This window comes from Dryas octopetala, chromosome 9, assembly GCF_963921425.1.
Source record: "Dryas octopetala chromosome 9, drDryOcto1.1, whole genome shotgun sequence".
NCBI lineage: Eukaryota > Viridiplantae > Streptophyta > Magnoliopsida > Rosales > Rosaceae > Dryas > Dryas octopetala.
The window spans coordinates 9,004,450-9,228,448 of NC_141374.1; the positions used below are offsets into that span (position 1 = coordinate 9,004,450).

General features: G+C 36.4%; 27 protein-coding genes and 2 pseudogenes across 47 annotated transcripts; 16 read left to right on the forward strand and 13 right to left on the reverse strand.

Moving 5' to 3' along the window:
- The first annotated feature begins 5,027 nt into the window (after window positions 1–5,027).
- On the forward strand, window positions 5,028–9,142 carry LOC147273745 (sphingomyelin phosphodiesterase). Its single transcript, XM_086257644.1, has 4 exons — window positions 5,028–6,668; window positions 7,567–7,713; window positions 8,078–8,194; window positions 8,305–9,142. The coding sequence occupies exons 1-4, from the start codon at window positions 5,145–5,147 to the stop codon at window positions 8,920–8,922; spliced, it is 2,406 nt and encodes an 801-aa protein (XP_086113770.1). The 5' UTR covers window positions 5,028–5,144; the 3' UTR covers window positions 8,923–9,142.
- A 12,288-nt stretch (window positions 9,143–21,430) lies between these two features.
- On the forward strand, window positions 21,431–22,706 carry LOC147273746 (transcription factor MYB114-like). The gene is made up of 3 exons (XM_086255971.1): window positions 21,431–21,651; window positions 21,840–21,969; window positions 22,184–22,706. Exons 1-3 carry the CDS (start codon window positions 21,513–21,515, stop codon window positions 22,563–22,565), a joined length of 651 nt encoding a protein of 216 aa, XP_086112097.1. The 5' UTR covers window positions 21,431–21,512; the 3' UTR covers window positions 22,566–22,706.
- A 1,332-nt stretch (window positions 22,707–24,038) lies between these two features.
- Window positions 24,039–29,914, reverse strand: LOC147273747 (Exostosin family protein). Of its 4 annotated transcripts, none has more exons than XM_086227518.1 (6): window positions 29,775–29,914; window positions 28,120–28,990; window positions 27,905–28,038; window positions 26,607–26,955; window positions 24,877–25,818; window positions 24,039–24,369 (listed from the first exon to the last, which is right to left on the reverse strand). In XM_086227518.1, the coding sequence occupies exons 2-5, from the start codon at window positions 28,744–28,746 to the stop codon at window positions 25,132–25,134; spliced, it is 1,797 nt and encodes a 598-aa protein (XP_086083644.1). In that variant the 5' UTR covers window positions 28,747–28,990; window positions 29,775–29,914; the 3' UTR covers window positions 24,039–24,369; window positions 24,877–25,131. The 4 variants fall into 4 exon arrangements, with proteins under 4 accessions (XP_086083644.1, XP_086083642.1, XP_086083646.1 ...); XM_086227516.1 differs by having other exon boundaries at window positions 26,535–26,955; XM_086227520.1 differs by having other exon boundaries at window positions 26,535–26,955; window positions 28,120–28,553; window positions 29,775–29,900.
- A 5,815-nt stretch (window positions 29,915–35,729) lies between these two features.
- On the forward strand, window positions 35,730–41,469 carry LOC147273748 (uncharacterized). The gene is made up of 10 exons (XM_086256563.1): window positions 35,730–35,929; window positions 38,622–38,681; window positions 38,804–38,843; window positions 38,992–39,167; window positions 39,297–39,335; window positions 39,522–39,611; window positions 39,736–39,796; window positions 40,318–40,442; window positions 41,009–41,100; window positions 41,225–41,469. The coding sequence occupies exons 1-10, from the start codon at window positions 35,882–35,884 to the stop codon at window positions 41,337–41,339; spliced, it is 846 nt and encodes a 281-aa protein (XP_086112689.1). The 5' UTR covers window positions 35,730–35,881; the 3' UTR covers window positions 41,340–41,469.
- A 1,154-nt stretch (window positions 41,470–42,623) lies between these two features.
- Window positions 42,624–43,586, reverse strand: LOC147273749 (cyclin-dependent kinase F-4 pseudogene; annotated as a pseudogene).
- A 2,068-nt stretch (window positions 43,587–45,654) lies between these two features.
- Window positions 45,655–54,058, forward strand: LOC147273750 (DWNN domain, a CCHC-type zinc finger). 2 transcript variants are annotated; one of them, XM_086256491.1, is made up of 15 exons: window positions 45,655–46,657; window positions 47,191–47,287; window positions 47,422–47,503; window positions 47,616–47,782; window positions 47,878–47,957; window positions 48,076–48,144; window positions 48,254–48,410; window positions 48,508–48,656; window positions 48,894–49,058; window positions 49,146–49,445; window positions 49,636–49,677; window positions 49,813–50,068; window positions 50,382–50,555; window positions 51,211–51,289; window positions 52,919–54,058. In XM_086256491.1, the coding sequence occupies exons 1-15, from the start codon at window positions 46,492–46,494 to the stop codon at window positions 53,762–53,764; spliced, it is 2,829 nt and encodes a 942-aa protein (XP_086112617.1). In that variant the 5' UTR covers window positions 45,655–46,491; the 3' UTR covers window positions 53,765–54,058. The 2 variants fall into 2 exon arrangements, with proteins under 2 accessions (XP_086112617.1, XP_086112618.1); XM_086256492.1 differs by having other exon boundaries at window positions 51,214–51,289.
- An 899-nt stretch (window positions 54,059–54,957) lies between these two features.
- Window positions 54,958–56,122, forward strand: LOC147273751 (3-isopropylmalate dehydratase small subunit 1-like). Its single transcript, XM_086257206.1, has one exon. It carries the CDS (start codon window positions 55,089–55,091, stop codon window positions 55,854–55,856), a length of 768 nt encoding a protein of 255 aa, XP_086113332.1. The 5' UTR covers window positions 54,958–55,088; the 3' UTR covers window positions 55,857–56,122.
- A 2,687-nt stretch (window positions 56,123–58,809) lies between these two features.
- LOC147273752 (Oxidoreductase family protein) lies at window positions 58,810–62,394 on the forward strand. Its single transcript, XM_086257308.1, has 7 exons — window positions 58,810–59,153; window positions 59,491–59,661; window positions 60,631–60,795; window positions 60,866–61,030; window positions 61,477–61,611; window positions 61,902–61,999; window positions 62,093–62,394. The coding sequence occupies exons 1-7, from the start codon at window positions 58,968–58,970 to the stop codon at window positions 62,280–62,282; spliced, it is 1,110 nt and encodes a 369-aa protein (XP_086113434.1). The 5' UTR covers window positions 58,810–58,967; the 3' UTR covers window positions 62,283–62,394.
- A 732-nt stretch (window positions 62,395–63,126) lies between these two features.
- MSH4 (MUTS-like protein 4) lies at window positions 63,127–73,994 on the forward strand. 5 transcript variants are annotated; one of them, XM_086227332.1, is made up of 24 exons: window positions 63,127–63,273; window positions 64,210–64,413; window positions 64,559–64,594; window positions 64,688–64,800; window positions 65,150–65,195; window positions 65,461–65,507; window positions 65,765–65,872; window positions 66,022–66,097; window positions 66,484–66,556; window positions 66,654–66,799; window positions 66,886–66,971; window positions 67,806–67,945; window positions 68,079–68,218; window positions 68,297–68,347; window positions 69,197–69,260; window positions 70,121–70,264; window positions 70,353–70,420; window positions 70,566–70,624; window positions 71,044–71,200; window positions 71,318–71,370; window positions 71,448–71,546; window positions 72,670–72,784; window positions 72,864–72,986; window positions 73,408–73,994. In XM_086227332.1, exons 1-24 carry the CDS (start codon window positions 63,208–63,210, stop codon window positions 73,570–73,572), a joined length of 2,379 nt encoding a protein of 792 aa, XP_086083458.1. In that variant the 5' UTR covers window positions 63,127–63,207; the 3' UTR covers window positions 73,573–73,994. The 5 variants fall into 5 exon arrangements, with proteins under 5 accessions (XP_086083458.1, XP_086083461.1, XP_086083459.1 ...); XM_086227335.1 differs by having other exon boundaries at window positions 73,412–73,532; XM_086227333.1 differs by lacking the exon at window positions 69,197–69,260 and having other exon boundaries at window positions 68,297–68,396.
- Window positions 73,995–74,764: 770 nt separating this feature from the next.
- LOC147273754 (large ribosomal subunit protein eL15z) lies at window positions 74,765–77,189 on the reverse strand. The gene is made up of 4 exons (XM_086256639.1): window positions 77,058–77,189; window positions 76,256–76,422; window positions 75,297–75,494; window positions 74,765–75,156 (listed from the first exon to the last, which is right to left on the reverse strand). The coding sequence occupies exons 1-4, from the start codon at window positions 77,059–77,061 to the stop codon at window positions 74,911–74,913; spliced, it is 615 nt and encodes a 204-aa protein (XP_086112765.1). The 5' UTR covers window positions 77,062–77,189; the 3' UTR covers window positions 74,765–74,910.
- Window positions 77,190–78,554: 1,365 nt separating this feature from the next.
- On the reverse strand, window positions 78,555–79,195 carry LOC147273755 (chemocyanin-like). Its single transcript, XM_086228269.1, has 2 exons — window positions 79,009–79,195; window positions 78,555–78,793 (listed from the first exon to the last, which is right to left on the reverse strand). The coding sequence occupies exons 1-2, from the start codon at window positions 79,193–79,195 to the stop codon at window positions 78,555–78,557; spliced, it is 426 nt and encodes a 141-aa protein (XP_086084395.1).
- Window positions 79,196–79,696: 501 nt separating this feature from the next.
- Window positions 79,697–84,108, forward strand: PSD1 (phosphatidylserine decarboxylase 1). 2 transcript variants are annotated; one of them, XM_086257207.1, is made up of 12 exons: window positions 79,697–79,911; window positions 80,152–80,240; window positions 80,714–80,767; window positions 80,913–80,978; window positions 81,172–81,232; window positions 81,393–81,502; window positions 81,605–81,858; window positions 81,978–82,084; window positions 82,404–82,471; window positions 82,668–82,745; window positions 83,246–83,368; window positions 83,748–84,108. In XM_086257207.1, the coding sequence occupies exons 1-12, from the start codon at window positions 79,746–79,748 to the stop codon at window positions 83,904–83,906; spliced, it is 1,335 nt and encodes a 444-aa protein (XP_086113333.1). In that variant the 5' UTR covers window positions 79,697–79,745; the 3' UTR covers window positions 83,907–84,108. The 2 variants fall into 2 exon arrangements, with proteins under 2 accessions (XP_086113333.1, XP_086113334.1); XM_086257208.1 differs by having other exon boundaries at window positions 83,246–83,360; window positions 83,747–83,874.
- A 1,183-nt stretch (window positions 84,109–85,291) lies between these two features.
- LOC147273757 (uncharacterized) lies at window positions 85,292–86,173 on the reverse strand. 2 transcript variants are annotated; one of them, XM_086227902.1, is made up of 3 exons: window positions 86,003–86,173; window positions 85,742–85,894; window positions 85,292–85,646 (listed from the first exon to the last, which is right to left on the reverse strand). In XM_086227902.1, exons 1-2 carry the CDS (start codon window positions 86,006–86,008, stop codon window positions 85,742–85,744), a joined length of 159 nt encoding a protein of 52 aa, XP_086084028.1. In that variant the 5' UTR covers window positions 86,009–86,173; the 3' UTR covers window positions 85,292–85,646. The 2 variants fall into 2 exon arrangements, with proteins under 2 accessions (XP_086084028.1, XP_086084027.1); XM_086227901.1 differs by having other exon boundaries at window positions 85,434–85,646; window positions 85,746–85,894; window positions 86,003–86,172.
- A 2,096-nt stretch (window positions 86,174–88,269) lies between these two features.
- Window positions 88,270–92,360, forward strand: LOC147273758 (formyltetrahydrofolate deformylase 1, mitochondrial-like). Its single transcript, XM_086256644.1, has 8 exons — window positions 88,270–88,530; window positions 88,644–88,756; window positions 89,254–89,404; window positions 89,507–89,580; window positions 89,687–89,852; window positions 90,116–90,214; window positions 90,328–90,414; window positions 91,963–92,360. Exons 1-8 carry the CDS (start codon window positions 88,381–88,383, stop codon window positions 92,107–92,109), a joined length of 987 nt encoding a protein of 328 aa, XP_086112770.1. The 5' UTR covers window positions 88,270–88,380; the 3' UTR covers window positions 92,110–92,360.
- A 1,137-nt stretch (window positions 92,361–93,497) lies between these two features.
- LOC147273759 (auxin canalization protein (DUF828)) lies at window positions 93,498–96,847 on the reverse strand. The gene is made up of 7 exons (XM_086228598.1): window positions 96,398–96,847; window positions 95,496–95,907; window positions 94,814–95,192; window positions 94,519–94,695; window positions 94,323–94,372; window positions 94,180–94,237; window positions 93,498–94,024 (listed from the first exon to the last, which is right to left on the reverse strand). Exons 2-7 carry the CDS (start codon window positions 95,763–95,765, stop codon window positions 93,786–93,788), a joined length of 1,173 nt encoding a protein of 390 aa, XP_086084724.1. The 5' UTR covers window positions 95,766–95,907; window positions 96,398–96,847; the 3' UTR covers window positions 93,498–93,785.
- Window positions 96,848–100,466: 3,619 nt separating this feature from the next.
- TIP2;2 (tonoplast intrinsic protein 2;2) lies at window positions 100,467–102,361 on the reverse strand. The gene is made up of 3 exons (XM_086228599.1): window positions 102,235–102,361; window positions 101,660–101,907; window positions 100,467–100,841 (listed from the first exon to the last, which is right to left on the reverse strand). Exons 1-3 carry the CDS (start codon window positions 102,359–102,361, stop codon window positions 100,467–100,469), a joined length of 750 nt encoding a protein of 249 aa, XP_086084725.1.
- A 4,874-nt stretch (window positions 102,362–107,235) lies between these two features.
- Window positions 107,236–114,057, forward strand: LOC147273761 (electron transporter, putative (Protein of unknown function, DUF547)). Its single transcript, XM_086227585.1, has 11 exons — window positions 107,236–107,548; window positions 108,380–108,455; window positions 108,656–108,769; window positions 109,268–109,384; window positions 110,099–110,446; window positions 110,969–111,291; window positions 111,891–111,990; window positions 112,070–112,129; window positions 112,595–112,681; window positions 112,917–113,057; window positions 113,466–114,057. Exons 1-11 carry the CDS (start codon window positions 107,421–107,423, stop codon window positions 113,793–113,795), a joined length of 1,824 nt encoding a protein of 607 aa, XP_086083711.1. The 5' UTR covers window positions 107,236–107,420; the 3' UTR covers window positions 113,796–114,057.
- Window positions 114,058–117,681: 3,624 nt separating this feature from the next.
- G2484-1 (protein) lies at window positions 117,682–132,452 on the forward strand. 4 transcript variants are annotated; one of them, XM_086256102.1, is made up of 18 exons: window positions 117,682–117,854; window positions 118,000–118,096; window positions 120,642–122,965; window positions 123,039–123,203; window positions 123,336–123,869; window positions 124,234–124,392; window positions 125,274–125,656; window positions 125,854–126,362; window positions 126,717–126,769; window positions 126,847–126,954; window positions 127,024–128,834; window positions 129,043–129,151; window positions 129,413–129,593; window positions 130,147–130,214; window positions 130,351–130,463; window positions 130,557–131,429; window positions 131,851–131,947; window positions 132,069–132,452. In XM_086256102.1, the coding sequence occupies exons 3-18, from the start codon at window positions 120,652–120,654 to the stop codon at window positions 132,083–132,085; spliced, it is 7,494 nt and encodes a 2,497-aa protein (XP_086112228.1). In that variant the 5' UTR covers window positions 117,682–117,854; window positions 118,000–118,096; window positions 120,642–120,651; the 3' UTR covers window positions 132,086–132,452. The 4 variants fall into 4 exon arrangements, with proteins under 4 accessions (XP_086112228.1, XP_086112232.1, XP_086112233.1 ...); XM_086256106.1 differs by having other exon boundaries at window positions 127,039–128,834; XM_086256107.1 differs by having other exon boundaries at window positions 124,234–124,308.
- A 431-nt stretch (window positions 132,453–132,883) lies between these two features.
- Window positions 132,884–138,199, reverse strand: LOC147273763 (O-fucosyltransferase family protein). The gene is given in 10 exon segments (XM_086256668.1): window positions 132,884–133,360; window positions 133,362–133,814; window positions 134,855–135,183; window positions 135,441–135,543; window positions 136,184–136,365; window positions 136,625–136,814; window positions 136,945–137,033; window positions 137,207–137,283; window positions 137,399–137,489; window positions 137,585–138,199. Coding segments are annotated over 10 exon segments (1,869 nt in total). The 5' UTR covers window positions 137,903–138,199; the 3' UTR covers window positions 132,884–133,323.
- A 13,564-nt stretch (window positions 138,200–151,763) lies between these two features.
- LOC147273764 (Matrixin family protein) lies at window positions 151,764–153,387 on the forward strand. Its single transcript, XM_086227656.1, has one exon. It carries the CDS (start codon window positions 152,217–152,219, stop codon window positions 153,312–153,314), a length of 1,098 nt encoding a protein of 365 aa, XP_086083782.1. The 5' UTR covers window positions 151,764–152,216; the 3' UTR covers window positions 153,315–153,387.
- Window positions 153,388–157,304: 3,917 nt separating this feature from the next.
- Window positions 157,305–159,634, forward strand: LOC147273765 (protein NONRESPONDING TO OXYLIPINS 2, mitochondrial). 8 transcript variants are annotated; one of them, XR_015124269.1, is made up of 5 exons: window positions 157,305–157,587; window positions 157,677–157,862; window positions 158,304–158,374; window positions 158,973–159,014; window positions 159,338–159,634. XR_015124269.1 is itself a non-coding variant. In XM_086257378.1 (4 exons), exons 1-3 carry the CDS (start codon window positions 157,439–157,441, stop codon window positions 158,990–158,992), a joined length of 288 nt encoding a protein of 95 aa, XP_086113504.1. In that variant the 5' UTR covers window positions 157,305–157,438; the 3' UTR covers window positions 158,993–159,014; window positions 159,338–159,634. The 8 variants fall into 8 exon arrangements, 3 of the variants coding, with proteins under 3 accessions (XP_086113504.1, XP_086113501.1, XP_086113503.1); XR_015124272.1 differs by having other exon boundaries at window positions 157,306–157,587; window positions 157,677–157,795; XR_015124268.1 differs by lacking the exon at window positions 158,973–159,014.
- Window positions 159,635–160,398: 764 nt separating this feature from the next.
- Window positions 160,399–161,978, reverse strand: LOC147273766 (F-box protein At4g00893-like; annotated as a pseudogene).
- Window positions 161,979–162,105: 127 nt separating this feature from the next.
- Window positions 162,106–164,127, reverse strand: LOC147273767 (Pentatricopeptide repeat (PPR) superfamily protein). The gene has a single exon (XM_086227457.1). It carries the CDS (start codon window positions 164,099–164,101, stop codon window positions 162,290–162,292), a length of 1,812 nt encoding a protein of 603 aa, XP_086083583.1. The 5' UTR covers window positions 164,102–164,127; the 3' UTR covers window positions 162,106–162,289.
- A 2,401-nt stretch (window positions 164,128–166,528) lies between these two features.
- Window positions 166,529–171,858, forward strand: UMAMIT7 (Nodulin MtN21 /EamA-like transporter family protein). Its single transcript, XM_086227458.1, has 7 exons — window positions 166,529–166,984; window positions 167,099–167,164; window positions 169,563–169,679; window positions 170,059–170,293; window positions 170,886–171,047; window positions 171,237–171,388; window positions 171,495–171,858. The coding sequence occupies exons 1-7, from the start codon at window positions 166,776–166,778 to the stop codon at window positions 171,622–171,624; spliced, it is 1,071 nt and encodes a 356-aa protein (XP_086083584.1). The 5' UTR covers window positions 166,529–166,775; the 3' UTR covers window positions 171,625–171,858.
- Window positions 171,859–176,673: 4,815 nt separating this feature from the next.
- LOC147273769 (aspartic proteinase nepenthesin-1-like) lies at window positions 176,674–177,589 on the forward strand. Its single transcript, XM_086228270.1, has 2 exons — window positions 176,674–177,073; window positions 177,186–177,589. The coding sequence occupies exons 1-2, from the start codon at window positions 176,674–176,676 to the stop codon at window positions 177,587–177,589; spliced, it is 804 nt and encodes a 267-aa protein (XP_086084396.1).
- Window positions 177,590–179,057: 1,468 nt separating this feature from the next.
- On the reverse strand, window positions 179,058–181,052 carry LOC147273770 (ATP-dependent 6-phosphofructokinase 5, chloroplastic-like). Its single transcript, XM_086227941.1, has 5 exons — window positions 181,005–181,052; window positions 180,750–180,851; window positions 180,574–180,648; window positions 179,948–180,088; window positions 179,058–179,784 (listed from the first exon to the last, which is right to left on the reverse strand). The coding sequence occupies exons 1-5, from the start codon at window positions 181,008–181,010 to the stop codon at window positions 179,662–179,664; spliced, it is 447 nt and encodes a 148-aa protein (XP_086084067.1). The 5' UTR covers window positions 181,011–181,052; the 3' UTR covers window positions 179,058–179,661.
- Window positions 181,053–203,124: 22,072 nt separating this feature from the next.
- On the forward strand, window positions 203,125–204,936 carry LOC147273771 (zinc finger protein ZAT9-like). The gene has a single exon (XM_086257295.1). It carries the CDS (start codon window positions 203,212–203,214, stop codon window positions 204,265–204,267), a length of 1,056 nt encoding a protein of 351 aa, XP_086113421.1. The 5' UTR covers window positions 203,125–203,211; the 3' UTR covers window positions 204,268–204,936.
- Window positions 204,937–213,198: 8,262 nt separating this feature from the next.
- On the reverse strand, window positions 213,199–214,485 carry LOC147273772 (aspartic proteinase nepenthesin-1-like). Its single transcript, XM_086228271.1, has one exon. It carries the CDS (start codon window positions 214,483–214,485, stop codon window positions 213,199–213,201), a length of 1,287 nt encoding a protein of 428 aa, XP_086084397.1.
- Window positions 214,486–218,343: 3,858 nt separating this feature from the next.
- LOC147273773 (aspartic proteinase nepenthesin-2-like) lies at window positions 218,344–218,973 on the reverse strand. Its single transcript, XM_086228272.1, has one exon. It carries the CDS (start codon window positions 218,971–218,973, stop codon window positions 218,344–218,346), a length of 630 nt encoding a protein of 209 aa, XP_086084398.1.
- Between the last annotated feature and the right edge of the window lie 5,026 nt (window positions 218,974–223,999).

Here is a 223,999-nt window from a genome sequence, read left to right on the forward strand (position 1 = left end):
ATGGAATTTAAAATCATTAACCGTAATAAGTTTACATTATTCAAAGCTAAAGTCTTCTGGATCCTACAATAATTGTGACTTGTTTTACCACTGGAAAGTTCTTGTATGAACATATTTGCATCAAACGCATTGCAGATCAAACGATAAAGGACGTAGATCGATGTGCACATTATGGTATTGCAAAATTCTACATTTTGGAATCGATCGACATATATTTTTATCAAAATAATTATATTTCATCTTTTATTTCATTCCTGACATAATTTCATTTTTTATCTCATTTCTGATATAATTAATTAATTAGAGTACTACTATTTCCGCCCGTACTATAACCCCCACCCACTTTATGATCCCACCTCCCATTAAATTTTGCAAAATGATTATCCTCTCTTCCCACCTCGATCCTATTATTCCTTAAACACCTCTAATATATAACTGAATCACTTTATTGATAAACACTATTCTCACCCCTCAATCTTATCATCACACCCCCCTCTTCCTCTATATGTTTTTTCTCCCATAAACCAAACTCGACTCTCTCACAAAAATCTTAATTTATCCTACAAACTCATGCTATTTTTTTTTTTTTATTTCATTCTATCACAAGGTTTGATTAATTTATATGTTGGGGTGGGGGGGAGGGATTTGATCATTTCTTCCACTTTTGTATTTAGGTGGTGGGAATATAATTGTGAGACTGTATATACCAAAAACATTATGATGAAAAATGAAGGGTATATTACTGTTTGAAGATGAATATAGGGTTTAGTGAGTTTAGATAAGTGTAGAGAGATGAGTGGGTAGAGTAGGATAAATTATTTTCTTTCTTTTTAACTATGCCCTTAGAAGTTATTTTATAAAAGGGCAAATTTTTTATTAAAAAGTGGGTGAGAAAATAGAATAGGTGGATGAGAATAACATCACTCAATTAGTCAATTAATTATTTTAGCCTGTAAAATTTTCATTTTAAAGTTCAATATTTAAAATTTAGGTCTTAGATTTTGGATGAATTTTACATGCGAATGTTCTCACCTAAACCGGCTTAATTTGTCTACATAGGCTCGTAGGGGTTTTTTATTCTTGTCTTTCATAGTGGAGCAAATCGGAGCTTGGTGACAACCAAAATATACCTACTTTACCCCATGTATTTTCTTTTGATCTTTCTAGGGTACTTAGACATTCAACGTTTGCCTTGACTTATATTTAAATTATAGAAAGGTCAATGTGGTCCATGCATATATGGAGGACCTTATAATGTTATTATAGTCGTGTGACATCCATTTCAATGATAGTGTTATAGTGAGCCCTACACATCAATCTTTTTCTGATAAAATGTCACTCCAAAATAATACATAGTGCAGTCAAAAAACCGTGAGAAAAAAACATATAGGACCACTTCATCTGCATTTTCTACACGTAATTTTTGGTGTGCCAGTTAAGCATTGTAACGTGACTGACAATAATGGAATCAATATGTAAATCAAAGAGTGCTGCAATGATGCAGAGTGTGAACTGTGAAGAGTTAAAAAGTACTTGGAAAACTGTTTTTGTATATCAGAAATGGTGTGCCAGTTAAACATTGGAAAACTGTTTTTGTTTTCATCTATGATATATATATATAGATGAAATTTCAAAAACCGTTTTGGAATAGTACCAACGCTTAGACGCAGAAGATCAAGTCATTTTTAATCACAGCCTGACACCGCTCGATCTAATTCCCAAGCCCAAGTCCAATATTCCTTTTTGGACCATTCTAATGGCTCATAGTGAAGCCTAATTCTTGTAATTTAGCCATTGGGCCTTAATTTCTTGACACTTAATTGGGCCGAGACAAGCTACCTCTTAATTGGGTTCTACTTGCTTTATTTGATTAAGCCCAAAACATTACATTATTTAATGTCGAAATTTCTATCTACATGTAATTTGATCTTAACACTTATTCATTAGACCCATACTAAAATTTTCTCACTACACCGACCACATTTGAGAGTACACAAATCATACGTTAATATAACTCAAGACCAACCCAACTTCCATTTAATTTTAGTCTATGTTCATTTGGATCCAATACTTAATTTTCTATTTCCTTTTTTTACTGAAACGGATAACCAATTGCATATTAGAGCATGTGCATTGGTTTTAGCTATAGCTATAGATAAAAGTAATATTTAGCTATAGCTTTTAGCTAAAATCACAAACTTGTACATTGGTAAATGCTATAACTAAAACCCACATATTTAGCTTTTACCTTTTAGCTTTCAGCATGGGACTCAGCTGCATGACATCCTCTAATCAGCGTGCGCCACATCATTATCTTTTCTTGGCTTTTGAGCTTGCAATAGCTAAATGTTAACCAATGTAGAGAATTTTTGTGGCTTTTAGCTAAATTTTAGCTTTATCTATTGCTTATAGCTAAGTAGCTAACCAATGTACATGCTCTTATATTCCATGACAAAAATTACAAGACACTGCATTTGTATTTGCAGTTACAATATTGTGGTTGCATTATATATCCTCAATAAGAAAATACTAACTTTATTTGTCAACCCAAAACATACTTAAAACACATTATGAAAAACCTTAACCAACCCTACAAATAATAAGATTCAAGTAAAAAGAGAAGAAAAAAAAAATCATACATTTACATATTTCTATTAAAGCACATATAGCATTTAAATAATAGAAAACTAATCATTCTTTGGAGCCCGGCCACAACCATAAACATAGTATCCCATACTCTCACTTGAAAAACATAGTATCATTCTCGTAAGACAACACAAAATATTGTCACTTTGAAAAACTTATTTATGTGACAATCACATATAATGATGTATCATACCACTCGAAGTACCTTCAAAATATAATATATCATTATATATACAACTGAGTTTCATAAAGAGTTTTAGAGTGTTACAGTGGCAATAGACTGATTAAACATAAACTGAATTTGATTAATTAAGCTTTTACTTATGGGTTAGATGTTTTTTTTTTAATCAAGATTAGAAGGGTTTTTTTGTTTTTTTTAGTTGCATGGTTAGAAGGTTTCTTCAAGCTGAATCTTTTCTTGTTTTAAATATTTCTATTTGTCCCATAGTATAGGCAAAAGAAGGGGTGACCTTCGACTAAGAATTAAAAAAAAAAAAAAAAAAAAAAAGCAAGAATGGGTGACCATGACAAGGGCTCGATCTTTAAGGTGGCTTTTGTAGTCATGCATATGATAACTTAAATGATAAGTATTGTTTGATGGCGTTTTTTTATTTATTTTTTAATAAAGAGAGATGAATATGAAAACGAGAGTAAATACTAAATATGAGTCAATTGGTGTGAGTCTGTTTCTATGACGTAATAGTGTTCGGTGGCACTACAGTTCGATCCATATATAGGTTAATTCTTGGATATTTCACATTGTTATTCGAGATATTTACTTGTTATTAAGGGTCTGTTTGGTACTGTTTTTACAATTGGTAAAAGCGTTTTCAGATTAATAAAAGCGCTTTTGATTGCTTTTGACAAAAATAAATATAAGTGCTTATGAATTATAAAAGCGTTTTTAAGTGGTTTTTTGAGAAACACCTGACAGGTGCTTCCTCAAGAAGCACTTCCAAATGCTTTTGCATAAAACACTTGAATTTTTTATAAAAATTTATATGTGCTTATGAGCAGAAGCGTTTTCAACAAAAGCGCTATTGATTATAAGCGCTTCTAAGAAGCAGTGCCAAACGGGCCCTCAGCCGTCTGGACTCGCATCGAATTTCAAATGTTTATAAAGAAGTCGAATGTGGTTGTGGATGCCTTAGTTGATATTGATCACTCTCTGAATAATATTCGATTTAGTTTAATTGTCTCTCTTTTTTAGTTCACTTACGAAGTTGTTTGATGTATCTATGGTATTTGTTTGTAATTAATTCATCGAAAAACAAAATATTTATATCTAGCATTTTCTTAAGTTTATTTTTAATCTCAAATAACAAAAAAAGTTTATTTTAATCTAGGAGAGAGATTATTTGAAGAGTGATTATATTTCCACTCCTTGTCATATTTTTTCACCCACTAATAAATTTGGAAAAAATATCAAAAACACTCTTTCCATCTCCAATTATTCCTATAATACATTTGATATACCAACTCAAACACTCACTTACTAAACACTCTTCTCACCCCCCTTAACTATCATTTCACCCACCCATCTTTTTCCAAATACAAGAAAAATAATCTTATACTCAACCTATAATTCATTCTTAATTAAATTTCTAATTATATCTCTAAGATTAATATTCAATTTCTAAATCAAAAGAAACATTAAAATATAATAAATTCTTAATTCAAAATTATAAATAAATAAAAAGAGTTTAGGATATAGAATAATCATACATCATAATAGATGTATGAGTATTAACCAAATAATACATTGATTTTAAGTTTTGGTTATAGAGTAGAATTAGAGTTTATGGAAAAGAAGAATTATAGAAAAAAATAAGTATGTGGGATGAAAGTTACATTGGTTGAGAAGAGTGTTTAGTAGGTGGATTATGGGTGTTTGAGTTGACATATCAAAGAAAATTATAGGAATAATGAGAGGTAAGAAAAATGTTTTATATTTTTTTAAATTTAATAGTGAGTATAAAAATAAAGCAAGTGAAAAAATAAGATATGAGAATGAGAATATAAGTACTCTTATTTAAATTTGAAATATTTTAAAATATTATCGAGAAAAATACACTAAAATAGGCAGTCGGTACTCGGTAGTATACTAGTATTTGCGTAGAAGGTAAGACAAAAGAGAATACAACTGTCATCCTCCAGATACTTCCCGCCCCTTCCGATCCAAATATAATTTTTTTTTTCCCAAAAAAGCCAAAATGAAAAGAGAACCTTCCGTAATTAACCAAGCCACTTAAGTGGACCCCACAAGGAGCACGTCACACTCATATAGACTCTCCATCTGGCGCCACGTGCATCCCTCCCTTTCTTCCCCCATAAAAACGCGCCACTCCTTCTCTTCTCATTTGAAACTTTTAAAACCTCTCACCTCCTGGCTTTGCCTGCAAAAACCCTAGCGGCCTGGAAAAAGCCTCACTCTCTCTCTCTCTCTCTCTCTCTCTCTCTCTCTCTCTCTCTCTACGGTCGACCCCACAAGCCTTACCATGCTCCCCCACTCGTACGCCGTTGATTCCCATTCCAAATCCCAAGACCTCGCCTGCACCATCCTCGCCTCCACCGCCCCGCACCAGATCTCCTCCGCCTGCGCCTCCATCGAGTCCTTCCTGCACTCCCTCTCACCCGACCACTCCCGCCACTTCTTCTCCGTCACCTTCCCCACCCTCATCTGCAAGCTCTTCGGCTTCGACGATTCCACGTCATCATCATCATCTCCCTCTCCCTCCTCCCCCTCCTCCTCATCCAACGGCTGGATTGACACCGTCCTCGCATCCAACGACGTGGAGTTAGCCAACAAGCTCTTCGCCCTCCTCGCCCCCAACAGCCTCCTCTTCAGCTCAATCTCGGCCGTCGATCGCCTCTCCCTCGTCAAATACGTCTTCCCCATCGAACGGTTGCCGGAATGGGTCCGATTCATGCTCCAATCCGAAAACGACAGCCGGGTACTATCCGATTTAGCTCCAGTTTTCAAAAATAGGGTTAAGGAAGATTCGATTAAGCCTAATTTCTATCAAGTTCAGCTCAATGTGTTTGAATATTACATGTTTTGGTTCGCTTATTACCCTGTTTGCCGCGGAAAGAGTGAAAATTGTGATAATGTTTCGGTAAAAAGGAACAAAAGGTTTAAAATTGAGAATTGGGTTTCGTCAATTTCGGGGTTTTCGAGCCCTAGGCGTGGAGTGGACCTGAAAATTGAGTGTAATTTGTATATTAGGCTTTTGTACGCTTATCTTCGTTCATTTGTGGCTGTGGTTGATTTGAATTCACACCAACCCTACCGGAGTTCGCTTTTGCATTACTCGTCTAGCTATGATAGCTCGGTTGTAGCCCAGGCAGAGTTTTTTGTCAATGCATTGGTAAATTTTTGGTTGGTTGATAATGATTTTTCGCCGTTGCCCGTTAATCTGTGCAAGTCGTTTGGGGTTCTGTTTCCATTCCGGTCGGTTTTGGGTGAGACCCCACCAACGGCTGGGTTGGGAGAGGTGGTGAAGTTGTTTGTGAAGTACTTGAATTTGGGTTTGGTTGTGCACAAAGGTGAGAGTGAGAATGTGGAGCATGGTGTGAGTCCGCGGTGGAGAATGTCAGGTTCATTTGATGCTGGGAAGTCCAGGGATGTAATTATGGTGTCACCCTGTGTGCATCCGATGGGGTCTTGGAACTTGTTGATACAGAGGCCTCTGTACAGGTTTATATTGAGGACGTTCTTGTTTTGTCCAGTGGGAACTTCGATTAAGAATATATCGCAGGTGTTTTCGGTTTGGGATACTTATATGGAACCTTGGATGATCACATTGGAGGACTTTTTGGAACTTGATGCTATTGTTGACGGATCGGCTAAGAATGGGAGAAAGGAGGACTCGCAGTCTCAAGCCTGTGGTTATACACCTTCCTGGCAGGGTTATGTGCTGGCCAACTACTTGTACTACAGTTCCTTGGTTATGCATTTTGTTGGGTTTGCACACAAGTTTCTTCACACTGATGCGGAAATAATAGTCCAGATGGTATTGAAGGTTGGATTCTTAACCATTTTTCTTCACTCTCTAATCAAGTTTCCTTTGTGTGCTCAGATTTAATTGCTTCCCCTTCCAGATATTAATCAGCGTGCTTAAGCTTTGACATGTAACCTTGATTTTAAACTGTCTGGTCACATTGAATAGGAATTTAGTTATCAGCAATAGCTCGTTTGTCGTAATAAAATTCTTTTCGCCACTTTGGTCAACAAAATTTGTGATGCTTTTCTTTGCATTATAACCTTCCATTGGTACACCACTTTGAGCATTTTTATGTTGAGTTCTAAACATTCTGACTGTGAATGCTCATTTAAGTGTCCAATTAGGTGACTTAGATAACGGTGATATGTTCGATTCTACATTTTATAGCTGAGTAAGGAGGGGTTGGGTCCTAGTGATTTAGAAAAGAATGATGATAATGAATTATATGGAGGTCCCGGAATTCTATGATTTAGAACATAATCATATGAAAATTACTCATAACAAACTATCATGATCATTTTGATTGGTAGTTCACAGCTTCCAACTCAGCTAGGTCTTTAATGAGGCTCTACTGAGCCTTGGCCTGTCAAGATGCTTTTCCACCAATGAACATATTTGTGATACTTGAATACAGGGTCAGAAATTTAGGTAGTGATGACCCTACGAATTTGCATCATTTCAAATTTAGTGAGAAAAGGTGTCATGAACAGTGCATTTGGATGAGGACAAATTTTATGATAGTAGCAAGATGTTCAGAAAAACTAGTACTATATGAAAACTTAATCAAGAATAATGTAATGATAATTTATGCCGGTCCCTGGCCAACTACCTGCACATTACTCATCATTTATTTCTTTCTGAAACCAATATGAACACTTTTATGTTTTGTGTCTGATTATCCATGATTTCTTTACAGGTCCTAACTATATTGACATCATCCAAAGAGCTACTTGACCTTATAAAGATGGTGGATACTGCTTTTCACTCCAAACAAGCAGGAACGGGCAAATCAATGCTTAATAGCTTGTATAGATTTGTTGCTCCAATTCGTGAACAGTTGCAGGTAGATTTACTTCTCTCCTATACCTGTGAGCTTTGCCTATCTTTATTTATGCTTCAAATGAATGAACGAGGCATAGTATTCCTATATCTTGCTTTTGTTTTTCTTTCTTCGATTTGCTCTTATGTCTCAGAAAATCATTGATGACTCATTGAATGTAATTGCAATTTTGAACAGCTCCTCTGATGTGCTAATCAGATTTTTTAGTATATGATGTCTGCTTCGATGGCACTTGCTGAAGGGGCTATATAACTGCCCTTATCAAGCTCATGATTTACCAGAGTTCTCGGGCACAAGTTGATTTCCCAGCTATTTGAATCAGTGTTTGACTGTTTCTCTTTCTTGTATGATCTATTGGTAACCTTAGGACTGGGAGCATGGCTTATGTGAGAGTGATGCCGATGGGTCTTTCTTGCATGAGAATTGGAACAAAGATTTACGACTGTTTAGTGATGGAGAAGACGGCGGGCAACAACTGCTTCAGGTTTTTATGATTTTTATTATCGTTTTCTACTTATATATGTTTACAAAATTAAGTCTGCGTCTCCCTACATCACAAGATCTCATTCAATGGTCCCGATTTTGTTATTGCAGTTGTTTATACTACGTGCAGAAGCTGAGTTGCAAGCCATTTCTGGTGAGAATCTTGCTCACAGCCTTCAGTGCATAGACTCTTTAAAAGCTCAGGTGGGCTGCTTATTTGGTGGCCATACTGTAAAAAAGCTACTGTCATTTTCCCCAGAAGCAAACCAACCTTCACAACCTCGTGACGAAATATTCAAACCCAGGAGAGTTGGCAACCATGCTTTGGCTGATATCAAATACAAGGGTGACTGGATGAAGCGCCCCATATCCGACGATGAGGTTGCTTGGCTTGCCAAACTGCTCGTCCAGTTTTCAGCTTGGCTAAATGAGTCTCTTGGACTAAACCAGACAGAGAGCAGCCAAGCTGGCCCTACATGGTCCTATGTGGAGGTGTCGAGAGATGTTTTGGGCAATGTCTGCGGACCCACAGAGACGATTAAGGCAGTGTTGGGTGCTGTTGGATCCTGGCTTCTCATGTTGGGTGTGGCAGTGGTGAGGCTAATGAGAACACATGGGCTCAGGGTGAACCTGAGGATGCTGGCCTCAAAGAAGGTTGTAATGGTTTTGCTGTTGTCTGCTGTATATAGTATATTGAAGAAAGCCTTTGGAATGTTCTATAGGGTGTAGATTAGAGTCGAACAATAGTTATTTAAAAGAAAGAAGAAAGAAAACAAGGTATAGAAAACGGGAGAAGGACAAGAATTTTTGTCTCACGAGGTATGTTACACTGTCGTTTTTGGTTCTCGACCTGTAATTGTTGCATTTTTGCATCAGGAGCACTGAAATGATACAGGCAGATCTTTTTCAACTTCACTATGGTTCTTGTTCTTGTGCTATAGCGTATACTTGGGTAATTAGGCTAACTGTTGGGACTGTATTTGTTCTTTTTGAGCTTTGGGACTATCCATAGGGTGGAGTGTAGACTAGTGTACGACTTTTTTTTTTTTTTTTTTGAAGCAGGGATAACTAAAGAAGTCCTTTGCCCATTTGGAGGTGTTCCATCTCAACATCCAAAATGATTTTCCAAAATTTTCTAATTTGATTTCAAAATGGCCTTTATGCAAGAGGTCATGCCCGAAGGCCGGCAAGCCATGGTTGGTGGCTTCACTAGTCTGGTCACCAGGGCATTGAGAGTTTTTTCTCCTTAATATTACTTTTTAAGGAAATATTTTCTTAAAGTTATATAAATAAAGGAAAAATTGGTATTATGAAATGTGTCGGGTATTATGAGAATGTTTCGATGTATTTACAATCAGTAGTGCTACATATACCACGTGGTTTTTTTGATAAATCCATGTAAATTATAACAAATGCATAATTTTAAAAGTATTATTGTATTTAGAGTTTATAATTTTAGATATTAAGAATTATATATTTTTTATAATTTAAGTGAATTGATCACACAGTCACGATGTCAATGAAGACGATGAAGAAGATGTAGGTGGAGAGGCCTAGATCCATGAAAAACATATGAGATAGCAAAAGTAATTTTCTTTTAATATATTGTTTGAAATTAAAAGCATGTCTGGTGGCCAAGTCCAAGTATAAGTTTTTGAGAGATACAAGGATAAGTTTGAATGTGTCTTTCTTGGAATTCAGCAACCAAAAGAAGGGAAAAAAAAAAAAAAAGAAGAGTACAAGGTGTCACATGATCATTAGAGTCGCTTTACCGACTCTCCTAATCATCATCCGAAAAAAAACCTTTATTTAGATTAATTATATTTTTTAACTTAATCCTAATCCTAATCTTAATTTATTCATAGTTGTAATTGTTTTTTAATGCATCAGGTGCGTTATGGCTACGTTATAGCTTGTATATAGCAGGCCCCAGGCACCCTTAACTCTCTTTTTTTGGCCAGGATGTTAATTCTAACTTATTGTCTCTCTTTTTTGGCCAGGATGTTAATTCTAACTTATTGTCTCATGATCCAGTGTGTTCTTCAAGTTGACATAAATTAAATTAAGACCTTGGGGTCTGTTAACTAACAGGGCACGACCACTGACTTTCTTAACCAAAATTCAAATTGACCCATTTGAATTTGATAAAAGCACTCCACCTCAAGTTAATTACACCATTGCCATTGGCACTAGTCCAATAACACAGAACGCAATAACATCCTAAGGCCCAAGTGTCGTAATTAGCCCAATCGACTCTTCAACCTTTACTTCCTTAGAAAATAGCTGAATTCATACAAGAATTAATTACAAAATTCTCTACTGCAACTGCAAACCCACATACCTACTTACAATAACTCTCCAAAACTCTCTAAAACCACCTCCAATTGCACCGATTCAAATTCCTTAGAGCATTTACATTACTAGGCTAAATGCAAGACTAAAGGCAAAATTTAGCCCAAAATGTGAAAAAATCTCTACATTGCTGGGCCAAATGTTAGGCAATTCTTGCTGTGGCAAGATTTTAGGCTAAATTTGGCACAAAATCTTGCTATTGCCTTTTGTTTTGCCAAGACAAGTGGAGCCCACAAGAGAGAAAAGCTGATGGTGGGATAGTGAAGAGAAGATGTTGTCTTCTTGTGAGGGACAAGACCAGCAGCGACACCAATGAGTGTGTGACACCTACCGCTGTTGGCCCAGCGACACCAATGAGTGCGTGACACCTATCGCTGTTGGCCCACTTAACGTGGTGAGTAGCAGCTGCTTTATTTTTTTTTTTTTAAATTCCCACCAATCACCAATGTACACTTGGCACCAACGATCAGTGACCGTTGCTTCTTCAGATTGCACGCTACTATTTTTTTCTTCTCTTTCGGACGCCCTTGGCTTGAGCTTGCTTCCTCCATTTCAGTCCACAAAACCATGAAATTTGTCAAGTTGGTATCCTCCTCATCACTCGATCCGTCAAAAGGTACAATGGGGGTCATGAGATAATTGGAAAAATTGGGATTCATAGGGAAATTGGGGGCCATGGGAGAATTGGGGGCCATTGGGAAATTAGGATCCATGGTTGTTGGAGATGGTGTTTTGGATGAGGTAACAAATAGATGAGAAATGAGAGTTGTGTTGAAAATGATAGTTGTGAATGAAGAGTGTGTAGTGTGATTGTATTTATAGAGTTGAAAATGTGAGGTAGATGAGGAGGTAGATGATGAGATAAATGAGAAAATATATATAGTTGATAAAAAAAAAATAAATGGGTATTAAAATAATAATATTTAAATATATTTAATATTATACTTATATTAAAAATCTCATTAAAATAATTACAATGGTATAATTATTAAAATATATTAATTTATAAATTTTAATTTATAAGAATATATATAAATACACTTAATAAATTAAATATCTTATCTTTTGCCTTTAGCTTTTAACAATGTACATTTGGCCAAAGCAAATAACTAAATCTTGCCTTTATCTTTGCCTTTTGCCTTTAGCAATGTACTTACTATAGTCCTCAACTCAAAGTTGGCTAAACTTCAGAACAAGGATATCAAGGTAAAATATGATATCTACCCATTAAAACCAAAAGTCATTTTTCATAACTAGGCCAACTAACTTTCATCCCTACAGATTTGTGCAAAAGCACTAGGTTTTGAAAATACCTGTTGGAATGTCAGCAGGTATTAAATATGGGATTTTTTAAAATACAAAAGGAGTTAAGAAAATATATGTAAAATATCAATATTAATAGGAATTATATAAAAAATGTTATAGACATATACTGTATTAAATATGGATTGTTACTTGCTAAAAAGAGTAATTTCGAAGAAATTTATGCCAGCATGTTTGTTTGGTACCGCATATTTGGGCTGCTAATGCCAATTAATTAAATTAATATACCATATGCAACACACATACAAGCAAAAAAGTCTTTTCAAAATTATAAGTGAAATTTTTCATTGACTATTCAATGACTTGGGAATATGAATTCAAAGAAAACGACTGCGTGTTGAGGCAGCAAGAAAATAGAGAAAAATATACACACATAAATGTGTGTGTGGGTACATGCATTGTGAATACTAGAACAATGTTTTCGTCACAAAAAATATGCTTATGTTTTTTTTTTTACTTGTATGTCTTGTTTATTGAAGGTCAAATCAACAACTATTGCTTAATGTTTTAGCAACAACCAAAGCACTTTTTGGAAGTACTTCTACGAAGAATTATATGACTTCCATGAGATAGTTAGGTAACAATAACATGACAAAATCATTAGCTCACGTGCAATTAAATTTGAAATTATTTTGGCTGATTAAATTTGTTTTTTTTTTTGGCCAGGGGCTGATTAAATTTGTTAGTAGTTCAGCCGGCAATTGAATATTAGAGTAAAGTACATTGAATAATTTAAGTTGTATTAGTTTTAAGCTGTATGTGTGTGTCAGCCTAATTCGTTTGTATATGTAATAATTAATCACTTCATAAATAATAATCACTTGCTTATTAATTTTTTTGGCCATCACTTTCTCATTAATTTTTTTAGCCATCACCTAAAAACTACAGGAGCTAGCCATCTCATGCTCGTGTTGAGGCCAAAGGTACAGTTTTTATTTGACGAAAATATTCTTCCTAAAACTTGAAAACCAATATTATAAAAGTATAATTATCTCCTAGTATCAAACAACTAATAAATTTGGTGGAAAAGACTTTAACTTAAAAAGTTGGTGTAAAGTACAATTTTTGGATTTTTCACAGATGCACTTGTTGTATTTTTACAGTTGCACTGATTTCGCAAATGCACTTGTTGTATTTTTATAAATGCACTGATTTTGCAGATGCACTTGTTGTATTATTACAGATACACTAGTTTTTTTTTTTACAAATGCACTGGGTTAGCTCTAATTTGAATTTTGGCCTTTAGCTCAACTTACTTGGCTGGTTGTCCCTTATACCAACCATTTTAGTTGTCGAACCCTATAATCTAATGGACCCTATAAAATCAAAATTAATTAGAAATTATAAAAGATTCTTTTATAAAAGACAGATTAATTAAGAAATTAGAATATTAAACTCAAAATCAATTAGTAATGAGTGGAGAGATATAAGACTTTGTAAAATGTTAGGCAATACTTTAATTTCCCTTATCACTCTCATATCATATACTATGAAAAAAATAAAGTACTCAAGCCAAAATTAATGGACAATAAATAAATAAAAAATAAACTGTACTCAAGCCAAAATTTTGGCCTTATACCAACCATTTTAGTTGTCGAACCCTATAATCTAATGGACCCTATAAAATCAAAATTAATTAGAAATTATAAAAGATTCTTTTATAAAAGACAGATTAATTAAGAAATTAGAATATTAAACTCAAAATCAATTAGTAATGAGTGGAGAGATATAAGACTTTGTAAAATGTTAGGCAATACTTTAATTTCCCTTATCACTCTCATATCATATACTATGAAAAAAATAAAGTACTCAAGCCAAAATTAATGGACAATAAATAAATAAAAAATAAACTGTACCTCATAAATTGTTAGAATGAGGTTTAAGGTTAAAAATTCATTTTAAAAAGTTATTTTAATTAAATTTCATAAAATTTGACTCCCAACTATCTCACACATTAATGCCACACTAAAGCTATTCCCTCCTAAGATCTATCCCATGTGTACCCACTAATTAATTATATACTTTTTAGTATTTACACTCTAAACACTAGAATTTTATTGGTGTTTTTTTTTTCAAGAAAAAACAAACTTATTTATTCTAATTTTAAAAGAACTTAGATATTTAAAGGGTGACGATTTTCACACTTCAATTTTTTACGTTTGACTCTTTTCTTGTCTTTATGCCTGAATTAAACTAATAAAGGAAGAAAAATACAAAAGAGCTAGAAGTGCAAGTGTACACAATTAAAGTGTTAAAATCGCTGCTCTATTTAAATTACATAAACTAAAAGTTACAACATCAAGGACTTACTCTCTCATTGAGTACAATATTAATTAAATATTTTTAAATGAACTCTAAATATGTGTGATCATTTGTAAATCATATGTTATGTCAAGCAAAGTAATTGTGAGAAAGTAGAGTGAAGTTAAACTATATTGGAAAATTATAACCTTACATAGTGGTTTATAATGGCTAAGCCTTTTCACCTACTATCAATTGGTTATAGGTTAGATACTCCAATGTCCTTCATAGTATCAAAGTAGGTTTACTTACGTGTGTTAGGTCGAGTGACCACATGTACTCTACGTCACCCAACATGATACTATGTGGGTTGGGCCAAGTGATCCCTTTCAAAGTCGGTTAAACGTTAGATGGTGGAGGTTCTGGCCTTGGTCTATGTGGGTTGGGCGTTCGTCCTTCATTCCCATCCTTTACAAGCAGGGCAGTCGTTACACCATTCGTCTTTGCTAGTAGTGCCATCCTCCCCTCTAGCTGTATAGGCGAGTTGTACCTCACTACTGCGTTTTGTCTTGGGTTTTCTCATTTTACCTGACGCAAAGTCGCACATTATTGAACAAGCTCATTTATCTCCTCTTATTGCCAATTAGTTTTGGGTTAGATATACGACCGAATTTCCTTTATGATATCAGAGTCAGGTTCACCCACATGTGTTAGGTTGAGTGACCACACGTGCTCCACGTTACCCAATTGTTCACGTGCTTAGCTTAAATAACTCTACATGTGTGGGAGCGTATGAAAATATAAAATATTGTCATACATTAAAAATTTATAACTTACACAATAATTTATAAAGAATTAAACTTTTTTACTTATTATTAATTAATTTTAAGTTAATTGAATGCTCCACTTTCCTTCAGTCATATCATGCAGAAATTTAGTAGTAGTTGTTGTTATTAACTATTAATTATTAAATGGACTACCTCGGAATTGCTAATTTATTTGTAAAGCCAAGATAATGAATGAAGAATAAAAAAAAAATCAATCAAGAAGAATCAATCAATCAAGGTATATATATATATATATATAAACAATCAATCAAGGTATATATCTAAATGCATGGGCAGTGGGAGGGAAGTGGGAATCCCCACTATCTCTTCTCTCGATCTATCTCTCTCCCTGTACTTCATGATCTTGATACAATGTTAAATGTTTTACTACTCGATCTTCTCTAGTTTCAAAAACAAACTATAATTAATTCATGACCACTTCTGCTGAAATCTCACTGGAGCTTCAACTGCTTTAATTATTCGATGCGCATGTGGATTGCACTCACAATTAATGTATCAATTACTAGACATTCAAAGGGCTATGGATGCATGTTGTAGCATCCCCAATACATATATATGCATGCATTATCATGAATCATATATTGCCGTTCGTTGATTTTATTTAATCTTATTTAAGAAAAAATGTGAGAAGAGAACTCTTTATATTATACAAATTTGGTATAATGGTTATTGGTTAAGCAATAATTAAGCACTATACCATAAACCACCAAGTCATTTAAGATAATGTTCATTTGTTAGATAAGATTTTATATTATCAGACTATAAATTTAGATTATATACTCACCGATGTATTAATTTAATTAACAATTCTAATTCATCATTTGGTAATATATTGCAAGAAAAGTAGTAAAATTTTTATTTGTGTGTGTATAGATATATATAGTATGAATAGGTTATTGATGAATTTTAGGTAATTTTTCACTTTGTCTTTATAGGAAAAGTTATCTAGAACTCAACTCAAATGTCATGTCAAAAGTAGTGTCATGGGTTGGGCATGTATCTGAAACTTTTCAGATCCTTCCCTACAATATGGAAGCAAACGTCCCAATTCCTACTTTACACCAACAATTATTATTTGGGAATAGCTCCACAAACTAGCGGAGATCGAGGATTCGAGGAGCATATTTTCAACCAAAGACAAAATTAGTTACTTAGATTAATTATTAATTATTAATTATTATATGACATGAATTTGTAAATGTATGAAACGATTTTTTAGCATGAGTAATAAATAACCCGATTCTTATTTAAAAAGTAACTAAATTGATTAATTAACCTGATTCTGACATGACCACAAACAAAATATCTAACGTTGGGTTTATCATGGCCAAAAAAAAAAAAAACGTTGGGTTTATAAATTAACAATAAAAAAAATAAAAATGTAGCAATTAACCCTGATATCAAATATGTAAATACAGCTCAAACATTTTGACAAATATATTAATAAATAAAACAACAAGCATCCAATAATATCAATCTTATTTGCACAAGCATCCATAATAGGAACAGACAGAACTGGGTTTCAGTGTTGAACAGACAACTGTTGCAATGTGATGATGTGTGAAGGTGTCATTTATATACTTTTTTAATTTTTATATGGTTATGTTGGGTCCAAATGGTCACATATGTACCATAGGGATCTATAGGGGTTAAAAGAATTTTCCAAAAAATTCATTGGTGCATCACCCACGTGGCTCATATGTGCAAGATGTCAAAACCATTTTAAGATTCTCGAGATTGTTGAAGAATTTTCTTTTTTCTGAAATTAATTACTTAATAATTATTCACATTGAATATGTAAATTATAAATGAAGGGAAATGCTATTCACCTTTTTTTAATTTACTTTCTCTACTAACCTTCTTTTTTAATATTTTTATTTTGTAATATATTTTTATGATTAGAACCGTTCATTTTTTCAGATCACTCTATAAAGATCATCTCTACAAAAAATCAACCAAATCGAAAATCGTTTAGTTATGTAACTGTGATCAAATGAACATACAGTTTTGGTAACCGTTTGTTTATTTGATAATGATTGCATGACCAAACGATTTCCGGTTTAATTGATTTTTTGCAGAAATGATCTTCAAAGAGTGATCTAAAAAATGAACGGTCCATTCATAAAAATCTATTACGAATGATAATAATAAAGGAGAAGATCGATGAAGAAGGTAGATTGGAGAAAGTGATTAGTATTGCCCATAAATTAAAGAGAAAAACAAAGTTGAGGACTTAGGGTAGGATAGTTGGCTAAGCAGTTGTGCTGCCCCTACCTCACCGGGTTTTCCCCCTTCTAAGCCTCTTTCCTTGGTCTTCCTTTGTAACAAAAAAAAACAAAAACAAAAGAGAAAACAAAGTTTGCATTTCTATTTCCTCAAAGTCCTCGGATCAGTTGTTGATGAAAAAAATGCATAGTTTATCAATTAATTGAGAACAGAGAGCAGCATCATCTCGCGTGCTTATATGGTATATGTTCAATTCATACAAGAATCATTCTATACTTTTTTTCTTTTATAAGATGCAAGAAATTTTTTTAGATCAGAGGCCGGTGAATATTGGCGACAAAAAATCCTATATGTAGAGAGAGACAAAAGAGAGTAGTAGAGGAGGGGGAAAGAGAGGGAAGGTGGGGTTTGGATTTTTATTTGCTAATTTTGTTTTTGTACTTTCAAGGGATAAAAGTGAAATTTAGAATTTACACAAAGATGTAGGGTACATCAGGAAAATAGTAGGGTACATACAGAAATTATCTTACATTACCTATCTAATTTTTCTGTCCACAATAGCATGTTTCTGATCTCTTATTTGTTAATTTAAATGAAATTATTCTCCCCAATTGGAAGGTAGGTAGTTCTTCCAAATTAATTACCCAATGCGTAATAAACCCAAACTTTGAGGAAATATTAGAAGGAAAATACTACATGTACTAGTTTAATTTACTACATTTGGTTTGAATTAATTGACTTGCAGGGAGCCTAGCTCCCACCAACTTTTCTGCAAGTCTCTCTTTTAGTGTAGTTTATCTTGCAAAAACAAAGTAGTCAGACAATTTAGTTTACATATTCACATGACAGTTCAATATTTTATACCACATAACAAACCGCTCTTCAACTATGAATTTTATATGTGTAACACATGGACCAAATTAACCAATTTTTTTAAACTAAAAAATGTAGTAAAACCGCTTGGATCTGGTACAAATTATAATTAACCTCAAGAGATTGAATTGGGGACCATGTGCCCCATCCCCCTTCCAACAATCCAACCCAAGGTCTTCAAAATGCCCTATTATATATGTTAAGATTTTTAGTTTGTTTTATTATATGATCCAAATTGAAAAAAAACAAAAACAAAAAAGACAAAATTTGGTGTTTCTTAATTTGAATAATAGAAAAAAACAAAGTTGTTCATGATCTCTAATTATAAATACACGTTTAATTGTTAAAGGTAAAAAAATTAGTGCCTAATTTTAAACACCCTAATCACCAAAAAAATTTGTCTAAACCTCCACCCATCTAGAAACTATTTCAAAACCCCCTAAAATTTATAATCCTAAATTACCCTTATGACGCACGCTGACGCGTACTGACACATGCTGACGTCACTGTAACTGAATTTTGGTAAAACTGTTTTTTTTTTTTTTTTTTGAATTGAAGTTTTTGCTAAAACTCAATATTTCACTAAAACTAAAATCAAACACTGAAATTGAATTTCATTACACTAAAACTGAATTTCAAAAATTCAGTTACACTGAAACTGAATTTCAAAAATTCAGTTACACTGAAACTGAATTTCAAGAATTCAATTACACTGAAACTGAATTTCAGAAATTCAGTTACACTAAATTGAAGAATTCAGTTATGAATTCACTTACTGAAACTGAATTAAGTGATGAAACAATTACACCTTGACTAAAATGCAATTACACCTTAATTAAAAAACAATTACACCTTTACTAAAACAATTACACTTCACTAAAACAGTTACACCTTTACTGAATTCCGTTTCACTAAAAAGAACACAGCAACCTTATCAAAAAAAAAACCAACAATACAACAAGTCATTGAGATGAGAGGAGTAGCCAACAATACAACGTCATCCGATCACCTCACGCGCGACGAGTACACGACAGCCACCACTGCCTCGATCTGTTTCTACCTGCAAATTTGATTCATCATATTTCAGAACCATAATTTTATTCAAAATTCATTTAAAACTCATGTTTCACGAACTGAAACTGTTTCATCAATAAATGAAATAAATTTGTATATACTTATAAATCAATTAAAAAACCCGCATTTCTATCCGATTAACAACAAATTCAATTAAAACAGATTCACAAATTATACATTTCACAAACAGATTCACAAATCAATTTCAAATTAGGGCTTTTGAACCAAACCGTCTGCAAATAGCTCACTAATTCAAAGGAAACAAAAAACTTCAAACGTACCAGAACTTGACTTATGAACCCAGACTTGTTTCTGCAAATACAGTTTCACTGCTGATGCATGTTTACCTTCAAAACTGCAGCTTGAAATAATTTTGATTCATCATATATATGTATTTTGGAAAACAACAGAGAAGCCGCGGGCTTCCAAAGGTGATGGTGCTGTCGGAATTTCGAAATCCCCAAATAGCAAAAATGAAATCCTCAAATCTATTTCAAAATGGGTATTACCTGCGCTGAGAGGCAGAGATGAAATCGTCGACCTTTGGGGCAGCAATGGTGGCGCAGAGAAGCAGAGTACCAACTCCAAAACCCGCTAGCTGCCAGAACACAGAGATCGCCGGCAAGGATGTCGCCGACTTCTCTCCTTCGACACGACAGTAAGTCTCAGACCTTCTCGGCGTCGAGTCGCCGTCCACGGTGGTCAGTTGGAGAATCGGAGACCACCATCGTGCTTAGGACGTCGAGAGGAAGAAGACTTGGGTGGTCCAGCATTGCAACTTCGCCGGAAAAGGCAGATCGCCGGCGAACACCTCCGATGGGAGTCACGGCGATCTGGGCTGTTTGGGCATGATTCGGGGCGAGTGATGACAGAGGGAGGAAGAGGAGAGAGAGACAAAGTTGATGGTGGTGGTCTCGCTGGCAACCGTCGCCGAACAACGCCACACGCGCCGGCGACAGCCGCACGCGGAGGAGAGAGAACAGAGAGAAGAAAGATGATGTGGAAATGAGAGAGAGAGAGCGCGTGAGAATGAGAGAAAATATATTGAAAATTGATTTTGTATAACCTAGGGTTATAATAGGAACATTAAAAAAAAAAAAGTCAAATTTAGCTGAGTGTTAGTTGACTAAGGAGTTTTGGAAGAGTTTAAGTAGGTAATTGGGGGTTTTGAATTAATTATATTAAGGGTGGAGGTTTTGAAATAATTAAATTCTAAATAGGGGGTTATGGATAGTTTACATTAAAAAAATATATATGAAACAATGATTATTGTAAAATGTTATGAATCTGATTATATATATCCCTTGTGGGTATACATGCATATATAGATTTTAATCTAATTACAATATTATTTACACGCATATGCAAAAGATGTTGTGAATCCTCTACTATTTTTTACTCGTACACATATCGAAAACGTACAAACTCTCATTCCCACTAGTCGGTATTGGCTGCGGAATGTTATGCTTTGTTGGAAAGGCTTGGTTATATATACAACATGGTTTTGTTGAGGTCCAGGTTAATTTAAAGCGATTCAAAACCCACTATATATATATATATTGACATTAATTGTTGTTCGTAAAATTTCCGTTTTGTGGTGCATGCATTCCATTTTGGGAGACATATTTTTCCTTATTAGTCAGTTTCAATAAATTCCTATTATACATATTAATCGAGAGATTAATTCAGTGGCAAATTTACTTGTCAAGTAATTAGACTGTGGTTGATACATTTTCTTTAAATGTGCTTAATTGCGCAACGTCGGCCTTTGATGTAATGGAGATTGGTTAATAATGCCTTGGGCCTTGGGGTCTTGGGGGTTGTACGTAGTTGTTAGAATAAAAATATAAAATGCATATAATTGTCTGCCTTTGAAAGTGACTGGTTTTAAAGATTAAAAGCATGCATCCTTTATTTTCATTGAAGGATAACAAACAAATAAACAAAGATATTCATGATTAGAGAAAAAGTACGAGCACGAAATACAAAAAGGTTGTATTTTCTATATTAATTTCTACTTTCCGTTCTCACACTCTCCCTCAACGTTATCTTCTGTGAGACTGTAACTGGTAGTTGGGAGACTAATGACTTGGATTCTCTCTCTCTCGCTAGTCTCTCCCTAGTCTGAAGGGTAGCTAGAGATAGAGAGGACTCGCTGGCCTTTCAATTTTTTTGTCTTTCTTCGATAGAGGTAGCTTAGCAAACACAGTACCTAACTCTGCACCATATAAATTTTAACACCTATTGCTTAATTTCTCTCTCACTTATTGTGAGTGTCATCAACCAACAGTCAGTCTCTCTCTCACTATCATCTGATCCCAACACCAAAAATTAAACCCATCTCTCTCTCTCTCTCTCTCTCTCTCTCTCTCTCTCTGACATATGGCTCCAAAGAAGAACGAGGGATCCACAAAAAGGGTTATGAACAAAGGAGCCTGGACAGCAGAGGAAGATAGAAAACTTGCAGAGTATATTGAACTTCATGGTGCAAAGAGGTGGAAGACAGTGGCTACCATTTCAGGTTAATTAATTATTACTCTTCCTACACCTAATCATTTTGAGCTTGCTTAAACCCCACCCAAAATCAATTGGAACTGTGTGAAAAACAGAAAGTACTAAGTAATTAATTAATTAAACCCAACACACAAAGTAACCACATTCTTCTTGATTTTGATTAAACCTGTTGGCTTCATGTGTTTCATTATGCAGGTTTGAACCGCTGTGGGAAGAGTTGCAGACTGAGATGGTTGAATTATCTGAGACCCAATATTAAGAGAGGCAACATATCTGATGATGAAGAAGACTTGATACTTAGGCTTCATAAACTACTAGGAAACAGGTACTTAATTAGGCTTCATATATATTTTTGGTATTTTGTATGTTATGTTCTGGTACTATTAATATGAATAATATGCTCAAATTGGACACTTAATTGATTAACGGTTCAGATTCACAGTTTTACAATATAGCATATTAGATACTATTTAATTCTAGCAAGAGAATATTTATTGAGCAGACTATGGCATTTGACACATGACCTATGCGTTGTATAGGTGGTCTTTGATTGCTGGACGACTTCCAGGGCGAACAGACAATGAAATAAAGAACTATTGGAATTCTCATTTGAGCAAGAAAATAAATCATAATAAGGATAAATTAACAGAGCAGAAAGCTTCAAGCGCGTCTCAAGAGACTAGGATTACTACCAACCCTCCCTGGCATAAAGCGTTGGACGACAGTGCTAGCGGAGCTCAAGCGGATGAGGAAGAAGAAGAAAGAGGAGGAGCAAAAGGATCAAGTGGGAATAACAATTCGGATGTAAACTTTGATGTGAACGAATTCTTTGACTTCTCAACTGAAGGTTCCTACGGGTTGGAGTGGGTGAACAAGTTTCTTGAGCTTGATGAAGACACGTGGCTTGCAGAGAAAAGGTGAGCATTAATGTGTAGTTAATAATACTAATAATAAGTGTAGTTTTAATTTCCCATTTCAAAAATGGAAGCAAAAAATAAAAAAGAATCAGATAGTGTGATTCTTCTGTACAAGTTAATTAAATGAAAATTGCTCATTCTTGTATGGACTCGTCTACCCATAATATTTTTTATAGGTCAAAAACTAATTTCCTAATCTCCTGTCTGTGACCACAGACCATTCATTAAATCCCCAGCAGTTCTGTGGTTTTTATAGGTTAGAAAAACTTAATTAATAGCAGAATATATATATATATAGGTGCCGATCATATTTGCTAATTGTCTCGACTAGCTAGAAAGCCTAGAATCACCTTAATGCAACTTTCATTTTCTTTTTATCTATTTTGAAGAATCACATTCAACGCTCAAGTATTTATGATGCCATAAAAAAAATAAAAAAAAGTACCTGTGAGGCTGTGATTGTGTGATGAAATCTATTGACATATATTTCCACGTTGATTCGTACTTAAATTGAAATGATTTAATGAATGGGGCAATTCAAGACCCAAGGACACCCAGAGTCAACATGAATCTAAGTGCCACTGTGCCAGCCGTAATGGATAAGAATCAGCAGCCAGTAACCGGTAATCAACGTGGTCTTCGTCAGCATGACGTATGCACGCAGCTGGTTTTGTTACACCCTTCATGAAATTAAGCTCCTTGATTGAATCAATGTAAATTGTAAAGTCTAACTTTAATAAATTAAAGCTCGAGGTTTAATTAAGTTGGGCACACTTGTTCTTCAATTCTTAGAGGAATTAAATACAAATAATTATTGTATGTAATTGTAAATTTGTAATATCATGTGATATAATAATGTGGTATTATCAATTTATTTAAATTATAATATGTATATAATTTTTAATTTTTAAAATCTTAAATCTTAAAAAAATATTTTTAAAATCGTACATATATTATAATCTAAATAAATTGGTAATACCACGGTGTTATAAGTCACATATAATAATTTCCCTCATTTAAATCAATTCTATATGTATCTTTCAAATGAATTCTCAACCATTTTTTTGAATGTTCTAATTTTAAAAATGAGAGTATATTAATTGTAAATAATCAAATAATAATACATGTACTACAATTACGGATCACAACACTCATATAACAAAGATACATTTACATATATAGATCATATCTTTATAAAAGATGTAGTTACTAATAATCCATAAATATGATATAAATAGTATTTTTGTTGTCTATTGAAATCACATCATGGTTGACAAGATGTGGAATTTTGTTTTGTTTTTTTTAAAGAAGGAAAAAACAAAGATGAAAACGTGCATATCTAAAATCTACCTGATTAAAGTCCAATCCCCGAATGTTGTACCTTCTACCCGATTAGGGGGGAAATAATTAAAGAGTACATGCATGCAATGGTCTTATTGACATTGATTATGTAAACCATCACACAAGCAAAAAAGAATTGTGATTTATTATCAACATATATATAATTTGAAAACATCAAAGTTTCTTCATATACAAAAATCCAACTATCCTGTATACATAATTGGTTTGCAATTAAGGACCATAAAATGTTTGTTCCAAAATGATTTACATGTCAGTATCAACAATTTATTGACTATACTCCCGAAACTGGGAAATAATTGACTTGTACAATAAAATCATATGAGATCTTCTGTATGTGGTAAAAAGGACAAGAATCAAAATTGGATTATAATTAATGTTGATTATAGGCTTTATTTTGGTCCTATCAAATGTCACATAGAGCTATAGAGACTCCTTGTCGTCTTTTCCTGCAATGGATGAACAAATTAGTAAATTAGTAAATTGGACAAATACTTCAACTGTCTGAACAAAAAGTAAGTCACAGTCATTTCACAAACTCAGCATCAAATGAGCTCCTGAAAGAGTTTGTCTCTATTATGTGAATCAAGACATTATACTATATGACAACAGCTTTTCTTTGATTCTGTTTGATTATCAGTACTGGCATGTCAAATCTTAGTGCAGATAGTAATACTTCCAGTACAAACAAAACAAACTATCGAAGCAATAAGAATGTTCTCTGAATTTTTGATGGAATGATGGTGGCTTTTCTCTGTTTCAGAAATTCAGTCCTATTGGTTGGTGACTGAAAATGGAAAAACGAAATTGGAAAATAGTACACAAATGCAACCAGACTTAATTGGAGCTTCATAATAAAAACAAAGAGAATATAGTGGGTTGGAGCTAGCAGTCACAAGCCATACAGTAAAACATCATCTGCACTATTAAAGATGCATATTAGTTATTATGCATACCTGCAGCATGAATTCTCATTTTGGCATCCACCCCAGTCTTCCCAGAAAAAGTTCATCGATGTTTCAGTTCAAGAACTTGGGACACCAAACATAAACCAGGCTGGAGGCACCAAATGCTGTTTGAAGTCCTTCATAATGTCAACAGCCAAGCCCCTTCTTGGACTTGCATCTACTCTTGACTCTATTCAGCTCCTCATTCAAACTCAGCCTATTTTTCGAAGATTAATATCTATTAAAGGACATGTTAAACATATGCTAGGATTCAGGGATTTGAATCTGGTTCAATCTGCTAAACCAAATTGAATGCAGAACCATATGGAATAAATCATATCTTATTGGTCTTGGATTCCAAAGGAAATGCTTCTGCACCATTTTCACATTAATTTGCAGAGCACGATATCTCCTCATAGGAATAGCCAATAAAATGTCTCTTAACTTTGGAATATCCTTCTCAGCCACAACAACAGAAAATGAGCTCCAATCTAGCACCTCACTTAAAGGAGGGGGAAAATTATCTGCAATTATCACCGGGACACACTCATAGTATATGGCCTCAATGATCCTAGGGCTGTTCACTTCGTAGCCCATCGGGCAAATGCAATATTTACTTGATTTCATATGTTGGATATATGACATCTTTCGGGAGACTCTAACAGGCAGAGGTCCATAGATTTTCATGTCTTCATGTTTGTCCTGCCAGTTTTGGAGAAGTGTGGGGCGGACTCTGCCATGCAAGTTTCCTGCAAAGAAGGCAAGGAGTGGGCGCTGTGACACTCTTAACCCACCAACATTTCTAAGAGGCTTCCTGGGGGTCCTAATAGTAGTTTCTGGAAGTGAAACATCCTTCCCAGCAACAAAAATTCCTTCGGAGGTGTCAGCGTTGCATAGAGCTTTTATAGTATTTTTAGTTAGTTCCTCATGCAGAGTCAATGTGTAAGGGCCCTGCAGAAGGACAAAACAGAATGAATAGATATTGAGCAACGGATCCTTAAATTCCACGTATCAACTGAATAGATATCTACTTTCAAAAATTGCTTTCAAATAACACACAGGCAAACATTTCTCTCTCATACGTGCACACGCACACACACACACACACACACCTCTTCAGCTATTCTGCTGAGGTAGAAGCATTTCCAATAAAACTACAACGAGAGATTCTGGAGTAACAAGTACAATAAAACTGCTAATACATTTGAATTCTTTTTTAATCTTCCTAGACAAATTCAAATTCGATCACCAAAGAAATCTTAAAATTTTAAAAAGATAGAGAATAGTATAACAGACCATTAGTAATGTGGTACTCTCCAATATTATATTGCTATGATACACAAAGCTGCATGGTTAAATGTAAACAGGAGTACATACATTACATAACGGTATATAGCAATTTTACTGTTTTTATAATGGAAATATTATACAACATAAAAGCAAGGCTATATTAAGACAAACAGAAAATTCAACTAGATGTGAAAATGATGCCATTAATGATGACGGCCATGCGATGAAAAATATCTGTCTGTGTTTAAAAAGTACAGAATATAGACCAGTGCAAATTTGAAGTTCAATTGTATTGAGTATTTTATTACTATGCTTTTTTCATGGGACTGATTTAGTGTACCACTAATAGAATGAAAATGAATGTCTTCAGTTCTTACATAGTTAATGACATTAGCAAAATCAATCTGGATCCAAGCACTTCTGTGGAAAGGAAGAACAGATAACCATACCCAATCATGGCAAGCAACAAGGAAATGATCTGATCCATGTGTGCGGTTCCAGAAAGGATACTTTGCAGCAATCTTGTTCGCATAGTCTCTCATGAAATTTGATAGTGGTTTCAAATTATGTGAATCAGGTACATAAAGTGCCATCTGCAACTGGCGCATACTGTAAGGAAGATAAAACAAGTGAGCCTTTTCTGGGTCTCTTGTGACGAACTGCCTGTTTTCCTCCATCAACTTCATGAACCATCCTTCAGAAGCATAAATTCCTCTGAGATGAGGAGTGTGAAAAATGGGCCTGGCTCCATCACGGTATATGTAAACTTTAAGTATCAGTTCCATCAATTCATAGCTCCTGAAATTTAGACAAAATTATGGCTTTAAATGGTTCAGAAAATAATACTTCTGTTCGATCATTATCATAAGAAAAGGAAGCCTGGTGAACCCAAAGGTGTGCTGCCAGACATTCTAGCAACCATTGTTAGATATCTACAAATACAAAAAAGGCATAGAAAGGGATGATTGGGGGGGGGGGGGGGGGGGGGGGGAAGAAAAAAGAAGAACAACACTAACAAAAAGTATTTGGTCATGAGACATTGCTCTATCAGTTTTAATAAGTATGCTTTCTTCTGACTGATTTAACAAAATTTTGCAACTAAGAATACAAAATTCTATGAATTTCCTTTGCATTCCACCCTTTTTAGAAATAATTTCATACATGAAATGAACAAGGTCCATAATCATAGATGTACTGAGAAACTTATGGTGAATAAGAAATGCAGAACAATTGAAGAACAATTACATGAGAACCTAAGGGTCTTAAATATTTCTGAGAAACTTTAATACTAAAGGGCATCTTTATTTGTCTCTGAAACATTCCAAAACTAATTTCAATACATTCACTGAAATATGGGTAGCAATTGTAAACTAATAGAGATAATACATGTGAAATTTGAGCACAGAGATGAGAACTTATATTCAATATCTCTGATATTTTACCAAAAATATATGCCTTTTAACTTCATTCTGATGTCTACTAGACCATGCAATGCAGATAAGATTTCCTTTGACCCATCGTACGTCCAACCACTCTTACCATTATATATCTCAAACCTTACATTTAAACACTGCATATGTTCAAGTAGGTGACCTATGAGAGCATATATTTTTGTCACATGAAGGACTACAAGATCACCCACAATGGATACAAGTTTGTATTCAAAACATTTAACACACACACTGGCAAACATATGAATGATTAACTAGCATGATAAAGGAATATGGCAACAGTATTGTGAGATTACCTTTTGAAAACAGAAACATTTCGAAATATAGGGGCATATAGATCAGGATCGTCATCAATAACTGCTGGGGCATGCTCAATCTCTTTCTTTGCATACACAAGTGCCTCATTTGGTGTCAAGGACCAAATGAATCTCTAAAATACATATGATACAGTGGTAAGATCATTGGTAACATGTTCCTTTATCCTAATTCAATGAAAAAGAAACAAGAATACCTGCAAGCGATAAGGCACAGTTCTCCGTGGAGGGGGAGGAGGTATGACCTTTGGCATATTATCTACTTTGTTATTTTTCTTTCTCCTTCTAGATTTTCTTCTCGGAGGAACTGAGGCTATATCTGGTTCAATTGGAACTGTGGTACTATCTGGCTCAATTGGAACTGTGGTACTATCTGGCTCAATTGGAACTGTGTTACTATCTGGCTCAATTAGAACTGTGGTACTATCTGGCTCAATTGGAACTGTGGTACTATCTGGTTCAATTGGAACTGTGGTACTATCTGGCTCAATTGGAACTGAGGCTCTATCTGACTCAATTGGAACTGAGAGATTCAACTCAATAGAAGAATTCAGTGAAACAAGTTGAAACCGGTTGACGCTTGGCTCAGTAAAGCTCTCATTCGAGCTCATGCTACTGTTCAAGGATTCGTCTGATGAAATTGCAACAGGCAGAGTGAGGAACCACATGTCCAGCGGATCAGTAAGTATAAGCATTTGTAGTATGACACCAACTGTTGTCATAATGGCCCCAGCAAAAAATATCCTTTTCCAGTCAATTTTATACCCGGCACAAAGCCGGAAAAATTCTTTCATTAGGATCACAGAAAGGCTCCGCGTTTTCATCTCATTGCACTACAAGATTTCCACCTCGCCAACATATAAAAATGCAAATACAAAAGGTCCCAACAACCATATCATGAGAATATTAATCTAGAATTCTCCTCAATAAAGGGTCCAGGTTTGGACATTTCAGCTTTCATGACAAGGTCTGCCCAATTTCCAACAACTAGTGTTTGATAATGTCTGAAGCCTGATCCCTCTCTCTCTGAAAGGTGTCAACTCCACAGAATTTGGAAAAGGCAGCTTTCTAGTAAAGAATCAAAATATGAGAGAGAGAGAGAGAGAGAGAGAGAGAGAGAGAGAGAGAGAGAGAAAGAGAGAGAGAAAGAGAGAGAGAAAGAGAAAGAGAAAGAGAGATAGAGAGATTACAGCAGTCAAAATAATGTTCATCAAGCTTTTGCAGTGATCAAACAGAAAACTATGGGGAACCATAGTTCTATCAAACTATAAACACCTGAGTGATAAAATAAAACTAACTTTTACCTGAATTTTAAAGCACAGAGCAACTAAATTGTTTTATATAGCAATATATAAACTGGGTCTGTTCAAATTTATGTTCAAGCTCCCAGCTTATGCTTTACCAAATCATAGCATCCATTGTCAGACTGAAACTACTTAGAATTGTCATCATATTGCCTTCAGAAACAACTAGAACTCACACAATCAAATTGGATATCTTGCTAAGTATCAAAAATTCAAAACTCAATAGTCTGGGGCAAACCCAATATGCCAAATTCAATTTTACACAGTTGAACAATGAAAAAACAATAGGACCAATATTGTCCTTAATCCACTTCAATTAAACGACATATAAGATGCTTCAGATTTGGTCCGACTGATTACTAAAATTGGCTATAAAAGGTACTCCAACCGTTACCTTTCCAATCATCTAAACTTGGGTTTTTCCTTTTTGGCTCTTTTGATTCTAAAATTGTCAATTATTCAATAAATTTCGAATTCTAGAATTAGAAATTAAGAAAACAAAGGCAACAGAGGAATAGATTAATACATGATTGATAACTATAACATACCTTGATCCAGTGAGGTAGAAGAAGAGAGTCAGCTGAGCTGCAATTGTAGGAATGGTGGGAACTGGTTTGAGAATTGAATTCAGAGAAGATGATGGGATATTAGCTGTGTCAGTCAATGAAGAAAACATGTGGGAAACAGAGAGGTGATGGCGAGACAGCCGGGTAACGGTTCTGGACTTTTGGTATAAAATAGCTTTGCTTTTTGGACATTTGACTATTCCAGTTCTAACACCACAAGCAACTAATTAAAAATTGATAATTAGAAGAAAAAAAAAATTGTAGATGGGATAGGAGCTATAGCGACAGTTGCTAACTAGTTCAACATTAAGACAAATCAAATTTTACGATATTAATTTTTTATTCTTTATTTACTGGCATTTTCTGATTTTCACATTGAATTTTAAAATATCGTTGACTTTTTATAAATAGAAGTACGAGAAAAACTTGCATATAAGTACGCACTCTCTCAACTTTTTATCACATTCATTTATTATAAGAGAAAATATTATTTTTTTCGTATGGCACATAGATTAGAAGAAAAAAATTGATTTAATAGCATTTTTCTTTACTTAAAATACATTGAAGGAATGGGGATGCTATTCACCAAAAAAACGAATGGTGATGCTCCCGTGGGAGACTATAATGATAATTCTGCCCATAAGAGAGTCATGAATTATGATAGGCTATGCCAAAATCATCTCCATTAATCGGTTATCCTATGAGATTATACAATAAATAATTGATACCCTTTTTTTTTTTTTTTTTTTTTTTTTTTAACAAAGTAGGTCTTCTCTAAAAAATACATATAAAATTTTATGTCACTGCTTGTTATAAGTTGTGCGCTCATATTAAATGTAGGGACAATGCTATGTAGACCGACTTTTTTCCCAACTTTGTTAAAGTGATGAAATCATTCATGATTCATTTGCGTAATCGCAACACATAACATAAATCATGTGTCACCAAGGAATTAAATTTCGAAATTTTCAGCGAAATTTTACCGAAAATTTTGTTTTTTTAGGGTGTCGAAATCGAAACACATGTTTAATAATTTTTTAAAAAAATTTCGCCGAAATTTATCAAAATTTATCAAAATTTACCGAAATTTATCGAAATTATCAAAATTTTCATATTTTTTATTTTCTCCAACTTCAGAAATTCACCAAAAATAGCTCGAGGCTCCAAATAATTCACTGAAAAATTCTACAAACTCATATTGATGAGTACTAATTTCCTATAACCTCAAAATAGTCAAATTGCTTTCAAAAAAATTATGAAAAATCCTACTCATATAATTTAATTCTGAAAAAAATAATAATAGTCAAATTCTTGAATTTTCATTTTCTAAAATTCATTTTCACACAACTAAGCTCTAGAACCACAACCAAAGATCTAAGTTAGTTAAAATAAATTTAAAGAAATTTCTAATTCCTTTAAACAAACCTTAAAACAAATTTGAAAAATTTTAGTTACAAAATTACCATAAGCCAAAATTTGGGTTGTTACACTTAGTAAAGACAAAGCTTGGCTAAGTAAGAGACACGAAAAAAAAAGAAGGAAAGATAAAAAATAAAAAAAAGACTGAAGAGAAAGGCACGGGGAAAAAAAGTAAGGAAAGAAAAAAAAAAAGAAAAAAAATGAGGGGGGGTTTGGGGCCTTTGGGCAATTGGAAAGAATAAAAAAAGTTTGAGATTTCTTTTAGTTATTTTAAATCTTAAACTTTAAACATTTCTATATAAAAAAAAATTAAAAGTATCCTAAAGGGCTTAAAACCTAATATTCTAAAAAATATAGAGTATATAGGGTTTAATGTATAGATTATAGAGTATAAAGAGTATTAGGTTATATAGAATATATAGAGTATTAAGGTTTAGATTTTAGTGTATAATTAAATTATAGAGTATAAAGAATATACTAATTTTTTTTATTCATTATACTAATTTTATTTAACAGTATTTGCTCCAGCGCGCATTATATTCACCTTATATCACATGAAACCTACTATATAATTTGATTTCTTCAATGTTTTTTATCAATTTAGTAGATAATATGTTAAATAAACATATGGTAAAGTTTCATTCAAAATTTCCGTATTTTGATAGCAATTTCTGTCATTTACATCTAATTTCTATCGAAATTTAAAAATCTTCGAAATTTCCGTCAAAATTTTCATCGAAATTTCCTCGAAACTCGAAATTTTATTCCTTGTGTGTCACTTGATATGCACACGGCACACCATTCCATTGTATTAAAATAATAATTTTATAAAGGCAATTTAAGACTTCGATGAAAGTTGCAAATTGATGATGGTCTTTCCTCGCGCGATAATTGTCAAAGATATTTTATGATCCTTTCCTTGTCGAAGATTAGGTTTCAAGGATTTTGTTTGGTTTTCAAGGATTTGAACTTTGAATACATGGTGGGGTTTCGGTTGTTTGTTGGGAGTTTTGGGTGCTATTACTGAGATGCTTTTGTGCGTTTAATTTGGGTGATTGGGTGTTTGGGTTTAGAGGGTTTATGCAATTTCTATTATTTTGTTGCATAAATGAGGTTGTATACTTTGATTGGGAAAATTTTAACAACAGGACTTCACTTGCTCGTAGGGCTGCCCTTTGGTTTGGTTTTTACCGAAGTAAATCGAAAATGAACCGAAAATAACCGATACCAAAATTACCGAAATCGAACCGAAAACTGAAATTTACCAGAAATTACCGAACCAAAAAATACCGAAACCGAAAAATACCGAAATAAAAAAATACCGAATTTTTTGGTTTTGGTTTGGTAAGCCCCAATACCGATCCGAATTGACCGATGGGCAGCCCTACTTGCTCTTGCTCGTGTAGCTGTGCTTGGATGTCTCACAACATAAAAGAAAAATTTTTCGACTACCAAGTATATATGATATCGTTTCATAAATGAAATTAGTTAAACCAAAAAAAGAGAATTATGGATATTGCTTATATTATGCAAAACATTTTATTTTATTTATTTATTTGTTTCTCCTTATTTATTCCATGAATAACCATACAAGGAATAAGAGCATCTAGCAATGAGGAAATATGCAAATACAGAGATATTTTTGCTTGGGCATGCCTGGGGCCGGGTCGCAATATGATTCGCTTACTGGATCTATCTCCAGACATTTGTTATTGCATTTTTTGTCGTCTGGTTTGCTGCAAAACACATTATACAACACTTTTTTGCACCCGTTATCAGCCGCAACCACCACCATATTAGCTACACACAAGACAATTATGTGTTATAACTATAATTTATTTTATAAACAATTATAATAAATTCAACACAATTACCAGGACTACTATTGGAGCAATGCTATTTACACACACACACACAAAAATTCAAATTTTGTATGTCGAGTTATATGGCAACATCTTATTTTTGTATGCCTAATAAATTAAGTTTATAGTTTGGGCTGATTTCAAAGTTAATGTAATTTGTAACACACCAATTATGCTTATATAGAACTATTGCAATTTGAGGACACACATTTAATTTTTCTCCAATTTAATCGAAGAAAATAGCACGTGAAGCCTATGAGTTAGGGTATTTTAGGATTTTTAGGTAGTTCAGCTCAGTTTTTACTATTTAAAATACCTCAAATTGTGCATGATTACATGTTATTTTCATCGACCAAATTGATAATTAAGAATGTAATCAAATTTCAAGAAACTACAAAGTACAAAATTGGCACACTTAAAATTATAGGTATCTTGGTAAGATTTGACTCAACCTACAAAGTATGAAAATATAATATAACTTTTTTAGATTTAAGTCGATTGATAACTTCATTTATTTTTCGTAAATAAAACTTTGTAATAAAACTACCACATTATTTGGAGACTACAATTTGAAAAAGAAGTTTTGATGAATGCTCTAGTATTTATGAATATAATATGATGTCAACATGATTTTATACTTACTATTTGAGTTACTTCTGATCGCTTCGGTAAACATAGCTGTTTATAGATAAACCAGATGTAATAGTCAGTAAAAACTTGACAGTTTGGCCAATATTTGACATACATAAAGTTTTGCAACAAGACATGGAGAGGTTACCTGAACCAAGAAGAATAAGAATGATCAGAAAGTTGAGCATTGGTAGAACTTTGGCCATCTTAACCTTACAATGTGTATTTTGGCAGAAACAGTAAAAACAACCTTACAAATAGCTTAGGCTTGTCATCCTTGTTCATGTGGCATTGAATTTATAGAGCTAAAAGATGGTTTTAAAGAGATATAATTATTGTCCTGCCAATTATTGAGTATCTGGTAAAACGGTAAACAAATCTTGGTAATTAATGTTGCTGACAATGGGAACAGATCAAACAAACTCAATCAAATTACTTCTTTTCTTTTTCCTCATCAATGTTACGTGAGCTATCAAGAAATGTCAAACAAACACAATCAGTTACTTTTATTTTATCATTTAATGTAGAATCTAAGTTACAATAACACTAATTAAGATCATTTCATTTGTTCATCGAATAATGCAATAATATACATGTCACTATCTTATGGTGTATTTGTGCCTTTCCATCGGCCCGTGGTTGGGAGAAATTTTCTTATGTAAGATCGTCAAATGTGACTTTCTAGTATGTGACTTCCCTCTCATGAGTAATTATTTTGTATAATTGTATCACAATCACATGATGTGCCTAATTCACGTATTATAATATGAGTAAATGTTATTAGTACTATTCCTTACAAGTATAAACTCGTTGTGCAAATTGGAGTAGCCTAGTTGGAACAGTCGTAGAATTTGTCTTTCTACATATGATCCCTCTTTTCCCTAATAAAAAAAAAAAAGTATAAACGCATCGTCTACTCATATTATAACACGTAGATTGATCACACTACATGTCTGTGTTACAGTTATACATAATAATTTTTTCTCTCTTACAACATATGCGAATCTCATTATATAAAAGGAAAATTAGAGTTTAGTCATTCAAACATTTTTTATTTAGAAAAAAACCTTATGACTTTTTTTTTTTTTCCCAAATAAAGTCCTTATTTTTTATAAATAAAGCCCTTTGATCATTACATTGTCAAAGAAATATGTCATTAATTTTTTATTTTTTGAGGATGTAAGGTACGGGTTCACCTTATACCTTCCTAAGGTATAAAATAAGGTTTGTGGAGGCTTCGCTCAAAATCTCAGAGTTAAAATCTAAATATAAAGTCGACAAATCAAGGCTTGAGAAAAAATAAAAATGCACTGTCAAACGCTAAAAAATGACCGCCAAAGACTCGGCACTTGGTATGTGTGAAAAAATTGAAACTAATGAATTAATATTATGTAATATGAAATGGTTATAATATTATTTAATTTTAGTTAGAATTTTAAAAATTATAAAATTTTATTTGATAAATTATTTAATTAAAGTACCTAAATATAAGTTTCCATATATAAATAAGGATCTCATAATATGAGTTGTGAGGTAGAGGTTAGTAAGTTACACATGAGTCTATGACCATCACATTCATTCATCGTAGGTTCTGATTTACTTTTTACATTGAACGACAGAGCAAAAATAAACAGGACGAATGTCACAAAAAAAAAATCAACAACATATGAGCATAATGGCCAACACGACGTCGTTTTGTAAGCAACCAGCATTAAGAAGGAGTTGGCATATTTTGAACACGTCGAGATTTGACACTCCATCCAATCAAACTATGCCACGTCATAATAAGCAAAGCGTAGACTTCCAAGTCACCCAGACTGACGGAATTGCCACTGAAAAAATTATAAAGTCCTTCCACTTAAAGGAAAACATAACTTCAAAACAAGGTTATTTCAGTCAATTTAGAAGTATTAGGAATTTAAAAGAGTTTTGTCGTACATAAAACTATAAAAGTGGTTTAAATATTGTTTTGATAATCCGACTTATTACTGTACCCTTAAAACCCGGTAGATAAATAAAAGAAAGAAAGAAAGAAAATAAAAGACAAAAAAGCAAAATGAAAACTGTGTGTAAATGGCGTAGTGTGAGTAGGTAGTGAATCTCCAAATTGAAGGGTTTCATTCATCATTTTGTTTGATCTTCGTCAATTTCGAGCTGATCATCCTCTGCGGTTTAGCCATGGCTGCACCGTTTTTATCAACGCCTTTTCAGCCTTACGTGTACCAGGTACTCGTTCTGTCTCTCTGCAATTCCACCATATTTTCATTGTAGGTCATCTGTTTGGCTGCTGAGAAAGTTTTTAGTTTTGATCTGTTGTTTTTGCTTCAAGTCAGGGTTAGTAGCTGAGGTATTCAGGAATTGCAACGTTTACTTTGATGTTTAAGATTTTTTTAGGTAGTGTTCAATTGATAACTATTTAGATGCATCTGCTTTTAGGTTAGGCAAATTTTTGTGTTGAAGGAGGAAATTACGCGTATATGGGTTTAGTAAGAACTAAGAAACATATAAGGTGCAAATGTTGAAGTAGAAAATAAGTGGAATGCTATAGGGTGGATTGGTTATGGATATGTGTTCCGTGAATATGTTGATGTGATAAAAGTTCTCCGATCTTTGGCTGTATGGCTCACATAGATGATCCTTGAAATCTATATTTCAACTTCAAGGATCCAGATGGCGGTGGTAAGATAGGTTCATAATGGAATTATGCAAAACTGTGGTGGATAAACTACAAATGCAACGTTGAACATGTTTTGGTGCATTGGCATGCCTGCGTCTAAGAAGTCAGGTGAGGTGATAGCTACTGCATTCGCGGTATGGTTGGGCCACCATTAACCTATAAAGTCATCCTTTAGAGTTTAAACCAAGATCTTCAGCCACTCGAGTCAATGGGTTGTCATGGTGTCTCTGTTGGAGGGGGGTGGACTTTTGAGTATGAAACATGGTGAGAACTACCACTAGGGATTAGGGTGTGCTTCCGGTTTGTTTGGATACCTGATGTATGCATCCATCCTGGTGGCTGGCATTCATCTACAAAGAGGTTGTATTATCGACATGTTGCTTCACTATATGACATGTGGATGGTCCTTGACCGATACATGCTTTCCAATAAGTAGACAATGTGAATGATCGAAGAATCCTTTCAGAAATTGTTATTTCCAGAAATCAAACATAAATTAGGATCATTGAATGGGGGTGTGGACTGGGGGGAAAATTGTGCTTGTACATAGACACAAGCTGCACATGCATAGTCATGCTATGCCTGTAACTAAGATAGTGCAGTCTATGCTAGTAATTACTTGCTGCCTTGATCTATAATTGCTTTGTTTACTTGCATATTAAATAAGGTTGCTAGGATAAATTGGCTGGCATGATATCAAATTTTATTGAACCAAATTGTGTTTGAATCATGGATATCAACAACTTCAGTTTTCTATTACACAAAGCTAAACTGATTTAAGAAAAGGATATTTATATGCATGGGGACAAAAAAACAGTACATGTTTTACTTATGTAGATCTCCATCTATCAAATGCGATTGGGATAACTTGGATAATACATGAGGAATTACTAATTTTATTTTATTATATAAGAAACACTAATTGCATTTCCTAGTTTATACAATAAGTGTAGTGATTAAGTATTGATATGAAGATGCAAGCTCAGTTTCCTAACATATAAGACTTCTATATCTTGCCACATTACTTGAAAGTTATGGCCACTGGGACATTTAAGAAAAGGAACAAAAGGATTTGTTGCATTCATACAGGATAATTTGCTTATCTCATTCCTACTATTTGTGAATAACAAGTGAGATAATATTTAGTATATATATAATGAAATTGGGTTTTTCCAAATTACTTTTTAGGAATTTGATATGTGATGTAGTTGGGTTGAGGAATATCTTAAAAATTTATGTTGATACATTCTCCTGCTATCACTTTTATTCAAATTTCCACTTTTGTTTGTTTTTGAATCTTTTGAAGCCCTGATTTCTGTCTAAGAACTGCTTTACAATTGTTAACCATGTCAGTTTTTGTAAGAGATGTGAAGGATACTGTACAATTTAAGATGCATTTTCTTTTCAGTTAACGCAAATGTAAAACATGCATTATATAGTGTGATTTTGAGGAAAGAAGACTTGGAAGGAAGAAAAACCCTTGAGAACAAGGTAGCATACAGTGGAGAATATTTAACTATGGAGTACTGCTAGGGATCCCAAATGATGTGGTAGTGTTTCATAGATTCATATCTGGGTCTATTTTTGGGTTCTTTTATTTGCAACAAGTAAAACACTGACACATACACTAGCACACCATTTGGGATTCAAATTTGGGATCCCTAGCATAACTCTTAACTATGCATTATATTTCTATCACTACTACCAGTACCACCAGCATTACTACTGAGAAACAATGGTGATTGATTGTGTATATCAACTTGTACAGAAGTTTAACATCTGTTGTAAACCAAGAGATACATGTTTCATAGGAAGTACAGACTGTAGATGGAATACTCTCTAGTGATTTCTACTTTATCGTAGGTCTCCTACTTACTATTGCTGCTACTGGTAAATGGCAAATAGAGACTGATTACACTGACATAAGTAGGGGCTTCCACACATATTGGCAGAAAAATGCAGTATTTTGAGTAGAATACATCTGCAAGAAACCTAAGGTTTTTTTCCCCGTCTTTGGAGTATTTTGTTTGCTTATTTCCTTTTTTTTTTTTTTCGTAGAAGCTTCGTAATTCTGATATATGGTAAAATATTATACACTTTTAGTTTAAATGTGTCCTTGTTTATGGTCTCTGGTTTGGTCCAAGAAAAACCCATGTTCATATTAAGTTATATTGTGCAACTACTTGACAATCTATGTTGTCTGTATACATTCATGAAATCATGTTTGATAATGTACTGTAGAGTCCCCAAGATGCTGTGATACCTTTTCAAATTTTGGGCGGTGAAGCTCAACTGGTTCAGGTATATGCTATAAGCATCCAAATCTTTATCATCTATGTGTGTATCTTTGCTTCTGTATCTTCTGATTTCTTTTCTCACCAGAACCTAAAACTTCTTCTTGGATTTGGTTTTTGCGTTGTCAGATAATGTTGAAGCCAGAAGAAAAGGTTGTTGCGAAGCCTGGTAAGTTGCAAGCTTGGGCTTTTACTTTTTATAAGGTGCATTATAATTTTCACAATACAGTTGACTGATATTCTGTCTTGGTTCTGAGTTAGAGAGCATGTATTTGTTGTCGCTATTACGTGTGTACTGATTGATGAATAAATTTTAGGTTCAATGTGCTTCATGTCTGGGTCAATCCAAATGGAAAATGTTTTTGTTCCTGAAAATGTAGGCATGTGGCAGTGGCTTTTTGGCAAGACAGTCAGTAGCATAGTTTTTCACAATCGTGGTCCAGGTGATGGATTTGTTGGAATTGCTGCACCTTCTCTTGCGAGAATTCTCCCGGTTTGTGATTTTAATCATGCCAACTTTCCGTTGATGAGGCATTTTCTTGATACTTTTGCATAGCTTTTGATCCCAACCTTCGTATATAACTTATTATAGTTTTGGTTATGCATTCTTCTTTTTTGACAGATTGATTTGGCAATGTTTGGTGGAGAGATTTTATGCCAGGTATAGCTAACTTGTCCATTTGGGATTGTTCATTGTTTGAATGAGTAATTGTTTTCTGTCAATTTCTGTTCCCAGTTTGCAGTGAATTATTATGTATACTCCATGTTTTCTTCTGTTACAATCAACTTGTACTTTTCTTGTCTTCATCAACTGAATTTTTATGGGACTTTGTTATAATTTTTGTAGCCAGATGCATTCCTTTGTTCTGTCAATGATGTTAAAGTCAGTAATAATACAATTGATCAAAGGGCACGTAATGTTATTCCTGGTGCAGAGGTGAGATATTGGGAGGTCCAGAATTGCTTCTCATTTTCTATTTTGTCTCTTTAATTTGTTTCTCAAAGTACGTTCATTTTTGTTTTCTTTTGTCTATCTGACTGCCATGTTAATGTCACTATAGGGATTTCTAAGACAGAAGCTATCTGGCCAAGGGCTTGCATTTATATATGCAGGTGGATCTGGTATGCATTTCTTGACACATTTATACATCTACAAATTTCAGATTGGGCCCTCTTAAGAGTTTGGGTCTGGCCCAAATTATGCAGTTAATGCTATTTCTAGCATAATATTGAAGGCATTTTATGCTTGTTCAAGGTTTAAATTTTTCTTGGTAGTTCTGTTCTAGGTTTTACCATGTTTGCCATATCCTGTTCAGTCGTTTTCTTGGTTTTTTAATATAAATTCAAATGTGTAGTTTTCATGTATTTGCCAAATCTGATTAGTGATTACCTTTCATCTTTTTTTTTTTTTTTTTTTTTTTTTTTTCTCTTTCCCCTTTCTGTTTTAGCTCTAATCTTTTACCTTGGATCCTAAACAAAAATGTTTGTAGTTTCTTTTGTTGCATGAGAATAAAGTGATTAGATTAATTATGCCTTCTTGGAAACCCTAATTAGTTGGGATTAAGGCTTAGTTTAGTTACTGAGTAGGGAATTATCATCCTAAGACTAATCTTAGGGTCTTTATGGATTTCTCTTTTTGCTAGTTGTACAGAAAAATCTTGAGGTGGGTGAGGTACTATCTGTTGATGTGTCCTGTATAGCTGCCGTTACATCAACAGTCAATGTCCAAATCAAATACAATGGTCCTATGAGAAGAGCAGTGTTTGGCGTAAGTTGCTACCATTTCTGGAAATTTTCACTCTTTTTGCCAATGCTTCTATGTTGACAACGCAGTTGGCACTGTGTATTACATGCTCATAATCTTGCAAGTTTGTCATGTATTATCGAATCTTGAGTTGGCTGAGCCTGTTAGGGATAATACCAGAGAGTGGTCCACTCCCAGCTGTTGCTAGGCATGCAGGTTATGGTGTGAACCACCAATTCAGATTGAGATTGGACCGCCATGACCATTGCAAAGGTCCATAGCATATCGATTCAGGAAGTCCTAAGACTACAAAGATAACCAAATTAACCTGATCCTTGTATAGTTGCATTAGGTCTGGAATATTTCTGTGCTAATTTATAGACACGATGCAGAGAAAAGGTGGTTTGAATCATCAGGGTTTAGGAAATGCTGAAAAAATTATTTTCATTGCAAATGACCTTATTTTTGGGGTCCCACCCCCATTTTGAAACCCTATGCTAATGTGCTTTTAGGGTCTCCAAATTTGATTTCTTCATTATGTTTCTTTTTGTTTCCAAGCATCAATTTTTCTAACTGTTGAAAAATAACAGGGTGACAATCTAGTAACAGCTGTTCTAACTGGGCCAGGCATCGTCTTCATTCAGAGTTTGCCTTTTCATCGGTTTTCTCAGCGCATTGCTAGGTAATGTTTTCTTGCAATGAACCGAAATAGTTCCTTTTCTCCCCCATTTTCATTGATTTCATTTACTTTGGCTTTTTTTTCTAGCTTTAATAAAGTGAATGCATGTTTTGTTTGTGGTTTACAGGGCAGTTACATCTCCAAACATGAGGGAAAATCCAAAGTTCTTCGTGCAGATAGCTATTTTCTTTTTCCTGGCATATGTTGTGATTGTATCTTCATTAATCTTGACCGATGTATGATTTTTACTTCTTTTTTTCTTTTTACCCTCTCTTCCATTTACGAAGAACCAGTATCATATCCGTTATTTTCAGATGGTTGAGGCAGTTAGATTCAATTTCAATATAATCAGATCAATAGAAACAAAGGATTTTAGAATTTTTGTTTCTTGGATTTCTATTGTCTAAAGTTCTCAAAGTCCATCATAGACTTGAATAAGTGTTCCAGGCTATAATATTGGGACCACATGGACTGCATCACTGATGCCTACTTGTGCCATGAACCACTCTTTTGATAACACCTTTGTACGCACACCAATCAATGCTTGAGTACTTGGCCTGAAAATAATTTCTACAAGTCAAGAGAGAATAAAAATAATATAAGAGGTGTTGGTTAATTGTATAAAAAGTTCAAAATTACACATGTTTATTCTTTTATTTCACTGGTGAGGAACCAAGTATTGTCCTCTAGGGGAGCCACTTTCTAACTTCTGTAAGCTTTTGTAAGGGCCAGGTAAGATATTCGTAGTAGAGCCTTATACTAGTTTTTTTTTCTTTCAGAAATTTGCAAATTTACCACCCAGACTATAGTATATAGTGTGTGCATACAGTGAAGAGTGAGAGGGTTGGTGATGAAATTGAATTAGGGCTTTGATTTTTGATAAGGGAAAATATTAAGCTATATCAGAGCAATGAAAATGGTGTAGAGAGTATATCCCACATTGCAAAAAGAAGCTAGCTTTCGAAATTTTTCTACACTGCTCACTTTTTGAGATTTGTTAATTGCATTCCAAATGATTTTTTTTCTTAATTTCCTGCTCTACTATTCATGCCAATATATTATACGTTCACTCTTAGGCTGCCGCCAAAAATAAGATGAAGATCCTTTTAATTTTTCAACTTTTTCAAGAAAAAAGACCCTCCACTTGGTTTGAAGTGTTACGATGGCACACAAATATCTAGAGTGTACTCCCTAGTCAAAAATGTCAGTGAGGTTTTTTACTTTTTTTGGTCAATGCATGTCAATGAGGTTGATCGGCTGAATTGTATATGAGTACTGCTATTTCTAACGTTGTATTTAATTCATGAAGCTGAAATCTATCATTATTTATATAAATTTTACAAAAGTATTTTGTTATTTTGCGAAGCTTATAAATAGTTTTTTGATAGCAGCTTGTGAAAATTAATAGAAATCTATAAACTCCATGAAAATTATCAAAACAATCTCCACAAAAAAAATCCTTATACATTTAAATGGACTACACTAGTGCTAGCGCATTCTTTAAAAAACAGTAACAACGAAATTATATTTAAGAAAAATTAAAAAAGAATGTTAAGTACAACTGCTTTGCCATATATATGATCTAGCAGATCATCATCATCATCATCTCTCCAAGGGATATGGCAGCGCGTGAGAGAATAAAAATATGGGTGCTGAAGAGCCTCCACAGCCGTTGGCCTCTTCAGTGGATCCCAAGAGCACAGTGAAGCAATCAGATCGATGGCGCAATCAGTAGCCGAAGGAATGAGTGCAGAGAGATCAACACCCAAAAAGTGAGGGAATTGGTAGTTGATCTCCTTAGCAAGAAGGAGACCTTCATTCCAAGTCTCCCTCGTCGGAGTACCAAGAACCCTACAAATTTTGTACATCTGATCCGCCTCACTCCCACCGGGGAATAAAGGCGTCAGTGTGTACAACTCCGCCATAATAGCGCCTATTGTCCAAATATCAATCTTACGACTGTACCTGAATGAGCCAAGCATCAACTCCGGGGCTCGGTACCAGCGCGACCCCACGTACCCCGTAAAGGGCGGACCCCACTCCATGTCCCGAGCAAGACCCATGTCAGCAATCTTGACCACATTTTTAGTCACCAACAAGTTTTCGGGCTTCAGGTCGCGATGCATGTACCCACGTGCATGCATGTAGGCAAGCCCTTGAAACACTTGAAAGCACACATGTTTGACTTCAGCTTCAGACAAGTAATGACCCTTTTCCTGCCTTTCTTGCATGAGACGTAACAGGGTGTGCTCCATGTACTCGAACACGAAGAAAACGGTGTCGTATTCTTTGATGACTTCCTTGAGCTTCATCATGTTTGGGTGCTTCATTGTGCACAGTGACTTCACTTCTGGTAGAGTTAGAATCTCCTCCCATGCACAATACCTCTGCTTCAATCGCTTGATTGCAACCACTTCACAACTCTGCTTGTCAACTGCTGACCCAAATGACCCACCACCAACTTCCTTTATTAGCTTGTACCTCTCCATTTTGAGCCAACCAAATATTGCCACGTCACCAAGATATGATCTTCTACAGAGCCAAGCCTCCTGCTTTCTTTCTTACGAACCACGCGATGTGTTTGCGTTCAGTCGTTCACCGCTCCAGACTCTAGAATCGAAGGGTATTCTCGTAATTCCATGTCGATTTTCAGTCCCAATCTGTAAAAAAGTAAGATTAAATTAACAAAATATTTTTCGAATGCTTCTAAAACATTCAGATTTTATGAATAACAATTGAACCGAATCACAGTCACATTCAAAATGAATGCATCGGAGCATTGGGAAATACACGTTAGGGTAATTGAGTGACAAATATATATATATATATATATATTTTTGGATCGAACCCATATAGTAATATGCTAGCTAGGTCTTTGTCGAATATACATCAAAAATTCAAAATGACAATTCACTATTATTCATAATGGGAAGAAATTTGTATGTGAAAGATCATTTATCTACATCCCAAGAAAAAAAAAGAAGAACATTTATCTAGCTAGCTAGAACCATATATTAAAATTTAATAGTAATTAATAGAGTAATAAATACTTTCAATTAGCATAATATATTAACGTTTAATTAACATTGATGATTAATTACGATCAAAATTATTCATTAAATAATGAGCTACGTTTCAGCCAACCGAAATCTTGGACTAGATGTGGGTTAGCTTCGTTATTTGTTGTACAAAAAATCTTGGACACAAATTTTGTTGTTTAGTCAAAAAGAAAAAAGAAATACAGAAAATCTTGGACGATAAAAAAAATATATTTACAAAAGAAACATCATGAAAAAATACATAAAACTAATAAGGCATAAATTCAATTTAAACACATAATTATATAAGCTATTTCAACGGGATCCATGAATTTTAAAATATTTTAAATATATACCCGATCTAGTATCTAAATTGAAAAATGAATTTTTGTCCATTGATTCGTTAAGAGATCAGTTAAATGACAGCTTGGCTTTGCTGACCGAGATTACTTGACGACGTGACGCTATCTCAGTAAACATTTCTCGCCGAATGAGCGACACGGGCCCACAATTTAATAATAATAGAGAGAGTGAGAGTTTGTGGGCCCGTGTCAGGGGTTAGGTGAACCTGTGTCTCTCATTTCTCGCCAAATGAGCGACACAGGTCCACCTAACCCCTGACACGGGTCCACAAACTCATTATCTTTTTCTCGCTCGTTGAACACAAGTGAGAGATTTATATTCGAATTTGGGAGAAAACGTGATGTTTTTTTGAGATTAAATGGTCAGGAGAGCGTTCGACGAGCGAGAAAGAGGTGATGGGTGTGTGGGCCCGTGTCAAGTGGACATGTGTTGCTCATTTGGCGGGAAATGTATGCTGAGTTGGTGCCACGTCGCTAATTAATTCCCGTTAGTAAAAGTCAAGTTAATATTTAACTGATCTCTCAATAAATTAATGGACGGAATTTCATTTTTCAATTTACATAATAAATCAGGTGTATATTTAAAATATTTGAAAGTTCGTGAATCCCGTTGAAATAGCACATATAGTTATATGTCTAAATTAAATTTATGTCGACTAATAAACAGTCTGCATCCATAGATCATAGATGTGATTCACAGTACTCACCTTTGCCAAGAACGATCGAAGAGGTGTAAAGCAGAGCTGAGACTGAACTCGATCTGAACTCTGAGACTTGAGTGAGAGTGAAAGTGATTGACTCATCTGGACCTCGTTATTTATAGGCTTTATAGCTTTCATTCCACTCCTCCCGGCAATAGGAAAGCGTATTCTCGTAAATTCACAACAGGTTTTCTTGGGTCAAAAGATTTTATAAACGGTGAGCTTGCTAAGAAAAAGACGGTTTTAGTTTCTACTTTAGAATACTGTCTTATCGGGCCACGGTTGGGCCGGGGCCCACTAGGATTATTCGAACCGACGCGTCAATTCTCCATAGGCGGTTAGGAAACTGAGTGCAGCGCCAGCGCGTGAAATGTGCTCGTGATAGCGCGTGGACGTACCGCCACTCGTCTGTTAAGTTAACGCAAACGAAGTCGTTAACTATCTGAAAGCAGCCAAAACCCAACCCCTCATAATCGAAACCTTCTCTCTCTCTCTCTCTATCTCTCTCTCTGTCTTGCGCTTGGTCTAAACTTTCCCAAAAACCAAACCCTAGCAGCCTTGCTGCTCGCGATGATTTTCGAGCGACATACACGCCCTAGGGCTTGAACTCTATCCCCGATTTCACAAATTTCTCTGGTGTTTCTTCTGGAAGGTTTCGATTGTCTGGTTTTCGGTGTATCTGAAACTCTTCGTGTTCGTGATTTTGAAGCTATCCGTACGGGCAAACAATCGAAGATTTGCTGCAAGGATCCCATCTCAACCTGTTGTCTGTTTTCTCATCCAATCGATTCAGAAATCTAGGGTTTTCTGTTTCTCTCAGACCTTCGGAACAATCGGTGCGACACTTCGCTTCGTTGGGGGTTTCTAGCGGCAGAGGGCTTTTGCTATTTTCTCGGAGATCTGTGGAATTTCATTCGAATTGCAACGATCGGCGGAGGATTGCATCTGTGTCGCTCGGAGGCTCTAAAATTCAATCTCATGCCAGCAGCCATTCGATGATCGGATTCTGAATTGAATAGAACGGAAGAGGAATTGGTGTTGTCGAAGAAGCTTCTGAAGAGCTGCTCTGTCGTCCTGCGGTGGTTTGATATGTTCGATTCACAATAGAATAATCGAAGAAAAAAAAAAGAGATTGAATTTTTTGTACTGTTTGATTTTTTTTCTTTGGAGTTTAATATAAGGCCCTTATATTTTTTAAAAAAGGCCTTTGATTGTCGTCCTGCGGCGGCGTTTGTTTGTTCTTGTTTTGGTATTATACATATTTTCATATTTTGGAAGAACAAATAATTTACCATGGCGGTGTATTATAAATTTAAGAGTGCAAGAGATTATGATTCAATTCCTATGGACGGTCCTTTCATCTCAGTTGGTACTTTGAAAGAAAAAATATTTGAATCCAAGCACTTAGGGAGGGGTACTGATTTCGACCTTGTGGTCACCAACGCCCAGACCAATGAAGGTTGGTTCTGATTTAGTTATTCCCTTCTAACAATATTTTTTTAATTAAACAGAAATATGAGTCCTCGAGGTGATATGAGTGTGTGTGAGTTTGGTAGTAAGATTTGATTTATGGGGATTTCAAAAATAATTTTGGGGTTTCTCTGGATTTTAGAGATTGTAGCTTTCTAGATGTTTATATTGAGGTGGATGTTGCACTGCTACACTTAATTTGGGTCAGTAAATGCCACCATATGCCTTGAAATTTAAGTAAGAGTGACTTTATATGGGTGTGCTTACAATTTTTATTGAATGAACAAAATTTTCCCACCAAAATTTTTATGGTGAATTGGTTTGACCTGAGAGGGGGACAGGTTGTGTGAGATTGACATCTGGGTTTTGTTGGAATGGCTAATCTGACTGACTTTAACTTCCTAGGAATAATGGGTTCAGCCTTTGGGAGATTGCATTTTGGTAGCTTTTATCATTGTTTACATGGATTAATGTCTTTGCAGTGTTTTTATAGACTTTCTGTTCTATGTTTTGGAATTTCAGAGTATGCTGGTGCTGCAATGTTGATTCCGAAAAATACCTCAGTTTTAATTCGCCGTGTACCTGGACGTTCTGGCAATACCATCGTTACTGATTCAGAGTACTATCTCAGATCCTTTAAATTCTTGCCCAAGCAGTGCCATATGCTTTGATAGGTTTTTTGTGTTTCTTATGACCATTAGGACCGATTTTGAGGGTTAGTTGAGTTAGGCCATTTTTATTCTTTCATTGCAGGCCAAAGGTGGAAGATAAGATGGAGAATCCTGAACCAGAAAGGAGTAGCTTTCTGGCAGCTGATTCATCTGCCATGAAATATGTAAGCTTTAGTATCATGAGATCCTCTTTCATTTAAAGTTGTGGAGGTTTTCCTTTTCTTTGTGCAATCAGTCAGACATTTTAGTGATTGTGTGTTTATTTTGGCTTTACAGCCTGATGAGTCAGAGTGGGATGACCTTGGGGGTGATTTGTATGAAATTCCTGAAGTGGTGCCAGTGCCGACAACTTATTCGGTTCCGGATGTTACACCAACAAATAAAGCTGATGAAGATAGCAAGATTAAGGCTTTAATTGATACTCCAGCCTTGGACTGGCAACAGTGAGATGCTTTCAGTTTTCTTAATGTGTTGTATGATATCAAAATGGTTAGTGTTTGGTCACTAATGTTGGATGATCTTTGTGTTGTATTTGCAGTCAAGGTTCTGATGGCTTCGGTGCTGGTAGAGGTTTTGGCAGGGGTATAGGTGGAAGAATGATGGGTGGACGTGGTTTTGGTGACTCTCTCTCTCTCTCTTTCTCTCTCTCTCTCTCTCTATATATATATATCTATCTATCTATCTATCTATCTCCCTCAATTTACATTATGAAACTGATTTATGTTTCTTGATGGAGGACGAGGAGGTGGGTTGGAGAGGAAAACACCTCCACAGGGCTATATATGTCATAGGTGTAAGACACCTGGTATGTTCTTGTTACCATCTTCTCCTTTTAGCAAGAAAATGTTCTGTTTTTGTGATAAAAGATTCTATCACGAATGTGCTTATATTTGACACTTTTTATTTGTATTCAGGACATTTTATTCAGCACTGCCCTACAAACGGGGATCCAACTTATGACATCAAAAGAGTGAAGCCACCCACTGGCATTCCTAAGTCCATGCTGATGGCAACCCCAGATGGCTCATATGCATTGCCAAGTGGTGCAGTAGCTGTTTTGAGGCCAAATGAGTAAGGCTGAGCTGGTGGTCTAGGTTTCATAGTTTTTATGCTTACCCTGTCAGTTGTTGGCATGAAAAACTTACTATAATCTTTCATGGGAAAACAGGGCTGCTTTTGAGAGAGAGATTGAAGGTTTACCATCTACGCGCTCTGTTGGTGAACTACCGCCTGAGCTACACTGCCCGTTGTGCAAGGAAGTTATGAAAGATGCTGTGCTAACGAGCAAATGTTGCTTTAAGAGTTTTTGTGATAAGTGTAAGTTGTGATGTAACTTCCATTGCCTATGTCCACATTTTGAAGTGTTTTTTTTTGTTAAAGGGGAAAAATTTCAACTTTATTACTTGTAATCTTTTTGGATTGCTCTCATCTGGGTCATTTAATGAGCTCTTAAAGACATCTTTTTATTTTATTGCCTGTCCTGAATTTTTTATACCAGTGTTGTTTATCATATCAACATAGTTTGTATTTACACTAGCTCACATGTATAATCAGGTATCAGGAACTACATTATCTCAAGGTCAGTGTGTGTCTGTGGGGCTACAAATACACTTGCAGATGATCTACTGCCAAATAAGACTCTCAGGGATACAATCAATCGAATCTTGGAATCTGGTAACAGTAGTGCTGACAATGCTGGGAGTACTTTCCAAGTTCAAGGTTTGTTTTTCATTGATGTGCCTTCTATTTCTTTTTAGACCAGAATAGTCGTATACTGTTATTACAATGTTGATTTGTAATATTCAGATATGGAGTCTGCACGCTGTCCACAACCCAAGATTCCTTCCCCTACTTTATCTGCTGCATCAAAGGGAGAAGAAAAGCTATTACCCTTGAATGAAGAAACTCCAAAGATAGAGGAAACTGCAGATGAGGTAAAGCCTGTTCTTGCCCCACAGCAGATGTTAGAGAAATTGAGGACTACGAAAGTAGCTGATGTATCAGAAGCCACACATGAGTCAATGAGTGTGAAGGAGCTTGCATCACAAGGTAGTGCTCCACTGGTTGAGGAAGAAGTGCAGCAGAGGCTGGCTTCCACAGAGGCAGGTAATGTAATGGTCAGGATATATTATTGTTCTCTGGTTTTGACTTTTTTCTTGGTGCATAATGGGTTCCTTGTGTTTTCTTGCTTTATTGACCTGTTGGAGTTGGATTGGATGTGTTAAGTAAAAGATTTTTCCTTAGAAAGAAAGCTTTAGTGATTATTTAATGGTTTTTTGTTGTATGTACATTACAGGAAAGAAAAGGAAAAAGAAGAAAGTTCGAATGCCTGCAAATGGTATGCCTTTTTCTCTTAATTTGTTTTGAAAACAACTAGGTTTCTGTTTAATCTCTCTGAAATATATATAAATTGCAATTAGGCATTTCTTCCTTTTGGTTTTATTAATGTCATTCATTATTGCATTCAATGCAGACATGCAATGGAGAACCCCTCAAGATCTTGCAGCTGATAACTATATGATGCCTATGGGCCCCTCTGCTTATAATCCATACTGGAATGGCATGCAGCCTGGCATGGGCATGGAAGGATATATGGGACCATATGGTGGTCCTATGCCATATATGGGTTATGGACTAGGCCCAATGGACATGCCATTCGGCGGGGGCTTTGTTCCACAGGACTCATTTGGTGCTCAAGGTTATATGATGCCTATGGTTCCACCTCAGAGGTACACGTTACTCTCTCTCTCTCTCTCTCTCTCTCTCTCTCTCTCTCTCTCTCTGTGGATGAGTGGGATTTAATGGTGGGTTCATGTCATGAATTTTCTGCTTATTGACTAGTTGCATTTTCTTTTATGCATGCAATTTAATGTTTGTCCCTTGGAGAGTAATTTTGTGAGGACAAGGTGTGTTGGGAACCAGTTCCCTAGCAAGAGTCCTTACAACCCTGTAGGTTGTAGGTGGAGTCAATACCCTAAAAGTTTCATTTGATTGTTGCAAGTAGAAATTTAATGCTTTATGCCCTTTTTTCACTTTATACAGGGATCTCGCGGACTTTGGTATGGCTATGAATGGTATGAATGGTATGAATGGTATGACTGGCATGAATGGTGTGAATGGTATGAATGCTGGACCCCCCATCATGAGCAGAGAGGAATTTGAAGCTAGGAAAGCTGATTTAAGGAGGAAACGTGAAAATGAGAGACGGGGTCAAAGGTAAGAATGAAAATTTTTAATTAAGTTTGTGTATTTTTTAAATATTTTTGCTATTAGATGCCATTTTCCAGTGTTTTTCCACCGAAGGGTTTGGATTCCTTTGTAGTGAATCTAGTGATGAAATCTCATTGTAAATTTTGGACACCAAAAATATGTATCTTAATGGTTTGTGGTTTCAGTGACTTGATTGAAATGTGGAAATTCATTATTGGTCAGTTGATAGTTGATACTAAGAATCAATAAATTGTGATGCAGTTTGCCCATGAATGCCGTGTGTTTGTCGTTCCTGTACAAGTATTAGACTGGCTTCATTTCTTTTTTATCCTAGGAGAGAGTACATTTTTATGTTTGTTGACTGTGCTGTCTGAGAATCAAAAAGGCATGGTGGTTTTTCTTTTGTTTTGGAGGGGGGGGATGATTGATAGGATAAATCCTCAAGTATTGGGTGTTATGTGTTAGCTGTTTACTTTTTGTGTCTCGATTTCTTTTGTGTGACATGGAAATTTTTGATGTTATTGGGTTGAAATGTTTAATAGTTTTATGCTTCTGACAAATGGGCAACTTTAATTTTAATGGTGATTGGTTGCTCTTTCCCCAAGTTATAGATATCCTTTATGTTCACTTGATTGAATAATTAAATTTCTTTATATTTCAGCAGGGAGTTCCCTAAAGATCGAGAATATGGAAGGGAAGTGAGCAGTGGTGGCGATGTTCCTTCAATGAAATCAAAATCTGTACGTCTTTATTGTGCTAATTTCTCTCTCTTCTTATCATTTGTATACTGCAGCAGCAGGTACTTATGGTTTTTATCAACAATTTTTCAAGGAGACACCAAGTTGGCATTAGAACACCAATTTGGCCAGATAATGCCTTTCTCTTTTTTCTACGAAAATAGAAAGAAAGGGATTGTATTGTTGCTGCAGTTAGGATCTAATGGTCTAGGATATATTAATCCGTTATTTTATCAGTTATTATTTCTATTTCAATCTTTATTATATTTGGTTATGGGGAGATTAAGTGGAGAGACCATAATCTAGTTTTGCCTTGTTGCGATAACTAAATTGATCTGATGTGACTACATGGAAAATGGCTAAGCTTGGCAGAAAGCAAGGTCAATTTAGGGTTCTGTTACTTAATCAGCATGTTCAGGGTACCCCTACAGCCTTGTGAATCCCATTAGTTTCAACTTTTATTTGCCAGGACTCAGAATTTAACCAACATGCTTCTCCTTACCCATTCCCTCCTTTTTTCATTTTTTTGTTTTTTAAAATTTGTTGTGTTTCCATGCTTTATGTGAAGTGGAAGTAATGTCTATAAAAACTTATAAAAACAAAAAACCAGTGGTCCTAGCTAGCATGAGGGACTTTTCATGATGGCACCACCCTCCTCAGTAGGAAGCCTTAATTTTTGCTGACCCAAAAGTGCTTCAAGTCTGGGATCATGTTTAATTTTTGCACTGGCTCTGGATGTTCATAACTTTGATGATCTTGAAGTGGTGCTGGTTCAGAATTTAAATTTTGCACTATGTTTGAGGATTTTAGTAGATTTTTGGGTCCTTAGCCAATTTGAGGGTGATTTACATGTTGTTAGTGTTGCATGAATGGAAAGGGTTTTTGAAAATTATTGGTTTGCTAGTATTATAAGCGATTTAATTACTTAGTAACTTGGTCTTTGTATTCTTAAGCCAAAAAAAAAAAAAAAATCGTCTTTGTATTCATTGATGATTTGTGCATTGGTTGATTTGCATAATTGTGACCCCCCCTTTCCCTGGGTTTTGGCTGTAACTTGGAAGTTGGATGACTAATGGGATCCAGGGCTGATATGGACACTCCGTACACTACCCACCTCGTGGTGGGTGGGTCTGCCACTGTTATTGTAAAGACGTTTTTTTTGTTTTTCTTAAATGGTGTTCGCAACCTTTTTTTCTTATTCTGAAAAGAAAAAAAAAACGTACAAAATGGTCCTTAAAAAATTGGTAGTTTTGGATTGGAGAATTGCTCATTCCCTTCCCTTCAAATGAGCACTGACATACTGAATATTATCCCCCAAATCAAAAATTTGAAAATGGAAGTAAATGTTGTCTTTTACTTCCTGGAATTAATGGAAAAGAAAAACAGTTTTGTAGTAATTTCATAATATGATCGATGCCCGTAGTATTTGTACCCAAAAAAGAGAGAAAACGTGTGAGGCACTTTTACCGGAGTGAAAGAAGAAAATGGAAGGCATGAAATATAACTATATAAGTAACATGCTGGTTGGTTGCCACGTGTGACAATGAAGAAAAATATTTATGATTGGAAAAATGATTTCGCTATGTGTGCAGAAGAGTTGACTTATTTTTTTGTTTGTTGGTGGTGGTGCAGAAGTCTTGTATTGGGCGATCGCCAAGCCCCGACTACAACAACAACAACAACAACAACAACCATCATCGCCAGAGATACGAGAGGGAGAGGTCATCTCTGGAGCGGCCCTCACGCGACAGAGACCTGGAGGCACCGCCACCGCCACCGCCACGTCCTCCAAAGAGAAAGTCCGAGCAGCGCAGCAGCGGCGACAGAGACCGAGACCACCGAGAGCGCGACAGGGACTATGACCACTACGACCACCACGACCACCACGACGATGACAAGCAGCACCACCGCCAGCAACAGCCTCCTCAGCCCCAGCAGCACCGACATCGTTCGGAGTCCTCGTCCTCAAAACCCTCCACCGCCGCTGAAACATCGTCGGCCAAACCTGCCTCTTCTTCTACAGCTGCTGCTGCTGCTGCTGCTGCAGCTGCCGCGGAACGCAAGCATAAGGCGAGCGTGTTCTCCCGCATAAGCTTTCCTGAGGGGGAGGTCACCAAGAAGCGGAAGCTCTCTTCTTCTTCTTCTTCGGCGGCGGAGGCCGCTGTTGGTGTTGGTGGTGGGTCTTCGGGGCATCACAAAGAGTCGTTGGCCAATGGGTTCCACGATGACTATAAATCTTCCTCCGCTAAGCCTGCGGGTGTGAGTAGCGGGGGAGGTGGCAGAAAGACCAGTGCTGCTTCTGCTGCTGCGAGTGCTATGGACTATGAATCCAGCGATGACGATAGGCACTTCAAGAGGAAGCCCTCCAGGTACGAGCCCTCACCGCCAGCGCCGCCGCAGCCTCAGCAGGAAGAGCCCAGGCACCACCACTCTAGTAGAGGTTCCAGGGATCGGGATCGGGATCGCCGGCAGAGATAAACAAACTCTCAAGGTCAATTTCGGAAATTCGCAATGCCGGTTGCTCTTTAGCTACCTCTCTTTTGGGTCTTGGGCTTGGGCCTTGAGGTGGTTGTTGTTGCCCTGTATATGTAAGTGGGCAACTGGCCCATCGGCCCATGGCATGGAAGGACTTGCGGGGACAGATGAATGTTTTCACTTGTTGCTGTTTCCAACAGTTTCTGAAATTTCATATTTCATATTATTTTGGCATAATCTTATGATGATACTGAATTACTAATATGAATAAGAGTTTCTCTCTCTTCAAGCTCTCAATTCTCAAGGCCTTGTTTGTCTTATATCATCTCTCTCTTTTACCTTCACATTTTTTGTTCATGTGTTTTTATTTCTTCCTCTTTTTTTTCTTTTACATCATTCAAAATACTATAGGATTGGTTGGTGCATGCTCGCTGACTCACTAGACTATAAACATCTTGACTTTATGTATATTCATGTATTTTTTTTTTACCTTTACTTGACTTGAACACAACATAAGGTCTATTCTCCCCGGACGAATCTTGCATTTTGAGTGTCCAAACAGGGGTCAAAATGTAGGATTTTTACTGGCCAAAAAACTTTAAAAGGGGTTGCGTGTGTTTATCTTTAACAAAATGCATGACGGGAGGTCTGATATTGTAAAAAATTATAAATTAAAGTAATAAATTGACTCAACTTTAAATTTAAATAGTGAAGTAAAAACGTGTCCAAATCTAAATGGGTAAAATGTAGAAAAGCCCTAGTGGAGACAAGCATGTGCAGCGGGTCATCAATCTTATTTCAATTGTTACATAGACTTATTAGAAAAGAAATCAGAAAAGAAAAGTCTTATTAGAAGAAATCAAGAAAAGAAATGTCTTATTAGAAGAAATCAAGAAAGAATCTTCGACTAACAATTTATTGTGATTTAGCTTTTAAAGCTTTCAGCCAATTTATGGTGATTTTATATAAAATATGTAGCAAGTGGCACATCCAATTTGTTACATTTCTCTAAGATCCGGATTCATTCAATAATATATGTTATTTGAGCCAATTTTTTATAGTGTGGGTTTGGGTTGGAACTTGGAACTTGGAACTTGGAACTGGAATTTATATATATTTTTATTTTATTAGAAAAAATGAAAATAAAATTCCACATTCAATAGAGTTGGCTGTAGTGTAGTGTATTATACTATTATTGCATCAAGTTACTTGGTGGCTGCTGTTGACATTTAAAGCCACAGAGATGAGTCAAAGAGCCTGAAACCCAGAAAGTAGAAACCCTCTGCCTCTTGGCCTCTGCTTTGAGAACAACTGCAAACTCCAATCCATGGCCACCACACTGTCTCTCTCTCCAAACCCTACCTTCACCACCTCCCACAAACTCTGCTCCAACTCTCTCTCTTCCCTTACTACCCCTCAATTTCTCAAATTCCCAACCATATCCCCCACCCCCCAAAAACCCTTAACAGCCTATCACCCCCAATCGCCAAAAACCCCACGCGTCTCCTTCACTCCACGCGCAGCCGCAGCCGCCGAACCTTCCACTACATTCCATGGCCTCTGCTACGTCGTCGGCGACAACATCGACACCGACCAGATCATCCCCGCCGAGTACCTAACCTTGGTCCCCTCGAACCCAGCTGAGTACGAGAAGCTCGGGTCCTACGCGCTCTGTGGCCTCCCGGCCTCCTTCACCACGCGCTTCGTGGAACCCAATGAGACCAAGTCCAAGTTTTCTATCATCATCGGCGGCGCCAACTTTGGGTGTGGGTCGTCTCGCGAGCACGCGCCGGTGGCGCTAGGCGCGGCGGGGGTGTCGGCGGTGGTGGCCGAGTCTTACGCGCGCATTTTCTTCAGGAACTCGGTGGCGACCGGAGAGGTTTACCCGCTGGAATCGGAGACGAGGCTGTGCGACGAGTGCAAGACGGGTGATGTGGTGAGCATTGAGCTGAGCGAGAGCCGTCTGATCAATCACACGACTGGGAAAGAGTATGTGTTGAAGCCGATTGGGGATGCTGGACCGGTTATTAGGGCTGGTGGGATTTTTGCTTATGCCAGAGAGACTGGGATGATCCCATCTTTGTCGTCTGCTTAGATTTTCGGATATTGGGTAATTCCAGCTTTGCCCTTTTGATTTCGTAATCTGCTATGAAGAATTCATTGTGGTAGAATGTGTTTCTGTTTTGGGTTTTATGGGAACACAATAGTGATCCTTATTTAGAACTCTTTCTTGTTTGTTTAGATGCTTTTGCTGCTTTATGATTTGAATGTTTTTGCTTCTGTTTGAATTGAGATGATCGATATGGTTGTTTGAAGTTCAATAAAAACACCCCTGTAATCTGTATGGGTGGTTTCATTTCATATGTATGTGACTTTGGTTCTTTAGTTTCCTCTTTGCTATCCAAATGCAATGGTCAGTTTCATTTCATTAAGATGAAGATGGTGTTTTTTAAGAGTATTACCTTACATTTAAGAGTATTACCTTACAACTCACCACCCATTGCCATCCACTACGAATTGGTTTTGGGTTGAATGCTCTAATTCTACATGTTTAGGCCTACACCTACGATGTTGTGGATTGAAACAGTTTAGGTTTGATGATTTGGAGGCTTTTTTATTGTTGTGATCATAAGTAGTTTGAATCATGAGATGAGAGAAAAACCAGCTTTAGGAGGACATTTTGGATGGTTGGTAAATCTAAATGTTGTTGCCATTCATTTTGTGCTGGAAAAATTTGCTTGATGACATAATGACAACAAAACCTTCTTGTATTGTTTTCATTCCTTGGTATTTATTTGTATATGTTTGATGCTGGAGACACTTTTGCCATTGTAGAGTCCCCCGGTGCCTATATCGTTTCTCTGCTGCCACCTGCGATTTTAAGCCGTGGTGTTGGTTGGCAGGGAGTGGGGATTCTTTTCCCTGGTACACTGGGCATTGGGAATGAATCATCAGTATCTTTTGAAAATGCCTGTGTGTGTTAGTCCTTGAGGTTAGTGCAAGTAGAGAGAGAGGGTGGGGCAATGAGTGAAGAGCAGGACATCTTAAGGGTTTGATCCCTTCCAAGTTCCAATGAGTTAAGACACGGGTTGGTAGCCGAAGAGTTGTCCAGTACTCCAGATTTCAGCCATCTTCAGGATCTCATTTTCGATACTTGGTAAATTTGGAGCTGTCTGTCTTTGCCTCAATTCCAGCACCATCATTGCTTGCAGCATTGTCTTCCTTTTTCTTTGTTTATGTTGGTTCAGCAGGTCTTAGCTTGCCTCAATTTGAAATCTCAACAGTTTTAGGACGAAATTTATTTTGGGCTTCTAGTGAGGCTGAGTCTAATGCTCCTGCAGTATCTGATTGTGTGTATTATACTGAAAATGATTTTTTTTTTCCGCCTTTTTTTTTATTAACTCCATGGAAGGACACAATAGCATTATCAATGAAAATCTTTGCTTCATACCAAAATAAGAAAAAAACACAATTAACCTTATTCCATAATATAGAGATAAAATTTGGGTAAATTACATTTTCATCCATGTGCTTTAAAAATGGTCAATTCGGTTCCAATGTTTTATAGTTCTTACACTGTTATGGGGGATGACTGGATGAGAGATAATTATTTGAGATTTCTTCCAATAAAGTGGAGAGAAATATCAATAGCTAGTTAGTACTTATTTGTTGGTGTCATGCTTGAGAATTAAGGGGATCAATTGGCCAAAAAAAATTAAAAATTTAAGGGGATCACCTTCGTACAAAAATTCAGTCTATTTATCAACCTGCTTCTTAATATTCCTTTGACTTGGGGTTAGATTCTTTCGCGGTATTGACGAGAAACCAACCATCCTAACACTTCAAACCAATTGGAGGATCTTTCTTGAAAAAAATATCTTTGGAGACAACCTAAATAGTGAATGCACAATATATTGGCATGATTAGTTTAGTTGGAATTTAAGACCAAAAATCCATTGGAATGTATTCAATTAACAAATCTCAAACTGTGATAATTGTAGAGAAATTTTGAGAATTAGCTGATTTTTCTATTAAAGACACATTTATTTAGAATCTTTGAATGGTGCTCAAATAACCTTTGAATAGTATTTTACATAATTGAAGTATCACTCGATGATTAGATTTTTAAAATTCTAAGAAAATGGAGTAAATATCTTTAAACGGCTCAAATTTGGGATGGTTTTCAAAATTTCTCGAGGAGTGCATGGGATCCCAAGTATTCTTATGCGAGATTATAAAATTATGATGTGGCAATCCATTCTTGATATGCATTCTCATGTGTCTAATACACTGACAAATTATGCTAGGTGACTTAGAGTACGTGTCCACGTTGAACCTGACACGTAAAAGGCAACGTCGACACGTAAAAGGCCTACTCTAATATAAAGATGAAATTAGAGTCTACAATTATAATTTGTTTGACCAATTAATTATTAGTTTAGTGATATTTATTTCCACAATTATAAAGAGATTTCAAATTTAAAGCCCCTCCAACTCACAAACAAAATAAGAAAATAGTCTACATTATAAACTTATGTTGACAAATTTGCAAGAGATATTAATGACCAACAATAACAATTCTATATTTATTTTTTAAGATTTTTCTTTGGGCTTGTGTGTATTATTTTCTTTGTTGTGCATTTCAATTTCACAAGCAACATATAAAAAGTATAAATGACTTTATTTTTGACATAAATATGGTTTGTCAGTTTGTTATCGGCAGACAGTAACAACCGTGAATTGTAATAAATAACAGCAACAATCGTATTACATTATTTAAACATAAAACGTGGACCGACTTAAACATGTTTTTTCAATACCTTCGGTATTTATCACTCTTTTTTTTTTTTTTATTTGACCAAGAGCAAATATTCGAACATGAAAAAAATTGAAAGTAGACTAGTTTAGCATTTTTTTCAACACATTTCATTATTTATCACTTTATTTTCTGATTTGACCCTAATAAACTCGAATAAATTATCGAGGAGTGATAACTGGTAAAGTGGTAAGCAATAAGTTGAGAAAAAAAAAAAATTATGAAGTGCTTCACTTGGCCTTCTCGTGGTGGTAAACGAAGAGTGGACTGGTGTCGGATAACGGCCGACCCAATAAAATCGAACAACCACCCATTTGATCTGAACCAAGACAGTAGTGAGTGAAAGAATTATAGAAGGAAAAACAACGCAATAAGCTCCAAATTTCAGCTATGGCTGCTGCTTCTAATATAGTGAAGTATGGGATTGTAGGAGTGGGTATGATGGGTCGAGAGCACCTCATCAATTTGTACCATCTTCGCACCCAAGGCGTGGCCGTGGTAGCCATAGCTGACCCCCATGTTCCTTCCCAGAAGCTTGCCCTTGACTTGGCCCAGTCTTTTGATTGGCCTATAAAGGTATGGTGGGATACTATGCTAGCTAGCCATTACTGTCTGCTATGGTTCACCTCCAAAACATTATTGTGGGTGATTGTGTGTGGAACTAAACCAAGGTTTTTGAGTACACTATGATCAATTAAGGGGTATTCAAGATTTTTCAGTTCAAATAATCTATTTTTGTAACTTATCTTACCTAATATGAATTTCTTTTTCTTGCTACTAATCACCACACTGTTTTAAAGGGTTTGAAATTCCAATGGGCAATGATCAAACTTTCAATTCCATGATTTCTTTTCCATGTTTTTGATCTATTTTATCAAGGATATATATCTTTATGACTTTCAGCCTTTTAAAGGTTTTTTCAGGACACAGGGAGCTATTGGACAGCCTGCTCTGTGATGTGGTGGTGGTGTCAACTCCAAATATGACCCATTATCAAATTCTAATGGATATCATTGACCACCCCAAACCCCACCATGTACTAGTGGAGAAGCCATTGTGTACCACGGTTGCTCACTGCAAAGAGGTTTGTCAATCACAAGTACTGCTAATTCTACTTGCATCTCATCTCTTAAAATTACACATTACATTACCTTTGATACATAAGGTGGAAAAAATAATGAAAAATGTGTTTTTGGCATAATCCTTCTTAGTGCACTACTTTATAAAATCGAATTGAGTCGAATAGAAGACTTTGGTATTGTCTATATTTCTTCTTGTTCTCGGTGATTACATTCCAGTGACATGGACTTTTGAGTTTGTTTTGTTTTGTCGAAGACCCATAATGCAAGGAACGAATGCAGTAAAATTACAGTGAAAACACATTAATCAACTGAGAATATTGGCCATGGATTCATATTTTTCAACATTGTTGTCGATTTCTAGGTTCAGTGGTGCTAGATTTAGCTGTGTCTTACTTAGTCTGACATCTTTTGGGTTATCTGATTTAGCACATAATATTGACAATATGATGTTTAATGTCTGACCCTGTAGTCTGGTCCTGGTTGCATTGATCATGGATAGTAAGTGTTTGTTACTGAATGAGATGCAAATCATGTTTGTTGAAGTTGTAGTGATTAGTTGTAGATGACTCCCCCTAAGTTGCAGGAAAAAAACAGTTACAAGAAAATGCAAGAACATTGGTACAGAAATGGATTCGTTTTTTTGCTGTAAGTTGGTGTCCAACCTGATGAAAACATCCTTTGAAGTATGAAAATGGTTTCGTTTTTTTTTTTCATTAACATTGAATGCCTACACAAACACACACTGAGACGCATATATTTGTACATATACACAGATGTCGCAGAATATGTTACTAGTGCTTTATCTTGATGTCGTACTTCTACAGCACTTTCATCCATGTTGTTCTCTTCCATCTTTGGTTTTTTCCTTTCTTTATTTCTGGTGGGGGTGGCTAAAGTTTTTCTACCATCTTCGTTTTTTTTTTCCTCAAAATAAGTGATATTGATTTGTATCATAGTGTGTCTGGAATTAGGTCGTAAATGCTGCTAGAAAGAGGCAGGATATGCTGGTACAAGTTGGACTGGAGTATAGATACATGCCACCTGTTGCTAAACTGATAGAGATAGTAAAGGGTGGAAGTCTTGGACAGGTCAAAATGGTGGCAATCCGAGAACATCGGTTTCCTTTCTTGGTCAAGGTATGCTATGCAACTGAAGTTTCAATACTCATGTTGTATAAGTTGATCTTTTGAATCATGTTCGTAATAGGTCAACAATTGGAACCGGTTCAATGTTAACTCTGGGGGAACTCTGGTAGAGAAGTGCTGCCACTTCTTTGATCTGATGAGGCTGTTTGCAGGTGCTAATCCTCTTCGTGTGATGGCTTCTGGAGCCATTGATGTTAACCACAAAGATGAAATATATGACGGAAGGGTAATTTCATTTTGACTGAGATTTGAAATTTGTTAATTTAATATGCATATAATACAATTTCAACTATTGGTTTGTTTTTTGTGAAGGATTACAATCCTTCAAGAATCAAAAAGCCATATAAAGAAAATCAAACCGAGCATATTCTTAGTTAGTCATCCAAAACTCATCCAATGATTGCTGAAAACTAGTAAAAAAAAAATTGCCTACCACTGGAAACAATACAGTTCACTAGTTAGGGCAAGCATTTTATTCAAATCGAGAAACCCAATCTGTGTCTGAAAGACCAGTGTCATGCCTTTTGCCTGCAAGATGGACTTGATAAGTTTATTCCATCTCAGGCGAGGAATATATGTTTGTGAAAGTTACAAAGCATAAACATTTGGCTGTTTTATACAATGGAGCACTAGACATTATTCTTTATATTTTAGTCTCTCTTTCTTTTTTAGGTACCAGATATAATTGACAATGCATATGTCATTATCGAATTTGAAAATGGTTCTCGTGGGATGCTTGACCTTTGTATGTTTGCTGAAGGGAGTAAAAATGAGCAAGAAATATCTGTTGTTGGTGACATTGGAAAGGTAGTTCTCTCTGTCTTTCTCTCTCTCTTACACTCACACACACAAAACGATGTCATCATATTATATTAAGGTCCTCACTGCCTCATTATAGGTGGTGATCTTTATTGGGAACGTTTACATGAATCTCAAGTGGAAGAAATATGAACCAATGTGACATATCCCATCATTGGCTCTTTGTGTTATAATCATTAATTTGCAATTTCTCTGACCTTTCCAGTACCCAACTGTCGTTTAGGTCATGCTTGCAGGTGCCTTTTCCTTTCAATTTGATTCAACTATGGTTTTAACAGGGGGAGGCCTTTGTTCCTGAGAGTATTGTACGTTTTGGTACTCGAGTGGCGGGGAGAGATGGTGTCCAGACTTCAAAAGCTGAGAATGATCAAATAAAGTGGGTTTTCTTTTCCTCTCTTGGTCTCAACTGTTTCATAGTCTAAACTGCCCCTTGGGTAATGTGATGATTCTAGATCAACTTATTTTTCAGGTATGCTGGGCTGCATCATGGATCAAGCTATTTGGAACACCTGCACTTCTTGTCTGCAATTAAGGCTAAAGGTGAACAAGGTCCTGCTGTGGATTTGCATGATGGACTAGTTTCGGTTGCCATTGGAGTTGCAGCACAGCTTTCCATAGAGAAAGGCCGATTTGTTACAATTGAAGAAGTCATGAATTAGTGCAATTGTAAAGGTTCTGTATAGGTCTTGATGTTGCTTTGGTCGTCACATTCTCATGCTTGTACCCCACATTGCACCCTGAAAATTCCACAATAAAAGGATTTTGCTTTAATTTATGGACCATTTCATTGGAGTTATAAAAATTGGAATCCTCCCTATGCTAGCAACAGGCACACACATAAGTCACATCTAATTACGCATGGCTCGTTCTATTTTTAAGTTTTTGTAGTTTTAGCTAAAGAAGTCAAGAAAAATATATGGAAGTAAAGTGGGGAGAAAAGAGAGGATTTGAACAACACATCTAATCAAAAATCAATTTAATCAATAATTCAGATTAAATAGTCTAACAAGAAAACATTCATCTATAATGATTTGTAACATTTACAACATTATACAATTAAAACTTCTCTTAAAGAATCATGTCTTTTTATTTTTTAATTTTTTATTAACCAAGTATCGTTCATGTGATATGAACTCGGACCTCTTCCGGCAAAGGAAAATTGACTGTTATCTATTAAATCAAAATGGTCATTGGCAAGAATTATGCCTTAATTATTTGTTGTTTTTAAAAGTATTTTTAGTCCCTTAGATTTAGTTCGTCTCTAGTACCGAGATATGTAATAGTGAGAAATTTATACCTCAATAGTGGAAATGTGAATCCGTCGACATCAAATAATCAAGAAATATTATCATGCCATACAGTGTTTGTATCGTAGAATTTTTGCAATGGAAATCCTTTATGCAACTTCCCATTAATTTTAGGAGGAAAAAAAAAAAAAAAACTTGCCACGCACGCGGCACGTCCCGACTAACAGTAACAGTCAGTTGTATACTTGTATATAAGTAGTAGAAGTAGCAGACTAGAAGAGAAGGTGGCGCGCGCAATACAAAAGGTCGTAGAAGCAGAGAGTGTTGTTTGTAGCAAATGGAAGACGACGGAGGAGAGAGATCGAGCTTCGTTATGGGTCTCATCGAGAACAGAGCTAAGGAGGTACGCTCTTTCTTCAATTTTCTTCTTTTCCGAGAAAATGCAGGAAGCGAAAACAAAATTCAAGAGCACCAACTCTTTCTAAGCCAAAATTGAAAGCTATTGTAGGATTTGGAGTTGTGTTATTGTTTGCTGCCTTGGTTTTTTCAGCTACGAAAACGGAGTTTATTGCATTTTCCAACTCGAGTAACACATTGCTTGAATTGTGTATGCTTTGTATCATACACTTTTCGTTGTTTTTAATTTTGATTTTCTACAATTTCCAGGGTTGGATTAGCGCTATGATTTTCAATTATTGGTTATTTTTGCTAAATTTGTACTGGTTCTCTCTCTCTCTCTCTCTCTCTCTCTCTCTCTCTCTCTCTCTCTCTCTCTCTCTCTAAACTTGTACTGCTGCTAAATGTTGAACTAGTTTGCGTTCTCAAAATTTAGCTTTGAAGCTATGTGTTAAGCAATTTTGTGAAGCTGTGATATGCGTCAATGGAGCTTAGTGTTAACTGCGTCTTACAGCTAAGATGGGATAAAACTTTGTTATATTGATTAGTCATGTGTAATGAAGACTCACGTCTGCACTTACAAGGAGTGGCCTGATGTAATTGAGGCTGAGATTTATGGTGAAATCAGCATCTTATGAGTTAAACCGAGATTATATTCTGATATATTTTTTCTAATTAAAAGGAAAAATATTTCATGTTGCAAATTTAATACAGTAACCTCAATCCCACACATCTCCCTATAGTTTGAATACTCATTTAAAACTGGCAATTCCACATGTTTTATTCTATAAATGGCTTGAAGAAGTTGGTTTGTGACATTGTACCTAAAATCAGAATTATTTCTTACATTTGATTTATGGTTCCTGCCAGCTGATTAGCTGAAGGTTATTTTCCGGTGACCAACTAATTTAGAGTACCTAACAGATACCTTATGTCCTGACAGGTTGGAGTGGCAGCTTTTGATTTGAGGTTGGCTTCACTGCATCTTTCGCAATACATCGAAACTAGCAGTTCATATCAGAATACAAAAACTTTGCTGCAATTCTATGATCCTATGGTGATTATTGTTTCCCCGAACAAGCTGGCACCTGATGGTATGGTTGGAGTTTCAGAATTGGTGGACAGATTTTATGCTACAGTCAAGAAGGTCATGTTCCTTATTCATTGAAAATCAACTGCTCTCTCTCTCTCTATTGTTGTGGGTGTAGCTGAGCTACTGGATGCCCATGAGATTTGCTCACATATAATATTCACTTGTTCATTCAACTAAATCTTTGTGCTGATTTCTGCAGGTTGTAATGGCCCGTGGTTGCTTTGATGACACTAAGGTTATTGGATATTCCTTATCCTCTAATGTTTGAATCATAATGGGTGCTGACTCTTGAATCTCATAGCTTAGAATGCCACTGTTGGGTTTCCAGGGTGCTGTGCTGATTAAAAATCTAGCTGCCAAGGAACCCTCCGCACTAGGATTGGATACTTATTACAAGCAATATTATCTCTGCTTAGCTGCAGCAGCAGCTACGATCAAGTGGTACATTCAGAACATGAGCTTTCTAACATTATGATGTTGCAAAGTCTAGGTTTCTTTTTTTCCTTTTTCTTTTTTATGATATAGGAAGTCCACCATACTTAGAATTGGGGTTTAAGAGTTTTATTTAAGCATAAATCAAAGAACATGATACATCTTAATATTTATTTCCCTGATGTTTTATGGTCTTATTATAGGCCTGTCACTAGATAGAGCATTCCATGTATAAATATGCCTTTTCACCTTTTCAGTTTTCTATATTGAATTTGTTGGTGATATGCAAGTTTTAATGTTTTACCATATGTTGTCCTTGCTTTTTCTTTTGGTAATGAATTGATTGCATGATGCACAGGATAGAAGCAGAGAAAGGGGTCATCATTACAAACCACTCATTAGTGGTACGTGTTTAATGATGCATGTTCCTTCATGACCTGTAATATAATAATAAAAGAAAGTTGGCACTTGTATATCCGTAATTTCCTGTCTCTAAAAGAAAGATATAAATCAGCTGTCTCTGAGACAGGGAAACAACACTTTTTTTGTTTTTTTGCCCTTCTCCTTTTAAGCTGTGAACTCCCATCAGTCTGTACTGCTATCCAGCCCTGTTTTTGTCTTTACAAGGAATTAAACATTTACCTCATTATGCATTTATCCCTTTCCCAGGTCACTTTTAATGGATCTTTTGCCCATATGAATATTGATGCTACTAGGTAATCTTCCTGTCCATTCTTTGAATATATTTAGGGCTGAGCTCCCCTTTTATGTATCAAATAGGTGATGGTTTACAAATGGTTTGGTATGTTTGTATAAATACATATGTATTTACATACATGCATGCATCATGAATACATACATACAAAAAATATACATAAATACATATTAGGGCAAAGTCTAAAAGATTTTATATAAATTAATTTTTATTTTTAAACTCTTTCATATGATTTTTATAGTTGAAATTTGATGGCAGCGTTCAAAATTTGGAAATCATTGAGCCACTTCATTCTACACTTTGGGGCACAAGCAACAAGAAAAGAAGTTTGTTAAACATGCTTAAGACAACAAAAACTGTTGGAGGGTATGTGGGGTTGATTCGTCGTATTGATTATCAAGGCTTTCATATATTTTTATTAGTCTACAAGTTATCTGCTAAAGTTTAACTTTATACTTCTTTGTGGTGGTAGAAATTTATGTTCAGTTCTAATGTGTACCAATTTATGACTTCAGGTCTAGACTTCTTCGTGCCAATCTTTTGCAGCCTTTAAAAGATATTGAAACTATAAATGCTCGTCTAGATTGCCTGGTCAGTGTTGAATATATAGTCTCAAATATCTCTTTTGCAGCTATGTAAAATTCTATCCATTTAAAGAGATTTTTGAGGTCTGGTTACAAGTACTGGGTCTATTTTTAAGTAGAATGGAAAAGGGATTATGTTAAATGAATTGCAAAGTGGGGTTTTGCATAGACCATGTGTGGATTTTTTTTACAATCGTCATAGGTGTAAAAATCAAGATAACAATGATAATTGAAGAATCGTACTTTTGGAACTGGCATGCAGATGTACATTGTGGTCTACTTTGTTTGCTTTTAAAATACATATAAGGTCCTGAATCTTGAAGTTCCTAAACAGAAAAGTGCATTTTGCAGCAATATTGTTTTGAGATCCTTAGTCTCCTTATTTGATTTTAGGATGAGCTCATGAGCAACGAGCAGCTGTTCTTTGGACTCAGTCAGGTTCTGCGTAAATTTCCAAAAGAGAGCGGTAAGAGTTTGGAATAAAGGAAAAGAGAAATTAACCTAATCGAAGTTAATCCATCTGTTCTATCATCGACAAGTGAACTTGTGTATTCTCTCTGCAGATAGGGTACTTTGTCACTTCTGCTTCAAGCCAAAGAAAATTACAAACAAAGTCATGGGTCTTGATAATGCTAGAAAAAGCCAGGTGTTGATATCAAGCATTATTCTCCTGAAAACTGCTCTACATGCCTTGCCATTACTCTCAAAGGTAAATTTATTTTCTTTCCTGTACACATATAAATTTACTGTGCTCAAAACATGTTCCAATGTATCAATGTTTTGTTAAATTCTCAGGTTCTTAAAGATGCAAAGAGTTTTCTTCTTGCAAATGTTTACAAGTCTGTGTGTGAAAATGAGAAGTATGCTGTCATTAGAAAGAGGTTTGCTGCCAATCTTTGATCCTGTCAGTGGAGCTTCTGTAATTTTGTTTCTTGGACATCCTTAACTGGTTTGGAATTTGCATTGGAATCTGTTTTTTTGTCTTGAGCTATTTTATTCTAATAAGGTCGAATTCAGTGACCAGAATGTTCCAGGCATAACCTCAGGGCAATGAACCTCAGCAGCATAATTTCCATAATAAATGCCGAAACTTTCAGCGTTGTTCCCTCTTTTTCAATTCAAAATTACATTAGTTCTACCCTTAGAAAAATCCCTTTACTTCTGCCACTAATTAAAACATATTGTGTCCCTTTCCAATCGTTTTCTTATTGTCTGTTTTAAGTTTTTAACCATTTCCTCTTATATAAGATGCACGTTTTTCTGGAAATGTCTTTTCATGTAGTCGTTATGCTCATTTGCAGTGTATAATTGACCCACAGAGGGGGGGAGGTTATTTTCAGGTTGACAACCAATTCAAAATTTATTCTTAATCTCTTGATATGGCTTTGGTATGATGATTATGGTTTTTCCTACAAACCAAAACACTGTATGTAAAATTTTAGAGAGAAATGCACCCAACCCCAAGTGCTAGGATCCACTGACGTTCATCATCAAGTCTATGAGATTCAACCCCAAGCACTAAAGTAGTCATCCTAGTATTACATATGATGCTATGACAGTCTTCATATTGGTGATTACAGTTTCAGTATCATTGGAATTTTCATGCTTCCTGTGTCATGTATTTAATATTCCCAATGTACATTGTTTTTCAAAACAGATTTTAATGAACTATAAGCAATATCACTCATTTTCACAAGAAGCTGTATTTGTTTCAGGATAGGAGAGGTGATTGATGAAGATGTGCTTCATGCACGGGTTCCTTTTGTAGCCCGCACACAGCAGTGTTTTGCTGTCAAGGCTGGAATTGATGGACTTCTGGATATTGCGCGGAGATCGTTTTGTGATACCAGTGAAGGTTTTTTTCACTACATATCTAGTTCAAATTCTGCTTCTTTTCCTTTTCGTCATGTTCTATTTGCTTTTGGCTTTCTTATACTTGAGATGAAGTAGTGGGTCAACTTAAATCCTTCTCAATGTTAAATTAACAGCTATATATAATCTTGCAAACAAGTATCGTGAAGATTTCAAGTTGCCCAATTTGAAACTCCCATTTAACAATAGGCAAGGTTTTTACTTTAGCATTCCACAGAAGGACATTCAGGGGAAGCTTGCCAGCCAGTTCATTCAGGTTCAGAATAAACTTGCTATAAAGTACTAACATCTCTTTAGTAGTTAGGTCTGATTCTCATATGCTTTTGTGACATAGGTCTTGAAACATGGGAACAATATACATTGCTCAACTTTGGAGCTTGCTTCTGTGAGTACTATGATCCAACTTTTGATTTATACCAATTTACATACTCTAGGTAATGATTGTTCTATTATCCAAGCCAGTTTTATCTTATTTGAAAAAAATGTAACTGTCTAATTTCAAGGTTCTATTTGTACTGCCTTTATTGTCTGTGGACTGATGACCCTTAATTAGTTACAGTGGTTTTACTTCTACTATAATGAGTCAATATATGATTGTCTATGGGGTACGGATATCAATCTTAGGACAAGTGAATAACATTGGTATTTGATTGAGATTGACCTTCCCATCTTAAAACTAGGACTAGCATTAGGTGAAGCAGTTTCACAGAGATCATCTTCAGATACAACCATTAATCTTAGGAGGTGTAACTTCAGGGGATACATCTCTTGAAAGAACATAGCTAATCAAGGTGATCATTCATATGAGACCAAATTAAACAGCAATCTTAGGTATAATTTCCATCCTAATGTAGGATGTTTTCAGTGCTTTTATTTCTTAATTATTGCAACATTTATGTATTATAGTTTCCAAGTCAAAAGATGTTTTGTCTTGAACATTTTCTTGTAGGTCAATTAATTGTGGGTTTTTGTTTAACAAAAACGAAGGCCTTCAACATGACTAAGAGTAGAAAGCAACTTTGCACCCTTTATTAATGGTTGTAATATATATGACTGGAGTCCCATTTTTCTTCTATTTTCCAGATGAATCAATCAAAGTTCCATTATAAATGTTTGTATGCATGTGTCTATGTTATTGTCAAAGTATCAATAGCATTTTATATCTTTGTTACTTCAATGTGCCATATTCTGGAAAGTTTTACATTTTTCTTCCTCCATTGCATGAAATTTACAGCTAAACGTTAGAAATAAGTCTGCAGCTGCAGAATGCTACATACGGACAGAACTTTGCCTGGAAGGTTGTGCAAAACTTGCTGATAAACATTATACATCTTCTGTATCATAAGCTTCAAGTTTTTACTTTTCCTTTACTTTCTGAATGGAACATCTAGGTGCCTCTTTGATCATTAAATGCTTAAATCTTAACCTCAATGAGTACGGGCTTTTATATACAGCAATAACTAAGTTAATATTTCGAAAGTTTGCTAATTTTTTGGTAGAATAACATATGAGAAGATTAGTTATCACATTGGACTGTCAAACCTTCCTTTTCATCATGTACAAGTTAATTGATTTAGGAAGGAAGGAGGTTGGTTAGATCTCAGTGACTAAGTGAGCATCAGTTATGAGGTCCTGCAACCATCACTCCTGACAGGCTTTATCTACTCATAACTTGAATCTTTCCTTTTAATTGGACTTGAAGATAAATTTTCAATGCATGTTTTATATGGGATTGCACCCTGAACTGAGGCCCATTAGATTCATCAAACCCCCAATCCCACTTTTCAATGAAATATATTATAGACATGAGAATTCTTCTTGTGCAGCTTTTTGTTGTATTTGACATGAAATGTGTTCTTTTTAGGATTTTTCTAGTAAAAATCATTAGTCTTACCACTCTAATGTGAACGACCATTGAACATCTTGTATATTCCCTGCTAATAATACTAGCTGCTGTTGGCACTTATTATAAAAATTGCATTGGTCTTGCTGAACTTTGTAATATCCTTTTCTAAGCTAGAGTATTTGCTAAATGATAACATCTGAACATATATTCTGACCTTTTAAGATCGGTAAGCCTGTGTTACCTTACCTATAAATGTTTCAACTGTTTCAGTGCTGATGCAAATATAGACACTGATGTTAATATATTATGCAGAATTAGTAGATGCGATACGAGAGGATGTTTCTGCGCTCACACTGCTTGCAGAGGTCTTATGCCTTTTAGATATGATTGTTAATTCATTTGCACATGCCATTTCCACAAAGCCTGTTGATCGTTATACTAGACCAGAATTTACAGGCAAGTCAGTTTTATTGTCTGGCATTAATTCTCTTGACTTTGGATGTTCAATAGGGGAAATGCTTGATTCTATCATGTTTACTTATAGATAATGGCCCGATGGCAATTGATGCTGGAAGACACCCTATCCTAGAGAGCATACACAATGACTATGTTGTATGTAATGCTTATTTTCTATAATTGGACTACTTGTACCAGATTGTATCACACATATGAACCTTTGTTATACTCTCTCCTCATGAGTTTGCTTGAAATTCGCAGAACATTAGAGCTGATCTTTTTTATTCCTTTTTCCTTGCAGCCCAACAATATATTTTTATCAGAGGCATCAAACATGGTGCTTATCATGGGCCCAAACATGTAAGAAATGCTCTATTCAAAGTGGTTCCTAATACATGAAAATTTTGTTTTCTTATGCAGTGTATTTATTCTTTGACAATGATTTGTTGAATTAATTTTTCTTACTAGGAAAAAAGGAAGGCAAATTAGAGTTAAATTGTACAATATTGCTGGCTTCATTCAGTTATTAGTTGTTAGAGGATAGGACTTCTGCATGTGTAAATTAGAAAGAAAAGGAGATTAAAGAGTGAAGATGAGAAGTCATGTTTTTACCAACAAACAGTAGGCATATGTATTGGACCATAAGCCTTACCCGCTTTGGCCTGAAATTTTTATGGTTGTGTACTTGTATGTAAATACACATATTAAGATTTATTTAAAGAATGTGATCAATTAGGTTATCATTTTGCTTGAGTTTAACTATAGACTGTTTCCATCAGGAGTGGAAAGAGCACCTATCTTCAACAAGTGTGTCTCATAGTGATTCTTGCTCAGATCGGTTGTTATGTTCCTGCTCGCTTCTCAACTTTAAGGGTTGTTGATCGTATATTTACAAGGATGGGTGCAGTGGATAATCTTGAATCCAACTCTAGTACGGTAAATTTTCCAAACTTCAAGATCCGAAATATTCAGCCCTGACCATCTTTTTAATGATGCAGCTAATTTCTATTTAATATGGAATTTATAAAGGAATCTTGTTATTATCTGTAACAGTTCATGACAGAGATGAAAGAAACAGCTTTTATAATGCAAAATGTCTCCCAAAGGTAGTACACCACAATATTTATTTAATCCTTTGAACATGCAGTAATATCCAGTAATGTTTGGTCTATTTTGGATCCAGGAGTCTGATTGTTATGGATGAACTTGGGAGGGCCACATCTTCCTCTGATGGATTTGCAATTGCATGGAGCTGCTGTGAACATTTGCTATCACTGAAAGCGTAACCTCTTTTCCAATTTACCATTTACCAAGATTCTAGTGGATTACCTAAGATGAAAGTTTATGAGTTCTGAGCATAGAAAATTTTGGAATGTGGTTTAACAATTGATAATACGGTTTTCACCATCTGAAACTTCCAAATTATTGTCTTGAAACATACTATATATGTTACTAGGATAGTTGAATATTACTACATAATAAAAAGTTATCTGCGTGAATAGATGCCTAATGCCAACAGACTGGTGTTATGGCAATCACTTGGGGTTAGGTGCCTCATAAAACACTGTTTCGTAAGTTTGTAATCCTCCATGACACCTTTCCCAGGATTTATCCCGATAATGGCCTAGTATTTCTGAGATGGAGGGACAATGCCCAGGTATCATCGGTTGAAAATCTGTGGCTGCTACCAGCAAAAAAAAAAAGGAAAAAACAAAAACAAAAACTTAGCATACCCCTGCAATAGTTTTTACAGGAAAACTTGTCATTCTTAATTTTGTGTGTGTGTGTGTGTGTAACTGTAAGCGATTGAGGCTGTATTGATCATTTGCAGTGTGTACAGTGTGTCTGCTTGCCTCCTTTTACAATTCTAATGTCATGGTTACTGTCTTAAACGATTTAGGCTGTATATATCATTTGCATTGAAGCTTAATGCTTCCAATCATGCTATCATTTTGAAAATCTGCATCACATGGTTCCGAACTTGTTAAGGATACGTATACAATGGTTTCTACAAGAGCTTTTTCAATTACTTCAGAGGCTATTATATGTGACTTGGTCGAGTTTTCTTGCAAAAATTCTAGAAATTAAGTGCCTGTTCTCTCTGATTGGTATTTTGATCAGCGTTGATTATATAATCAAATAAAATATTGAAGAAAAGAAAAAAAAAAATAGGCATATATATTGGATTTCGTTATTAATAAAGACCATGCAGAAGTTGGATGCATTTTGGTAGGTGGGAACATAGATCACAAGTTGTCTTTTGGTCCTGCTGTTAGTGCTTATCAATCATGATTGCTTAGTTTATATTCTTCCAAGGTGTTTTCTTATGAAAGATGCCGTACAAATCCTAGTGACCAAATTTTATTTGCAGCAGCTAATGTACCATCTTACTCAATCTTTCTCAGGTATACTATATTTGCTACTCATATGGAGAACCTATCAGAACTAGTAACCATCTATCCAAATGTGAAAATACTGCACTTTGATGTGGATATTAAAAATAACCGTTTAGATTTCAAGGTAATAGTTTAAGATTCTTTCACTCTAATCTTGATTTTATGGAAGTTTTTCTGACTGAAAGTCCTGTCTACTTGTGTAGTTTCAACTAAAGGAAGGACCAAGACATGTTCCACACTATGGCCTTCTATTAGGGGAAGTTGCAGGATTACCAAGTTCGGTGATTGAAACAGCCAGAAACATCACATCCAGGATCACAGAGAAGGTGAATTCTTTTGAGTAACCAAGCATTCGAAGTTAATCTGAACTATTCACATCTAAAATATAGTCTTCTTCTTCTGTTTACATTGGTCTTTTTACTAAAAATGACATGAAAGATTAAAGGATTAGGCCCAGAAGTTGTAGACATTAACACGAGTTTTAAATCTCATTCTCCCTCAAATTTCAGCTGAAGACTTGCTTTGAGATAAAATAGAACTAGAAAATTCCAGAACACTGCTACGCCATATGTCAAAACACAAAGAAATTGGTTAAGTCTCATTGCAATGTCATTGAAATCCATATTGTTTAGCTTATACTTTTATCACTGGATCTGAATAAATTTAAGAGTAATTCTGATATTAATTATGGAAACTCCCCTTCTTCATGAACTGGTTGACTTGACAATTGAAAGTTTCAATGTTTAGGAAGTGAAGAGAATGGAAGTAAACTGCCTGCAACATCATCCAATCCAGATGGCTTACCACGTTGCTCAGCGGCTGATATGTTTGAAGTACTCCAGCCAGGATGAGGATTCAATCAGAGAAGCACTTCATAACCTGAAAGAGAGCTACATTCATGGGATGCTGTAGGATAAGTACCATAGAAATCCACAACATTCCTCCTATTTTGGGTAAATACCGGATATTTCTCAATTTCTGGTCAAGATGGGCATCACCATCTTGCAGAAAGCTAGTGTTCATAAAGCCAAGAACCTGTATTCTCCTAGGGTATCAACAAGAAGCCAAAGAGCTTTGAGGCATTAAGGTATTTTCACTCTTGTCATGGGTCATGGCATTTTCTATTCATCCGTCTGTCTTGTTCCTTTTTTAGTTCCTCGTTCACAAGATATCCTTGTTTCCTCTTGTAAATTGTTGGTTCAATTAATATCCCAGGAAAAATGAGGTTTCCGATGACTCAGTTTTTCTTGAAAAATTGTCGTTTTTCTTTGTTACGATTCACAAGACTTATGAATTATGATACCTAAATAGACATAGGAGATAGTTGTTTTCAAGGATATCGTGCAAATGCAGTAAGTTTTTGAATTGAGACAACTCGAGCTCATATCCAGTTTGGCTTGTATTTGACTCGTTCGACCACGATTCTTACAAGAAACAGTCATGTTCAAAATATTAAACTTGTTAAAACTACAAATTAAGCTTGAGCAATTTCATTAAGTTCGTGAAGAAGTTTGTGCAAGACATCTCAAACTCAGCTCCATCGTTCAAACTTGATTCAATCACACAAGGCTTGGCGTTTTTAATTTTCTAATTAAAATATTAGACTGATCATTTCATTAAACAATTTATTGCAACTTTTTAACCTGTCATTAATAAGTTTTGAAAGATGAATGGTCTTTAATTTGTCATGCATTTAAAATTGTCTTACTTTTTTACTTTTTTTGCTTGTTTTATGTTTATTTCTCATTAATTATCCATGAACCAAACCAAGCAAAATAAAACTTTAACCTAGTTTTCTCACATTATATGAAACAAGTCAAGCACTTGGCTTATCGCATGCACAAACTAAATCTAGCCACACTCAAGTTTAGTCCGCTTAATAGTAAATATTGGAAGCAAACATTAATAATAAATTTCAGCTCTAAGCCTTTGGAGATGTGTTGATTCATCACTCGGATATTAGGAAAAGTTTTCTGCTTTTCTTCTTGGAGGGGCATTTAAAATAACAGCACAGATGAAAACTAGGAATATAATAGGCACGGAATAAATCAGTAAGGCAGTAGAGACCAAGTCCCACATCAGATTTATCAAATGGACAGCAAACTGAAGCAACACCAAGAAAGATCGTAAATCATTAGGATGGAACATGATTCAAGTTTTCAATTAACAAAATTCCAAACTCATAACAAATACTGTCTTCCTGAAAATACCCAAAATAAAACAACAAAGCATAAGGTACCATGACAAAAATCAACGGTAACGACGAAGGGAGAGGGTGGTGTTTCTCTTCCATGTTGCCCTGCGAGATGGTCGTGCCTTGTGGTACTGGTGTCCCTTTCCACGCAATCCCCTGTATTTCTTTCCAGCAGAAGTGAGCCCACGAAGCTCCCTGTGCTTGTGAACTGGGTTGCAGAGCCAGTTGATCCTTGGGTCATTGCGGATAGCATTATGAGCAACATCAACCAGGATTACCTCAAAGTACTTGTAGGTAGAATCCTGCATTCAGAGTGTAAAAAATAAGAAAAATGTAACCCAAAGAAAGAAAGTGAAGGCAAACAAGACACCAACCCAAATAAATGGAAAAAAAAAAAAAAAAACACATTCTGTAACCCAATTAGTAGAACCAAATCACATACCTCATTGATCCAGTATGAATTGAGAACCCTAAGGCCTCCCAACTTACGACCAGCACGCTCCTCAGCAACAGACCTCTTGCTACGCTGAAACTTTAGTTGGGTGACACCCTGGTTTGTGGGCTTTCCATACACAATACCCTTGGGGACAGGCCTCTTGCGACCACCACGCCTTACACGGACACGGTAAACAACATAACCCTGCAACAGAGTTTACATGAATCATCGGCCAGAAGATCACGAACTAAATGATTTAAACACGGCTGGGAGACCAATGGTTCATAGAAACAGATAGCAAACAGGGGAAAAAAATCAATATTAAGTTACAGAGCAAAATAGTGCACTGTATCGGATCGAGACAAAAGCGAGAAACTGAGAGAGAACTTGCTCAGTCAGATGATCAATTGTGTGGTTAAGAATAGTTGGTCTCAGGAAGCATTCGATGATTTAACTCAAGCACCCTTCTTAGGCAAAATGCTTAAGCATCAGAATGCTGCTTAACCAGCACGCACACTAGATTTCAAAAGTAAAAAGTCAAAATTTAAGTTACAGACCAAAATAGTGCCCTGTATTGGATTGGAACAAAAGCAAGAACCAGAGAGAGAACTGGCTCGGTATGATGATCAATTGTTTGATTTAGTATAGCTGGTCTCAAAAAGCATTCAATGATTGAGCGCAAAGCATCAGAATGATGCTTAACCAGCACATAGACTGGATAACAGAATGAATGTAGGCCCCAACTGGAACAATATATAAAATAAGACCACTAATAGACCACTAGATATGCATCCAAAAAAGACCATACAACTGTGCAACACAGAACTATGATCAATTATTTCATAGTCAAAAGATCAACACAGGCATATGTAAATCAAAAACTCGGATGCCTTAGTCATATAAGTAGAATAATACAATTTCAAATAGTAATGTATAGTTGTGATTTATGAAATTATTATCAATACCTGCTTGGCCTTGTAACCCAAACGACGAGCCTTGTCAGGGCGTGTGGGTCTTGTGACTCGCACAATAGAAGGATGCTGGCGATACTCCCAACAGCGCACCCTCTGCAGGAACCTCATCACATCGGATTGCTTCTTCCGCCATAGCTCCGAAACATACTTGTAAGCTCCTAATGTCACCAAAACAAATCAAAACCACATGTTATATAATAGATCATTTTATAGTTGACAGCTAAAGCTCCATCTCATCACAATTTCAAACAAAACCCATGTCCATCAGTTTCTGAACTATCTTTTCACCAAACTCGAGCCTTTCAAGGAAATGAATTCCCGATTAAAACCCCTTCTTCATCAAAAAATGTGCCAAAAATACCATTTATAATTAGTTTTATTAAAAGTATACAAACCTAACTCTAATCATATACCAAATCAAACTAAATACCATCAGACAAAAGCTGTCAAACCTAGAAATGTGGTATGTTTCCTAGAAAATGTAGGGAAGGGGAGAAAGAAGCAAAGATTTTTAGTTCTTCAGCAGAAAAATTTGCAGAAACAAAAACCCCATTAGACATTGCTGGGATTTAACAAACCAAATAGACGCTAACCCAAACGGGTTCAGAAAGGTCAGAAAAAAAAAAAAAGTTTCAAACAAAAGAAAGCTCAGTGCATAAAATATTAAATGCATGGAAAACAGATTCAGCTGAAGTTTCAGTGATACATAGGAAAACTGGAACTGAATCCAAGGTGGGAGAGAGAGACACAGAGTGAGAGAGAGAGAGAGAGAGAGAGAGAGAGAGAGAGGTACCCATCGGATCAGAAATGAGCTGCGACGCGCAGGATTCGGCAGTTGGGCTAGGGTTTACGCCTCACAGAACAAGACTTTATGAAGAAACCTGAGCTATATAGTGGTGGAAGGGGTCGGGGACTTCGAATCTGGGCCGTCTATTTGCCCTAACCCTAATCTTTCATTGCCAAAAAATACGACGTGTCGTACTGAGAATGAGACGACATCATTTGTCTGGGCTTTTAAACAGTTTTTTTTATCTAAACTCGGAAATGAAAGGCCTTTCGGCCCAGCATCCATGTTGGGCCTACGAAAACAATTACCAGGCTCACTCTTCAAAGTTTTTAAAAAATGTGAGCTGACACGTACAAGGCGCATGCCAAGAGGTTAGTTTTAAATCTGAGAAGAACTTGCCTGCCCCCGTTTTAGGGGGACAGGTGGTGTCACAAGAGAGAAAAAAAAGAGAGAGAGAGAGAGAAAGAGAGAGAGAGGAGAGAGATAGAGAGAAAGGGATGCCACGCTGGTGAAACAGGGGTGCAGGCAAGTTTTATTCTTTAAATCTATATCAATCTCATTCACCCTTTAATCCAACGTTCTATTTGTTTTTCAAAATTTAATCCAGCGTTCCATCATCATAAAATTTACAGTCACTAACATCATGTAATTGGTTAACAATTACAATCTAATTTTTGTATTTTTAATGTAATTGTCGATTGTAACACCATGTACATGTTTATTATTTTGATGTAATTGTCAATTGTAACATATCAACAGGTATAGTGTTGAACGCTCATAAACACACATTCGAACACTTGAAAATGGACTGAATTATTTCTTTTTATTGAAGTGTTGACCTTTTTTATTTCATAGACTCTCCAATTTGTCCTTATTAATAATTCACCCATCATCTTGCGTACTAATTAAGAATCAAAATTAGACAATAAAGTATTTTGTGTTCTAATAATGAAAAGATATTCGTAGCATCAGAGTACCTATCAAACAAAGAAGTATTTTGAAAAAATAAATAAATAAGCTTGGTTTCTGAATATTATGTAACATTTCTCTCGTCTATCCATCATCATCATCAGATTAGTAATTAATTGTTTTCCTCTCCTCTTCTCTTTCTTTTTATGCCAAACTTTTCCTTTCTTGACCATATATAATAATGCAAGCAAAAAAAAAACCATATATATTAAATTATAAGTTTATAACCCCATACACATATGGAAGAAAATCTAAATCTTTGTAGTGAAATGAGGACTAGAGGTTATAAGGAAATGCTTTCTATCTGGCAGTCTCACATGAACCTCATCTATATTTAAATAAGTGGATGCATTGCTCGAATGTGTAGCCAATTAACATTTCATAATATAACATGTCTATGTAGGATTATATTATCCTAATGTGAAGACAAACAATATATATGAAACAAATTACAACTCCAATATATTATTTCTTCATAGCATTTATGTCGTTCAAGACAATTAACATCAATGGAGTCTTACAAAAACTAATTACTCAGACACAATTCTTTCTTTTGCCATCATACTCAGCACAAACTTTAAGCTTCAATCCTCTATAGCAAGCACCTGATATGAAGTAGTTTGGGCCATCTTCTAATACCACACGATCGTTTCCTGAAGTGTATTCATTTTTGAATCCAAGATAAGAATCACAGTCTTTGTATGCCCTCTCATCAACTGCGGCAATTACTGTTCCACCACTTTCTTTAGCTATTGTTTTGTTGTATTTGAAAACTGTTTCCAAAAATCAATAAATGGATAAGCAAACAAGTCAGTTAATTAGAGTGAGTCTTATAGTTTCAATAGGAGAGCATTTACCTACAACGGCCGCATAGTTAACTCGCTCTTTTTCATTAAATCAACAAAATAATAAAGTTATTATATTGTGTCAAATTTTCTCAATACGAACTTAACACATATGTATTTTTTTAAAATAAAGATAAACTTACGCAAAACATCTCCAGGAGTGAACTTCTTGTCCTCAGGCCAAGTAGATAATCCAGGATATATGCTCCATCCTTTCTCGTCCCCCACTATAAATTCTTTCCCATAGGTTTCTTGACAATGAAGTAACAAGTAGACTAGAATTAGGCCAAAGCCAATGACCAAACTAGTTTTGTTCATTCCAAGAGACATCCTTGAGGCACAAACAATAACTGCTATAATTAACCTTAAACTTTCTCTATATTAATGGAATAAGCCACATAGTTCGAATGCAAAACTACACACAGCTCAAATTTAATTTATAGAGCATGAATGCGTTAACTTTTCTTCTTTCATACATAAATATTTAATAAGCATTAAATAGGGAATAAATATGAATATAAAGAGTTGAGCTTTTTTTTTCTTTTTGGAATGAATTAAACTCCTCATGTTATGGATTTTGATGACGTTACAACTTACAAGTTACAAAGAAGGCAAGAAAAGTAAAACTTTTCATATATAATTGTCACTTCATTGACTAATTAATAATTGATTTCAACAATATTGTTGATTCTTTTTTTTCTTTGGCGGGTCCGGAGCTTTCGTAAGTGGTAACCCGAAAAGTACGGGCCGAACCGACATCGGGACTGGTGGTCGTAATCTCAGAGAGTGTTACAGAGAAATTGAAACAGAGAGAGCAGCGATAGAGAGAGAGAGACTCACAAAACCGCGGTAAGCCTGTAACGGAATCAAATCTTTGAAGATGAAGTTTAGGGTTCTACGCGGAGTCCCTATATTTACTCACTCCACACACCTCAATTACCTCCATAACCAGCGTCGCTGTTTCGCTTCTCTTCTCAAGAAACTCCAAAACACCACTCAAGCTCGCGCCTTTTCCAATGGCGGAGCTGGTGACAGTTCGAAAAAAGGTCAGTCATTCGCGTCCTGCATTTCATTTCTGTTTGGTTGCCGAGAATTACTTAAAAGTTTGCTTAAATAAATAGAATTTAAAGAATTGGATATCTTGAATCAGTTGCAAATTTTTGTGAGACAGCATTGGCAGTTTGGCACTATCAATTTTGAAATTAGATTCTGTGATTATTATGAGCTGTTTAATTGTTAAAAGACATTTTTTCAAGAGTGTGAAGCTAATAACTGGCCGTGTGCAGGTGACTATTTTTTGTTGCCTGGTGCAACGGTGGCTACATTACTTATGCTCGGTGTTCTACATGGTCGTCGGATGTATGATGACAGGAAGGTATATCTGGGTGAATTACATTTCACTTATCGATAATAAATGTATGAATAAATGTATGAATGAATGAACTAAGCAGATTTGCAGGTTAACCATGAATGACACATGTGGAATAATGTGCCATATAACAAAAAAAATAACATGTCCGATGTTGGATGATTATCTAGTTTAAGGTCTTTTGAGTAAGATGGAACAAATTATTCAACCAATGCTTCAGAACTCGAATGTCTAATTACATAGTCACTGTTTTCACTCTGTCCCTTTAGTGAATTCAACAGATTGCATGCTATCTATATCTTTTTGGTGCATAGCACTTGAAATATATGGTAGAATACTTTCTATAAGTATTTAATGGGGTTTGATATACTGTGTTGCATTTTCCAAATGGATCGCAATTATATATGGTCATCAATGTGAAGTTTTCTAGGACCTGTGGTGGTTATTCTTGTCTAAATAGTTTCCCACTTGATTGGTAGGTTGAGGAGGCACGGGAGAAGGGAAATGAATTTGAGTTCCAACCTGATGTAAAAGTAATGTCTCAATAGTAACCCTTCCCGAAGTTTTGTAATTTTCAGCTTTCACTTATGGCTACTATGTTCTGGTTGCAAAGGTCATTGTTCATTTCTAATGTTTTCTTGGAATTTTTTTTATTTTGTTTTACGCTGGCAACCTTAGTCTACATTTTTAAGATTGTTGCCTCTTCGCTCCATTTCCAGATGTTGGGGTCTATTGGCAAGTGTGGTAAGTGATCTCGCCCTTTCTTGATTCCTCATTCTTTAACAAATATGTTTCCTTTTCAAGCTACATGCTTCATTTCTTTTCTTTTCTGTCTTTTTTTAAAGAGAAAAAATTGTGTTTGTATGTCATAATGTTGCCACAATTATTTTTTCTTATGACATCATATTAATCACCCACTCGACAAAAATTATTTTAGGAAATTCCAGTCTCTCTACGTTCGTATGTTTATGGAGCGTGGGCTCAAGCATTCCATTCAAGTATGATTTTACCTTTTTCATTATTACTGTCATCAAAATGTTTAATATTGTTGCTACTATAGCTTGTCATGCATTAATTTTGATAGAATAGTAGAAATTTTTTCATGAAAAGTTATAACTGAATGATATATTTTGAAAATGTGATCTGTTTGCATTTAAGACTTAGAAGAAGCAGCTCTGCCTCTGGATGAATACGCATCTTTACGAGAGTTCTTTGTGCGCACCTTGAAAGAGGGTTCCAGGCCTATTGACCCTGATCCACGATGTCTGGTAACTGGTAACCGGCATTTTGGACTTCTTATATGTCCAATCTGTTCCACTTTGAAGTGTTTTAAGCATTAAACCTGTATGGCTGTGTTTATGTGGTAATAGGTTAGTCCTGTGGATGGTACTGTGTTAAGATTTGGGGAGCTTAAAGGAGCAGGGGCTATGATTGAGCAAGTCAAAGGGTATTCTTATTCTGCTTTTTCTCTTCTCGGTGCCAGCTCATTTCTTCCTATGATAACTAAAGGAGATAAGCATGAGGAGAGTAGTGAACCAGAAAATGCTTCTAGGGAGAATAGTAAGAAGTCATGGTGGAGAGTTTCATTGGCATCTCCTAAAGTTTGGGACCCTGTGTCAGCATGGTAATGAGATATTTGCATGCTAATAATTCCATTAAGCTGACATATCATTTTGCCTCGAATTTTTCGTGTACCAAGTTGAATACGTTGCAGATTAACAAATACATATGTATTTATTGCAGTCCTATGAAAGGCCTTTTTTACTGTGTAATTTACTTGAAGCCTGGAGACTATCATCGCATACATGCACCAGCAGATTGGAATATTCTTGTCCGCCGTCATTTTTCTGGTAAGCGTAAGGCTGTGGGACCTGTATGTTGAACACATTGGTGATGGTTCCTTACTTCACTTTGTGTTAATGGTTCTCTTCATTATGAATGAATTTGTCTCCTTTCTTTCATTGAAAAATTCCTCTACCTTTATCTCTCTTTGCTATAGTTATGGGGCATTCTGTGTATTTGCATATATCTTAGCAAACCAAGTGCAGTTACAGGGTTTGTTGCTCATTTTAAGTTTTCATTTTTCATTGATAATCAATTTGATTATAGTAATATTTATTTGTTCCGTCATTTGCTAGTTATCTTTATGATATGCTTTATACTCTTCAGGTCGTCTATTTCCTGTAAATGAACGCGCTACAAGAACAATCAGAAACCTTTATGTTGAGAATGAACGGGTAAATTGTCATTTATTAATTAACAGGCTTTTAACAATTAGCAATGTTCAATGCTATTTTTGTTTGTTGTATTATCGATTTCATTCTTGTAAATTGAGGTGCGTATTTGTTGGTCAGGTTAAATATGGGTCAACATGCAATTCTTCCCTGTTCTTTCATTGATGCATAGTTGTCTTTGCAATTCTTATGTCATCAGGTTGTTCTTGAAGGTCTATGGAAAGAAGGATTTATGGCACTTGCTGCTGTTGGTGCAACAAATATTGGTTCAATTGAGGTCAAGTGGTTGAATTCCCGGGGCACGCATGCACACACACTGACACAAACCAAACATGGAAACACTTGCACATAAAAACCATTCCTCTTCTCATACTTGTGGGTTTGAAATTTACCAACTTAAAATCATTTGGGCAATCAACCTGAGAAGGCTGAATGTGAAGGGAGGTTTAGGACGCAATCAAATACTGTGCATGGAAGGGATGGGTAATACATAGGGTGGTGTTTCAAGAAATAATTTAAACAGGCATCTCTTTTAACAAGGTAACTGAGATGGGGCTAGTGAATGAATAGTAAGTGCACAAATGATGCTATAACAACTCAATAACACACACCCCCCCCCCCCACCTTCCAGCAAAAAAAATAGAACCAAAGAAAAATCAATTTTATGAGTTGTGCTGTCCCCACCAGAAACAAACCCAGATCGACTTGGGAGTAATTGGAGTACTAGTTTTCCCTCTTACTACTGTTGTTGACTTTGTCTGAATTTGGACGTTGCAGCTTTCCATTGAACCAGAACTTCGGACAAACCAGGCAAGAAAGACGTTACTGCACTCAGAGCCTCCAGATGAACGGTTATATGAACCCAATGGTATTGGTAGGATGCTCAAGAAAGGGGACGAGGTTAGAGATGTATTTTCAGTGTCTTGTAGAGGTTTTATGCTTTGGTTAGTTTTGTCATGTCCAAGAATCAAAGAAATCTGCTTGGAAGTTTAAAATCAGTATAAATCCGTAAAATCTTCTTTTGTATTTCTTCCTATGTTTTTTGTAACGATGCCACTTTCCTTGAATCTTTTTTTTTAGTTTTCTGAATTTCAAGTGGGTTTCGAGCACAACCTTTACGTGGTTTATCATTTGTTATCTTGGATTCTTCTGTTCCCCATCACTGAACATATGAGCTCTTCCGTTGGTTTTTGTAATTAGATCTGTTACTATTTTGTGCTTCCATCTATTCAAGGTTTTTATTTTACCTGGTCCTGTTTTTGTGCTTCCATCCATTCAGGTAGCTGCATTCAACATGGGATCAACCGTGGTGCTTGTCTTCCAGGCTCCCATATCAACATCACTAGAAAATGGGGATCCCTCATCAGAGTTTAGGTTTATGGTCCGACGTGGGGATAGAGTCCGTGTTGGAGAAGCCTTAGGGAGGTGGCACAATTAGTAAGCCACTGGTACACCTAATGTATGGTGACATGCTGCATTCAATATGACAATATGTTTATGATAGCAAAAAAAAAAAAAATAGCCATTGATTGCAGAAACTTTTAAGTACTATAGGATTGATCCAGATTTAACCTTTTTAATTATCTTCCTCTTTTTTTTTTTTTTTTTTTTTTTTTGTGGCCATTCTTTTTAATTACCCTTTAAATTGCTCGATTTATGTGAATATATGTTGTAAGAATCTTAGGTACCTTCACTAAGAATGCACCGAACCCAATAATCTCTTCCTCTACACTTAGGTAGAGCCGCAGAGGGCTCCATTCTCCATTTCCCTATAACAAGTCCTGTTAAATTAGTATGTCTTTCACTTAGGGTCACAATTCGTGTAAGCAAGTCATGTTCCACTAAGGATACAATTTGTGTCAGCAAGTCATGTTTGTATTAGTTCATTACGTATTCGTGCCAAAAAATAGTAAACCATAGCACAATCCTTCATTTAGTAGTGTTAAATGACTATGACAATAATCTAACCCGTTTATTAGTAGTTTCGTGTTGGGATGGACCAATATTATGAGCTAAAAACTTTAAACTAAGCTCTCTTTATTTCTAAGCCAAACTCATCATCCCAAGGTGTGACTTGAGACATCCTATAGTGGACCTTGAGGCATCCTAAGGTGCACCTTCAGACAAAGAACAATCCACTTGATCTTAATACTAATACAACCATTAAAAATAATTATATGTTTACCTCAAAAATTCGTACAATACCTATTAAGAAATTTTTTAGACTTGTTTTCATTAACACCTAATGAATGCGAAGAATGAATTCTTGAAAACCTGATGAAGGTGAAGAAGGAATCTGATTGTTATTGAAAGAGCTGAAATGTCGACTTGTTTTCATTAACACCACATAGCATATCTTAGTACACAAACCTTCAAGTACAAAACTAGGAAAACATTGTTCTCACTTCTCCACTCAGAATCATGTTCAAAAACCATTTCAAATCCAAACGGCAGCTCTCACAATTCGTATTAACTACCAGCAAATAATTAAACCATCAATTCTTATTAGCATTAGCATGCCTTACAGCAAAATTGAATAGAAACTAGATAAAATAGACAACTTCAAGAAACACAAGATGCATTTTTAGAATTCCTGAAAATTTCATTCCAACAAGTCAATAACTAATCTTCCTATCCTTCCTCAACATCCCACCACTTTGCATTCACCAAAAATCACTTATACATCAAACACTTCAATGTATTCACTCTTTTACTAATAAACCAATTCAAACTGCAGCTTGTAAATGCATACCAGAATACACATCGTTTCTAATACCCAAACAAATAGAGACCGAATTTATTATGCAGCTCAAAACAAACAGATATCCAAGAAATTTTCTATACAACCTTGTAGCAATGACTAATTGTTAAGAGGAATCAAGAAAAAAAAAATTAAAATTTGTTCCCAGCCAAAAAGACAAGTATATGATAAGCATCAATCTAGCTGCATAACTAAATCAAGAGGTAAAAAACAGAGTCAAACCACATGCATATCATTGTACAAACAATCTAGTTAGAATTCCAAACAACCCCATATAACAGATTTGAAGTTTCAATGAATTTACATTTTTATAAATTGATGGATCCACTAGTGCATTCCCTTCTTTTCACTTCTCAACTCGAAAAATCGAATCCGAAATTCCTGTTATCTCAATGTCTCTATATCAAAACTTTGTTCCTGAAATGCCAACACAAATTCCCTGATCAAATTTAGAAATATGGAAAATTGTGGGGTGGAAAATGATATTAATGACAAATTTGAAAAAGGCACACCTACGTCTGTTTGGAGTAGGAAGAGGAAGAGGGGACGCGCTTGTTACGGAACATCATGTAACCGACGGGTAAGACTACTCCGATCATCATGATGGCCGCTCCGATTACGTATCTCAGAGGGCTCGGCGGTTCCACTTCCACCAATATCCTGTACTGCACCGCACCGCACCGCACACGATCACACCCCATTATTTATAAATTTAATAGATAGATATAGATCTGGATCCGAAATTAGAGAGAGAGAGAGAGAGAGAGAGTTACAGGCATTCTCGGATGGCTCTGGAGACTGGGAGCGAACGACGGTGACAAAGACGGCGGTGGAAGACCGTTAACTTTGACGATTTGCTGTCTCTTGTCTCCGGGAAGAAGAGGATCGGCCTTCAGCCCTTCAGGAATCGCTCATCACAAGTACTTCACTCACGTCGCGACTTCGTCTTCTGGTAATGCGTCTTACTTTCAGGTACGTTGGATGGGCTGAGCCCACAAAATTAGCTCGAAGACGGAGCCCAATAACAACCCAAGGCCATTGTTTCTACTGTGTGCTAAGCCCAAGCTTTTTTTAAAAAAAAATGCACCAAAATATTTTGGTACACGGTACACCGTAGACCTAACCTCGGAAAAAATTTCTAAAATTTCCGATTTTTTTTTTCCTGATTTTGCTAGATTTCCATTTTGTACTTCTTCCAATAAAAGGGAGAGAAATAGTATTAAACCAGTAGTTAATTGGTTTAAAATTTTCAATTAGTGATGAAAATTGTGCTTAGCAATTAGCATAGCCCTTCTTTTATATGAAGCGATTTTGCTTAGTAGCATTTTTTTTTTGGCTTTTTCTCACAAATGTCTTCTGAAAGATACATTTTTTCTCATTTTGCCCCCTCAAACTCAAAATGTATCACTTTGCCATCTGAACTTCCATTTTTGTTATAGATTGTCCGATTTCGTCTAGTCCGTTAACTCTTCCGTTTAAAATGATGATGTGTTGCTCATGAAAAATTGGACACGAAGGCACCACACCGCTTTTTTAACGAAAGAGATGAAATCAGGCAATCTGTAACAAAGATGGAAGTTCAAGTGGCAAAGTGATACAATTTCAATTTAAGAGGGCAAAGTGAAAAAATATATATTTTTTAGAGGACATTGGTGTGAATAAGCCTTTTTTTTTTTTTTTTTATATTGGAGAGAATTAAACTCTCGATCTAGTCTAATCTTAACTCATTGCCTCATCCACCCTCGCTACTTGAATTCACCATCGCCACCATTTGTAGCATTTTTGTTAAAACAAAAATTATTTTTATTAAAATTCTAAGGGCTCGTTTGGCACTGCTTTTAAAATTGTCAAAAGCGCTTTCAAATTTGTAAAAGCACTTTTGATAGCGTTTGGCAAAAATAATTAGAAGTGCTTTTGAGTTATAAAAGCACTTCTAAGGGGTTTTTTGAGAAGCACCTGACAGGTGCTTTCTCAAGAAGCACTTTCAAGTGCTTTTGCATAAATAATTTAAAAGTTTTATAAAAATTTATATGTGCTTCTTAACATAAGCGCTTCTGATAAAAGCGCTACTAAATAAAAGTGCTTATAAGAAGCAGTGCCAAACGGGCCCTAAATACTTCGTCCATAAAGCACTAAAAAGTGCTTCTATAACTCAAAGAACATTTTAGTCTTGCGATAAGAAAGTTGTATGCAACAATCATATTATTTCTCCCCCTTACCCTAACAACTATGATTCGTCATCTTAATTAAAAAAGTAATGCGATCACACGATGTGTTAATTAATAGTTTTTTTTTTGGCCAAGATGTGTTAATTAATAGTTAAGTACACATCAACCATCACAATGTATGATCTAATATGTGATTAGAAAATATGATTTGTTCAACACGTTAACTTTTCTTTTAAGATGAGAGATTTAAATTTAGGGCCTCTCCAAATTTGTGTAGAGAATGATTACTAAACAAATACAATACTTAAGGTTTTTTTTGTAGTGCTTTTAGAAAGGTTAAAAGCGCTTTTGTTTGTATTTGGCATAGAAAATTAAAAGCATTTTTGTGTTATAAAAGTACTTGAAAGCGCTTTATAGAGATATAATTTATATTTTGTACATGAAAAAGTGCTTTAAAGTACATTTGCAAGAAACACTTTGATTTTTCTTAAAAAATTTATATGCTTCTAACAAAAACGCTTCCAATAAAAAGCGATATTGAATAAATGCGCTTCTTAGAGAAGCACTTCTGTCTTTGTTGGTAATACATTATTAATTAAAAAAGACCTATATTATGCTTAAAGGAAAAAAGAAACATGCTTCTCTGTTTTTTTTATTATATTGGAGAGAATAGTAATCCATATTACCTATCCACCCGCTAATCCCAACAGCTTTCTATTTTCTTAATTTCTTATCGTTTGTTGCACACTTGCACTTGCACTTGCACTTGCATCTCTATTTTATTTATTTATTGGTCTGACTATTTTATTTATTGTTTGTTGCATGACTTGCATCTCTATTATGTGGTGGTTAGTAACTTAGTGCGAAGTAAAACGACATCGTGGGCAACGTAAGCTTCAATTTGTGGAGGTAAAGGCAGGCGCTGAGGCGCCACCATTTGCAGGCTTGCAGCAGCACAGCACAGCACAGGTAGATAGATAGAAATGAGCCTCGTCCAAAGAGCCTCTCCAAGCCTCCCCAAACTTTTCGGAATTGCAAAGAGGCTCTTCAGGTCCTTGAGATTCCCCGGAGAGACCCTCCACTCTTCGTCTTCTCGCACTCTCGCCCATGGAATCCACGTCTTCCATTGCCCCGTATGTAACCTCCCTCGTAACACATTGCATGCGGCTTTCATTTTCTTTTTTCTTTTTCTCGGAAACCAAACGGGGGAACAGAGAATTGAAATGTTAATGGGTGTTGTTAACAGGACGCAGTTGGGATTGTGGCCAAGCTCTCGGATTGCATTGCTTCCAAAGGCGGAAACATACTCGCTGCCAATGTTTTCGTGCCCGAAAACAAGCACGTCTTCTATTGCAGAAGGTACCTTTTGATTTTTCTGTTTGATTTTTTTTTTTTTTCTCCAAATAGCTCAGGTTTCATTTGTAACCCCAAAAAGAAAAAAAAAAAGAAAAAAGGAAGATTTTTTTTTCCTGGTTTTGGTGGGAAGGATTGGTTATTAGTGCCAAAGCTCTGAGTGAATTTATTTATATTTGGTTGAATTTAATATGATTGATTTGGTGTAATAGTAAATATATTGCTATGATATTGTTAGGATGCAAAATCTAGTAATTCAGTTAATGGGGTTTTGCTGGCTAGTTAATACCACTGTTCATTTAAATATCCAAGGTCAGTTTTTCATAGGAATCACTTTTAAAGCAATGGAGGAGCATGTTGGTTCCACAGCTTGCTTCCAACTATGCAAGAGTAGTTTGTACAGAACCCACTTTTGTGTGATGCAATATGTTGAATTTGATGGATTCTTTAATGTACTTAGACCATGAGTACATCTAAAATTCTAACTGTCTGCAATTTGGCAGTGAATTTATTTTCGATCCTCTTAAATGGCCGAGGTTGCAAATGGATGAGGATTTCCAGGAGTTGTCAACGATGTTCAACGCTATGAGATCTGTTGTTCGGGTGCCAGATCATGACCCCAAATATAAGATTGGTGTCCTTGCCTCGAAGCAGGTGTACCATTTGCAAATTTTCTTACATATTTACACACACAGAGACACACATTTTTCAGATTACAATGTTATGCATATTGAAACCATCTTTATGCTGCTGCAGGATCATTGCCTGGTTGATTTGTTACATATGTGGCAGGATGGAAGACTTCCAGTAGATATAGCTTGCGTGATAAGGTGAGGTTTTTTGAAATTTCACTATTTTAGTTGATATTTTTTGGTTTTCAGAACCTTGACCATTGTCATAGTGCACCTTCTTGTTTTATTTTTTATTTTTTTTCAGTAATCACGAGAGAGGTCCAAACACCCATGTGCTTCGCTTTCTAGAAAGAAATGGTATACCTTATCATTATCTGCATACAACCAAGGATAATAAAACAGAAAGAGAAGGGGAGATATTAAAGTTGGTTCAAAATACTGATTTTTTAATTCTTGCCAGGTACATGCAGGTAAGTCAGGTTATGGAATTCTATATTATGACCATTTCATTTGTCATTTCAACTTTCTAAAAGAATCATTGGTAAATGGTATTGCTATTGAAGTTTGCAATGCTGACTGGCATAACAAGCTTCGTCCTGTTATTTCATTCTAGAAGTCAAAGGATAGTTAGGAAGAAAACAAAAGAATAAAGAAAGTAAACTTAATGCAGATTTTTTGTAAAAAATTACAAGTGCAGTATTTAAGAACTAAAGCATTGCTTTTATTTACACAGATATTATCTGGCAATTTTTTAAATAGCTATGGAAAGGATATAATTAATATTCATCATGGCCTTTTGCCATCATTCAAGGGTGGAAAACCATCTAAACAGGTCCGCACTTCTTGTTATTATATGTATTAAAATATATTGTTGCCTTTTCAAGTATGTCTATGCTTCCATCCTAACTGTGTATACATGTTTAATTTGCTAGACTATGTTCGCAGGCTTTTGATGCAGGGGTGAAGCTTATTGGTGCAACAACTCATTTTGTGACCCAGGAACTTGATTCAGGGCCTATTATTGAACAGATGGTAAAATTCTCTGAGTCTTTGACATCCTTGTAAAGCTTTATTGTTGATCCTGAATGACTGAGAATATAGGCTGATTTTATTAGGTGATGATTATTCTCGTGTTTGCTGCTGTCTGAGAGTTGCACCCATTTTTACTTTGACTTCAATAGAAAGCTTTGGTTTTTTCTAGGCAAGTATGAGATGTGACTATGATGAGCTAAAGTTAAACAGCTGAATCAATTACACGGGATGTGGATCATAGTGAAAAGAATGAATTTGCTACCCACCCAAGAACCTGGAAGAATGGGATAGGCCTAGTTACAGCATATATAGCTAACTTATTAAAAGTTAGAGTGCTTTAAAATGGTCTATAGTCAGAATTTCACTACAACAGAGCCTTGTTTGAGCAAAAATTGTAGTGAAATTCTACGACATTTTTGGATCAGTAATTCCTGATAGAATGCACTATGGTAGTAGTGAGTTCTGTAATTAGAACTTACTGTGTTTGAACTTTGGAGACAAATCTGAAGCTTGCGAGACTGTGAAGCTAAAATCTCTTGACTAACACGATGCAGACTTCAGGTTTGTTGTGACTATTGTGTGCGGGAAAGGCTATGCTAGGTCATGTAGACACTGTATCAGGATTATCAATAAACCCGATTTTGAAATTGCTCAAGATACCTTTTTCTAACTGGTAGGTAGTTCAAGATCCCTCTTACTAACTGGGGAAGTTATTTTTGGAGGAGAAACTATGTGTTTCTGTTTCTGTTTTCTGCTTGCTCCCTGGCTAGAACCTCTAAGGGACCCAAATGGTTTGGACTTGAGTAGCTGAACAGAAAAAATGACACAGTGTGACTGGGCTCAAAAAAATTTCTAAGCGGTATATAATAAACCAAATAATTTCTCTTCCATTCAAATCATACTCTTTTTTCGGAAGGGAACATGTTTCTCTTGGTTTTTAGTCATAACATCCCTTTAAAAGTGATGATCAATTGGTTTTTGACTTGGAAAACCGTTGGGCTTAGGTTTAGGGCTGTATTGTATCATCAATCAGCATGGTTAAATCCCTCACATTAAATATCCTGTTCTGGGACATTCTATGGTGTTTAAATATAAGATGGAGCATGAATGCATGATTCTAAATTTTGATTTATCCCATACCATGATAATCTCATTGTCTACTCGGCTATGCTGCTTATTGGATTACATTCAATAGAAAAGTTTGTAGAATTTAATATTTTGTGGTAGTAGGAAAAGTATGTGCTGCTTTGTAAACAAAATAACTATGTGCTGCTGAAGAAATTTTATAAAACTGCTAATTTCTGGCTTCTGTTATATAGGTAACCCAGCCCGTTTTTTGGTCATACAACAAAGCATCTTGATATTATTGTAAATTGTTTTAACACAGACATGCTTGCATGTTGGATTCTATGTTGTAAATAGTTTCTGTGTGCAATGCACAATAGTGGGGTACTTGGCAATTAGATTTATTGCCAAGCATTGATATTCAATGATGTGTATATTATGGTAATTGTAGCAGCTTATAGAGTATCTAAATTCGATATGCAGGTTGCAAGAGTTTCACACAGAGATAACTTGCAGAGTTTTGTGCAGAAGTCAGAGAACCTTGAAAAACAATGCCTTTCAAAGGCTATCAAATCATACTGTGAGCTGCGAGTGTTACCTTATGAGGAAAACAAGACTGTTGTGTTCTGAGGGAAAACTAACATAAATCTACTGAGAGGTGGTTAACATGATAACATCTGTTGGTACATTAAATTATTCTTTTGAAAAGTTGATCAATACATATTTCCCGCTTCGCTGTAAGGTTTACAAATTTGTGTACCATCATTTGTATACTTTGGCATTTAGCCATCTTAAACAAAACTCCAAGCATACATGAGCTGGAAGAAAATTTGAGGATTACCATTGTTTTTGGAAACTTATTTGATTTATAATGTTTTTTATTACAGATCGTTTTTTAAATTTGAGTAAAAAAAAATTCAATAGCAGTTTAAGCTTACTCGAAATCAGAAATTTTTAAATATAGTCATGCAGCAATCTTCTTGACTCAATAAAGATGATTTGGATTCCAATTCCATGTACTACCATTTGAAAATCGACAAAGCACTCAGCTGCTTAATTGCAGCTGACTCAACAAAGAAGTGTTTGTTTCTTTTCAACTCGTTTTCTGCATTTGGATCTTGCTCTTGCAGACTTGCACATGAACTCGTGAAGAAAAAAAGATAATATCACCCAGAAGTTGATTATGAGATTGGCTCATACGTGTCATATGGAATCATCTTTTCTTTAGAAAGTTAGTTAAGTACGCTCTACTACCTATTCACACTTTTAATGCAGCATCTATGCATTATGCAATTTGTTCTGAAATCTCTGAACTCATAAAATGTAATCCAAACGCAAGATCTGAAATTAACTCACTCATTTAAAGTTTAGCTTCAAAACAAGCATTTTCAACTTTACAAATATTTTCTAGATGTGGTCAAGTACCAAAGTCCATATCCCAGTCACTTGCTGTTCTAGGTTGCTGTCACACAACCCACAAGACCATGGTGAAGGCTTCATTCAAGTTGGCTTCCTTCTTGGCCCTCCTGCTCATTTCGTCTTGTTAGTCTCTCTCTCTCTCTCTCTCTCTCTCTCTCTCTCTCTCTCTCTCTCTCTCTCTCTCTCTCTCTCACACACACACACACACACACACACACACACACACACACACACACACACACATGTGCACATACACTGATACTAGTTGATTTATTATTTGAAGTAGTGTGATAAAACGTTTTTGGCTGGTAGGTATGCCATTCAGAAGGATGGTAGGAGCAGAAGCCCAAAATGAGCAATCCAAATGTACCCATGATGCTGACTGCAAAGATAAATGTGATGCTGATCACTGCAAAGTTAAATGTTTACAGTTGCCTAGCATGTGTGTTAATGGCCTTTGTGCATGCCCATTTGGCCCTGAACACTCTGCTGTACGAGTAATTTCATTTTCAACATGTGCCAGTGATGGTGATTGCACCAAGTTCTGTCCTCTTGAGTGCAGTATCAAAACCTGCATTGAGGGCAAATGTTCATGTGGGTGTCATGGCTGAAATAGATGTTACTTTATCATATGATATGAAATAAGATTTCTAGCTACTACAAAATCTGAATTTCACAGAGAACACACACAATCTCTCATGGCACTTTTGCACAAACGTTCATATGACCATCAAATTCACATATGTTGTAACGTATAACAACAGTAAACTGTATCATTCCCTAATTTCTGTGATGCCTTGTATAAATCTTCTCACTTGTAACAGAAGTATAGTACATAATCAAAGGTTTTAAATGTCCTATTCTTGGACTACATATACACAAGTGAATCATATACTATTACTGATACTTAAAAATTCCAGAGAGCGCTCAGTTTCGTCAATGTAGCTGACTTGACGAAGAAGATTTTTAATCCCATCAACCCATTTTTGCTTATGGACCTTGTTCTTGCACTTGAACTCTAGTAGACCCTGTCCGGTTTTTAGCCCGAAATAGACCTCTTCTGAAATTTCCCTTTCTTTTTTATATGGCCAGGCAGAAGTCTCATCACAAACTCCATAAACAACACCTAGTACCGGCAGAGTACATTCAGATGTTAGCAAATCCTAGCTCATAAAATTGTTGGTAAAGAAAATTTTCTACAAACGGTGCTGACTAAATCAGAGAGGAATGAACACATAATAGTGCAATAAACCACAAAATTTGTGGACAACAAAAACTTACATTTATTCTTCTTGGAGAAGGCTCCTCCAACATGTTTACGTTTGAGTTTTATTTTGACCTGAAGAGACAAATATACGAGTCAGAAACTCAATTTTTCTGTCCAACGCATTCTCCTGATTATTCCTTCGACTAAATTTATTTACCTGAGATTTATTGTTAATGTAGACAGAGACACGCTTCCATTGTAGAACACCTGCATATACCAATTTCAACAAAATCATATGAATTAGTTAGCAACATTTAAGTCCATCTGAAACTTACAGGCTTAACTGAATTCATGAGAAACAATGAACCTTTGCCTATAAATTTCTAATTCTTGTATTGTTTATAGTAAGCTACCTTTTGCGGTAAGTTGCAATAGTTCTCCAACACAGGGAAAGTCCTGCTCCTCCACTTGACTATATAAAGCAGCAGCTGAAGGAGTTTCAGCCATTCCCCTATCATAGGGACTAATAGCAGAATTCTTTCTTGCTTCTTTTGGTAATCTTGCTTTCAAAGCTGCTTCCCCTCGCAAAGCTAAAGCAAAACTTTCCATTAATGGACAATCATGGCTAAACAACATAAAGATAAGACTATGACTGTCACATGGCTAAAATTTGTATTATTTTTATTCTTAGTAAATATGAGCAAGTACCTGTTGCCGCTGCTGCTGTAAGAGTCATAAGATCACCAGGACTTTGAATGTCCACTGCTGATCTGACAGCAGATGCCACACGGTCATGATCCGCTCCAGCTAATTCAGCCATTTCGATACAATGTGATGCCAGCAATTCTGTTGCAAAAGCCAAAGCCATGCTCGTTTTCGAGCCAGGGCCACTAGAGTTTTCTGCTGCAGTTACAGCAGCCAAGGCTGCAGCAACTCCAGCGATAGAGATAGCAGAATGCACATGTGCCCTTTCGACCCGTTCCTTATCTTTCTTCTTCACTGTGCTACTAGTGAACTCCTTATGGTGGAACCATTTTCCAATTGACCCCGTTCTCCGATTATTAACAGATTTTATGACCTTGCCTGACTGCAAGAAGAATCAGAACAATTAGAAAATGGAACTGAAAACTTGCAATTGAAGTTATGACTGTCCATTGAGTGTTATAGTGAAGGACCAAGGGTATCAAAAAATAATGATGTTCAAGTAGGCATAAGCGCAAAATATGTAACTAACTTTACCATAAATGATCCATTATCTAAAGGGCATCCAATTCCTTTCAAGTAAACAGGTTATGTCATTCCTTAGTTCATGAATACTGAGGCAAAATAATAGCTATCTATGAAGAAAAGGGATCAAAATTCAAAGAAATTATAAGGCAGGATAGCTTACTAGCTGTGAAATAACAGTTGCTTCTGGGAATATGTCAGGACTCTTCTCAAGGCAAAATTGCTTTTGTTTTTGAGCAAGAGCCTTTGAGATTTCTGAAGCAGAAAGACTCCATGACCTTGACAAGAACTCCATAGGCTCCTGTGGTGTTTGTGGTTGAGGGATTGCAGGCAAGGATGACACTATTTTCATCTCTTCAGCTTCCTCAACATTCTGTAGCCCATGCAAAGAACCAGTACTACTCTTCCAAGCTGAATAATAACCGCTTTCCATTTCTTAGTCTATGTCCTTCCACACACAGTTTTCAAATGTTTTAATTAATAAAAGGCTTTTCTTCTCTGTAGTGGTGGTGGGCAGTTATATGACCTTTTTTTAACTAATCAAAATTTCCACAATTGATAGCTTTGGCCTCTTCCTGTGATATCAATTGAAGGTAACGTTAGCATACTACTGTAGACTACTTAAAATATCATGTAAAAAAAAATTATCAAATTGGTTTGGTTGTTCAACCAAAAATAACTGAACCGAGGGTTGGTTTAAGAAAAGCAACTCTAAAATCTAGTTCAGATAACCAAAAAGTGAGGGTTGGTTTTGGGTAGAATTTGGAAGTACTCCTCTTGCTTCTTGAAACAAAACTACTTTTTAGACTTTAAGTTCTGCTTTTGTAAAGCAAAATACTTCAAACGTCAAAATCAACAATCAAATACTATAAAGCACTGCCAACAAGCAAAACCCAGTTGGGAATTTTCTAAAATGGGATTGGAAATGGAGGCTTCATAGTTCATATACAAAATAGTCTGTCAAAGTCTCAAAGAGGCATTCTCTCCAACAGTCACTAATTCACTACTACCCTTTGAAAAAACGAAAAACCCAAGTGAGAAAGAGTCAGAGATAGCTTTACTAACCTTGCAACCTTGAAAGCTCTGTATATTGTTTGTAAACAAGCCTCTTAATCCCTTATATATACACACAAGAAAGACCCTGCAGATGCAGAAACAGTGCTAAGAGACAGAATATATTACACGAGCGCATAGAGATACCTTGTGCTTTGAACTCCCCATGAATTCTGGTGGGGCTTGCATTAAAAGAAATCAAAAAACAAAGAGATGAAATTATATCTCACGAAACTCAAAAACTAGGAATCTCCAATCTAAGGAACAGGGGACAAAACACAACCCTAGATAAGCGGGAATGGTTTCTTAACACACATACAAATATACAATGGTACAAGCAAAGCGCTTAGCTAGGCCTATAATTAAGCCTATAGTTTTGAAGTGAAGCATTAGATTATGAATGTATGAATGTTCGTCTGTTATTAATGTTAGAAAGGACTATAGTTGTGTATTTTTTTTGTGGGCTTGGAGGTGCGTGTGTGTGTACTGGTTCAGCGGGAGACCCAATAGCCATGCATGAACGTTGACCGGACGGTGGGGACGGTTTGGGAAGTGGAGCTTTTCTTCTATTCTCTCTTCGGCCCTGGTCCCTACCCTCTTGTATTGTTGGAGAATAAGAAAATCCCACAATATGTAAAATCTTATTCCTCTCTATCTCTTATCAATTTGTTGTGAATGGGATACTCTTTTTTTTTTTCTTTTTTTTTTGGTGTTGAATTTATGAATTTTCAATATTGTGTGGAAAAATATCACTAGATCAATAACTGATTGGTTGTAAGTTAAATACTTTAATTTTATTTGTTTACCACTATTTTCAAAAGTTTAAGCTGTTAGGATGTGAGCTAACTGTTGTTTGATATTGTAATATTTTCCCTCTAATACGTGGAATTCAACTTATATTGGGAAAATACAATTGCAATGACTCCAATTTAGGATCTCTTACTCTAATATCATGACAAAGCTTGTTGGTTCTCCACCATTCTCAAAAGCTTAAAGTTTTAGGATTGATATTCAATATAATATTAGAGTCACCAAATGTAGATTTCTCTTAATAAGAAAGGCAATGTTATTCGCACCCCTAATTTTTTTATCATGCACTACTTTTAATAATAAAATATTGAGTTTGGAGTGCATAATGACAAACTGAAAGTGTGAATAGTAACTTCAAATAAGAATCACATATAAGAACTTTTGATCGATCAAAAGAGAAATCACTTATTCACGTGTATAACTATACATTTGAGCGAGTGTTGAGCATTAGTCTCACATTAATTAGGCTAGGAGTTTAACGAAGCTACAAATATCATTTTAGTATCTCCACCAAACAATTTAAACTTTAAAAAATAGCGATAAAACATCAAATTTTATCATTTCTTTTTTTTTTGTGGGACTTAAAACTCAAATTCTTTTATAGGAAAGTTCATTTCTCGACCACTAGAGTGTCCTAAAGGAACAGCTAAAATCAATTTTTGTTCTATGTCAATTACTATACATGTCATCTACCAAAGCACCGTGAAAGTGTTATCTTTTAAAATAGAAAGGGTAAAAGGGCCTTTGGATTTACTAATGCCATTCCACTTTGACTAACTTTGATATGTTGTCACTAAGATTCAAGTTTAACAGACTGACAACCATTCTAAGAAGTTGGTGGAAGAAAACTTTTCTAAACTCATTCATTTTGGAAATAGTGGCCGGTGGTCACTTTTCAATATATGCATAAAGCATTTGTGTGTTTGCAATAACACTTTTTTTGTTTTTTTTATATATGTGTGTGAAAGTTAGGCCACAAGAGGAGAGACAAGCCTTTATAAGTTTATAAGATCGAGCTGGTTTATGAGCATAGAACAATAATCCACAAACATTGGCTAGGCGATGAAAAGAAACAGTTTGGTCAAGGTAGCCTGCTGTTCACATACCAAATGTCTCTGGACAACATGCACGTGGATATTGGCTCTCTTTGCCTTGACAGATACCTAGTTTAATTATGAGTTGGATATATACCAAGACATGTGCCATAATTCACAATTATGTTACATATTTATTCGTTATTGTCCCACTTGACAGCTCATGTTGTTGGTAGCAAAACGATGCCTTTCATTTCCTTGTCTTACCTTCTGAGTACGATCACTTCTTAGGTCTTACCTGCCAAAGATTCCAAATCACCAAAATTTCAAATTTTGTGGAATGGCAATTGGCACACTTCAATTATCATAGAGGCATCTTATCTATTTTTCCCCTTCAAATTCCTCAAAGGGGCTTAACAATTTCTAGCAACAAAAATACTTTTTACAAGTTCCACGTGTGAAATGTATCCGATTTTCACAATCAGAGTTGATTACAAGTAGTGTGATTGCACATTGTCTCTAAATCTATGAAGTTCTGTATTTTGAGCCAATCTTTATAATATAACTTCAACTTTGAAATATACTCTTAGCTCAGTTAAGTAATTAGAAATGTAGAAGGTGCCCTCAATCTTTCTTGGAAGTCATTTAGATCTGTTCATATTTTTTTTTTTAATCAATTGTCATCCATGAGTTTTGAACACAGGATCTATTCCGACAAATAGAGACTTTGTGTCATCTACAAGATCAAATGATCATTAGAATATTTTTTTGTCCATTAAGCTTCTTGTAGAAAATAGATTTGGATTCTATGTTTGTTTTCTTTATTTTTGCTTGTTTAAATCCTAACTGCGTAATTTAAATTAAATGATTTATGTGACTCTACTCACACCTAAAGCATAATACAAATTCATTTTATTTTTTGTTCCATATCTTTAAATAATAAAATTAAAAGTCAAACATAATAAACAAGTAGAGAATTCGAATCCGTATAAAACCTAAATAGTTTATTAAAAATTTGAAGCACGACGCTAATATGTATATGAAACAAATAAATATGCTTTATTTTTTTATCTAGGATTTGCGCTAAAGAAAGCCTCTTCCTAACTTTTGTTAAGAGTCTCCTAAATCTCAAGAACAACCATACTCATAAGTCATAATAATAAATATAAAACCCGGGCCTCACATCTTTATGGGAGATTCGAGTGTATAGAAATTATTTCAAAAGTTTTTTAGAAGTGAGGCTCATTTTAACTAATAGTTCACAATTATCTGCGCCAGCTGAGCTTTTCCTATAACATCTCATCCTGATAATGAATTGACAAAACCAGAATATATATAATTCATTTGATTAATCAATGATATTATGATATAAAAAAGCAAAATTGTTATATGGAAATGTAAACTCAGAAAGCAACAGGAATATGGCTGTCCTCTCATCTTCCACTACCTCCTTGACTTTCATCAAATCAGCTCAAAGTCTCTGAACTTTACATGCTACAGGAGATGTATTGAAAATCAATATCAACATCAAAGGAAAAGAAGTGAAAAAGGAAGCACAAAAGATTAAAAGCTACTTCTATATTGTTATCCTCTCATATAAGCGCACCACTTTGCATCATATAAAGTAGGGAATAGTGGCCTCAACCTCATCATATTTGTTAAATTCGGACCCACCAAGACATAGACAGGCCAAATAGTCCTCATATTTATTTTTGTGATGGAAGAGGAAATAATAAAAATATGAAAGGATCGAGATGAACATTTGCATTATTACAAAAAAAATTTACACCCTTTTCCATGAGCCAAAAAAAAAACCGTAGTGTCAAAAATTTGTTAAAAATTCAAATATTTTTTCTGCAAAAAGTAAGTGAAACTCGATAAAAAAAAAGGAGGAAAATTTTTTTAATATGATCGTAATACCGTCATATGGTATTATTAATCTATATATTATAATATAGGTGGACAATGAGTTTAAGAATTTAGGGTTTTGAGTTTTAAATATTAATATACACATCATACCACTAAATGGTATTACGATCACATCGAAAAAAATTTACTCAATATAAGATCCACAATTCACAAAACCAATTTGATTTCTTATCTACAATTATTATTCAAGGCTCCACATTTTTTTTCTCCCTTGACATGAACAAGTACAATCAAAGTGCTCAACACCAAAAGCAAGAAAACAGTTAAGTGCTAGACAAACTCCAAACAACAACAATACAACATAGCTCTTAGGCATAATCTTCAGAAGTTGGGACTGAGGCGTAGGACCCAATGAAAATGTCACCATAGACCAGCCCAGCTAAGCCTCCACCAATTAGTGGGCCGACCCAGTAGATCCAGTTTTCTGAGAAGTCTCCGCTCGCCACTGCCGGGCCAAAAGAGCGGGCCGGGTTCATGGAGCCACCGCTAAATGGGCCGGCAGCTAGAATGTTGGCACCAACAATGAACCCAATTGCAATGGGTGCTATTATTCCGAGTGAACCCTTTTTGGGGTCTGCGGCTGTGGCATAGACAGTGTAGACCAGACCAAAGGTTATGATGACCTCAAACACCACACCTTCAAGAGCACCTACTCCTGAGCCAAGTCCATGGGTTGGTACACTCTGCCAAGTCCAAAGCCATAAAACCCATAATCAGAAAATTGGAGTTTAAGACATGTTATGTAAAATTTGATGAATAAAGTTAACAACTGTCAAAACATGAGAAAAAACTCTACAACTCACTTTCTTATTAAATACGAATCTTAAGATAAAAGTTAAATATTTTATAACTCACAAATTACACACGTATTAGATTAATTTGAGTTTTTTGTATTTGTGAGAGTTTGAACTTCCATATATATGATATAGTCACAATCCTCATTTTTTTAAGGTCAGTTTGGTTCAAGTTTTGGAGACTTGAAAATGAAAAATTAATTTCAACTTCACGTTTGGTAAGTACAAGAAAGGAAAATCAATTCATGGCTCAAGAGAATCTGATGGAGAAAAATAAAACTCTTGCTCCAACTTGGGTTTTGTTTTCCCCCTTTTTGGGAAAACATTTATTGCTTTTTTTTAAACAAAACTAACCTGCTATTATTTCAAAATAAATAATAAATTATGGTATAATTAGAAAATTGACTTAATTTCTAATTTATTTTCTCAAGCTTACCAAACACAAGAAAAAGATTTTCACATTCTCTTCCCCTGAAAAATGTAAAAGAATTGATTTCCCAAAAAATCACTTTGTGTTTACCCTTTTATAATTTGAGTTTTCAGCTCGTCCTATATTCATTTGTTTACTATCTGATTTAACAGTTGATTTCATATTCACCTTTTTGGGGCCTAAGTTTATTCCTCTAGATGATGAAACTGTATGACCAAATTATTGTTTCAGAAAATTTATCATGTAATTGTATTTATCTAAGAAATTAGAAATATACCTCACTGGTGACAAACTTGAGGAGAAAGCAAGCAACGATGGAGCCTAAGAGTTGGGCAATCCAGTAGAAGATGCCAGTTAGGATGGTGATGTTGCCTCCAATGGCCAATCCGAGAGTGACAGCTGGATTTAAGTGGCCACCTGAGATGTTGGCAGCGACAGAGACCCCGACAAACAGTGCAAATGCATGGGCCACGGCCACCGCTACCAGGCCTGGAGGGTCCAAGGCTGCATCTGATGTCAGTTTACCTACACAGAACAAACATACATTAATTTTGTTCATACAATAATCAATAATTTGCATAAAAAAGTCAATTTAATTAATACTTACACGATCTAAGTTATAATATATTTAATTAACATATTAGGTTACATATCAATTATCTCATATTATGTAGCTAGTGATATTTAAAATTGAAAATTGATTATAATAATTGACATAACAAATGGAGCCAAAATGTCACAAAATATGACTAAAAATATTCTTGTATCAATTTTTCTAATAGAAACGGATGGTGCCTATATTAGAAAGATGATACAAGACACAGTTGAGATCCTATAGTTAAAGTTACGTACTGTAAGCAAGGGCAGATCCAACACCAGCAAACACAAAAAGAAGGGTGGCAATGAACTCGGCTAGATAGGCCTTGAGGGAGCCAACACTAAAAGAGTCACCAAAGCTACCAAAAGCCAACTTCACCATTTTCAAATCAAGGAAGAAAATCAAAGTGTAGCTAAGCTATAGCTAGTTTCAGAAACTATATATGAACAATTAAGCAGCTTAATTCAGTTTGGTTTGGGTGCATTTCACTCTTTGACCATGGACCATATTTATAGTGCTTAGTTATAGCCTTATAGGAGGCTATACAAGAACGGCCAATGTTGCCGGCTCCAAGTCACCAACTATGCATGTGAGTTGGGACCCCATGTATGAGTTGGCATCCTCTGATTGCATGCCGACCAACCGCCATTTAATTTTTTTTTTGGGTTAATCATAAATTATATAATTAATTATAGGCATTATGGAGATAAGACAACTAAGTTAAGTAGTATTAATTAATGGACCGACAATAAATTTTATAACCTTGGAGATAAGCATGTTCCTATTGGAATATTAATTATTATCAACTTCATGAGCACCACTACTTATATATACAACAATGATTAGTGATTAATTTGAGGAATGATGTCGTTTTCTCGTCGCCTTATAAATTATGATAATGTTGTAGATGGTGATCATAGAATAACAACATTAATCTTCAAATATTAATTGGAGACTTTAATTTTTAAATTGCATGCTTAGCACAACAAAGAAGAAATTTAATAGCTAGATGGGACTAAAAAAAAAACATTATAGTACTTGTGGTCAGTCGAAGGGTAGAAGGAATATTTTTGTGTGATAATTAAGGCAGGAACTGCCTCTACTATTATTTTTTTTTTTTTTTTAGAATAAAGCATATCATTGCATTAAAACAGTCAAAAAGGCAGAGATAATACAAAATATGAGCACAAAGGCTTACAAAAAAACAAAAACCCACAAAATAGAGCAGAAAAGCCCACAAATAATCCAAGATCTCATAACATTGGCATCGAGCAGATACTATAGCCACCAAACGGAGTCAGAGAGGTACCGTAGGAATTAGCGAACTAGTCGCGTTTGGATTCACGATCCTACCAACATCTCTAAGTCGAGGCTGATAATAGCGCAACGTGGCGGATCGGGCAGTAGTAACCAGTGGAAACATGACCGCTACCGGAAAAAATAGTGACTTCCTAACACCTTGTGATGAGCACCAGAGAAAACCTAAAAGTATCAAAACACAAAACAAATCAAAACAAACCAAATCGGAAAAACTCTCACGAAGAGAGGTGGAGAAACTCTTGCAAGTAGAGATGTAAACACTATCACTTATTGGGAGGAGAGTATCCTTAAGGACAAAAAAAAAACACAGAAAAATGAAAAGAAAAACAAAAGAGAGAGGGGTGAGGGGAGGAGTAGTTTGGGAGAACACAAGGGCCACCCTTCCCTCATGGATAGGTTGAGGAGAAGAAAGAGTTTTTTCTTTTGGGGTGTCGTAATTAATTGCTAGAGTTAAGAGTCCACAGTATATACTTCAATATATATATATTGAGTATAATATATAGTTTTGATTTATACATAAGTAGGTGCAGATCAATTTCCCCATACACTTTATGAGTCCGCCATGATAATTAAACAGCTTCACAGTTTGGCGTATATAATTTGTCATTTGTTAATGAGTCATTATGGTGCTTGGTTTAGTTTATTCTTCCATGGTTAATAAGTAATGATTGTGCTTCTGCTTTGTCTTTAGGTGATGTTTGGTTGCGGAAATGGAATGGAATGCAATGCGAATAAGAATGAGAATAGAATAAAGTCAAGTAAGGAATGAAATTGCACAGTATTCGGCAGATTAAGGCTGAAAGCTTTCATAGTGTTGAAGTGTTGAACGGTTGTCTATCCAACAGGACCAACACTATTCATAGGGTTTAGTGGTTTCCTAATAAATGGTAAAAAAATATCTTACATTTTTTGTAATTACCTTGTGAACCCTATGAATTGCTTCGTCCTTAAAAAGCACTGTATTGTCCAGAGTCAAAGTTACTTTGGAAGACAAAGGTATTGCTGCCAAATGACTACTTGTGGCAATGAGGCCTGCCTTTGTTGTGCAAAACTCTTATGGCAACAAAGTTTTATGTGTTTGCCTCATGTCTGTAGCGGTTGAGCTGTGCGACAATTTTTTTGACGAATTTTCCCCATATTTCATGCGATGAATACTATCTCTAGGTGACCAAATTTCTTTCGCTAAAAATAGTTTTTATTATAAGAGTGTTTTGTAGGAAATCATTGAAAACTATGAAAATGTTTAGCACAGGTTTATCGAGCATTGCGCTATTTTTTAAATTTAGATAAGAGAGAGAGAGAGAGAGAGAGAGAGGGGGGGGGGGGAGGGGAGGGGAGGTCATACCGAACACTATGAAAGTTTTTTAGCACTGGTCCGTTGATTATTGTGCAATCTTGTAAAGGGTTTTTTTCAAATATAGTACCTGAACTTTGGACCATGTTTTAATGTGGTATTTGAACTTTAATTTGTCCCAATTGCATATCTATTTTTTTATTTTGTCCCAAATTGATACCAAATTCAATTTCCATCACTTGACTTAACAGAAATTGTTATGTGCAAAGCACATGACCATGTTTCAAGGGATAATTATGTCTTTTAATCATCACTTCTTCTCTCTCCCCCACTCCCGTCACTTCCTCCCCTGGTCATCCTCCTCCTTTCTTCTTCTTCCACCTCCTCCTCCTTTTTCTTTGTTTTTCTTCTTTCTCATGGCTAAATATACATATATAAAATTAAAACAAAAGGCTAAGAATTCCCCCCTCCCAACGATCTGCAGATCCCCAGATCCACCTCTCCATTCTTCTTCTTTTTACTATTCATTACATATACAAAATTTACAAAAAAAAAAAAAGCTAATTAAGAATCCCCCACCAACGATCTGCAATCCCCAAGCCTACCCCCTCCTCTTTCTTCTTCCTCTTGTATCTGCCGATCCCTCACACCCACCTCCTTTTTCTATTTTTGTTGTAGATACATAAAATTAAAAGAAAATAAAAAAGCAGAAATTCTTAAAATTCCCTCCTGTCTACAAATTCCCCACCCCTAAGTCGTTCCCAAAAGAAGTGGGGCTGTGATTTTTTCCTGCCATTTTTGGATAAATAGACCTTGGACATTTCAATAATGGTGGAAATGATCTTCCAGTTATTGGTTATGGCAGAAGTGGGGGAAGAGAGAAGAGGTGATGATTAAAAGACAGAATTACCCTTTGAAACATGGACATGTGTTTTGCACATGACAATTTTCGTTAAGTCAAGTGACGGAAATTAGATTTGGTATCAATTTGGGACAAAATAAAAGAATGGGTATGCAATTGAGACAAATTAAAGTTCAAATACCACAATGAGACATAGTTCAAAGTTTAGGTACCATATTTGAAAAAAACCCTCTTCTAAATTTAGGGAGCGAGAGATTGAAAGGGAGGAGAGTAGGGGACAAGTCGGCGGTGGGTGATGCGGTAGGGCTAGTGGGCGGAATGGGGGGCTTTTTTTTTTTTTTTTTTTTTTTTTCAAATTGAAGGCAAAAGTGGAAAATTTGAGGAAAAAAAATACATTTATTAGTCCCTACTACCAGACAATTAAAATCTTAAACAAAAATACAGTTAATAACATAATTAAGATAAAGAACAAAGTGCCATTAGCGTCCATCAACATAAATTAGAGCGTGAGTACTGGGCAACTGCATCTACATTTACCATTCATTTTTTTTTTTACTTGAATTTTTATACTTGTGAGGTTGATTAGGTTCTTTTATAAGTAAATTAGCAAAAAGCCACAAAAAATTATAAGTTTCACTCATTAACTCATATAAAAGATATATTTATTTTTAAGCCACAAAGATTAGCTTCAAACTAAAATTTTTTTCTAACGCTGTATGTTACCCTTATAGAATTATATATATATATTTTTTTGTTATGATGCAATATGTAAAGATTATACTTTATTTTGTTATGATGTAGTATGTAACTCTTGTAGAGTTACACTTTATAATTTTGTAAAATTACACTTTGTTGAATGATGTAGTATTGTTTTAAGGTTTATGCATTTAAAGTTTAGGTTTTATAACTTTATATTTAAAGTTTTAGGACTTTAGCCCTAAATTCTAAAGACTAAACTTTCAAAAGAATTTTAAAAAAATTAAACTAAAACTTGGGTATGCTTGAATACCTTAGTTGGGTATGCTTGAGTTTGAATAGTATTGAATGCTCTATACTTATTTTTCTTGAATTGTGGTTTATAAATATTTTTTGTGGCTTAAAAATAAATATATTAGAAGTTTGAGCTTTTGATAAATAAATATTTTTTGTGGCACAAATTTAGCTAGAATATAAGTAAGTTTGTTAGAACTGCTATAAAGCCAACAGCTCACCCATACAGGCCCTAGTCCTTCACCTCCCGGTCTCTCACGGCCCAACCCACCTTAATTTGGAATTCTGACTCCTTCCCTGGTTGAATATGCTGTGTTTTGCTTGCTCATTAGGGAATAGGTATGGTGCTTCTTGCTGGGATACAATATGATTGCTCCATGTCGAATGGCAAAAAAGATGTAGAAGTCCTTGTAATAAATCCTCATTGCCTTCATTTCGCAATCTTATGGCCTTGGTTACCAGAATGCACAGTAAGTAGCCAGCATTACCAGGCCCACCACCACACAGTCTGCAGCTGCCTTCACCTTTTCTTTTCAAAACTAGAGAGACTGAGGACTTGACTGATCAGTTGTATAACTTGCATTAACTCCTCAAATTGAATGCTCTCAACTACCCAAAAGTGAAAGAATTTAATTCTGCAGCAGTGGCAGTGCAGCTACCTTGGTAAATTATACTCCACAATTCCACATTATTTGCTTTTCAAATGTATTCATTATGAAACCCATTTAAACTCTTAAATCCCACACAATCATTTAAACTCTTAAATCCAAGCATGCCCGTTGAGGAAAACTCTATCATGCTCCATTTCCTTGTTACCAATTTCACTATATTTGCCACACAGGCTCTTTCTGGTTGCTTTTGTCTCACTTGGACTTGTTCTTGATAGTTTGTGCACATGAATAGTGTATTTAGTATTTGATTGAGGAAGAAGTACGTTAGTGCCTGTTGGGCTTTCTTAGAAAAGAATATATATAATGGTTGGCTTTGTCTTTAACATAGTTGGAGAAAAAGAAGAGTTTGAAGAACAAGCAGGTGGGAAGAGAGAGAATAGAGATTCTTGGGCACCCTCAGTTGATCATGCCCAACATAGGCGTTCTAAGAGGTGTAGTCTTAGTACTTACTGTTATAATGTGTTATCCCAAAGTGGGTGTTCTGTGTTTTACAAATGATCTGGAAATAAGAGTGTTTTTTTCTTTTTGAGATTTTGGAGGATTTTTGTTTTGATGATGTAATGTTTGTATTTGTTTTACATGGGAATGGGTTTTGATTATGTGCTGCATCAAAAAAAAAAAAAAAATCTACTTGAAGGGGTTTGACTGTTTGATTTCTTTGGGCTTCATATGCTAGTTTATCAGAAACTGAGCTGAAAAGTTGAGGGCTTGAGGCTGATCTATGTTAAGTCTTTGACAGAATGAACATATAGTGATATGGGACGTTGGTTCGTGGGGTATGTGAGGAGAGATTGGCAAGTACTGGGATGAATGGCTAGGCATGTATACAAAGCAAATGTGGTTTTTTATGAAATTAAAAGCCAGGGAATATAACTTTTAAGAAATTAATTTATCAATAACAAAAACAAAAAATGCTGACCCTTAAGAACAAATCTCTGAGAAAAATAGATATCTTCTAAGCTTGAAAGGATAATAGAGCGTTTCACATGGTGTTTTCAATCATCTTTTTATTTATTTGACTGAACTAAGAATGTCGGCATATCTTAGAACTATATGATGGTAGATGTGTGTCTTAGTAAGCAAGAAATATAGTGACCATCATTGGACTTGGGTAAGGCTGTTTTGCATTGAGTAAGCAGTTGTAACTTCTTAGGATCTCATGGGTCGAAGATGTTGGTCATTTTATCTTCTCATTCCATTTGAATCATCATGTTCCAATTTGTGATTTTTGACATTTATGTGGTTCTCCATTTTCCTTACAGTGCATCTGACAGGAATTTAAGTGTTCGAAGAGGTCGAGTTTTAAGTTCCATGAAGAAGGACCAGAATGAAGCGCAGGTGAGACCACAGATCTCGGTTGTTAAATACATCTTCTCCTGCATATATATATATATTTATATTGATAGGACTCATGCTATATTTGGTAGGTTCAAACTTTAAACTGTGTAAATTCATAAATGACCTTAGCTTGAATCTTATTTCTATTCATGGATGTAATAAGATGGAGTAGTTTACTATTTTCTTAATGAATTTAACAGGTGTCATCACCTTCAACAAGTGCTTCTAGGGGACAAAGCCCTTGGCATGACAATCCTACTTATGTCAACAAGAATATGCCATCACCAAACCATAGAGCCTCTTTGGAAAAAGATGTAAGAAATGGAATTCAATTTCTGTCTCTTTCAAAATTGTGTTAGATGAATCTTTCTTTATCATGAGATGTGGGCTGAGATTAATCTGATTGTAGTCTGCTTAACAGTTAACTATCTTTGATTGGAATTTTGTTGCAAGCATTGAGTAGTTATAGATTAGATATTCTGAATATTTCAAGTTAAGCAGCTTCTTCCCTTTCTTTGGTGGGGTGGGAGGGGAGTAGCCTAGTAGGGGGAAAGCCTTGATTATTACTGAAAAATTTGGGGTCCCTCCATCATTCCTAAGTGAAGAATATGTGTAAGAATCTGAATCAATTATCTTTTACTGTTGAACTAGAAAATTTGGGTTTCCAAAGTAAAGTGTAGGCACACCACGTCTACAAAAGTGGATGACATGCATGACCTGGTCACGGATGATGGCTAGATATCCTTATTTTCCATGTAATTTATAGCCCAAGCATAGTATGGTTTACACACAAATGATATATGCCTTTGCAGATTGAACAGCTGCAGTTGCGTTTGCAGCAAGAGAAATCTATGCGCAATATGCTTGAGAGGGCAATGGGCCGAGCTTCAAGTACTCTATCACCTGGACATAGGCATTTTTCTGTCCAGGTAATTACTAGCCTTTTGTTACTTTACTTTAGAGAGCTGTTGCAGAATTTGCCAGTACATCACATATTGACTAAGACACCAAGGTTTGCACCTTCATGTTTTAGCTTATCCAGCATTGAGATTCTTAACATGCAACATATAACTAATACTTTGTCAACCATATGTAAAGAAACTGCATTGCATACAATCATAATTCTTAGTTATCCCATAAGTGAAGGTGTAATAGTGTAATGTATAATTCATGATCGGTTTTTAGAGAAATTTACCCAATCATGTCATGGCTATGATTACTTTGCATATCTTGACCTTTGGTGCTTTGCTGTAAACTTTAATCCCGGTTCTTTTTGTTTTTTCAGCTTATAGACATATCTCCATGGTCCAACTCAAATGACTTAAAGTTTAAACTTTTGAGGCAAACAGAGCAGTTTAAAGCATCTGAACCTTTGTCATTGATTGTTTATTTCTACCTGCCTACAATTGTATTATGTAGCTTGAGCACTTTCTACATTAATTCCAAAACGTTGCACTGCGTATCATATGAATTGCCATTTATACTCGTAATAGATATTATATATATACATATATTTTAAATTGGCTACACCTACTTATTGATATGTAATTCCACTTATTAGCTTTGAATATGGACTTAAGCAGAAAATAACTGCAAATTGTTCTCTTTCTTTTTGTCTATTTGTCTTTTGGTCTTTTGTTTAGACAAAGGAATTGGTTTCTGAAATTGAATTACTTGAAGAAGAAGTTGCAAATCGCGAGCAGCATGTTCTCTCTCTCTACAGGAGTATTTTTGAACAGTGCATTAGTAGGCCACCTTCTGAGCAGAACTCAGGTGTGGCTTCCCCTGCCCATACGAAGAATGGATCCAGGAAACATCCGAGTATCATTTCAAGTGCATTTTGTTCCTCAAAAAAGTTTCCTTTCCGACATTTGCGAGCTCTAGTTGCTATAGATGACTCCGGAAAAAGAACTTTTAAGACTAGTCATGGTCCACCATCCAGTGGCAAAAGTGACAATGATTTTGCAAAGACTTGTTCAGACCTAGCTAAGGTAGAATATAAGTTTGTTCTTCTTTTACAGATGGACATCTGTTAATGTATCTGAGTATCATTTCTTGTGTGACACATAATATATAAGGTAATGTTTTCTTTCCAGACTGTGATTCTAGACCACACATTCAGTTAAGAGCCAACCTAATCAGTGATCTAGATTCACAATTTGGGAACATGACATTGTTATGTTGCCAGACTGTTCGGAAAGAGAACCTTTCCGCATATAACATGTATAGGATTTTGTATGTTAAAATGTTGAATTTGGCTGAAATGTAACACATTCATTATTAGTTGGCAGTGTAAAGAACCAACCTGTAGTTATTAATGTCATAAGAAGCATGAGAAAACTGGCACTTACAGGAAAAAAAATGAAAAATAAATAAGACATTTATATGAGACATTCTGCACCTGCACCCCTTATTACTGCAAAAAGTGTAGAAATTAGCATGTGCTTCATGTTACTAGTTGGCTATAGACTGCTATTTGTTTGTCCAAGTCATTTTTATCAATTTTTTATCAGGTTCATGAAAGGGTTCCAGCCCTGGAGAAAACTTCTATGCTGCGAACACTGAAAGATCATCTCCATCAGTGCCCTAGCAAGTTATCTGAGGAACTGGTCAAGTGTATGGCTGTTGTTTATTGTTGGCTTTGCAGTTCACCATCTGTGAATATTGAAAAAAACCGATCACCTTTGTTGTCGAGGTCATCCACTAATGTTATACAACCTCGACAAGGTACTGGAGATTCCCAAGACTGGTCTGGAAAGTCAATGGTAGAAATATCTTGGATATCAACTGATAAGAGCCAGTTTTCTCATGCTTCTTATGCCATTAATAACTACAGGTTGGTCCCTTACAATTAATCTATAATTACCCAAATTATAATACTATAATAGTACAAGTAAGAGAAGGGAGTGTTATGTCCTTTGTCGCGATTCACTGGAGGCTTAACTGGAGCAAGTTTGACGTCAATTATTTTGACCTTGTGTTTGTCAGCTGCACTAAATTCGGGTTGGAATTTTTGCTTTGGTTAAAGGGTGCACCACTGACTACCATGGCCAAAAGAATGCTCTTAAGTTATCTTTCAAATCTCCTAGGGATCTTTGACTTTAATCATGACCTTTTGTCTGTCCTAGTTTGACTTAAAACCAATTCACTCCTAATGTTTTTATTTGGATCTGCTTAATGATGCTCTAATGTCCAACATGGAGAAAGCATTGTCAAAATGTAGTGATAAAGCACAAGAAAATGCAACCCATAAATCTGGCACTATACAATCAAACAATATAATATCATATTTTGGATAATATTAATTTGCTTTATGTAGGGCACATATTTTAAGATATACATAAGTGCAGCTGAACACACTTGCACTTGATCTCCTCTTATGTGTTACCTCATCAGGATTGATGACTTGACATATACTTCATGTTTTAATTTCAGAATTTTGGTTGAACAACTGGAGAGGGTGAATGTCACTATAATGGAACTGAATGCCCAAATTGCATTTTGGATCAACATATACAATGCTCTTGTTATGCATGTAAACATTTCTTCACCAACCATTGGTTTTCTCTTATTGATTTGAAAGTTTTTGTAATCCTCTCCTTACCCTTGTGCAGGCATATTTAGCATATGGAATTCCCCACAGCTCTCTGAGAAGGTTGGCTTTGTTCCACAAGGTAGTTTACTTCTTTTATAGTACAAGGGATTTTGCTGACAGCTTAAGAAAACCTGTGTATCTCATTACAAATGCATACTTTCTCTTGAAGTCTTTATTTCTGGTTTTTCTGAAAGATGATTTAATGATATACTCATTGGTTCGTCTCATTTTAAAATCAAAATGTAAATATTTCTTGTCTCAGTTGCATTTAATTGTCCTTTCCTTCTTTTATATTGAAGTCCATTTCTCTTGCCTTTCAAGACATGGACTAGAAGATCCCCATTAAAGACAAGATCAGAATAGTATATACCATTTAATTTTTCATTGTCAATGTTTGAGAAGTCATCAAAATATATGGGTTTCAGGTTGAAAATAAAGGTTAATCTAAAATAATTGGAATAAAGGTAAAGACCTAACTCTTTGGTTCTTGTGTTCTGAATTTAGAAAGAAAAATTTAGATGATGGGCTTCTTGCTATAGTGCAGGCTGCTTACAACATTGGGGGCCATGTCATCAGCGCAAATGCCATAGAGCAATCCATATTTTGCTTCCAAACACCCCGAATTGGACGAGTACTCACCATACTCTTATCTAAGAATGCCAATGGAATGCATCCTTTGAATTGTTTTCTTTATACATATTTGAAATGGTGTAGCAAGTCATTTGCGCTCATTCTTATGATTGACAACTTTAATAGTGCACTTTTCTTCTTCTTCTTCTTCTTTTTTTTTTTTTTTTTTTTTTTTAAACATGAATATGAAATACCATGTTTTTACATACTCATTTAATCCACTTTTGTGTTTACAGTGGCTTGAAACCCTCCTTTCAACTGCCTTGAGGAAAAAATTTGGTGAAGACAGACAACTTCGCAATTCAAAATTGGGTCTTCCAGTTTCTGAGCCCCTTGTTTGCTTTGGTCTTTGTAGTGGAGCTTTTTCTGATCCTGCGGTAACCTCCTTAGTGCTGTTGCTCCTGTTTTCACATGATAATGCAGATTGGGTTTAATTTCCAAAGATTGTTAGATTCTTATATAGTTATTTTTAGTCTTTCCCCTATTGGTACACAGGTGCATTGGTTAATCATAGTCTTTTGGTGCATGATTTTCCCTTGAAGTCTGTTTTAATTTCTCACTTATCTTTTTTACCTTTATTTCTTCATTTAAAGCATCTGGTACTGCTACTTCAAACTAGTCAAATAGAATTACTTTATTTTTTTGTCATGAGCATATGGTAGTAACTTTTACTACTCATTGTTTTCATTGTAAATCATTCTTTTAAACTCACTCTGATCATATATACACTGCTACCAATATATTGCTAACAGCTGATTAAGAGCTTGCTTGTTAATCACTTGTAGCTAAAAGTCTACACAGCCTCAAATGTTAGAGATGAACTTGAAGAGGCAAAGAAAGAGTTTCTTAAAGCAAATGTAGTGGTAAAGAAGTCAAGGAAAGTTTTTCTACCAAAGATGCTTGAAAGATTTGCAAGGGAAGCTTCTTTTGGCTCTGATGATCTTCTCAAATGGGTCATTGAGAATGTTGATAAGAAGCTTCATGATTCTATACAAAAATGCTTTGATCGTAAATCCAGCAAGAAGGCATCTCAGATCATAGAGTGGTTGCCTTACAATTCAAGGTTCCGGTACGTGTTCCCGAAGGATCTATCAGAAAAGCCATGGTGGTTGTGACTTGTTGGATTCATTCCAAATGCTTGAAGAAAAAATCTGACCATTATTTGGCTTGAGGAAGCTTAGCTAGCTCATCACACTAGTCAATTCAATACCCTTTGGCCTTTGATTCCTTTCAACCTAGGGTACTTCGAAGTACTCTCTCATTGTGCATCTGATCTTTCCTTGTTTAGAATACCATTTTGTGGCCCCACAATCCTCTCTCTCATGAGAGCTCTGTATTAACTTGATAGGCTCCACCTAACAAGCTTTAACGTTTACTTTCTGGCTTGCAACTCTTGTATGATGTGAATTTCACACCTTTTATTTGTACATTGGATATCGTTTTAATGTATAAAATATGACAATGTAAAATGTAATTGTAATAATGTCCAAATGGTGAAAAAAAAAAATGGTGAGGGTGAGTGGGGATAAGAGTTAGAATTAGGTTAAGTCCGAAGTTCGATTCCTTCTAAAGTAATAAAAGAAAATGTATCTAATCAATCATTTAGATTAAGAATCTGATAATAAAATAAAGTAAACTTTAGAGCAAATTACAATTTAGTACCTCAACTTTACATGTTGTTTAAACTTAGTACCCCAACTTTGAAAACTTGCAAAAAAGTACCTCAACTTTCATTTTGTGTCAATTTAGTACCCCAACTTTGAAAACTTGCAAAAAAGTACCTCAACTTTCATTTTGTGTCAATTTAGTACCCCAACTTTGAAAACTTACAAAAAAGTACCTCAACTTTCATTTTGTGTCAAAATAGTATCTCCGTTAGTTTTTCTGTCAAAGTTGCAGGAGTATTTTCATCTTTTCCTTAAATTTAAAAAATAATATATTTTTTTTGAATAAAAAAATTTCTTAAAATTTCATAAAATAAAAAAATAAAAAAATTTCCCCAGCCCGCCCCCACCCAACCAAAATTGAGGGGCGGCGCTGGGTAGGGCGGGGAGGCTGGGCAGGGGGGAGGGAGGTGGGTCGGGGCTGGGTGATAGGGGGAGGTGGGTCGGGCTTGGGTGAGGGGGAGGGGGTGGGTCGGCACTAGGTTGGGGAATGGGGTGTGCGGGGTGAGGGCGGGCTGGGCTGGGGCTTGGGGGAGGGGGTGCAACGACGGCAGGGGTGGAGGGTGCGACGGCGCTCGGCTTGGGGTGAGGGGGTGCGGGCGGGCTGGGGAGGGGCTGGTTGGGGAGCTGGCTGGGTAGGGGCGGGCTGGGCTGGGGGGTGCGACAAGGCTGGGGCTTGGGGGAGGGGGTGCAACGGCGGTAGGGGTGAAGGGTGTGACGGCGCTGTGCTTGGGGTGAGGGGGTGCGGGCGGGCTGGGGAGGGGCTGGCTGGGTAGGGGCGGGCTTGCTGGGTGGGGGAGGAGGAGAGGAGGGGAGGGGAAGGGCTGAGTGGGCCGGGGATGGGAGGGGGATGGGGGTGGGCAGAGGGGAGGGAGGTGGGTCGCGGCTGGGCGGGGGGAAGGGAATTTTTTTTTTTTTTTTAAGAAATTTTTTTATTAAAAAAAATTATTATTTTTTAAATTTAAGGAAAGGACGAAAATACCCCTGCAACTTTGACAGAAAAACTAACGGAGTTACTATTTTGACACAAAATGAAAGTTGAGATACTTTTTTGTAAGTTTTCAAAGTTGGGGTACTAAATTGACACAAAATGAAAGTTGAGGTACTTTTTTGCAAGTTTTCAAAGTTGGGGTACTAAATTGAAACAACATGTAAAGTTGAGGTACTAAATTGTAATTTGCTCTAAACTTTAAGGTAAGAAAATAATTTTTCGATTATTATCTGTTTTTTTTATTGGAACAGTGCTTTGTGTTATATTCTATGCATTATTTTAAGGATCCTTTTTTTAACAATTGGCTAATAAAGGGAAATTTACTTTTTTAATTACACCAAAAAAAGGGCAAATTAACTTCTTCTCTTTTTTTTTTTCTGAAAGAAACCTACAAAGCAAACCCTTTAATTTGTTCATTTTTTGAGATAATGTGAGTTCCATGTCTGCATGCATATGATAAATATTCATGTAATTTTCTCTATTAAAACATGCAAGTGTAAACAAGATGTGACTATTAAAACTGGATTTGGATCCTCTATTGATCTTCTTCTTTTCAGTGTTTTGAAAATCCCAAAGTTTCTCTTCAACTTCAATTTCAAACAATAAGCATCAATTAAATAGCAACCTTATGATTCAAATGTTAAGTTTCAATCAACAATATAGCTCTATGATATGTTTTAACAGTCACAGAGTTATATGCAGTTAGTTATGTTTTTCACTTGGCTTTAGAGTTGGAATTGCAGGATATCGTACTCAAGACTAATGCAAAGGAAATGGTTGCAGCAATCCATGAGTCGGACACGCCCTTGGCGTTGGAAAGATATATAGAAGAAAATAACTGCAACCATATTAGCAAAGGAAATGGTTGGAAAAAAAAAAAAAACAAAAAAACAAAAACAAAAAGAGAATAGAACTTAGAAACAAAATTTAAGAAAACAACTAAACAAGTTCACCCTACCATCAACTTGTTGATCCCAACGAAATGTCAATATGGTTTTTCTTGTTTTTTTTTTTTTTTTTTTTTTTCCATTCAAGCAAAAAGCATTAGAAATCCAATTACCTTTCGTATTTTAGATTACAGACAAAATTTAAGGTGGGGATTTAAATTCAAGACATTCTTCAATAAAGTGAAAGAAAAATATTACTAAACTCATATTTTGTATATTCTTTTTGTGAAACATATTTGGCATTTATTTTAAAAACAACATTTTAGACTTGAATCAAACTAGACTATGCTAAAATTATCAAGCTTAATAGCTATTTTGCCCCTTTGATTATGACTTGTGTGCTAAAGTACTTCCAAAATTAAGAATTTGGTAAATTAACTTATCAAACTTTGAAAAATAGATCAATGTCAAACAATTTTTTAGAGTTTCATCTAAATTTCTGGCCAAAAGATGTCATGACCCTTCTCGTGAGGACAAATTAAATCATTCATTCGGCACATACCCAAAGCCTTACATGGGTCCATACACGATTTGACATTAGCAAGAGTTGTCCTTTTTTTTGGAAATCTGAGGCACGATAATGAACAAAATTTTGTCTAATTAAAGTTGAATTAAGAGTGAATTGAGACAAACCTATAAGATTCATGTAAAACTTTTAAACATGAATTGTTCATTTTACCGCAAAAGGCACCTGACATTTTTTCCACAAAAATTTGGATGAAACCCACGGACAAACCCACATTAACCTATTTTTCAATATTTGATATCTTAATTTACTAAATTCTTAATTTCAAAGGGGAATTTGACGAACAAATTATAGTTGAGACTCGAGACTTGAGAGGGAAAAGAGGTATTAAGCCAAATTCTCCATATCATCCATGTGGGTCCACAAGTAATCCATATAGCACATATAGATAAAGTACTATGGACTTAACTACTTAAGTAAGTACTACAATACAAAATATATAGGTGGAACCGTGGAAGACGGTAATTATCACATGCATAGCCTTTTCGCCCCTTTCCTATGTACGAGAGTCATCACCTACTCTCACACAATCAACCGTCTCTAGACACGTGTCACTCTCTTTTGCATTCCTCAAAATCTACTCACCCATATGTTACAAACCTTCTCTCAAAGTCCCATCCTCACCGTTCGATCAGGATATCACTCAAAGTCCTGTCCTCAAATCTACGGTGCATGAGCTGCCTGTAACCAAAAATACCATGGCCGCGGGTAGTCTTCGTCAAACCGTATGTACTTTTGTCTAACGACTCATAGAAAGCCACGTGTCCGTCCCATCCTGTTTGTACCCGTCGGATCTTGGCCCATTTTCGAAATGCCCCACGTTTTTATATTTTCCATTTTGATTTTGATTTTTTCAACTTCGATTACCATCACACATTTTCTCTCTCTGAAAAACGAGGAGTTCGAGCGCAGAGAAAACAGCAAACAAAAAAAAAAAAAAGCCCTGAGTATCAGACACACTCTCTCGCTTTTTCACTCTCTTCGCCTGTAGCGCCGTCGATTTCGCCGGAACCCTAATTCGATCCGCCGGAAACTCGATTACTCCGGTAAGAATTTAATACCCGCAGCGCCTTTTCGTTTTCGTTGGTTAGGGTTTTCAATCTTCTTCGTCGATGTGTAGCAATTAATTAGGTGAGGGGTGACTGTGAGGGAGAGAGAGAGAGAGATTGACGCTTAGGGTTTGGCTTGCAGATGACCGTACGATTGGGGAGCAGCTGAGTGGTCTAACGGGCTGGATTTCGTCACCGGATGGAGGGAGGTAGCGTCTCTAGACTTCTTACTTCTTCTGGTACTGTTCATTTCCTCTATTTGGTTCTGCAAACTGTTAGGGTTTCTGTGTAAAATTAGGCCAAAGTTGTTCCTTGCTTTGCTTAGAAATGGTGAGTTTTAATTCAAAATTTGTGCTTTTTCCCCTTTTTGTACTTTGAGCTAATTAGAAATGCTGAAGCTTTATTCTTTAAATTAATGATAATAGCGTATTATTAAGTATATGTATTTGTTTCTGGTGGTGATGATGTTCTGTGTAATTTGATAGTTACGTATAGTTCTCAAGGGCATAATAAGTATAATGAAAAACATCCGAACATCTAGTTGCAAGTTTAGGACCCTTTTCCTCATTTGCAATTATTTGAGTTGCAGGATTACAAAAGCCGGTCATTCTTTCTAATCAATAGCTGCTGGATACACGGACACTTAATCTTGAATGTAGTTTTAGTTTTCTGCTATGTTACCTTTACTTAGTATGCTGTCTGATGTGCTTTAGAATCTTGGGAAAAGAAGTGCGAGAAATTTTGAAACTTATAGCATTTCTTGAGGTCAGTGAGTATGCATTTAGTTGTCACTGTTGTTGTTTTATAGCTTGGGATTCTTTCTAAACTTTTCATCATTCTTATTAGAATTAATTTTTTCATGATATCTTTGAGTTTACAATTGACAATCATTCCTGAAATGGAAATAGCATGTTAACATTTAGTCTTCTACAAGGGAACATTGTTTGGGCTTTTATGGAAGTAGTGATAGAAGAATTTCTTAAAAATATACTTTCAACTATCTGGTTAAGCGGAACTTTCATTTGGTTTTCCAATGGATAAACCAACCATAGTTTCTTAACATATTTAAAACTATTATAAAATTTTCTTGGATATTTAAGGATTAATTTTTTTTGTAAATGACATCGTCATCAATCCTTGACCTAAATATATGAAGAGGCAAGGCAACCCCTTCATATATAGGCAAGCCTTGAATTCAATAGATTGGCCTTCATTTAATGTTGGGCACCTTTGTTGTGGGAAAGATGCCGAAATGTATAAATATATGCCATCATTTTTTGTTGACATCTCACACCATGTTTGAAATGATTAAGGTATTTGTTTGTTTTGCATGGCCATTTTTATGTGATCCTTTCATCTTCAATACACTCAGTCTGGTTATAGCTCACAAAATCATGTGCATGTCATTTTTTTTTTTGGGGACATGTTGAAGTTCAGCATTTAAGTGTTGCATTAACTTGGCTGTATTTTGTTATCTTTGCCAAGTTAGTGGCATGGGATAGTGTTGGGAAACTGCCTGACTGATGTTAAGAGAAATTGTGAGTTTGAGCAAATTGGTGAGAAAGAGTTACTAGGCTCTATGGATGGCCTGGGCCGTGGGGATTAATCACCCGTTATATGGGAAAACCTGTAGGAGATTAGGGTTTTATTTTTTTCCCCTTAGTGATTTCTTTTTCACAATTTTAGTTGTTATAATGCTGTTGTTTAAAAATAATTTCATGGGTTCTGTTACTTAGGGTCTTACTAGGGAGATGCTAATGGAAACATGGTTTGATCGTGTCTAAATTGAATTTAGAGGAAAAAGTAAGAAGGGGATGGGAGAAAAAGAATTAGAAAAAGAAAGAGCACTCGAATCCCAAACACTGAGACAGAGTGTCAAGCTGTAAATTCCTATTTGGTTGCTAATCCGATGAGAAGAATTACAACCCTGGAGGCTTGAGAAAGCTTCAATTCCATCTCACGGCTTGCCTAACCTTCCTCTTGGGTTTTTTTTTTTTTAAAAATAATATAGGAAACATGATATTTTATTGAAAATGAAATACAAAAGGAGATAGATAGGCAGTCAGGAAGCTAATTATAAGAAAACTGAAAATCCAGCAGAACTCCTGCCCAATCTATAAGAATAACTCTAATAGAATGTCCCTAAAATGTTTAGACACTGCCTCCCAAAGAGAGGCAAGAAATCTAATTTTATCCTAAATAGAAGACATCTTCTCTGCCCTATCTTTAAAAATCCTTTTGTTCTTCTCCAACGACACAGTCCAAATAGAAGCCATCACTTCACAAAGCCAATGACCCTTTTGTTTGCCCCCACTCTGAAAAACACCTCTCTTGACAAGGAGTAACAGTTCTCTGTCCTATCGTTAAAAATCCTTTTGTTCTTCTCCAATGACACAGTCCAAATAGAAGCCATCACTTCACAAGCCAATGACCCTTTTGTTTGCCCCCACTCTGAAAAACACCTCTCTTGACAAGGAGTAACAGTGTCTTAGAACAACCTTTCTCCTGTTCATTTCTCAGGTTTCAAGTTGTAGGCATATATGATATTTTTGTTTGGCAATTGTTAATATTTCTTAAGAATGTGTGCCAAGCTATTTCAGTATTTTGTGATTGTTCTGCAAGCTGTTGGTTGTAAAGCTCGTAGATTTGGTCCACTAATTTCTACTTGTATTCTTGCACATATATTTTTGGCTCTCGTTATAGCATCTATTTTGGAAATTGGGACCATGATTTGTTTTGTATGTATACTCTTCTCTGATTGTTTTTTTTTTTTTTTTTGGGTAGGGATACACCCATGGATTATGATGACAATGATTTTCAAAGCCAGAATCTTCATTTAGCCGGTGAAGGGAGCACTAATTATCCTCCAGTTTTACGGCCATATGCTCTTCCCAAATTTGATTTTGATGACACCCTTCAGGGGCATTTGAGGTTTGATAGTTTGGTTGAAACTGAGGTTTTTCTTGGCATTGAGAGTAACGAAGCTAACCACTGGATTGAGGATTTCTCTCGTGGGAGTAGTGGAATAGAGTTCACTTCAAGTGCGGCAGAGTCTTGCTCTATATCAAGGCGCAACAATGTTTGGTCTGAGGCCACTTCCTCAGAATCCGTTGAAATGCTATTAAAATCTGTTGGGCAGGAAGAAATTATTCCCGCTCAGACTATCTTTGGGGAATCAGATGCCTGTAAGGAACTGCGTGTCTTAACAAAGCAGATGGAACCTAATTTGAAACACGATGATAACATTCTTTCTAAAATTGGGGATGTTACAGATCTACAGTCTACATTACTGCCAGGTGAGATTCCTGAAAATCTTTCTGGATTAGAGTATGTAGGAGTAGATCAGACTCGAGTTGAGGATGCTTCAAAAACTCAGGAAGTTAATTTATCAGTTGATGGAAATTCAAGCTACCTGGATCCAAATTCTGTCAGTGGAAAAGACAGCCTGCGTGTAAGTAAAGGGAGTCTGTTTACTGATGGGAAATGCAAAGATGTAAATCAGATGGAATTTGATAATTTGGTGGATGAACCTCAAGGTGAAAAAATGCAAGAAGATTCTTCTGCTTCAGTGATGCGAGCTGATAATATGATGGCCGATATGCAAAATAATATTATAAGCAGTGATGAGTTGAATAATAAAGATTTCCAACATAATATGAAGGATACCAGTGAAGAGAATCCAGATGGTCATGTGATAAGCACAGATGCTCAACGCACGAATGAAAAAGCAGTTGAAGAGGCCACCTGTCATTTGGAAACCCCTCATTGTTCAGCCTCTGAGGTGGATTCTGTGGAAGAAATAATTGCAAATGAAGATAGTGCCATTAATGTGCAGGAACCGTCAGATGTGATACTGCAAGGGGATTCTAACTTACATGCATTGGGCAGAAGCAATGACATGGAATGTCCCAGAGTTCTTGCTGAGACCAACAAATGCGAAGATGCGATCTTGTTTAAAGGCACGGATACTGGTGGTGGTCAATCTAAATCAAACACACATGACTTGTCACCAATGGTGTACAAAAGCGATTCTAGGTATGCAGTTGAGCCTAGCAACAGCAATGCTGGAATTTCTTCCAGTCTAGAACCTATACTAAAAGGGGATTCTGACTTGCATACAGTGGACAGATGCAGTGACAGGGAATGTCCTGGAGTTCCTGCTGAGACCAACAAATGTGAAGATATGGTCTTGTTAGACACAGATACTGGTGACAAATCTAAATTGAACACACATGAGTTATCACCAGTGGCCTACACAAGTGATACTGGGTATGCAGTTGAGATCAGCAACAGCCATGCTGGAATTTCTTCCAGTCTAGATCCTATTCTTGAAGGTGATTCTGACATACATACAGTGGACAGATGCAGTGACAGGGAATGTCTTGGAGATGCTGATGATACCAACAAATGTGAAGATATGGTCTTGTTAGACACAGATACTGGCGGTGATCAATCTAAATTGAGGACACATGAGTTATCACCAACGGCCCACGTAAGCAATACTAGGTATGCAGTTGAGATCTGCAACAGCAATGCTGGAATTTCTTCCAGTGTAGTTCCTACACTGAAGGTGGATTCTGAACTGAGCAACACCAAGGAGGATGCATTAGAAAGTGGTTTCCAACCAGATAGTGAGATTTTGGTCAGAAAGTCTGAGGCTTCTTTGTCAGTCAGTTTGGACAATGAGGTATTTAATGGTGAAAGTGATGAAAATAGGGAGGTTCATTCAAATTTGACTGCAACATGTTCTTCAGCTGGAATGCTTAGTCAACCACATGTGACTGGAGCTTCTGAAAGTCCTCATGATGCTAGTGGATTTTCTGGAGAGAGTTTAAATGCTGACAGCCATGTGTCCCTTTCTATCCTGGGGGAGTCTACACAAATATGTGATGAAAATAAAGTTTACAGAGAAGCTAATGTTCGTGATTGTAATCATGATCTTTCTAACAGTGAAAAGGATAGTACTGAATTGCTCAATGATTCTAATACTATGGATATTGGTGGATCTGTTGGTAAGGGCGTTGGGCCCTCATCATTTTGTGAAGGTGGCACAGAAGAAGAGTTGTGTGTTCCAGGATTAAAACACGATGCTGCTGTCAATGAATCAGGTAGGCTTTGAGAATTTGGATGGACAGAAGCGTTAACTCTATTGAATGCACTAACTTGGACTCTCTCTTGCAGTGGTTGGTGTTTCCTTGGAAAATCCTCATCTGGCTTCTTGTGCCACAATGGATGCTGTTCCCTTGTCTTCTGAGAGGGATGGTTCCTCATCACTTTGTGAAGGAAGCACAGAAAAAGAGTTGGTTGATCAAGAATTAAAACATGATGCTGCTGGAAATGAATCAGGTATGTCATGAACTTAAGGTTTGGGATGGACGGAAATGTCAAATATATCAACTTGGACTCTCTTTCTTGCAGCGGCTGGTATGCTGCTGTTAAATCTATTGAATGTACTAACTTGGACTCTCTTTCTTGCAGTGTCCAGTCTTCCCTTGGAAAATCCTAATCTGGCTTCTTTTGCTACAATGGATGTTGTTCCCTTGTCTGCTGGGCGTGGTGTAACCACAAATGTTGTTACTGGCTCAGAGCTTCAAGCAGCACCTTCTCCTGTTGTGGGATCACAGTGGGACAAGAAAGAGAAAACGGCATCTAAAATATCTGAACATGGAATTATTTCGGGTAAAGTGTCATCTCCTTTGGTAGAAACTGGACCAGGCCCTGTTTCTGGACCTGAAAAAGGTGCTTCGTGTGATACTGCTGGACAGTTGTTATGCAAGACTGTTGATCAGTCTCTGCCAATTTCAGATAGTTGCAATACAGAAAGCCAAAATGAACCTCGACCTGCAGTTGCTAATGAAGTTAGCAAGAGTAGCACAAATGAGATGGAAGTGTGTTCTGCTCAGTGTAACTCTTCAGTAAAAGAGGGTGATGGTGCTGAAGCTATTTTCTTTGGAAGGCATGATGGAGCAACCACAAAAGACAACTTTGAAAAGGCATCTGCAAATGTAACAGGTGATAAATTTTCATTTATCTGTCATGAGTTTCTCTTTCCTTTCACTTGAAACCATTTGGAGTTGAAACAATATAAGATCATTGCAATTTTTCTGTTTGATATGATAATCTTTGACATGTATAATATATTTAGTTTTACCTCCTTTGGGGTTGACAGTTCTCATTTATATGGGTTGCACTGCCCACCATCTTTCACACTTTTAAAGTAATATGTTCTCAACTTGTCACCCTGGTCTATTATATATATATATATATTAATGTTGTTTTTGTTGATTAGCAAAATTGTGAAATTTAATTTCTGTCATTACTATTTTCTCTTCATTTGTGATATTGATGTTTTAAAATGATTTCTCCTGTTATGCAGAGCCAATTAGGAATTGCGACATCAATTCCATACAGCCTGTGCCTTCACCATTGGTGGAAATGGGCAGCAGTACTGGTAAAAAAGCTCAGGAAGACAATGATACTACTGTAGTTTCTGGAGATAAAAATTGTTCAGAGGCTATTGTGTCAAACATTAGTAGTGAGTCATTTAACATGATTAATCTTGAACGACTTATTAAAAAACAAAAAGGATACATCTTGTATGGAATGATGATGAAAGCTTTGAGCTTTTCTATTTACATCAACCTTCGATTTTTCCTTCTTTGTCATACTGGAATGAGGCTATGCAGGTGGAATAGCTTTGAGCTTCATTTATGGTTTCTTGAGTAATTTTTTCTTTACTTGCTGGACCTACTCATGATTTTTTGGCTTTTGAGTGTTGATGGGATTGGAGTGTTAGAGTTGGATAAAGTGCATTGAACTTTTTTTTAATCTTTAATCTTTAGTAAGTTGAAAACTTAATTTTGAGGGTTTGTTTCTTTGGGCTTGAGGTGCTTTTTTAACAGCCTGTTTTTGATTTGGTAGGAGGTGAAGAAATTAGAAGAGAATTAAAAACTGAGCTGTTTGGATACAGTATTCAGAGGGGGTAGGGATAGAAAAGATATACAGTATATAAGCATGGAGAACACCTATTACATGAAAATTGTGATGCAGCCACTGTAGCAAACAGTTTCCATGGTCATAGTTGCACTATGCATTTATATTCTTGCTACCAACTAGTGCTTGCATTTTAGGGCATTTGGTATTAAGTATCATATGTGATAAAGCTTTATCATCGCTATTCTATTCCATTTATCATTTATGGGGTCACATGCAATTGTTTGGTCTCTGAAAATGTGAGTTCAAATAATCTTGCTCAGTAATTGTGTTTGAAATTTTGAACCATTAATCAGAATTCAGTTTTGGGATTGAAAAAATCTGTTACTTTGAGCGTCTGGGATATTGGAAAGATAGTCAATACCTTCTGTTGTTACTTCCAGGTTAGCTTGGTTTAACGGATCATTATACTTTGTTCCACAGGTGATGCTTTTAGAATTTGTGAAGGTTCTGTTTGTTCTGCTCCTTTGCCAGAATCTCATGCTAAGATTGTTGCACTAGAAAGCGGTCGAAGTTCGGCTGATCCCAACAAACTTTCTTGCGGTTCCCATAAGGATATTGGAACAATTGAGCTTTCTGATACTAAACATGAAAAAGGTGCTATCAAGGGGTCTACAAATCAGAACCTCCCAGTTTCCGAGGATGTTGATGGGGGTGGTGGCAATCGTTCTTCAAACCCCACAAATGGAAATGATGCCTCCAAGGACTGGAGAAATGGTAGTTCGAACATCAGTTTAATTGCAGATTTGCCTAAGGGGGATGCTGCCAACAGCTCGCAGCCCTTTCCTGCTATTCCAGCTCCCAAAGTATTATTTATGACCATATTTATTGCTCATGTTCATACTAAACTAATATTTTGTATCTTTGATATTTTGTGTCTCTCTTAACATATGCATTTATTTTGGAGGATTGTGGAATTCTTCCTATAGTTATATGCCTGCTGATTTTTTGTGTGCTGCCACTATCAACAGTTCAAAATTCTTATTTAGATTTGTTTTTGAAGATTGCAGAGAGGTCTCAAACATATTCTGGCTTAGGCCAGATGGATTCAAAGATCTCACAAGATGTCTCTCATGGGAGTCCACAAGTATCTGATGGAGGGATTGTATCTGAGGTAGGGATTGCACACAGTGGTACTAAAGCTACTCCTGAACGGAAGCCAAGGCGAGCATCCAGCAAGGCAACGGGCAAAGGAAGTGCAACTGGAAAAGGAAGTGCTAAGAAGGGAACTGTGAAAGCAACAACTCCTATGAGACAATCACAAAGGGGGGATAAATTGAGTAGTGTGTCCCTGGGCCAGTCTGGAATCTTCCAGCTTGTGCAACTAAATGAGACACAGCCCTATGGGCATGTGGATAGTAGCACAAAACCTTATTCTATTCTTACTGCTTCAACATCTAGTCTGCCGGATCTGAATACTTCTGCTCCACCATCTGTTTTATTTCAACAGCCTTTCACAGACTTGCAGCAAGTGCAACTACGTGCTCAGATCTTTGTTTATGGAGCTTTGATGTGAGTTCTGTTGCTTATTTTATGTTTTTACTAATGTTTTTTTGGGCTTTATCTACAAAATTTATTAAAAATGATGAAATCCTTAAATTGAACAATGGCATAAACCAAGTGAATGTGAAATATGCAAGAGGCTTTTGAGACTGTACTAAGGAGACTACTGAATCTCTTTAAATTTTTATCTTAATTAGGAATCTGTTTAAATTACGAGATCGTTGCATATATTACCAAATGTAGAAATTGCATTGGAGTGACTGTCCTATATTTTACTCAAAAGAAATAAAAGTTGCACTTCTGAGAACACTAAATGAATATGTTTTTTCTTTTTGTTCCTTGTTTTTTTGCTTTTTTCTGCAGTCAAGGAATAGCACCTGAAGAAGCTTATATGGTATCAGCATTTGGGGGACCTGGTAAGTTTTTGTTGTGTATTTATATCTCTTTGCAGTCATCACAAATGTATAGTAACTTATTTAATTTATTTTCTTAGATGGGGGAAGGAGCATCTGGGATAATGCCTGGCGTGCATGCATAGAGAGGCTACACAGTCAAAAATCCATTCCTATTACTCCAGAAACCCCTTCACTGTCACGTTCTGGTACTTCTTTTTGAATTTTGAGCTGTTTGATTCTCGCTTAATTTGATATAGTGTGTAACTATGTTTCAGAACTGAGAATTACAGGTGCTAGGGCTCCTGATCAAGTAATTAAACAAAGTGCATTCCAGGGTAAAGGTATTTCCTCACCTGTTGGTCGAGCTAGCAACAAGGGTACTGCACCAACAGCGAGCCCCATGATACCTATTTCATCACCGCTTTGGAGTATTCCTACCCCTGCTTGTGAGGCCCTGCAATATAGTGTGATCCCGAGAGGTGCTGTTATGGATTATCAGCAGGCACTTGCTCCATTGCATCCTTTCCAAACACCACCTGCAAGGAACCTTGTTGGACATAATACGTCATGGATGACTCAGGCCTCCTTCCGGAGTCCCTGGGTTGCTTCTCCACAGTCTTCTGCAGCTGAAGCCACTACTCGTTTTTCAGCATTTCCTAGTACAGAAGCAGTGCAGTTGACTGCTGTAAAAGAAACATCTTCGCCACAATTGTCTACTATAAAGAATGTTCCCTCTGGTCCTGCTGGTCAAACTGGAGGTCCAACCAGTGTTTTTGCAGGGGCTTCTCCACTGCTTGACTCAAAGCAGGTGTCAGCATCACCTGGCCAGCATTCTGCTGATCCTAAGCCTAGAAAAAGAAAAAAGATTCCAGCTTCTGAGGAACTTGGTCAGATTACTTTGCAACCTCAATCTCAACCTGAGTCAGCTTTAACACTGGCTGTTACTAGTAGTCTGTCCACTTCTGTTGCCATCACAACCCCAAGTACCACTGTGTCTAAGGCCATGCCAGAGAAGTTGGTTATGTCTGTATCTCCTAGGTCTTCTTCTGATCGCCTCAAAAACGCAGATCTGGATTTGGAGCAGAGAGCAACTTTATCAGAGGAGACACTTAGTAAAGTTAAGGAGGCTAGGCAAAAGGCAGAGGAAGCTGCTGCTCTTGCTGCTGCAGCTGTTAGTCACAGCCAAGAAATATGGAATCAGTTGGATAAGCAAAAAGATTCTAGATTAATTTCAGATGCTGAAGCTAAGTTAGCTTCTGCTGCTGTTGCTGTAGCTGCTGCCGCTGCTGTTGCAAAGGCAGCGGCTGCAGCTGCCAATGTTGCATCAAATGCTGCATTGCAAGCAAAACTGATGGCTGATGAAGCCTTGGCGTTGTATAATTACGGGAATCTGAGCCAAAGTATGAGACCTTTAAGTAATGATAGGGTTAATGCATTGGGAGTGGCTAGTCCTGTATCCATTTTAAGGGGTGAGGATGGAACACACAGTTCAAGTTCGATTCTTATTGCTGCTAGGGAGACTGCTAGGAGGAGGGTTGAAGCTGCATCTGCAGCCTCAAAGCGAGCTGAAAATATGGATGCCATTGTAAAAGCTGCTGAGCTTGCAGCAGAAGCTGTATCACAAGCTGGAACAATTGTTGCTATGGGCGACCCTTTGCCATTGAGTGAGTTAGTAAAAGCTGGTCCAGAGGGTTATTGGAAAGTATTGCAAGTATCTTCTGAGATGGTTGTGAAATCAAATGACATAAGAGAACAATCAAATTTAGGTACTGTTGGAGAAGATGCTGATACTTCTGCTGGGCTTTCAAAAGGTAGACAATCAGATAAGAAAGAAACACTGACCACTGCACATGAGAAGTCTCCTATTTCAAGAGAGGTAAATAAGGAGTCAATGGAGGACCATTTGAGATTGGTAGATGGAATCACGGGGTTGGATAAAGTCAGTGAAATAGGGTCAAGCGGACCAAAAGGGAACCAAGTTTCTGAGATTGGATCAAAGTCTACTTTGGTCACTGTTGAGAATGATTTTGCAAAGGCAGCTCAAGCGTCCCAAGAAAGTATTATCAAGGAGGGTTCTCAAGTAGAGGTATGAAGCTGAAGTGTGACCTGAAATGTTTTTACTTTATGTAGTTGATTTTTTTAATATGGAATTAGCTTTTTTCTTTGCCTTTGTTGTTGCCGTTCACTGGGCCTGCTTGCGTGCAGTCATATGCTCATTGACTAATTTTTTGTGAAGCCTGGCATCACTATGTATTGTATGGGTTTTAATACATCATTCACTTGTTTCTTTGTAGGTTTTCAAAGATGGCGGTGGATTTGGAGCAGCCTGGTTCAGAGCTAATGTATTGAGTTTGCAGGACAGTAAAGCTTGTGTATGTTACACTGATCTTCAGTCAGATGAAGGTATACCTCCTCGTTGCCGTTAGAATGCCTTTGCCTCATGTTGGTTTTACCCCTATTATCTGAAGTGATACATTCCTGATGACTGCCTAGCATTAGGTTTTGGTTTAGTTGTATCCGAACTTGTATGTGTTATACTTGCATGGGCACCTTGCTAATCATACACTTCATGACTAGAGGTCGCTTTTGTTCTTAAGAAAATATAATGCCTATTACAGGTGCATGTCATTTGCTTAATGTATCTTTGATTTCTCATGTGTATAGGCTCAGAGAAACTACAGGAATGGGTGGCACTTGAAGGCGAAGAAGATAAGCCACCTAAAATACGCATTGCCCGCCCTGTTACCGCCTTGGGCTATGAAGGAACAAGGAAAAGGCGCAGAGCAGCGATGGCAGATTATACTTGGTCTGTTGGAGATAAAGTCGATGCGTTGATACAAGACAGGTAACCTTTTTATGTTTCTGCAGCGTACTAGTCATAAGCCTATAATTATTAGCAATGGACGAGAGAAACTACGATTTAAAAAATTTTAAAAAGGTAATTATTTTTCGTTTAGAATTTTTCCAGGGAGAAATAGTGGAGGAAGATAAATATGACTATTTCTTGCAATTGTCTTAAGCATGCACAAAAAGTTAAAAATTTTGTGAGTGATTTCCAAGATTAGTAGATGAGTTTTGTTTTGCAATTCTCCATCATTAGGAATTTAGGAGGAAATACTTCCCTTCTCCCTTATATTGCTCCGTATATGTCTTCACTATCGCAAGCATACCTTGTCTTGGGTGTTAGAGCAACTTCATAGAGTTGGTATATGAGATTTCGTTACACTTTGGTGATTTTGCACATGCATCAGGCCTTCCTATTCCACTTGCAGCAACTTTGATATTGATACTGTTCTTCCATCTGGTTTCCACTTTGACCGTGGAGTCTTCATTAGTTTCTTAGCTATTGGTATTCGGAATAATTAACTCATCTAATGCCTGTTGAATTATATTTTTAGCTGGTGGGAAGGAGTTGTCACTGAAAAGAACAAGAAAGATGAAACTATATTAACAGTCCACTTTCCAGGTGTGTATGATTTTTCCTTTTCTTTTGGGTTGGGGGGATGCTTTCATTATGACCCCAATATCTAAAAGCTTCCTATTGTATTATGTTGAAGTTGCTGTATGGTAATGTACAATTCTCTGGTTATTAATTCTTACAGCTCAAGGGGAAACGTCAGTTGTTAAAGCTTGGCATCTTCGGCCTTCTCTCATTTGGAAGGATGGGGAATGGGTTGAATGGTCCGGTGTGCGAAACGACTGCTCTTCCCATGAGGTATATGAGCTCATGCTTGATTTTTTTCTGATTGTTAAAACTTGTCAGTTGATTTTGTTTCATTTTTTATTTAAGTGCAAATTTTGTGTTCAGGGTGATATGCCGCAGGAAAAGCGACTGAAGTTGGGCAGTCCTGCAGTTGAAGGCAAAGGGAAGGATAAGACATCAAAAAGCATTGATGTTGTTGGGTCAGGGAAACCTGAAGAGCCAAGTTTACTGGATTTATCTGCAAATGAGAAGGTATTTAATATGGGTAAGAATACCAGAACTGAAAATAAGCCTGACGCAGCCAGAACATTTCGGACAGGGTTGCAGAAGGAAGGATCAAGGGTGGTTTTTGGTATTCCCAAGCCTGGAAAGAAGAGGAAATTTATGGAAGTTAGCAAACATTATGTGACAAATCAGAGTGTGAAGACTAATGAAGCTAATGATTCAGTGAAGTTTGCAAAATACTTGATGCCTCAAGGATCAGGTCCCCGTGGATTGAAAAACACATCTAAAGTTGATGCAAAGGAAAAACGATTGGCTGAAACCAAGCTCAAGGGTCTTAAACCTGGAAAACAGCGAAGTATGCCAGGTAAAACTGCTTCACAGGACAACCATTTAACAGATGCAGTCTCTGCTCCTGATGGCCACAGTGAAATGGAACATACAGGAAAGATTCAAGATTCTGTAAGCCATGTTGAGGGTATATCTGGAAAGCATAATCTATTGGAAACTGAATCAATTTATAGAACTGAAGGGACATCACAGGGCCCAATTGTGTTTTCTTCACTAGCTCCTTCATCTAAGAAAGTTTCCACTTCAACTGCTAAATCTGAACGAGCAAATAAAGGAAAACTTGCACCGGCTGGTGGAAGGCTGGGTAAAATTGAGGAGAAAGCTAATAGTGGTAATCCTACAAGATCAACTTCTGAAGTTGTTGAGCCTCGTAGATCAAATCGCAGAATTCAGCCAACATCAAGAGTAAGTATTTGGATATATTGTTGCCTTGTTTGTTTTGCGTATAGACATTCTTCTTTATTCTTTTGATACAATCATATGCGCTAAATTGTTGCATTCAGTCTTTGATCTGATTTGTCTCAATCTATTGGTGTTTAGCTTGGTTCTCCACTAGTGAACTGGGCGATGTGACAATGGAACTTGTACAAGGTGTTTTTGGGAAATTGTGATAAAGATTTTTGAAATTATATATCCCAATGTATGGAAAATTGTAGTTGAACTTTTCGCAGAAAAATATTCTTGCAACTACGTAATTCTTGATTCGATGGTATCCTCATATGCTGTTAGCTCTCTTTCTTGTCTGGCATGCAATGTAAACATTCTCTTTTCCTATTCCCTTAAATTTGAAGCCTGATGTTGATGTTGTTGACATTGCTGGCCACAGCTATTAGAAGGACTGCAAAGCTCATTGACCATCTCAAAGATTCCGTCCTTTTCACATGACAAGGGTCACAGAAGTCAGAACAAGAATGCCTCTCGAGGTTTAAATATTATACCCAGAGTTTTTATTTTTTTGGGGGGGTTCTTTTGCAGCACATCTTTCTTGTTTTTGTGAATATAATTTGGCTATATTGAATTCATCTGACTATTAGATTGTGACAGGGAATAACCATGGTTGAGAATAGAGAAGCTCTCTCGCAATGATGAGTTCCAGTTCGAGGAACGTCAGTTATTGGAGAGCCAGGCGAACGGCATAGCCAGCATAGTTTGTGTATATTTATCATCATAGAGGATAAAGCGTAGGGACGGAAATTCTTGCTTCCTTGGTTTGAGTCGGTCATAAAAATGTAGTCGGTAGATGTTCATAGTGATTTTAGTTTTTGTTTCACAATTTATGGTTTGCCTAGGTCTCTCGACCGGATAGGTTGTATATGGAAATTCTCCATGTAGTTTGACTTGTAATTCAGGGAAAGGCTTTCAGATGATTAATCATATGACCTGATGCTGTTTCATCCATTTTGATATTAATATACTATGTTCTCTCTCGTCACTGACTACCCCCATAATCATAGGGTGGTGGGTATCATCTGGTTTGCATAATTACTTTTCAATGGCTACGATCCAATCTGTCATTAAAAAAAATCCAATAGTCTGAGTTGTGTAAGAAATGATGACCGAACTTATGCTTATTACTATTACATTCATGAAGAGATTGCTTGGACCAACAAACTATCTTACATGTGTGCTCACTTTGCAACTTGGACAAATGGGTGTGATCTCAGATGAAGATGAAATACCTTTTTTATACTGGCAGAGGGGTTGCCCTGGCATGTGAGTTTAGTGGCTAAATTTGTACACTAAGATACTGAAAAGCAACTGATAGAAGCCACACAAACCTAAAGTTGTACCCTGGTCGCTTGGTGTTATGTCTTTGTTGAGCAATGTTTAAAGACAAGGAAACTGGAGGCATTGATAGCTAAAATAACTACTTGATTTCTGCAATCGATTAACTTATAGCATTCTTACAGACTTGGTGTCAAAGAACGTGGAGCAAAGCACACGAAAGTTAACTTTTGTTAATGCAAAAGAAAGCAATGAGTTTCTGCCAAACCTATAGAGTTATTTACTAGCAAAACTATTTATAGACAATTAATTGCGGCTCATTGAACCTCTCCTATACATGGATCCAATCCAATTCAGACATTCGCCAATCCAACCAAAGATATTGAACACAAACCAGACATCACCTCTGAAATGCTGCGCCCCGTGCATAAAATTTTGCAGCTGGCATGATGAGAAAAATTGCCATACTAGGAAGCGGCCAAGTCACCACTACTCCCAACTAACTTAGATACCTAATTCTTCCAACCACCACCTTGTCGGTGTCGTTTTTAGTTTTCTTCTTTTCTTCATCCCTTTAATCTGGGAAAATCTCATCATCCTCGTTATCTTCTATCTTTTATCATGCCCCTCTTCATCGATATTTGTAGAGCCTTCCCACCTCGATTCTCTACATTATATGTATTTTTGGTTTTTTCTGTTGAGTCCATTGCATCTTGTGCTGAGTGATGATCTCCATCAATGATGTTCTCAATATCACCTTGATTCTGTACATTATATCTCTTTTTGGCTTTTCCTTTTGAGTCCATTGCAACTTGTCCTGAGCGATCATCTTCATCCTTACTGTTTACAATATCACTGAGTGACTTCTCGCAGACACAAGCGTATGGATATTCATGAAATTCACCTCGTCCAGGTTTCATCTCGTCGGGTTCACCCATGAATCCTTTTTGGCATGACTTTACTTTTTTTGCAAATGTATCCCAACCCATCTTATCCCTAGCCATGAACAAAGCACTAAGCCTCTTTGCATTTGGCCTGATGGTCCTCTTATGACCCATGTACCTCCTATTAACAATAAAATAAAAGCAATTAAATATGATTAATAGATCTCCAGAAACAGAAAAATATTAAATTAAATAGCAGAGACAGCCAATAATAACAATAGTGATGTTATGAATATAATGACAATAAGCATGATGTCAAACTGTACCAAAAAATTTCTGAGCTATATAGATTAAACATAAAATTTTCTCAGTACAGGTTTCACTTGAAAAATTATCCTTGGTCATCAATGGATCACCCATGGTTATTCAGATGGGAAGTCAATTGAACAAATGTACAAAAGACTTCTAAAAAATGAAAAGTTTACTGACGGCAATCTTATTTGTATGTATTTGAGTCTGGCTTTAAAACAATCTTATATAGCTCAGCTTGCTGCAGTTGGTATATCACTGTTTGATAGGTTTTAATAGTCTAAACAATTATCAATAACCACAGGAAATTGTCAAATTTCTGCATAAAGTCTAAGTTTTGACAAGTTACAGGAAAAATCATAATTAGGAAGGACAACCACACATGCAACTTTCTACCAGCAGCTACTACTTTGCATAGTATAGATGACAGCAAAACAGTAGCTAGTTGCAATAGTCTAAACACGGGACCGAGGGTTAGTTAAGATGTATTCCAAGGGACTGTCAAATATCCTTTTAAAAATTTTGTAATAACAGAATTCATATAGAGGATAAACAAAACATAAGAAAGTAAAGAAAAACCTAAACATTTTCCCTGAATTCTCCGATAAGAAAGCAGCATTTCTAAGCTGAAATTATCTTGAATGTTACATAACCTTGAGATTAAGTAAATTTGTTTAATTAGTCCTTTCAAATGCTACCTCTTGTGCTAGTGCAAAATTTGTAAGTGTAGTCGAACCTTGTCATACTTGTTAGGTAACTTGAAGTCTGTGGTAGAGTAATTACTGCATCTTTCACAAACCAAATCTAGACACAATTTACTGATCCATAATTTCATTTTGGAAGAAACGAATTTAAAAATGCATCAGTTCAACTACAGAAAAGACTAATGCAAAAATGGACTAGATTTCTAACCTTCGACCTGCGAGAATCTTGGCCATATTCCCGTTATTATTAGTGACAAACACATCACTTTCGTCAGAGACAATGTAGTCAATTGCAGCAAGACGGGAAGAGAAGGGAAGAAGATGTTTTAGCTCTTTTTCAGCAAGCATCTCCTTTGTGTAAAAATTTGGGAAGAGTTCTCTCAGAGGCCTCAAAGTCTCTTCTCCACCATATATTTCACCAGAAGCAACATACAGGTAGGTGTCATTTGCAAAACCAAGTGCCCGCAGCATCAAGCCCACCTCATGAGGAGTCAGCGGACATTTCCCTCGCTTTCGCTCTTCGTCAGGGCTTAAATCCTATATGAATAATAAGAAAAATTACACTACTATTCAAATTACAGGATATGAACGCAATTGTACCGTCGTCACAAGCATGGTACACTATATGTATTGAGAACTACAGTGCGGTGTTGCAATTGCATCATTTAAATACCAACGGCATATCTTGTTAAGAAATTTGATTCATAAAACAACAAATTTCTATCATAACTCTTGTTGAGGTGAATATGAATACATATCATTGTATATAAATTATAAACGAATAGCAATCTCACAGGTAATGTTTCCCATCGTTTTCTTATTTCAGCAAGCTCATGTCTCTCTTTATCACCCCCACCATAATAACACCCAGAAAATGCTAGCATATCACGTTCAAACCTGTCATTAAAGAGTGTCACTTCAAGACCAGAAACATCCACATAAATTCAATCATACGTGTCATGAAAGGATAGCAGTTCCTTTAAGAAGACAACAGTCAACACACATTATGCAAGCATTTTATCGAGCTACAATAAAAGAACAAAACCAAAAAGGAAAAACAATGAAAAACTTCAGCAATAATCCGAACGTGGATATTCATATTGCTGGAAATTACATAAAATGAGTTCTTAAAGATCTTGTAAGAAGCAGAGGTGGCCTATATTCATAGTTCTACCTTCTCTGACATACAGGATAATTCCCGATAAGCAGGTGTTCTCCACATATTATACTATTCAGTATTCACTATATAAATTTTTTTTATTGGCCAAATATTCACCATATAAATTCTTAATTGTGATATGTTGTGGCCATTTACAAAGACTTTGAAAGGCTAATCTGAGGAGTCAACAAGTTTGATATGCTCTTTAATTACGGAATTAAAACACAAAAAGATAATTTTGTTTAAACATCCCCCAAAAGAAAAGAAAAGAATATTGAGGGTAGACCGCAACTGCAACGAGTATGTGCTCTGTATTGAGTGTCTATGCTCAATGAACATTACATGCAGGTTGAATTTAATAGGGAATAGAAAACAAACCTCAAGTGAACAGCAATGAAACGTTTTGCCATCTTTCGCATTCTCATAACAAGTTTGTGACCAAGTTCATTTATAGATTTTGTAAATTTAAGTGCATGATAATTAACACGACAGCGCAACTTTTGCAGATCATCATCAAGGTTAGGTGCAAGCCTATAGTCAAACTTTGTCAATTGCAGAACCTGCAAAATTGCCGAGTGTTAATTGCCTTTTTGCACCAAACCATAACCATCAAAATAGACTTTTCTCTACGACAAGAAAACTAAATAACATAAGAAATTTAGTACCCCCATAGAAAAACATAAGAAACTATGTTTTTGAAACAAGGATAAGGAAATTATGCGGCTACAATACATTACTAAAATTCTAGCCAGACAACTTGAAAAATAATCAAAATGTTTGAATGTGCATATCTTATACATATTGGCAAAGGGTCCTTACTCGTCTCCTCAAAAGTATTGGCAGAACTTGATCTATATAATATTCAGGATCAGATTTCCTTGGAACACGCATGGTATATGGAGGTTTTTCCATGCTCCGCATGACTTTTTCAGGAACTCTTCGGATAATAGTCACATCTTTTGCAAGGGAAGACATAAACCAATCGACATCAAAGATGTTGACAAAATCACTGCATGCAAGATTAGTGTATTTAATAGGATGATAAATGGAAATCCAATTGGCACAAACACTACCACAATTTTTTTTAAAGAAATATAAAAGTTAGATTATGGGGCCAAAACATTGATAGAAGCACATACCTATCATCCTTCCAATACGAATGATGATCCAGCTCAGGCACAACTAAGGTAGCATTAAGAATCCGGGCAACAACCACTGCATCTGTTATCTGATTGCAAGAAATAAGTTGGCATTTTTGGCATTGAGAAAACAATAATTATTTGAGTAAAAAAATAAAAATTGCAGATAGCTTTTAGACACAGAACCTGATTCTTATTTCTTTGTGGGTCTCAATATTTAGAGAAAAAAAACGTAGCTGAACATAGAAATAATCTGACTTACTCCTGTTCTTTGCTGGTTCAGCCCCCCACTGGTTGCAATCAGCAAATACCCATTTGACTTTCGCTCCGGTACAGCCGCTAAATTCAACATTCAATTATTACACGTTAAAAACACAAACTTGACAATGACAGATTGAGAATGCTTGCAAACATGAAATTTGCAAACCCATTTTTTCAATCCGAATTAACTTACGAGCATAATGACGACCTCTTTCACTGCACCCGTAGTAGAATTTCGAATACTTGGATTTCCAAACATCAATTTCCTCTCGACCATTCCCACCCTAAATTGAAATCAACATTTTTCTTTATTCAAATTACAAATGAAAAATTTACAAAAAAAATAAAAAATTGAAGGTAAAGACTAAAAATGAAGTACCAGCTTGGAGTAGAAGCTGTGATTGACCAGGCGCTGAGAGTACCATTCGAGATCAGAGGCCACGTGGCCAGTGAAGAGCGAAATCAAGCCCAGCGCAAACAGCATGAGCCCGCACACCATGGACCACGACACCGGTTGCTGCTTTCTCTGGTGCTGCGGCGGCAACGACGCCGTTTTGGTGGTTGATCTCAAGTACACGTGCTTGTTGTTCTTGTTGTTGTTGTCGTTGGTACCATTGTAGCCACCGTTTTGGTGCTGTAACAGAGCCAGCTTCGCTGCCGGAGTCAAGCTAAACCTCCACGCCTTCGCCACGCCCATACAGAACAGCCCTCACGTTTGCAGCTTATTTACTGAAAATGCCATTCCTCAGTTTTCCAAATCATGCCCCCTTCTCTCTCGGTCTCCGATCAGATTGCGGCGAGCACGACGGAGTGTGTGTCGTCGAAGGAAGGGTAGTTGGTGTAAATAAGGAGAATGTGGACGTCAGAAATTTGTGGAAATTGGAGCGCAAACCCTAGTTAGTGCGGGGTTTGAGACGAGGATCAATATCACTGTGCAGCTTTTGAGATGTGTTGGGAGAGACAGTGGAGGTCTTTAGAAGAAAGAGAGAGTGTGTGTGTGTGTCAGTGTGTGAGGAAGAGAATCAGAAGCTTGCTTTATTTCTTTATTTGTTTATTTATTGCTGTAAAATGTAAATTAAATAAATTTACTGGGATAGTTATCATAGTTTCCGGTAACTTTCCATTTTCATAAAGTTGTTGTAATTATTAAAATTAAGGCATAAATTCAATTTAAACACATAATTATATAAGCTATTTCAACGGGGTCCATGAGCTTTAAAATATTTCAAATATATACCCGATCTATTATCTAAATTGAAAAATGAATTTTTATCCATTGATTCGTTGAGAGATCAGTTAAATGACAGCTTGACTTTTGTTGACCGGGATTACTTGACGACGTGGCGCTATCTCAACAAACATTTCCCGCCAAATGAGCGACACAGACCCACAATTTAATAATAATAGAGAGAGTGAGAGTTTGTGGGCCCGTGCCAGGGGTTAGGTGGACCCGTGTCGCTCATTTGGCGGCGACAGAGGTCCACCTAACCCCTGACACGGGTTCACAAAGTCATTATCTCTTTCTCGCTCGTTAAACACAAGTGAAAGATTTATATTCGAATTTGGGGGAAACGTGATGTTTTTTGGAGACTAAATGGTCAGGAGAGCGTTCGACAAGCGGGAAAGAGGTGATGGGTGTGTGGGCCTGTGTCAAATGGACATGTGTTGCTCATTTGGCGGGAAAGGTATGCTGAATTGGTGTCACCTCGCCAATTAATCCCCGTTAGCAAAAGCCAAGCTGACATTTAACTGATATCTCAATAAATTGATGGACGAAATTTCATTTTTCAATTTACATAATAAATCAGGTGTATATTTGAAATATTTGAAAATTCGTGGACCCCGTTGAAATAGCATATATAATTATGTGTCTAAATTGAATTTATGCCTAAAATTAATAACTCATTAACTTGTGTTATAAATTTATAATAACAATTGTTCAAGAGAATCAGATCCATCCATTTTAGAGATTTAAAAAGAAAAATTAATAAGGAGTGCAACAATGTAATGAAAAGTAAGTTGGGAAAATTTTAATAAAAGGACTCTAATTATATCCTTATTTTTAATTGAGGATCTTATTTTCACTTTACTTTAATAAAAAATTATTATTTTTCAAGTATTTTAATCAAGAATTTTCGTCAAAAATTGGTAAGCATGTGACTAATTTTTAAGGCTAAAATTGTCATTTTAGCTAAAAATTAATTGCAACCATTTTTATGTTACAAAAAATAAAACTAATTAATTACAAAAAATAAAAATTAATTGCACAAATAACTTTATTTTTATGTTATTTTTTGTAGTAATGAAGTTTAATTTTTTTGTTAAGAGGGCTATTTATGGGAAAGAAAGATGGCTGTTCCGGCATTTACGGAGCAGATAGAATAACACTAGCTATCCCAACGGCGGCTCATATGGTGACAACGTTTTGGGAAAGCAGAATGTTAAGGAGGGCAGAAATGGTATGTTAGAATTAATTGGTGCATTGAAGGATGATAAATCATGAGATCCATGTATGGTGAATAGGTTAAGTGATTAGATGGATTCATGAATTGACCAAAAAGATATGTACAATTAGGATGTGATTTAATTGAAGTGTGTCACTTGGTCTATTATGGCCTCTTCAATGATTTATTCAGACCAAAATAAGAAAAAATGTGGTACTTAATTTTTGTCATATCATATATTAGGTGCTTTCATTTTTCATCAAAAAAAAAAAAAAAAAAAAAACCCGCTTTCATTAGCTTGTTTAGGGCCTTTCATCACCAAATTCAAAATTAGGGAAATCCCTTAATGCAGGTCTTTGTATTTTTCCTTTTCCAATAGGATAAGACATCAAATTAAATTTTATAATTTGGGACCTCAATTGATGTATCAGTGCTTTATTTGTTTTAATTTGAGACTATGAATTTTATATATGATTTAAATAAGATATTGTCATGTCATCTAACACATCTTGATCTCAAAAATTTGAAAAAAACTCTTAATACCCTTTTGCAATTAAATGTAAGTTCATATGTCATGTTTATAATTTATGCTTTTGAAATTGTATTATAAAATAAAATATGTCATTTTAGTCATCTAATTAATTGTATTTGTAAAATAAACTCTAATCGTTCAATCCTAAATGATAAATTAAGGTTCTTTTGAGTATAAATATAACATCAACAAAAAATTAATAACGGATTTTTTTTACAAGTAAAAAAAGGCTTGATAGGCCAACCCACCTACAAAAAAGTGGTGATAGGCCAGGTCGCTTTTTAATGAGTGAGCATATATTCGACATGAATACCAAGCGCTCATTGCTTTTGTTTTGTTCTTCAATATAGTTACTATTCCAATTATTATCACTGTGCAACTATGACAATAAAAAAAATGCATAAAAATGATACTTATGCATATATACTTTATCTTTTTCTTATATAAACATGTCAAAAATTAAATAAACCAACATAAAATACACATTTCATGCTTATGAATTCACATATGCCATAATTTTAACCGTAACAATGATTGCTAATGATTACCATTGTCAAATAGTAACAACATTGTTATTGTTTGGCAGTGACATGACCCCATCGATCATCGATCTTCATTCTTCACCCACTCCCTTACAAAAATGAAATTAAATTAAAGGGAAAAAAATAATTTTTGTCCCTATATTTTACCCCAAAAACATATATGGCCCATGTGATTTCAAAACTCCACATTTGGTCAATATGTTTTATATTGCTTGCAATCTTAAGACATTTTGTACCCAAGAATGACATTTTCCTAATAATTTGTTTAAACTTGCGAATTTTATTCAAAAATGACAAAAAATCATGTTTGTCAGCCTCAATCTCTTTAGCAAATAAATACAAAAAATAAAAATTGAAATTAGTTTTAGACAACCCATAAGATGGTCTTTCAATCCCCCCAACAAAATATTTCTTGAAAACAAATGAAAATTTTATCTCAATTTGAAAATTTGAGTTTGTTAAAATTGTTCTAAGATTACAAATAACATAAAACACTTGGATCAAATGTGGAGTTTTAAAACCATAAGGACCAAATCTATTTTAAATCTATTTTTGGGGTAAAACACAGGACCAAAAACATATTTTTCCCCAAATTAAAAAAACAAAACAAAAAAAACAAGAATAAAATAAAATAAGCCAAATTCAAAAAATCAACATTAGATCTTAGGGTGTAGGAAATCTAACACTGATGGCCACAAAATCCAAGATCTACCTTGTGTTAAACCTCACCATAGGCAGCGAAAGAGGAGAGAGAAAGAGGAAGATGAGAAATAATCCAGCGCCAAGAGTACGAGATTCAGTCTCGGATCTAATCGAGGGAACCATTCTCGAGTTTAGGGTGAGAAGTTGCAAAGAAAGAGAGAGAGAGAGTTGCGGTCGTCGTACCAACAAGGAGATGTCGTCGATGAGGGTGGGGTGGGGGGTTGCCAGTGAGTGTGGGAAGGGAGGAGCTAGGTTTGGGGGTTGCAGGGTTGAAGGTGGCTTTCAATATTTTTGTTTGAGAGCAGTTTTGCTCACCTTCTTTAACTCAGGTGTATGCTCATCTCCCATCTAAAATGCTGCCATGTGTTTAAACAATTAACCACGAGTTAATCTATTGTATTTAATTATTTATGATATTATAATGATGAGAGAGAAAAATAATTTGACAACTTTTTTCTACTTTTATCCTTATCTTTTATTACTCAACTTTTTTCCACTTTTTATTACCTATTAATTTTTATTTTCTCTTTTATTTAATTATTTCTAATAATTTTTGCTTCTTTTGTTTTTTTGCTCTTCTCCAGTACGCCTCTAGTATCTAAAAAACCACATGTATTTAATAATTTTTGCTTTTTTTTTTTTTTTGCTCTTTTCTAGTATGCCTCCAGTACCCAAAAAACCACATCCAATTTTTTTGGGTCTTCTCATGTATACACCTTTTATCTAATTTTTTAATTAATTAAAAAAAATAATCCAACAACACTTTTTTTTTTTTGCCTAAGAATTCTTCTTTCTTGTCTCATACATGACATTTTCAGATCAAACAAATTCTTAGGTCAATCCAAGGTGTTGCAGCATTTGAAGAGAGAAGAATAGTTGCAACGACATAATTTTTTTTTTTTTGAACTCATGTAACTTTTTTATTGGATTTTCTATGTATGTAAATGAGTTGTTTTAGATTTTTGTTTGGCCAACATTTTAGATTAAACTTTGCAAATGAGTTTTTTGTTCGAATTGCAAATGTGTTGTTAGAATATTTTTATTTTTTAATTAATTAAAAAAATAGATAAATGTGTATACAGGAAAAGACCCAAAAAAATGGATGTGATTTTTTGAATACTAGAGGCGTACTGGAGAAGAGCAAAAAAACAAAAGAAGTAAAAATTATTAGAAATAATTAAATAAAAGAGAAAAGAGAAATTAACGGGTGATAAAAAAAAAAGTTGAGTAATAAAAGATAAGGATAAAATAAGAAAAGAATTGTCAAATTATTTTTCTCTTTCATCATTATAATATCATAAATAATTAAATACAATAGTTAACTCATGGTTAGTTTTTTAAACACGTGGCAGTATTTTAGATGGGAGGTGAGCATACTCCTGAGTTAAAGGAGGTGAGCAAAACTGCTCTCATTTTGTTTTCTTCTTTTCTGTTTTTTCAATTACTTTATTTTTGTATTTTATTTTTAAAGTTTTTATTGATATTTTATTATTTTTTGTTCACGTGACTATTTTTTAGAAATCAAAGCTTAGTTGGGGTCTACATGTGCCATGTCATTGCCATGTCGACAGATAACAGACTTATAGAAACGAATGTAACAAAGGTATCATATTGACACGAAATGAAAGTTGCGGAATATTTCTACAACTTTCTAAAGTTAAAATACTAATTTGAAAAAAAAAAGTATAATTGACGTATAATTTACTCTTTAATTTATTGCCCAACACATATTGGATTAGTCAGCATCGATCACCTTATGTACGTCATGCCAAAAAAAGAAGAAAAACCATCACCCTGTGGAGATGTGTCATGTTAGGCTTGCCACTTGGAATGTTTGAACAAATACTAAATGTAAGCATATTTACTTGAGAAGCAAAACAATGCATCATGTGGGTTCCTTACTTGTTTGGCTTGTCTTCGATCATGTTACCTAAAGCACATGACATTCAAAGTGGAACCCACAGAGCAAAAAATATCACTTGCACTATGAATCTTTCAACCATATTGAAGGGTTTATATATTGTTTGTGTCTGTGTGGGAGATACTTATAGCTAGTGATATATATTTGTCCCTAAATTAAATAAACAAAACAAAATAAAACAAGAATAAAATAAAATAACCAAAATTCAAAAAATCAACATCAGATCTTGGGGTGTAGGAAATCCAACACCGATGGCCACGAAATCTAAGATCTACCTCGTGGTAGACCTCACCACAGGCAGCGAAAGAGGAGAGAGAAAGAGGAAGATGAGAAATAATCCAGCGCTGAGAGTATGAGATTTTGTCTTATATCTAATCGAGGGAACCATTCTTGAGTTTAGGGTGAAAAGTTGTAGAGAGAGAGAGAGAGTTGCGGTCATCGAACCAACGAGGAGATGTTGTCAATGAGGGTGGGGCGGGGGGGTTGCTGGTGAGTGTGGGGAGGGAGGAGCTAGGGTTCCTAGGTTTGGGGGCTGCGGGGCTGTAGGTGGCTTTCAATATTTTTGTTTTCTTTTTTTTATATATTGTTTGTGTCTGTGTGGGAGATACTTGTAGCTAGTGATATATATTATGCAGTATCATTTTCACAGCCATCCATGGAATGTGTTTTAGCAAGGAAAAGGGTGGTCCTAGATTCTCCTACTCCTTTTACAAGTATGAATACAATACCACCAGCATAAATAGTACGCAATTAATTGGCTCATCTCCAATTCAATACCAAATCAAGTTGAGCCACATCCACAAAGACACACAAAGGTGGGTTTGAGTTTTATTGATTGTCACTAGTTTCTCTAGAGAAGTGACAAAGTGCGTCCCTCACCGCTTAGTTGAAAGAAGTGTCTTTAGCAAGCAGAGTGTTTTTGAAAGTTGATTCCCTGATTAAAATATGTCATTTTGGTAAAACGGTGGGTTTGCTTAGAAATGCATGATGGAGTTGGACCCCCCATATCTGCAATCTGGATGTTGATTGATGACATTTCTATAAGTTTGAATCCACTGATCAACATATAATGAAAGTTGCAAATTGCAATTGTTAGTTGTGATGCCGCCGAAAATTACGAGCCTAAGTTGTTCACGCATCCAGCTTGTACGTGATTGGTAATAACAGCGCATAAATATGTAGCGCAAAATGAATGTGGTATACCCATCAACACTTTGATGAAGAGCTATTAATGGATATGAATTTTACAATAAATGTCAGAAAAAATTGCACGGGACACTCTTATTTTTACAATAAATGGTCACATATATAACTAACATATGAAAATATGTTATGAAAGTGTGGGTATATACATCTGTTATATGTAATTTTTTTTTTAAAATATATCACATCCAACGATTTAGTTTCACACACACCATATGTCTATAGGAGCTAATAAACTTTTTTGAAACTGTAATAATATAAGGATTATCGAGTATAAATTATCCCAATTTTTAGTCAACATTAAATTTCGTAGTCTTCTCCTTGCTTGTACATGAGGCATTGAAGCGTAGCCACAAGTTCCTTTTGATTGTTTTATTATCTAGCTTGTTGCATGTTGGTTTGTTTAGCTTGTATATATGCTAATCTTCATCTATATTTAACATGCAAAACCCAGAAATTTACGTCACGTGGGTGTTGAAGTTGACGAAGTAATATATCACCAAGCTCACTTAAGCAACATGCTGGCTGCATTGCTGGACGAATTAATTAATTACATGATATTCTTGATCAACCAGGTTGACCTTTTCAATTAATCCATAAACTTATCTAAATTTCGTGACTCTGAGGCATGTCGTTGTCATCAAAGTCACGGTCAAATTATAAACGTATCTACCAGTGGATGATATAACATGTTCTATTTGCTTAAAGTAAATTGAGTTAATAAGTGGAACCATATAGGAACAAGAACATGCGCACTATAGTACAAATAGTAACAGTAATGATATTTAAAAGTTCGAAATTTGCTTTGGTGTCTTTAGTGCTGCACCAAATATCTTGTAATGATTTCTTGTAATTTCTTAATCAAAAGATATGCATTAATTAAAGTGAGGTTTAATTATAAGGAAGTGTTAGGTCTCATGAAGCTAGTGTTATATAAGTCTTGTTAGACTCTTAGGTGCCACACCGGCTGAATTAAAGCCAAAAAAGGGTGTTAGGTAGCAGATCGATTAGATTTAAAGCAGCAATATTGAATGAGGTTTATTTAGGTATTAATCTATATCAGCAAAATGGCCCAAGCAGCCTTACTGTATATATAGTGGCTGGGCCCAGCTTTGCCCAGCTTTTGGATCTTCATTAAATATTGTCTCTTCCATAGCCATTGAAACAGAGTTATCTGGAGGGAGAGAGAGAGAGAGAGAGAGAGAGAGAGAGAGAGAGAGAGAGAGAGAATAAGGGAAGGGTGTGTGGGCAATTGGGCATGTAGGTCGGTCAAATTTACTCTGCAACTTGGCCATCAATCTCATACAAAGCCAGTATTAATTGCTCGTGGGCTATCACGTGACAGGTGGACCTTGCCCCTGCATGATTTATAAATTCGGTAGTGCTAAATATACTACATTTTACACAAATATGGTGCATGTCATATACTCATATCAACGGATTATTCTACAACATAAGATTATTTGATTTTTCTTATTTTCTAATCGTATAAAATAAATTTAAAAGTTATATAATTTTACTAATATTTAAAAAGTGTTATGAATTTATTTAATTTGTTGCTCTCTAGTGTGACAGTACGTGTCTAACATAAATAAATAGAAATAAAATAAATAGAGAATCTGAATCTCTAAAATATGTACTGGACTAATTAATATTGATATTAAATTTTTAATCTACTTGCATATATTTTTTTTAACATAGAATTTAAGAACTGCTACACTACTAAATTTGTTTGGATGAAAAATAAATAATAAAGGCGTTTGGCCTGTTTTCCTCAACAACAATTCATTATTTAAATATGGATTGATTTATTCTATTTATTTTTAACAATTAAAGAATAAGGTTCATTGATTTTAACTCCTAAATTTCAATAATTTTTTAGTTTAGGTACCAAAATTAAATAGCATTTTAGATTAGGGGTGGACATTTATTACCCAAATACCGAAACCGAACCCGTACCATACCGTACCGTGTCAATGTTATACCGGAAAACAATACCGATTATATACCGTACCGATACCGTACCGTACCAAGTCTAAATCGGTATGGTATAGGTATGAAACTTTCAATACCGTGAAATACCGTACCGTACCGATATATTTTTAATTTAATTATTTAATATTTTTTTAATTAAGTGTTGTCATATTAGTGGCTATTTGGGCAAGTCTATAGACTATAATAGAAAGCATATACTTTCTATACTTGGGTCTGAGTTGCTGTTGTGTTTTACTGTTTTACTTTTCCTTTTGTCATTGTTGTAGTTTCTTTGGCATTGATATATATATATATATATATATAGAATGGTGTGTGATTTATGATCAGTTGCTTTATTTTCTAATTCTGTGTTTACACTGGTTGATGATGAATTGGGTTAGAATTATATATGTGCTTAATTAGTCGTTTGATGGTTAATTAAAGATCAATACCATCGGTCATAGTTCACAACAGAAATGAAAGGAACGTACAAGTTGAGTTTTGTTTTATCTTTTGGTTGGGAAAAAGTATTTCTTTTTTGTTGTTAAATATTGTTTTTTGACAAAAAAAAAAAGAAGTTTAAAATGTTGGTATATACCGAAACCATACCGAACCATACCGAATTCATAAAACACTGGTATGGTATGGTACAAGTTTTAAAAATGTCCATACCGTACCGAATAAAAATTTTGGTATGGTATCGGTATGGGGCTCATACCGTACCATACCGTACCGTGCCCACCCCTATTTTAGATTAGATACTAATTGAAAAGTCAAACAAAATAATAAAGTAAAAAGTATTAAAATTTACAAATATTACATCACATACCACTACAATAAAAAAATAAAAATAATATTACGTCACAAATATTACATTAATTTATACTATATTATATTAAAAAAAAAAAATCAATCCAGTCACAACTTAACTGTGACTGTCTTGGTAAATTGAAAGAGACAACTCACACCACTATATTATGTATTATTTTGAGTAAAAGTATTGTTTTGACCTCTATTTATACTATATTGTAGTATAATTTCTCTAAAAATAATTCAATTAAGTCACAACTTAACTGTGACTGTCTCACAACTTTGATGTGATTGTCGTTCAGTCACAATTGAATTTGAAGTTGTGAGTGTCGTATAGTCACAACTAAATGTGAAGTTAAGACTACATTAGCAAATTTTTAAGATAATATAAAAGCCTCGAGATCAATTTTGTCAAAACCTTATAAATTTTAACTAACACCCATCATATGTGGGCCAAATGACAAAAATGTCAAATGAAAAAGACTCAAATCAAATGGGCCAACATATTTGTGACCTAATCTAAAAAACTACATTTAAATTTAGTAGTTCAATTGAAATATTATATGGTCTTCATGCTATACTAAAAAATTATTAAAATTTGGTATTTAATCCTAATTTTCTATAAATAATAACACTTAAAAAAAACATTATTTGACAAATAAACTTAATAAAACCTAATATTGTTAAAAGAATATTTGTTATTTTGATAGAATGGAACCTAGATCTATATCATATTAATCCTAACTAATTACCCAACTCACCATCACTGCGAGAAACCCTTCTTTACCCTCACATGCACATCACACACGACTATAAATTCTCAACCCCTAGAAGGACCTCATAATAATTGCATGGGCCAAGTGTTGGGTGCGAGTGTGCAACACAAGAATATGCGGTAAAAGTGCGAAACAAGGTTCCAATTCCAACATGGCCAAAAAAAAAAAAAAAAGGTTTCAAGCTCCAACTTCTAATTATTGATAATATTGTATTATCTCCTAGCTCCTTCGGAGCACTAATGTACCCGTATATAGAGTATAGGACCTCACACAAGCGACCACCTGATGGTAAAAAGTCTATTTCTTTTTTTGAGAAAAGAAAAAAATAAGTAACTAATTCTTTTGAAAAAAATTTTTTATAAACAATTAGTATATACAACGTTTCTCTTACAATGTAGTAAGATAATTATCAAAACAGCGCTGGATACCATCTTATATGAAATTTTTTCTAATTTATTGGATGGGAGACCAGTGTAGGCTAATCTCAAATTAGTCACCCGAGGTCAACCTTTATGGATTTTTTTTATCAAAAGATGACCTCCCCCAAATATTCATCAAGACTAGAAAAACCATCATCATCCCTCCAGCCACACAATAGTGTCACTCATTCCTTGTGTGCATGTATTTATGCATGGGAAATACTAATTAGCTTATCAAACATTTCTTGATCAACATAAGTTGATACTTTATTTAATTAAGTTGGTACTTAATTTTTGGATTTGGAGTAATGGTTTAGCTAGCTAATCCTTCTTGTTCTAAGAACATGATAATGAATGATAATTTGAAACTACTTTAAGACTTTAGTTATATATCTTCAGATTCTTGGAGCTGATCAATTAGCGTTGATGGTGCTTTAAGACTTTATCTTACTCGAAACCCAATGCTACCTGCATTATCATCATTGCTTTCAAACTCTCCATTAAACCACTAATTCAAAGTGCTTCCATCGAATAATTCATTTGTTCAAACAAGTTGCCCATGACATTGGAAATTAATATGCAGGCCTCTTCGAGTATATGAGAGTTTTGTGTTGTCTTAAAAAATGTATACGTGTGAGTAAAAAAAGGGTGAATTCATGACTTTTTTCTGCGTTGGTAGACAAAAGTGCAATTAAGTTTTCTTTTTTGAAATCAGAGTAGATCAAAACCCCTATGTCAATACCAGCCCAATATTGTTGAATAAAAACAAGTTGAACAACCTTTGATATGCATATTAATCAAGGAGGGAACCAAACTTAGAAGCTGAGGTGGGTTGGGCTTTATGGGTAGGGAGGTTGGAGGCTTTGGGCTTAAAGTTTTTTCTTTCTTATGAGAAATGCTTGGCTCCTTGCTCTGGAGGAGACCTTCTCTTACCCAATCTGACAAACATATGTCTTTGGGCTTCCAAATTTTTTTTTGGGCTTGCAAACTTAATGGTGGCAAGTGGCAACTAAATCCGCCAAATATATTATTATTGTACTCTTTCATGTGTATAGCGCATTCCAATTTACTATTACTATGGCATTGAGTCTACCTTTCTTTTTTCTTGTATATGAACTTTGTCTTTTTATTGTATATATGAATTAACTTTTAAAATATTAAAAAGACAAAAAATGATATGAATTTGTGAGATAGGAAAAAAGGAGAGGCTCCTTAAAGGAGAAGGAGAAAGAGTCGAGCATTGTTCTTTTCTTATTTGGGGTGGGCTGGGTCCTATCCTATATGTCTTAGTAATTTTTTGTATCGGGAAAGTCATTTGTTTATTTTAACCTCATTTTTGCCAGATCAGTTCAATTATTGCCAAATAACACTCTATTGCAAGTTTTTTTTTGTGAGGGGAGAAATTACCTAATCTGATTGATGTGACAAAAAATGGATTAAAAGGTTTCTGTCCGCTGCACTTCAATCATCCTTTTCTGGGTCAGTCAATTAAATTGTTGAACCAATGGGAGAAACTGCAATCGAACTGATCATAGCCGAATTTTAGAAAATAAAACCTGCAGTGGTCAAATCTTGTTGGACCACCAAATTAATTGGTTAAACTATTTGATATTCCATGACATGGTTGGCGGTATTCATGCTTTCTACATTCCCAAATATGCCAACAGTAATTGTTTTTGTCATTTATTATATATGGTTCACTTAACAAGTGGGTTTGATGAAAATGCTATCTGTGTATATATATATATGTTTTGTTGTCAAACACTCAAACTCTATTGTTGGCTAGCCATTTTCAAGTTGCCCAAGCAGCCGCTTATGACACCTCCAAACCCCCACCTTGTATGGGCAATAGGTCATACTAGACTGTAGTAAGCATCTTCCATTCTTTTTCTTATTTTTTATATTTCTGCAAATACTATATATTTCTTACAAATTGTTATTTATTTAATAATATATGGTCTTTCAACTAATGCATCCTTAATTTACACTTAAATCATTGATAATTAAATTAGCATATAAAGGTTTTTAACATTTAAGGACAAAACTTTATACTCCGAGCGATCAGATTGCAATAGATCGAGTTATACTTTTTGCATTTTTTTGGGTATATATAGTTACACTTATATATCTCTAAGAAAAATTTCAAAATTCTATATCTTAAACTCAAGAATCTTCAAAAATCTATAAAATCATACCAACACACACTCAAATATGATCCAACAAGTAGGAGAAAATTATCAACAAACATGTAGAAAATAGGAAGAACAAAAAAGAATTGTTGCACGTACTGCAATAACCAATCGATCGATATTTTTATAATATATGCTAGCTTTTGATCATGAGTATCCTTAAAAATGGTTAGGGGCTTTTAGTAGTGTACTTAGCCAAGGCCGCTATCAAAAGGAAAGGAAAGCACTACGCAAGAGTGCCCCTGAAAGCAACTGATTTGGGATGTTTGATGACCAACACTACTAACCAACAGAAATTTTCGAGAGTGGCTTATCAAGTGGTGCTTGCGTCATATATCCCTCATATAAAAATTTCAAAGATTGCTTCCCAAATCGAAACTATACAGAAGACAGACCATTTGGCCAAAGAGAAGAAGACGCACCTTCAAACACATAGCTTTTTTCAGATAATTAATTACAGCACAAAGAGAGTGAGTGGTTTTGATTAGTCACAACTCACAACCGTAATTAGTTTAAACAAGAAAATGTCTAGTTAATTAACAGTTAAAATAAACCCCATCTCCATCTAATATGTCCCAGTTGACTGTAACATAATTGTTCAAATGGGTTATTAATTTACGAGCACATTGAAAACTATACATTATAGATTATTAGAAAAAAAGAACTAGAATTTTTCATCAACTTTATTTCATGAATCATGAGGTGGTCTTGACTCTTGAATATTACTTATGTTGACCACGTACTAGTCGATCCTTTTCTCTTGTTTGTAGTCACTTGGTGGAAAAAATGTGTGTCCCTTAGAAGATGAAGAAAATATATAATGTCTTGTAGAACAAGCTAGTTAAACCCCAAAACAAACCTAAAACCACCTAATTTGGTCAACAAAAAGAGTGGTACTATAGAACTGATCAACCAACTTGAACTACAAAATCAAATTTTTAAACATATCCCCTTTTTTCTTTTCCCCCAATAAACAAAACCCAAATATTATAATTCAACCAGAACTGAACCAGGTATATATCCCCCCATATATAATTAATTAGCCTGATATTAATTTAATAAATTAACATAAAAAAGAGTGAAATTAACTATATTCAACAGAAAACAGACCCAGTGGTTTACCTATCATTACTCATTAGCTCTTGAAAGTCAGAATCTCCCAACTAAAATACAATTACACGGCAGAATCTTCTTAAACTTATCTCTCCATCATCATTTGCTCATTCATTTCTAGTCCTCTTCAATTCAATCGAAATAATCGACCAATCTCACCTAAGCCAAAGCCAAAGTTTCGATAATTCTTATATTCAAATTAAAATATTCATTCATTCATCATATTTTTTCATTATTTTATCTTAAATCATGTTCTTAATCCAACATGGTGCATGCCATTAGTAAAGCCTCTGAGCATTTCCTTGCTGCAATTCCAAGGCTCACATCCCATCTGAGCATTTCCTTGTTGCAATTCCAAGGCTCACATCCCAAAATAACGAACCAATATGTTTCGGTTTTTCAGTTGCTGCCACTCTCTCTTGATCTTCTACAGCTTCTTCCTCTGCTTCCTCTGTCTTTGGCGCCCTTGTTTTCCCGCCAGAATCTTACCCGACCCCGTAACTGTCATAACCGCCGCAGCCGCCGAAGCCCACAACGCCATGTGGCATGACTTCACGAGGTTCCTGGATGCCGGGAAGGGTACCCAATTCAGCGGCATGTCCGAGCTCAAGAAGTACTTCCATCGTTTCGGCTACCTCCCGAAACCCGAAACGGCAACCAACTTCACCGATATCTTCGACAACCAGTTCGAATCGGCGGTCACTCTCTACCAGTCCAAGCTCGGATTGGACGTCACCGGAAAACTTGACTCCAACACCATCTCGGCCATTGTGTCGCCGAGGTGCGGCGTCAGCGACGCATCGCACACTCTGCATGCTACGCGTCGCTTCGCCTTCTTCAACGGCAAGCCGAGGTGGGCCCGAGCAGCGCCGATGACGCTGTCGTACGCTTTTTCGCCCAACCACGTCATCGACTACATGAGCTTTCCGGACATCAGAGCGGCGTTCCACCGCGCCTTCTCGCGGTGGTCGGCGGTGATCCCGGTGAACTTCACGGAGGCCGCCGACTATGCGTCGGCCGACATCAAAATCGGATTCTACCGTGGGGACCACGGCGACGGGGAGCCGTTCGATGGCGTGTTGGGGGTGTTGGCCCATGCATTTTCTCCAACAAACGGGCGGTTCCACCTGGACGCGGCCGAATCGTGGGCCGTTGATTTTGAATCGGAAAAATCAAAGGTGGCCGTTGACTTGGAGTCCGTGGTGACTCATGAGATTGGGCATGTTCTTGGGCTGGCCCACACCTCGGTCAAGGAGGCTGTGATGTACCCGAGTTTGAGTCCGAGGACCCGGAAGGTGGATCTTAAGATCGATGACGTGCAGGGTGTCCAGGCTTTATATGGGTCAAACCCTAATTTCAAGATTAGTTCATTGCAGTCTGAGAATTCTCATAACCAAGCAATTGCTTTGGACACCAGATCATCCTCTAAGTGGACAATTTCTTTATCATGGATCATTACTTTGATATTGCTTTTGGCCACATGATGAAGTTACTAAGCCAGCCTCCAATTATTTTTTTCAATTCTTTTCAATTTTCTTATAATGGGTTTTCAAATTCCTATACTTGTAAATTTTTTTTTTTTTAAATTGAAATTGTAGAAACAAAACACTCAAAGAAAGTTAAAAGGAATTTTTTCTATATCATCATGTGTTTGGGAATATTGGTGACATGAATTATCTTTTTTATATTTTGAGACCAAAAACTGTAGAAACCTTTATGAAGTACTTAATTTGTGTCAATAAAAGAAGACACAAGGGGCAAAAAAGGCCTAGAAAGGGACAACGTACAGGAGAAGGTTAGTGGTCAAAATGGAGAATGAGAGGTTATTAATGAAGTAAAATTAAAGTGGCACTATTAATCCTAGTGGGAATATTCCTAAACGCAATATTGTGGGTTGGAATTAGTCCAACCTACCCAATTTCCCATTCAACTTGGCACTGCAAAGAATATTCTCAACCTGAAATTTGGGAGGAAATTAAAGTATCACTTACAGCCCAAGATAAAAGGTACCAACCTAGCTTTCACACAAGTCAGAAGGCATCTAACGTACGTTTATGCATGGGACTATGGGAAAGGAAGCTAGCTTGATGAAAAGGTAAAAAGTTATTTCTCTTGTCAAAGAATAAGGGTAGATTTGTTTGTATCACATTTATTGATGTTATTGTCTACCACATCTTTTACAAATATTAGAATCACATGAGATTTATATATGTAATTAAATAGGTCTCAATCTATCTTATGACGTACATGAATGAAAAAACATAGTAAAGATGACACTACTCAATTGAATAGAGATAGAAGATAAAATTTTGACCAAAAAAAGATATATGGAAGAGAAAAATATATTTAAAAAACCACTGCTGTGGATGTAACACTTTCTTGGTAGTAGTCTAGGAAGAGAAAACTGACATGTCTTTTGGAATGCATAAATGGAAAGGAATTGACTCCCTAACCCCAAATGCAGTCCCCCAAATTGAGAAGAAGTGACATTCGATCCATTCATATATTCATCTCCTATGTTTTTTGGTTCAGTCAAAGTTTATATATAGTTAGGAAAAGTGGTAGTGATTTGGACCAGCAACCAGCAGCAGTCTGACTCGACATCTTCTTGGAAAAAGACTTTACTACTTGTTGGATGCACAAAAATACCGAAAAATTTGAGTTTCAAATTGATTTGGTTTAGTTAGGTTTTTTTTTTTTTTTTTTTTTGGATATCAAACCAAACCGAAGTGACCGGTTTGGTATTAGTTTTTAATTTTGAAATTTTTAGGTTTAACCAAACCGACACTTATAAGATAATTAATTTGTTTATATATAATTTTAATATTTATATTATAGATTAAATCAAACCTCCTATTATAGTTTATATATGTTTGTATATGTTTATATAATTTTATATAGTTTATAAATTTAGATCGTTTATACTATATATATAGTTTATAATTTATATAGTTCATAACATACTTTATATAGTTTATATACTTTATATAATATATAGTACGTATAAAGTACGTATAAACTGTATATACTAAAACTATTATAGTTATAAGGTATAGGATATAGAGTATGCTAGTATAGGATATAGAGTATAGTAGTATATATATATATATATATATATATATGGTATATGGTATAAAGTATACTAGTATAGAGTCATTAGTATATGATTTAGAGTATAGGGTATTTTTATTTAGTTTTATATGAAATTTATTATATAAATATTTATAAAGATATATATCTAATTATCTATTAAATTAGTATCAAACCTATTTGATTATTAGTTTAAATTAGTTTATACTATATGTTTATAAAGTTACAAATATGTTTATATTTGATTTAATTTTTTGGGTTAAATACAAAAATGGTTCATAAACTTTACAGTGAATCTCAATTTGGTCCACTAACTATAAAAAGTGTCAATTTGGTCCATGAATTTTTCAAATTGTACCAAATTAGTACAAACATTAACTTCCATCGAAAAATTTAACGGAAACTTATCATGTGCATAGTAAGTGACCACATTTTTAGAGGCATTTCAGTCCGTTCATCACATTTTTATGTGACCAATTCCGTTAATTTTCGGATGGAAGTTAATGTTTGTACTGCTTTGATACATCTTGGAAAATTCGTGGACCAAATTGATATTTTTTATAATTAGTAGACCAAATTGAGAATTAATGAAAAGTTCGTAAACCATTTTTGTATTTAACCCTAATTTTTTTTAATCTATAAGCATATTCTAATAAATAAAAAATTAACCTTGATGCACTTCTTGTGGTTCGAACACAAGACCTCAACAGAAGCTAGAAACATATTTCAATAAATATATATTTATACATATATTACATATTAATATGCAATTAAGTATTAGGTTTAACTTTAACCTAACTTTCTTCTTCATTTTTGTGTACTGCCACAGTCACTCTCTCTCACCGAATTCCTCTGTCTCACCGTCGCTCGGTCGTCGGATATTCGAATCGACTGAATCTGTCTGTTTTGCCCAGCCACGATTCAGTTTTGGTTCTAAAAATGGCTAGCTATTTCAATAGGTCGATTTGGTTATTGGTTTTTGTTTGCTGGTTCGAATAACCAAACTGTTGCACCCCTAACTACTTGAGTATGCATATGTGCCCTCCCTTACATAACAACTTTCCTCCCAAGATTGTTTGAGCGGCTTGACAAAAATAATCTATGTAGGACTTAATGTCAAATATCCTAGTGTTAAACTTTAAACACTAAAATTCGACTCTACATCATAAAGTAAATCTTATCCAAGAATAAAAACCTTCAAAAAATAAAGGGTCGTTCAAATAACCTTGCATGTTGTTTGAATGATTATGGATCCTACTTCGCAGGTGTTAAATATCTTATATTGGTAGGATATAATTAGGGTGTATAGTGTATAAGTCTTGAGCAATCTTCTTCTTACAAACTAGTTTTCAAGGAAGTTAGACCCATAAGGCGGGATTTCGTAATCTCGTCTGAAAATAGTTGTTCACTATATTGCTTGTCGTGCATATCATACATGATATATATTTTTTTAAGATAAATGTCATTTTACTTCCTAGACTATTGCACTTGTATCAAGTTGCTCCTCATACTTTCAATTTGGAAAATTAAAGTATTTTGACTTTTCAATTTTGCCAATTGAAGTAATTGCATCAATTTTCTAGGTAAATTAATATAAGTGATGAGTACATGACTACCATTTTTAATTTCCTTAATAAGGATCATTCGTAATGAGCATTTTGACTTTGTGTACACGGAGCTTTCGATAGAAAGCAAGTAAATTGATCAAATTACCTCAATTGACAAAATTAAAAAGTCAAGTAACTTAATTTTTCAAATTAAAAGTCTAAGGAGCAAATTGATACAAGTGCAATAATCTAGGAAGCAAAATGACATTTATCTTTTTTTTTTTTTTTTTACCGCAAATTACTCCCCTTCACACTTGACCCTTCCCACTTCCTATCTGTCTCGCCTTCGCCCTCCCTTTGGTTAAGCACCCATTCCTAAGCATCAGTCCTAGCTGCTAGCCATCAGCCATGAATCATGATACCATGGTTGGCCAGGATGAACACTAGGGGAGAATCTTTAACAAGGGCTGCTTAGGCTTTAGCTTATGCAATTTTTATTTTTTAGGTGATTTTAACTTAAGTCCACCCCAACATAGCTCACTCCTGCCTATCCCAGTCTACCCTATGTTGAAAACCTGAATTCACACCTGGTGACCACTAATAACCAATATAACCGATCGGTCACCAATTTTCATGATTTTTAGTTTCTTTAGAGTTTTAAGGAAAATAAAAAAGAATAAGATAAAGTGTAGTTTCATTAATTTTTAGGCGGATTGAAGAACAATAGTTTAGATTTAAAGTTGCTCAGTTTGTAATGCACTAGTGAAGTTGATCAAACCTAAGCCCAACAGATGTAGCCCAAGCCCAAAGCAATAGCAATAGAGAATTAAGGTGCACTGTGCACATCGATCACAGACAGAGCTGGTGCTGCAGTGCTGCTGCTAAAACCCTAAACCCTTTGAATCCAATCCAACCACCATTCAGATCTCATCAGCTTATTCGTCTCATTTCTCCACCCCCAAATCCCTGTAATGGCTTCAGCCTGCAGGCAATTCGCCAACAGAGCCTCCCTCTCGTCCATCAGATCCGCCATCAGATCCAACGCCCCTAAATCTCCCACTTCACGCCTCCCTACCTCCACTCCCTCCTCCGCCCCTCTCCGCCGTTTCTCTATCTCCAGGTCTCTCTCTCTCTCTCTCTCTCTATTGCTCTTTGTTTTTCCTTTTAATTTTAAAAGTGATTCTAACTTTTGGGTTTTGATTGGGGCAGGTCTTCGGGAGCACTGGGATGCGTGCAATCACTACTGCCACTCCACAGCGCGGTGGCGGCGGCGAGAATGACCTCCTCCCTGAGCACCACATCAAGGAGTTGCCGAGCGCTCTCACAGGGTACTCTCTGCCGCACCTCTCCCGGCCTCTAATCTCAAAAATCTCTCAAACTTTTGCTTTCTTTTCTGTGAGTCGCTTTTGCTTCCACCATAATTCTAATTGCTTCAATCCCATTTCATTATTTGGTGTTTGCTTACTTGGGTTCTCTTTGAATTTTGACTTCGTCTCCTCGTTGCTGTTGCATTTTTGAATGAACAAATTGGATTGACTAATTTCTTAGTGCCCACATAGTTATGGTTTTTTAGCACCCTCTTGTAATAGTAAGTTTAGCTTATAGCAGCTCCCTGTTACACTTTCAGAGATGGTAGGTTGTCGTGTATATGAACCTATGAGCACGCTTAGGTCTTTTTTTTTTTTGTTCTTTGGTAGAGCTTAGCTTATTGGATGTGTCCTGGCTATTCAATGAGGTAGTAGTTTTGCGAATTGAGACAATTTAAGGCAATGAAAATCGGGGTTGAAGTGATTCTGATAGGGTATATTATCTGACTGGGATATTTGGTTCCTGCAGGCACATAATATCCATATGCTTGAAAGAAATAAACTGGACCTGCTAATTATGGCCTGCTGCATCATTATCAAGTATGAAGCTATGAGTTTCCCCTCAAAAACCTTAAAAATGTTTAACTATGTTAGTTTAGAGACTTCTATTCCGTCTATCGCTTGATTTGTCAATTTTGTTGATTGTATTGGCACTTGCCACGCTTTGGTGTCTACGTTATGCGCATCCACATTCACTTTGATCCTTTTATTTTTATAAATTGCAGATTAGGAATGTCTACCAAGTAATATAGGATGGTATTATGATGTGAAGTTTCATTAGGCTGTAGTACACTTGATTGATCATCTTCTCGCCATATTAGCATTGCTATTCCTCCATCCGCTTTATATTGTCAATATCTATCGAGTCTAAAGTGGGCATGTTGAAACATTTTTAGTAAATCCATTGTCTAGAGCCTTCATATACTAGCAATGTTTTACGTCTCCACATTAGTATCTTAAAAGTTCAACCTTATAACTACTTGGCTAAGTTTAATGCTGATATGGCAAGATGATATGATTTAAGGAGAAAACTAGATAAAATTTCAAGCACAAGCATTTTGGCTTAAATATTTTGAACTTATATAGTATTTCTAAATAAATAAGAATGCTTTGATAACATAGCTGCTCCTTTTCCCAGATGCAATTGATGGTACGTGAGACATGTATGCTGTATATGGAGGTGGGCCCTGCCATCTATGCTCATTGTGTCTGACTTAAAACATTGTGGAAAACTACTTAATCTCTTCTGAATATTATTGGACGTACAATCCTAGTCATTTGTAATGTCTTCTGAAAGCAAGTTTGATGAATGCTGGGAAATTGAGCCTAGTATTTCTATAGAACATCTTAAAATGTCCACAGAACCACATTTCTTGAGCAGTTTTTGTTGAACCTTTTGATTAATGAAATGCCACTGTCTCTGTCTGCATTGTTCTCCACTTTTACAGAGGGTTTCACTTTATGTGTTCCTAATTTGAGTCTTTGTATTCTTTGATGATCCAGAGCTTGGTCTGTCAGTTCCTAGGTGATTCGTAGCAGGCTGCCACCATGACAAGAAGTTACCTTCACAAGAATGGCAAAGCACAGATTTTGTAGTTTTATTTATTCAAACCCTTTCAAAGAACCGACGCTAAATTTGATTCTTCCTGCAATACAGGATATTTGTGCTGGAGAAATAATAGTTAAGTTGGCTTGTTCAATACTAATTATTTATACATTGTTAAATCGCAATGCGGGCAGTCCAAGGTCGCATTCCGATATTGTTCGACATAAATTATAATAGATATTTGATTTCATGAATTTGAATGTTTTATTTTGACTATATCTAGAATATCATGGCAAATACCTATAAGATTGTCTAGGCTAATTGTACCACAGTATTGGAACAAATCTTTTACTAAATCCGTCTCACATTGCAAGGGATTTGTCACACGAACCTTGCAACCATAATTTATACACAACACAAATCTTTGACAGTATTAAAGATATCATCGAAAAGGTCTTGTATGTCGGACCTAAAAAAAAAGGCCTTGTATCATATTCACAACCTGAATATCATTTGGAAAAACGCTGCTTCACATAAAATGAGAAAATCACAATTGATGCATGTACAATAAATTTTCTTTTTGGGAGCTTAATAGGGCTATTAAAATAATAATATATTGCTTCTTAATGTCACTCAATCGAATATTTATAATTAAATTATATGCATTGATTCCAAAGAAACACATCCATTTTTTTGGTTAACAAGAGTATTCCGATAACATAGTAATTTCCTAATTTTTATCTTTCTTCATTGTTTATAAAAACAATAAACAAATTCTTAATTTGTAGCAAAAATAAAAAACATTGGGCTAAAAAAACCCAAAAAAGAAATTGGTTTAAATCCAAATTGGTGTATACCACCAGCTAAATGATCCAACGTCAGCAATGACACGACTAAATTCTTCATTGTCGTAAGGCCAAATGACACTTTTAGTCTCTGTACTTTCATGAAATTTTCACTTTGGTCCTGTTATTTTAATTTTGGCAATTTCAGTCCTGTATTTTCAATACGATAGCAATTAAGTCTAAATCGTTAATTTTGTTTAAATTGATGATGGAAAATTCGACGTACATTGCACGTGAGTGACATTTCAGACATCTTACTCCACTTGGATGTCTATATAAGACCATAAATGCCCTTATACGCAATCAATAAGAAAAAATAAAAAGTTTCAACGTCAAACTGAATATGTTAAATGACGAGTAGAGACTTAAATAGGCATTTAGGTGGACTAAAAGATTCGAGATGTCACTCATGTGCTTCCACATCAGATTTTCGGTCAACAATTTAAACGATGTTAACTATTTAGACTTAATTGTTATCATATAGAAAGTACATGACCATAACTCGCTAAAAAAAAAGGTACATGACCAAAGTAAAAGTTTCGTAAAAATACAGGGACAAAAGTGTCATTTAGCCTTTGTCGTATATAGCACACTTAGATTGAGGTCTAGGATCGGCCACAAAAACCTTCTTTTCTCCATCCCAATAATATTACTCAAACTAGAGATAGCACAAGAACTATAGGGACCAAGAAATAGTGCGGCATCACCCAAGTAGGCCAAGTCCACTTCCTCCCACTCATACTTTCCATCTTCAAGTTTGAGTCTGTTAAGTTTATGAGTAAAAGATCTCTTCTTTGCTGCAAATATTTCTCCATTGAATTCCACTAAGTAAGGAGTACATACCATCACAAAACCTTTACCAAGATGGATATTGAACGTCCCAGATTTAACATCAAAAGTGGCAATTTGTCTATGTGAGTCCACACAGTAGAGACATTCATTGTTATAAATGGCCTGAACACTCCTAGAGAATTTTGGACCCAGCTACCACATAAACATGACGAGTACCCCAAGTATTTTTTCCCACAAGCAAAGTGTCAATACGGATTCTGCCAGAGAAACTAGGCGTCCTGATGGCGAAAGCAGTGCAATCAGTACCAGTGGGAGGTGCAGAAAACGTAGCAGCACTCACAACAGTGTCAAGGTATATGGGAGCTCGAGATTGATTCTTTGATGAGTGGATGGATTGAAGAAGAAGAGGGAGGAGGTTGCACGCGACATGATCAGCAACCAACCGAACCTCGATGCAAGACACTCCGTTTGACACTCAAGTTCAGTCAATTTGATACAGTTGAAGGAGTACGTGGTTTACAGGGTTAAACCATGCATGCTTTGATTCCTTAGAAAATTCTCCTAACAAGAACAACATGGGAATGTTGCTGCTATTCTTGTTGTTATTGTTGTTGTTGATCATAGTTTCAGACTCAAACAAAAGACCCATAATTGATGTAGAAGAGAAGAAATTCAAACAGCGAATAAAGAGAAGAAAATTTAGTGGGGATTGAGCTAACAAAGAGTGATGATATTGATTTTAAGACTTGATAGTAAGTCGCCAAATATATAGTGGCTATTCCTTTTCCTTTTCCTTTGTTTCTAATTTAGTTTTATACGTGTTGTCGTAAGGATTTAGCTTTCAAATGTTAAAGAAAAAAATAACTCATGAAGATTATTGAGATCTACATTTATTATTGTATACACATTTTTTTCTCTTCTATAAAGGTTTTCATGGTTGTTAAAAAAAGAAATTAATGGTTTTCATTAATTTTATTTTTTATAATTATTTTATAGGCAAAGAGACGTTTTTGTCCCTCAAAATTGGTATTTTTTACTGTCCTTGATTGAACCAAATAAAAAGTTTGAGATTCTTAATTGAAACAAAGTGAATGTCGCATCCTCAACTGCGACAATGAATATAGTATAAATTCTTTTGCTAAAATTATCCCCTTTCACACTTCACTGTAACACTAGGATCATAGACTCATTATTTGCTGCCATTTAAATGTAGCAGCAAGATCTCCAGTTCCCTTCTCCTGTCTCTTTTTTTGACAAGTTTTGAAATTAATATCATAATCCCAGCAGGGAATTTGGGATAAAATTTTCCATTTCAATCCAACTATAACCAGCTTCCTTTCTCATTCCCTTCTCCTTCATCAGCTTCCTGACTACCCTGACATCTTCCCACTTTTCATAGTGTGCATATATGTTAGACATCATAACATATACAAAATCATCTTCACCTTCTAATACTATCACCTTTGCAGCTGCATTCTTGGCAACTATCAAACCTCCGCAGTCTCCACAAGCAGCAAGCAAAGCCCTCCAAACTGATCCACATGCCCCAAAACCCAGCTGGTATATCATCTTCTCTGCCCTCCACACCTCCCCTCTCTGTCCCATTAGCCGAATCATAGAACAGCAGTGCTCAACAGTTGGTTCAATCCCAAAATCTTTGGTCATGGATTCGAAGTACTGAAGTGTGATCTCCAATGGGATTTGATTGTGTGAACATGCAGATATAACATTAAGAAATGTGATCTCATCCGGCTTTACATCTCTCTCCAATTTTATCTGCTCAAAAAGGAGCATCACTCTTGAAGAATTGCCATTACGGGCAAAGCCGGAGATCATTGCATTCCATGTCACCAAATTCTTCTCTGGAAGTGATTGAAAAATGGTTTCAGCATTTTTTACTTGCCCACATTTGAAGTACATGTCAATCAAAGCACTCCCCACAACAGTAGATGTAACCAAACCACATTTTATGGTGCAACAATGAATCAGCATTCCCCATGTTAAAGCTGAAAGACCTGCAACTCCACTTATAATGCTTGAAAATGTGAACTGATCCATTTCTACATCCTCTAAGTGCATTTTGCAGAAGAAATCCAAAGCTTCTCGTGCCCGATCCCTGTTTACGTATCCTGTAATTATCGAATTCCAGGACGATGAATTTGGATTTGGCATACTTGATAGAATTTTAATAGCATCTTCTATGTCTCCAAACCGAGAAAAGCCATTTATCAGTTCATTATATGAGATTATATCAGGGTTATCCATCTGCTGCAAAAAACTGAATGCTTGTTCTAAACTTTGGTTTCTAGCACTTGCTGCTATTACTGAGTTCCAGGAAATAGTATCCTTTTCTGTCATGTTATTAAACACAAGGATTGCCTCCTCAAGAAACCCACATTTCCCATACATGTCAATCAAGCAATTTGAAACAACAATGCTATTTTGCACACCGAGTTGCACAATCTTGGAGTGAATTGACTTGCCTAGCTGCAGAAAGCTCAGTTGACCACAAGCACCTAAAGCCGCGGTCAACGAATATGAGTCTGCGGAAATTTCAGACCTTTCCAGCTGAAGAAACAAACCTAACGCTTTACGGAACTGCCCAGAATGCACGTATCCAGAAATCAAAGAATTCCAAGAGACTACACTTGGATTAGGAATTTCAGCAAACACTTTGTCTGCATTGCTCAATGAGGCAATTCCAGCATAAAAATTGATCAGGGCAGTGGAGACAAAGATATTAGAGCAAAACCCAGATTGTAAAATGTAGCTATGAAGCTGAAGTCCACAGAAATCCCATCCCAGGTTGGCTGAAGCTCGGACCAGGTGAACCAATGAATACCCATTTGGTTTGGTACCAGAGTTAAGAATTTGACAAGCCTCAAATAAGGCCTGCTCAGTTCTGGAGCCACCTTGGGCAAGGGCAAAAATGACACTGGACCATGAGTCACAGTCAAGGGTTTCAGTTTGGGGAATTGTACTAGCATCATTGCTATTTGTATGAGTGCGGATATTTGTGCTGATATGTTTTGTACACAGTGGATGGTTCTGCTTTTGGATTCTCTTCAAGAGAGACCTTTGCATCGCTTAACAGATATACCAATCTAACATTATGTCCACCTTTAGGTTTCAATGCCCATAAAACAGTTTTATGGTCGAAGTCCAACTTAGCTTGCAGTAATATAAGACATTGTGCACCATTTTGTCCAAATCAATATATTATTAACTTGGAAAGTAATCTCAAATAATTGTTCTACAACTTGGAAATCTGGATTAAAAACATTAGTTGGCGTTTGGTTCATTCGGTTGAACTTTAGAATGCAATGGCTAATTCTCATGGAATGGGCTTCCAAAGTTCTAGATTAGGAATGCTTATTCTATCCTTACAAATATTCACCGAGTTTGGAAATTTTTTTTATTTTTATTTTTATTTATGGGAGTAAAGATTTAAACTTGAGACTTTTTCAACATTGAGAAGAGAAATATCACTAAACTAACTAATTGGTTGAATTTAGAATTTAAAACTAACGGTCATAAGTATCAAACCTCAAGTCTTGATTCTCGAATTATGAAATTTGAACCCAAGGCAATCCGGATCAAAACCTCAAATCTTAAGCCTCAAATTCATACAATAGGTTGTCGATCCTGGATCTTGAGCACCAAACCATGCTCCGAACACCATGCCCCAAACTCCAAAACCCATACTTGATTCTTCTTTAATAAGAGAATCTATGTCTTGGCTCCTTAGCTAATTTGGAAAAAATATTGAGAAAATATATACTCCAGCAACTGCTCTAAATTCCAATTTAGCCTACCATTTTTTGGCTCTCTACATTTTAGAAGTGAGAGGCTCTCATTTCTATTTTCTAAACATAAAATACTCTATACTTAAGTTATTTTCTATAAAGTTTTAAGTGCATTAAGTCATTTTCATAATTAAATAAGTAATGAAATATTCAAGACCAGTTATATTAGAGAGTATTGTTGGAGTAGTCACTTAAAAAGTGGACCTCTAAATTCTAATTAATGCTTAATGAAAAGTCCATTTCTCAAAAAACAAATGTGGTTAGCTAAAATAATATTGAGTTTTTTTTTTTTTTGAACTAAAGTTAGCTAAAAAAATAGGAAGCTAGCATTGCTGGAGATGCTTTAAGTAACTGGATATAGACAAAGGTTCGAAAATTGTGATTAAGCTTAGACAAGATTAAAAGTGAGAATATATATGCCTTTTTTTTCTTTGTTTCTGTCCTTTTTTTATTATTGGAGGCTCCAAAGTCCAAACCTCCTTTCAAATTGAAGCTTATGTCGGGCAGCTGGAAACCTGTGTCTTATGCTCTGAAAATAGGGCCGATGGCACTCGAGTGACTCGACGAAGGTCAAACTGTGTTGCTTATTACATTCCTGTATTATGGAATGACCCACAGATGGCAGTTTTTTTTTTTTTGTCAAAACCTACAGATTGCAATTGCTTGCTGTATATGCTATTAGTCGGTAGGTGTGGGTGAAACCTTCAAAGAATTCTACTAGCTAGTAGCCACTTCTCCACATCTTTATGTCAGGTCGGTCTTGAAATTTTAGAGATTCGTGACGATTTAAAAAACTGTGACTCACTTCCTTCTATATATATATTTCATTGATTTTTGTTTTTTTTTTTTTAAATTAGACTATTAGCAAGCATGTGAATTTTAATATTAAGAGATAAATCAGGTAAATTTTTTGTTGAATATTTGGTTTAAATTTATTGTCTAATTTCCGTTAGATATTAGCAAGTGAAACATTACCCGTTAACTAATTTGCTATTATTCTTTAACATGCATTCACTTTGGTTGCAGTTTCACTTTCCCTACTCTCTGGTTTTTGTTTTATCTGGTGATAGTGATTTATTTATTGAAATGTAAGTTTATTTATATTTAATAAGTAAGATAATAACATGTATATTAAAAGTTGAGAAGAACTTACTTGGGATGCCACCTGCTATCCCTCCTCCCTTTCTCTCTCTATCTCTCCCATTCTCTTTCTCTCCCTCTTTTTATCTCTCTCTCTCTCTCTAAATGAAATAACACCTGTCCCTATTAGACAGGTAAGTTATTCTCTTGAAAGTTTGAAATACCTAACTTGTTATCAACAGGTGGTGAGCAAAGTGTCGGTTTACAATAGTGAATTGAAAGATTTTTTTTTTTTAATTTATATTATTTGGGGGTGGGTGCCACGTGGACGTGGGAAGCGATGCTCCACTAAGTGCTTCAAGAGAGAATTTAGCAAAGGAGATCTGATATGGTAAAAATACAAAACATAAAAAAGCAAAAATCTAGGCACTTATTAAACATAAGAGAGATAAAGACGATTAATTTAATAGAAGCACTTAATTCCAACATTAAAAAAAGAAGCACTTATTTATTTTTTAATTGCTCTAAAAAAAGGACATAAGAGATTCGCTTTCACGCGAAGAATGAGGAGAAGACTGGCTGGTGTAGAATACAAGAATACAATTACAAGCCCCATGAAGAATGTTAGCTCATGAGGAGGTTAACCAATTAAACCCAAAACAGGCAGACGAAGCAGAAGAAAAATCAGACACAAACCACAACAACAGAAAGCACAAAAAGATGGAAAACCAGGAGAAAAAGGAACATCAACAAGTACAAGTATTTATGTCATTGTAACGTACGACCAAAAAAAAAATAGGAGAGAAGAAAAAAAGAAAGTCATATTGGGTTGTTTGGGGAGTAGGAAAAGGAGAAGGAAAATAGCTAGAGAGATGGTGGGAAATATGATGGTGATGAAGAAGGAGATGATTGAAGACGCGACAATCATAGGAGGGTTGGTTGGGATGCAATTTGTGTATGCAGGGAATTCTGTGTTGCTTAGCTATTTGATGTCTCTGGGGCTTAACCCTCTCACCATTGTTATCTTCTCTACCTTTGCTACCTTCATCATCCTCTCTCCCATTGCTGCTTATTTTGAAAGGTATGTATACCACATATTTTATATATTTTTTCTTCTTAATTCTTCAAGTAAATTTCTGACTAGAGTAATTTTGATGTTTTAGTTAATCATAACATGGATATGTTTGTGTTGCAGGAGCCAATGGCCCAAGAAATTGACCTTGAAGTTGGCCATTCAGTTGGTTTTGATCGCCTTTGGAGGGTATGCAAATTTAAATATTTTGTTTTTTTATACCATTTTTTTACATCTCCATTCAATAATTCATGAGAAAACCCTTGAATATATATTTTCCTTTTTTATTTATTGTGTTGATTTTTTTTTTCTCGAGAAAGTGGAAAATGAAGAATAACTTGTGCTCTAAATTTAACCACAAGCCCCATATATATAGAGTAATGCAATCTGATGTTTAGATTTAGATTTAGTTTGATTTTTTTACCTGTTTTTTACTACATATTCTTGTTCCATTTCATTTTCATTTTGTTTCCAAAGTTGTGTTGGAAATGTCGGCCGGCAAACCATTATAAACAAATTTTTAATCCTCCCAAGTCCCAATCATGAAAAATATCTAACAACAATAATTTATAGACTTCCATTCTAAAGTGGCCCTCTTTTTAAAAAAAATAAGGATGATATTTGTTAGGGTTCATCTTCTAATTATTTGATCAAATGATGCAAACCGTTCATTTTTTAAATTTTATTTAATCATAAAAAAATAAGTCAAATCGATTGAGAATTAGTTAGTCATTGGATTACCATCATTTCAATGTTTATTAAAAGTATTATATTCATCTATTTATCAGGGCCGGCCCTGAGGGTAGGCGAGCTGGGCGATCGCCTAGGGCCCACCCACCCAAAGGGCCTCCTACTTCTAGGCTTCTTTAATTAAAAAAAAAAAAAAAAAAACCTTTCAGTTTTTCATGTTTTGTGTTTGTTTTTATATTATTTTTTTTTAATATCATGGTGAACTACTTTACTGTGGCTGATTGCTCTACAATGACTTACATGTGTGAGAATCCTAATACATATTATTAATAATTAGCTTGTTATGCAGACAATAGTGCATGAATAAATAATTAAATTTGGAATATAAACAGGGACTTAGTTGCTTTACACTTTGCCTCCTTTAATTAATATCGATAGTTAATATCAAGGAGTAAAGAAGCTTTCTAATTTGGTAACAAAGGTTTGTTAGCAGGGAATTTGGAATATAGAAACTTGCTACATGTATTAGTTATCTTTAAAACTGACTCCAACTTTTGTGTACTTAATGATTCTCAATTAATTCAAATCAGTTCCATTTTTTAATTTTTCTAACTAAATTGATGGTTATCAAGTTAGAAATTACTTTTTGATTTTTTGGTCAATTAATTTTAGTTATTGAATGGGCAAAGGGCCTCAAATTTTTTTCTCGCCTAGGGCCACCTAAATCCTCGGACCGGCCCTGCTATTTATTTAATTAAAATATATTAATGAGTAAATAGTCTTCAAGTTTTTTGTTTGTTTTTCTTTGATAAGAATCTTCTGAAATGGATAATTAAAAACTAAAAAGTATGCAAAGTTCGGATCAAATTAGATCACATTGTGGGGTGACTTTCGGATTTAGATATCGGGTAATGTATTTTAGGATCGGTTTCCAAATTACAAATTGTAAGTCTCATATCCTGTGTTTTAATTGATACTGAATTCAAGTTATCTCAACCTTTTTGTTGGGATAACCCATTCTAAAAAAATAAGTGAGTAGATTATTTTTAATCCACTCCAAACTTTTTTGGTTCTAAAGTTTGATTTAACTGCCAAACGTGGGATTCGATTATATTTGTCCAATCCCATGTGTTATCCTGCCTACCAAATATCCCTTAAAAGTAGCATTTTGAATTAATGTTACTTTAGAGATTGTTTCTTTCTTTGATCCGAAAGATTAGAGCTTGCTACTTTAAAATTAGCTGGATGGTCTACTTCTAGCTAGTTTGATTGGTAGCTAAAGCTAGCATTGATTGGTAGATAAAGCAATATTGATCATATGTGGCTTTGAGCTGCCGCGAATGTGCATGCGTGTTAAATGCACTTACTTCATTACACAGTCAAAGTCAATGTATCAAGTTATCAACGGCAGCAATTACACGCAGTCAGTATCACTGATGATGCACTAGATCATCCAACTTGTTCTTAATTAGTTGATCATAGTGGAACTACTTGATCAAGTTTTTTTCTTGATTTGCAACCCTTTATTTTACTAGTTTTATGATTTATCTGCAAAGCTATGCCTAAATTTTTTGAAATTACAGTTAGATAGTTCTTTAATGTATTTAGTACAATATGTTGGACAAGGATAGATTTTTACTTAATAGAAATGAGGATTGCAATCAAAATTTTGTGAACATGTAAGCCTTTTCTTTATGGTCCCACACAAAATGCTTTTTGGAATGATCTAAGCCAAAACTTGAATTGCAGAGAATATCTTTAATCAATTGCACATGTTTCTTATCAAAGAGTCAAACACAGTATATTATGTTACCAGATTATTAATTTGTATCACATGTTCGAACAACAAATGTACACTTATCAGATATTAATTTTTTTTTATTTTTTTTTATTGCAGGGTAACTTTGTTCCAATCCCTATTTCTAAAGGGTATCATGCTAACTTCACCAGCAATGGCAACAGCCATGCCAAACCTTGCTCCTGGTCTTATTTTCATCATCGCATGTACCGTCAGGTATCTAATTCAATCTGTTTTAGAGTGCTTTTGAAAAAGCATTATCGAGCAAATACACTTTCTATAAAAACACTTCCAAACATACCTTAAAATGGACTAATGGAGAGAAAGAAGTGACAAACTATTCTTCTTTGGTTGATACAATAGAACAATACTCAGCTCCTTATGTAATATAAGGAGTGATTTATCATATTACAAGTCCATCGTAATTTGATACTAAAAAAATAAATGCGTGTCAAATTGTAATTAATTTGTAAGGATGAATGATTGTTTACATATAAGGAGCTAAGTATTTACCGAAAATATATTGTAAAAAAGGAACATTTATAAAAATGATTCAACATAACATAACTTAAAAGTCTTATAATGGTTTATGCAGGTTGGAGAGATTGAAAATTAGTTGCCTGTACAGCAAAGTGAAGATCCTAGGCACATTGTTGTGCGTGTTAGGTGCTCTCACAATGAGCATATTGCACAGCACTGCCAGTCCCACATCAAGAGAGGCTCATCTTCAAGCTCAAGCTCCGGACGTTGTCTTTGATAGCCAGAAAATTATTGGCTGCTTGTATCTCCTGGCTGCCGTCTTTGTTTTGTCCTGCAACATTGTCTTGCAGGTGATCGATACAAAGTCTCAATAAAATTGATTATATTTGGTTTTATATGAAAATGTTGCATCAGATAGTACGTCTAATATGTTATGTTGTCAAACTGTAAATATGAACTATTTTTTTATCTGCAAGAACATCACTAGACCAATAACTAGTTGATGTGAATATTAGCCATTGATCAGGAGAACTTGTGCTAGAGATCTAATATGACAACGTAACATACTAAAGAATAGTATTGGACGAAAAGCTAGTTGGTGTGAATAACACTAGACCGATAGCTAGTTGGTGGTGAATAGCACTAGGCTAATAGCTAGATGGTGTGAATATGAGTCATTGTTCTGGAGGAATAGCTCTAGATGAGTAGCTAGTTGGTGTGAATAGCACTAGACCAATATCTGGGAGAATAATGCAAGACTAATAGCTAGTTGGTTTGAATGTGAGCCATTGATCATGTGAACTCATGCTGGAGATTTAATATGATAATGTAACATGCCCGAGATCTAACATGACACTTTACCCCCGTTTTATTTATATTCTTTAGTTATATATTCGTGAATTTTATCCATTGATCAATACTTTTTGTGTTCATGTGTGGCAGGCTACAACATTGGGTGATTTTCCTGCACCTGTTTCCTTGTGCGCCATAACATCTTTGATAGGTGTGTTTATAACTGCAGCTGTACAATTTGTTCAAGATCACAAAATAGAAACTGGTTGGCCCCTTGTGAGTACTCGAGAATTGATTGGCTATTCTCTACTGGTAAGCATCACCTTTGTCTAATTCTTTTGAGTCAAAATTTTATCTTGAATGTGAGGATATCAAGAGTTCTAGTGTTCTACCACCAGAGCTAGAAGCCTGAAAGGGCGTTTGTAAATTCGAATCTATATAATGACCAAATTCTTAAAAAAAGAGAAAGAAAAAAGAAAATAACCTTTTATGAATGCACAGGGAGGTACAGTGAGTGGAGCATGTGTGAGCTTCAATGGATGGGCAATGAAGAAAAGAGGGCCAGTTTTGGTGTCCATGTTTAGCCCCATTGGAACAGTTTGCTCAGTCATTCTCTCAGTTATCTCCTTAGGAGATTCCATCAATGTTGGAAGGTACTTTAATGATCTATAGTACTTTCCCTTCTGATATTCAATAATCTTACAGCTTAGTATGTCAGAAAATATTAGAATTAAATTTTATATATTTGTATTGATGCAGCCTTGCTGGCATGCTCCTCATGTTTACTGGGCTCTACTTCTTCCTATGGGCTAAAGGGAAGGAAGGTTACTCAGAAATTGGGGTTGACTTTGAAAGTGAGTTTGATGCAGAGAAGCCTCTGTTAAGTTGATATTGATTTGTTCCATGATGATCACCTGGTTTGTATATATGGTTTCATTTTTAGACAGATAGGGAAAATTTGAAGGAATGGTAGTCTATGGGATATAGACTAATGGCTGATGGCCCAAGCTTAGTAATGTGCATTTTTGTCATGCATAGTACTATTAGTGTCACAGTCAATGTCAACCACTATCTGATGATCTATCAGAACAATCAATATGATGGAACAAGTTTTTTTGCATAACATAGCTTTTTGCTTGATGCTCAACAACATTAATCAGTAAGAATTGCTATATTTTAACTGTTTTTGCAGAACCATGAAGGGGCAACAACCTGTGTATTGCTGTGTATATACATGACTTAATTGGGATATTTTCTTGTGTACATGACTATATAGAGATGGTGCTTTTGAGAAGGAGGATGGGCTTTGGGAAAATGGGATTTCAGATCCGTTCTAGAGATGGTAGAGGGTGGGTGTTAAAATTTGAGCCAAATAGACTCATTGACTGGAAGTCTTGTGCTAAGATTTTTGGCTGACATTCTTTTAGGAGGAAATTACTAACAATTAAGAATAGTACACTTAACAAAAATAAAAAGGTACCTTGGGGTTTTAAGTGTAGTAAACCATTACATAACACCATTAGAAGTCTAGCGTGTATTGTATATTGTATTGTACAAACTGGTAACAATTGATTTGACTTCATTTTCTTTTCCTTATGTGCTGTCTCCTGGTATCTCTAATCCAAGAATGGGAATTATTCTGTAGCATTACCATTCTACTCAAAGTGTGCTCTGTATGCGTCTCGTCTCACTAATAAATACAACCACCCTTGTTAGTTATGGTTAAGTATAATGTAATACATGTTTAGTAGAGTGGTAATGCTATGCAATGATAAAACATGATGAGCAAAATTGCACTCGAAATTTTAAGATTGAGTTATGACATTGCTTTGTGTTCTCCTCCTTAATTAGCCACTCGAAGAAATGAGTTCTGAATGCAGTACATCTGTACATGCATTATTTGTCTTGGTTAGGAACGGCTTATAGAAACAAAGTTTTGGTTCCAAGGCTTACATGTTTGGGGAGTTTGTCTGCTACTCAAAACAGCTGACCAGAAAAGAAGATTGCATAGGCAAAAGGTTTTGATGAATTCTTTTTGGAAACGGAATCCAAATGCAACTATGCTTTGATTTTAAAGGCTAATTGTCCTTGAATGACACTGATTGTCACTAAGTGCCTACCTTTTCTATTTTCGGTTGGCCAACAAAGTGTCTACTTGTTGGAAAGAACTGAATTTCATTTTCCATACTTGCACAGATGTGAAGGTTATAACTACCTCCATTCAAAGGAAGCCTAAACTCAAGTTTATGCGATACTTAAGACTTTTTTTTTTCATTTGTTTTGGCCATGCGATACTTAAAGACTTATTTATTTATTTTTTTTGGCCAGAATGCGATACTTAAGACTTTTTCTTTTTTGGCCAAAGACTTAAATATTGATAAAAATACATTTTTTTAGAGGCCCATCTGTACGTGAATCAAAAGATAGGTTGGCGTTGTAAGGAGTCATTTTATAGTTGTGTGCCATGCCCTGCAGTACTGTATATTAAAAGGAACTTCAGAGACTTACAGGTTACAACCATCTACATATATTAATTAAAAACCGACTAGAACTATATATCTTTTTATCTTAAATGTGTATTGTGAGAGGAAATTATATCTCAAATAATTTTATTTAAGGGATCTCTCATAGGATCCACTTCATATATTATTTCAACGATCTAAACCATTTATTTTTAAGGCATATAGTCAAAAATCATTCTTACAAATAATTAGACAAGTCAGAATCTATTAAGCTATTAAACTTTGATCAAATATATAGACGGACATAATATTTTCGATAAACACTTAAAATAGTTACCGTTTAATCATCAATCAAATGATTTTCGATTAACCTAACTTTTTGTAAGGACGATCCTTTAAAGAAGACCACAAAAATTGATGGTTCCGATCATCAAAATATAATGTAGAGTGAACTCCACAAGAGATCCCTTAAATAAGCTTATTTAAAGAATCTCTCAATGGAAGGGAGCTGTATATATATATATATATACACATGCCCTTTCCAATAAGGGATCTTTCATTTAACACATTTTCATTGATTAAGCGGTCAAAGTTTATGTGTAAATAGATGAACTTGTAGTTCGTTTATTTGTTTGATTCAAATTGCATATCTTAACTATTTTTGATTTAGTTGATTTTTTATAGGAATGATTTATCAATTGAGATGTAAAAAATGAACGGTTCGGATTGACACAAAATGATTCGTGTGGGCCCCACAGAGAGATCCTTCATTTAACACTAAATGAGGAATTTCTTATTGAAAGAGGCATGTGTGTATATATATATATATAGTCCAGTTCTTCTCAGGTAAGGACATTCACATGGTGCGAATATCAACACAGTGCCGATATAGGGTCGACACGAGATTCCAAAACGTGCTGCAACATATGTCGACGCCATGTCGACGTTCGCACCATGCGAATGTTCTTACCTGAAAATTTTCCTATAAATATATATATTTGGTATCACTTATCCTTCCTTCACTCTCATTATATGTAATGAAAAGAATTCCCAAATGTTGTCAAAGAAAAAGGATTGTTCGTTTATTTATGACATTTCAATAAAACAATATGATAGATAAAAATCCCCACAATATAAGTAGTTGTCTTATAAACGAGCACCTATATAATTGTACCCTTACTCCAGTGGCGGATCCACTTAGGGAGGTAGGGGTCGGGCGACCCCCCAAATGCTGAAGTACAAAGCCTTGAACCACCTTTCTTAGCCGCCGGTGACCTTTCAAACCTCCTGATGTCGGAGCACGAAGCCTAGAACTATCTTTCTCAGTCGCCGATGACCACCCAAACCTCTGGACAACAACCCTGCAAACCTCTAGCCAATGACCCCTCGCTGCCCAATCGTCCACCAAGTGCTTGATAAAAAGCCTAAGTGCGAACAAAGAGAGCATCCTTTTTTTTTTTTTTAGTTTGTAGCCTGGCCAAAACGACGTCGTTTTGAGCCAGGGGTGTTTAATTTTTTTTAAGTCTCATGATCAAAATGATGTTTTGAGCCAGGAATTAGAAAAAAAAAAAAAAAAAAAAACAGTATAGCAGAAGACAGACTCGAGCCCTCAATTCCCAAACATAACTTCAAACCCCAAAATTCCCCAAAACCAACACTCAAGTCCCAACCCACCCTCGATAATGTTGTTTTACCATGAATTATGAATGAAACTACTATCGTTCAATTTTTCATTGTTATTGTCGTCAATTTTTTTTTTTTTTAACTTTTACACCATGACCCCCCCAGATTAGGGATCTTAAATCCCCCACTGCCTTACTCCCTTAGATACCTCCACTAACCCTTTGTTGTAAAAATGTTTTAAAATCTCATTTTTTAATTATAAGCCTTTATATGTAGTTGATCATGATATAATTAACATTATACAATATACATCGCACACTTATATACTTACATGCATGCATTTTGATGAAAATACATTTTTTTGTGTAAGACCCATCTATAAAATAAAAGATAGCTTGATATCCATATCATTTTATTAGTACATGACATAGTGACTAGTTAGATATGGCCCCGTTTGAGATTGCGGTGGAAGACCCAAAAGCTATTGTGGATGACAATTCTCAATCACGTACAACAATTTTGGTGTTTAGTAAAAAAATTAAAAACTGTTTTTCCCCACAACAAAAACAGAAAACAGGTTTGTAGGTGCTTTTGAAAGCTGCAGTGAATCACATCAATAATGAATATTTTATTTTACCCATAATACCCTCATTGATTTCTATAATTTTTATTTGTTTATTTTAAATTAAAAAAATATGTTCATTGTTAGTTATATTTTATATTGTGATAATTAATTATGATATTTTATTTGTACGATTAAAATTATAATATACCTAAAAAATAATAGACATACTTATTTAATAATGTTGTTCTTAGAATTAATGCTAATAAAAATTTGTAGCCAAAAATTTCAAAAACAAGTAAAAAAACATTTTATTTTTACTAAATAAATAAATGAAAGACACTTTCAGCATCATGTCCATTTTAGTAATTATACACTGTCACAACACTTTTACATTAACATTTACTAAACACTTTAATACTGTTTTTTGTACTCACAACACTTTTGAAAACATAGACTACATAGTTTACCAAACATTCAACTGCTTTAGTTTACAGTTGGCTTTACTTCACAACTGTTTTACTTCACAGCAGTTTTTCCTCACAGCAATACCAAAGTGGCCTATATTCATACAAGTTATAAGTTACAACCATCTTCTTATATATAAATATATATTTATTAATTAAAAATCAAGAAACCATTATCTTCGATCTGTTTTGGGATCTGAAACGTACTATACATATATTTCTAGTATTGCTTATACTTCCGTTAAGTTTCATTTAAAGTAATTAAGAAAATCTGCAAGCTAGTGCTTATCTTTCACACAAGCACTAGTGAATAATGCTATCTTCAACTTTATTGCATTGAAATGAATCACATTTAATGACACCATTGATCTATTTGTACAAAAAATGATTTGGGTGTTGAAGCATCTCTCATCTTCTCACACTATAGTACCCCCAAAATGCAATATCTCTATGTCACACTCAAACCTTCAATTAACACATTAATACCACGCCACTTGCAATGAATTGGTCATAGTGGATACATACAGAGAAAAACTAATTCACACATATAAGCTACTAAACTTAAAGTAGTGAAAACCTAATGAGCCACTTGCATCGGTTACACCTAATCACACCCCTAGATGTACATATGAAATAACTTGTACAGTACTGATTGGTGATTGGTAATAATAAGTAGATATGCCACTGAATTGAAGTATTGTACCATTGCAAAGGTTATCAGAATCCATAGTATAAATACTAGTCATTGGTGGGCTTTGCTAGATAATGTTGTAGTGATGCTTTAAATTAAAAAACAGTAGAGCAAAACCATGAGCCTGAAAACCATGTCTAGTACTACTACTAGTGCTGTTCCAATTTTCGTTTGTAGTGTTCTCATAACCTTATTCCCCATGCATACCATTTTCTCACCTAAATTGTTCTTCTCTCCCAAAAATCTTACTCTTTTAGAACAACATAAAATACTGACTCAAATACTTCTTCTTCCGCGTCTCACGACTATCAATTCATCACAATCATTAGTTCCAAACACTATAAAATCTCCTCTTAAACGCACATACAGTGATTTCTTTTACGCTGAGATTGCCTTTGGCACACCTCCGGTGAAGGCCAACGTGGCCTTGGACACCGGCAGCAGTCCCACGTGGGTTCAATGTAAGGGATGCGGAGTATGCTTCGAAGTGTCACTGCCTTTATTTGACCGCAGGACATCGACCACATTCGGAGGTATGCATTACACTCACCCAATTTGTGCACCCCCACACCTTGTTCGTGGTGGTGAGTTGTGTGTTATGAAGTTGAAATACTATGATGATGCTACCACTGCCGGTTTTTATAGGATTAGGGAAGGGCCATTATTCTAGCATTCTAAACCAGTTAAGCCCAATCACCCTTCGAAAATTCTCCTACTGCCTTCCACAACGGTTCGAGGATCAAGCATTGTCAAAGTTTGGTGATAACGCAGACATAAGAGATACTCCTCCTAGTAATGTAAAAACCACACCACTTTTTGAAGGCCCATATAAATTTTATTACCTAAAGCTAAATGGGATCAGTTTGATTGGAGAACAACTCCAAATAGACCCGAACTTGTTTACCACATCGGGTGGAGGTGGTTTTGTCATTGATTCCGGAGCTCCGTACAGTCACCTTGTTGAGGGAGCATTCAAGGTCTTGAGACAAGCAATGGTGGACTACTTTCTGAACATGTACGGATGGCAGCCATTCACTACTACAAAATAGCAATCAGACAACGGATTTTCACCGTTGTCTAAGTTTATAATTTACCGTCGTCTAATCGAGTGTTGTCTATTCATACCCCCAATAGACAACGGATAAAATCCGTTGTCCTGGTGCACATACACAACGGTTATAGATGTACCACCGTTGTATATACAACCTTTAAAATCAATGATTTGGAAGATACCGTTGTTGAGTGCCAATTTAAACATCGGTTTATATTTAAAAACCGATGTGTATATATATGTTAAACAACGGTTATGTTAAGTAAAGAATTGGTTTTACAACTATTTTAGGTAGAAACACGAGGTGAAATAGCCATTAAAACAATGGTTTATTGTTAATAACCGTTGTGTAGGCTATTGAAAATAGGTATACTGCCATGTCTATAGGTCTTTCATACTACGTTGTTTACATGAAACCGTTGTATGAATGCATTAAAAACATCAGGTTTTAACCATATAACCATTGTATATACTTATTTGGTACATCGGTTTTGAGTTAGAAACTGTTGTATGAAGGCATTTAGCACAATGGCTTTTTAAGGTTTGTATGGTATGCTTATGGATTAGACAATGGTTTCTGATATTGAACAATTGTAAGTTAAGGGTATAGACCACGCTTTTGATCGAAAAACTGTTGTATAATGTGCCTGTTTACATCTGTTTTAAGAAGCTCCCAATTGTCTTTGACCACAATGCAATTATAAACAAAAATGCACAATCTGATGAGATAGACTGTTTTGGTACAACCATTGTTCCAAATTGATTCCCATCATAATTAACATTCTTAATAAATTATACATTTACAAAATACCATTCACAATAATAAAGAATTGGAATTTATAAAATACCAGATAATATAAGATATTTCAAGATAGTAATTGTATATATGCCTTAACCCAATTCCATTTACAAAACCAATCATGCCATACACAAAAACCCTCCATATATGCCTTTCCAAAATATCAAGCATCAATCTAATCTACCAAATTGCTGCCATATATCAAAAGTATTATCCAGCAAAGCTAGCCTATCAATCATTAATATCCCCAAGCTAATCTAACAAAGTAATCAATCATATATATACTCCAAGCTAGTCTAACTAAACACATGGCCTACAAAATCAAGTCAAAAAGGTGTCATATATGCAATAATCCAACATTAGTCTACATATACTACCCCACAAAGTTTGCCCATTTAGCCCGGACTTCATTGATATCTAGCTTCTTGGGTATAAGTGTTGTCCTTCCTCCGCTCCCACTGAAACAAGGCAGAAATGGAGTACTAATTAAAAATAAAATTCAACCCAAAATGCAAACCTTCACAGCAGCAATATTCCTTGATGATAATTTAGCAGGTCGTTCTTTTGCTACTCTGACCACACCATCCAGGCTACTTATAAACTTCTCGACATCATAAATCTCTTCGAAATTCCTGAAATTTCAGTTAAATTAGTTGCCTGCCAAAACCTTTATGTAGATCCAACCAAGAGAAGGTCATCAGTCTACCTTTTTTCACAAGAAATTAGTCTACCTTCATTGATCCACCACATTTCCCTTCCCCACCCACCCAAAATAAGCAAAATAAACATAATTTTACCCCAGAAAAAAAAAAAAAAAAAAAAGACCCGAAGATGAAGATTCTTTTCCATGGATCAAAAGAATAATAAAAATGTTCACCATATTGTTCATCCAAGCAGTTCGCATATACCAGTACATTTTTTATTGTGACGAACGGGCAACAACTAACACAAGCACAATGACAACAGAAACACTGGAAAGAGTATTACTAGTTCCGAAACTAGAAGTAATGATGGGAAAGCATGTTTTCAGTAGACCATTAGCTGACTAACCTCTCATCCCCTGGTTTGCTCCCTCTAATGTCAGGAAGTACAAGAGTTGCTCCCCTGGACAAAAAAGGACCGTTCAGAACTTTTAATTCAAGAACATTTCTTGGAACATGAAATTGCTATTTCCTGGCTCTCAAGTACTTTATTGATCAATTAGCATCAAAACTATATTTTTCCTTATGTGTTTTCCTTTATTGGCAAAGCATATCATCCTATTTCAATAATTATTGTCCAAGTATATGAAAATTGTCAATTTGTCCACTAGCCAGGGATGCGTGCATTGCTATGAATCCACTGCTGCGGCCCATCAATTTCACAATGCCAATGCCATGGTAAGCACTATGTGCCTATTACAAGATTGAGGAGAAAGATCAGCTTACCATGCAGACATCACTGCCAGAAAAAAAGTTGAGTAGAACCCTTGTATAATAATAAATACATGATTGGGAGGCAAAAAAGAAGTTGAATAAGTAACATAGAAAAAATATAAATATCAAAAGTCATTCCTACCTCAATATATGCTGAATTTATTGCTCGTTGTGCTTCTTCAACAGCAGTATCAAAACCAAAAGTTTTGTCCATTAGCAAAATATCATTGTCTATGGTTTTTGGCACACCAACTACAGCTATCCTTAACCGTCTTTTACGGCACTAAAAGAAAAGGAGGAAAAAAGCAATTAAATTAAACTTAAAGATGCTAGAAAAATAAAAGAATCAAGCATTCACAGCTTGCAGAGACTATAAGCTTGTCACAAGTTGAGATCCTACAAAACCCTCCCATCATTTATGTTTATATTCCAGTACATCAATTCCTAACCTCTGCCAGCATTGATGAAGACATTTTAATAACACTAGTAAATAGACAGACTATCCCAAACTAATAGTATAGTGCATTCAAATGCCGGCCTGCCCTAAAGTTTCCCTTTTATTTTTCAGCCTTAATTGTTTACCTTTTTCCATCTTTTTTTCAGCCTTTATTGTTTAAGACATGAAATTGCACTAAAACTTGAAAGACAAATCTCTTATGCATGGTCTATGAATAAAATGCAAAAAAAAAACCTAAATAATGAATGGATTACCGAACTCAACATATGACATAGTTTACCAAGTTATTACAGAGATACAAGCTTACCAACCTCATCATGTATTGCATTGGCTCCAGCATGTGTGCCGTTTCCACCCAAAACAAAAAGCATGTTGATTCCTCTTTCCTGATATCAACACACAAATACATATATCACAATACTTAATTCTAGGAATCATAATGCTAAAATATTATCAATTCCCTTAAAGAAGCTTTCCAAATAATCACCTCCAAACCATCCACCATTTCACTAACGCTGGGACCTCCACGTGAAACTCCTAACAAGCTTCCACCAGAAAGATGAACATTCTGAACCACTTTCCTTGATAGCTGATAATCGAATCCATTTTTAACATATTAGTCTACAACACTCAAAGTACTCTCAAAATAGAAGAAACATATTGACCCTAAAAACATAGCAAGAGAAGATTGATTGAATGATTCATATTAGATGTGTACTTGCAAGGACAAAAAGGAACTTACTGGCATTTCAGCTAATTCTTTATCAGAAAATCCACGATAACCATACGGAATCCCAGTACATTTTTTATTGTGAAATGATAATTGCAATAATCATTCATAAGTGACTAAATTTTACTGATATTATATTGGAAGTTACCTGAAATAGAGTGAGAGTGTTGAGAACAAAACATGCATAATCATTAGCATATAGCAGCTACAAGAAATCAAAAAGATAAATTAAGATAAAATAATTGAATAAATACAATGGTTTTAGCTAATTTATTAGGACTATCGAAATCAATGAAAAACTGAATTGATATAAAGAACATGAAGTATCCAATTTGATATATAAAGTATCTACCTGTATAACTCAGCAGCTCTTGATGTATACTTAGCCTCAATTTTGCCTCCATCAGCCCATCCATGCTGCTTAATTAAAAGCTGTGCGCGGTTGTTTCCCCCAAAGCTCATCGTTCTCAGCTGCTCAAATGTCCATGAGTCAAAATTTGTAGATCTATATCCATAATAACACATAACCGTAAGCTATGTGTTTGAGTAGGTAATGTCTATTACAGATGAGGTTTTGAATACAACTTTGAAAAATGATTCACAGAATTTCTATAATAATACAATAAAAGCATTTAGCAGTAGTGTGATTTCTTAATAGCACTGATACCGTTAGTTCCAACATAAACGAATAAATTTAAACCTCAACCATAACCTTCAGATTTTCAAATAATGAGAAAGAAATTGAAAAAAAAAAAAATTAAAAAAACATCAAATGAGAATGAAATCTATAAAAGCCCTAAATTCAGAAAAAGTCAAAAATCTAGTATTGCTTTATAAACCTTAAATCATCAACAAATTTGTAAACCCTAGTTCAGCTTATGAAAAAAGCACAGACGCACCTTAGGCAGTTACCCACAATGTTCAGAGAGGACAATACTGATGGGTCCTTTGCAATGGGAATGAAAGGACCACAATGGATGAGAGCGTAACACAAAGGCTCTGCAACTCACGCAAAGCTTTGAAAGGACGGTGATTTTTCCTAATCTCTTGAGGGAGGAGGTGGAGTTCGATTTGGGCATTTTAATTTTAAGAGTGTAGGAGGCTTTGAGAGAGACAGAGAGAGCACAGATCGAGAGGGTTTGTGAGAAAGAGAGAGCACCAGAGAAGGAGATAGACCAGCAGAGAGGGTTTGAGAGCAAGAGAGAATGAGAGAGAGCAGATCGAGGGATCGAGAGGGTGTGAGAGCTTTTTTTTTTTTTTTGCCCAGAGAGTTTGAGAGCTTTTATCATGAAAAACCCAAAGAGTGCGTACATGGTGGTGAAAGGGCGACACAATGGTGGTGAGGGACGGTGATGGGTGATGGCCATAATCAGAAGAGAGTGAGCAAAGTGAGAGTGCGGGAGGTCTGGGTTTTGGGAAGAAGCAAGTCTGGGTTTGAGGGCACGAGGAGGAGGAGGTCTGGGTTCTGTCTGAGGGGTTAAAGGCGCGATGGTTTTTTTCATTAACGCGGGCGTGTATTTTGTCAAATACAAAGACCCGCAAATTTTTTTATTTTTCTGTAACTTGTCCAACACAACGGTTTTACTTAAAACTATTGTGTTTAATAATTTAAGAAAATTCATCCGACCAAATAGCATTGGATATGATACCTTCATATAACAGTTTATTAAAATCCGTTGTGTGTTAAATTAAGATAACGGACAAAATAAGAACCGTTGTCTATTGACTGTTGTCTATTTATACAATTGTAGTAGTGATTGGAGGCAAGTAAGACTGGCTTCGACCTCTGCTCCGAAATCCACCCCATCGCTACTTTGCCATCCATGACGCTTCACTTTGAAGGCGCCGCGGACCTTGAGCTGAACAGAGTTACCCTCTTCCAAGACTTTGAATCTGCGAATGAGTTTTGCATGATGGTGTTAAACACTATTCCATCAGTTGATTCTTCTTTGATCTTCTTTCTTATTATTATTATTCTTTTTCTTTTATTGCGCAAGAAGCGAAAATTAGAAGGGCCACCGTAATCCAATGGCCAAGTTAGATAACATGCTCAAAGACTTTAAATAAAATTCGACAAGCACACTATAATGTATCTAAGTATCTTCTATTTGTAGTGGCAAAAAAAAATAAAAAATATCTTCTATTTGTATATTTGGGATATAAAATCGTATAATTTTGGTGTTGTTTATGCTTTATTCAGTTTCATTCACTGTAAAGAGAATATATTCTGCAACTGTGGTCTCAAAGAGAAAAAGGTGTATATGAAGTTTCAATGAAAGAAATACGATAATTGTTTGTTATACTGTGTATAAAAGGTATCTACTTCAATTCCAAGACTCACAAGTAATTACAAACATCTTTATATATCAAGTACATGTACTGTAATAGATTTTAAGAACATCTCCAATTCTTTCTTAAACCTTCCCTCAAATTTAAATTTGAGAAAAAATAATATAAAATTGAGCTCCAACCATTCCTTAAAATTTTCCCCAAATCAATTAAGTTAAATAGATGGGGCTCTTCAAACTCTCTCCAAACTTCCAATAGTCAAATTTTAGACTAGAAACCCCTACAAAAATAAGATATATGAACAATTTCAATTTTTGTATTTGAGAGAATTTCCTTAAATCTAACCTTTTTCCCTTAATTATCTTCAAATTGAAGAAAAATATAAGGAACTGACTGAAGAATGAAGATACATGCTCAAAGAGATGGGCTTAATTTATTTGACAAAAAAAAAAGAGATGGGCTTTATTGGACAAAGATGTCTATTTAAGTAATGGGCCTAAGGTAGAAGACCTAATCTAACCCAATTCATATTTAACTTTTCTCTTTTACTGGAATGGTGGAGTTTATGGCTGAGAACATCCCAACAAACAAGTTTATTTGAATGAGCAATAACATTACTGTGGGTTTTGTGTTCCAAAAGCAACAATTGGTTTTGCATCATATCTAACTTATGAGTCAGCGCTTGAATCTATTATGCTTAAATTGTGATATAACTTCTATTTTTCTAGAACGAGCTAGATTCTATTATTTTTCAACATAAACTCAAACAAATAATCACTTGTAAGTTATAACTATAAAAAAGAGGACAGCAAAAACTGACTATAATAGTATGAAACATCATGCTTTATGGACTTCTGATCCAAAAAAAAAAATTATGCATAGACTGCTAACTTGGTCTAAACCCAAAATGTAGTAATAAACCCACTTGGGCCAACCCAGTATCTTATTTACAAAATATTCTTACATATCACAACACAGATGTATACAAATATATCACTCTTTCAGTTCTCACAATCATCCTCTCACGTGCTAGTCATGATCAGTTTTTATAAGATGGATATATGTTGTATATGTTAGACAATTAACCACCAAATTAGTTAAGCTGTTAGAGAATATCAAGCTAAAACTTGGATTCTCCTCACATGAAACTTCATCCTACACATAGAAAGAGGCAAATTAAACAGTTTGGATGCACCCCCACCCTAAAAGTTAATTTGGTAACTGATAAGTGATGATAAATGGAAGATGAGAATTTCGAACACATGAACTCTTGAAATTAGAGTTTAAGCTGTTAGTAAAATGGATAAACTATATATATCAAACTAACAGTATGCAGCTGCCACAATTTTTTCTTACCCACACCAGCAATCGCATAGAAAAGACACCAAACTTGCCAAGTGCTTGAGCTTCTTAATTATTTTGAAGAAGAAATCCCTCAAATTAAAAAGTAGAAGAAACAAAAGTTAAAAGAAACGCCTATGGGGGGTGGTGGAGTGGAGAACATACAAGGATAAATCTTGTATGGGACGTGCCCAGTGGGACACCTCTCACATGAGGTGGGACCCATATGGTTGTAGGTCAGGTGCCCCACTCGAGCATGCCAAGACCCTCTCGAACATACAACCATACTTTACAAGTAGGTCAATGGTCTGACCCTCGAATGCTAAGACGACACGTGGAACTGAGGTTAAACCAGAAGGCTAGTCTGATAATGTCGAAGTAACACATTCGCTGTTGAATCACAAATAAATTCTATTCATACTGACGTCACTTGCTTGGAAAGAAACCAAATCAGTCTGGTGGTAACACGTGTCCTTGTGACAAGGCTTTGCTTGAGAATGCACCAGGTGTCACCTTGTCTGTGCACCCAGCAGGTGCACCATCCTTTGGGGCAGCTCGCATAAGTGGAAAAGACCTCACAAATACAATGATACTTTACAAGTGGGTCAATTTTGCTGGGTTTGTTTGTACACTTGAAGTGTACTGTACGGTGGTCGTGCAGAGAAAACTGAAAACTGCAAAATAGGCGAATCCTGGGTTGTTCAGTTTGTCTGCATAGAGCAGTAGCAGGCTTAAGCTTGCCTCGAGACATGTGTCAATAGAATAGTGTGTGTACTCTGTCTATCAGTCTACGTGTAGCTTTGCAGGCATTGGCTCATTCCATTTGGTGGTTAGTTTTTATTTTAATTTTTTATCATAGATTTGGTGGTTAATTAATTACTGCCACTGCTGCATCACCAGTCACAATACTACAATAGGCTGGGACCAGTCGCTTTTAGTACCACCAACTACAATGTACATTTTTGACCAAAAAAAAACATACAGCGTACAACATATGTACAAGGCTCCATCATATACTTGTCCGGATTATTATACTTATTTTACTGGTTGCAAATGATTATCTCCATTGTATAGTTTTTTATTTCTTTGTACCAAGTAGGGTTAGAATTTGGGGTGGTGAAAGAAGGGTAAGAATTTGAGGAAAGAAAAGCGAGAATCAAATTCATAATGCGGGTGTGAATTGTAATCTCACTGAATATGGGGGTGGTGAAAAAAAGATTTGGATTTGAGGAAAGAAAAGCAAGAATCAAACTTTTGTTGCAGGTGTGACTTGTTACATCAATGAGGTTATTATTCAAAATAATATCTTATCCTTGGGGAAGTGAAGTTTTGTCTTACAATATCTAAGGTCTTGGGTCATTTTATTTATTGTTAATTTATTTTAGGTATGAAGCTAATGGACAATATATTGTTAAAGTATTTACATGATGTCAAAGTGGATAATATTTACCAAATCTAATGGACACGTGTATTCTCAAGTCGCCCAAAATTTATTAATGTATTTAGCTTTAGTAACCCCACATGTGAGAAGGGAGAGTAATATTATCAAGGAAGTAAAGTATTGCCTTTCAATTGACAGTAGTGCTACATATACCACATTTTTATACCATAATTTCATACCACCTTATGTGGCAACTTACATGGCATTCATACATTGGATACTAAAAAATAAAAAGAAAAACCCAAAAAGGAAAAGAAAAATTTTGTCCAATAAAATAATGACACGTCAATGGTATAAAAATGTGGTATAAGAATGTGGTAAATATAGCATTATTCTTCAACTTATTTAGTGATTTTGGATGAAGTGATTAATGAGCTATGTCAAGCACTAATCTCACAAGCAATGGGCTACGCACTTTCTGTTCTTGGCCCAAAGGCCCAAACCTAGCCTAATATCTGGGAACACAGTTGACCCCAATGGTCATCCACATTCCACATGGTCGACTCATATCACGCCACGTGGATCATAACTTTTTAGGGAATATTAACTGTCATATAAACAAAAAGGACTTCATTCAAGAAAAGAGTTGGATTAAAGGTTAAGACTTAAGACAGATTGTGCCATAATTTTGCTATTTATTGACAAATACAATTCTAGAACTGCTCCATCAACCCAAGTCACATCATGTTGGGTGCCATAAATTGACTCACTTTGCAACAACGAAAAGCAAAGTATACACTGTTGTTCGTTTTCTGAAAAGTAGTGTTGTGTACATAATAGTATCAATTTGACTGTTATATGCAAAATATTAACAAGTTTGGTTATAAAATACTTGTCATTGAATCACGATGGATGACATATAATAATAGATGAAAATTAAAAATGACCATGGTATAAGAGAAGCAATTTTTAAGAAAAGAAAGGGAAGTAGAAACATGTAAAAGATCACTACCAAAGTATAATCCAGTTGATGATCACATTGTTTTTCTAAAAAAAAGGTAAAGTTCATATTCTCACTTTCAGATATCCTAACTGGTTAAAAAAAAAATGAAGTCATTGGCAGTAGTGCTATTGTCATTTGACTCATTTCACATTTTAATAAAATTTAAAATTATATAAAGAGTGGTGTTATTTCTACCACCACTGTTTTATTTCCCCACCCCTCTTAAAACAAATTATTATAATTTTTTCTTTTTTATAAAATTACTAAATAACTGATAGAAAGAAAAAAATATATATCTAAGGTTGTCATGGCTGCCCAGTGCTCACCTTCAATTTCAGCATGTGGGATGCTCGACACAATCTCACCAATGGAACACATGAGTGCTAAGAGTATTGAAACATGGATTAAGCCTTTCAACACTTTCTTTTACAAAATTAGAAGAATCAAATTGAGCCCACTACAATTGCCTATCAATTTCAAGAAGAATATTTATCTATAAAATTTAATTATTGTATTAACATAATCTAATATTGAAACTTTTTGTACAATGGTATTATATATATATATAACCATTTATGAGAATATACATAGAAATTTCCCAAATCCAAATTATTTTCATTGATTTAGGACGATTTTGAAGTTCAATTGAAATTGAGCACTACTTGTTTCCTCCCATTTGATTCGACAATTATTTTGAAGAGAATGTATTTTTCTTTCTTCAAAAGTGGTGAACCAAAGGTTATACATGCATGTTTTAAGAGCTAATTAGGGTCGGGGGAAGGAGAAGGAGGAGGTGAAGGAGGAGGAAGGGATAGGGGCAGTTTGAGAATAATGGAGGGGGTGTGTGTGATGAATAGATTTATTTTTTCATAAAAATTTGGGGGTTGTGAAAATAAGGTGAATAAGTAAATAAGAAGAATGAGGGTTGACAAGAGTGCCACTTAATTATAATAATTACTGTATCTTTATATTTATGTTTTTAGAATATAAAAGTGGTTGATGTCAACGTAACATTACTTTATTTTTTGGTTATATCAAAAAAAATTAATGTTGAAATTTTGTAATTGGATTCAAGTCATGAGTGTATATGAAGTAAATCTCATATCAAAAAGTAACACATCAATCAATAATATATAAGTTTGGAAAAAAACTTTAATGCACCTGTGATAAATGATGTGGTATCACAACATACATACAGAGGACTGAGAGGAGAGTGAGTCCCAAAACTGAGTGTCCAAAACATCTCTTCTCTCTATGTTGTGTATCACAAGTGCAGGAAAGGTCTTCTCATAAGTTGGTGATTTACTATTAATTGCATCCAGACTTTTTAAATAAAATCTCACACAAGAATAAATCTACTCAACGCTTGCCTCCATGATGGTGATGTACAAAAATTCTAGAATAGTTTTGAATTGTACAATATTGCTGTTGATGCAAATTCTCGTAAGGTAGATACAACAACTTAGATAAGTTGACCTGGCTGATCAGGTGCTTTGCTGGATGATGAAGTGGATGCTGGTTGAGATCTTCCTGTAGACAAAAACAAGATCAAAGGAGATGGACCGGTGTGGTACCAGCCAAACACACTCCGATGATGAAATCAGTGGTGGTGTTTGATGGTGGATGAGGAAGAACAAAGGAAGAACTTGGGAGAATGGGAAGAACAAGGCAAATGTTCTGGGTTATTCTCAGCAAGTTGGGTAGGCTTTTTTTTTAGAAAGGAATACAAGTGTTTTGCGTGTATGTTTGTAGATTGCTAGATCCCTCATTTTGTGCATATGACTTGGTATATATAAGCAAAGGAAACCTTAATGAGTAAGATACCTGCATGTGAATGAATGGTTGCCAAAGACCCACGCACCTGGTCAGACCTAGTTGCATGCTCAGCTGCTTGCTTCCTCAGCATTTAATGCTGCATTGAATGCTCCATTAAATGCAAGGTTGGAAGGTTCAGGTAGACTGCTCCAACATTCATGAATGCAGGCCTGATATTCTATCTGTCAGAAGAATGTGTCAGGTGCATTTCAGTGTGGCGGTTCGTCCCAGCGTGATCTTCCTGGGAATGGCGGCGGAGAGCCGAGCCGAGCCGATACGAACACATGTTCCCATGCGAAGACACGAAGTCCATATGTGGTCGGATCGGGCATGGGACTCCAAGCCGAGCCGGTCCATAGATTGGAGTCTTTCCGAGCCCTAACTGGTCGACGCCAGAACTCGGAAGGAAGCCATCTCGTGTGCCGAGCCGAGCCGGGATGATCGTGGGAAGATGGACACTCGATCCCAAGGAAGATCATCGGTTCGGCTCGGACCGAACAAGGAGGGGCGGTGTGGAGATCCGGTCTGAGCTGGTAGAGGAAGTGCTGATCAGTGATGACGTGGAAGTCAAAGTTTGACCACTGAGAATCAACTCCGAGGTGGATGTTTGACCAGCCACGTGTCGAGCTGTGATTGGCTGTTCGGGTCGATGTGGGTTTTCCCACAAACAGGAGTCCCCCAGCTTCCGATCCGAGCGGGCAGTGGTGGATTGGAAGTTGAAGTGTAATCCCGAAGATGGCGTGTTCGCTTGGTCCGAGCCGAACCCTACAAGCCCATGTTCCCGAAGGTCCGAGCACATGACGACTTGTGATTGGTCAGAAAATCTCTGGGACAGGTGAAGGGACGTTTGATTTCTGCATGGGGGAACGTAAGGGTCACCTCATTATGGGTATTTTTGAATGTTTGACAGGTGTCAAGATCTGGCATTTGAAGCGCCAGAAATGAAGGGCTGAGATCGGTCTGCATGAGGATATAAATTGGCAATTTCTCTCTCTTCCCTTTCATTTTCCTGAAGCTCACTCTCTCTCCTGCAAAAACTCTCTCTCTCACCGTGAAATCTTCTCTCTCACCGTCGTTGGAGTGGTAGTCCGATCCCAACATCGAGCGGGTACGGCGATAGGCGAGGTGATTCCGAGGGTGTTTGGGGTGGAGAGATTTGGCCGGACAAAACCAGTAAGTGATTCTGTCCACTTTTGAGTTTTTCCCTTTTTTCGGGTTTTTTCTGGGTTTGTTCTTGGTGTTCTTGAAAAAGGGCACCTTTCGATCCAAAAAGTAAGAGAGAAAGAAGAAAAAGGTGTTTTTAGAGATGTCTGAAACTGACTCGAGTGGCCGGCTCGGCTCGGGAGAAGCCTTTGAAGGAGATAGTGAGGCTGAGATGAGCCGAAGCCCGTCTGCGGGTGAGGCCGAGCCGAGCCGAAGCCCACCTGCGGGTGAGGCGAGTTGGGACGGTTTGTCCGAAGAGTTGGACGAGGCCGGCTCGGCATTGAATCGTAACCCAGGTGGTGAGCGCCGAGCCCGAGGAGACCAAGAGAATCCCGAGATACTGAGTTCCGATCGGGAACAAGGGGCGGCCGAAGGAGGCGACGAAGAACCTCTTGACGTCGAGCCGATCGCAACCATCCCGAGCAGACTCACCTCAGGCTCGGATGAAAGAGACAGGGGTCATGAGGCGTCGACCTCGGCCCAGGGGGTGACGGGGAGTCCGATCGACCCGGACTTCTACGAGGAATTGGCGTGGAAGGCCGATCAGATCCCCAATGAGATGACCGAGTACCATCTCCGGGACTTGAGGGACAGGTACTCGGTTCCCGACTCCGTGTTGATGAGGTTGCCGACCGAGGGGGAGAAGCCGAGCCGACCCCCGACAGGATGGGTGACCATGTACCCGGAGATGTTTGAGAATGGGGTTCGGCTCCCCCTACACGCCTTCCTGCAAGACTGGCTCGCGACGATCGGCGCGGCGCCACACCAGCTGAACCCGAATGTATACAGGATCATCCTGTCCATGCATATCTTGTGGCACAAAGTGCACAAGTGTGTGCCACACAAGGATATCCTGTTTTGCAATTACGCGCTGAGGTCGAAGCAGAGCGAGCTCGGATTCTACAACCTTCAGGCGTACTCGGGGCCACTCTTCGGTGGGAATCCCTCTTCCCAGAAGACATGGAAGAAAAGATATTTCTTTGTCTCTGGGGATTGGGAGTTCGCCGATCCGAACAGAATGACCTCGGCTCGGGTTCCCAGAGCCTTTAGGATTCCAGGTGGGCATTGGGAGTTTGGGGCCGATCCGAGGACAATTTGCTTACGTCTTGTAATAATTGCATTTTTTTTTTTTTTTTTGTCTAACTCTTTTGGCTTTGTCTTTGCAGTCAGCTGGGGCAAGTATAAACTCCGAGGTGAGCTCAAGGACCAGATCGCCGCGATCAGGGACTCACCAGCAGAATACTTGTCAACCAAGTTTCTGCTCGGGGAAACCCAGATCAGACAGAGCGAGATCTCCTGGTTTGTACCCAGGTGGAATCCTAGGGCAGAAAGGGGAATGGCACCCACCGAACTGGAGGCTCGCCTGAGGAGGAAGGCTGCTCGGAGCGTCCAGAGGAGGGCCGCGGGGCGGGCCCCTGCCGAGCCGGTCCAGGCTCCTGCCCCAGCGGCAGCTCAGCCTAGATCACCTGCGCCGAGACCGACTCGGCAGGCAGAGAAGAGGAAAGCTCCCCAGGCCGAGGCCCCGGTGGAGAAGAGGGCTCGGGCCGGGGCCAGTGGTTCCGGTGCCGAGGCGTCCGGATCGGGGCCCCCGAAGGCGGTGGAGGTAGACCCTTGCCTCGAGCCGTTCGTCACAGGCTTTAAGCGTGTGATGACGCCGAAGGCGCTGGAGGGGCTGTGGACCGGTCATGGCGAGCCGGGCTTCAGCCACCAGGCATTGATCACATCCCGCCAGGCCATGATGGTAAGTTTTTTTTTTACTTCGGATTTTGTTTATCCGCTCGGTTCGGATTAGTAACAGATATGTTTTTCTTGCAGCTCGCCATGAGGCAGTTCGAGGCTGCTAAGGCCGCCGTCGATGCCGAGGCGAAACTGGAGAGGTTTCGGGCACGGGTCGTAGAGCTGAAAGAGAATTTGGCCGAGGCCGAGCGGACGGTCAATGCCGAGCGCGAACGGTCGGAGGGTCTGCAGTCCAGGCTGGCCAGGAAGGAGGAGGAGGTCGCTCGGCTCGGCAAGGAGCTTGCGTCCTCGGAGCAAAATGTGGCCGACTTGAGGCACTATGTCGGCGATCTCCAGCGAGACGTCGAGGCGGCCGAACGGAGGTTTGAAAATGCCGAGCTCCGACGTCGAGCTGAAATGCCGAGCGCTCAGGCACTTACCGATGCCCACTTCGAGGGGTATAAGGAGCTTCTGGATGAGATCAAGTCGAAGAGGCCGGACTGGGATGTTTCATTCCTTGGCGAGTCCGATGACGAGGGGGAGGATACCCAGGGGAGTCACCAGGACGAGCTTCCTCCTCCCGATCGCCAAGTCCCCGCCGAAGCCGAGCCAACTCCGGAAGATCCTCCACTGCCCGCGTACGAGCCGACTCCGATCCCCCCGGCCCCCGAATCCGATCCCAACGCTGAGATGCAGATCGGCGGGGTTGAGGTGGTGCAGCTCGGTGAGGAGACGCCTGAGGAGTCCATCGAGCCGATCCTGGAGGGCCCTGCCGAGCGATCTGCATGATGGCTTTATTTTGTTTTTGTTTTTCTCCCCGAGCCGAGGTGTGGCTCGGGTTTGATTTTTGAACAATATGTATTTGGATTTTATGTTTGTTAATTTATCGGTATTTTCTTTTTATGATACAAGTTGTTGTCAGTTCAGCTCGGAAATTAAGCAAAAGACATAACTAATAACACATGGGCAAGAAAATGATAAAAGTGAAAAACATAATAAAAACCAAGGCATTTTGAGATCGGCTCGGCATGCCGATCGCGATGAAAATGAATGGTAATGATAAATTAGAACTTGTCTTCGGATCAGCTTGATAAGCATAACCAAGATAAGTAGGAATGCAGTTTTTTGAGAAAAATATTCAAACCTACTTTCAGATCGGCTCGGTATGCACTCTGAAAGTTTTGGTTGGAGTGTATATTTTTCTTTTAGAAATATCCTGTTGAACGTTAGGACTGTAGGAAGTCACTTCGGCTCAGACAGGGATTTTTATAGACCTGATAAGTCTGTACCATGCCGAGCATTGGGCCGAAAGTGGCGCGCTAGTTCGGCACGGGAGTTTATAGACCTGATGAGTCTGTAATATGCCGAGCATCGGGCCGGAAATGGCGCGCCCGCTCGACACATGAGTTTATAGACCTGATGAGTCTGTAATATGCCGAGCATCGGGCCGGAAATGGCGCGCCCGCTCGACACATGAGTTTATAGACCTGATGAGTCTGTAATATGCCGAGCATCGGGCCGGAAATGGCGCGCCCGCTCGACACATGAGTTTATTATTTTTTCGAAGGAAACACTTAGATCTTTCCTCCTTGCTAGAAGTGTATAGGAGTAGAGTCCCCAGTGTTTGCTTCGAAAAATAAGAAGAAAAATGAATAGAAATGTGTTCATCTTTTCATTGATTGGAATGAGTGTTAGGTCGGACAGTCCCCGATCCTAACTACATTTTTACTGGTAATAAGTCTTCAAGTGTTCAGCGTTCCAGCTATGCTTGAGAGGCTTACCAGCCAGAGTGGCCAGGTTGTAAGTGCCGGGCTTGACTATGCCCGTGATTCTGTATGGTCCGGTCCAGTTCGGATCGAATGAGCTCTCCTTGATGGCAAGAGGATTCTTTTTCATGACGAGATTGCCCAATCCGAAGCTTCTGGGTCTGACCCTTTGATTGTAGTACTTGGCTACCCTCTGTTGGTAGGCGGCTCGGCAGAGATTGGCGTCGGTTCGCCTCTCCTCGATCATGTCCAGGCCGAGCCGAAGTCCGGCGTCATTGGTCTCGGGATTGTACGTGCCGGTCCGGAATGAAGGAGTCCCCATTTCGACCGGGACAACAGCGTCAGTTCCGAACGCCAATGCATAGGGTGTTTCCTTCGTGGAGTTGCGATAGGAAGTTCGGTAGGACCAAAGTACTTCTGGCAGGAGTTCAGGCCAATTTCCCTTAGCATTATCTAGTTTAGTCTTGAGGGTTTTCTTGATGATCTTGTTGATGGCCTCGACCTGTCCGTTCGACTGCGGATGGTAAGGCGTGGTGAAGCGCAAGTTGATGTTCAGACGTGAACAAAAACTCCTGAATTTCTTGCAGTCGAACTGCTTGCCATTGTCCGCAATGATGGTGTGCGGCATGCCGAACCGGCAAATGATGTTCTTCCAGACGAAGGTCTCCATCCGTTCGGCTGTGGTTGTGGCTAGCGGCTCGGCCTCGGCCCATTTGGTGAAGTAGTCGACTGCTACCACTGCCATGGTGACTTGCCCTTTTGCCTTCGGCATGGGGCCGATCAGATCGAGTCCCCACTGCGCGAACGGCCAGGGGCTGGATATGGAGGTCAGCAACTGGGGAGGTTGATGGGGAACCGCGGCAAATTGCTGGCATTTGATACAAGTGCGAGACAGATGATCTGCGTCCTTGTTCAGTGTTGGCCAGAAGTAACCCTGTCTGATCGTCTTGTAGGCGAGGGCCCTTCCTCCAGAGTGGTTTCCGCATATCCCCTCGTGGATTTCTCTCAGCACATCCTGACCTTCTTGGGGAGTGACACACCGCAAGTAAGGCAGGGAGAAACTCCTCTTGTAGAGCTGACCATCGATCATGCTGAACCGAGCCGACCTCGTTTTGATGAGACGTGCTTTATCCCTCTCCGGGGGAAGGATCCCGGAGACCAAGTAGCTGATGATCGGCGTCATCCAGTTCGGCTCGGCCTCGGTCTACATAATTGCGGCCTCGGTTTCGGCGGTGCTAGGTCTGTCCAGGATTTCGACTGGAACATGCCTGGCGGATCCGGTGTCTGTGGCCGAAGCCAGGCGTGCCAAGGCGTCGGCCCTGCAGTTTTCTGTCCTCGGGATTTGGGATATTTTGTATTCGTGGAAGTTCCCAAGTAGCAGACGAGTCTTCTCGAGGTAAGCAGTCATGCTGGGTTCTCGAGTCTCATACTCTCCCAGAATCTGATTGACGATTAGCTGAGAGTCGCTGAAGATGTTTAGTTTGGTCGCGCCAAGCTCCTTTGCCAATCTGAGCCCGGCGATGAGTGCCTCATACTCTGCTTCATTGTTTGATGCTTGAAAACTGAAGCGAAGAGCATACTCCATCACAACTTGTTCTGGGGAGATCAGAACAAGCCCGGCTCCGCTTCCCATGGCGTTGGAAGATCCGTCCACATAGAGGGTCCAGGTGAGAAGATCAACCTGGCCGCGTTCGCCGATTGTGTTCGGATCGGCTGCTGTTGTCATAGCGTCGGTGCGTGGTGGATCCTCCGTCGAGGTGGTCGACTCACAGATGAAGTCCGACATGGCCTGACCTTTGGTGGCCGTCCTGGGACGGTAGATGATGTCAAACTCGCCGAGCTCGATTGACCATTTGATGAGCCGACCCGAAGTCTCTGGTTTTGCCAGGATTTGTCTGAGCGGCTGGTCCGTCAAGACAACGATGGAATGAGCCTGGAAGTAGGGCCTTAATTTCCGAGCCGAGCTAACCAGGGCGAGAGCCATCTTCTCGAATTTTGGATACCTGGTCTCGGCATCGGCGAGGGCTCGACTCGTATAGAAGACGGGGTGTTGTACACCGCCGACCTCTCTTACCAGAACCGAGCTGAGAGCCGAGTCAGAGACAGAGAGGTAGAGGAAAAGTTCTTCACCTTCCTCTGGTTTGGATAAGATGGGAGGTTCCCCCATGTGCCTTTTCAGATCTTGAAAGGCCTGCTCGCATTGGGGGGTCCATTCTATGCTCTTCCCTGCTCCCCTTAAGGCTTTGAAGAAAGGGAGGCACCGGTCAGTAGATTTTGAGATGAACCGGTTCAGGGCGGCAACTCTTCCAGTCAGACTCTGGATTTCCTTGCGTGTCCTTGGGGACTTCATGTCGATCAAAGCCTGGATCTTCTCTGGGTTGGCCTCAATTCCCCGTTGACTGACCAGGTAGCCAAGGAACTTGCCTGACCGAACCCCAAAGACACATTTGGCTGGGTTCAGCCGCATCTGGTATTCTTTTAGGACTCCGAACATGTCTGAGAGGTCCTTGACGTGATCGTCCGCCTTGACGCTCTTGACCAGCATGTCATCCACGTAAACCTCTACGGATTTGCCGATGGAAGATCTGAACATGTGGTTGACCAGCCTTTGATAGGTGGCTCCGGCGTTTTTGAGGCCGAAGGGCATGACCTTGTAGCAGTACATGCCGCGATCAGTTATGAAAGATGTGCCTTCCTGGTCGGACTTATGCATCAGGATCTGGTTGTATCCAGAGTAGGCGTCCATGAAACTGAGGAGCTGATGTCCTGCTGTTGCATCGACGAGCTGATCTATTCTGGGCAAGGGAAAACTATCCTTGGGACAAGCCCTGTTCAGATCGGTGAAGTCCACGCACATCCTCCACTTCCCGTTGTTCTTTTTCACCATGACCACGTTGGCGAGCCAGTCGGGGTAGTTGACCTCCCGGATGAACCCGTTGTTTTGTAACTTGGTTACCTCTTCAGCCATGGCGGCGTATCGGACCGGATCGTATGACCTCCTCTTCTGACGGACCGGTTTGCATCCCGGGTCAGTGTTCAGCCTGTGGGTGATCACGTCAGACGATATGCCTGACATGTCATCGTAAGACCAGGCGAACACTTCCGCGTTGGCACGGAGGAAGTCAATTATGGCGGAGCGCTGCTCGGGGCTGACCTGAGTCCCCACTCGGACGAGCCGATCCGGTGTCTCGGCCGAGATTGGCACTTCCTCCCAAGCCTCGGCGGGGAGGGGCCGAGAATCTGAGCTCGGCTCGGAAGTGAAGTCGAATGTCTCCGCCCTCGGCCATCTGCCCGAATCGGCGATGGAGTCAAGTTCCTGCGAGTTCGGCAGCTGACCCTTCTGCTTGATCGAAGCGGCGTAGCATGACCGAGCCGAGCACTGGTCTCCCTGGATGACAATGCAGTCGTCGCCCACCGGACATTTGATGAGGAGGTTGGCGTAATGGACGATGCAGTCAAGGTCGACCAGAGCCGGTCTGCCCAGAATGATGTTGTAGGCTGACGGCCGCTTGACGACAATGAAGTACGTCATGCAGGTCTTCTTGATCGGCCCCTTCCCGAGCGAAAGGGGAAGGTAGATGTGTCCGAGGGGTTGAACCACTTCTCCCCCGAACCCGACCAAGGCAGGTGTATCGGTCTCCAGCTTATCCTCGCCGATGCCCATCTGCGCGAACGCAGAGTGGTAGAGGATGTTGACTGAGCTCCCTCCATCGACGAAGGAACGCGCGACGGTTGTTCCGGCCACCTCAGCCACTATGACGACCGGATCATAGTGGGGGAAGATGATCTCGTTTGCCTCGTTCGGCTCAAAGGTGACCGGCGCCCAGTCCTTCCGCTGTCTTTTTGAAGTGCTGGGCTGACCTGCCTGGATCGACAGGGACTCGTGAGCTTGAGCCGCCTGCCTGACATACTCCTTCTGGGATCGGTTAGAGCTTCCCACGAAGGTCGGTCCCCCGCCGATTGATCCGATGGCAGCATCCTGGACCTCGATGGTGTTGGTGGGCTTCTTCGGCGCGGCCTTGGGCACCCTAGGCCCACCGGCCAGGAATTGATTGATCTTACCCGCCCGGGCAAGAGTCTCAATCCCGTCGCGGAGGGCGTAGCAATCACCCGTGACGTGGCCGTGATTGGAATGGTATTTACAGAAGACGCCCTCCTTGATTTTGTCTGGGGGTGGTCCCTTGATCTCCCTTGCGACTGGGAGTTGGTCCTTGACCTTGGAGTAGATTGTCTCCAGACCGGCGTTGAGGGGAGTGTACTCCGTGTACTGGACAAACTTGGGTCCCTTGCCCAGAAGTTGGCGTGGCTCCTCGGTCCTGGTCTTCTTGGGTTGGACCTGGGGTTTGGGACTTGCGACCTCTCCCTCCTTCCTTTTGGTCGAGGTCGGCCTGGGATTCAGGGCCTCCACCTGAGCGTCCCACTCCTCAGCCCGTGCCCACTTAGTGGCTTCGGCAGAAAGCTCATCGTAAGTGGAGGGAGGATTCCTCATTAGGTGGGAGCGGAGTCCCCCGGCGTGCAGACCCTGCATGAGGGCATTCTTAGCTGACCTATCGTCGCAATCGTCGCACTTCGTATATTCGATGTTGAAGCGGATTAGATAGGCCTTGAGGCTCTCCCCTTCCTGCTGTTTGATGAGCGACATATCGTTCAAGTTGTAGAGTCGTTCGGATACAACCCGATATCTCGCCAGGAAGGCCCTCCGGAGGTCGGGGAAAAAGTCGATGGAGTTCGGTTGGAGGGTTCGGAACCAACCCCGAGCCGAGCCCTTCAAGGTCGAAGGGAAGATTCTGCACTTCGTGGCTTCAGATGCCTGGCGGGCCTCCATGGCGTATCTGAAGCTGTCGAGATGGTCGTAGGGGTCCTTGGTCCCGTCATACTGATCCATCTTGGGGGGCTTGGTGTCGCGGGAGACCTCAGCATCCATGATTCTGCTGGTGTACGGGAGGGGGAGTTCCTCTCCGTGGTCGGCCCTACCAGTGTATCCCCTGGACATTTCGACATGGCCGAGCCGGTCGTGGACGCTTCGGATTTGGTCCTGGACCAAAGTCCGAACAAGATTTTCCACATTGGGCGGGGTCGGCTCGGCCACATTCTCCCCTGAGCACTCGGCCTGGTTGCCGAGTCTCTCGCTCACCGGCTGACGAGTGAGCCTCTCGCTCGCCGGTTGTCGATCCGACATGATCATGGTAGATCCCAGTCGGTCGCTCACTGATCGCCTCCCCGAGTGAGCTCCTGATGGGGAAGGATCCTGGCTGGCGATAGGGCCGAGTCTATTCCGAATCGGGCCCCTGGTTTCAGTTGAACCGGCCGGACTGTTGGCCCCCAATCTTGATTGGGCCGGGGGTCGTCGGTTTGTATTCGGGTCGGCACGGTTTCCGCCCGAATTCCTGGGGGCATGCTTCCCGAAAGCCGCCTGTTTTTGCTGAAGAAGACGGTGGGCGTTCAGGCATTCGGCCTGTTCGGCCGGGGGCATATCTTCGAAGCCCGGGAAGACGTAATCAGAATCCTGCCGATCGGTCTGGTCGTTCGGCTCGGCAGGAATGCTCTGCTGAGAAGGAGACGGTGAAAGGACTTCCTGCTCGGTTCGGGTCCGGCGCGATCGGAAACCCGATCCCCCACTGTTCTCGAGCTGAGCACGATGGCGTGCAAGTTCCTCCGCCAGCTCGGCTTGTTTTGCGAGCAGCTCGTTATTCTGCTTCAGGAGTGCATTCTCAGCGGCCAGGTGTCGCTGACTCTCCTTAAGGAGTTTGTGAGCGGCTCGGATTTTGGAGGAACCTTTGGACTTTGGTGTCCTGGGGAGTTGTGCTCCCCTCGTTTTCTCAGGTGTCTCAGGCTGATGTTGTTCATCATTCTGAGACGCTCCTGAAGAAGAACTGGTGTCCCGAAATATGGTAGTCATGATGACTTGCGTGGAGGAAGAGCTTAGCGCTTGCGGTGATGAACACAACGGCTGAAGTCAGCTTCCCACAGACGGCGCCAATCTGTTGATGCAAATTCTCGTAAGGTAGATACAACAACTTAGATAAGTTGACCTGGCTGATCAGGTGCTTTGCTGGATGATGAAGTGGATGCTGGTTGAGATCTTCCTGTAGACAAAAACAAGATCAAAGGAGATGGACCGGTGTGGTACCAGCCAAACACACTCCGATGATGAAATCAGTGGTGGTGTTTGATGGTGGATGAGGAAGAACAAAGGAAGAACTTGGGAGAATGGGAAGAACAAGGCAAATGTTCTGGGTTATTCTCAGCAAGTTGGGTAGGCTTTTTTTTTAGAAAGGAATACAAGTGTTTTGCGTGTATGTTTGTAGATTGCTAGATCCCTCATTTTGTGCATATGACTTGGTATATATAAGCAAAGGAAACCTTAATGAGTAAGATACCTGCATGTGAATGAATGGTTGCCAAAGACCCACGCACCTGGTCAGACCTAGTTGCATGCTCAGCTGCTTGCTTCCTCAGCATTTAATGCTGCATTGAATGCTCCATTAAATGCAAGGTTGGAAGGTTCAGGTAGACTGCTCCAACATTCATGAATGCAGGCCTGATATTCTATCTGTCAAAAGAATGTGTCAGGTGCATTTAAGTGTGGCGGTTCGTCCCAGCGTGATCTTCCTGGGAATGGCGGCGGAGAGCCGAGCCGAGCCGATACGAACACATGTTCCCATGCGAAGACACGAAGTCCATATGTGGTCGGATCGGGCATGGGACTCCAAGCCGAGCCAGTCCATAGATTGGAGTCTTTCCGAGCCCTAACTGGTCGACGCCAGAACTCGGAAGGAAGCCATCTCGTGTGCCGAGCCGAGCCGGGATGATCGTGGGAAGATGGACACTCGATCCCAAGGAAGATCATCGGTTCGGCTCGGACCGAACAAGGAGGGGCGGTGTGGAGATCCGGTCTGAGCTGGTAGAGGAAGTGCTGATCAGTGATGACGTGGAAGTCAAAGTTTGACCACTGAGAATCAACTCCGAGGTGGATGTTTGACCAGCCACGTGTCGAGCTGTGATTGGCTGTTCGGGTCGATGTGGGTTTTCCCACAAACAATTGCATACATTAAAAAAGTGACACAACAATCCACAATCAAACTCCATACCTAAAATGAAAACATTGCTTCTATGAATTGGAGATTAGTAGAGCTGAATCCGAATCTGCTCACGAATATTATGTAATTAATAAAAGAAAGGAGGAAAGCACGACATCGAAGGCGCGCGGATGTAACGGTCCATATAAAAAGCAGCGGCCGGCATGCTAAATGCTAATGCTTGTTATTGTAATGTGACAGTTGGGTTCTGATAACGCCGGCAAAATTAACAGATTCTTAAATATTAATTTGCATAGTAAATGGTACCATATCACCACTTCCAGCTGTTTGGTACGTAGTCGCTTAAAATTCATTTGGGATATTACACCATTATTCCTCCTACAAAATATCAAAATTATATCAAAGGAAACTGGAAAAGTACATAGAAATTAAATTAGCATACGAATGAGTTAAATGACTAATCAGCACTGAATCCCTCTAAAAGTTTTAGGAGATTTTTTGTATGATTAGCAATATTACGTAGTATACCAATATAATGTTATAAAAAAACTAAAAAATAACACCTATACAGTTATTAATAGGGATATATTTCAATCAAATCGAATCAGAAATAGAATATTTTAATTTCAATTCAAAAAATTTCAAAATGAAATTTATATTTTAATTTCCATTCCAAAAAATTGAAATTTCAACATCTTATTCCGATTCGAAATTTTTGATTTTTTTATTTAATATCACATTTTTCAGAATTTTCGGATAAAAAATTGAAAATTTTCAGATTATTTTTAGAACATCTTCAGATTTTTTTTTTTGTAAATAATAATGAAATTAACAAAAATAAAAAAATAAAAGACAATAGATTCTGATGCGTTTCAATGTAATTAAACTCTATGTCTAATTTTGAAAAGAATATACAAAATGTTAATTTAAATAACATTTAGAACCATACCATAGCATAAACAAATCTAGAAAAGCAATAAAAAAAATCTAGCATGTTTTCATTGCATGGAAAAACAAGGAGGTAGTGTTTGCACTTGCTTTTATAAACTAAATAAATGATAAAATATATAATATTAATATAAATACGGAATCAATTGACATAATTTTAAAAATATCGGATCAGGATGCATCCGAAAAATTTCGGCCATTTTTTTATCAAAATTTTCAAATTTTGGATTTGATTTGGATATTTCAAAATTGAAAATTTTCATATCGAAATCGATCGGATTCGGATCTTCCAATCCAAATCACACCCCTAGTTATTAATATAGTATATTATGTCTAGATTAATTATTTGAATAGATTTGTTATATCACCTTAACATGTCATGTTATTTTACAGTTGACCAGAAAAATTACTACGCCTAGCATTACAAAAATTACATGATTAACATCTATCAGAAAGAGAAAAAAAAATTGAAATATTGCCCACCAATGTCATTTACCGGAAAAATTTTAGATGGAGCAAAAATTGCTTAAGAGAACAGATGGGAAAATTTCTTGTTAATTTTTTTACTTCATAGCACATGATCTTATCACCTAGAGCCTATTGTTACAACAAACTCAACAGTTTTTTTGACTTTGTAAGTGAAGCCATTAATTTAGATTCCTTTCTTTCTGATGCTTTTTCCTTTATTGTTCACAAATCTCACCTTATTCTAGTAATTTAGTCGGACCCAATTGTTTAAATGTGATAAAATCAAAAGTTGAGAGCATACTAGGAAAAGAGTAACTTAATTTTTGATGAATAAGTCTATTGAAACCCACAAATATAGGTTAATTCAGCAAATGTAGCAATGGAATAACAAGCCAATTAGAATTTTTATTTCTTTCCTAAAAGAATGAAAAAAGAAAAAGAAGAATCATTAACAAATGGGAAAAAGGAGGATGAAGCAGTAGAATAACAACCACCTTTATGTATGGGAAAATATAAAATTTAACTATTTTATAGATATAGCTACAAGATATGAAAATAAGCCTGGTGAAATATAATAATAAATTTGAGTTTCTATGGATCATGCCATGTAATTATGTGCATAAAAAAAGATTGCAATTTGCAAATGAACCAAAAATGGCCGCTCATAAATTTTGAACAAAAAACCATGTTACACAGTCAATTTGGTCTTGAAACTAGCAAATCCATAATGGTCTTGGCAATGAGTACCACACACTACACTACCACTATACACATACACACCTTCACTCACAAAGCATGGTATGGAAAGAGTTTAAGTTTAATTCCATAATCCAAAAAGTGGTAAAAAGAAAAGTTTACTACTGAAATGGGCAAGCATTGCATGTTACTTGTCCCTCTTTCTCCATTCATGATCACACTTTTTTAATTTTTGGCACACTAAAAAATTAATGAGCTTATTATCATTCTTCTTTTTTTATTTTAACATTTTACAACTGTTTTTTCTTTAAATTTTTGGTTTCATATTTTGTTTATGTTAAAATGATATAATTTTGGGGTTGTGTGTGTCTTTTGGTGAAGGAATGCTTGTCACCTACTCCTTTTAAGTTCCCAAATCTCTCCATACTACTCTTTCAAAGGCCAAAGCTTTAGAGAGAGAGAGAGAGAAAGAGAGAGAGAGAGAGCGCAAGAGTTGATCTTTGCTTGCCTCTACTGTGCTCTGCTCTACTTTTCTTTGCTGTGTACTGTGCCAATGGAGAGGCACAAATGCAAGCTGTGCGCTCGGAGTTTCGCTAATGGCAGAGCATTGGGTGGCCACATGAAGGCTCACTTGGCCACCCTTCCTCTTCCCCCAAAGACCCACCAACTCGCTCACCCTGACCCGTCTTCTGACTCGGCCTCTTCTTCATCTTCGTCTTCAGGTGAAGAACCAGAAGATGAAGAACAACAAGAACAGCAAGTCGAAGAAGCAGAGGATCCGGAGAAGGCTTTGGTTTATGGGTTGAGAGAGAATCCGAAGAAAAGTTTCAGGCTTGCAGATCCCGAGTTCTCTTTTGCAGTCGATGCCGGGTCTGTCATTCAGGACAGAGAGAGCGAGACCGAGTCGAGAAACCCAACTCGGAGACGATCCAAGCGGAATCGGAGACCCTTTGTGGCAGAGAATCAGAGGCACAAATTGGAGTTGCTCAAGAAACCCAAGTTGATGACAACGACAACTACAACAACAACATCAACATCAACACCAACACCGAGTTTGGCTGAGTCGACTCAGCCGGCGGCGGCGGAGCCGGAACCGGTGAGTTCGGTGTCGGACACTTCCCCAGAAGAAGATGTTGCCATGTGTCTGATGATGCTGTCGAGAGATGTGTGGATGAGAACAAATGATGGGGAAGCAGATCAAGAACAAGGTAAGCAAGTGGTGGATGAGTCAGTGGAATTGGGTGTGGAGATCAAATTGGAGAAGAAAGTTCGAGGAGGGAGGAATCGGTGCGAGAAGTGCAACAAGGTGTTTCGATCTTATCAGGCAATGTGTGGACACAAGAAGATTTGCCTCCGCAATGAAGCAGAAGCTAAAAGCAATGCAGCAGCTAATAATGAGAAGCTGTTTGAGTGCCCATTTTGCTGCAAGATTTTTGGCTCTGGTCAAGCCTTGGGCGGCCACAAAAGATCTCACCTTTTGGGTTCTTCTTCTTCTTCAAGAATGGGGGGTGGGGTGGGTGCCAAAATCAAAGCCAGAGAGAGTTTCATAGATCTCAACATGCCTGCTCCTCAAGAAGAAGATGATTTCAGTGTGCTGTCTGATGCTTAACAATGTGGGTGGGATGTGGTTCATCTTGGGATCTGAGGTAAAATTTTATTGTTTTGAGCAATGAGATCAAATGGGTGAAAAACAAAAAAAGAAGAAAAGAAGAAAAGAACAAAACAAACTTTTCATTTTTCATTCATTCAAAAGATCATTTGCTCTTGAATTTCAGCTATTGGGATTGTTCATTCTTGACCCACTATTCATTTGTTTCTGTTCTTTCAAACAACTTCTTAGTGTTTGGTCAAGGTTCAACTGCAGTAACAACTTGTTATGTATTGTTGACTAGAATACAGTGACTAGAATACAGAAACTGAGAAGAAAAGTTCAATTCAATTGTTTATTATATAGCAAATTCCAACTATTGGGTTACTGCTAGCAATTAGCAAAAGTCAAGAAGTTACAAGTGGTGGTACTATTTGTTTTATTCAATAGCAGATTATTAATTAGGTACACCTCCCATTGTTAGATGGGATGGAATATTAGTATATAATCTTTTTGTTCAATCTTTTGCTTGTAGTGGCCAAAAAAAAAAAAAAAATCTTTTGCTTGTGGATCAAAACTTGTTCTGGGGAATTCTGCATTGCTGTTGTTAATGTGCTCTGCTGCTTCTTCTGTTTGGTTCAGGTCCAGTTTTCCAGTTATTCTTGTAAATTGTCCTATCCCTTAAAAAAAATATCTAAAAACTTAATGTTCATTTTTCTATCATTGTTGTCCTTGTCCCATTTGCTCTCTCTCAATAGACCCTTTCAGTTGGTTGTTGTTTTAGCTTGAAGCATAAGATCAATGATTTGATGATGAACCACAAGCTGCAGACTTTTCTATTATAATGACCAAAATAACCTCGCAAGGAGAAGCCAATGACATTTTTTGTGTGATGGGATATCTTTGAGTGTGACCGGAGAAGATCCCAATCCCTTCATTTTCTGAAGATAACAAAAAGATTTAAATTAATATCTGCCTTGAAATGAACGAAGTATCCGGGTAAAAGGAGTTGCCTATCTGCCATACTATTCTTATCGAAGAATCAGTCAGACACTTACAGGCTTACTATTGAATCCTTCCTGTGAATGACTTTATATCCCTTTTTTAAATTCATAAAAGATTAGTGGTCGATAAAAAGGACAATTTAAAGGGCTTAATTGATTGGTTTATGTGACAACATGGTGTGTTCATGTACGTTGGAAACTTATAGGTTATAGCTTTGTATAATAGATTATAAGGAGTTGGACTTTTTCACACATTGTCAATGGATTTTTCATTAAATACTCCAATTTTCTAATGGTCTTAGTGCCAAATTATTCACATGTGGCCGTATACTATTAATACATACAGTGAGGCAGTCACGGAGTCAAGATATAAAATAGGAGGAAGATTAGCTTCTTCTCAAAATTAGGTAATAAGTTCGATTGGAAAACAAATTCAGAAGGTGTACATAAAACATAAGTAGAGGATTTGAGCTCTTATTAGTTTATGAGTTGTTTTGAAACTTTCTATCCATGTGATTTATTGCTTCATAAGATCTGCTCAAACTATGCTTGTGATAATAAAAAGTACTGGAAACTCCATTTGCCCAGCTAGTGAACTGACACATACCCAGCTAACCACCCTCCTTTGTTTTCTCATCCAAGAAAGAAAAAGAAAGAAAAAGTGGGAAAAAAATACTTGGAGAGAGAGAGAGAGAGAGAGAGTGTGTGTGTGTGTGTGTGAGTGTTTGTTTGGAAGCATTTGTCTTGGCTTTGGCTGCCCTTATTTTTGTGCAGCCTAATGATTCTGCATTTGGTCTGACCAAATTAAAGACAGTTTATACTTAGGAAACTGTTGTTTCTTTCCATCCAATCCTCCTTTAATTGCTTTAACATCTTTTTTGTTAATTATTCAATGCTAAAATTCTTTTGCTTTTAAACCAGTCGCGCAACTCTTCATCTTTTTATTAATCATTCAATGCTAAGTTCTGGTCAAGGTAGAGATGGCCATGAGTTTAAACAACGTGTTAACAGTGCCTGTCTAAAGCCTTTATTCAAAATTGTATTTTCAAATGGGACCTAAAATATCTGAAGAGAAAGTGAAGAACCCTTTAAGTTGGGATTATGGGTCTGACCAACTGAGTTGGGAGCCCCTACCTTATTTATAGACTTCATTAGAAAATAACTTGTTCGTCAATCATCTTCGTTGTCTAAAGAGAGGTTGAAATTAGATTATGGAGCCGGCCAAGTGATAAGTGGGGACGGTAAAATAGATTACGAGTAGAAATGAGTTAGGATTAGTATAAGTCAAATGTCCGATCTTTTCCAAATATGAAAAAATATGGGGTTCAAATTTTAAAAAGGAACATAAATTTGAAACAAGTTTTAAAGAAATTAGAGAATTCAACCTAATACCAATTGACAATTCGTTATAAGTTCAAATCTACTTAGAGCATCTCCGACCCTTTTTCTATATTTATTTTTTCAAATATAAGGATAAGTTTAGAGAACAACTCCCCAATGCTAAAGTTGAAAGTTCCAAAATTTGACCGATGGAAGTTTGTGGAGAGTTTGGAGAACCTCACACATTCAACTTGATTTGAGAAAATTTTGGGAGATTTTCGAGAAGGATTAGAGTTTGCCGAAAAGTTTAGGAAAGGGCGGTAGATGCTCTTAGAGTCTAGTGAAGGCAATTGCCCCCATAACCACTTTCTTCACCCATTAAATTGATCCATTAACCAAATTTTTTGTATGATTTTTTTTTTTTTTTTTTAAAAGAATGAAGGCAAAATGCCTCCAAGAGACTAAAGCAATGAAAAATATTTGAGATTTTCTTTCTCTTCAAACAAAAAAAAAAACATTGAAATTTCATCATCTTACCCTCATTGGTGAAGAGGTCAAAGATCTTCTAAACACTTAGGCATGCCTTTATTTTTTTAATGTGTGACAATACTCTACGTTTTCATAAATTTGAACATCAAGTTATTTTGATTTCAACTTAACACTCGGTGACGATTTATTATAATCAATGGTAATTATATTGGAGTTGTATGACTTGGTACAAACTATAAATGTGAATTAAAATAATCTCACATTGGAAAAATGATACAACAATCTATAATATATAAGTTTCATAATCCACTTGATCAATCTATTAGATTTGTCTTCATCCTCATCTCTAAAGGTATGAATCGCTAAATAATGTTCTTTTTCTTTTCTTCTTTTTCCTTTTTCTGGCTAAGCTGTAGCCATCCTATGTCCTTATAAAGAATTATGGTGCTTTTACCATATAGAAAAGACCATAGTTCTGCTACTTAATCTGCTCCCTCGCAACCATCAAGAGCTAGCTAAGCTAATAGGATAAACTTAAAAATTACAAAGGGTATTTTGGCCCGTGTGACTTGTCATTTTCATCAATTTTAAGTACTTTGTTTATATTATTAAAATCAAGCTATCAACTATGGGTACAAATATTTATATTCTAGACATCCCAACGGTAAATCCATTAGTCTCCATGACGCTATCCACTGTTCCATTTCTAGATTTATAAATTCAATATACATAGTTGGTGTTAGTGATATGGATTTTCCATTTATTCTGTCAAATTGACATTGCAATTAATCTTCAAGATCCAAAGCTTTGTAATCATATAATAGTATATATGAGAAGCATCTGAATCTTGGCCAGTTGTCTAGCTTTACTAGCAAGCAGGAACTGTCTTCACGTGAGCCAATTACCAATTCTTCGTATTTTCATGCTCAATAATTTCATAATTACCAATTTTATTCACTAAATTACTTACCAAATAATATGTTAATACATGTATCATAATATATCAATAAAAGGGGAAAAAATGGGTTTCTCATTAAGGCATATAATGAAATTTGATGTGGTAAATTCATTTTAAAAACCCCATTATTTATAAGCTAAATCACTGAAAAACCCTTAATAATTTTGAAAGACATAAAAATGAGTATGTATTTTATTTTAATGTTAATAATTATAAACCCCCTAGTTAGAGATAAAATCTTTCATAACCTCCACCCAAAATCTACCTCTCCTATAACCCCCAATCTTACACTTAATATTTTCCTAAACCCCCTAGTCAACTAATACCCAGTCAAGTTTGACTCCCCATCTTTTAATTTTCCAGTTTTACCCTTTTTTTTTTTTTCCAATTATAACCCTCGAAAAAAATATCAAGCCCACATTTCTGAAATTTCTCTCTCTGTGCGTGCTTTCTCTCTCTTTCTCTCTCTCTCTCTCTCTCTCCCCCGCGGTTGTCGTCGGCGCGTGCGCCGCCGTCCGGCGACGGTTGCCGGCGATACTAGTTCCATCACGCTCACCTCTCCCCCCTCATCCTCTCCCTGCCCTCCACTCTCCGCGAAACTGAACGTCGACACCGGATCGGGTCTAGGCAGACCCGAGCTCCCTCGCCGGCGATCCACCGATTCCGGCGACGACAAGGTGCCGGACCACCATGGATGCCTTCCTTTCGTCGTCCCGAGTCCACTGGTGCCATCAGAAGATATTGACGACCCCTAGGCCCGCCGTTTCGAAGGAGAGAAGCCGGCGACATTCTCGCCGGCGTTCTCTGTTTTCCGACAGTCATTTCCGTCGAGTCAGGTACCCATCTTCTTCTCTTCATTGTGCTGTTCAGTTCTATGTATTTGGTTTGGTGCAATTGTTAATGAATCGGAAAACCCCAAATCGATCAGATTGACATCCTCGCCGGCGATCTCTGTGTTCCGGCAGCTAGTGGGTTTTGGAGTTGGTACTCTGCTTCTCTGCGCCACCATTGCTGCCCCAAAGGTCGACGATTTCATCTCTGCCTCTCAGCGCAGGTAATACCCATTTTGAGAGAGATTAGCTGATTTCATTTTGCTATTTGGGGATTTCATTTGGCTACATATATTTATATATATATATAGATTGAGGCTGTTTATTGCTGGATTTGTGGGTTTTTGACACGTATCAGTGGGGTTGAATGGGTACAAGATATATATTACATTGCAGAGGTTTGTATTAAGATTAAACAGTTTCAGCTCGTGAAACAGTTTCAGCTCGTGAAACATGAGTTTTAAATAAATTTTGAATGAAATTATGGTTCTGAAATATGATGAATCAAATTTGCAGGTAGAAACAGATCGATGCAGTGGCGACTGTCGTGTACTCGTCGCGCGTGAGGTGATCGGACGACGTTGTATTGTTGGCTACTCCTCTCATCTCAATGGCTTATTGTATTGTTGTTTTTTTTGTTAAGGTTGCTGTGTTCTTTTTAGTGAAACGAAATTCAGTAAAGGTGTAACTGTTTTAGTGAAGTGTAATTGTTTTTTAATTAAGGTGTAATTGCATTTTAGTCAAGGTGTAATTACATTTTAGTGAATGTGTAATTGTTGCATTACTTAATTCAGTTTCAGTAAGTGAATTCATAACTGAATTCTTCAATTTAGTGTAACTGAATTTTTGAAATTCAGTTTTAGTGTAATGAAATTCAATTTCAGTGTTTGATTTTAGTTTTAGTGAAATATTGAGTTTTAGCAAAAACTTCAATTCAAAAAAAAAAAAAAAAAAACAGTTTCACCAAAATACAGTTACAGTGACGTCAGCATGTGTCAGCATGCGTCAGCATGCGTCAGAAGGGTAATTTAGGATTATAAGTTTTAGGGGGTTTTGAAAGAGTTTCTAGATGGGTGGGGGTTTAGACAAATTTTTTTGGTGAGTAGGGTGTTTAAAATTTGGCACTATTTATTTTAACATATAAAGGTAAAACTATCGTGATGGAAATGTGCCCGTTAAAATACTTTTGCCCTTGTATATTAGAAGCGACTACGATGTTGTAGACTAAAATATGGTATGTGAAGTTTTTTTATATTTTTATTTAAACACAAAGAAAAACTTTATGCTGAGTTCGCCATGCATCAAAGCACATATTTTCATTGACAACTTGAATTAAAAGGAACTTTTTTTTTTAATCAAAGAATTAAAAGGCAAATTACACCAAGTTTTCTTTCCATCATTGTAATGTCCCAAGCCGTTTGGGCCCCTTATGTGCCGTTTTGGTTCTTTTAGGTTTGTTGGTGTGTTTTGAGCCTGTGATATGCTATTTTGGGCCTTCCTTTTATTGCACTATAGGCCGAAGCCTATAACAAAAATTTTAGGCTTTCTTAATCTAGGTTTATTTTGCACTAGGAATAATGCTATTTGGCCCAAAACAACTGGCCAAATTGCTTGGACCAAATGAAGTGACCGTCATGAATTGAGTGTTCTAATACATACTTGGGTCAAGACACTCAATTGATGGCTGCCACTTCATTTGGTCCAAGCAATTTGGTTAGTTGTTTGGGCCAAATAGCATTACTCTTTGCGCTAGTCATCGCTCTTTGCTTTTGATCCTCCGTTTCTGTGTAATTTCGTTCTTTACCAATATATTTGTATTTCTATGGCCCAAAAGAAAATTTATAGAGGTAATAGAGGTAGTCCACCTATACAAGTGGGTCTCACTTTTATTAAAAATATGATACATCTATGGTATAAATAGATGAATAATGATGTTGGGACCTTCCCAACTAATCGTATGGGCTGACTATATGAGGTGTCCATTGATCTGTTAATTTCAATTGCAGTGTTAATGAAAATAACATGGCATGTACAGATCAATTGACATTTCATATGGTCCAACCCATATGGTCAATTATGAAGATTCCAACAACATTACTCTAAATAGATTTATTCTCAACAATTAAAACTTCATTCTAATTAGTACATCTGAAGGTATAATGTTAGAGAATGTAAGAGAGAAAATTGATAGCGTTCCACATATGCTCCAATTCTTAGTAGCATACTGCACAAAACACAGCAAAATATTTTAGAAAACTATTGAAAATCCTCAAAAAAATTTAGGAAGACTCAAAAAGTGAGCATATATATATATATATATAGTAATTCTCTCTGCAGGACGTCTGCAATTTTTTATTATGGACGCCAGATACCGAGCGATCGGTAGCCATTGTCGAGCGTTCAGCAGTACATTTTTGCTTCTACTTCGAGCACTCGGCACTGATTTTTCGGCTTTATGTTAAGTTTTAATTCTAGAATTTTGGGTGAAAAAGTTTTAATTATAGAATTTTGGGCTCCGCCCAAAATCCTAGAATTAAAACCTAACACGCAAACTATCTCTTCAAAGCGTCAAACAAGGCCTCATAATATAATGTAATAATTTTATCATGTAGTCATGCATTTTCACATTATATTATGGACAGTGCTATTTACTCAAAATTCCATAATTAAAACCTAACAGGCTAACATGCAGTTATTGTAACCATCTCTTCTATGCGTCAAACAAGGCCTCATAATATAATGTATGTAGTCATGCATTTTCACATTATATTATGGACAATGCTATTTAGTCTAATTTTTCTTCTCAAATTTTTACTCAATTTACACTGCATTCTACATTGAACTCTACAACATTTTTTTTTCTTTTTCAATGCACGATGTGATGTGCATATCAAGTGCCACCTAAGTTGGAGAAACATAGTTGGTGCAAGTGGTAACTTCTTTCTATTATACATATCTACTAATTTTCCTACAAAATCATTGTAAAATTTTTATGACTTTCATGTGAGAGAGACTTCTGTATGTATTTCATTGATTGACTCACTGTTCAGCATAATACATCTTTTGAAAACAAAACTTCTCTATGTATTTGATTTTCATTGATTGACTCATTGTTCAGCATAGTACATCCTTTTATAACTCAAGAATCAAGTTTACATCATTCTCTTAACCACAAGCTTAATATAATTTAACATAACTAACAGAGTGCTAACTGTACTAACAACTTAATAACATCTCAAACAGACACCTAAACAATAAATGTTGACTCAAGCACTATGGTTATTGACATGATGACAAGGCTCATAGAATGCTGACTAATCTTATGCATTAACAAGCTAGTGTGCCTTAATAAGCTAGTGTGACAGTAAAATGAAATTAAGTGATTAATTTTGGTTTTCTCCAATATCTCAAATTCGTTAAAAGTTTGTTTGTTTGCAATCATCTCTAATTCAATCATCATTCAAAAAATTTGTGTCTATCAACTTCATATTCCGAAAAAATATATGAATTTTATTATCATGCAAATGTGATTATAAAAGAAGAAATGTAAAGTGTGTGACATATCAATAAAATTAATTTGTGTATGAGATATAATTAATTTGGAGCTTGAACATACCAACATAATTTAATTATTTTCATTTAAGGAATGGTGTCTTCATCAGAATCATGATTCCGAAGTTGGGCATACTTCACAACTGTGTGAGTCACAGACTCACAGCTACCATATAATTCTGAAGTTTGCAGCTGTGAGTTACTGTGTGGGCAATTGGTATGATGAGATTTCGGACACTTGTGTAAAACTTAAATGGAACCCTACTTATCAGGGTCACATAAAGTACTTTAAGAAAATTACCATAAATGAATTGATGTCATAAAGAATTTTATAATGAATTGATGGTGTGATTGGGTTTTTTTTTAATTTTTTATTCAGAGGTTTGGGTTTCGCTGGTGTGTGGGCATTATTCAAGCAGCACATAATCTCTGCAAAAATAAAGGGGATGTAATTATGTAAACCATTGACATAATAAGTAAATAAAGAAGCACTACCAGCCTCTGCCAGCTCATCAAGTCCAAGGGGCAAATAGGTCACATTTTGTTTTATTCTTGTTAATTAATTTCAAATACAAATAGCTCACTTGTCTTTTTATAGCCAGCTAGCTAGGTAGGCAACTCTATTGGCACAAAGAAAATTAAGACCATGGCAGGTTTATTAAGAAAATTAAGAACATATATATATATATAGCAATGATCAACAAAACACATAATTAATTAATGGTGAAGTATTAATAATAATTGTTATTCTCCCTCAGTCCCTTGCCATGACTAGTAATGCGTAGTTGCATGTATACTTCTAACAGTTGTCTGGAACAAATGACAATCGCGAAGCACCAACGTCGAACAAGAACCGATAATTGGCTTGCTGAGCCGCGCCCAAAATGCTCGGACCAACTGCACCAATCGAAAACACCATCATGCAAAACTCATTCACACTTTGGAAGGTTTGGAAGAGCGTAGCTTTGTTGAGCTCAAGGTCAGCTCCTCCTTCAAAGTGAAGCGTCACGGAGGGCAAAGAAGTCACCGGACGGATTTGGTAGCAGAGGTCCATGTTGACTCTACTTCTCTCCAACGGTCGCCATCCATACGTACTCGAAAAGTACCCGATCACGGCTTGTTTCAAGACCCCGAATGCTCCATCAACAATGTGGCTGTACGGAGCCCCCGAGTCGATCACGAACCCACCTTTACTCGTAAGAAATTTCGGGTCTATTCGGAGAAGTGCTCCGTTCACGCTGATCCCATTCACCTTCAAGAAAAAAGGGTCATTTGGACGTCCCATAAATGGTGTGGTTTGGACATTTGTACCTCCTATTTGTGCATCATTGCCGAACTTTAACAACGCTTGAGCCTCGAACCGTTGTGGAAGGCAGTAGGAGAATTTTCGGAGGGTGATTTGGCTTAGCTGCAGAACAATGCTGGTGGGATGATCCCTCCCTAACCCTAGAATTCCTCCTATTGGATTGTTATCGAAATGGCCATTGTAGTGATCGTTGAAGTCGATCTTATTGTATAGTCCACAACCGAAGGCCACGTTTGGAATCGCTTGCTGCGGCCCATTTTCATTCAAGAAAGTAAACGTTTCGAGTCCGAATCTACCCATTGAAGTACTTTTATCATGGTACGCCACATCATAAACACAAAACTTGCCATTAGGACTAAGGTCCGGAGCAACACAAAGTTGGTGATTGTAAGGCATTGGTCGGAATGTGCTTGATCTCCTTGTGTCCAAGTTAGGCACTGACACTTTGAAACAAGTTTTGCATTCTTGAATTTGAACCCATGTTTCACTGCTGCCCGTGTCCACGGCCAAGTTGTGCTTCGTGGGCGGCGTTCCAATGGAGATCTCCGTGTAGAAGAAATCGCTGTATCCGTGTGTGAAACGGGATTGTATGGTGTTTGGGGCTATTCGTGATGAATTCATGGGACGTCGTTGTTGGAGGTAAAGGCCACGCGATTTGGAGATTTTGGTCAGCATTTGATGTTTTTCCAAGAGGGTGAGGTTTTTGGAGAAGAAGGGCAATCTTGGGGAGAGAATGGTGTGCATGGGGATGCTGAAGCCTTGGGCTGTGGTGCTACCCATGGTTGCAGCAAACATGAGAAATAAGGCTACTAGAACACTACAAAAGAAAAATGGAACACTAGTAATGGTATTATACATGGTTCTCAGGCTCATGGTTTAATTTGCTCTATTGTTTTGTAGTTTAAAGCATGTGTATGATGCAAATTAATCACATAAGGGCTAGTATTTATACTAGAGAATCTGATAACTTGCAACAGTTTGCTACTTACGATTGCCAATATTAGGTGTAACCAATCCAAGTAACTCATTAAGTAGGCTGTTTGTATGAAGCTTCAATTTATGTGTACCTATTCACTTTTTTTGGTCGAATTGAACTGTACCTATTCTATTCAATATGACCAATTAATACGCATGTAATGACTTTAATGTGTACGTGAATGCTTTTTGAATGCGTTGATGATGCATGAATTGTAGATTGCATTTTTGGGCTACTAATTAAAGTGTAAAAACAAGAGAGATCGATGCTTTTTCAACACCCACATCCCTGTTTATAAAATATATATATATATATATATATATATAAATAATGGGTTAGTGGACGTAGCTAAGGGTCCAGCAAATAGGTGTACATTTATAGGACAACTCTTATAGATGCATGTTTTCATATTTTTTTATAAGAATTACTTTAAATGAAACTGAAAGAAGCATAAGCAATGCCAAAAGTACTATAGAGTTTGTCCCAATACCAATTGAAGATATTGCTTGTCGTTTTTGAACTAATATATGATGAAGATGGTTGCAACTTGTAATTAAGTATTTGAAGTGGCTTTTTTCATATAAAATACATCATCTCTCTCATTGAATTTCATGTACACAACGTTTTTTCTTTGAAGGCATCATATATTATAATTCTTCGTATATATAAGTCCCTAATTTTCTTGAATTTTGCATGGTCATATTTACTGGCCCAAGAAGATAGACAGTACTCGCCATTGCACTATGTATGAATATGCATAAAAAAATATTATAAAAATGAATCAGTTAGAACTTAGAAGCAACCACTAATTGTAAAACAATAACAATAAAAATACATATTAAATTTTACTCAAAATGGATCAAATTCAACAAGCCAATTAAGCCTTGTGCTTATAGTTTATGCTATTTGCCCCGATTACTTTTTCCTAATAAAATTTTTTCAATTTACATAATATATATTCATACATTGCATTTTATAAAAAATAAAAATAAAAATAAACACTAAAACAAAATAAATAGACTCTGTCGAATAAATCAATATATGCCACGTAAGTTGGGAAGCGAAAAAAAACAAAAAGTATTGCCACAATTATCATTTCTTTATACTTCCTCAATTCCACATAACCATCAGACTTGTACCAATCAGGGAGGGAGGTTGGGGCCATGGGTTTGCTGATGTACGTTGCTGTGTATTTTTTATAGAAAAATTTATATTTGTGGGTAAACTTAGAAATTTTAGGGTGTAAATGATAACATGCACTCTAAAAATATCTTATGGGTAACACAAAATCATAATATATAATTTGCAGAAAATAAAGCAACGACAGATATACAATATATAGTATGAATATGTATTAAAAGATCAAAATGAATGAATTCATTTTTACTCACCACGGTGAGTATTTTATCATTGATTCATTATAGATGAGTGATACGTGTCTCACCATCATGGATAGTGGGACATACACGTGTCATTTATCTATAATGGTGTTAATGCACATCACAACTTTTTTGTGGGGAGTTAAAATGGACTCCAAAGTGAATCAAAAAGCTAGCAACAAACTAATTGTAAAACAATATGAAAATTGATCAAATTCAACAAGCCAAACACTTTTCTTATTTAATATTTAATTTCACATAACCACAAGACTCGGTTATTGTGTCATGTACAAGGATTGGACAGGGCCGGATTAGTAGGCCCAGGTGTGTGACCGATCCATCTTAATTAGTAGGCATGTGTGCAGGGTTTCATATTTTAATTGTAGAGACTGATGTGAATGGTCTAGAGCCTTCCCATCAAAATAAGAAACAAAAAAAGAGTTTAGTCTTCATCCATATAGTTCTTTGTGCTTTGTTTTTACTTTATGGATTAGAAATAGAGTAATAACACTTTATATGCCACCTATAGTTCATCCATATTTGAATTGATTCTAGCTGCACTTCAATTTTCACTTCACTTTTCATAAAGTGAAGTGCAGAATCAAACGCATGGATTTGTTTTTATGGTGTCCCAACAGAAATTGAAATTCGATCACCCCACGGTGACGTAGAGAGTTTCTTAAAAGTAGTTAATTTTAAATGATAATAACATTTCTTGTCATTAAGGCACAAATTAGGACTCCAGTATAAATATATAATCTTTTCCCTAAAAAGAAAAGAAGGGGAGGCTTATCACACTCCAGTTGTTAGTATCACGTTTTAAACACGATTCTTATGAATTATAAGTCACTATATCTTTAAACGTATAATTAAATTATATTAGTATGTTGAAATCAAATTATTTTCATGAGGAGATTTTATTGATGTATCACACAATATATATTTATTCTTATGTTACCACATTTGCATGATAATGAACTTCATATATTTGTAAAATACTAACTAATAGGCATAAATTTTTCGAATGATGATTGAAATAGAGAATATGAAAAACAAATTTTTAATGAGTTTATGATATTGGAGAAAATTAAATTTTAAACACTTTATTTTTTTCGTCTGACAATCCCATAAAGGCTTAGGCTTGGTTTGGAATGCCCACATTGCAAACCCAGTCATTTTGGATAAGACTAGACTTCATTGGACTAGATTTCAAAGTTCTAATCTGTATTTAGTACAATTTTATTGTAATAGAGACTTAGCTAAACTTCTTTAGTATATGACTATGAAGTAAGTTTTTTATTTCGGTCATGAGCATAAAGAAAGTAAAATAGAGCAAAATTAGGTTTAGATGCGTTTGGTGAAAGGACCCAAATTAGATGGGCAATGTAACATCTACTAGACTACTACGGATCTATATATACTACTGTACCATTTTGCATCTAGATTAAAAGCAGACCTTTGTATTTCAAAATTACTTTGCAAAGTTTGCAATATATTTCTAGTTCCAATACATCCTCTGTTTTTATCTTCGGATCATATACATCAATATAAATTGGCAAGGCCTTGGAATTGAAATTCCTGGACCCCATATCAATCAGATATTCAGATTATTACATAGCTAGCTACTATGTATGATGCAGACCATGACAAATGTACATAATAATTAACAAATTAAAGAAGATTAAGACTTAGCTAGAAAAAGTGTTCAAACACTCGTTAATTATCGTAATATTATTATTATTCTCCTGTGAGAGCTTATTAATTAATTAACGGACCACAACACTGTCAACACATATCAAACCCTGAAGAAATTATTTTGTATAATTGATACACTGACACGTGGTATAACCACGTCTATGTATTATAATATGAGTGGATGTTATCAATATTATACCCTACTAATATAAATACATCGTCCAATAATACATTTACACGTTGGATTGATTATACCATGTGTCAGTATATCAGTTATACCCTATAATTTTTCCAAATGCTGGTTGTTCAACAATCCTCAGGAGTAAATAACAGCGTATTGGCAGCGAGATCGAACAAGAAGCGATACTTGACCTGCTAAGCCGAGCCAAGAAAGCTGGGACCGCCATCTTGAATGGGTCTGATCATCATGCTGACCTCACCAACCCCCTCAAACCCCTCAAACAACGTAACTCCATCCTATTCCAGATCCGCATCTCTCAAGTGAATCGTCATCAGCAATACATCGAACACTCTCTACACCATATCGTAGCACAGCTCGTACCCCGACCTACTCCACTCTAGCGGTCGCTACCTGTACCTTTGCACGAACCAAGCGACAATGTTTTGTTTTAAGATGTCGAATGCGGTCTGGACGAGGAAACTGTACGGAGCTCCCGAGTCGATGGCCAACGCTCCATGCTCCATGAAGAAGGACTCGTTGATCGGGAGGCTGATTTCGTTTAAACTTAGACCTTGGAAAATCACCGCGTAATGGTTGTGGTCGTCGCCACTCCAAAATGAAGTGGTTTGAACGCCGAGATGGTCTGCCATCCCGGCGTCCTCGCCAAAATGTATGGACGCTTTATCTTTAATGAGGAAGTCTAAGGGCAAACAATAGGAGAATCTTTGGTGTGTGATTAGGGAAAGTTGTTGGAGAATGTTGGAGGGGCGAGTGTCCTTACCTAGCCCTATTATTCCTGATATTGGATTGGGGGACCCACCAATGTGGTCATTGAAGTCAATCTTGTTGATGAGTCCGCAGCCAAACGCCACGTTTAGGATTACCTGGTCCTGCCCATTCTCTGTCTGGAATGTGAATGGGTCGAATCCAAACACACCCTCAGACGAAGTGCCATCTTCGTACTGTATCCCATAAAAACAAGACTGTTCATGTGGAGCATTGATCAGAGGGACACAATTTGGGTGGTCGTGAGGCATAGTTTGGTATGTGGTTGATCTGGCGCGGTTGAAATTATTCGTTGTCGACACTTCAAAACATTATGTGCATCCTTCGCATTGGACCCATGTGGGAGTGCTTCCCGTGTCTAAGGCAAATTTGAAGTGCACGAAAGGTGTGCCGATAGGGATTGTGGTGTAAAAGAAATCACTGTATGCATGCCCGATGGGGGACTTTATGAAGGTGTCTGGGATTAATGGTTGTGATGAATTTATAGTTGTAGGACGTCTGTGACGAATTTTATAGGAGTGAGTTTTGGAGATTTGAGCAAGTATTTTGTGTTTTTCAAAAAGGGTGAGATTTTTTTGGAAAAAAGGACAATTTGTGTGAGAAAATGGTGTGCATGGGGATGCTGAAACCTTGGGCTGTGCCTCCCATAGTTGCAGCAAACATGAGAAATAAGGCTACTAGAATAGTACCAAAGAGGAATAGAACGCTAGTAGTAGTACTAGACATGGTTCTCAGGCATGGTTTTGTAATTTAAAGCATGTGTAGGATGCTAACCTCACAAGGGTTGGTATTTATACTACATATTAATATATTATGCATATATGATAACCTTTGCAATAGTTCTGTTCAATGGCATATTGCTACTTATGATTACCAATGAGTGTACAAGTTATTCCATATATATAGACATCTAGTGGGGTGATTAGGTGTAACCGATGCAAGTGGCTCGATCATTAGGTTGTCACCACCTTAAGTTTAGTAGACTAATTTGTGGGAATTAGTTTTTCTCTGTATGATCCACGTACTATGACCATTTCATATGAAAGTGGCATGTACATTAATGTGTGAAGAGTACAGTTTAATTAGGGGTACTTGTGGGTGACATGGAGATATTATTACATTGTTTGGGTACTTATGAAGTGTGAAATGATAAGAGATGCTTTAGTACGTGTAGCCAATATATACATCAATCTAGTGGTGTAATTAGGTGGTGTAACTGATGCAAGTGGCTCATTAGGTTTCTCACAATTTATTTTTTTCAAGTTTAATAGGCTAATTGTGTTAAGTTTTTATGTGTATCATATTCACTATATATATATAACCAATTAATATGCAAGTGTCATGGCATTAATGTGTGAAACTGAATAGAACATTTTGAGGGGTTAACTGTTGAGGGTGACATGGAGATATTACACTGTTGGGTTACTAACTTACTAAAGTGCGAAAAGAATATGAGAGATGCTTCAAACACGCCCACATACTACTTGTGTGAAAGATGAGCATTTGCAGTTTCTCTTAATTACTTTACACAAAAGTGAATGAAGCATGATTAAGGAATAACAAAAATATATAGTTTTAGATCCCAAAACAGATTGAAGATAATGCATGCTTATTGATTTTTTTTTAATTATTATATGAAGATTGTTTTAACTCATTGCAAGTCTTTGAACATATTATCTAACTCTGTCGTTTTGTCATGTACCAATAAACTAACGACATGGATCAAACTATCTTTAATTTAATTCATAGATGGGCCTTACAAAAGATATGTACATGCACAAAAAGAGAAAATTATTTTCATCAATATGCATATAATTAAGTATTCAAGTGTCCCATATATAATGTTATATATATATCGATCATGAACGTACTACATATAAATAAGATTTTTTTTTTAATTTTAAAAAAGGGTTAGTGGAGGTAGCTAGGGATGCAATTATATCATTATATAGTGCTTGTTATAGATCGAAATCTTAATCTGTCAAAACATATTGTGGAGGTTTTTATCTATCAAAACATTTTTTTCATTAAATATGTACAACTTTTTTTTCTTTGAGAGTAGTTACAAATTCTCTTTATTACTTTAAATGACAGTGAAGGAAGCATAAACAATACCAAAATATATAGTTTGGATCCTAATACAGATTGAAGATATTGCTTGTCGATTTGTGATTAATATATATGAATATCGTTTTAACTCGTAAGTCTTTGAAGTGGTTTTTTTATATACAAGATAGGCTTATGACACACTGTCAAATGTCCACTAGCTATGTATTCCTTACAACTATATGAATCAATCATGAGGCAACATGAAACATTGTCTTTTTATTTTTATTGGGTTTTTTCTTTTTCAAAAATAGTTTATATATATCACATGTGACATGTATATAACATAAGTTCTATCATATCAATTGGTAAAGTAAATACATACGTACGTGACACCACTTAATTAAGAAGTGGAACTCTAGCTATCAAAAATAATAATAATAATTAAGAAGGGAACAAAAAATAGAGCGCCATGTAAATACTTGCAGAAATTATAGAACTTTAGTAAATATTTCATTTGATTGTTTCCTAATAGTAGTGATTTTCTAAGTCATTTTGGGTTTCAACACCCAAGCAGAGTGTTAAGGTCTCAATCTCAAGCAGCCAAAGTTAGGTGTTAGGCCTCTCATGCCTGAGTAGCAAGTCTGGATCCAAATGATCTCATCTGCTTGTTTAGGCCCAATAGATTTAAGCTACGTCATGTGCATATTGACATGCATATGGTGTGCAATGAACCTAACGTTATTGTATATTAACATATTATATTGTCAAACTATTAATTTAATAGCTATTTATTTAATTTGAACGTGTAATTCTTTAGACAATTTAGCAATATATCATGGTATATATCTAACAAAATAGCATTACCCTATAGATATATATATACATATATATTAAAAATTAAAGAAAGTTATGATAAGTTCAAACCTTTTTCTTGTTGAACTGTTTTACGGCAAAACGGGCAGGAGCTATAACTTTGGGATCATCCATAGATTGAAGAGATCGAAGAGGGAGATCCACTGCCCTTCATCAGTTCATGTCTCTGTGTTCAAAATGGTAGAAATTAAGTATATTAGCAAAATGCGACATGACTGTTGTAGCAAACTGAGTATGAGAAAGTTTTGTGGATTAACATCAACAAAGTTATCAAAGGTACACCAGATTTCAACAAGAAAAAACTATTAATTCTTGAATACATATACAAAATAGTAAATGGCTCATCATCATCAAAGTAAAGACCTAGTAAAAAAAAGTAATAATTAAAGCAGTGATGCATGCATGGCATGACACCCATATATGTATTATGTATATATATATATATATACATGTATGGCTGTATCATATGCTTGAGAAGTTTGTCTTTATTTTCCAAAGTGTGACAAGAGGAAGAAGTATATGCAGAAGGAGGGTCTGAGATTGGAAAGGCCTTGTTGTTATTGTAGTTGTTCATAGCTGCACTCCCAGCATCTAGCTCTTTCCTTTTTTCATGTTTGTAAAATCAGACATAAACTGCATATATGCATAAATACAAGATATATAATCAGTACTTCAGTAGTTTAATTAAGTGAATTACAAATCTCTTCTTAATTCTTATACAGATATCTAAATTGAAACAAAGAAGGGTTAATTTGTTCTTATCCTAGAAAGGAGTAATGGAGAAAAGACGGATGGCCGGATAGATGTTGGCATAAAGGGGGCCATATCTATTCTTTAATTCAGACAGTGACCACTTATAGAGAGAAGGAATGGACACAACTTCATCATAAATTAATGGAGACAGAGATTACTTATGATTACTATTATTAATATTTATTTTCAAGGAACAGAGGATTGCATTATTTATCAATTACAACACTAACTACGAATAACTACTCTAAACTGATCGAATAGGTGCCAGAAGTAGCCAAGAATAAAGAGAAGAAAAATAAAAGAGGTTGGATACGTACGCATACCTTCAAAGGGACAGTGGACGAATGAGAGCATATATAAGCATCATATGAATTATGAAACTTCTCTTTCATATAAAAATTAAAAATAAAATAAAACAACAAAATATAACCCTAAACCCTAAAATGAAAGGAAAAACCTCAATCTTTGTTGATGGAATGGTTCCTTAATTAACTGATATTGTTGTGCAGCCGAGTCATAAATGTTTTGAAAAGATTTCAAAAGAAATATTTGAAGAACTTGTTTTGGATGATTTAAGAATCCGACGGAAAAGGATTTTCACTATGATTTACACTGAGAAATGTTTTGTGGTTTTCAAATTAGCCAGGGTCTCCTGAGGGGAAGCTATGATCGTATAAGATGCTTACATCCTACATTGTTTTTGTGTTCCTTTTTTATTGAATGTTTTTATAGGTACAAGCATGGTAAAAAGATGAACTTGGACGAAGGTCGAGCAGAGTAGCATCTTGAGACTTGTCAACTTCCTAGATTCAATTGGTGTTGTTATTTAATTGATATCTCGTGTCGAGTATGTTTTGTTGATTTTTTCTCCATTGATTGGAGGTGGTTTTGAGTAATTTACTATGATTATATGTTTGCGTAGTTTTGAAACCTTTATTATATGCTTGCTATGTATTTCGAATTTATGTAATTCTTCAAAATAGCAATGAACTACCGTAAAGTACCAAAAATGAAATTTAAAGGGATAAAAGTTGAAATATGTCAGTTGACTTGTAACAGTGAATTGGGATGTCAGAATAAGCCACATTGACTTGATCCAAACCCTAACTAGACTTCTTCTATAAAGTAAACTAGCCTCACGCAACCTGTAGCTCTTTGATCACGAGAATTGTAGAGAGACCTTCTTGCCAACACCCTGAAGATAAGAGCTCACAAACCCAACTTCAATCTTGATGCTCGAGTTCAATCTTTGATGGAGGATGAATGAATGAAGGTGATAGCTTGAATAGATTCACAATGAACAATCTATTCAAACTATCTATATTAATGCACGATCTACTATCATATATGATTAGTGTTTATGCAAAGAAGATGTTCATAGAATCAATAAAAACCTCACACTAAACCATAGAATGCACAATCTCTCCGAAGTGTATAACCTGTGTGAACTACTTAGGTTAATGAGAAAGCTATGTATTTATAATTAACAAAACCTTATGGAATAAGAAAATAAAGTCTAAAACCTTATATGAGAATATTAGAATTGAATTAGGAATTCAAACCTTATAAAATTCAGAAAACGACAAAAATAGTAATCACGAC

Bases quoted from the DNA above. Each gene is read 5' to 3' on its own strand.
- LOC147273748 (XM_086256563.1), top strand. From the start codon at position 35,882: ATGGCTGCACCGTTTTTATCAACGCCTTTTCAGCCTTACGTGTACCAG. The intron at 39,336-39,521 runs GTATAGCTAACT...TAATTTTTGTAG, and splicing joins GTGGAGAGATTTTATGCCAG to CCAGATGCATTCCTTTGTTC. The intron at 41,101-41,224 runs GTAATGTTTTCT...TGTGGTTTACAG, and splicing joins TTTTCTCAGCGCATTGCTAG to GGCAGTTACATCTCCAAACA.
- LOC147273769 (XM_086228270.1), top strand. From the start codon at position 176,674: ATGTCTAGTACTACTACTAGTGCTGTTCCAATTTTCGTTTGTAGTGTT. The intron at 177,074-177,185 runs GTATGCATTACA...CGGTTTTTATAG, and splicing joins GACATCGACCACATTCGGAG to GATTAGGGAAGGGCCATTAT.
- LOC147273767 (XM_086227457.1), bottom strand. From the start codon at position 164,101: ATGCAAAGGTCTCTCTTGAAGAGAATCCAAAAGCAGAACCATCCACTG.
- LOC147273765 (XM_086257375.1), top strand. From the start codon at position 157,439: ATGGCTTCAGCCTGCAGGCAATTCGCCAACAGAGCCTCCCTCTCGTCC. The intron at 157,588-157,676 runs GTCTCTCTCTCT...TGATTGGGGCAG, and splicing joins CGCCGTTTCTCTATCTCCAG to GTCTTCGGGAGCACTGGGAT.
- LOC147273747 (XM_086227516.1), bottom strand. From the start codon at position 28,746: ATGAAAACGCGGAGCCTTTCTGTGATCCTAATGAAAGAATTTTTCCGG. The intron at 26,956-27,904 runs GTAATCTCACAA...TCTAAATTTCAG, and splicing joins AATGTTTCTGTTTTCAAAAG to GAGCTATGAATTGATGGAAC. The intron at 25,819-26,534 runs GTAAGAACTGAA...GTCCTTCTGCAG, and splicing joins TTGCTAATGTCATTAACTAT to GGCCCTTACACATTGACTCT.
- PSD1 (XM_086257207.1), top strand. From the start codon at position 79,746: ATGAAGTTTAGGGTTCTACGCGGAGTCCCTATATTTACTCACTCCACA. The intron at 81,503-81,604 runs GTAACTGGTAAC...ATGTGGTAATAG, and splicing joins ACCCTGATCCACGATGTCTG to GTTAGTCCTGTGGATGGTAC. The intron at 82,085-82,403 runs GTAAGCGTAAGG...TATACTCTTCAG, and splicing joins TGTCCGCCGTCATTTTTCTG to GTCGTCTATTTCCTGTAAAT.
- LOC147273745 (XM_086257644.1), top strand. From the start codon at position 5,145: ATGCTCCCCCACTCGTACGCCGTTGATTCCCATTCCAAATCCCAAGAC. The intron at 7,714-8,077 runs GTAGATTTACTT...TGGTAACCTTAG, and splicing joins CAATTCGTGAACAGTTGCAG to GACTGGGAGCATGGCTTATG. The intron at 8,195-8,304 runs GTTTTTATGATT...TTGTTATTGCAG, and splicing joins GCGGGCAACAACTGCTTCAG to TTGTTTATACTACGTGCAGA.
- LOC147273770 (XM_086227941.1), bottom strand. The intron at 180,649-180,749 runs GTGATTATTTGG...TGTTGATATCAG, and splicing joins AAATGGTGGATGGTTTGGAG to GAAAGAGGAATCAACATGCT. The intron at 180,089-180,573 runs GTTGGTAAGCTT...CTTTTCTTTTAG, and splicing joins CCAATGCAATACATGATGAG to TGCCGTAAAAGACGGTTAAG.
- LOC147273773 (XM_086228272.1), bottom strand. From the start codon at position 218,973: ATGCCTCACGACCACCCAAATTGTGTCCCTCTGATCAATGCTCCACAT.
- LOC147273746 (XM_086255971.1), top strand. From the start codon at position 21,513: ATGGCTCCAAAGAAGAACGAGGGATCCACAAAAAGGGTTATGAACAAA. The intron at 21,652-21,839 runs GTTAATTAATTA...TTCATTATGCAG, and splicing joins GACAGTGGCTACCATTTCAG to GTTTGAACCGCTGTGGGAAG. The intron at 21,970-22,183 runs GTACTTAATTAG...TGCGTTGTATAG, and splicing joins CATAAACTACTAGGAAACAG to GTGGTCTTTGATTGCTGGAC.
- LOC147273750 (XM_086256491.1), top strand. From the start codon at position 46,492: ATGGCGGTGTATTATAAATTTAAGAGTGCAAGAGATTATGATTCAATT. The intron at 47,288-47,421 runs GTACTATCTCAG...CTTTCATTGCAG, and splicing joins ACCATCGTTACTGATTCAGA to GCCAAAGGTGGAAGATAAGA. The intron at 49,446-49,635 runs GTAATGTAATGG...TGTACATTACAG, and splicing joins GCTGGCTTCCACAGAGGCAG to GAAAGAAAAGGAAAAAGAAG.
- LOC147273759 (XM_086228598.1), bottom strand. From the start codon at position 95,765: ATGGAAAGCGGTTATTATTCAGCTTGGAAGAGTAGTACTGGTTCTTTG. The intron at 95,193-95,495 runs GTAAGCTATCCT...TTCTTCTTGCAG, and splicing joins CAACTGTTATTTCACAGCTA to TCAGGCAAGGTCATAAAATC. The intron at 94,238-94,322 runs GTAAATAAATTT...TTGTCTCTTCAG, and splicing joins ACATTAACAATAAATCTCAG to GTCAAAATAAAACTCAAACG.
- MSH4 (XM_086227332.1), top strand. From the start codon at position 63,208: ATGGAAGACGACGGAGGAGAGAGATCGAGCTTCGTTATGGGTCTCATC. The intron at 63,274-64,209 runs GTACGCTCTTTC...ATGTCCTGACAG, and splicing joins TCGAGAACAGAGCTAAGGAG to GTTGGAGTGGCAGCTTTTGA. The intron at 71,201-71,317 runs GTAAATTTTCCA...TATCTGTAACAG, and splicing joins TTGAATCCAACTCTAGTACG to TTCATGACAGAGATGAAAGA.
- LOC147273754 (XM_086256639.1), bottom strand. The intron at 75,495-76,255 runs GTATTGATAATA...ACTCTGTTGCAG, and splicing joins TGGGTTACAAGGCCAAGCAG to GGTTATGTTGTTTACCGTGT. The intron at 75,157-75,296 runs GTATGTGATTTG...CTCTGAATGCAG, and splicing joins ATTCATACTGGATCAATGAG to GATTCTACCTACAAGTACTT.
- LOC147273761 (XM_086227585.1), top strand. From the start codon at position 107,421: ATGGTTGGCTTTGTCTTTAACATAGTTGGAGAAAAAGAAGAGTTTGAA. The intron at 107,549-108,379 runs GTGTAGTCTTAG...TTTTCCTTACAG, and splicing joins CAACATAGGCGTTCTAAGAG to TGCATCTGACAGGAATTTAA. The intron at 112,682-112,916 runs GTACTCACCATA...TTGTGTTTACAG, and splicing joins AAACACCCCGAATTGGACGA to TGGCTTGAAACCCTCCTTTC.
- LOC147273771 (XM_086257295.1), top strand. From the start codon at position 203,212: ATGGAGAGGCACAAATGCAAGCTGTGCGCTCGGAGTTTCGCTAATGGC.
- G2484-1 (XM_086256102.1), top strand. From the start codon at position 120,652: ATGGATTATGATGACAATGATTTTCAAAGCCAGAATCTTCATTTAGCC. The intron at 124,393-125,273 runs GTGAGTCATTTA...TTTGTTCCACAG, and splicing joins TATTGTGTCAAACATTAGTA to GTGATGCTTTTAGAATTTGT. The intron at 126,955-127,023 runs GTACTTCTTTTT...ACTATGTTTCAG, and splicing joins CCCTTCACTGTCACGTTCTG to AACTGAGAATTACAGGTGCT.
- LOC147273772 (XM_086228271.1), bottom strand. From the start codon at position 214,485: ATGGGTAGCACCACAGCCCAAGGCTTCAGCATCCCCATGCACACCATT.
- LOC147273755 (XM_086228269.1), bottom strand. From the start codon at position 79,195: ATGTCTCTTGGAATGAACAAAACTAGTTTGGTCATTGGCTTTGGCCTA. The intron at 78,794-79,008 runs GTAAGTTTATCT...TTTTGGAAACAG, and splicing joins CACTCCTGGAGATGTTTTGC to TTTTCAAATACAACAAAACA.
- UMAMIT7 (XM_086227458.1), top strand. From the start codon at position 166,776: ATGGTGGGAAATATGATGGTGATGAAGAAGGAGATGATTGAAGACGCG. The intron at 167,165-169,562 runs GTATGCAAATTT...TTTTTATTGCAG, and splicing joins GTTTTGATCGCCTTTGGAGG to GGTAACTTTGTTCCAATCCC. The intron at 171,389-171,494 runs GTACTTTAATGA...GTATTGATGCAG, and splicing joins GATTCCATCAATGTTGGAAG to CCTTGCTGGCATGCTCCTCA.
- LOC147273751 (XM_086257206.1), top strand. From the start codon at position 55,089: ATGGCCACCACACTGTCTCTCTCTCCAAACCCTACCTTCACCACCTCC.
- LOC147273752 (XM_086257308.1), top strand. From the start codon at position 58,968: ATGGCTGCTGCTTCTAATATAGTGAAGTATGGGATTGTAGGAGTGGGT. The intron at 59,154-59,490 runs GTATGGTGGGAT...AGCCTTTTAAAG, and splicing joins CTTTTGATTGGCCTATAAAG to GTTTTTTCAGGACACAGGGA. The intron at 61,031-61,476 runs GTAATTTCATTT...TTTCTTTTTTAG, and splicing joins ATGAAATATATGACGGAAGG to GTACCAGATATAATTGACAA.
- LOC147273758 (XM_086256644.1), top strand. From the start codon at position 88,381: ATGAGCCTCGTCCAAAGAGCCTCTCCAAGCCTCCCCAAACTTTTCGGA. The intron at 88,531-88,643 runs GTATGTAACCTC...TGTTGTTAACAG, and splicing joins TCCACGTCTTCCATTGCCCC to GACGCAGTTGGGATTGTGGC. The intron at 90,215-90,327 runs GTCCGCACTTCT...CTATGTTCGCAG, and splicing joins GTGGAAAACCATCTAAACAG to GCTTTTGATGCAGGGGTGAA.
- LOC147273764 (XM_086227656.1), top strand. From the start codon at position 152,217: ATGTTTCGGTTTTTCAGTTGCTGCCACTCTCTCTTGATCTTCTACAGC.